The 253,594-nt window shown below is 40.9% G+C and overlaps 7 protein-coding genes across 19 annotated transcripts; 4 read left to right on the top strand and 3 right to left on the bottom strand.

Annotated features, from left to right (window-relative positions):
* The first annotated feature begins 5,367 nt into the window (after positions 1–5,367).
* Positions 5,368–9,289, top strand: WFIKKN2 (WAP, follistatin/kazal, immunoglobulin, kunitz and netrin domain containing 2). The gene is made up of 2 exons (XM_062591785.1): positions 5,368–5,568; positions 7,778–9,289. The coding sequence occupies exons 1-2, from the start codon at positions 5,368–5,370 to the stop codon at positions 9,287–9,289; spliced, it is 1,713 nt and encodes a 570-aa protein (XP_062447769.1).
* Positions 9,290–35,001: 25,712 nt separating this feature from the next.
* On the bottom strand, positions 35,002–39,725 carry TOB1 (transducer of ERBB2, 1). Its single transcript, XM_062591769.1, has 2 exons — positions 39,393–39,725; positions 35,002–36,934 (listed from the first exon to the last, which is right to left on the bottom strand). Exon 2 carries the CDS (start codon positions 36,793–36,795, stop codon positions 35,815–35,817), a length of 981 nt encoding a protein of 326 aa, XP_062447753.1. The 5' UTR covers positions 36,796–36,934; positions 39,393–39,725; the 3' UTR covers positions 35,002–35,814.
* Positions 39,726–98,335: 58,610 nt separating this feature from the next.
* On the bottom strand, positions 98,336–169,187 carry SPAG9 (sperm associated antigen 9). 4 transcript variants are annotated; one of them, XM_062591456.1, is made up of 30 exons: positions 168,825–169,187; positions 161,346–161,466; positions 146,722–146,792; positions 137,331–137,425; positions 132,468–132,621; positions 128,449–128,659; positions 127,660–127,759; positions 126,419–126,540; positions 123,448–123,505; positions 122,310–122,462; positions 122,160–122,211; positions 121,574–121,704; positions 120,426–120,482; positions 119,386–119,559; positions 118,559–118,688; positions 118,174–118,269; positions 117,627–117,794; positions 116,653–116,824; positions 115,184–115,411; positions 114,522–114,717; positions 113,518–113,640; positions 112,924–113,004; positions 112,428–112,495; positions 109,802–109,950; positions 108,495–108,666; positions 107,341–107,454; positions 105,661–105,699; positions 104,617–104,793; positions 103,651–103,788; positions 98,336–101,996 (listed from the first exon to the last, which is right to left on the bottom strand). In XM_062591456.1, exons 1-30 carry the CDS (start codon positions 169,128–169,130, stop codon positions 101,881–101,883), a joined length of 3,972 nt encoding a protein of 1,323 aa, XP_062447440.1. In that variant the 5' UTR covers positions 169,131–169,187; the 3' UTR covers positions 98,336–101,880. The 4 variants fall into 4 exon arrangements, with proteins under 4 accessions (XP_062447440.1, XP_062447441.1, XP_062447442.1 ...); XM_062591457.1 differs by lacking the exon at positions 105,661–105,699; XM_062591458.1 differs by lacking the exons at positions 137,331–137,425; positions 146,722–146,792; positions 161,346–161,466; positions 168,825–169,187 and adding an exon at positions 136,497–136,692.
* A 5,009-nt stretch (positions 169,188–174,196) lies between these two features.
* On the top strand, positions 174,197–178,294 carry LOC134149047 (nucleoside diphosphate kinase-like). Of its 4 annotated transcripts, none has more exons than XM_062591825.1 (6): positions 174,201–174,293; positions 174,669–174,750; positions 175,035–175,167; positions 175,701–175,802; positions 176,447–176,559; positions 176,879–178,294. In XM_062591825.1, exons 3-6 carry the CDS (start codon positions 175,039–175,041, stop codon positions 176,994–176,996), a joined length of 462 nt encoding a protein of 153 aa, XP_062447809.1. In that variant the 5' UTR covers positions 174,201–174,293; positions 174,669–174,750; positions 175,035–175,038; the 3' UTR covers positions 176,997–178,294. The 4 variants fall into 4 exon arrangements, with proteins under 4 accessions (XP_062447808.1, XP_062447809.1, XP_062447810.1 ...); XM_062591826.1 differs by lacking the exon at positions 174,201–174,293 and adding an exon at positions 174,320–174,338; XM_062591824.1 differs by lacking the exon at positions 174,669–174,750 and having other exon boundaries at positions 174,197–174,293.
* Positions 178,295–179,228: 934 nt separating this feature from the next.
* Positions 179,229–182,257, top strand: LOC134149048 (nucleoside diphosphate kinase). Its single transcript, XM_062591828.1, has 5 exons — positions 179,229–179,337; positions 179,485–179,617; positions 180,296–180,397; positions 181,452–181,564; positions 182,007–182,257. Exons 2-5 carry the CDS (start codon positions 179,489–179,491, stop codon positions 182,122–182,124), a joined length of 462 nt encoding a protein of 153 aa, XP_062447812.1. The 5' UTR covers positions 179,229–179,337; positions 179,485–179,488; the 3' UTR covers positions 182,125–182,257.
* Positions 182,258–183,225: 968 nt separating this feature from the next.
* On the bottom strand, positions 183,226–221,844 carry MBTD1 (mbt domain containing 1). Of its 7 annotated transcripts, XM_062591822.1 has the most exons (19): positions 221,745–221,824; positions 221,352–221,534; positions 219,380–219,568; positions 218,522–218,574; positions 213,735–213,936; positions 212,530–212,669; positions 211,471–211,585; positions 211,292–211,374; positions 205,562–205,679; positions 204,775–204,909; positions 204,213–204,301; positions 202,690–202,924; positions 201,405–201,460; positions 201,020–201,124; positions 199,923–200,070; positions 197,161–197,243; positions 196,598–196,832; positions 195,838–195,915; positions 183,226–187,240 (listed from the first exon to the last, which is right to left on the bottom strand). In XM_062591822.1, exons 5-19 carry the CDS (start codon positions 213,886–213,888, stop codon positions 187,122–187,124), a joined length of 1,893 nt encoding a protein of 630 aa, XP_062447806.1. In that variant the 5' UTR covers positions 213,889–213,936; positions 218,522–218,574; positions 219,380–219,568; positions 221,352–221,534; positions 221,745–221,824; the 3' UTR covers positions 183,226–187,121. The 7 variants fall into 7 exon arrangements, with proteins under 7 accessions (XP_062447806.1, XP_062447805.1, XP_062447802.1 ...); XM_062591821.1 differs by lacking the exon at positions 218,522–218,574; XM_062591818.1 differs by lacking the exons at positions 218,522–218,574; positions 219,380–219,568.
* A 292-nt stretch (positions 221,845–222,136) lies between these two features.
* UTP18 (UTP18 small subunit processome component) lies at positions 222,137–231,846 on the top strand. The gene is made up of 14 exons (XM_062591851.1): positions 222,137–222,413; positions 222,563–222,693; positions 222,799–222,894; positions 223,513–223,592; positions 223,847–223,932; positions 224,485–224,610; positions 225,516–225,690; positions 226,010–226,110; positions 227,518–227,608; positions 227,919–228,042; positions 228,969–229,143; positions 229,761–229,903; positions 230,877–230,936; positions 231,718–231,846. The coding sequence occupies exons 1-13, from the start codon at positions 222,168–222,170 to the stop codon at positions 230,899–230,901; spliced, it is 1,599 nt and encodes a 532-aa protein (XP_062447835.1). The 5' UTR covers positions 222,137–222,167; the 3' UTR covers positions 230,902–230,936; positions 231,718–231,846.
* Positions 231,847–253,594: the final 21,748 nt, after the last annotated feature.

Here is a 253,594-nt window from a genome sequence, read left to right as displayed (position 1 = left end):
AGAGTCACCAAAGAACCATGGGTGGATGGTGGAAGGGATGAAGAACAGCATGTCCTTGGGGTGTCCTACGTGTTTGGAGTCCTTGCAGGCAAGGCAAGCCCTGGATTAGTGTCTCTTTCTCAGGAAGGGACTGATCTTTGGCCTGAGTGTTGCAGGGAGTTATTTCCATGTCTGGCAATGTCCTGCCTGGGAAAAGTCGAGTGGCCTCACAGCCCAGAGTCCTTGCTTTAAGCAGGTCTCTGAAAGGCAGACCACTACATGCTGGTCCAACCCAGCCGCCCTGGTGGCAGACTCTAGGAGCTCGCATCTGAATCAGCACAGCTCCTCATCACAGTCTGAAGGTGCCAGCCACCATCAAGCGTTATTCTGTCCTCCCTTATAGACTCATCACAAGGAGAAGGCAAGTATTGGCCAGTCTATTAATGAGGCAAGAGGAAGGAACGATGAGGAGGAAAATAACTCACCTGTAGGTGATAGCGTGGATGTGTGTGTCAGAGAGAGTGTCCAAGGAAAGCGGTATTCGGTGGACTCATCTTTGACATAGTGGCCTGAGTAAACAGCCTCATCTTGGCCCTCATTAACGTTGCTCAGTGCCAGGAAGGAGAAAGCAGTACTCCTTGCTGGATGGAGGGAAGTCCCATGTGGAAGGCCTTAAGGGCAGGTGAGGGACTGGTTTTCCAGACAGCACGGAGAAGCGCTCTGCCATTTCATTGCATCCCACTCACACACTCATTCTCTCTTTTTTTAACCACGTACCACTCAGAAGATGCGCTATAACCCACCTGCCAGCTCTACGCTTGCTGTGGAGAGGCTGTGGTTCGCACGGACAGCCCTTCCAGCACAGCCAAACCCACCGCTGCAGCCTCATCGGGACCCAGCAGCAACCCCGTCCCCCCAGCTCCTGCCACCGGTCCCGACGGCATCCTCTGCACCCCAACAGCACATGAGGAGGCCACTGCAGCCATGAGCCCTGCTGTTACGGCTCTCAATGCCACGGTCGCAGCTAGCGAGCCACCAACTGGCACATGAAGTGCAGCCATGCCGTCAGAGGGGGTATTTTGTGTTTGTGTTGGCAAAACTGGCTCCAGGTGGCTGCCGGCCCAGACAGCACGAGAGGCCGAATTTGCCAGGGCCCCTTTGCAGATGCAGAGACAGGACGTTTAGCGTTGCAGGGTGGCAGATCCTGCCAAGATCCCTTCCACAAATGAAACTAGCAAATCAGTTTGCCATCCACTGAACATCTCCAGATGAGAGCTGCTCATTTTGCCTAATAAATATGGTCAACAATTTACTTTTTCTTTAGAAGTGGTTTTAAAAAAGGATTATGTTTCCCCATCCGTCCGAGAGTCCCATTTCCTCCCTTGATTAGGAGGGGACACACGAAAACGTTGAGCCAGGGTTTGGCATAATGAGGAGGAGCAAAAACTTCTCATAGGAGTTTGGGAAGGGGAAGAAATGATCATTACTGAAAATAGCAATGATTAAGCCAGTTCTGGGTGAACAGCCCCAGGCAGACCCTGAGTATCCTGAGAAGGGCTTTTTACACTGACATTTTTGGGGTACAGGCTGGCTTGGCAGAGCCGCTCCTGAGACTGTGCGTGTCTTGCGCTCCCCACCACCGGGAACAGAGCCGGGATGTCACTCCACGCCAGCAGGTTTGTCTATCCGAGGTCAAGGGAAAGCTCTTCCCAGCCCCCATCCAATAGACTCAGGTCAACACCTTGATCTGAAAGGGGCATTTGGGGTTAGGAGCAGGATTTGAACTCATTTGGGAAGATCTTGATCACATTAGTATCTGGCAGTGACTCCATGGATGAAACAAGGCAAACCTTAAACTATGCGATTATAATAGGTTTGTTTATAGAAATTTTATACTTTAAAAAGTTAATAAGCTTTATAAACAATAAAGAACAGAAAAACTGTATGCAAGGACTTTAAACTTAAAGAATCTGATTTGCAGCTGGCATAAATTGGTGATGCTCTGGAGTAGCCAGTCAGATCCATTGAGGTCAGGGGAGCTAAACTAATTTAAACCAGGCGAGAATCTAGCCTTTAACGAACCCAGGAGATACGGAATGCGTTAGTCACGCGGTGCTCGGCTGTCGGTGCAGCACAGCCGGGGTCCCCAGCTGCCCCGCACCGCCGCGGCTGGGGCACTGCGCACGGTCGCCTCCCCTCCGGGATGGGCCCATCCGTTCGGGTAACGGCGTTTCGGTGACAGGGTGTCCTGGCGTGAACGAAACTGCTGTCAAGGGTTATTCCAAGTTCTCCCTGTCTCCTCTAACCTCAGGAGCTGCCTGCGTGCATTCACGGAGAGATTTATGGCCCTGTTTTCCTCCTGCTTTCAGCTGTGTTAAGTGGCCAAGGGACTGATCCTTCACGGGGCTGAGGGCTTCCTATCCCTTCTGCAGCGGTGGGAGTTGAAGGGACAGAGCATCATGTGGGAAGCTCTGTGCACCGCATCTGCCCAGTCCGTGTTGGATTAGACCAGGATTTGAGTTCCTAAGAGGCTTCCTGTGCAAAGCTTGCTGAAAGGCTGATTTTGCACTTAACGCCGTTCCTGGGCCTCGTTCGTGTTAGCCCTGTGACCCAGCAAAAGCTACTGGTGACAACACATCAACTACAGGCATCTGAGTGGCCTTTCCTTGAACGCTCCCGCCGACCTGTACCAGGGACGCAGCGAAGTCAGCAGAGCAGCGTAGCCCACGCGATCGCCCCTTCAGACGGGCTCTGCACGCTGAACACGGTGCCTGGGTGCTGGAAGGGGAGTGCCTCGGTGAGATGTATCTATTCCTGGAGGATATGCCCCCGGGTCGGGCAGAGGTAGGCATAGAAAAGCAGGCAACTGCTCCGTCTGACCTCCAAAACCCAGCACCTGGTTCTTCATGGAAGACGCTCTGCACGTGGCTGTGCTCTGCTCCCCCATGGTGGGGACTGGGCCCCTGGGACATAAGCCTCAGCCTGGGAGGGGAAACAAGCCCCAAAGCAGCGTTGGAAGAAGGGCGATGGATGTCCCCACGGAGGGGCTGCCCCGGGGACAGGAAGCCCCACACTAGCAGGTCCCTTCCATGGCAGGGCCGTGGTGGTTTGGCGGGCAGAGGACCAGCCCGCGTGGGGCACTATGGAGCTGCTCCCACATCCAGCCCAGCCCTCAAGTGCAGAGTAACGTGTGAAACAGCCAGAAAGCACACCGAAAAAGGCAGGGAAAATGGCTTGTCCAAGGCTACACGGTGGCAAAGCCGAGGACGAGGAAGTTACCGCTGCCGGGGTGAGACCGCCGCGCTCATGCTCGCGCTCACGCTCACCGCGGCGCCTCCTCGCCAGCGCCTGCGACGGCCGTGCTCCTCTAGACCCACGGGCAGCTGCAGCGCGGGGTTCAGAGCTTATCTTCAGTCAGTTTTACAATATAAAGTGTCTTTGTTTAGTCAACAGGATCGCTAATACATGTGATTTTGTTGTTAATAGAGCTGTAAGAATTTTAAGCACCTCTTGGGAATGTGTCATTTTTGGTTGGCTTTTTTAGGCATCACAGGGTGCTGCGTTTGTCTTTGTAAACAAGTACTGAATAAAACATTTTGAGCACAGCCCCACTTTGTATAAGTGTCATGCAGGTTTATAAAGTTCCAGAGAGAATAAATCAACTGCAAACTGCTGCCTGGCAGTTGACTTTGCTCCTTATAAATAGCTAATTTGGACAACTTCTTCCTTCCCCATGTCAGAGGAAATTCAAATGCTGTGCATATCGTTAACACGTTCGCACAAACCAAAGCTGCTAGAGCCTCTTCTGCAAGCCTCGAGAGCCAGAGCTGAGCGAAGGTTCGCGCCACGTTGCTCTCCCTTCCTTTGCGGGGAAATCCTGAGCAATGCGAACAGGTAAATGCAACCGGCTCACTGACACCGCCGGAGGAGCAGGGACCACATTTCCTGGGGCCTGGCCTGGCTTTAGCTACGGTCTCACTACGGCTGCCAGGTGATCCTGACTTTTGCAGCCACCGTCAGCCAGGGGAGAATTAGGCCCAAAGTCAACCGCGGAAAACAGCACTGGTTTAATAAACCAAACAGAAAAACTTTCAAGCTCGAGGTTTGGTTGTGCCTGGCTGTCTTCCGGCCACACCACCCGGTGCAGGACGCAGCTCCCGCGAGCGCCTGTGCAGCTGCGCCGCCTTCCCTCCCTCCTGCGCCGGATCGCGGCGGCATCGGCCCCGCACGGGCTGCAAACTTACCTGGTCCTCCCAGGACGCACGCGGCATCGAGCAGCATCCGTCCCAACAGCCCCGCGAGCAGCCCAAAGGCTCTAATCCTGCCAGGTGCTGAGCAGCGTCGACTTCGGTCCCTCGTCTCCGGAGTTTGGCGCATGTTCAGCGCTAACAGGATCAGCCCCGCACTGTAATAATCAGGGAGCGAGGAACTCAGCTTGAGCGAATTTCTCCCCCCACCCAATGCAAAAATGCTGTACATTCCTTTATGCAGGTTTCCATAGAGTTGAACTTCTACTATTTTTTTGTTGTTGCTGTTAAAGGGGTCAGCAAAGCGGGATCTCGCGTTCAGGAAACGTGGAGGAGTTTGGGGACACTTTTAACGTCTTGCTGGTGGGTTGGAGGGCAGCATTAAAAACAGCATCCTGCAAATCTCAGCACCAAAGAGGAGTAAAAAAGGAGTAGGAACCCCGGGGCAATTTGTGCAGACATATTGCTTTGCAGATCCTAAGTTTAAATAAGTTATTTTTTTCCCTGCTTCCTTTGTTAAAATATGATATTCCAGCTTTAATTGCTTCAATCCTATTACTTGTTCCTTTTAGCAGTGCTTGTGTAGCCCCTTGCTGTGGGGAAATCCCCTGATTGCGGGTCCGTGTTATTTAGACAAGTACTCTTTCAGAAGTAAATGCCATTCTTAGCGTAGGGAAGTACTTTAGGTCTAAAGGGGTTAAGAAGGCCTCCCTGCATTCAGAAACATGCAGGGGTCCCACCGTGCCAGTTCCAGCCTTTTAAACTCTTTCCAGCTTTTTTTTCTTGCAACAAATCTGTCTGACTGCCACCAGGACATAGGAAGCGTGTGCCTGTCAAAGAAATCAAGTTTACTTTTTCTGACTTGTTAACAGAGGCAGGGTATAAATAGAGCTAACTCTGCTCAGACTATTAGCATTTCTCTTAAAATAAGGGGGTAACTTCCGAGGACCTTTAATCCAATGAGGTTCAGACCAAGCTGCACTATCAACAGAGACAGGAAAGGAGCTTGCTGAAATTTTTACAGAAAGCAGGTGTTTTTGGGTTCCTCAAAAATTTAAGGCTCGCCAAGGAAAAAGCGACCCAGGCAAACGAGAACTATCCTCCAACTCAGTCCCTGCCATTGCCCTGGAGAAGTTCTGAGATGTTGTTGGTGCTGTTCACTCGGTGGATGTGGATCTTGCTGGGGAAGAGCAGTGTCCTCTTGCTTCTGGAGGTCTCTCTGAAAGGGAGAGCTTTACCTCCCATACGGTATTCACACGCTGGGATATGCCCAAATGACATGAACCCCAACCTGTGGGTAGACGCGCAGAGCACTTGCAAGCGAGAGTGCGAAGCCGACCTGGTGAGTGATGCACATTTCTATACATCTGTGTCGTGGACTACGGGGTTTGTTGGTGTGTGTGTTTGCACCGCAGTTTGTTTCTGTTCCAGATAGAAGGGCATCGGCACCGTGCGGGACTTGATCCAGACAACGCGTGTATTTAATTGACCTATGATCTATCTAAATTAAAAAAGATTTGATGCCTCATCTGTTAAGTGCGGAGGTGTGTGGCACTCTCACTTATGCTGATGTAGGTGCAGCAGTCACTCTGTTTGATCATTTTCCCTGTTTTTTTGCCAACGGAAACATCTGAATTTGATACTCCAGAACCCAGCATGTGTTGGGGCCAATTCGCAGTATTTTAGCAGTGTCACCAGGTTCTTTATTGTCAGTGGCCATCATCAATGCTTTATATTCCTGGGAGGAATTCTGGATGAAATCACTTGATTTAGCATGTAAATCATCAGCCTTTGCTGCACTTGAAACATGAAGCGTGCTTGGAGTGAAAACAGGGACATGGATAAAATGACCAGGCAGATGTTCTCGGTGATGCTTCCAGCTCAAAATGTGCTTAGCTTACAACCCTGAAAATCATTTTTCAACCTGTCAGCACTGCCAGCTCAAGCTGGCATCTGAAAATACCTGCTCTTCCTGTCTCTTACAGCATGTCCAACGGCACAGATTCTGCAGTCGAAACCAGGCTGACAGCCGTATATACCATGCTGAAAAAAATCAATTGGTTCATGCTCTGTAGCCAAATAGCTTCTGCAATGATAAAAGTAGTGGGAAATGGAGTAAGAGGCTGGCCATCAAGTAAACGCAGATTTGCTGAAACAGACCTATGTTACAAGGAAGGTGCTCTCTTAATTTTGGCGTTTCTGATTAATCCTCCTCTATTTCAACTACCAGGTGCGGCAATGAATACTAAAACACTTGCAAAAACCTAACAACAGCAGAGGGCATTGTTTTAATAAATTTCTAGTCAAAAATTGAAAGTCAGAAGCCACTGGATAAAAATCCTTTTGCTTTTGCCTTGTGGCAGCCCGGAATCCTGGGAACTCGCATGCCTGCGGTCTGCAAGCGACCCAGCACTGTGCCACCGGCTTTGCTAAAACCAGGCTCATTAAGCTCAGCTGGAAATATTGTTCATTAGGTTTTGCAACTTTGCTTCTGGAACCTAGTGGTGTGCAGCTAGAAATGGGGAAAGAGTTATGCTATTAGGTCATCTTTTTCCCTATAAGGAAGAGATCCAGGACTCAGGAGAAGCTATTTAGTTTGGTAGCTTACAAAGCAATCTTTTTCTCACTTACAGAGAAAGCCAAAGGATTTTAGGGGGACTGTAGAGGTTTAACACAAAGCAGGAATGTGTCCTGTTGTGTATATCATATCAGTGTCCATGGTCCTTTAAAGTAATCCGTGAACAACACGATAGCTGTGATACTAATGGACATGTATCAAATACCTTTTCTGTATAGAAAAAAAAATCTGCTAAAATTAACCACAATTTACAGCTGACTGTAACTAAAATGAAGTGTAATAAATCACTAGAATAGGGATGCTGCATTTGAAAATAAGACTAAAATAGGACAGAAGCCATTATGAGATGTTTGGGGTTTGTTTTTCTAAATACCATAGAAAACAAATTATTTCTGGAGCAAGAATTTCCTTGCTTTTGAGATATTCTATTTCCTCTACAACATGAACAATTACAAGTCCTTGGCAGTTTCGCCTCCAAGAGTATGCAGTTAGTCTCAAGGAATTCAAATAATACTTTACATACTTTTGTGGAAAATAAGAAGGATTACTGCCTACAGCCATATGATAAGACTTTCCATCCACTCTTGTTTCTCAGGGCTTGTCCTTAGGCATTTCGGAGAGTGCTGGAAGGGGGGTTGTTAGTTCTGTAGTCAAGCTGTCCATGTGACTGTGAGAGACTTACGATGAACTTAGTGTCTGAGAAAAAGCAGTGCCTTTCCTTTCTCTAGGGTCTTCTCTTAAAGCACATCAGAAACCCCAGCATGGTTTGCCACGTCACCTCGCATGGCAGGGCCAGTTACACTTGATACTGGTGGGGAAACGCAGCTTCGGACCCCAGGTTATGAGAGATAGATAATCTTTGGCAGAAGTGGGTTCCCTAAGTTAAGACCCTGAAAGTTTCTGGGAGCTCTGCTCGCTAGCTCGGACTTTACTCTGTCCCCGTTAATGATTGGGTTGTTTCGTTTCCCCTCAGGAGTGTGAGACATTTGAGAAGTGCTGCCCCAATGTCTGCGGGACGAAGAGCTGCGTGGCGGCTCGGTACATGGACGTCAAGGGGAAGAAAGGGCCGGTGGGAATGCCCAAAGAGGCAACCTGCGACCGTTTTATGTGCATCCAGCAAGGCTCAGAGTGCGACATCTGGGATGGACAACCTGTGTGCAAGTGCAAGGACAGATGTGAGAAGGAGCCGAGCTTCACCTGTGCCTCCGATGGGCTCACCTACTATAACAAGTGCTACATGGATGCAGAAGCTTGCATTAAAGGCATTACACTGAACGTTGTCACCTGTCGATACCATCTTACCTGGCCAAACACCAGCCCTATCCCACCAGAAACAACAGCTCGCCCTACTACTGCCTATTCAGAGACAACCATCATTGATATCTTGCCACCAGTGCTAGTGAACAATCCAGTCCACCAGTCAGTCTACGTGGGAGAGACTGTGAGCTTCCTCTGCGATGTTACAGGGAGACCCAAGCCAGAAATCACATGGGAGAAGCAGGTCGATGGGAAAGAGAAAGTCATTATGAAGCCAAATCATGTCAGAGGGAACGTTGTGGTCACCAATATTGCCCAGCTGGTCATCTACAACACCCAGCTCCAAGACGCAGGCATCTACACCTGCACTGCAAAAAATAGCGGTGGCCTTCTCAGGGCCGATTTCCCCTTGTCAGTTATCAAAGGAGAACCCACATCCAAAGAAGCTTCCCAAAACAAAACACATTTTCCAACAGACGAGTGTCTGAAGCAACCAGACAGTGAAGACTGCGGAGAAGAGCAGACCAGGTGGTATTACGATGCAAAGAAAAACAACTGCTTTACTTTCATCTACGGGAACTGTAACAGCAACCTCAACCACTTTGAGACCTATGAGAACTGTATGTTAACATGCATGAACGGCCCAATCAACATTTGCAACCTGCCAGCTCTCCAAGGTCACTGCAAAGCCTATGAGCCCAGATGGGCCTATAACAGCTTGACAAAGCAATGTCAGTCCTTCATTTATGGTGGGTGTGGAGGCAACGAGAACAACTTTGAAAGCAGAGAGGCCTGTGAAGAGATGTGCCCTTTCCCAAAAAACACACACTGCAAAGCTTGCAAACCACGCCAGAAGCTGGTGACAAGCTTCTGCAAAAGTGACTTTGTTATTCTGGGCCGTATAACAGAACTGACCGAAGACCAAGACTCAGGACATGCCCTGGTGACAGTGGAGGAGATTCTCAAAGATGAAAAAATGGGATTAAAATTCCTGGGGAAGGAACCACTAGAAATCACACTTTTGAACATGGACTGGAGCTGCCCATGTCCCAACATGACCACAGTGGATGGCCAGCTCATCATCATGGGAGATGTCCACAACGGCATGGCTGTCCTACAGCCAGACAGCTTTGTGGGGACCTCCAGCATCCGTCGCGTACGGAAGCTCCGCGAAGTCATCCACAAGAAAACCTGTGAGCTTTTGAAAGAGTTCTTAGGATTACATTAACCTTCTGCACATGTGTCAGCCTTCCAGACCTGTGCCTTAGGTAGGGCTAACAAGCGCTAGGGTAGTGTACAAACTAAACAAGCTATTTGAAGATACACTGTAGGAATTATGCAGAATCCTTATTTTAATCCATTAATCGTGCTTAGCAACAATGTAGTATGGTCTTTGGCAAGCACGTAAAACAGCAGCAAAAGGCTATTAATCTTGCGCTGAAATCAATTTTTCCATATAGGAGTGCCATTTAAATAGATGACTCACTGTAGTAATTATACAATTTTTATGTAGCTTCCATCATAAATGACGGAATTCATAGCATTTGTGTAGCTAATTGGTACACAGCTAAGTAATATATAAGGTCAACTTAATCTCACTCACAGTATGGAAATGTTATGGTAAGTCACACTCTTGTCTCCTCACAGCAGCACTAATATATTTGAAGAGAAAAGCCTGTAAATTATTGTCTATATTTACAATTGTACACATTTACCCAATCTATGCATTATGAATTTGCTCCTTTTAATTGAAAATTTCCTAGCCATTTTCTTTGGATTGTACTTCATTTTTGAATGACAATTGCTACCTACCTTGCAATCCTTACTCAAAAAACTCCCTTGATTCTATACTCAGGACAACGGGTCTGTGTAAAAGCCCAAAGCACAGTCTCATCCCAGAGCAAACTTTTCTGTCATAAGAACAATGTCAGCAAACATCCTCATTCCATTGCACTTCCCCGTTTTTGCTTTAATCAATACATTGCTTGTCTAACACTGAAAAGTCCTAGGCAGAGGGACGGCTGTATGCTGCAAGCTGTCTTTTGTTTTGAAAGCGCATTACACCTGAGCATATGCTGTGCTTTACTGCTTAATTTCATCAGCATGCCTGATTCTATAGGTAAGAGAGTAAAGAGCGGTCAGAACAAAATTGAAGATTGGAAAGTGCAATAAGCAGTCCGCAGACTGTTACACCTGAGCCGACAGGAAGCTGTGGAAACACAAATGCGTATACACAAACATACACAGCATACACTCTTCAAAATCATTTATCATTTTGACCCTTTTTACAGCAGTCTTTCAAATCACTGAAAACATTTTGTGCAGGGTCACACTGTGTGCTTGTACGAAAAATATCCCAAGAAAACCAGCACAGGCCGTGGGTGAGAGCATTTGTGTACACACTGGCTTGATCATTTTAATGTTTGTGTGTCCAAAAATGTAATGTTTGCATATGCACAATCCTTAAATAAAGAAAAGGCTGATCCTGGAAAAATCCTGGCTCTGCTGAGGACCGTCTTTGTACCGAAACGGGGAGAGCATTACATGGCGATCCTTATCATTACTACGCTCTTTGTTCGGTTGGTTCAGCGAGTTACTACAACAGTGCCCAGAGCTTTCTGCTGTCGCACAAAAGGCCGATTCAAGGCTGGAAATGTATCAAGATACATTTCAGCGAAAGGAAGGAAGGTGCTGCTAGCGCTACTCCGTGGTGCCATCTAACGGGCTTGCTGGAGGGCCTGCCGGAGGCGGCGGGAGGAGAGCGGTTCCCGGGCAGCACGTGTGCTTTTTGCACAAGCGTGTTGGGGCTGGTCACGGTAAGGACCTGGGGAAGGCAGATGCTAGGCTTCAGCATTATGTGCAAGCCTCAAGGTCCAAAAACCTTGTAGACCTTGCGGATGTCGGCAGAGGCTGCAGGGAGGAAACCTAAGAGACAGTGGAGGAGCTGAGTTCAGAAGAAATGTTGGAATATGGCCCAACTCCCATTTACAGGCAGGCTTTCTGCGCCTTCCACCTCATAGCCCGAGCGATGGGCAGAAACCCCACCAGGCAGAAAAGCAGGCTCTTTGGTGGTTCTGGGTCTGATTTACACATCAGAAACGCTCAGGCAACGGGTATGGAAGTGATCTCTGCTCACTTGTATACTTTCAAAGGAAGCTGGGTGAGAGGGAGAAGACCCTCTGTCAGACTACTGGCCCGCAATACCTGTTTGTTTTTTTGTTGTACCCTTCCTAAGTGTATGTGATAAAAATTCCAACTGGAGATTCATAACACTTTGTATGTTCTTGTGAAGACTGTTTTCCGGAGCAGCCCTGCTGCCCTCTGAAACATTTAGCACCACTGCTGGACCATTCCTGGTCATAGTAAGCACCACTTTTTCTGTGGCTCATCTGTTGTTTTGCAAGTAATCAGTAAGAAGTGGCATATTCTTGCCATACTTTCTAATACGGAGGCACCAGAGGATGAAGGTTTAGTAAAGACTGGTTCTTTTTTTTCCAAAAGCTTTTGCAAGTGTGGGAGTGTTTTAGTGGCTCTAGAGACTTGTACCCAGTTGTTCCAGAAGAGCTGGGACACAAATGTAGCTAAGAGCTGCATAATTTCTTGCTTTTCCAGTTAGTACATTACAGTGCTTAAACCTGGGATCTAAAAAGCATACTTTTGCTACCAGTGAAGCCCAAAGGACCGAAGTATGTACTTACTGTTAAGTAAGCATGCAAGCAATTTGCTGAAGGGTGTGTAAGACTCAACATACCCAGGGTATGCAAGAGTCAACACTGCTATGTTGTCTTCCAGGCCCTTTCAGCAGACAGAGCCCTTCAGCTCCACCAAATGGATGCCATGAAAAGGTTACATCAAGAGCGCATGGTGCATGAGCAAGCTCACTGGAAGGACTCAGAGCGTTTCAAAAAGATCTTTCTTAGCCAAACCTTGCAATCCCCAGCATGCAAGGGCTTGCTTCCCCAGGGAATCACTGCGACTGGTAAGTCTACCAGTACAGTGCAGCGTGGGCTGGCACCAAGCAGTCCAGCCTGGCTCCTCAAGGACACAGGTGATGTAGGGGACACCTGGGACCAGCTCACGACCAGCAAAGCAGCCCCATGGCAAGAGGAAGCTCAGTTCCCAGCAGGCCACCAGGGACACCAACCACCAGTTTAGGTCATCCAGAGAAGGTAAATATTGAACATGACCGACCCCTTCTTGAGCGTAGTGCAGTGACTGACAAGCTACACCACTACCAGCCCCAGGACGTGCAGGACCAAGTGGAAGCACCACTTCTGCCTCAGCCTGGATGGAGAAGTGCCCTCTTGCCCCATCAGCCCTCCTTCCTCTAGCCCTGGTCACCAGGATAAAAAAACATGCTGGTCCTTTAGGAAGCACTGTACTTCTACTTCACCTTGGCATGGGACCGAACCAAAACTAGGGCCTCCCCACCTCCTAACTTTGAGGAGTTAATATTTTACTCAATGCTAATATTTTAGTTCAACCACTTACTAAAGCCTTAAGAAGCCTAAAATTCAGGTCTGACCAGTCAGCCTACCTGCAGGAAGAATATACGCAGGGCCAAGCACTGAAGGACGTAGTTAAAGTCTTTGCTAGGCTAATGCATACTTGTGTACAGCTCCTGATCAGAAAAACTTTGTGTTGCTCATACAGTGTTTTTTGTGTCCTGCTCCCTGGGGTGCATATCTCTGAACAGGGAAACCGTAAGGCTGTCAGAAAGCTGGAAAGAAATGCTAGCATTTGAAAATGTATATTAAAAATATGAGAGGACAGAGAGAAAGGAAAAAGCCTGCTTAATTTCTCTCCTTCTCTTTTGATTTCATCCAGAGGCATGGGCTGGGAGGGCAACAGAGAAGTCAAGCAGCTTCTGTTCGACGTGACGGACAGGGAAAAGCCAGAGGAAGAATGACATGGCCAAAACCAGGCAGCAAGGGCAAGTGGCCCCTGCAGCTGAAGTCTGAGTCAAAGCTCACTTCTGTGCGTGACCAGAGGAGCGGCATTTTCTGCAGATGCCGAGAAAGGACACAGCAGGGAGGAAGATCTGTTTTAGCTGTGCTGAGCTGGCTCTGGTAACTAGACACTGTACAGAGGTCCCAGAGAGGCAGGCCAGGGTTTGAGTTTGGCCAGAGCAAGGCAGATCTAGAGCAGAGGGGAAGATTTATAAGCTCAAGGACAGCCACTGAGCTTACCTTTGCCGCTGAAATGACCCAGTGGTGCAGCGTGGCAGGAGAAGAGTGGGGGGAAGTGGAGACAGAGATCTGCAAGACCTCGCCAGGAGCTCAGGATGGAGAGGGAGATCTGATGGACACTTCAGCTGGGGAGCCGGGGGCAGAATTGGGAAAGTAGAGTCGCTGTCATCCAAGATACTTGCCTACCTCCTGCTCTGGAGCGAAGATGAAAAGTGCAGCACATTAAGCTGCACATCCTGCAGCTAGAGCTAAATGGAAACCATCCAGCATATGGATCTGAAAATGAGTCACAGGTTACCGTGCAAACCATCTGTGCACTGGAGCTCTATTAACAGGGGGGCAAAATACCAACAAAAAGCGATGGTGTGCAGCTACTGTAGAGGGAACGGGTAGGCCACGTTCAGATTACGGGGCCCAGCACACAATACAACATTTGGTACAGGGCATGAAGGCTCTGAGATAACATGCTCAGAGAGATGGCTGGATAATTACTCAGAGATAGGATACTGCATCACCACAAACCCCAGAAGAGCTAAGGTCAACAGAGAAAGGAAATTGAGTGTATTCTTGCTGCAAGAGTTTGAGACAAGGTCAGGCACAAGTTTTTATGGGAAACCAGCTACAGAACTAGAAGCAAACAGAAATGATGACACCACTGGAATCTGATTTAGACAGCAAAGGTGTTTAAGAGCTTAGCTTCCAGTTGTTTCAAAGGGAGTTAGGGGCCTCTGTAAGAATTACTGCCTAGCCATGCATCTCGGTTCCTAAGGAAAGTGACTGCAACGAAGGCCATGCATTGCTTCAGCCAGCACCTAAGGGACTTCCTGAAAAAAAGGAGCTGACACCAAATTGGCACATTGCAACACAGAGACTCACTTCCTCCACCTGAAGCAACTTGTGCAACTGCTTGCTGTAATTGTTGTGGTGTGCACATACAGTGTGAAATTACAAGGAAAAGATTATGGCCAGACTGGATATCTAAATTGAGGGGTTTCGGAGCAAGATTTCCAAAGGCTCTGAGTGTTCAGACCTGCTGCTGGAGTCAGTGAAAGCCATTTTCCACTCATCACCACCAGCTTAAGTTGCCTTAAGTGGCAAGGTTTGTATTCATTTTCAACGCCACTGGGGTTTCCCTCTCTCTTGGGTGGCTTTTGAAAATCTTACCAGAGCTGCAAACATTGTCCAAAAGAGCCCGGGACCCAGGTGAGCATTGCCCCTCTGCCAAGCCGCCTGTGCCCAGCCAGAGCTGGTTTTGGAGGTGCTGCACACCAGCCACGTTGATCTTGCTAGGCACAGCTGTGCGAATGTCACCCTGAGTGAGAACTTCAAGTTTAGAGCTTGTGTTTTCATATCAAATATTTAGTGTTTCCCCTTAGCAGGCTCTGGTTACTGATTGACTACAAGTGACCTCCAACTGCCTTATTGATTTACAACAGCTGTCAAAGGACAAAAAATGAGCCAATGTCAAGGATCTGAGAAATACTCTGAATGGAGGTTGCACAACTGAATAAATACTCTGCCAGCTCTTTAAATCTTGAAAAAAAAAGAAAAACATACCAGCCCTAGCTCTTGACCTACCAATACAAACACTAGTGGAATATGAAGATAACGCCGCAACATTACTGCACATATCTATTAGTCAAAAAAACAGCACAGCCTGCTATAATTCAGAGCTATTTGTGGCTGGGCAAATGACATGACATTCAAACCTGAGAGTTTAGAGACCAAACAGAAAGTCTTTCAAAGGCTGCTCTGTAGTTCAAATTTCAGAGTCAGCAAAGCTCTCTGATTTCAGTATTTCATTCCATGCATGGTTCTGTTAACAGTCAGTCTTCTAAGACAACTGCCCCACGGTGCCCACATATGCAGGGTGTTTAGCCATCTCACCCTTGAATCTTGACCTCAACCTGCACAGGAGGGTCCCCCTCCACATCTGAAGCTTCCTGGTGGACACAGACCCATGTATGCTGCAGAAGCCCATGGCTGCAGACCCCTGTATGCTGCAGCAGCTCTGACCATTGTCACTGAACACAGAGGGCAAGAAACATGAATTTCCTTATTTCAGGATTACAGGTAGCTTAGGGTGAGGAAGAACCTCCTCAAGTCTCTGCTCTTGGGCTTCCTGAACAATCCTCTGGAGCATTAGACCCTGAGTGGTGGTTACACTCCATGAAGAGAGCCATGAGTCTTGTCCAAGCTGGCAATTTCTACTCCCTCATTTATCATGCTGATGGCTAGAAATGCAGGAGGAAAGGAGAATGCTGGAAAATAAGATAATGGTGGAAAGATTCATCCAGAGTAGGTAGGTATACCTATACCTATATATCTTAGAGTAGATATGCATTTTTTTCACCTTAAACTGGTATGGCAACACATGTTAGTTGGACTGGGTTGACTGATATAAAAAGGAACTACCCACAGAGCAGTTTGGGCCCTCTCTTCCTCCTTCAGTCTACTCCTAACACACCCAAACCCAGGAGGATATTGTAACACACATAAAGGCCATAACTTCCTTTACTGGGTGAAATAAATAGAAAAACCAATAGTAACACATCTCAAGGATCACCGAAGGGTAAGAGTATCCACATAAGAATTGCTTAACTATTAACTACAGTGGGTAACCTTTGTTTCAATCTGCCTTAGGACCAGAGGAGTAGAAGGCAGCAAACATGGTGCTAATTAAAAAAAAAGGGGGGGAGGGGAGGGGGTTACAGGGAGCTGGTGTACAAAAACCCAGCAACCAGAATGCAACCAGAGGATGAATGGATAAACATGATGCAAAGGGAAAGGGCTTTGATAGAGGGAAGTGATGCCCTTTAACTCTTTTAATGTTCTTTGAAGCAATCACAAGGACAAACATGATCCAGTTGATAGAGCTGACCTAGATTTCTATAAGCTTTTAGAGCAAGTTCCTCACCTAAGACTTTCAAAGAAACTTAGCTGTCCTGCAGTAGGAGGTAAGGCAGTCTCTTCAGCCAACAACTGGTTAAGAGATAGGAAAGAAAAGGTAAGAACTAAAGGTCAGTTTTCACAATGAAAGGAAGTCATCAGCAGTGTCCCACAGGGCCCTATGCTATGGCATGTGCTGCTTAATGTCAATGACCTGGAAAAAGGGTTGGAGAGCCAGGTTACAGTTTGTTCTTAATATTAAGTTATTTAGGACTGGAAAAACGCAAGCTGACCATGAGGAGTTGTAAAAGAACATCATAACACCAACTTACAGGATGATAAAACGACAAATGAATTATTGATTAACATACATGGGCAAAAAAAAAAAAAAAAACAATCAGTCCTAACTGTGCACGCCTACAATGACTTCAAGTAAGTTGTTCCCACTTGGGACCTGAACGATCTCGTCCATGGATCTGACCAGCACGGCTGGTCCCACATCAGCCCCCTGAGCAGACCAAGTTCTGCAGGAGCACACCACAGCTTCCAGAGCAATGCCAGCAGTTTGATGACTGCCTGCAAAGCTCCCATTAATATGCACAAAAGCCTGCAGATGTCTTAAAAAACCTAGCAGAGCACACGCATCATGCTCAGACTCTTTTGTAGCTGTTTTCCTACCAACAGGTAAGAAAATGCTACTTTCTCTTAAAGATTTGCTCCTACAATCACCAGTTACGAATATATTGTCATCAGATCTGGGATTATTCAGCGTGTCTGGTTTGAACCTGTGTTGCAGAGCTGCGCTCAAACTATTCAGTTTGCATCCACAATCAGCTGCAGATTTCCTCAAGGCTTGAGTGCAGCCTCTGACTGGGAGTTTCCCCAAAATGCCGTCAGAATAACCCAGGGCAGGACACGAGCCTGTATCACTGCAGACTGAGGGGGCTATCTCTAAATCACTGGGGCCATATTTTCAAAGGTGTTTTGATGCATAAGGAAAACAGATGTCAGTAGGATTTATAGAAACTCCTAAGCAGAGTAGATGCCTAATTTCTATTGCTTTTCACTCACTTGGGATTATTTGAAAAAACTCAGTAGACATCTATTCTCATCTGCAGGAATACAAATGCTAACCTGGTATAACTAGGAAAATAAAAGTAAATCTGGTCCCCCAGTCCCTTCTCCTCCCCCCAGATTCCAGTATCCCACTCCTCTCATGAAGATATGCAGGCACTTTTGGTCTCAGCAAAATCCACCCACACTCCACTGCAGTCCATGGATTTGCACACGGATGCATCTGACCCATGTTGTTTACTTGAGCAGAGCGTGACGGCAGATGCTCTTCCCTCCAGTCTCTCACCCAGCAGCGACGCTTGCAAAGCGGCACATTCAGCCCTACACTCTTCAGCTCCCCGCCAACGCCTCTGAAAAACGTGAGAACGCGGGCAAGCTGAGAACAACTCAGCAAGAATAACTCAGATTTTTCAGGATCGCCAACACTTCTGCACTCCAGGAAAAGAAAAGCTAGAGCTGAAATCCCCCGCAGAAACAAAACCACAACCCACTCACAAACCTCAGATTCGCTCTCTGATGTGCTAGCGAGTATTTTCCTGTATGCTCTGCGGCAGCAGAATCGCTGCAGGGCGCCCAAGGAGTGGGGACCCCTTCTGTCCTAAAGAGGTTAGTCCTCTTTTTCCCCAGCCACTGTCCTTGCTGATGTCCTCCATGGGCAAGAGCAGCAAAATGGTTGGCCATGGGCAGAGACTTCAGTAGGAAATCTGTGCCCTGTGGGGTGTCAACACACGGGAACCTTATGCTACAGGAGCGAGCTGCAAGGCTCAGCAAGCTGGGAGCAACACGTAACCACAGAGGCAATGAAAGAGCGTGGACACTGAGGTTATTTTTTGGCATGGAGAAGGTTATTGCTTGTCATGAAGCACACTCCTTTGAGCTCACTGTTTCTCCTTAACTCCTTTCCTCTTCTCTTCGGCTACAGTGCAGCTACAAGAATATTTACAAGTCTGACCCAAAAGCCCGTGTCACCCACTATCTGCTCCCAAAACCACAAGATGCACACCGATGCAAGAGGGACAACAGTCACGTCCACGCACAATACCTGGACCTCTCGAGGAAATATCACAGTTGCTTTATCTACAGTGCTGAGGGAAGCCCACTGGAAAACGGTAAGATTAGTTGCAAAATGACTTCAAGATTCTCCTTGGCCAATCAATGAATCCCTGGACAGAAGGCAAGGTACAACCATGACATTTTGGAGATATTCACGTGGTCTGCAGAGTCTGCAATAAGCAGTGAAACTTGGGCTGAGGGTGTGGGAAGCAGGAACGAGCCAGGGTGACAGACCCCCCCCCCCCCCAATGACGACATCCCTCGCAGGCTGTTGCAGACTTGTCTGAAAAACCTCGGTGCTCTCACAGTACTCAGGGGGACTGGCCATATAAATAGGCTGGCAGGAGCAGGTTCCTCATCCACCAACATCTAACTACACATAATGCAATTACACAAACCAAAACCAAGAGCAGGCAGCTGACCAGTCCCACGCGCAGTTCCTGCAACCATCACGCCCTCGCATTGGGGAACCGAGACCTCACGTAGTCGCAGAATCCTTGTTTTTGCAGTATTTGGGGTGCAACGAAAAAATAGAATTTCTGGACATAGCACTGAAATGACGTCAGATTGCTGGGAACTGGGGCAGCGTCGTCCAGCCACTCCCGGAGACTGACACGAGATGGCGTGTGGCATCGCGCTTTGGGGACGTCTTACTTGCTTTGCATCGGCCTGGCTTATTTGCTCCTTAAAGTGAAGCATTCTTTCAAACTGTGATTACATTTCTCTCGCCCTAGTTAATTTAACTGTTTTACCAACACTCTGCTGGAAGATTTACATTTTCTACGGGAAACCGACCCCCACTGAGATTGATGGCAAGATTCTTGTTTGAGTGACTCTCATCCTTGCCTGGTTAGTAACATAGCAGGAGAGATTTAACGTTTATTGAGAAAAAGATATAGTAGGGAGTGCAATAAGGCAACCAAATGCATCTCCAGAGCTGCAGGAAAAAAAAAAACCCACAATGTATAATTTATTTGATACTTTTTGTCTCCCTGTTCACAGATTGCAGCGTTGCTAAATATATTGGTCCAGTTATTCAAAATTATTCATGAATCTCTTTAGTGAGTAATACTTGACCTGCAGATCATCTGAAAAGTGAATGTTGCAATCAAATTCTCCATTTCTGCTGTAATTTATTGTAGCTAACAGATGTGTACGACTCAGGTAATTAACTCAGGATGAAATTCAAATTGTGTATTTGATTATAAAATTTGCAGTTCACAATTTGTACCGTGCTAGTTGGTTCCAAAAGCCATCTAATCGAGAGACGGGCAAAAATATCTCCGGCAGAACTAAATTGCCACTTTTACCAGTCGGGTTGGGCGTTTAGGTGGAAGAATAGCTGGTCACAGCTCCTCGTTTCTCTCCTCGCCCGCCCGGCCGGCGCTGTCCGCGCCCGGTGTTACCCGCCGCGTCCGCGCCGCGTGCTGCCCGGAGCGGGGCCGCTCTCCGGTCCTCGCTCGCCCGCCGCGGCGGGCCGACGCGGGGGCAGAGCGGGCGAGCGAAGCCCCGGTGCCACGGCCGGTGCCTGGAGTTTCGGAGCCGGAGGACTGAACCGTCTTCCAGCAGTTTTACTTCTTCGGGCTTCCAGTTACATAAATACCTAAGCACGCTGGCAGCCCGAAGCATTCAGGAACCGTGAGTCACATCCCCCAGTGTCACAAACGTGGCTTTAAAAGCTTGTTACTTCTTTCTAAAAAGTTCTAGGGTGTTTTGTTTGCTCTTTTAATTTGCCTTCAGATCTCAAAGCCTCTCAGGGACCGCACTTTTAAGCTTTCCTTTGCCACCATCAGCATTAAACGCGTGCTCTAGTTTTCATTTTTATTTGTTCGATGTTTAAAAGGAAGTTTAAGGTCTCAATCCCATAATCTCAGAAACAGGAGCTTTAGGAGAACTATGACAAGACTCACAATAATATAACTGGGTCAGGAAGAGCAGTGTTGCCATCTAGGGACTTTCTGCAAGCTTTAAATAGGATTTTTTTTCAAGATGAGATGCTATGATGCATTTATTTGAGTAGTGACTGTTTGCCTGTTCATTCTTAGGTGTTCTGGGGAGGGAAGCTGCTTTTGGAGATGGTCTTTGCAAGCTTTTATTTTCCTGCAAAATCATTAGCCTTTGCAGAAGAAGAAGAAACCACGCGTGTAGCTAGCAGCTGCCTCGTAAACAGTGTCACGCGGTCGCTCATTCAGGGGCTCCGGGGATTCACTCATCCCCACACGCACCTGTACACCTGTTACTTACAGATTCAATTTTTCATGTTTAGCTTTATAAGTTTTTAAGCAGGCAAAAATTGACGGAGGATTTGCTGCTTCTACCTTGGCAGGAAGATTTACACACGAGCAAATGATTTGTAACAAATACCCTGTAAGATAAATGGAGCTGCTTCTCCTGTTCACAAATTATTCACAGACTGGAGGCTTGAAAAGGAAGAGAATTTTTCCGTGCTTTGTAAATACACACATATGCATTTTCTTATTATTATTTATGACTACATTCACCATAAAAACACTCCTGAGAGCATCTTTTGCAGAGTGATTTCAGCTCACATATTGTTAGATTTGTGATCTGGGGAGAGGACAGATTTGGGGGTGGATTTTCTTTTCTTCTCCGATTTTGGTAATTGCCTTGACCAGCAAGACTTGTGTCATAGGTCTGAGCCTATCTGCATTGCAAGGTCATAAGTTTTAAGTTTCTAGTCTCCACTTTTCTCACCGGTTTGCTCAAGGGAGCGTATCACACCATCAGCTCCTGGATTTTGCTTGGAAGAGCACAGCTCCTTAAATCAAGCTCCAAAGTAAACGCTCATGACTGACCGTTGGAGATTCAATTTCTGCAAACATTCCCAAGCATGATTAAAAAAAAAAAAAAAAAAAAAAAAAAAAAGAAAGAAAAAAGTACTGTTTCTGCAAACATTTCCCTCAAGAAGAAAGGTTTCTAGAACGTCAGGTTTCACCACAGGAGGACATGGCAGGAGATAAACCCGTAAAGAGACACAAGGACCCCAGGCACTCCGAAGTGCACGGGGGGCTCAGCGCCTGCCGGTACTAGCAGTGAGCCTTATGTCATGTCGATGGGAGCCCACCTGTGCAACAACTGTTAGAGCCCTCAGCTTCCCCCCCCCAGGAGCGGTAGGTCTTACTTTTCTGCGAGAAGCTCTGGGTGTGGTTCCCCACAACACAGCACTTTGTGGACTTGGGTCTAAAGGTTTTCCCAGGAAGGAGGTTTGGGGGTTCTCCTATATACCTTCTCTCTCATATAAGGAAGTCATATTCTTTTTCTGGATTAAGTTTTGTTTTCCCCTACTTCCATCGCAAGAAATAAAAAGGATCTCTATGTACTCAGCAATGCAGTGTGTGTGAAGGGGCTAGATCCTAGATCCAGCTGACCTACGTTCATACATAATTTGGAGTTTTCTTTCTTGGCCAGCTAGGTAAGTGAAGTAGCTCCAAGACTAGAAATGTAGTAGCTGCATTCTGCAGGAGTCTTGCAGCCTTCTTGCAGCAGTTTTATTGTTTGCCTAACAAAACGCAACAGCTCATTTAAAATATATATATATATTTTTTACTCTGAAGATCCAGATGCTACTAGATGCTAACTAGGTCGCTATCCAAACCCCTGTCTTCACAGCTTGTGTGATCCAGATGTGAGCACGTGTGCATACATTGCACGTCGATTTGTGCAAATCGTGTAACACATGCAAAACTCATTGGCCTGTGAGTTGAGCAAATATACAATCGGTCTGTGAATCCATTACTGGTAGTAGCAGATGGGGTGCTTGCTTAAATAAATGCATGTGCAAACTCCTCTAGGTCTGCTTTCAAAAACACCAGTTTGTTTATATAACATATTGTAGCCAGCTCCTACACTTTTCTGCTCACCAGGACTTCCCCGGCCTGGAGTTCAGGTACTTTCATTTTCACATAAAGAAAATCTGAACATGAATGCATTTTTGCAAATAGATAATGAAAAAAATCTCTTCTGACTTGTAATATATGAGTAAAGCATTGTTTATGGTCATGTAGTGTTAATTGAAAACATTCATGATATGACAGTCTGGGGCCAAAATAGACAGAGGATAAAAATAGCTACAAATTACTTGGTCTTGTAAGTGCTGAGTAACTTTATGCTCTGGAGGAGAGACTACTTGAACAAAACAACATTATTCATATTTTCTGGGGCTGCAAAACAAAGAATACCTGCAGTTCGCAATAAGAAAGGAGTTTAATAAAAAGCCACATTTTCCTCTAATCTGCTATTATACCTTCAACTGACAAAAAAGCCAAAGGGCTGGAGAAAAGCACATTTGTTTGCTTTGTGGATGCTTGGGCGGGTGTTCTCGCTTTTGGAGGGGCCAACGGGAATTAGGGACTGAAGGTTCTGGTCTCTGTGGATCGCTTCCCGTTAGCACTGGCGGTAAAGACCGACACCGAAAGGAGTGACTGTGCTGGGTCTCTGCAGGGCAGCTGGAGTGCTACGAGATGTGAATGAAACACAGAGCAGAGTGAAACAGGGCGGTTGAGGTTTTCGTTCGGTTGGGTTTTGTTTTTTTTTTTTTTTTTCGGACAGCTCAACATTTCTATGAGCAAAAACAGCACCTGCTATTAGAGGACTGCAGATAACATTTTGGGGCTTATCAGTTCTCGTGCTTCAGGCAGTCAGCTCAGCCTGGCTACCTGAAAAAAAAAATGGTTGGGAGGCGAAGGGTACGTGAGAAGAAGCTGTAGTGCTCTGTCTTCTTCCCAGTCCTCACCAGTATGACATAGGGAAGGTGCGTGGTGCTGCTGTGGCCCCCTCCAGACCTCCTTGTGCCTCGAGCCCACCCCTCAAACAGGCCCTGCTGAGGGGCACGGAAGGAGAGCAAACATGGGCAGAATATCTTTGAATTTCAGCAGGCTTGGAGCCCCCAAGGGCACAGAGCAGGATCCTCTTTCGGGAGAGCTACGCAGGCAACCGCATCTCCAGGGAGCTGCTCTGAGCTCCAGCTGCCTCCCCAGCCGCTCTGGCCATGATGGTCCCAAGGACCAGCGGCCTGGAGGCTGCCACCCTCTTCAGACACGCTCATCCCTCTGCCTGCCTTCTGCTTGGAACAGCTCCTGCGGGCAGAAAGGTTTCTTTTTGCAACATATTGAGATCCAAGTTTCTTTCCACCTCAAGCCAGTGAAATATCTCCACTTTCTTTAATAGCCTTCTGCATCTAAATTTTTACACGCTACCCGTAGCCCCCTTTGGGTAAAGGGCTCAGCAGCCCCGTGTGTCCTCTCCAGTAGCTACAGAGAGACGCAGCAGCGGCTCGGGGTGAAGGCGGCAGCACCAGAACAAGCACGCAGAGCTTGATGCCTCCTCCCCCGCGTAAGACGAAGCTCACCAGAAGCAGCGACTATTTCTCATCCCCCCCCCCCCCCCGGGGGAGCCAGTTTCCACCTAACGCAGTCCTCTGCCCTCCGCCACTGCCTGCTCGAGTCTTAGCCAGCTCGCACGGCACCACAGCGCGCAACCCGTCCGCGCTCCCGAAACACCCGGGAGACCTTCTAGCGGGAAGCTCGAGAGGAGGGACGATCACAGCGTAATCATGCGGTTCACCAGCTGCCCGTGCCGAGCGAGCCGGCGGTTTCAACGCCGTCCCTGCAGTGCAATCGCTCGGCGCGGAGTCCTCTCCGGGGACACCTTCGTGGGCAGTCGCGGGGCAGGAGCGCGCAGGCTGCTTACGTGGCACGGGCACGCAGCGCGGAGGCCCGGCAGGGCTGCCGCCGCCACCTTTCCCGGTCCCTCCACGAGGCTGGGCACCTTCCAGTCCTGCCTGCCGCTGCAGTCGGGAGGTCCATCCAGCAGCTTTCCTAAGCTTTACGTTCATTTTCGGTTTTGTTAAAATAAAAAGAAAAAGAAAACAAACCAGAAGGAGGGGAAGCTGACCCTCCTGTATTTCCCTCCTTCCTTGGCTTTCTCCTACAGTTTCTTCCCCCACCTATTGACATGTGGTTACCGCAGTGTGACTGCTGAAAAGCCACGATTTTATTGGCTGAAGCTGTTACAGTTTTAATAAATGCTTTAAAAATACAAAGGAAGAGAGATGAAAGCGTCCCTCCCTGTTGTTCTGCCATCCCAGAGCAGCCTTTAATCCGAGTGCAGCTGACGGCAGCACGAGCAGAACAGTTGCTTCTCAGCAGGCAGACTACCACCCCGGCAAAAGTCAATGTTTACATTGGTCACATATATTTTTAGTGCGTCCTATACCCAGCCATGCCTCAACCCAGACTCACGGGCCAATTGCCATGTTGAAAGACTCCTCCCAGCAAATGTTACTCCATTTTCAGAAGGACTCAGAAGAGAAGAACCCTGAGTGAATCCTGTCAAGAGCCAGATGCGGGGTCCCCATTTCACCAGTCCTACAGTTCACTCTGGTTCACAAGGAAAACGTGAGCAGTGGAGACGTTTGCTCTGTAACTGGTCTCCTTTGTATCTGATCCATGTAAAAACAAACAGCAAAATACCTGGCACAGACCCTTTAACCTGGGCTGACTGCACCGATACGGAGGCCTCTGGATAAATCAGATGGCTTTGGGGGGCTTTGGTGGTCTTTTGGGGCCTGCTTCTAAGACAACTTCAGGGAGTTACAAATAATATTGACCAGATTACAATTTTCCTTCTTTTTTTGTCTTGACCTGCTTGTCCCTGAGTAGCTAAGGTGCAATTCAGTATTGCACACCAATTAACACCGTAGTTTGGGGCACCGCACAGCCAAGCACACCTCCTGTGAAAACAGGCTGTGCCACTGTCGGAGTTAGGCAACAGTCACTGCTGTTTACACTCTAAATCAGCTCGCTCGAAAATATCCCCATAAAGCTGCTGTGCCCAATTTAAGCACATCCTGATCAAGTGGAGGATATCGTACAGATGGAAGTAAACGGTAAATACTGCTTTCTCTTCCTCCATGCTGCGGGAGGGATAGTGCATTTCACTGGAGAACGAGGCTGGCCTTGGTGGTGGCCAAGTTCACAGCTCACCTCCATCTCTGACTCCTCAGCGGACTGCTGGCTGCTCTTTCAGCTCTCCTCGACCTCAGCTCCCCACCTCCAGGCTACAGATGTGTGTGCTGCACAGTGGTTTTCTAAGAATAAAATCTGTTGATGACTGGATGGTGCTTTATGATGGCAAGCTTTGCAGAAATATGGCACACAGAGGTCAGCCAGAGCTTTCCAGCAAGAAGGAAATCTCACAGCACCTCTGTAAGGCACAGGAATATAGTTATATCTTGTGCTGATGTGGGAACAGAGGCCCAGAGAAAGCGGAACAGCTGCTCAAAGCCAGAAGCAGACAAGCATGATTAGCAGGTCATATCCTTTCATTCGCAGCTCTCCACAGCATGATTTATCAAGTGGTTAAGGGAAAAAAAAAAAAAAACACAAGTAAAGAAAGAAAGAATTGGCAAAAGGTTATGCAGCCTTGGCTCTCCTTTGTCTGTCAGCCTGCCCAGATAAATGTTGTTGCAGGAAAGCTGAAGCATCTGATACAACGCTCACGTTCAGGAGCTCTAGCAGAGAGCGAAAGCAGCAGCTTTGGATGAAGATGATAACTGTAGCAGTTATATGACTAAAGCCAACATCTACGGACAGCGTTATACGATCTGAACCTTCCTTGAGAAAAACAACCCCATTCTGGCTAGCAGATGACTCGCTGCTCGCAAATAAAACAGATATCTTTTAACATAGGACAAAAGACCAAAATATCCAACAGGACAATGCTCCACAGAAACAAACTCGCCAAAGTGACTCAAAGCCAAGCACGCAAGCACAGCTACTTGTTTCCAAAGAGGCAATTGGGAATCAGGCAGAGGGAGAGCCCCACCACCGCACTCTCAGTGAGAATGAACCTTTTGTTTAAGCAAGTGCAAATGTCAGGACAGGGAATGGGCCAGACGGGGACCCCGGAGCAATGCCCGCGGAGGTAGGGTCTGGATTAAAAGGCAGGCCTCAGATCTCTCTGGAAAACAGGCCAAATCAAAGTCCAGCTCTAAACGCTTTGACATGGGAACAGCCACATCAAAGTCAGTATCACAGATGATCCCATCTCCACTTACGTATCGTTCATTTTCTAATTTAGTCAGTCGGACACTTAAGTACATGGAATCCGTTTGTGCAGTCACCAAAACACCAAGCTCATTGGAGATCTCAGACCAAAACACGTTACATATACATAGCACGTTATCGACAACACAAATATAGAGGAAACGTTTTAGTGACTGTTAAAGCCAGGAATCTGTCTTGCATAGTAAAAGTTTCCCTCCTGGAAGTTACCTTTGCTGTTCGGTGAATAGGGTCATCGGCATCTCTTCTCTTGGCTTTTCTGAACCTCGTAGGCACAGGGCAGGGCAGGAGTGGGACTGCATTTCAACAGCAGGAGACACACAACATGTTAATCAGTGTGTTAAGTGCTTTGGAATGCTGCAGAGAAGGAAAAAGTATATGATATTAGTATATATGATATAATATATTATAGTCATATAATATATAGTTATTCATATGATTTAAGTGTACGGTATTACCATTGACAGTTAACTTTAAATCAGCAGAGGAACAGTGTTCTATACCATAAGTAGGAATATTTTTGATAAAGGTGTTCCACAAAGGTTTTGTAAAAAATGCTTCTTTGATTGAGGCATCTAGTTCTTCTCAACCTTCCAATACAATGTAAACCTTACCGTTAATAGCAGGTGTGTTTGTTTCTCGAACACCATTAACAAAAAGCACAGTTTATTCAGGAGTATCTACACACTCTTCTATTTCTGCCTTTCTTACTCATGGAATAGCTCAGGCAGCCACAAGTAGAGAGAGCACAATACAACCCTGCCCTAAACAGATTATAGTCTCAATCAGACAAATGCACTGCAAATTATACATGGTGAGACACAGACCTCTTACAAGCAGGCTGGGACAAACAGCTGGGTTCAGGAAGGCAAATAAGGAAAGCAAATTCTAAGGAAGAATTTCAAGGAAAAAAAAGAAGGAAAAAAGTTATGGATTTCAAACAGTGGATAAGGAAGTTTATATTGCAAAACATTAGAAACGGGACCAAATCATGAGGATGAGATCCAGACCCAAAATTCCAATGAACTTCCAACTTCTGACTTTGGATGGGTGAGCTGGTCCAAATACAAAATGCTTACATCCACAGACACTTAAAGACAAATGAAAGACAGCCTTGCTGACCTTTGAAGGCTCATCACCCTCGAAAGGACGCAATCTAGTGAGACCATCGTTGAGTTGGCCCTGTTCACAGGTCTCCAGTTTCACCAGCAGCCTTGCTTATCTCCCACCAGCTGCTACCACACAGCGTGCTCAGGGGACAACAGTGCAGTCTCAGACAAGGTAGGATGGACTGTTTATAAGCCAGGGCAGTTCTACCATGTGATACCTACGCTTCCCTCCTGTTAATTGGGCTAATGCAGCACCTCCCACAGCTCATCAAGGCTATACCATCATTTGTATACTCAGCTGAGCAGGAATAAGCACAGTGGGTGCAGTAACTGTGTAGTAGCAATGACAGTCGAAGGATCTAAGTGAGGCAAGGGCAGGGAGAGGGAACACCGTTATTAGGTCAGCTGGGGTACTTGGAACAACCAGACATGCTTGCAGGCACATACGGCGTTCTTAGGTCTGAAATAGAAGCAATAACCTTAGAGCTAAATACAGGTTGAGAATAATTGTTCTGAGTTAAACTTCATTATAGTAATGAATTAGGCAATTTGAGAGAAAGGATGATTGGTTCCTGTTGATCAAAGGGAGGATACTAGCCAGAGGACAGCTGATAATGTCATTTATGGCACAAAGACAGGGCAAGAGAGAGACAGGAGTAATTATTGCCTAGGAATGGCTGGTGGTAACAAAAACTATAATGTAATATGCAATCAATAGCTGTGTGATCTTTATATCCCAGAGTCATAACTGTCAGTGCTTTGGACTGTCTTCTGAAGCAGTTTTGCAGACCTTCCCTGAAGGTTGCGACTGAGAGGTCAGAGAGGCAGTGGTTGTTTCCTGAGAAGTGCTCTCTTACAGAGCATCGTTCCTGTCCTGTGTCACATTGTCTGCATGAGTTAATTTGGGTTGGTTGCCGTTGGTTCTTGCCTCCACAGCCTGTTAGACATGTGATGTAAACTGCTCATCATCGTTAAAGAGACAGTAGATGGAAGCACAGTTGTTCGATCTCACAACCGTTCTGTATCCATCAGAAATCTGATTCCGTTGGGCAGCTGTAGTTATCGCTAATATTCACGCACTCGTCGTTGTCCTTTAGCTGTTCTGTATTTCCTGGGAAGTACTAGTCACAGGGAACCTGTGATTTCCTAAGGATCTAAGCTTTCGTATAAAAAATAAAGCTCTTAGCAGATTTGCAGAGAAAAGCTTAGATAATTCTTAAATCTACTTAAGTCTATGTCCAGAAGATAAATGAATATGATGTTAATGTTGATTATTACTTATGATTATCTCATAATTTCTAAAAGACTCTTGGAGACCTCAGCTACAATTTCTGAAGTGTTTTTGTCTGACAATAATGAAATTAATCTTTAAGGACGGCACTATAACAGTGCGGAAGGCATAAATGGAGATCAGCAAGCATTACTTAAAAATGAAGTATCAACTGTTTTTAAGTAAATACCAGCTACGACTTAAAGCAGTTTATAAATATAACATGAGATTCACAAATATCTGCAAAGTAAGTAATTGCTTCAGGTGTTAACATTTTTAACTGTAGTCAGGAATTTTGCACTCTTCTTATTGAGTTTCCAAACACTGAGCTGCTATATATACCTGAGTATTTTTGAGAGAGAGAGAGAGAGAGAGAGAAGCTGAGAACCTGTTAAGCTTAAAAGTAAGCTGCGGGTATCTATGATTTCTGAGACTTAACAAGGAGTTAGTAGAGGCTCAGAAACAGATAATTTTTGACAAGGCTGAAGCACTCTGTTTAACATTGCACTGACAGTTCATAGCACAGCTGGTGGCAGAACTTAGTAGCCTGTTTGTGATTGCACATGAGATGCTTAACCTTATGGTACGCTGAAAATCAAAAGGAAATTTATTTTATAAAATCTGTGTGCAAGTCTAAGTTTGACCTGCAGCAACTTCAGTGAGTAGGCTGGTGTAAAATTTTCACATGATTTTGTGCTGGAGGAATATATACTTACATATCTATAGAAACACCCACAAAATCTTTCATAGAATCACAACAGTCAGTATGTGAGGTTTTGGAAGCTTTCTGCTCCAATGGTGGATGAATCACACTCTGTGTGCCATGGACAATGAAAATCAAGTGCTTTACTTTTTTATGCATGCCTTATTCCAAAATGTAAAGGTCATTAATACGTCTTAGCTGAACTGTACAACAAAAGAGACCTTTAGAGGCCAGAGAGATGCAAGGCAGTAAGAGGAAGAAATGATAGGTCTGCCCCAAATTATGTTTCTGGGATATACAGAATTTGGATAAAATTCCTCACCAATAGGTGAAAGAGAGCAATAGCCAGCTACTGCCTAACACTTAACACTGAATTTCAACAGAGGCAGAGGAGGAAACCAACATGGAAAAGAGCAGGGATTTGTCCAGAGTCAGACTTGGAAGCTGGGATGCCTGAACTGCCGTCTGGTATACAACGTTTGCTACCACGCCGCCACCTCTGATTCCCATCAGCATGACCAAGATCTCCCAGGCTTTCGCATTACTCGACGAGGCTGCCCAAGCAGCAGACTCAACCAGTTTTATAATACTCTGGGTATCCAGTATAATCCTTAGCTGTATTCTGAGTATTCAGTAGTTCTTAAACCATGTCTTCCACCATCCAAGCTTGAAAACTAAGTTCATGCTTCGTCCGTTGGTGGTGTGCGGGAGCCACAAGGCCCGTGCTGGGGGAACCTCAGCGGTGCGGAGCAGTAGGGTAACTTTCAGCAGGCTGGACCTTGCGCGTGTGCTGAGGCTGCTCATCACAGAGCCGTTCCCGGCGCTGATGGATAAAAGAGCAATCAAACAGATGAGATTAGAGAAGTGAGTCTGTTCGGAGAGAATTAAAGTGTGAAAGATTGATGCAGCAAGCGAGAGAAGCAGTGAAAAAAGGGAGCAGCGTATTCCCGCACCCTTCCGCGGATGCTGTGGGAAGGGCAGGAAAGACAGAGGAAGGGGGTTGTGGGGTGTAGCAGGGAATTAATACACTCTGCCAGGGAAAAGAGGTAGGTTTCTTGGTTTATTTTTAATTGGATTTGCCAGGCCTGTTAATATAAGCTTCTCAAAGAAATTCACAGTGACACTAAACAATAATTAAGGCACTATTTTCTCAGAACTCTTATTTTATGCAGTGGGTAATCTTTAAGCGAAAGGGTAGAGAGAATGCAGATAAACTAGCTCCATGAGGGCATGTAGCTCACAGACTGTTTAAATATAATGGTGCTCCAGCTCTCAGGAGAGGCAGGGATCTGCAATTTCAGGCCTCTGAAGTGTTAAATTATCAATGAAAACTACAGCAAATTCCATCAAAACTGCAGTCATCAATATTACAGATTGTTTTTAACAAACAAAAGACCACAGGAAAAAAAGGATGAGGATTGAGAGACATCTGCCCTGTACGCCAAGGTTTTTCTAAAAATATTTTACACCTGCTATTCGTTCTGCACACTGATCATATTTTGTCTGTGAGGTACAGAACTCACAGTGCCAAGGGGAATGTGGGTTATGTTCCCAAGTCTTACTGTTTTTTCCCTTCCGCAAGTCAAAATCCCTTACTACGTTCCCTAAAATAAAGCCAAGAGGACAAAAGTCGTACTCACGCTGCCGCAGTCGCAGTTCAACCATTCCCCCCACCGGTTTCTGGAAACAATCCCTTCGGCAGGACTGTACAGCTCTGGCACTTCAACTTCGCACACTTTTTATGCGGCTCATGAGAGGAACGCAGCCAACGCTGTACACTCAATTTAAATCAATTTGCTGATGATATAGAAAAAGGAGTGCTGAACCGTCGGTTTGCTTCGTGTGCTCCAAAACTACAAATACTAACTCTGAGGTATTTATTACTGAAACGTTAATAGAACAGTCCAGGGTGTCAGCTCAATAAATGAACTGTGGTTTGATCCCATGCTGGTTCAAAAGAGCTGATTCTGCTAGTTGTTTGGTTACTTGATATTTCAGAAATGCAACTGGATTGTCTGCCAGTAAGAGGCTTCTGCACACTTCAGTCAGGTGGGAGCACAGAGCACCAGACAGTCGGGCACGTGGCTGTGCTATAGCGGGGAACCATCTGCCACGGTTGTCTGTAGCAAGAGATAACACAAGCAACGTATAATAGTTTTCAGTTTTGCATGTTGAAGAAAAAGGATCACGCCTGAGCTGTGTCTTGAACCCAGTTCTCAATTTGCATAAATTACGATGGTTAAGAACTGCAAAAACTTCACACCAGCTGAGAATCCAATGCCGGGCCAGCCCGTGCCCTCCGGATTCACATCCGCGGCACAGATCTCTGGAACATGACGACGCAGTTACGAAGAACTTTCTAAGTACTTATCAACTCAGTCCATGAGCGAGCTCTCCTTTGCAAAAATGGTAAGATCAATTTAATTTTGGCAAGCAATACTAGACTGGACTAAGGACTGTTATATACCCACAACACAAATGCAGCGTGGACCTTAACTATGGAATCTTCTCTGCCCTACGATGCCACAACGCCTCTGAACGCATCTTCACAGGCCTCAATTACCATTTTCAAATGTTACTAGTTTGGGCTGAATTGCGTCTACCTTACAGATTAAAGTGCTGCCATCTCTCATCAATTTCTAAACCAACAGTTGAACACTAACTTAATTTTAAAATAGCACAATAATTTAAAAACCTTAAATTCAAAAACAGATGAGTACAACTTTCATTGCCTTGCTGGGGCATCAGGCATGGTTTATTTTTGTCAAACTCTGTAAATTTTGTAAACTTAGGTTTTAAGCTCATTTCTGTTTAATCCTCAGTGTAAAAATAAAGAATACTTTTTCATAAACTAAGCATATAGTGAAAACAAAACAATAACAATTTTGACATTTTCTAAAGTAAGTACCTTGACGATATAACCTCCTATCTTTTAAAAGACCTATATAAGACATGGGTTTAAGCAAGATTTACTGGATGAGATAGGTATGCTACATCTTGTGGCCTCAGACACGACCACCAGTTTATCGCTGGCAATTACTAACACAACAGTGTTCAGGGTCTGGATGTGGTTACGGATCCAAACTTAAGCACAGCACTGATCTGTCAGTACTTCAGATTAAGAAAAAAAGAATTTTTAACATGTGTTTGGGTGGGGACTTTGAATGAAGAGACACTAGGGAGCACTGGGGAGGAAGCATACTTACAGTTTTACCCATTTCTTCACTTGCAAATTAAAGATGTCTTCAGAGGTTTAACTTACACCACCAATTTTAAGGAATTAAATTGCACGCTTGTAAGAGAAAAATAAAAGAACTTGCACAACTAAGCAAATGCTTCCTTTTTCCCCTTCACACGTTAGGTTATTTCTGTCAAAGCAAACTCACTTACCTGAGAGCATGGCTGCAAGAGCAGAATATGGGTGCATGCAAGTTAAGCAAGAGATTTACTTGGCACACATTTAGAACAGAATGCTCCAATGTAAATGTTTGATGTAACAAATTCCACACTAGATTTTAGTAAATGGTCAAATAAATGGGTGAAATAAATTGAACATAAAGCCTACAAAAATCTTAGATTTCTAAAAGCAGCAAGAAAAAACATTAAAAATCCTAACATTTGCATTCCTCAAATACTGAAAGCTCTCTCTCCAAATTATCTCCTTGGAAAGTGCCACCAACAACCTATGAAAAACCCATAAAAATCAGTAGAAGGACAAAACTTGGTTATTATCCACAAGATTCAGCTGCATAAAGACAGCCACAAAAAACAACTTTGTTTCCAGAGATTCTTCTTTCCTCGAAGTCGCCATCTTTCCTAAGTAGAAGTGACTACTGTGAACGGGAAAGGGAAGAGGGTAAGCTGCATGGCCTTTAACACAAACAATCACAGTTTAAATCACAGGAACAAAAATATTACAGAATACACAGAATAATTTCCACTATCAAAGTTTCTTAACCTTCTAGGCAGTTTAGATATTATTACTATATTGTAAACACTAAAATTTTAAGAAGCCTTAAAGTCTAGGAACACCAATAGCAATAATACATAGATCTAACATTCTATTATTTTTCAGTAAATTGATCCAGATTTTTTCTTCAGTTTTAGACACCTTTCAGTGGCCTATTCCTTTTAAAGCAAAATCATCCACTTAAAATAAGACATTGAATTACAGGCTTTAAAGTATGGTTCTGTCCACTGCTGTACCATCAGCAGAAAGATAAACCAGATGGCAAACTCAGTAAAAACAAGCCAGTTAAATACAGACAGATGAATCCCTAAAAACAGCACCCTCGGCACTATTGCTTTTGAATTGGTTGTCATGGCATTAGAAATTGATGGCGTTGCCAGCCTCAGATCTCCACCCCGTCCATCTGATAGTCCAATATCGCTTCATAGCCTCATTCTGCCCAAAGCAGAGCAAAGGTTTTAGCACAATGTTGACAAACACCCTCGTTTTTACTTATAGCACTCAGCTATTTCCAGCAAAACTCTGTTCTGCTACTCAAACCAAACTGGGCTACGGGGGTGTGATTTATGCCTTTTGTAAAACCAAGTAGGCTACAGCTGACTTTCAGTAACTAATGCCAGTGCCAGAATACTGACATCCAGATAAATTTAAACCTGTGCTCCTTTTTTAAGCTTAGAATTCATTTTTATGAAGCAACGGACTATACACACTTAGCATGTATTTTCTCTCTGCACTGGAACTACGATGGCAAATAAACTGCTATTTGTTAGATTTACAGATTAAAAAAATACTTTCTCTTCTTCTTGACAATGTCCATTAGCAACAAATGCTATTTATCTAAAGGATTCAAAAGAGTAAGAGATTTAACTTCAGAACTGCCCTTGAAAAGCTCAGTAGTTTTGTCAGCCTCCAAATTCTTTCTCCCACCGCTCGCACACACTCGTATTTTGAAAAATCTAGTAAATTAACGTTGGTAGAATACACTAAAATAAAGTCCTAGATTGTCACCACATTGCAGTTGCATGGAATTCCTTTTTTGTTGTTGTTGTTTTTAATAAGGCATATAAAATGAAAGGTTACAATCAGTTTAGCAAACTGTAAATCAGCAGTTTTATTCAGCCTAGTTTCTGAGCTATTAATCCCTAATCCAGAAACAAAATGCTGATGCACTGGTCTAGGACCTCTCCAGATAATAGTTCAAATCCACTTTGATTACATAGGAAGTAAATTTCGTTGAATCACCTGAGTACCTTCTATATATGTCATACCACACAATAACTCAATATTTAAACAGCTTGCAATCTTAATTTTCAAGGGAAAAAATAACTAATCATATTCTGACTTCAATGAGCTGCAGTTACGGAAAACAAGTGAAAGTTTGCTCAAATAATTGAAGCCAAATGGTTAATCAGTCTGTGTGCTTTGTCAGAACTATTTTAGGTAAAGCAATCCATTATTGTGGTGCATCAGCACAGCAACCCTTTCCATTACTCCTTTGTGATGCCCTGCCAGACTCTTTTGCATCATTAGCATTGATAACACAATAAATGCAGCACTCTGATCTTCAGCACAACAGTAAAAACAAAGACCACACAGTCATTTAATTTTAAAGAATTTTAATACAAACTTAATATAAACTATTTCAGTCCCTCTTAACATGTAAGACACTGACTCAAAATACTTTTATACCTTTTTTCAAGTATTGCACAATGTAGGTACAAAATTAATATTTACGATTACATTTTCTTCCATAATATATAGCAAAAATCTTTAAACCTTTAACAGAAAATACAATTTGTGTTTCTTTTGAAAAAAGCAAATATTTCGTACATTTTAATTCCACCACTAAGGAATATTCTGTACACAATTTTTTATTTTTTTTTAGAATTGATGTCTTTAAGATGGATATCTTACAATTTCAGTAAAAAAAATACAACATGAAGCTGCTGCAGCTGTCACAGATCACTGTAGTAAAAAGATATAAATGCAATACCATGTTGTAGAAACAATATATATACTCTGATATTTTACAAACTTTGTACTAAATTAAATTATACAATTAGAAAAAGACCAATAAACCCACTTATTAGTGCCAATTTTTTAAATATATATACATATGTGTTTATATATATATACGAAAAAAATCAGCCATGTCCTTGCTATATCTTAAATACTGTAAGAGGCCATATTTTGAGAGTATATTTTTGTAATGTACAGTCAGTATAAAATAATTTTGTGCTTGGTTGGCAAATGAAAAAATGATGCATGTTGTATTTATCTAACCAAGCTTGAATGTATTCATACTACAAGCTTTAAAAAAAATCTCAAGAGGTGGAAAAAAGATACACCCTTGGGTACGTGCATTTAAACTGGTACAATAGTATTTACTTGTATTTCACTTTCGTTTTATTTTTAGTTAGCCATAACTGGCTGGAATTGCTGGTTAGAATACTGCATGTTGTTTAAACTAAAATTCAAGCCATCCACAAAAGACTTCTCATTTAGACCTCCATAGGCTGCAAACATATCAAAGGCATTACTGTACTGGAGAGGACTGAGGTTAAGGGGGCTGTCACCAGGAAATATGCTACTGGTACTACCTTGACCCTGCATGTTGGGGAAAATGAACTCCTTTGCATTAGGAGAAAGGGCAGAAGTCTTCTGCTGTTGTTGTTGCTGCTGCTGCTGACTGCCTAGGCCAAGCCCGTAGAGAGAGTGCATGGAGGAGGAAAGGGCTTTCTGCTTCAACAGGTCATTGACATTCAAGCCAAGGTTGGTGGGAGAAGTGCGGGCGACCTTGTTGCTACGGCCGCTATTCTTCATTTTGGTCGAGCCAAACTTGGTGGCAGCAAATGTGGCAGTGGTGAAGGTTAAAGGCTGAGTGGAGCGGGGCATGAAAGTTGGGCTCACAGCAGCAGAGTGACCAAAGGGAGGAGAAGGAGAACTAGACACTGAAGATGCTGGGTCACTAATTGGCATGAACACCTGGGCCTCTGGGTTAAAGCTGTTCTTGATTTCCTTATCCAACTCACATCCATTTTCATTATCATCCACATAAAGCACTTTCACTGGTCCCTTTTCACCGATTTGGTATGAAACCTCAAATGGGTCAATCCAAACACTAAGATCCTGAGGCAAGTTGCCACGAACATCATCAATGTCCAAACCACTCTCTTTGGATGCTTGTTCTATGACTGGGTCCACTTTCTCCCCTATATGTATACACCTAAACCCTGATCCTTTGTATGGCTTATCTGGATACCAGTGCCCTTCATACTTCTTCTTGAGAAGTCTTTCAAGCTCTTCACCAAAAATGTTGACACGTCGTCTGGGAAGCTTATTGTACAAATATGAAATAATAAAATTGAGTGCTACTTGGATTTCAAGCTGCATAGCTGCTATGCCACAAAGTTATAAAAGTCTGTTTCAAAACCCGAAGAAGAAAGTGTTCAAGATGCCACAGGGAAACAGAATTTCATTCAAAGTGCTGATTCTAGTTGATTATTATCCTTCACCTTGAGTGTTCTTGTTCCTTTAAGAAAAAACAAAAGCAAACACATCCAAATAAGGAAAGTGTAATATCAAGATCCAAGGCCTATTCTTTTAGCTTCACTTTCTACATAAAATAGGTTATTTTTAAGTGAAAACAATTGCATCAAATTGCTTTTGTTCAAATTGTGCCTGTGAAAGGTGAGTATGTCAACTACATTCAGTATGATTTACAAACAATACCGCAAAAGGTGCACTAGGCATGTGTTTATATATACAGCATGGGATATTTCAAAATTGTATGAGCTTGCAGTTCAGTTATTCACAAAGCAGCAAGTATAATTTCTAAGACATCACAGAACTGCCAGGCCTGTCAAGGGTTCAATTACCAACCCCTATTTTGGATGATTTATAGTACTCAGATGCAAAATTTAGCACGAGGCTATTAGTTTAGCACGAAAGGTCTTAGTCTAAGGGTCATTTATCATTTTAAAGTTTGCAAACACATTAGTTGCATTTTAAGTTACAGAATTACAAAAATATTAACAGTTGCTTCATAGGATTTCACACAGATAAAATAAATGTAGCAGAATTTGAATTAAGTTGGAGCCAAGCATCCACATCAACTGTGCACTGCTGAAATTACACTAACTGAAGAGAAAATGTCCGCTGTACACATACAAGAATTTTTCCTTTCCTTGGAATTAATAAAATGATAATATAATCAGAGTATATGAAATGCAGATGCATTTTCCATGCTAGAGGTAGCAACAACTGTTAAACAATTACAATAAATTTACAATTTTTCCCTTTCTACAATTCTTTTAATACATATATCAGCTGTAACATATGCATCTTTTATATACATATGCATATAAATATGTATTTTACATTATCTACAATCAGGATTTCTGAAAGTTACTAGAGCCAGCAGGGCTTTCGATAGCCTCAGTCAAAGCAATTGTTTTTCTTCCTCTCTGTGACTCCATTTTATATTTAATATAAAATATGGTTGTCACTCCTTCACAAAGAACAAAAGAGAAATTAGCTACCTAAAGTTAGAGAAAGGACTAGAATCAAGTATTAGAACATGCACTGCCAATGAAAATCTTGCAATACTTTAGCATAAGGTACTTGTCCACAGAAGACAGCGCTGTACAAGAAGTTCCAGTCAAAAAAATATAAATATTTTTGGCTCAAGTCAAACATCCAGCAAGAATTTCAGTTAATGGTGCGCTTTTCTGCACTGCATCACTAGGCACAAAAATTAGTATATCTGTCACTAAAGATTAGAGAAATCGAAGTCAATATCAAAATTCCATAAAAATATGAACGCAATGTTTTTTTTTTCTCGTTCCATATGATCTCTTTTTAAAGTCTAAAACCCTATTTCCAAGCCATTTGCGTTCCTCTCAACATGGCATGGGAATAGTTTGAAAGCTTGTATGATAAGGCGACCTTTAAACGTTTGCTGGATCAGCACTGGGTGGGGATAAGGAAAAGATCAAGGGCAAACAGAAGATATTTACAAAAGGGACACATTCAGTGCAGAAAAGCTGACTGGATGGTTAAAATGGACATTTAAAAAATGATTTATTAATCCATCTGTTTTGCTTCCCCTGCTCCATGTCCTTTAGGAAAGGAATGATCCTTTCAAGGCACTGGGCAGACACTACAAATTCTTCTAAGCCCCCAAGCTGATTCACAGTAGAAGCAGCTGATTAAACAAACCAGCTTGATCACTGCAAACTTTTTTTAATTGATAAGGGTAATATTTTTAAGGGACCCAAGCACGTTAACGACTCCAATAGCAAAGCAATGGCAGAGGGGGATAAAAGCAGGAGCTGTAAGAAGCGTGTGGGCAGTTACATAACCAGGCAGTTGGGTCTCATTAGATTTCTGCTCACAGCCCTGGGAGCTCCAGCAACAGCAGGAGGAGGAGGAAGAGAAGCATTTTCCGCGCCCGTAAGGAAGAAAACGAAGAAGGGGGACGACTGGGAGAAGGGGTGGGGGCTAGCGAGGCCCCTCTCCGCCCCGCACAGGCCCGGGCTCGGCGACCCCCCCCCCCGCCTCCCCTGCCGAGGCAGGGTCCTGCAGGGCGGCTGCCAGCGCCGCCCGAGGAGGCCCAGCGCGAGCAGCAGCTCTTAGTCAGCCGGCAGCGGCTCCCTCCTCCCCGCCCGAGCGCCTCCAGGGACCGCCTTGGGAGGGACCCGGCCGCAGCCCGGCGCCCTGCCCTCCCCTCGGCCCCTTCCGCGAGGGGCTCCGGCTGCCCCCGCGCCCTCCCTCCCTCTCTCCCTCCCGCGCCGGCGGCGCCCCCCCCCCCCCCCCCGGGCCCTTCCCCCACCCCGCGGCGCCGCCTCAGCCCCTCGCCTCAGCGCCGGGGCCGCCCCAGCCTCAGCCCGCCGCGCCTCCGCCCGCAGCCCAGGGCTCCCCTCAGGGCTCCCCTCAGGGCTCCCCGCGCCGCCCCACCTCCCCCCCCGCCCTCAGCGAGCGGTACTCACCCGGGCTGTGGGTGTGCGGGTGTGGGGAGGGGGGCGGTGTGTGGGGGGGGGGATAGTGCAAACAACCCCGGCGGGGGCGCGAGTGCTCGGGGGGCGGCTCAGCACCCGACCCCCATCTCCGAGAGCCGGCTCCCTCGGCGCGAGGATGGGAGGGGAAAGGAAAGAAGATCAAAATAAAAAAAAATAAATTAAAAAAAAAAAAAAGAGGGAGGGGGAGGGTTGGAAAAAAAAAAGGGGGGGGAGGGAAAGGGGGGAGGGCTGCACCGCTCACACCCCCACGACGGGCGCGCTCCGCCGCCGCAGCTCGGCTCCTTCTGCTACTGCCCGGCCGCCCGGCGCGCCCCTATATATGGCCTCTCTTCCCCCGCCCCCACCGTCGCCCCGCCCACACGGCCCGCCCGGCCCCGCCCACCAGCCAGCGCCCTCTCTCAGTAGTGTCCCGCCAGGCCCCGCCCACCACCTGCCTGGCCCCGCCCCCCCGGCGTGGCGAAGGCTCCCTCTGCCTCGTCCCCACGGCCCCGCCTCCCCCTCCCCCCCGCCCCGCGCGCGCGCCGGCCCTCGCCTGCCCCCCCCACCCCCCACCCCGGCGTGGAGGGGCCGCTCTCTACGTCAACTCGCTCCTCACCTCACAGCACGGTTGCGTCACTGCCTACGTCAAACCCTGCCCTCGCGGCCCTCGTCTCTGCAGGGAAGGGGGGAGGGGAGCTGCGCTGAACTACATCTCCCATGACCGCCGCTGCGGCGCCCGGGGGGGAGCGGGGGGCGCCGGGCGGGGCGGCCCTCGGCAGCGGCCGAGCGCGGCTCCGCGGGGGCCGGCAGCCTGCCGGGGTGCGGGGGGCACCTCACAGCCCCTCACGGCCGGGCGGCGGCTCGCTCCGTCCCCGAGGCAGCGGGCGGGCGGGGTCAGGCGCCCCGCGACCGGGGCACGGCGAGGCCCCGCTGCGGCGGCCGGTACCAGATACCGGCGGTGGTGGTGGTGGTGGCGGTGGGGGGGGGACGGGGCCCCCGCCGATGCCCCCCTCTCTCCCTTGCCCCGGCCTCTGCGGCTAAAAATACTGCCCACAGGTAGCAACGCTGACCGATTGGCTGGCTTCCCGCCTCAGTAACCGCCTGATTGGTCACTCGGTATCGAGGAGGAATACGTCAAACTCCAGTTTTGGGGGAAAAAAAGTTTCCGGGGGGTGGGGGGAAGGGGACGGCGAGGGCGGGGAGGGGTGGAAATGGCGCAGCCGCCGCCTGAGCGCGGCTGTGGAAAAACACCGGCCGCGGGCCCGTGCGGGGGGGAAGCGGCAGCCGCCGGCACGGGGCCATCGCCGGGCTCGGCCTCGCCGAGCCAGGAGGCGCCTGGCAGCGGGGGGCGGCGTGGCCGGGCGGGGGAGCGGGCCCGGCGGGCTCCGGCCTCCCGCGGGCCGCGCTTCCCTCACGGAAATACCCGGCGACGCCACCGGCGCTGGCACCGCGCCTGAGACCCGGGCCCGCGGCGCGCAGCTCCCTCAGCCGGCGCTGGTTTTGCCCTTTAAATACCCCTTGTGGGTATTAATAAGTTCGGAGCTGGTGTGGTTAGCCTCAGACCAGCGAGCAGGGCTCGCTCGTAGAGGACAAAACACAGACAAAGGGCTTTTTTTCCTCCTTCTATTACACTGTGTTTGTATAATAATAATAAAGCGTTTTGGCATAAATGCAGCATGGGCCCCAGGAGAGATTTGGAAATATCAGTCGGAAGAAATGCCAGGACTTTAACCCTTTGGAGTTCAGAGTGGCTATGACACTGCAAGAAATTCACTTGAAAACTGAAATGTTAAGGAAACAAGATACAAAGGGTATTACTTGGAATTTTCCACAAATGAAAAAAATTCTACTAGAAGGCCTTACTCAGTGTAAAACATGCAGTTTTATTCAGAAGTATTAATGTTACTAGGATTGCAATATTGCAAACATGTAATTCAGATTCAGAAGTCTTTTCTGTTTTCCATTCTTCTTAACGTGCATCTTTCCAGTGAAAATTTGAGTTCTGTGATAACCATTGCCCCCAAAGCTGAAAGTTTAGGAAACTGAAGTATGATGAGGATTACAAAATTGCAAACTTTGGCAACCTGAGACTGGTCCTGAGAATTGTTGCACAGCCAAGGATTTGTATTAAAACCTTGGATTCTTTGTTTTTAAAGGTTGTCATGACTTTTACCACAGGTTAAGAGACAATGTAAAATAACTGTTGAAACAGATAAGGTGAAGAGACAAGAACATGTTTTTAAAATTGAAACTTAGAAATCTAGTTAATACAACAAACTGAAGAAATCAGCCGATAACATCAGCTGTTTCAGTAAAGACTACAACATCTTACTTTGCTCAGAGTTCTGTGCTAAATAGGGGAATCAGTAGATTTTGAAGGACAGAAACTGTGCAGCTCCATAGATCATTTTTTTTCCGGGTGAGATTTAGTAAGTGGCTTTAAAATTGAGCTGCTGAGTTGGTAAAAAAATAAAGGTTATAAAAGCAGAGACTTTCTTTTAACTGACTTTAACACTACATGGAAAACATCAGGGGCTGAATTAAATATATAAATCAAATGTATTTTTAATTAAGGCTGCAGTGGGACTGTTTAAAGCTGTAAAAATGGTGGTGTACTTTTTTATGGCTTATGTAAAGGAAACTTCTAATGCAGTAACGTTAGAATTGCATACAACTGAAAAAATCTGGTATTCTGTGTTAAGGCAGGTGATTGCCTTAAGAACAATCTCTTCAAGTCAGCAAGAATGAAGCTCATTTCTAAAGGTCCAATGAAAGTTTTAGTTTAGCCTCATTTGTTCAAAAAGAAAATTCTGATTTTTAAACTACAGAGATAAGTGTCTCCCATGTGTAACACATCAAAAGTAGTTGCTCAAACTGTATTAATGTTAAATTTCTAGCATTTAAAAACAGACTCTAATCCAGTATTGCTTCTGTCCTTAAAACCTCAACAGACATTTAAGTCCACAAAGGAGTCAGAATAGGGCCTGCAATATTTTTCAGTCCTTTTGATTAATACACAGCAATAGCAAAATGTCTACTTCTCCTGGGTAGAAAAATCTTTTAAAGTGCAATCAATACAAAATAACAACTCCAGCAGCAAAATTTTACTTGTATTGCCAACTCTTTTCAAAAGAAATATTAATCTTAAAAGAAAATACCTATATATTCTCATCTTTCCTGACAAACCTTGACAGTCTTTCTCCCTACTGGAGCAAATCAACAGAAATATTTCAGACCATTGCAGGGAAGAAATAGTGAGATTAGAAATAAGGAGCCTTTCTTGATCTGTATGAGAGTGGAAGGGCTTTCAGCTCATCCTCTGTGGTGGCTGTCATACTTGCTAGCACCAAAAACTGAAAAACAATTTCAAGTCTAGGTCTCCTCAGTCTGAACTGTGGAGCCAAGATCTCTGGGTTGTCAGAAATGTACATCCTCTGGACCAGAGGAGACGATGAAGTATGCAATACCCAGAGGCTTAGAAATTGCCTGAAGAAAAAGCAAGGGTGTCTCCAAAGGCCTGACCCAAACTGCATTTCACAAATGGTTCAGACCTTGTTTACAGGCAAAAAATAGCAGTTAAGGAAATTAAAAGGACTCCAGGTCTCTGTAAGGATACAGGGTCCCATCTACACCTGCATTTGGCCTCTGCCAGTTTCTTGTCGTGTTCAGTTCCTGGTTCACGTGAACCACCTCAGTGCTGTTTGGCTTCCTAGTAATGGATGTTATGTTCTCACGCAAAAGGACTTCCTTTTCTCCACTTAAACATCTAAACTCGCTTCCTAGAATAATTGATAGCAATCTTTTAAAATTCTAAATCTGTATTATGTTATGACCAATATAATACCAAAATAGAGTTCATTAATCTTAGAAATTGCTCAAAGGGATTAAAAATATCCAGGGAAATTTTTAATCAGCAGCATCAACATGGACAAGAATTTAAAAGAAGTAGTAAATAAGACACAGAATTTTTATCACCCATCCCTGTCCTTTTCATCTTCTCCAAAATATGAATGTTGCCCTTTACAGAATATATAACACTTATCCTGACTGTGGATATAAAGCTGTGTAAGGTACATTTATGAATATGGTACAGTCTCTTTTTTAACATTCTCCTATTTTGGAGCACAATATGCTTTTTAGCGTGGGAGCCTGGGCTTTGATTTTGAAGAAGTGGAAACTTTTTTCCCTGTATTCTTCCCTCTCTATCCCAATTTTATCCATTTGCAGATTTTAACACATGTTCCTTTTCCCTATTATCTACCAGTGTGAGCAACCAGTCCTGGCTGCTCTCCCACACATACCTTCTCTTAACAATGATTTTGAAATAAAATGTAGAATCTCCCACATTTCATTTACCAGCTCAAGCAGTATTTTTACCATTAATATACGTTATGGAATATGTAAATACATACCAGACATTGCCCAGCTTCGGGAGCTCTGTGGCCACAAGTACTGATCAGTTGGGAACTGTGAAATGAGCTTGGATGTAACATTGTTTTAATGGAGTAAAGAATGACCAAGAACAGAGGTGTTCAGCTCCAACAGAGACGTTGGTGGGACATTGCCTCAGCAGTAGCAAGCCAGGTCATCTCCTAGGGAAGCCCCAAGCTCCTCTGTAATTATGTCAAGGGGGCAAATGGTTACCACCGATGGGGAGCAGCTCGCTGACTCTGTGCAGGTTTTTATGCCAAGTTAGAGTGCACAGAGCAGGATGTGTGTGTGCAAACTCCTGTTTGTAGACTCTTACCTCCGGGGCAAACAGTCACTGTCAGTTACTTGCTGGCAGCTGCCGTGTAGCTCCGCAGCAACCAAGGTGGTGCCTGGGCTTGTTCTGAGGAGCAAGGGATGGAGGAATTCAGAGGAATGGGGTCCATGTCCTGAGGAAGTGGCAGCGTGCAGGAAAAGAGGACCTGATGGTTAGATAAATGTCTGTTGGTCTCAACAGAGGTATGGTTAGTCCTGCCACAGTGTGACAGAAACATCTTTTGAAGCAGACGAGGGAAATATTACAGTAGAAGAGGGAGAACTGGAGGAAAGAGGATGCAGTAATGCAGCGCTGGGATTGCAAAGAGCAGCCCAGCACAGGTAAACTGAAATAGCATGGTGGTGTGAGTCCAGATCTGGGTATCTACAGCTCTGTGCAGGTACTTTCTTAGACATTAGTGATTCTAAAAGAGAAAGAAAAGCTTTACATTATTTCCCTGGGCCAATAAGAGTAAAAGAGACTGCTGTACAAGGGCACAGAGCTCAGAAGGACATCGTTTTCTTCCAAGTGGCATGGTACTAGGGTTATCACTTACTTGGCAAAAGTTTCCAGAGTCCTGAGCAAGACACAGAGTGTAGCTGCTGGGAAAGAGAGAGAAATAAAACCAGGAGAAACCTCAGACAATTTTGTAAAGAGTTTACACCAAAGCTCTGCTCTTCCCAAACTTTCAACCACCGTCCAGGATGAAATGAAAATTTTTTTTTTTACTTTGTCCTGAAGCACAGCTGATATGATGCAGGATCTGTTCTTGAAGAGGAGACTAATAAGTGACATTTTGAGAATGGGGTTGAGATCCTGAGATGGCCAGTTAAAATGAGAAGAGAGAAATGGGAAGTAAGGAACCCAAATAACAATGCTGAGAAAAATAATGACCAAAGATAGCTAGATAGATACTGTAATAAGGGCAGAGGGAAAAAAGGAAATGGGAAATTGTTCAAGACTATCAGAATTTACTATAGTAATGAGAAAACAGGCTGAGAAAGATGGAAGGAAGGAAGATTGATTTTGTACCTTAGAGAAGCTGACCTTTGAGGAAAGTTTTATTAAAATCCAATGTATTTTTTTTCCTAGAGTTCACCTTTGAGCTGGGAGACTGCCACTTTAATGTCAGTTAGTTCTGCCATAGCTGCTAATAGATAAAATTATGAAGTTAGGACTGTCTTAGCTGATACCCATATAACCTCTTAGCTGATCACTTTAAAATGCTTTACTACACTTGTTACAAACAATGATTCTTCAACAGTTTTAGAGAAACAGAAAGGTAGTTGTTAAACTGTAAACACTGCACTCCTTAATTATTTTATGGGGATCTAAAATACCTACTGAAGATGTAAGACTGGTCTTGTGTCCTTTTAATTTATGATGGATGAAGGCAGCTTGAAAAGTTTCTTCTAAAACTTTAGACTTCATTAAGAACTTAGATTTTGCTTGCTCAGCATTTTCCAGGAGGACTGGTGAATCTTTTTCCTGAGCGATATTAAATCCAGGAAAGCTGGCAAATCTTATTAAATCTAAAAGACCTGACTACGAGGAAAATATTTGCATTCAGTTTGCTTAACTACAGAGGGCCATTTATTTAACAAAAATACCTGTTCTTCTGTTTTTGTTTTTGTTTTTGTTTTTGTTTTTTAACATTCTGATTATCTTCTGTTAGTGGTAAAAAGATGATCCTCTGAAAAATGCCAGGAGACTTTCTTCAAAAGAATTGGAAACTCATCTTTATTTAGGCAAAAATCCAGGTGATACAACTTCTTCCTTGCTAGCCATGATGTCCGTTAAACCTCTGCTCTGAATTTGCACCTTCTGGATCCCCCAGCAATGTTTGGGGTTTTTTTTCTTCTTCTTTTTCTTCTTTTTTTTTTTTTTTTTTTTTTTTTTCCCCGATTTAGTAAGGTTCAGATCAATCCATTACTGTTCTCCAGTCTTTCAAGAAAATAAGGTTGAGTTAGAAGGGAAGGAAGGATTATTTTTGTGTCAGTGTCTTGCACATTATTAATTTATCACAGAGAAGCAATTGGAAGAACTACAGCCATTTTTTTCCTCCCATCCTTTCTGAGCCATCTTTAAAGAGAAACAGTGCTTATTAGTCCACGAAAGAACTGGTCAGGTAATACACCCTGGAGAAAGCCGCCTTTTCCTAAGTGCTAATGACTCAATTTTTGCAATAAAGTCCAGAACAAAAAATCATTTCAACATCCCTAGAAGATCTCACCATGTTCTTGATTAAGCTTACAGAGCCACCAAGAATCATACAGCTACCTAAAAATCAATGCATGCTGTAGGCTTTTATGTGATTAGCAATCTGCGTCTCTGTAGCTTATGGTCCTTGACTGGGTTTCTTATGCATTTCTGCAAATTATTCCTATCAATAACAGTCTTTTATGTAGATCGCAGTAGTCGCTCAGGACTTTAAGATTAGTTTAGTTAGTGACTACTAGATGGCATACAGAATATCACATGTAGTAAAGCTGATGGCTGCATATAGTGATACTGAGTCTGAGAGCGTTAATTTAAGAAGCATCCACTTAGCCTACTGTGCTGTCTAGCTGTGACAATTTGAATAATGGTGACTTCAAAGTAAAATGAGTTCAGATGTCAGTATCTTGCTGAATACAGCGTGAAAATCATTCTCATGAGAGGGAGATCATTGAAAAATCTTCGTATTAATATAAAATGAGAGTGTGTTTCTTTTCAGATGAATGGAAATTTAATAAATCTCAACACTAAGTTCTAAGTACAATTCTTTCAATATCTGAACATCACTTTAGATTCTTCCATGAGCATCATTAGTCCTTCTGCACACTAAATTGGAAAAAAAGAAGTGTATCTGGGGAAACTTGACTATGACAGCTAAAGTGCACTCAGAGAGCTGAGCTTGTAAAACCGATCGGAAGAACAGAATGAGTGGGGCATAGGAAGGGAAAGGAAATTCCAGGTGCTTGGAATACCCACTGTAGACATAAAGAGCTAACCGAATGGAAAGATGCCAGCTTACGACAGCTGAAGGTTTGACCCTGATTCTCTAAGGGTATTATCCACAGAAACAGAAGCCAATGGAAATTTCTCTTTGCGTTCACTGTGCTGGCTTTTATTCAACTTCTATTAAAGTCTGTGGTGTTATGCTGACAGGAATAATGGAATGGAATGACAATTTAAGCTATGGGTTACTCCTGAGAGGCAGAAAGTGTTTTTACCATAGTTAATGTATCCTGTTCCCTTAAGGAGTTGTTCATGGAGGACTGAATCTGTCCCTGGCTTTGAAATGATCATTCGACTTAAATCGTCAATTTAAAGCACAGTAAATCACCTTTTTCTCCTCTACCATCTAATTCCTAAAGCCATAATTGCTTCAGAATACTATAATTTATTTTAAAAGACAAAACAAAAGGTTGGATTAGCATGACACCTTTCCTGAACTACTGGCAAAACATTGTGTAAACGTGGAGCCACACCTTGAAATTTCCCAGGACGTTATTCCTGTGACTTTACATGCCAGTAATGCCGTGCAGGTAGAGAACACAGATTCTTCTGTTTCACATATCACAGGCCTTTACCATGTGATAGACTGAGGAATCCTCACGTATCCACATATATATAGCCCACGTCATTACAACAGAATGTTTTCTGTTGAATACACAAGCGCTAGCAGCTATTATATCATACACTATTATTAATGCACAAGGCTGCAGACAATATCTGCACACAGCAGTGGATCTGTCTAGTCTCCAGAGTAGCCGTAACCAACAACTTTAGAAGAAGGCATAAAAAAAGCAATGTTGCGCAATTACGTTGCCTTTGGCAGTGGGAAGAAGAAATTTCTTCTTGATCCCACATGATGATTATTTTATACACTGGAAAATAAGCACTCAGAGTGACATACTTTTTATTTTAGCTAATGTAACTCAGATTTGTAAAGAAGGTGATTCTGCCATATGACCATATTATCTAAATTGCTTTGTCGCCAACGCTTAGAAAACTGAATGTAAAATCAAGTGAACATAATGGAGTGCTGACTCACCCTCTGACTAGGGTAAATGGTGCACTGCTCCAAGATGTCTTAAAACTTTCTATAGTCCCACAGTCGTATGTGAAATCTTTTGCTTGATCTTTCTCCACCCCAAGCAAACATGTTTCATGCTCCTATTGGGGCTGGATGGGCAAATCCGTCTGCTGTTACGAGACATCATCCTCCTACTTTATTTTCTTGATCAATTTTCTGCTGAAACTCTCCTCTTTCATCCTGGCTAGTACAGTTACCTCCCTTCGCATTACTGTAACTCCCAGCTCTCCATCCTCATAGCCACTCTCTCAGCACCAGCTCTAACTCTCTAGTTTCTAAGGCTACAAAGCTGTGAATATTTTCTCACAAAATGATTTTCCATAAATTCTCACAGTTTTATTTCAGTCAAATCTGAGCCTACATCATTTTACATACATGACACTGCTCATAGCAGGCTGTTTAATAAAAGCATCTGTGAACACAAACAAGTGAAACATAGTCCTAAGTATTTTAAATGGAAATATTTTTTTCTTGAAAATTGCCCTATATTGTAAGACTCCATTAATCTGGGGATATGACTGTGACTGTATTTAAAAACAGAAAGCGTCATCAATTTTTGAAATGAAGTGGGAGAAGGGCAATTTTAAGAAGAAAGGCCAGAGACCCTAGGTGAACTGAGCCATAAATAGGCAGAGAGCTCAAATTTAGCTGGCTGCGGTGATAAGACAGACCAGCACTTGCGCCTTTGGGCAATCTCTGTTCTGACTCAGGGAGAAGAGGGAGTGGAGGAAAGGCCATGACCTAAATAATAGGGATAAGAAGAGGACAACAACAGTTATTAACCAACAGTCCCACCTACAGAGATTTGCTGAAGAAGCCGGCCCTGAGCTGAAGGGTCTAGAAGTGAAACCATTCACAGAAGTGACAGGATTTGGTTTAGCTTCCATCTAGCCGTGAACATCTCCTTTCTTGCTTTTATATAAACTGAAGTATTTCATCAGTAGCTGTTGAAAATCAGGCATTGATAGGTCTGAAATTTGTTTCCTTTATATGTAGGACCTGTTTCATGTTGGGTAATGGCTCTGAATGAAGAGCAACTTTGGCAGATAGGTCAGGCTTAGGTTCTCCATGAGCACCTGCCACTGCACAGCCCAACCTTGTTCCTTAACAGGAATTGTAACTTTTATTATCTGGTAATAAATAATACCTGCCTTGCCCCGAGAGGGTAAATCTCATTTATCTCCAACTATAGAGAGATAATAATGCAATTGTTCCTTCACACTGGGAGATCTAGCACCTATTACCTGGAAGAGCACCTATTACCTACAAGTTCCCTTCCACGCTGGATCAACTTTTCTTCAAGGACTTTCTTCCACAGAGCAAATAGAAACTAAATTGAAATATACTTCTTGAGACAAATGACCCCCCCCAAACAAAAGAATATGATTCATTGTTAAAAAAAACACTATAAATAAGGTATAAAGGTCAGAGTTAAGGCCAAAATTAAGGATCTGCTGGCTGATCTGCACAAATGCTGTATCATTGCAAAATACAGAGACATATAAAAGATAGAATGAAAAAAAGATAGAAATCTCCAATGGAAAAGATAGCGACACATTATGAGAGAGAACAAAAAAAAAAAAAAAAAAAAAAAGACTGTCTGAACCCTTCAAAGATAGCAGCAAATATATAAAAATACCCATGGCTTCCCTAAAGGGGTTATGGTTGCTCATTTCTCCCAGCCCAGGCTGCGTTTGACAGATCTCTCTCACCCTAATTTGAAGCAGCTTGTTTTCAGAAGGGAAAAAATAAATGTTCAAGCTCACTATTCCCATCCAGATAGTCCTTGCTTGATGTGTTTCTTGCCAGCCTATCCAACTGACATCCAAACTGGGACAATGGAAGTATTAATTTCTCTGATTCAGCTGGACTGGGAACAACCTAGGTGGCAAGAAAGAACATCCCAGGGAAAACTCAAGGGAGGCACCAGGGGTTTAGCAGCACAGAGTGATGCAAGCCAACATCTGTATATCAGCAGGCCTGTTAGTAACTCAAGCGTTAGCAGCATTTAATCTACGACTGGTGGGTCACTCAGCTGCATTTTACCATTACATTGCTCTGAGCAGTTTCTGAGCATTTACAGAGCTGGGAGGTGGAGGGACACTTGGCTGAAAGCGTGAATAAGTCTGCAGGGAAGATAAGCCTGAAGATAGAAACTCTTCGCAGGGAGGTGGCCAGGGAGAACTATGACCATGGTAGTCCTGGAGCAGGCAATCAATGCCCCCTTTAATAAACAGAAGAAGACACAAGTTGATCAGGAAAGAGTAGAGTTCTTAAACATACTTCAGAAGCAAGGCAGAAATGCCTTCCTTTGCAGACCCATAAGGCTGTCAAGGATTTTGAAGAAGCAGTAGTGCCCGCATAATCAAACAGGAGCAACTGTGCTGTTCCTGTGCTCAGACTTTGGGTCTAAACTACAGCTAATGAGTATAAAATCACTGACAAAAAAGCTCACGCAGAATCGCTTTCTGCGGCCTTTGATTTCACTGGAACACGCAGAGCAGTAACGTTCACAAACCCAACGGGAAAGGCATGTCCCAGCCTGACCCTACTGCACAAAACAGCCACACAAAGGGGCTGGGGTTTGGGGTCACCTTTGGGGAGGAACCGTGTTTCGCAGTTTCAGTTTACTAAACCTGTTCTAATTTGTCACGTAAGGAGGGATCGGGGCCAGACACCTGCAGCTCCAGACTGCTGCATTACTGTGAAAAGCAATGGCACTGCCAAAGACGAGCATCTAAAGAATAAATGATTCTCAATTAGGACAGTAGGTCAGAAAGAGCAAGATGATTCATACCCAAGACACACTCAGCGCATCCACAGTAACACTCAGCAATTCTCTACAGCTTTGCATCTTCAAAGCCCTTGCAGACACCCTCTCCTCTCAGCGGCGTTTCAGGTAACAGGGAGCAGGACTTCAAACGTACACTTGAGATCTGCTAATTCTTGGAGTAATTGAACTAGCTGGGAAAAAAAGGCTCCCACTGTACCTCCAGTGGCAGAAGAGAGTGAGACAGCTCTGTCCTGGTCACAGCGTGCCGCAGCTGGGCTAGAAAGCAGGGGACATGGAGGGTATCAGACTCATATCAAAAGTTATTAAATGAAGTGCCTAAAATTTACAGACTCCTTTAGAGAACTGGCTGTGTGTGGTTTTCCCAGGAGTATGCAGCAGGCTGTGACGGATAGAGTTTAGGAGTGCTTGGCGCCTAGGTCAGTACCCCGACAATGCCTCCACTCAGCTGTGCAAATTGTATTTTCCTTGCTTGACTCTGAGATACTGGGCATTGGGATGTAATTTTCCATGCCTGCAACTGGCTCTTAGTTTTACCTTACCTGCATTTTATAGTCTAAGGTCTGTCAACGTTGTCTCACCTCTTAGAAAATAATAATCAAGAAGCCTAGACAATAGGTACGTGTTATTACCCAGTATCTCAGTGGCCAGCACTACTTTAACCCAGTCAATGCAGAGCTCAGTTTACTACTCTGCTGCAAAATGCCTTTTCCAGATTTACCTGAAAACTGAGATACCAGAAAAACTCAGAGATACAAAACATGCACTTAGTTGACTTTGATCTCTCCGAATACAAATCTTTTAAAGTTTAGATCAAGGAATCTTTTAATGAAACAAAGAAATTGTGCCACTTGTATCAGATCCAGATATAAATAAATCAGCTAGAAATAAACAGGAGCAAGGCAAACACGGAGGAGACAGCCACGCTGTGCAATGTCAGTCCAAAGAGACTGTCTGATGGATGACAATGTGGCTGGCTTTGAAAGAAAGTCAGAGTTTAAAAGTCTTGCTGCCAGCCATCTGGCAAATCTTCCAAAATATATTGCTGTAAAACTTCACTAAATTGCTATCTTTTTTCCATCTCTTGCTATCAAGACACTCTATCTATTTTTCAAGTGTGGTGAGAATTTTGAAATCTCTACTAGGGCTCTCTCCACAGGGACTCGTCGTAGTTCGCTCCCTGGTTGTTCCTGCCCTCCGCCAGGCTGCCATCTATGCATGATCTCCCACAGTAAAGATGCTTGCTGTTATGCATTTAGGGGGTCACTAAAATAATGAGCGTATGCGTCTCTGTGCAGGCTGCTAGAAACGCGTGGCTTGTTCCTAATTCACAGATGCTGTTCCCTGGTGCTTGAAGGCAGGCAGAAGTTCACAGCAGTAGGGTTTATACCATACCCATCGTCTTGCTCCAGGAGCATTCGTACTTGTTACTTTGAACGAAAGGGCAAACTTTCCTCGTTCCTAACAGTATAGGGCTTATTTCACACAACTGAGTAATTTGGACTCTGTACCACAGAAGGCAACAGTAAATATTATCACTAGCCATTTCCTAATAAACCGTAGCAACACAGAGTGATAAAAATCTATGGTCACTTAAAAAATCATTTTGTATTCCGTGAAAAACAAAAATTGCTGTACAGAACATGCTGGCCTGCTGAGCGTTCACGTTCCCCCTCCTCCTCCCCCCTTTCAGCAGTTCCTCCCACCTGGTCCATAATCGGCCGTGATCGAGTGCGTGACCCTCCGGAGATGATCCCGAGCGTAATGGCTTGTGGCCACGGTACTGCGAGTCCTGGAACGCGCGTAGCCGCGGGCATGCCGTCTGGGAGGCAGCTGCGGCTCCTATCTGGTGTCCAGACACTCCTGGGCTGTAACGTGGACTCAGTAAAAGCTATTTTCAGCTTTTATGATCTTTGATACTGAAACTAGAGTTAACCTGGGTGGTGAGAGGAACAAACCATCTGCTTTGAGCCATAAACCAAGGGAATAGGGGAAGGGAGGAAAGCAGGGAGATAACAAAGGAGAGAGGATCTTTGCTGAAGGAAATAAAATTGAAAATGTGTACTGATGGGAAGAGGAACATAGGGAAAAAAAATTGTTCTAGCCCATCATTACTGCTTGGGTACCTGTCCCCCTTCAGCTGCCAGACATGTTAATCATTTGTAATTCTCAGCCTTATTAGATAGATGGGGCTAAGCCACAAAAGCTGCCTCTTAGCAGACTTCAAGCATGTCTCACCTTTGTTACAGCAACTTTTAGTCATTTTTAGTCAAATTGGTTTTGTTAAAATGGGTTTGATTTTAATTTCACTTATGAACAGCAGTAACTTGTTAACAAGCTGCTCCAGGAGATCTTTATAGGACAGTGGAAAGCAGGGAAAGGAAATAATTACAGCATTTCCACCTACAGTAGTCTGCTTCAGGGCAGGTATAAATAGATCCATAAGTGTTTGTTCACTTAAAAGAGAGTTCAGTCTAACTGCTTTCTCAGTTGCCAGCAGCAGAACTGATGGTTTGTTTTCTTTTTCTCAAAAATGAAGGCGAAGATCATCTACTAAATATCATCCTCCCTGCCTTCAGACCACAAGTAGCATTTAAAAAGTTTCAGAATTTTTACCAAATCCAGATGTTGGGTGTATAAAAGTAAGGGCAATTTTTCAAAGCTGCTATATTTGTTTGGGAAAGGAAGGCTAATTAGATTGGAAAGCTCAGTTCAGTTTCAGAACTGGGGAAATTATTACCAAGAAAAGCATTCATATTTTATTTGCTCAAAGCCTGCAAAGTAGATGAGAAAGCTTTGGACTGCTCCTTGCAACCAGCAAGTCCTTTTGGCAGGTGCTGCCACAAGTTTTGAGAAGGAACTTCCTGAATTATCTAAAAACGCCCTCTTTTTTGTCCATAAAGTGGCCAAAGAGCAGAGCAAGTGCGTAGCCAGGGCGGCACTGACGCCAGGCCCGGGAACCGGTCCGTAACAAGGCAGCTGGACCTTGGCTTCACTGCTGGAGCTTGAGGAGCTCCAGCCTGTCTGACCTGAAGAGCAGAGGGCAGCTGCACCCGGGGCCGGAGCGGAGGGAAGGAGCCCCCCAAGCCCCCCGCGCCTTGACCCGCTCCCCGGAGCTGCATTCCCACAGCACCATCTACCGTCCCGCGCACCGCCGCGCTGCTGCCATCCTCCCCGGCGACCCTCGCGCTCGCCTCTCCAGAACAGCTTAAATACTTTTCCCCACCACAGGCTTGCAGAAATGCAAAACCACCGTTTAAACCGTCTCTTCAGCAGCACCCTTAACGGGCCCGGTATAACGGCATGCTGGGCAAATTTGCTGTGCTCTAACTCGTCAAACCCTCACCTTGGTGCTTAGTAAGAGCCCCCGAGCACATGAAACCCGCACGTACTCTGCCACTGCCTATTGTTCGAGCTACAGGTACTATATTTAGCTGAACAATAGCTAATAAACAAAAGCTACTTTAAGTGATTTGTGGCGTTGACTGAGCACCAGCTGCCCTTTATGTTCTGTGTGCTGTCTTCAGTCCTGATGTTCAGGTCCCCTGGGTCCTAGTCAGCTGCAAAAGGCCAAAGCTACAGTGAGAGGAACAAACTAATCTGATGGGGAAATAAAACAATTGATGGCTCATAAATGCAAAAGGGACAGATATTTGAAATGGAAAAAGCAGAACACATTCAAATATAATTGCGAGGCCTACCACAGGAGTGCCGTAGAGACGCTCACTTACTCTGGGCTCTTGTGCTCTTTCTTCAAGCCAGCCAACTTTATAGTTGCCAAGATTCAAACCTGTGATTCCAGGTAGTATTAACATATTAAGATTTAGATTTGAATTAAACCACTCTTCACATGCCTGGTGGTGTGTCTCAGATCTCCAGTCTTGTGGCGTATGGCAGCTTTGGCTGCTTTAAGGGCTGTGGCTGAAGCATCTGGAGATGCACATTTACATCGCTATTAAGCTTTCAGTTCAGGGGACTGGAACAGGAGCCGACTGCAACCGAAGGAAGCGAAGCCTGCCTGAGTCTGCAGACAGCCTGAAGAAGGGAAGGAACCGCTTCCAGGTTTCTCAGGAGGGAGGTAACTCCAAGATCAACTGCTCTGAAGGCACCATCAGCCCAAGTACCTTCATGGTAAAGGAAGCTGCCCATGGTTATAGGAGACGAGGGCTAGAAGTTGTGGCCACATACTCCAGCTCTTCAGGGGAAAGGGAGGAACTCAGTACTAGTCAGACACCCCTGTGAATGCGGGTTGCTCTTGGAGCTGGCAGGGACACTGTCCTGCTGCTTTCCTGTCAACTCCACGGGTTGCAGCCTTGTCCCACCCAGCCACTGCCACGGCAGAGATTCTGCTCTCACCTCTTGACTCCCTTCTTCCCAGAGGCATCACAACTAGGGCAGTAGAAACCTGCAGTGGAGATACTTACTTTACACAAGGATTCCTATCCAAAGACACAGCTATCATCACAGTTTTTTTCCTCCCGTGCTTAGAGGGAGGAAGCTGATAGTATTTTTTAACCTGATTTCAGACACAGAAGCTGGATCCTAGTTCCAGATATGCAGGCGATCACCAGAGCCTGTTATGGCTGCAAGACTATACTACTCCTGACTCTGCTTTCTGAATATGTAAAGGGACATATAGTAAAAAGTGAGGAGGATAGAGTCTTCTGGATGGCTGTAGAGGGCAAGATAGTATTTTTAATATGGAGAACTCCACAGCAAGCTATTTTAATACCTTAGGATTGTTAACATTTTTGAATGTCTGAGAAGCTGCTAACATTTATAAGACTTTACAACCAAGATTCATTCTCCTAAATGGAGAAAGAGCTCGTATTTTTCACAGACGCTTCAGATATTGATAATTTTCTCATTTTCTGATATGACAGGGTTTGGGGATTTTTTCCCCACTGAGACAAGATGACTGACAGAAGGAGATGAGAATTTCTCCTGAAGAAAAGCAATGAGTTTCTGCACAGACAAGGCAGTGAGAAAGCAATAATTGTCCTAATATGCAGGCAAAATTCTGAAGAATGGCTGATGATTTATTTCAGGAGACACCACTGGCAAAAATGCCAGGCGTGTCTTCCCAAGCCAAGATGCAAGCTGAGACTGATTAAAACAAAACCCTGCCACTCTGCCTGGCTGCCATGCTGCTGCGGGACGAAGGCGCCTTGCCTAGTCACTGGTGGGTGCAGTGCCAAACTGGGAGACCAGCTCCTCGGTTGATGCAGACCAGCAGAGCTTCACTGCAGTCCCTGTGACGGGCGAGCTGGCCCGTTGTCACGGGCTCCGAAAGTTGCACTCAACACCTTCTTTTTTAAGCTCCTCTCCTTGCAGATATCTTGGCCTCCTTGGTCAATGTTGGTAGCAATTTGGTCTTTCCTTTCTTCTAAACTGAAAAAAAAAATGCTGCCTTGTGAGTGCTGTGGAGCCTAAATACTAGGTTTAACTTTGGGGTGAAGATGAAGCCAGCTGTGGGAGCACATGGAGAGGGATGTCTGAGGTGCCCTGCTCAGCTGCTGGCTGCCAGGGGCCCTGCTGAGCTTCCTGTAAGAGTATGGCTGCTACTGCAGGACTCATTTGGGCTCTGATTTAGGAAAAACGGAGACTGGCTGCAGCTCCCTGAGCCCCCTGCTGTCCTCAGACCATGCCTTGGGCAGTTGCCATGTTGGCACTGAGCCCCAGCAGCAGCACTGTGCTGCTCATGGAGTCACCCTTCGACAGGGGTTGTTGTCCACAGGTCAGTCCCATGCCTTTGCAAAGCCAGGAGCAGAACGAAGCTCTACCACAGAGCTTCAGGCACAACGAATGGATATTCAAGAGAACAGCAGTCTCTCTGGGCTCTTCCATGTTGCTTAACCCTTCTAGCTTCAGTCTTTCCCAAGCTTGTGAGATGAGGGACTGCACTTCTTTTCCAAGGGAGAGATTAATTCATTAACCATGACTAATCACCAGGTGGTCCCGAGGCAGACCGTGTTAGCGCATATGCACACATGGTGATCAAGCTAGCCTTCATTTTTGTGTAGGCTCCATGCCCCCAGACACTTCAACTTGCACACCTCTTCTCTCATGCAAGGTGAAAGGTCCTGGTTTATTGTGGAGAAACCGTGCTGTCTGCATGGCTCCTATATAATCGTCACATTTTTCCAGTACTTGGCCAGGCCTTGCAGCTGCTATAGGTATTTCACTGATGCACACAAGCCAAAATGTTACCTGTGTTGCCTCTAGTCTCCTTTCCCAGCTGTTCTGTCTCCTCTTACTATCTGCATCTCATGTTCTTCTCTGCTGTTTCTAATAGCTTTTATGTATGCCAAGTCCCATCCTACTCATCTCTCATTAAACCCCAAACCTTTTGCAAAGCTTTTCTGCATTGATCTTCCAGCCAGCTTTTGTCTCTTTGACATCTAGTTTCTCTTTGTCTTGTACTTTTCTATCCAGATCTGGGAATAGTTCTGCTTCTATTGATGTCACCAGATCCAGGCCCTTATATTTTATTAAATTCCTCAGGGTAAGGATCATGGCTTTCAAGTGGTAAGTATGTATCTTCCTCTTTGCAGATATTAGAGTGGGCAGGGTTGCTCCCTTCAACAGTAACACCTGGTGTGTCAGGAACACCTCCAGAGGCTGATGTGTCTCACAAACAGGACGACTTTTATCCTGTGCTAGAAACTGGCTCCAGAGAGACATTTTCCATGACAACCCACAGTAGATACTGCTTTGATCTCAAAGGAGATGGCAGGAGCTGGTTTTACGGCTGCCGGTTGTGTCACTTGATGGAGGACAGCGCAGCCAGGGCTAATGGGGCAGGGGTAGTGTCTGCTGTGTCTGCGGTGTTTCTTGCTTCTCCTGCTCACTTTCAGATGGCCTGTTTTGCTCTCATGTGGCTTCAGCCCAACATCAGGAGAAAACTGCTCAGATGAGCAGCCCCTGCCGGCAGAGAGGGCTCCGTGGGCCACAGCAGTCGGAGAGCATGCAGTCAGGGCAGATCTTCTCATTTGGAAAAATGACATTGTATTGACTATTTATAAACCTAAACTTAAAGCAAGGCCAGCTGGAAAATATGCCACAACAGTAAGTCAAGCTGCTTAGGACCAGCATGCTGGGGTTTTCCTGGGAACTGAATTATGGGGCAGAAGCATACAAGCTGTTTTGCATCTTCTTTTTCCCCCTTCTACTGATCTAGTTTGGAAGCCTTTCAGAGGGCACTTTCTCCTGTTACATGACAATAAAACCTGGGCTCAAATAACTAGCTCTGATGTCTGGCATCAGGACAATATAAATAACAATAAACAAAATAAAACAGTGGTGACTCAGGCTGGTTTCTACTTGGAAAAGTATCAGTTATCCTCATCATTGCTCACTAGCTCTGTCATCCTCTCTGGGGGACTCTGCCAGCCACTGGAGAGGCAGCAATGTAAGAGAAAGTCTGTATTTGATTCATGTCCTCCCAGAAACGGATCTCGCCAGGTCTTCGTTGGGTTAGCACTTGCCCGAGTGAAACAACAAACAACTTCAACCAAGTGAGAAAGGTTTTGCAGCCAAACCCAGCGCGAGCCCAGGGCAGGACATGGCACGAAGTGGCCACAGCCAGGGGAAGTGAGGGGATAGGTCCTGAGGCCCACAAAACTTGGCTTCATCTTTCCTTTCTTGGGAAGGAGTGGGCCTAATGGGACAAAGTGGGACGTGGAGGTGGGACAAAAGCTCCAGGAGGTTTGCTCACCCCACACGCTCGCTTGCTCAGCCCGCAGCATCAGAACAACCCAACAACATGTGCACTTGCCCAAGTCGAGCAGGAAGTTGAGTTTTGCTATCAAGATTTGTATTAATTTCTGCCCATTTGCTGTCTCTTGGCTCTATGTTTCTTTGCAAACAAAAAATTTGCCCTGAATCACAGTGTGTTATTTCCACTTGTCAAGATAAAGGTTAATGAAATACCAGTAACTGCATCACAAATTGAGCTCTACGTCTACCAGAGATTTTACATAGTGTGTGCAGAACGCGCCTGGTCTGCACTACCTATGCTTAGAGAAGGCTGTGATTAAAAAAAAAAAAAAAAAAACAGCGGAGGTCAAGAAATTCACAATTAGAGCAGCTGAGCTCTTGCTCTTCCCTCCTCACCTCCCGCCTGGGGAGGAGAAGGCGCTTTCTCAACTGGCACAAATCGAGATGGGTCAAGATTTAATTCAACACCAGATTCTGCAGGACTGCAGTATTGAAAGGGCAATTTCCTTTGCAAACATTTTCTAGCTCTGGATAATGGTTACTTGGATATTTATATGTTATATAAATTATATATATGTATATATAGATTGGATTTAGAAGCAGCATAATGGTGCATTTAATGTGTAGCTATCTTCGGAGAGATTTATACCAGAGGTGCAAAGAGAATTTTATATATTTATTGCAAATAGTTTCTCATGCCCTAAATGTGAAACCAGGGAGAGCAGAAGGTAGTACTACAAAGCTTTTTTTGTGTGTGTGTAGTAGGACTCAGAAATCAAGAAGAATTATAGGAAGTAATTAAAAAAGCCTGGTTTGTCTCTGAAGCCAGCGACAAATTCCCCTTCCAAATCAATAAGCTGAAGATCAAATCTAGCAATTAAATACCTGCTAACACCAAAGATGCACCAACTCAGGGTCAGTTGGTTGGGTGCAGGGTCAGGAGGAAAGGGAGGAGCAGCTTTGTTTTCTTCCCAGAGAAGGTGACTGATGGGGTGAGTGTCAGAAGCTGCCATTTGGGATGAGTCATGGCACTGGCATGGGGCGTTTTTTATTAATACTAGCTTGAACACATGCCAAGGAGGATTTCCCAAATTTGCAGCCAGTTATTGCTTGTCATAGAGTTAAAACTCTATAGCATGTTATTTCACTCCAAGGCACGCAATCAAAAACCTGTGGAGGTTATTCTGGGAAGGTTTGTTCTGTAACATATAACATGTTTTGAAAATCTGGAGTGTAGATGAATGTAAAATAAAATTATATAAAAAAACCCAAACCTTCCAACAGAGCAAACCCTCTCACAAAAAATCTCTTATCTCTGAGGTAGATTAAAAACTGTTGCTGTGAAATCCCACTGAAGCTTCTATTATGGGCTAAATCAGAATGCTTTGGAGTTCTTGGAATTCAGATCTGAAGTTCATAGTTTCAGCCCATATGCTGCATTTAAAAGCAGGATAAAGAAAGGGTTGTACTTTTTCCTCCTTTTGATATGCAAAGATTTAGTTGAAATACTTACTTTCCAATTGCTTTTTCAGTAGAAATTCACTAGAGATCCTATCTAACCAGCAATACTCGATGAGGGTTGGAGAACTGAAATGAGGAAGCATATCAAGAACTAAAAGAATATATATATGTATAAAGCAACTGAAGAAAGAGATTCTTAACCACTGGACAGGGCTTGTTGCCATCTGTTTAACTTAAAAGTATTGTTGTCATATATCTAACTTAAAAATTTAATGAACCACTAGGAGAAAGGAAATTTGTTATAAATTTTCAGTTAAAATATGAGTGATAACATGCACCATCAGCCATTCTCAGCAAGTCCCTCATTAAAACAGTAGTACGGTACTAGTTTCCTAATATTTCCAGAATAAAACACAGGAAAGAAAATATTAAAAGTTTTACATATTCATCAAAAATAATAAAAACTGGTGTAAGCTCAGAAAAAAATATTTGCCAGAGTTCTTTAATTTCCAGTATTTTTCTGTGGAAATTGTGTATCTGTTTTCTTTTCTTTTCTTTTTTTTTTTTTTTTTTTTTTTTTTAACTTTTGCCCACTAGGTGGCTATAATTGTAATGGCCTCACTTAATTTTCGGTATCAAATTCTCAGCTTTAATAAAGTATATTCGTACTTTTTCTACATTATATCTTCTTAATCTCCATTTGAAGTGATGGGCTGCTAAAGTTACCAGTTTCTGGGATTTATAGAAAACAGAGGTTTTCAAAATGGCTGGCTGCAGCGGGGTCGAGGAACATGAACCCTCCTCCAGTTTGAAGGACCAAGGGGGAACTCAGTTTTCATTACGGAAAGATGTATTTTTGCTTTCTGATAATAGGAAGAACAACCAAGGCCCTTTGCGAAGGCTTTTCAGGTGGTCTCTCTGCAACGTGTCTGCTGGCTCGTGCCAGCTGTGGTTCCCCCAGTCTCCAGCCAAAGGGGATGACACTTGCCCTCCAGCTCAGAAGACACCTTCCTAATCCCACCAGCAGGCCAGATGCTAATGATCATCTAAACGGTGCCGCTTCGGTTCAGACATCTCAACACGCTCAACAGCCCCGACTACAGGATAAGGGAATCGCTTCTTTCCACAGTTTTTGAGTCAAAGGCAAGCTTTGCGATGGGTGCAGGAGCACTCATAACGTCTCCCTCCAGAAAGCATGAGCCTGTTTGGATTTACTGTAGCCCCCCCAGCGCAAGCTATGTGCTCTGGTCACAGGTTATACTGGCAGCTTTACAGTCCCTGGCCCGTTCAGTTTGCAAACCTGCCCCTACTGGATATCATCTTTTATTTAACTCCTGGCTCAATACTGCATCTGAGGATGTGATCAAGCTCCATCAGTTTTTGTAAGACTTAACTGCAACTTTTTGATTTAACATCTGTAAGGACAGTTTGCTCAGTCAGGACCTTGCAATACACATAAATCGAGCAGTGCCTTTTCCTTGGTTGAGAGTGCCGTACTATTAAAGAGTGTACGTCCAGCATCACAGTTTTTTAGACAATCTCAAAGACAGCACCTCTGGCATATCATTACCCTAAACCAAAAGTTTTGGTTTAGAAGAGATTGAAGGCTGCTGTGATGTATCAGTTTAATGATATCGGTCAAGTAACTAATGTCACTTACTGCTCGCTCTTGCAGAAATACCATGTAAAAGTGTTTGGAAGGGTGCAACTGTAGACAAACCAGTGTGTCACCCTACTTTAACTCTATTTCCTCCTAAAGCAATATAATTAAGCACTCTGGGTTTTGAGAGTGTGTAGATGAGTTTTTAGAAGGGAAGGAACCATCTATGAACATGCCAGAACTGACCGTGCCTGGGTACCTGCGCTTCCCGGTAACAGCGCGAGGAGGGTCCTTCAGCCGCTGCCTCTGACCCAGCTGGGTTAGTGTGGCGGGGGGGTGTTTTGCTGTGTTCTGCCCTCTCCCTGGTGCATGCAAATCCGGTCTACCCAGGTATGTAAATCAGGTTCATCACCGTGGTCTCTGAACACCTCATAAACTGATGTTAATCAAGAAAGCATAATAAGCCTTCCCATTCACTCAAAGCATAAATAAGGACGAAACGCTCAAATAAAATGACTGTGTCATCCTAAATTCTTTGTTTCTGAGGCTGCTGCAAGCTTGTCCGCTGTCTAGAGCACCGAGCTGGGTCGCTGTACGAGAATTTTGGAAGGTGCCCTTAGATGTGTCTCTGTCCTACTCGTGCATCTTTTTCCCATCTGCAAAACAGGACGAAGTATTTTCGATTCTTCTGTAAAGCACTTCAAGACTAATGGGTGAAAAGTGCTAGGTGCTGTTGAGGCAGACAGAGGTTTCATTTATCCTCTCTTCCCATTCCCTAGAAAGTAATTCCTGCCATTATCCTTTGAAACAATCTCCATGAGTTCCTAAAACACAGACGCTTCCTCCAGGTCCTCAGGCTTGCTGACTCTTCTGTATTTCTGTGTCTACAGCATCTTGCAGAACAAGTTTAAGCACAATAATCTGCATGCAAATATTTTGCAAATAGAGCAATTCCATATCCTGCACCAAACATCCTATCTGTAGCCCACCGAAAAAAAAAAATGGGCATCTTTGTGATAAAACTACAAACAAGAGCTTCATATAGCATCATAACCATATAGAGCTGAAACAATTTAACTCTCATCATATAGTTTTCAGTATTGTAACAACAACAGTATAAATAGCCATGTTTTCTGAGAATTGCAAAGGACAAGTGATTAAGGTCAGCATCCTCCCAATAGTATCTTGCCTTTGGGTGCCTAATTTAAGACTCTCTGGAGCTGATTTTCAACGGTGCAGGGTATCTAAAGCTCCCATTAAAGTGTGATAGAGTTGCAGATGCTCTGTATTTCTGGTAATTGGGCTGAGGAGAATTTAAGCTGTGCACGCAAAAACAGAAGTATGCAAAACTGCATTGAACAACACAAGCTCACTTGTGCAGGGGATGGAGCTGGTTCAAGACCGTGCCACTCACTCCTGCAGATAGCACAGCTCCCTCGAAACTCTGCAGTGTCCTGGTGCAACACACCCTCGCATACGCTTGCCATCCCAAAGCAAAATTTGTACCACAGAGATTATCTGTGTAAACAGAGTCGCCCCTGCAATACCAGCGCCGTAGAGAAACAGAAAAAGAGCCCTAATAGGTGCTGCTCACCTTGCATAACTTACCCCTGGAAGATGCTCAGGTATTGGGGAGAGCGGCGCACATAGGACCCTAACAGAGACGAGCTGGGCTGCACCAGAGCCTTGTCCGAACACCGACAGAGGTATCTAGCTCCGAGTAACGGAGCCTGAGAAGCTGTTAGAGCCGAGACCAACGAGCTTCTCTCAGATGGCTGCTCTCTTTTTCATGCTGAGGATCAGGCATGTTAGCTCCTGAATCCTGAGCCAAAGCCCCTGGAGCTGATGGAAAGGCTCCAATCAACTTCACCAGCCTCTGGATCAGACGTCGGGGTCAACCACACGCTTTCTGAGAAGGGATGGCTGCCACCTCTCCTAGCCTTATCTGGGGCTTGCGCTGAAACAAAGCGCCTTGCGAGCGTGAACGAAAACACCAGAGAGCGTTTGGTGGTAAATTCTTTTGCACAATTCATTTTTGTTTTGTATGATTTCCAACATTTCTGGCAAAAACATTTCCTCTGACTGTTTTCCTTCTAGAAACAGCCAGTTCCAGACAGAGTCATTCTGCCACTATTTAGCTGGGTAGACATGAGTCTATTTAAAACACAGCGCAAGAGCATTAGCAAAACACTTGTCTCCTTCCAAGACAAGCAGGGAAGGGGAGGGTGCGTGTCGCTGGGGTGCCACCTCGGGCGTCCCTAAGAGGTTTGAGTCTGTCTCTTCTCAATTTGGGCTGAATTTTAGGTTTCTGGAGATGGAGTCAGTGACCAAACCTGACGAGGTTTTTAGAGGCAGCTCTTGCGCAGCCTTGGACATTTAGGATTTTGGCTCTCCGCTCTCGTTCGCTCTGTGGTCAGCAGTTTAATTATTTACCAGGTTATATACAGTAACGGTTAGAAGCAACTGTCAAATCACACATTTTTATAATGCGAGGGTAATTGGGTTATTTTTCTCCCACCAGCTAAAATCCTGTTCTGCTGGGAGATGCAGAGTCATAGCTCTGCTGGCTTGGCGTCCTGCCATCTCACTGCTCCTTTAACAACCCATACCTCCCATTGAAGGAACTCAATGTCCTGCTAGCCAGGAGGACGTCAGTGTTTCTATGGAAACTCTTCCCAAAGATTCTCGCGCCGCGCTGCTGCTGCTGCTGCGTATTGTATGACCGGCTTTGTATACTGCAATTCATTATAGCGGCTGTGACGAAAAGGCAGCACTTTCTGCCTGAAGGGGGGGAAAAAAAGCATTAAAAACCACCTTAATATTAATAAAATAAGCCACTAAAACCAAAGGTGCTAATGCTATTTGGCATTTGAGTTATGAATGGAATCCGCTCGCCTGTGTTTCTTACAGAGAAATGAAAAATACTGTTTCCTGAATAATTAGCTCAGCTGAAAAAGCTTAGAAATTCCACCTACAGCCCTTTTTCTTCCAAGTAGGTAGGGGGAAACTTTCCACCTATCACTATTACAATCCTCAGGATAGATGAGTGTCACATAGGTAACAGACGGGCCCAGACAAGACCCTACACACGGAGCACTGGGGAGGCTCCGGTCCAGACTTGGATTTCACATTTGATTTAAATTCTGTGAAGAAGGCACAGAATTAATAGACTGAAGGAAGAGTCACATTAATTCTCCATTTTCCTCAATAACAGAAAATCTCTGGGACCGACAGAGAATGCGTTGCCAGTGTTTACGTAGCTCTCCCTAATCATGTCCAAACATGGCCAGATTGCTAACCCATCTGTAAATGAGCACCAGGTATTAAATACTAGCAAGTCAAAAGACCTGTGCTCTGTTGCCACCTCTATCATTGATTTGCTTTGCTATTTTATATTCAGAGGTATCTGTTAACCTTGAAAATCTGAAATTTCTAGATGCTGCTCTGAAGGAGCCTGGGACCTGATTTTCAGCTGAAAAAAATCTTGTTATTCTTGAAAAACCTGGGGAACCTTAACTCCCACTGACCCTGGAAGGAGCAATGGCCTCTTGGCATCTCAGAGGAGCAGACTGCAGGTATCTCAAAGTAGACACCCCAGTATCAAGGTACTCAGCTAATGAATGCTTGTGGAAAGGTGACACCTTAACCCAGCAGAAGTTTGAGATCTCCTGAAGGAAAACATTATGTTCATGGACTAAGCTGGCAAATGGCACAGAGTTAAAAAAAATCTGAGTAAAGAAGAGGATGAGAGGAGACAAGCATTTTATTTTTAAACCTTATGAATTTCTGAGTAGATCTGCTTTGCTACTTTCCTAGGGAGAAAGGCAAGGTTGAGAAAACAGGAATTTCAGACTATCCTAGCTCCCTGATATTGTGGTAGAGAATTGTATTACCTTTAATTGATGTTTCTGAGTGCATTCGCATTGATTTAATACAACCACACTCTTTATGCAGAGAACATTCTATTCTCAGAGCATAATCTAGACCCATGCAAACAATATAGATGTTTCCTGATAACATAATTTAGAAAGAGGCGATCTAATTACTGCCTATGCTGAGTACACAGCATCTGTGCGCTTGCCAGCATACAATGAACCTTCGACCCCTTTCGGAATCTGTACAGGGAAAAACTCCCAAATCCTCCAATGTGGTTCTCATTTTGCCGAAAGCCTTTTCCATCTTATTAAATATGCTCGTTCTCCTGCCTTTGATTTTTAGCTTCCTAACGGTACCTCATGCTGAAATTATTTAGAAGGATCTCAAAGACTCTTACATATGAAATTCAGGGATCATTGCTGTGGAAATATATCTATTCTTGGAAGAGAGGACAGCAGCAATGTGGGCAACTGCTAGAGAGTAATGAGGAGGGGACATGATAGATTCTGTCTGGGGTATCTTACTCTTTTAAGAAGTGCAATGAAGCAGAGGCTTGCTTTTAAGAGCTTCTCTTAAGAACTTGGAGAAGAGGTTGGAACTCACCCAACCTGCTCCTAAAAAAACTCTGCTTGCCTATAGGCAGTCCTATTGCCATGATTTAAGATGAATATTTGGAGCACTTTTGTCTCATAAATCATCAAGTAAGTGTGTTTCATTATCTTCTCACTGATGGGAGGATATACTGGATGAGACTTTACTAGCTGAAAATTTTATCTCCAGGGTCAAATCTCTCCCAGCTCAGTAGCAGCTGGGAAACATATTGCCCCATAGCGGGGCTTTGCATGGAATAAGCAAGCTTCATAATCAATTGAGATCCATGAAGTAAAAAAAAAATAAAAATAAAAAATAAAATTAATAATTATAGTTATCAGCAGCCTCAGGAAAAGAAAAGAAAAAAGAAATCGATGCCTGACTTGGCGCTGGAGACTCAGTAACTCTCCTCTCGTTCGGAGCGCGGTCCCTCCGGAGCCCTTTCCCGCATTGCGAAGCCACCGCATAATGGAACAATTCAGCTCAACTGCAGCCGCGGCTCGGCTAAAGATAGGCCCGGCGCTGTAACGGGAGATAGGAGAGGTGCTGTAGGTTGGCACCGAGGTGCCTGGGCAGAACTGCCAGCGGGCACTGTGCCCGCACTGGAGGAGTTTTTCAAATGACTTCAGCGAGACCAGAATTAGCTCGTACACCTGATGCAATGGTTCAAGGCAAAACCCTTGCAAGGCAAAATGTCTGTATTTTGAGTTCCTGCTCAAATCTGCCTCTCTCCATATTGCGAGCGGTAGCAGCTTTCCTGTTGGCATCCACAGTCAATAAATGGTGCACGTAGGATCTGGGACCTCCCGTCAGCGAAGGGACCCTACTATGAAAGCTGGTCCCTTGCTGGGATCTGATGGAGCTGAAAGTGGTTTACCATTATGACCTGGAGTGAAGGCCCGTTACAGAAAAAAAAACACTGCTTAAACTCTAAAATATGGTCCTAAATATGTCTTGAGAATCAAAGATGCATGTTACAATTATACGTCTGAATTGGGCAAGGGGCAAAAGCAAGAGTTTGAGCTCGATGACCGCTGAGATTAAGTGAGAGAGGGAGGAGGCCAACTTGAAGGAAGGAAAAAGCAACACATTTCTAGCCAGCAGAAAACACAATAAGAAAGGAACCTGTGTAAAAAGTAAGGGGTAAACAAGTGAGAGTAGATAGTACCAGCAGTATCATTCTGTCATTATACCTCTACATATCCTCTCAGATCCCAAGTCTCTAGCAGACTGAACAATCCCGAGAGAGGGTTTGGTTTTACACCAGTTCAGATAAATTCTGCAGAATTAGCCACACTGGTTAGCGTGGGTGAGACTAAACAATACAGATTATAACATAACGATTTACTCTGGTCGTGATAGAAAATCAAACTGAAATTAAATTTGGTAAATATTAAATTTTGGTAAAAAAAAAAAGTCATTTTCTAAAACGGCAGAAGAAAATCAATGACAAGGAGGAGTTAGAGATGAAAGCAGAGAGAAGTATATACATTTTAAAACTTTTTAATTTAAAATTATAGGAAAACCATTCAATGTATACAGTTTCTGGGGCTTCTTTAAGCAGGGAAAGAAGATTAAAATACTAATCTCCACCAATTTCACTGTGTAGCAGCAAAAATGAGTGTGGCTAGAAGGACTGACCTATGAGAAAAGATTAAAAAGAGCTAAATTTGTATAGCTTGGCTAAGCAACAACAGTGAATGAGGGACGTGTTGGCAGGGTGCAAAACCAGAGAAAGATGGATTATTATTTGGAAAGACAACAGAGTTAGAGGATGAAAATTAAAGAGAGGTCAGGCAGAACACTAGAAAAAAAAAAGTCCTTTAAGACTCTGGCACATATTTTAAGTAATGGAAACAGTATTACTCAGAACATATAAGCACAGGGCTGAACTAAATGCCGTGGTGAAGCTCGTCAAACGTGACCAGTGACTTCAGGCATTTCTATTCTTGAGTTTCCAATGCTAATCACCTTCCGAAAAGTGACAGCTCAGCTCTTTCTATAAACCGTTTCTCCCCAAAGTAGGCATCCAACAGTTGCTGATCATTTCTTAAAATCCTGAGTGAGAAACAAACCACACGGAGCAATCCTGCACTCCGAGGACATGGGCAAGCTAATCTAATACATCTTTGTCATCTCTGGTTTCCATGACAGTTGCATAATCAGACGTTTATGTAAGTAGAGGATTCCACTTTAAATAGCAGGCTATGAGCTCATGTGCACCTACGGTATAACCGTTTGAATGGAAATGATGTGCCAGTCGTGTAAAACTAATGTTTTCATGCTTCTGTCTTATTTTTATTTATGTATTGTGGCAAATTAGCCTGGAGACTAACACTCACAGATGACTAACTCTTCTTGTTGTGGTACAAAAATAACCGCAGTCTTATGAATGGCTGGACTCCGCACTCGCCCAACCGCCCGGTCCCAGATCCCGAGGCCAACGCGTGCGGCCGAAAACAGCAGGCTGCAGGCGGCTCTGAGCTGCAAAGGTGACTGGCTGCCCTCAGCCGCTGTTTCGGCAGCCGGCGTTGGCCAAGGCGTAGGGGTTTCCTAGCCATATCCCTCCTGCAACCGGCCAGAGCAGGGGCCGGGCTCTGCGAGCTCCGGCGGTATGTCTTGGCCAACCTGGCATTTCTCGAGGCAGGAGGAATTTCTCCTGGGCAGCTCTCTAGGTTTAGGAAGCTCTGCAGAGGCTTTATCAAGGCTGCTCTTAGCTCTTGCTTGTGCAGAGTATCATTAGCTGATGCCAAAAGCAAAAACGCTTTGCTATATGCGGTGTTAATTGTAACAGACAAAAGCAGAGCTGGTCAGGGATTTCAGTCCTGTTCCTCCTTAGCTTTGTGTAAAAGCAGTGTCATGCAAACAAAAGTGACCACAGACAAACCTGCCTGCAAAAAAAGCAGCTCCCTAGCTGCAGTGGCTCTTACTTAAAGGCTGCAGACATCAGCAGCATCAGCATCCCAGTGAGCTGATCCCAGATGCTTCATAACATATATATTCTGGTGGCTCTTCAAAAACTGGTCAGAATTTGTGTCCAGTTAGCTGATCCTGACCCTCCTTTAGACCCTCTTCTAAGTGTTTTTTCACTTCATTCTGCACCAAGCCACTACATGCAAACATGTCCCCTGAGAAGAGGAAGAGGAAACCAGGCAGGGGCGGAAGCCTCATCTGCTCTGTCAGCCTTCGCAGTCCCAAATCTGGAGGGCTGTCGCCGGTCTCCAAACGTGCACTGCCTTCCGCCAAAGAGCGGGTTATTAGAAAAACACGAAGTATCCTATGGACTGTTGTTCCCAAAGTCAAGCAACCAGCAAGAATATCTACACTTGCTCCTCAGCCTAATCTCCCTTCCCCTGCCAGAGCTGATTTAGTAACAAAGACGGACAAAATAGGGTGGATTGAGGTTTGCAAGTGACTGGCAATTGGATTTTGTAAACTCAGCGGTATCTCAGAACAGGCTTCAATTTTCTCTGACCCCTCCCCCCCCGCAGCTCCTATTAGCCTGGATCACTAATTTTGGCCCAGACATTCGTCCAGATTTCTGACGGGGGTTTCGTTCGCTTGTGCAAAGCGACTCCTTCCTCCGTGTAGCAGACATAGGCAGTGTAATGGTTTAATTACACTGAGCATTACTGCTCGGTATAGCTGGGCTCTGACGCAAGTTACGTAACTGGATTGTTAATGCTTTTTATATGTTGGCGGAACTGAAATTAAAAGAGGAAATTATTCTCCTGATGCTCAACTCTAATCCCCATCTGTCTGTGTTTTTACTTTTCTGCACTTGCAAAGCTCCCTGATCAAAAGGTCTTGAACAGATTCCAGATTTCCAATTTAGTTTGCTTATGCAACCCAAAATATTATGGCAGTCTTTCCTGGGGGCGATTAAGCATATATTTTCAGTTCCTCCAAGGCTCTCTGTTCCAAGAGCACTAAAAATGGCATAAAGCTTTAGCTCATTCCATACCATTAGCACCACAAACAACTTTTTTTTTCTTAAAATTTAAAAAAAAACAAAGAAATAGCCAACAGCTTTGCAGGGAAGCAGTATATTCTGAAAAAAAAAAAAAAAAGTGATTTGTTATAAGTCCTCTGTGCCTTGGCAAAAAAAGAAATAGCAGGGAGTCTATACTGATGGAGCTCCACAGCCAAGGCAAACAGTACGGGACTAGATGGAGGAGGAGATGTGTCTTGAGCAACCATGGCAGATTCCTGAATCTCAGGACTTCAGAGACACTTGGATCTAGACTTTTGCTTTGTCCCATCGTAAGGATGAGGTTCAGCTGCCCAGCTGGAGACGGAGCTGATCTTTCTTGTGGTTTGGACGCTGCTTGGCTCATCCCCAGCCGAACACTAGCATTGAGAGTTTTTATCCGTTTACTCTTCCTCCTCCTTTCCCAGCCCTCAGCCCTATGGTGTCAGAACTGCGAGACAACCAGCAGCTTTTCTCCGAGGCACTCAGGAGAAGACTTCTGCCAGAAATGGAGGTTTTATCCAAAGCTCCAGGGAATGAACCCAAAGTACAACTGGAACGCTCACGTGTCCTCTCAGTTTGGTGTTGGCTGCTGTTGTGCTCGGGAGATGGTGGGGAGCGGATCTCTCAGTGTGCTCTGGAAGATCAAATCTGGGGTGGAAGGAGTTAAAAAAAGTGGCAAAAAAAGAGCAAGACACAGTGAAAGGCAAGTAGGAGGGGGGGGAAAATCTACAAGATTATAACTGTTCATGTTTTGCTTGTAACACTGTCTAATCTTGTTATTAATATGCAAGTCTCTGCGCGGGGAAACACGCTTCGAAATTGCCACTCTTCTGGACAATAGCCACGTTATGACTGTGGGAGGAAGATCCAGCCTTGGCTCCAGCCCTCGGCACGCGGAGGAGCGCGCTTCGCCGGCAGCCGCGCTTCTCTACGGGGGCGACCGGGATGAGACGGTCCTTTGGCTTCCAGGGGCAGGACGGGCGGCAGCGCGGGCAGCGGACGGCAGGACGGACGCTTGGTGCCCTTCGGGTTGGGCGCGCCGCTGTCAGAGTTTTTTTTTTTTATTATTTTAATAAAGAAGGAATTTCCTTCTTTTTTAAGAAAGGAGGAAATCAGCACAGTGCAGAGGGGCTCGCGCGGTCTCCCCTGCGCCGTTCAGCACCCGCGTTTTCGTGACACCCGCGGGCTCCAGGCGGGGACCGACGCTCTCGGAGCCCTGCGGCCGCCGGGACGTTTCGGCGGACCTGTCGCGCTGGGGCAGCGCGGCGCAGGTTCCAGCTCGCGCGGTGTGCAAGCTCGCGCTAAAAACTTGCCGGCCCTGCGGCGAAAGCTGAGCACGTGTTAAAATGCGGCGCGCCGGGCGTTAGGCACGTGCTTCACCACCTTGAAAAATCAAACTGACGGCAACCAAGCGCTTGCGCTTTCTGCTGAACCGGGGCCTGAGCGCTGCTCAGACCCCCGCTGTCTTAAGCGAGGCATCCTTCACCAGCACTTGATTTGAACATATGCTCAGAAAATACAGTTAAAGAAAGCCAGGAGAAGGCTAAAGAAACCTTTGGAGAAAGGAAAACAAACAACAAGACCGCAGCACACGCTGCCTTGCTGCCGTTTACGGTCCGTTCAGCGCGCCCAACTGCTCCGAAGGCAAGCGGTATTTCTTGCGTTTCCTATTAGCTGCAAGCGCCCAAATAAATCTCAAGCACGAGCGCCACTGATCTAGCTGTTTTCCTCGTTGTAAACTGTCACCCAACAGACCTTTTTCTCCAAATTTGATTTTGCAACCGTGTTGGGATAACAGTAAAAATGGATAGCGTATAATTCATTCATGAGCAGTTTGTTGTAAATATTTAAAGGTTTTTTTTTAAAAATCCCAAACAAACAGGCTTGCAGTTGGTATCCCCGAACTGCACCACGTGTTCCTGTTCCCTGTCTGGAGCGGCGTAAATCCACAAATGCTCGTTTGCAGAGCTGCTGGGCGAATGCAAACTGCAAAGTTTGCTCCGTATTGGGGCTTCCCAGCGTATCCAAATCCGATAAAACAAACTCTGGGCAAACCGCGGCGCTTAAGAGGCGCCTTCGCCACAGCAGAAGCGGTTGCATAAAATAACTCCAACCTCTGAGCAAACGGAAAAGGGAAACGTCCGAAAAACGCCCTGGCGCGGCAGGCAGGTCCGGCGGCGCGGGCGCGCGCTGCTGCGCAGGGCTGGCGGCAAAGCCTTCAGCGCGAAGCCGCGGAGAGGAGCCGGTGGAGAAGAGGCCGGGGAGCGCGCCGGGCTCCTTGTGGAAGGACTGTCACATTTTATCACAAGTAAGTTACGGAGGACCTACTGAATTTGAACCTCTGACCGTGCTTCCTGCCTAAACGCTTGCATTTTTAAAACAGCACCATAAAATCCAAAATAAATAAATAAATAGATAAATAAATAAAATCACTATTCAGTGTAAGCCTTACTTTGGAGATTTTTCATTCTCATTTAAAACTGGAAAATAACGTTATGCCGGGTTGGGCTCTGACTGCTGGAATTATTGTATAACTGTATTACAGGTGGTTTGAAAACACTTCCTATAAAGCAATGTATAGGACACCAAAGAAAGCGATGAAACTTCCTGTCAAAGAATTTGTGTTATTTTTTTGCCCAGGATGGCGGCCACTCGCTCCCGTCCTGCTTTGGAAACGCTGTGTTTGAACCGGATACCTACGGGAGTGCCGCCCCTGCGATAACCACAGCCGTGCGCAGACAGCTCGTGTTCCTGCAAGAATAAGCTAAGTCGTAACTGGTCTTGGGATTTTTCACAGATTTCAAGGAGCTCTGGATGAGGCTTCGTGTTTCTTTGAAAGGAGCTTTGTATCCAGTCCTCATCAGAGCAACATTTGGATTTTCAGGTAAAAAGTCTGTTCTTTTCCGTAGGAAAAACACGGCTCCTTCTAGAAGGCACTGAGCTGGTTCACACTCACCTGTTCCGTTAGTGGAAACCATCGCAGCTGGACACGCGATGTTTGTCATCACCAGGTGTCGTAGGGACATTCTCACGGGGCAGCGGCCAAAGAACCCACCCTGCCCCTTCGGGGTGAGAAATCAGTATATTGGTACAAACGTCCCCCTTCCCATCACCGCCTCCACGCCGCCCGCGGCGCACAAAGGGGAGCTGCACCGGGAGAACGTCCGTGTACAACCAACGTCTTCTGCAGGTCGTTCCAAAAGCATTGGGGGGTTATTAAAAAAAAAAAAAAAAAAAAAAAGACCTGCTTGATAGCAAAGTCGAAAGTCTAACAAAAGTTTGTGTGCTTGGGGTTGCATGGCTGTAATCTAGCAGGATTGTAACAATATCAAAAAGAACTGCATAAACTGCTGTTTTTGTTTTTCTGTGTTCATAGGAAAAAATATTACAGGCTAAGATAAACTGAACCATTCTCTTTGAACTTTTTCTTTGTTTGAATTAAATAGTCTGGATGCCAGCAAGTTAAAACATACTGCAAACTGCATCAAGTTTGCTAGCTTCATTTTTTTTTTTTTTTTAATGAGGAAGTGTTCCTCATGATAACTCGAGAAATTGTACTTTCTGAATGGTGGGAAAATACACAATTATGTCATATCCCCCCCAAACTAAACACTCTATTCAGCAAATACTGGGGGTTTTTTTGTTGTTTCTTTTTCTTTGCTTCTATACTGGAAAACTACTTGGGGACTATACTTCCTCTTCGAGGTGTTCCTTCAGACTGCTGTTGCCCCTATTCATGTTTCTTTTCCAGCATTTTTCCAAATTTTTTTACGGTGTTTAGATCCGGTCTATCAGCTCCGAAGATCTGCTGTTCTTTACAGAGCAGTGCTGTAACTTGGAATCCTTTCTGTTGGATGTTCGGACGCGGGTACTCTTGGCACAGCTGATGGAGTCTGCGTCGAGCCGCAACGCGGCGGCGGCGGCACCGGCCGCGCGGGCGCAGCCCCGGCCCGGGCGCTGGCGCGCGATTCCTCCCGCTCGCGGCCCGCCAGCTGCCAAACCGTTCGCTGGCGCCCGGGTCCTGTTCGAGCGGTGGGAAAAAGCCGAGCGACTCTCTGCAAAGCTTTCCGCGCGCCGGCCGTCGCTGTTTTGCTTTGAACCTCTCGGATTAAACTTTTCTGCGAGATTTATTTTGATGGGGATTTTTCACGTTGCAACACAAGCCATGCCAGCTGCGGTGCACGCAAAGCCATCCCCGTCAGAGGGGAAAACGTGCAAACTGCAAAACAGGGCAAAGTTATAAGGATGGAACAAGCCCAGATGGATTCTCCTATTTCTGTTGCCAGAAATGACTCAGATTTATGTGCTTTATGGTAAATGCTTGGCGTGCTGCCATGGCCACGGGCCCCAGGGCAGGACTGGGACAAGAGGGTCATCGCAGACCTAGAGATCAGCTGCTTTGCAGCTACTGGAGACCAAAGAACTGACCCTGTCGCACGGAAGTTGAAGGACGAGTCTAGCTTTAGTTGCTCGTTAGAAATGTCTGCTTTTTCAGAAATCAGCTCCTCGTTTCCTTAGTAACCCGTCTTGGTAGAAGTAAGTGCACCTGAGCGTAGCTTAGCAATGTGAGATTCCCGCACGCGTTGCCGCAGCCATTTCCACCCACTCCCGGGGTCTCCGCAAGCCGCCAGCGCGCGGCACGCCGTCCGGCCGCTGCAGGGGCCGAGGGGCCTCCTAACCAAAGCCTGAGCCAAGACCAAAAATAAACCCTCACCAGCCACCGCTGCAAACGCAGCTCCCAGGGGATGGGGACGGGGACGCTGCGCGCGGGGACGCGGGCGCGTACGCCCGCCCGCGCCGCTGCGTGGGAGGGGGCTTAACGGGGAGCCGAGAAGGAGCCCACACGTAGGCGGAGAGAGGAGCGGGTGTTAGCGGGGCCTCCTCGTTTTCCCGGACGGCCCAGGAGAGCGAAGGTCGCGCGGGAAGCGCCCCTTCTGCAGCCCCAGAGACTCCAGGGGCGGCTTCGGCTCTGCCGGGGAGACGCGCGGGCCTCGTTAGAGCAGCCCCTCTCCCCAGGGCGGCCGCGCCGCGGAGGGCGAAGTCACACGTGAGTCGGGGTGAGACGCTCGAGGGCTGCCTAAGCCACCACGTTAGACACGCACGTGGGCCGTGCGATTGCATTTAGCAACCCAAATCGTCTGCAGAACCGTTTCGCAGTCTCCACTGCACTTTGCAGACAGACGGTCGTGCTGGGTGAGCAGTGAGGCACGTCCCGGTTCTCCTACGGGCAAAGAGCTCAAAGGAAGGGCTAGCAGGGTTCAGGATGAAATGCAAAATTAAGTCAGCACAAGAAGGAGCTGCAGCCACTGGCATAAAGCACTGGACTGGAAGTTGGAAAGGCCAAACCGACTCTCCGGACTTGCCCCAAACTCCTCTGTTATTTCAGTTTGCATTATGGCAGCCTTGGAGGCCCTCGGGTTAGTCTGGGCACAGAGGACCCTTTCTTTGGAGATTTTAGATCTAACTATTCCACCAAATTCCTCGGTGCCTCTGTAATAGGCACCTGACTCAGAGGACTCCTGGGACTGGATGGATACTGGATTCCACGTGCAGAGGCCATTTAGGTATCAACCTAATTATCCTACCTATGCTTTTATATATATACTTTTGTTAGCGGGCAATTGGTAGCGGTCTCACTTGCCCCATTCCTTCTGCATAGCATTGGGTCTTAGCAGTCAGCTGTGTTCTGCAGGAGGGACTCTGCTGTTTACTGCTCTTCTTCCCTTGCAAGGCCCAGATACAGGGCCCCTTTAAAACCTGCATGAATGAGGCTCTCATAAATTCCATATTCGAGAAACTCTGTCTGCATCCTATGGTCATAAAAAGAAATTAAAACTGCATATAACATTCAGTACCCTGTAATCCCGCTGCACAGCTTTATGCCTGCATAAATCAGAGCCTCTCATGAATATTGCACTGTACCTGCAGCTGCCCGACCCACATGTTTAAAAAGGATAAATAAAATGGAAACAAAGTGACAGTCACGTAAAGGTTTCACGAACAGCACCTGCTTTCTGAAAGCTTGAAAGGTCACAAAAAGCAACCGGAGGAGTACACAGATTTCAGAGACCTGATCAAAGCCTTAAGAGGGGGAGGAAGTGTGTGTTTTTCCCCTTTTGCAAGGGTGAAGGAAGCACTGTAATACCTGGCATATCCTCTGGCACCAGTTTTGTGGTCATGGAGAAGCACAAGCTACAGAACACCCTGGGGACAGCAAGGAGCAAGAAAGAAAAGGCATTTTTTAAGCCTTGGAAGAGAAGCAAGACCAGGGCTTTAAAGAACTCTGTAGTGAAGTGTTTGTCCACCTAAACCAACTCACAAGAGTTTAAGATTTCAATTTTTGTATCAATTAAAGGTGAAGATCTATTTTGTGTTTTTTTCAATCCCAAAATCTTAAAGTTTAAGAAAATAGTTTATTGTGCAACACCAAAACAGAGACCAGCGAGAGATGCTATTATACTTTCCAGACACCAAAAAAATGCATCAAGGTTCCCAGGGGATTTCTGGTGCAGCATCTTCAGTAATGGGTAACAAAAAACACTGCAGCAGCAGCCTGCTCTGTCCCCACCGCTTCCCTGGCTCCATTTGCTGCCCAGCAGGTCTTGCCCCCAGAACTGATGGGAATCGTGCGTGCGAATGGCACAAAGGCACGAAAGAGAGGGTCAAGTGCACTATAAATCCACCTTCTCTGAACTGATCAGAGACCACAAGTCAAGGCCGTCAACCTGGGCACCTACCTGCTGTGCAGCCTTTGCCAAGTTAGGTTGCTTCTGCCTCAGTTTCCCCATCTGCAAATAATAATGCTTCAGCTACTAAAAACTCCTTGAATGCCACTAAGAGCCGTGGAGAGCTCAGCTTTGTCCTGCACGGCCAAAATTCTCACCAAAGAGAGAATCTTCCCATTAAGAACAGCAATCCCATTCCTGCTCCGCACTGCTATCCAGACTGCGACTCCTCCCCCATCAACCAAACCCGCAACACAGCATTGGGGCCCCCCCACACGCCGGGCTGCGCTGCAAAATCCTGCATTTTACAGCGTTAGGCAAGGGTTAGCGTTGTAGCCAATAAGTACTGTTAAAAGGGTATTTAATGCTCTTTCCATTGGAATTGATTGAGTGAAGGGAAACAGGCTCTAGTGCTGTTATATCAAAATAATTAGCTCAACTATACATGGCTCAGCTTACTCACTTTTTTTCATTTTCTTCTTTTTTAAGGTCAAGACTGTGGCCAGGAAGGGTAGTGGCACATCCCAGCAGAGCATTCGTGTTTTCTGCTGTATTCACGTGAGTTAACGAGAGAAGAAGCACATCTGTAACCACTGCGCCCCCCCCAACACAATTACATCATAATTAGCAAGCCCCCATCTATGCAAATTTACAAGTTTAATTAATTAAACCGAGTTTAGCGAAGCTGCCTTCGTTTTCAGTAGACGAGGCTTTTGCAGCAGGTTCGGGCTGATTCTTTAAGCCCTTCAGCATTAACTAGAGCTCCGACGCGAGCAAACGAAAACGAGCTGTGACACCCAGGCGCCTTCCGCCCCTTAACCGAGCCGGTTCCCCGCGGAGCAAACCCGCCCCGGGCGCGCAGAGCCTGCGCCCGCGCGCGGGGCTCCGCAGCGGCGCGCTCGGGTCTGGCCCCGGCCCCGGCGCGTGGCGTGGCGTGGCGTGGCGTGGCGTGGCGTGGCGTGGCGTGGCGTGACGCACTCCTCCTCTTCCTCCGTAACCTGCCGGGGCTTCGTAGCGCCGCGGGTCCCCGGCGCGCCGGCGGACTGAAGCCTCTTGCAAAAGGAGATTTTCCGCCCTCCAGCCCCAGCCCGAGTTTTCGTGGACGCCAAGGGCAGTTGCGTACCCGGCTTGAAAAATGGATTTGCACTCGGGCCGGTTTGACAGGTCCTCAGGTGGGTCCGGACCTGCTCAAAGCTGCTTTTCCCTCTCACGGCACCGCGTTTTGCAGACGCGCTCACCTCCCGGCCGCGCGCGGTGGCCCCTGCTCCGGGCGACCCGCGGGGCCGCCGGCCTCCCTCGCCGGCCCCTGCTCCTAGCGTTCACCGGTCGGCGACGCCGGGAAGATGCCGTGAAGACGAAGAGCCGCCGCCCCGAAGGACCGGGGATCTCCAGCGGGCGCCCGAGGGCCCGAGCTCCTCGCCGGGCTCCCGGAGGCAGCGCGGCGCGTTCGCTCGGGCCGTGCCTCCGCCTAAGCGGGTCGGTCGCTTAAATGGAAATAAATACGTAATGCAACAGCTCGCTGCGTTCAAAGAAACGCCGTGGCAGTCTCCTTCCGTGCCCTAAACGCAATAGGGTATTTAGGATATTTCACAGCGTCCGTATCTAAAAGGTATTTTGCCATGCACATTGCTTTCCTCAAAGGCACCCCTACAAGCCTGTAGCAGATTTCAAGGAGAAATTGCAATTATTCACTGTGGTTCAAGCCCAGATCCTAAGCACTTACGCTAAAGATTCAAGACCAGCCACAGACCATAGGAGTACTGTTTAAAACAAAAATAAAGAGAGAAAGAATTGAAAACCGGTTTCTCCTTTTACTCACCGGCCATATTTTGAGTTCAGGATTCAAATTTCCCGTTCAAACTGAGTTCCGGGCAGACCTGCTCAGAGGGGTAAATGCCACGAAGGTTATGGGTAAGACATCAAACCTGGGAGCGGTTATTCTTAAAGTTAAGAAAGGGACGTTTCTGAAGCTCTATGATATGTCGATAAGAAACAATGGAGAATTGTTTCTTTTAAATGCAAAGAACAAGTAAGTCATAGTATGACTTGTGGTAGAAACGTTATGAAAGTCATCAGATGATTTGCAGTTAGCAATGCTGCACACTAAATCTTTCTAATATTAGAGAGAAATGTAACAATTTACTGTCAGTGCTACGGCCTGTGCTTCCCGGAACCCATCCTGCCTTGCTTCTGCTGCACCGCCCTCTCCACCTGCCTCTATCTTCTAACCAAGCATCACGAATCACACGCTAATAAAAATTTTTTAAAGAAATATTGATTTCCTAAGAAGTCAGATGAATCCTAGAAGTCAGCTCTATGAATATGCCAAATATTTGGAGAATACATGTAAAGAAACAATAGCGAGCTGTTTCCCTTATCCACACATATATTGCCTGTGGCCCAGCTACCATGAAGGTCCACACTAGAACTCCCATCATCTCCAGTGGGACAAATGTGTACAGCTTACCAGGAAAAAGGAAGGAATTTTCTTTTCAAGGAAAAAGAAGAATTACATGTAGAATGAAAAATATATCCCTGAAAAACTCTAAGACCTCACTTCGGCCAGCTAGGAAGCGAATATATGATCTAAATAAGCCTTCCCTATTGAGAGTATGCCTTCTAGCAGGGCCCCTTTGAACACCTCATCCCCTCGCCTGAAACACAGCAGGCAAAGACTGAAACTCCACTAACCAGCTGAGTGCAAGTTCACAAAGCAAAAGAGGTGCTACAACATATATCAAATATTACTTTCAGGTAGAATATAACCAGGCAACAGACATTCAGCTGCCTCTGAAATAGGTCCTCCAGTTCCAGCCTGCTAGCACAGGCTGCCAGCAGATCGATACCACACAGATGTTCTTGCATTGAGAAAGGCAGGAAGAGAAGTGTCTCAGTATTTTCAGCGATTTTCTAAGACTAACTGCAAACCCTTTAAGACATGTGTCCATGCCCTGCAGTGAGTTTGCCAGTCAGCACTTTAAGAAAATAAACTTGACTACAGAATGATAATTTGCATAGTGCATGGAGACTAAAATTAGCCTGCCTCAAATCCATTGCGAGAGGAAGTCTGCTTTGCCACTGCAGTTTCAGGTTTCTTGGCTTTATGTGAAATTCATAGCATCTTTGGAATACAGAAGTGTCCTCTGTCTAGCTCAGCTCCTCTTGGCTGCCACTGTTTTCCAACGTGAGGCAATGCCTATGTCTCAAAGCTGTCCTTTAGCATCAGCAAAAGCCTCATTCTTCCTGAGAGGAAAACAGAACGTACTGAAACTTGTGAATTGCACCTTTTCAGCATGAAAAAGTTTAGAAGAGAGAATGCATTGCAGGTCACAAGATGGTCTGCTCTGGATGCAGGAAGAATAAAAACCTTTCAAAGAGTTACTCACCACATAAGACAGAGTTTCTGAAAGCTTAAGAGAGCAAGGCGGCAGTGGGAGGTGCTCTACAGAAGATGCATGTAATGCAACAATCTTCTCAGGACCGATATATTAATCTTCACTGGCTACTGGATTAGCTTGAGAAACCACAACCAGAATCTCCTTGCATCTCCCACAACATCCCTGCATAACAGCCAGTGCTTCTCTGTCATATTTTAATGTTGTTGATGCTTTGTTGTTTGTATTTGCCAGTTGGCCAAATAACAAATAGACTCACTGTCTCCTTTACTTGGGCTGATGAATGGTTGTCCACGGGAGGTTACACTAGTCCGCCATGGATGTCTCTGACCAATTTAAATTATACAAGAAGTCGATCACTGAGTAAGTGCTAAGCTGTTTTATTTATTTCAACTTTAGATGTGGCAATAGCTTCTCTCCCTGAAATGTATAAATAATTCATTTAGTTATGTGGTGGGATCACTCAGGACTCGTGCTGTGGAGTGCTGGTTGCACACATCCCCCTGTCACCTACTGCTTGACCTCAGCACAGCTCAACCATATTTCATGCATCCCTCATGGCTAAGACTCCTTGGGGTTGGGGCCTGAGCCCTTGGACCAGGTTTCTAAGGGGGGTTGGTTGCTTTGGCACCATGAGGTTTCACATATCTTCACATTTGAAATTGTAGCTACCAGAGGTTTATAGCTTAATGCTTATATTAAATTTGTACGAAATAAGCTTGCTGTAGTGACAACCCAGTTAAATATTGAGTTTTATGCTTTATATAAATGTAAGCCAGCATCTAATTTCATTTTCTGCTGTGTTGTAGAATTGAAAGGTAACAATTAACTCTTAAAAATACATTTAAAATGATTTAGTTACTACTTTCACTATAATATATATCCTATGGAAAGAACCCAGAATAAAAGCTCGCTGATGTGCAGAATCTTGGCTGGCTGCAATTAGGAACAGAACAGCCCCACGACATGAAATCTGATGATACGTTGAACTCCTGACACACAGGAGAAATCTGATCGTCGCAACTCAGCTTCTTCTTAATTTTAGCTGTTTCAGAAAAACAAAGCCTCAATTTAACATTCTTTTTGCCCCACCCTCCACCACTGGAATTTTTTTATATGGTCTGAATTAAATACACCAGACTTTGAAGGTAAAAGTTTTGAGGTTAAATGAAATCCATAGCGTCTTTCTACTTCTTCAGCTATTATCATTAATCCTTAAGCCGATGTGGTGGAGCGCTGTAGGAAAACGAGGTGCTACTTCATCCAACTTTACTACGGTTTAAGTACAATAACACAATGAAACTCGTATTACCGGACTTTTTTTTTTCATAATATCCAGAAGCCAAATTGATGGGCTGTATAATCAACTGAAGGCACTCATTGCTTTTTGCACACCTTAGCCACATTCTCTGCTTCCAAGTTTAAGGACTAATCCTGGAATTCTTATTCAAGACTCAGTGCGAGCAAAACTCCTAACATCTGAGGCAAAGTTTGAGTAAGGCACAAACTACCCAAAGTTGAATTACTGTGCACCAGAGTAGCGAGCTGTGGTAGAAACAGCCAGTAACATGGAGGGTGTCACAGTTGTGGAGCTGACACATGCACAGCGTTGCGTGAAGGTAATTAGGTCTTTAAAGAAGTGTTGCCATACTGGACAGAGTCCAGTTCAGTAGTTCTCCTTAACTTTCAATTTTAGGCTCCTGCAGTCTTTGTTCAAAATATGGATGGCCAACCTCCATGGGAGTGGAGAGCACTTAAGAGGATGGCTTCACCCACCCAGGCTTCTGATAAGCTAAAAACAGATTGAAGGTCTGAAGTCAATTACACTTAAGCGTGTGATAAAATACCTTACTAAATTGGGGCCTAAGTCAGTGTGATCCTAGGGTGGAACTCAAATAAATGCTCTCAGAGGAGGAAGACCAGACACAAGAGTCGTGCCAAAGGTTCTCCTGGGGTGATGGGCTGGGGTGAGTTGCCAGAGCCCTGGCAGTGATAAAACAGCATGATCCAACAGGAGGAGGGATTGTATGACTGGGTACATCGCTATGGCTTAGGAGGAGGAATTTCCTCGTGGGAACATCGCCAAGAGGATGAGGAAATCACTTGCTTTTCTCAGCAGAGGCTACTACTAATAAAGGAGGGGTAAGAACAAAGGTTCTCATCTATGCTGTATGCAGTTTCACCAAGACGCAGTACTAGTATGGCTTTGAGTGACGTTGTATAAAATAACATGCTCTCTTTAGACATTTAAAAATAGGTAAAATAATATATTTTGTCTCTCATAAACATCTGTGATCAGCAATCAGAAGGTCTACAGCAGCGGCTTGTGTAGTCAAGAATAAAAATAGCCAAAGTCTAAGACAGCAGTCCCAGATTTCACCTTAAAGTCTGTTGAGCAAACGTTAGCTAAGACCCTAGAGCTCCTCATCACAACGGGCTCCTACTGCTGGGCTGCCTGTTTGCTGTTTCTGCACTTACTTTTGTGTGTTTGGGCCACCTCCCAAAGTTCTTTCTCCTAAAACATGCTAAAACTTCATCGTGAACTAAGGGAGAGTTCACATCCTTCTAACAGGATTTGTGGAAAAGACACAGAAGGACAAGAAGAGATTATCAGTACTTATGTTTCAGGCTTTTGTCCCTCTTAGAAAATGGGTAAATTGCGATGTGGACAGAGGGGACCTTAGCTTTCCCACAGAACGTTTTAATACAACAGGCGCTGAACACTAGTGGAGCTGTGTGTGCAAGAACCCAGCTTTATCAGGCACAAAGACACATTAGATAGAGCTCAAAAACCCATGGAAGAGTGATCCAAATGAACCCCAAACAATGAAAAACCCCAAAGGAAGCTTTGGGGCACTGAGCTGACTGAAAAGAAGTCTGGAGTGGTGAAGAAAAGATGTTTCTGGAGGTATTCCTACTACACAGAAGGAAATAACTTCCCTGGATTATATCTCCATCCTGTAGGCTCCATCTAAACTGGTTAGAACCTAAGAACAGTAACTTCTGCTCAAAGACAACAGCTTCTTTTATCCTCTTATTCCCCAATAATTTTTTTTGAAATCACTCTTCTAGATAAATAACACTTAGAAGTAAGTGTAGCACTCACAATGAATCTAGTGTAGGGGTTCTCTGTTGCTTTTCATGCCAAGGATCACAAATTAATCAAGAAAATCTTGTTGCTTGGAAACTCTTCTATTCACAGTCGCATCAAATCACTGTAGCAGTAACTTACACCGAAAAATAATGTTAGGAATATTTTTATTTTTAGCTATCTTAATGAAATATAGCAGATGGAAATACAGAGGAAAAGCTCATCCTATGTGACTAGCCATCTGTCTGGGGATCAACAACAAGTTCTTCATGGATCGCAGCTAGAAAATTACTGGGTAATTAATGTCAGTCTTCAAGCTACCTTAAAATTCATCACTCTCGTTATTCTGTTTTAGAGAGATTTCAAATGCCGCTTCTAACTTACCAGCAGCGAGAGAAAAACACTGCCGTTAGTTTGATAGTGCTGGGAGAGGGGACACTATTGAAGCAACCAAGCTCCTAAACCTCGAGTTGAGGAGGAAGCCTCGTGGGCCCATGTCTGGTTCGCTGCAGTCGCTGCCTCCTCCCGTGCAGCGCTGCAAAGCTGTCCGCAATCACGTGGTCATCTGCTCAGCATGAGTTAGACTACTAGGACACATGCTTTAAGGACAACTCCAGTTATCCAACTTTGCCTTGAAGACATTCAGATCCTGCCCTCGGTTCTTTAGCACACCAAGCCCTGAAACTCGAAGGAGGACAAAATTCTTTCGCGTGCAGTATCCCATGGGAAATGGGGGGAAGCCTGGACTGCTTGAACTGAACGGATTTCAGTCTCTGCATTAGCCACGTCATGGAAAACAAGCTATTAACTTGAACGTGGAGCAAAGAGGTGTTATCCAAACTAAATGTTTGTGTTGGGTTTCCTACTGATATCTAGCTTCTCTGGGTTACCTAACCAGCTAGTTAGGAACCCGGTCCTTCAAACCTGCTCCGATCGCTCGCCTGCGATGCTTGTTTTGAGGAAGCCTGTCTCGTTCAACAGCAGCCTAAACAGACATTCAATCCCGAGCCCGGCGAAAGGTCACCCAGCCGAGCTTTCAGGGATCGGATACTTACCAAACGGGGTCACGGTCATTGCCTCACCGCAATGCAACCTGCTACCGCTGCAGGTTGTTCTCGGTTTCCTTTTTGGGAAAATCAGTGCGTTGTCACAAGAAATCGTTTGATATTTTTCCATTATAGAATATCGCTTACTCTCCCTCCGCAATGGGATGTTATTATCGGACTGTGTTAACTCTGTTTATTGCTTCCATTCTGCCAGCTCTTACCATTCACTTTGGGACGGCTTTGGTTATTTTTATGCTTTAATTTAAGAGCACCGTGCTCCAAGGCTGCGCTTTAAGAAATGCCCTGAGGAGCAGAGCCAAGGGAGCCATCAGCTTAGCTGGCGGACTGCGCCAAGCTTGACACAGTGGCTTAAGAAATACTTCTCCTCCTGGAAATCCAGGCACAAACATCATTAATCTTCACAAAACCCTTGACACATAAAAATCTTACTAAACAGGTGTAAATTGTGCTCTTCCTCCTGCAGGATAGGAGAAGCGCCTCACCAACAGAACCTAGCAAATCCTAGTTGTATACTTAAGTCTTTGGCTACGTCTTCTATAACATTTGTGTCCCCTTTTTTTCTCAATCCCAATTTGCTTACCAATGCTCCCAAAACATCTGCAAGCATGTTTCAGTCTATCCTCTACAAACTTACCCCAAAACAGATCAGAAATACCGGGTGGTTTGTCTATTCGGCTCCAAAGAAACAACTGGTACTGAAGTTCACATGTACTGCCAACCCAGAGGAAAAAAAGATGTAGTGTAAATACGCCTTCGACTGCAGCGCGGTAACATCACGGTATCTTTTCTCTTCCTTTCAGTCTGTCCCACGGGAGGCGGGCAGCTCAGGGTGGGCTTGGCACAGGGGGCAGAGCCTGCCCACGTGGCAGCTGGGTCCTCGCAGCATCACATCAGCCCAGGATGCTGGGGCTGGAGGGGAAATTGGGGTTTCAATCAGAGCAAAGCCGTCAATCAGGCCCTCCCTTACAGCATTCCTCCGAAACACGTCTGTAAGGAAATTATTAAAACGAATCCCTGCTGAACCCCCCTCGCCTCCTCTGCCGAGGTGTAAATTAGAGGCGCAGGTGTGAGTGTGTGAGGTTTGTGCTGCTTTTGCAGACGAGCTGCCGCTGCTCTTCTGCATCGCTTCTTACACTTCCCGCAGCACGACGGTGCCCGAGCGCCTCGCGGAAATTCATTAAACGTGAGGCTAACATCTGTCATACGCTGTTCCTTCTCGTTCACTCTGCAGGGGGAAAATGCATGCGAGCGAGCTGCATTTTCCTTTGGTAGAGTTTATCTGCTTAAAAAAGGGGGATCATCTAACCTACCTACTTCACGGAGAGATCGTGAAGCTCACCCAGATAACACCCGGATGGCTTGGGAGAGGGCTGCAACGGGAGATCCTACGAGGTGGGAAATAACATCTGCTTTTAATGAAGAAATGATGAAAACAATCTTAAAAAAATCCCAGCCCATACGCTGTCATATTCCTTTTCCAGACCGTTTGCTATTGCACTCCCTCTATTTCGGTTACGTGCACACGCGTGTGCGTGCGCACATGCGCGCGCTTTCTGCGGCGCTCTCCAAAAGCCTTGCTGGAGCGTGCAGAGAAGGAAACACTGACCCTGCACAGCTACTTTCTGCCCAGGGATCTGCTTCACCGCCCTTGCGGCGGCGCTGGCGGCACTTTGAGAGCGCGTACAGCCGCGAGCCTGAGCTCCCTGGTACCTGATACCCAGATTAAGGCAGTTAGGCGGCCGACTGGCTTCAGCTGTCTCCTCTTCGCCTCTCCTCCTAACGTTTCAAGCAGAAGCTTGCGCAGAGAGCAAGCGAGGGGTTCCTTCACAAGCTTTACCTGCGCAAAATCCTCCAACGATCGTAGAAAGTCGTTTTTGAAGAGATTTTAGCCCGTTGCTGTGGTTCCTGCTCCAATCCAGGACCAAAGCTGAGCCTTTTGCGGGGAAACCAGCACCTCCTCGCGCAGGCTGCTTTCAGCCGCCAGCCCGGGCTGCGAAGCCCGGCGCTGGGGAGCCGCCGGGGCGCCGACCCGCGCGGCTGCCCCTCTGCTGCTCGCCCCTGTCCGAAATCGGTGGCTCAAAGCCAGCTCGAGGCTCTGTGCCCGCGCTTCAGCCCTGCAGCGTGCTCGCCCCCCACGCGCCTCCTTCGGGCCACGGGGAGCCTTCGCCGGGTCTCCTCTTACGTTTTGCTCTTTTCTCCGTCCATCTCCAGCTGCTGCTGACAGTACTGATAGCAGCAGCGAGGCAGCACGGAGCTGTTTTCAAAACCCACCTCTACTTTCATGGCCAAATTATCCTTCCAGCTATCCAAGAAGAAGAAATAAAGCCTCATAGCTTCGTGTCTGTTAATGATGCACATTATAATTATCCTCCCTCTCTGCTTTATCATCTTGCACAAAGAAATCCAAGCCGTTCGACGGCGTATTTAACCTGGAGCTCTACCTCCCTGGCGGGACATGGCTGCGATTTTCAAACGAGACCGCTGGGAGTTCGTTGCTCAATTCCAAACGTGTTTCAGGGGGTTTGGTGAATAACTCTCAGTATCTTTTAAAAATTCACGGAACTGAAACAGAGATAATTTGCAGGTTATCCCACAGTGGCAGACTGCTTGAGGTTCATTACAATACCAGTTAAATGTTATTTATCTCATTCATTAAATTGCCTCATGCTAGTTAATCATTTCCTCTGAAAAGCCAAAGAGCTGGACACGTGAGTTGCCTGGACCAGGTTGTTCTTCAACTGTCATTCCCGATGTGGAAATAATACCTAGAAAAATCTTTTTCCATAGAGCCTTAAGCAGGCAGCCAGGGCAAACAACTGCTTATTAAAGGAGCTCAGATCCAAACTTTACCACCATTCACAAAGAGCTGGAGCCGAGGTTTCAGTTTGGCTGAGGACAGACTGCTGAGCAAGGCAGAGCAAGTGCAGCTCCAACTGCCCCTGGTTTCAGTGGCCGGGGGACTGCGCTGCTCCCAGGTACCCGAACGAAAACGCTCGGTCTGAAGCGCAAAGTTACTTCCGAAGCAGGAGCAGAGAGGTTTGGGGGAGCAGTCACGTCGATGGATGAAGAAAGACCTGCTGTCAGCTCCCCGGGCGTTTAAGCCACCGGTTTAGGTGACGCACGGCGCAGCTGCTTGCGGCGCTGCGGAGAGGACGGAGACCCGCGGCCCGCGCGGGTGGTGCTACTTGGTCCAGGAGGTCCCAGCTGACCCCGTGGCGAGTCCCGACAGGCGCTGCTCCCCTGACCCCTCATTTCACTGCACAGACGCTGCACAGGGTACTGAAGGGAAACTTGTCGCTGATCCTTTAATGTTATGTTTGAGGCCTTTTTTTTCATTACAGAATAGCAAGAAACTGCTTTAAAAAAAAACAGACTCAGATTTGCTTTTGGCACACAATGCAAGCAGGCAAATTTAGAAAAATGACTGCAAGCCTTATCACAAAATTAATTATATTGCAAAAAAGTCCATCCTGTTCTTACACACATTCAGTCTGTTTTCTGGGGTGTTTCCCAAACGAAAGCAAGTTTCCTGAACCACGTTTTAAAATGCCGTTCCAACGGGCAGGCGCCCGGATGCGCGTGCCTTGCCCAGCGGGACCTGGTGAACCTCCTCATACTCCTGAGATACAAGTAGGAAAACTTTGCCTTCGCCGCCCAGATTCGTGGGTGGGAAGACACGGTGCATACATTAAACCATACTTAGCAATCCAGAGGATTAATCGCCCTGTTGACATAGGGGCCGGTGTAGAAAAAGTGACTTCCACAGGGTTGAAGTTCTGTCACCATTGCTCCTCGGGGCATCCCACGTGCCGGGTTTGACCAAAACATTTCACACGGGGATGCTGCGTGTTCAGTCCCCACCGTTTACACTTGCTATATACATACATATGTATATATATGTGTGTGTGTCCTTGTGCGTGTAGGCGCTGTACACAACCAGCACGCGGTTTCCAGCAATGAGCAGGTAGTAACACTCCCCATGCGTTACATCTGCTGTGATCTGTCAGTCAAGGAAACTACCGTGGCCTTTCTGCTGTTCTTACCAGGATCACAATAATCCAATATTTGCTATTAAATCTTGTTTCTCTCTCCACAAAGATTGATGGAAACATCCAGCTGGCGACACCTCACAAAAACTACGGGCTTGGGCTCAGCTCCTGCCTGGCGCGGCTGCAACGGGAGCCAGCAGCAAGCAGCAGGGAGCCAGCTCATAAAAGCTGCACTAAATAAGCCCAATCTTAGCACCAGCGCTGATACAAAAAGCAATAAAAAGCAGGGACAATAAAAAGGAAAAATGCGTGGCAACAACACGTCCTAGAAGCTGACATGAAAGGATTTTTAAAAGTCTTTTTAAAAAAAGACTGAGATTGCCACTCCTGGAGGTGATGGGCATGCCCTGTCCTAGCAGGGTATTACTTGCACACACACACACACGTCAGCTTATATTCATAGCCCGAAAACGTTACTGTCAGCCATACGCTCCACAAGCACCAGCAGGATTTTGGAGTCTGCTGCCCCCCGACGCAGCCCCGTTGTTGCACCCGCACCGCTCCCGTCCTCACCCTCGCCCGAGCGTGCGTCGCAGAGGGAGGAGGAGAATTAAGCTTGGAAACGCTGCCGCGTCGCCCCGTCCCGCTTGCAGCGAGCTGCGGGCGCGCCGGCTCGCCTTCGCTCTCCCCAGGTTTGCCTCGGGATTCCTGAGCGTCTCCTGCCGGCCGCGCCGTCCCGGGCGGGCGGTAACCCAGCGCCGCGCGCTAGCGCCCGGCCCTAAAAGCTCTGCGCCGGGAGCCCGCTCGGCCTCCTCAAACTGCCCGCCGTTTCTTCTGACCTCCGGGAACCCAAACAGCGCAGCGCCGCCAGGGCGGACCGCGTTTGCTGGGCCCGGGAAGAGCTCCGCAACTGCTGGACCAAAAAGCCTGGCAACGCGTGCGGAGGCGAGTACCTGCCTCCTTCAGCACTTAACTTTAGGTATCTGGTTTGAATAAGTCAACATGACTAGGACTAAAATAATTCTTTTTGTTTGTTTGTTTGTTTGGCCATATTGACTTCTGTCAAACAGATACCCAGATGTTTTCACAACTCCAGAAAATGAGATTACTGCTAAATTAATTATCTGCTTATTTAAGGTGCTCAGATTTTTCTCTCTTGAATGCCTGCTGTGTCAGCGGTGCTGGCTCCATAAATACAGCGTGACAGTGTGGCAGGCCGGTGGGACCCTGAGCGGCCCTCGCAGTCCCCCTGGGCACAGTTTTCGGGCACGACCAGTGACCCAGCGGGATCGCTGCTGCACGACCCTGCTCCTGGAAGGAGCCTGTTTTTTCCAATAGGCAAGAGGTCTCCGTTTGCTATGAATTACATCCCCGCAATGTGCTGCGAATTAGACCGTTCACTTACCAAGTCAAGACCATTCTCTCATGCTGACGCAGCACTTCTGAGCTGTTTAATATATTCTGCAAGCTCTAGTAACGCGTTTATACGGGCCCTGCAGTGGCTGCTCCCTGGACCAGAGGCAATACCCGTGTCTCGGCTGAGACGATGCCCTGCATCAGCAGGCTGCAGAAAACGTCTCCTCCAGGCGGCCTGGCCAGAAATGTGATGTGGCTGCGACAGGGCAAGGAGCTGCTGGGGACGCAGGACGCTTTCGTCCTTCCACACAGCTTGCCTTTCACCGAACCACAGCTTCAATTTCCTCACTCTTAAGGACATGCTGATGCTCCATTTTGATGTGGGCATTTGCAACTACACTGTTAGGATCCAGGAACTCGGATCATGATCACTGTGCTCCAACCAGAGTAAGCAGACCAGGCCCCATGTTGCTTTCAGAGCTGGTGACCTGTGCTAGGTCCAGCTGCTGCCTTCACAGCTTCCCTGGTCCAACGCGGTGACTGTTCAGCCGCAGTCATCCCCTTTGTGCATCATCTCTGGTGTACATGTTTCCTCTTAAATAAGCTCTAGGTGTGGAACCAGCAGGGATGGTGGCAAGGGGAGGGTAGATGGTTGATGCAACATAAACACCGGCCTTGGGAGGCAGAAGCCTAACGCATTTGCACCAGTGATTGAAGGGAGGCTCGCTGCAACTGTGCAGGGGTTTCTGCCACATGGCGAAGTCACCAGTAGAGAGATGTGGGGTGATAATGGTGGGGAAAAGTGTTATAATCCTTCCAACACTCCCCCAGTCAGCTGCAACTCCTTACCCGAAAGCCACACCATCCCTGCACAGGGCACCACCGAGGTCAGTAGCTGGAGCTTTGCATGGATGGGCTCCAGGGTGGCTTAGGGGCACCTCACAGAGCCACTTCTCCAACTGACCCAAGACAAGGATAACCATGGTCTACACCACAGGTGTGTGCAGAGAAGAGAAACTTCTCAGTGTTTCTAGAGGAAAAATCCACAGAAGCAGCACAAGTTCAGTAGCATTAGGTGAGTATCTGCAGTCAGGAGGGGTTGCTGCACGTCACATGAAGCTACTTGCTGCCCCTCTCCTGGTGGTGCCAGCTACCGACCCAAAGGTGTTTGGGCCCAGTGTTGCCACCTGCTTGCACTACCTTCCAGACAGCTCAGCAACGCTTGATTTTGGCTGGATTTTGGCATTGGCCCCTCCGCAGCATCGGCACAGGCCAGCCCAGGCCTGCCCAGCTCGAGGGATCAGTTGCTGCCGTACAGCCGCGTGTCCCTGCATCCCCGCGCTCACACAGGAACGCAGAAAAACTACAGCGGATCAAGTCTGATGTTCATGATCTGGGATAGGAGAAAGCACTGGGTCATAAGACATTTCACTGAGCCAAATACAGGAATAGGAAAGAAATGAGACATTTCTCTTGCTTTCCAAAGTTTTGGAAGTTTAAAATTATGGTTGCTGCAGTTGCCTTTCCTACATGGCAGAGAAACATCACTTCTGACTAGTGTCAGTGGGCCTCAAATTAGCCACCTAATGGTACTTTTCAGACAAATCTTATTTCTCTCCTCCTTTCTCATGCCCTCAATTTAAAGCTTGCAGCGTTCTTAATCCCCCAAGACCCGAAGCAGACACTTGCCAGGGCCGCATGAATAGTCCCATTGAAGTCATGTGCTTCGACTTTAACCGCGTGCCTGAGAGTTCGCAGAATTGAGGCTGTTGAGCCAGAGGTCATCCTGGGGAGAAGCATCTCTGACACCCCAAGTGGAGTGCAGAAACTCAGGCTGCCAGGATCATCATCATCATTTTTTTTCCTCTCTCTCTCTCTCTCTCTTTTACTTACAGTTTCCTGCAAGCGTGCAGACCCCTCGAGGCGCGCGTGCTTACAGGCTGCTCCGCAGGCTGTGCAGCCTTGCTCTACTCAGAGGCTTTTTGCAGACATTTCAGCATTACCCGCAGCATCCTAAATGTCTCCTGACCACAGTTTCAGAGCCACTTGCCTGGAGGGTTGAAGCTCGGGGGCCCATGCTGGTGTCCCCACGTCTCAACGCCCTATCACCACCAGCTCGTAGCAGCCAGTCATGATCCCGAGCGGACCACGGTGTTCCCTGCGGTGTCATTCACCGATGGAAGAGGTTGAATAATCCCCAAGAGGAGGCGTTCAATAAAATGTTTCATTTCTACAACAAACACTTCCTAAAGGGTCCTCGAAAGCACCGTGCTGTTGGGCAAACAGAAACTTTAAATAACTTGCAGCTATTAAAAGCCAACATGTTCTTGTACCCTCTACAGCCATAAAACCTGCAGGAATCAAAGTATTTAAAGGGAGGGCACAACACCCGCTCGCCTGGGCCGTCTCCGTGCTGCCATAGGGGGACGCGGAGGGCTGGCCAAGTCCCTCCGTTACACTGTACACGTCGCTACCGTCTCGCTTCTGGTGTTTCCAGCTTTCCCCTCGGAGCGGCCCCGGAAGGCGCTGCCGGTGCGGGCAGAGCAGGCCGACGTGCCCCAAAGACGAGGAGCAGCCAAGGGTTCTCGCAGAGCGGTATTTGTGTTAGAAGATGATCAACTCCGAGGCTTATTGCAATCACATAGTATTTTTTGTATTTTTAAATAGAAGCTATAAAATCCAGGAAATGTGGATTTATGGCCTACAAAAGGCTTAGTTACAGCTGTGACCTAGTACGTTATATAACTTTATTTACTATTGGCCTTGGATGACGCTCCAGCATCCCGCTAAGCTTATTTTGCAGCGTTTCTTTATATAGACTCTGTTAAAAATGCAGCAACGTTAGATGCAGATGCAGGGAGGGGATGCAGCCTCGGTTTCCGAGGGGCAGCGAGAGCCAAGCAGCGCCGGCTGCCAGCTTCTCCCGAGGAGCGCGGCAAACGCTGTCTGCGGGCGGACACGAGGCCGCGGGGCACGGCGCAAAGCCTTTCCCTCTTAGCCCCTTTAGGCTTCTTAGGCAAAAGCAGCCCGAAGTCCCCGCAGGGGTGGTCGAACGGAGGGCCACGCTCGCCTCTCTTCAGCTTTTTACGAGAGCCAACGAGCTGCCCGCGACCGGCGCGTGCGGGGCACAAGAGTTGCTTTAAAAATGGAATTTGTGCAAACACAGAGAGGAAACTGCAGCAGCCGTGGAGCATGAAGTCACACGTCTGCTTTCCAAACACCAAAGCTTCCCCCGGAGAAAGACGTGCTGCAGCCTGTGCCCCACGGTCAGAGCTTCGGTACAGAGCAGCTGGATGACGAGAAGGAAGAGCAGCACTTAAAAAGCCCGAGACTGAGCCTTGTTTGATTAGTTCTTGCACGCTATAATCATTTCAATTAGCTTTTTAGCCCTGATTTTCCCTTTTTGGAATCAGCCTGACAGTAGATCTATAATTTACGGCGTGTAGACACCAGCCTAAAGCAACACTGTCTGAGCGAGCAGTAAGATGCGCAGTCCTGCTTCGAATCACGAAAGCCCGCTGCTCCAGGCACAGGGACGTCTGTTTTCATCGCGGTAGGAACACGGAAATGAGTTGCACCTTTGCGGGTAGGGCGAGCCGAGCCAGCACTGCCAGCCTTTGCGAGCTGAAAATACTCCTTAGGACCACTCGGATTTAATTCCTCTATCTCCTTTAAGATCACATCTGACAGTGTTTGCAAAACCCAGCTGAAAAAAATGGGAGAACTCTCTATTCGAAGTGCTGCTGCAGGGCCAAAATACTGCCCCAGAGCAGCTACAACTGCTGCCTTACGCAAGAAGAAGCCGTGCGTAGGTCCTCTGCCCTCCCAGCGCCAACTGAAAGGAGCTTTCAGCCCCCAGAGCCCTGATCCTCTTGCAGAGGGGCTGGAGGAGAACCCACACTGGCAAGGTCTGAGGAACCATCATATTTCCCAGGAGAAAGCAGCAGGGATCCTGATGCAAGATTTACATCGCCAGGCCTTCGAGCACAGCTCCCGGAGCGAGCATCTCCCCCTTCACAACTCACCGCAGCAATTAAACCATGGCTTTGGCCCAAAGTTGACATTTTGGGTTTTATTACAGATCATGGTTGCTATGGTGAAATGACCTTCCAAGCACCCTGAAAAGTTCAGAGATTTTGGCTGAGAAATAAAACACTTGCAAGAGCTGGTCATTTGACTTGGTATTTCAAGCTGATTGCAGGTCAATTTGACAGAACAAATTTACCCAAAAGGCAGCAAAACTGATTCCCTGCCCATCCTAACGTTTTATGGCAATGTTATTGCCAGTGAGGAGTTTGTGGCACTGGTTGGATGCCACCGTGGATGTTCCCAGTGGTGCCAGGCTAGGGTGCAACACAACAGCAGAAAAATGCAGCACTGCTGCATTCTGCTGTCCAGGAGAGTAGAAACTTTGGTCCAGATATAAACAGGCCCTGATCTCCTTCACCCGCTGCTCTTGAGCAGTGCTTGCATTAGGGACACAAAGAAAAAAGATCCTGAGCCTTTTAAAATCCTCTGTAAGGCTCAATAAGGAGGTGACATGTCCTGGTGCCGGCCACTGGCCATCACGTGGGCTGGCTGCCCAGCGAGCACGTGCTGCAGCCATCGGCCAGGAGCTGCCTTGGACTTCATCTCAAGGGCTGCACCTTTTCTCCCTGGTGCCTCCACGACACAACGGCTTTTCCGACTCCCTCTTCCCACTGCTGACTCCCTGCTACAAGAACAGCATCGAGCATGGTGTACTCCAAGTTTCCAATACCATTCCCAGGCCTGACCCCAACCTTATGTCTTCTCCAAGGCCAGGCTGGGCATGGGACCCTGGCCCACAGCAGCCTTCCTCCACCGGGGGAATTAAACATAGGCCTCTGCAAAACGCACAAGCACCCACGCAAAGTGTTTACTTGTGAGCTGAGTCAACCGGCATCTAATGGTTTTGCGGCTAACGCACAGCTCGCTTCTCTTATCTCAGAGATTTTCATTATCCTCTGGGAAATTTTGACAAGAATTCAATTTTCCCTGCCCACGTATGCGTCCTGCTGTTTGCTCATCAAACACATCCATTAGCAGCCAAAAAAAAGTCCTCAGCGCTTTTTCCTCTCCTGTCATCCGCCTCATATCAGCCTTTAACCACCTTTTCCCAAGGCAGCTCCAAACCCGGCACCAGGCCCTGGCAGCCACCACCATGGGCCAGGCTCTCCTGCCGGCGCCAGGCTGCCGTTTCCCTCCCAGCCCGGGAGTTACCTCGGAGAGCTGCAGCTCTTGGAGGCCAGCGGCACCTCTGAGAACCATGGGGGAACACGGTCCAGGTATTTAAACACGGTCCAGGAAGCCGTGAAGTCCCCGGGTGCTTGTGGGCTTCACGGACTTCGTTGCTGTGTGTCCCACCAAGCCCGGGCCAGCCGCCCCACGGCCACCGGTGGGCTCTCGACTCCTGCCTGAACGACAGGTTCGGTACCAGGAGGAAAAGCTGAGAACTAAGGAGAGAAATAAGTTCCCTCCTTGCGACACTGATGCTTTTGATTGACCCCACTGGAAACACAGGCACAGTAACTCCCCCCAGATTGTGAAGGGGTTTTTGCTAGGCTTTGCCCCATCAAGCCTTGCACTAAAGAGGGGCTGGAAGCTGCTAGACCACCTGCCCCGCGCCCTGCCCTCCTCCCCGCGCACCCTTTCGCTCCCAAGCGCAGCCCCCGTGCCAAGGAAGGCACCGGGGATGCAGCAGCGCAGTACAGCCGGCGCGCAGGGCTCCAGCCCGCCAGCGCTCTGTCCCGGCCAGCGGGCCGGGGACAGAGGCACAAGCGGTTTCGCAGACCCGGAGACCCAGCGAAGGGCCCCCAGCCACCACGCCGCGTCCCTCCCTGTCCTGGCCCCCAGGCGCTCCCCGGCAGCCCTGTGCTGAAAGGTGGAAGTGAAAAGCAGATGTGGAATCCGGGAAGCTTTCCAGCAGGGTTTTTTTTTTTTGCCTTGAAACCTCAGACTCTGCAAGAGCCTCTGCAGCAGCAGCCGCCGCTGGCACAGCAAGGTCCTGTGTGCAGAGGTGCCAGGTGCGCAGCGGGTACAGCAACACGAGACCAGCCAGCAGCAGCCGCTCGCCCTCTTGCTACAGAAAACACCTGCAGCCTCCCAGGTCCTTGGGCTTAGTGGTGCTGGAGGGAAGGGGGAAGTCGAGGTGCTCCCGCCTACGAGGGGGACATCGCAGGGGAATGCCGGCTCCCTCAGCATCGCAGCCCACCATGCGACTTTTAAAGGGCTGCTCTAGCACATGCAGCATAAAGCGCCAAAGCCCAGTTGCTACCCGCTACTCCAGGGGATGTTAGAGAGCAGAAGCGTCACATCCCCTCAGCCAGCTGAACTTGAGCAGGACTCGCTTAAAGCCTGGAGAAGCAGAAGACAGAAGAAATGCTGAGCTTAGGGCTGGCTGGAAGTTCTCCATCATTACTGCTGCCCAGGCACGAGGGCCGGGAGGGTCAGAGCCCAGCTGGGGTGGCAGCAAATTCCTTCCGGCCCCGTGACCCGCAGCACTCGCTACTCGTGGTCAGCACATTCAAGCTCCATCCCATAGGCACACGGGCTAATGGAAACCCAAGCCCAAAGGGAAGGATGCACGTAGATCGCCTCGGCACAGGCGACGCGCAGCGCCCGTTTCTCCAGAAAGCGCCTGTCCGGCCAGTTTTCGCTCAGCACTCCCCTTTCAGCAGTGAGGACGAGCCGGGCCTCTAACCACGCTGCTCAACACTGCCAGACTCGCACGGGACCTGAGGCCACAAACATGCACTTTTAGGAGCTCCGTGGAACGGCCGCCTGGCCTGCGGCGCGAGGTGCACAAGCAGCGTCGCAGAAAACTCCTTTCCTCCCGCTCTACCTGGCTCACGCCTCCTTCCCTCTCTCTGCAGCGCCGGCAGCCAAGGCTGGGGAACAGCACAGCGAGGAGGAGGGAAGAGCACGTACTCCTCGCTGCATAAAGCCAGCTCAGGACTTGCAACTCCAAATTAAACTCCACTTATGGTTTCATTCTGAAGATAAGTGATAACTGGTCATCAGGACCAGCACTCAGCCCAGGACTGAACTGCAATTCAACAGGAACACTCAAACTGGAAGAAAGGAGGAACTAAAAAAAGATTAGGCAGTGTGAGCATGTTTAAAGGGAAAGAGTGCCCCGTTTCCGAGCAGCGGGTGCAAGCATCCGAAGCAGTCCCAGGCTGGAGCAGCAGCTCTGGATCTCCACCACTGTGCGGAAGAGCGACAAGAGACAAGAGCAGCGGCCTCGAGCCAGGGTGCTTGGCTGCGGCTCTGCCGCAGGGGCAGACTCATCCCCACAACATATCTTAACCACCAACAGCGACTCGGACACAAGGGAGAGCAAGTTTTGCAACATTTGGATCACATGCCCAAACGCTTTTCTTTGCCTTGGCTGTTGACACAACAGCTTTGCCTTGAAGAGCTGTTGCAGGGGGAGAAACCTGCAACTTGGACATCGACACAGAGGCAGGGAGGCGAGTATACTACAGCACAGCAGATCTCCCCTCTAGGTCTGAGCTGTCTCTGAACTGCAATAGCACCATCTTGCGTTTACAGTGCAGCACAGAGCGCACAGAGTCCTGAGAGCTTTTAATCATGTTCAGAATCACAAGCAGGTAACAGAGAGCAACAAGCCACGTCAGAGCTCCGATCTGCTCCTGCTTCTCACTATCACTTTACAAAGTACTACGAAAAGCAGGAAGCCAATCCCTCTTACAACTAACTTTAAAGAGTTAGTGTAACCATGGAAGATTGAAATAAACCTTGAAGGTTTGAATCTAGAGTATAATCCAAGGGTAACAAGTATTTGCAATGGTTTAAAAATTCAGTTTAAGTGGCATTCTTAATATCTTAAGCTAATTGCAGTGCTATTAGCATTTCTCTCAATGCAGAATCTGAAAAATTCAGTTACTTACCTATATGCAGAGACTAAGGTGCTGTAAGGGCTGGGAAAAGAGCTTAAACATCCACAGAATAAAGATTTATGCTCTCTCTTCATAGGCAAGACCTGCACAATGCCTCAGCACAATGCCGTGACACAGCATGCACGTGAACAGACCCGTCCTACGGGAAGTTTGTCAGCACATCTGCTCTAGAGGTCTAACAAGAGAAAAATCTTAAGAAAGCACCAGTAAATGAGTAAAAGGAACGTTTTAAACACCAAGATGATAAAATACCAAGTTGCTGCAACAACGGTGATGGACAACGGGGAATGGACAATGGAAGATAGTTAAGGCCATCTACAGATGGCATGGCATAATTTGAGATCCAGTCAGTGAATGCAGTTTTTCTTCAGCATTCTTGCGTTTACCTAGTATGAGATATTAGTTGACATATAAATGAATATTTAGGATGGTAATATTTAGCTGCTAGTATAAAATACTTCATTATGCCTTTTGATAGCATCAATAACTTTTGATCTGAACATGAGACTACAAAGAACACACCAATCCAATGCATGTTTCATATACATATTTATATATATTTCATGTACAAAGTTACATTCTGAACCCCAAGGATTCAATAATAGAAATAAATACTGAAATAACTACACTGCTATATGAGCTTTTCTGCTCACAGAAAAGAAGCCTCAAGTTTTAACAGACAGCAAGTTTAACGCTGTAGTATCCATCTCGGATTACAGAGGCAAGTAAAATTCAGCGTAAAGTGTCCAATAGACAAAAAACTTTCAAAAATTACAGACCATAAAATGTTTAAAATATATGTTTAAAAGATTGAGAAATGTGCATCAACAAAATTAATAAAGGAAACTTAATCTTGTTAGAGGGCAGGAGAGACATTTAGTGTATAGAAAAATGCTTTGAGGTGCAACATAAGTTGTTACAATATGGCATAACCCTGTTAGAAAAAACATTTCATTTCCATAAATAACTGAATTTGAGTTTACCGTGTCTTGTTTTACAGATCAGGGCCTTTACAAGACCCTGTCTCAACAGGGTTGCTTACAAGAGTGCTAAGTCAGGTTTAATCCTTTGGTAACTTTTATAATACTCACATGGAAATAAATATTCAGTTACACAGCATTTTAAGAGACACACGTTCTTTAGAACAGTTAGTATAATAAAACAGATTTAACATTTGTTTGTTACTAAGGCAGCCTATGATAAAGTGTCTACGCTCTGCCAGCTCTATCTGATCCAACGCAGGAAGACCTTTACAAGAAAAGAACAATGCAGCAGCTTATACAACGCATTTCACCTTACCATGCAAACACCCTTACCCAGGCAAGTATGTGCTGCATATTTTGTGCTCGAAATGTTTCCAAATTACTAACAAGCTGTAGCTCTCAAGAGATTAGCTCCTATTTATATGATGCTTTAACCACATGAGTGTATGCATAAACACATTCTTGAGACTGAGTTTTTAGGAGTATATTGTCATCTCAGTGCCTGGGGTTTTACGTGCTTTATTCAAAGTGACATTAAGTAGAGAGTATATAAATCCCAGTGCGCTGTGATGAGAACAGGGACCCTTTTAACCTACTGTACCTTAGGACGGGGGATAAAGTTTTAAAATGAGAAATACAGAGAAGTGCACATGCCTTTTATCTAGACCCACAGTGGTACATAGTTACACCTAGCATTTGCTTTAAAACCCTTCCACTACTGGACAGAAACAGTCCTCTGAACAATCTGCAGAAGTTGGTCCACTGAGGTGGCTAAAAATGGCACGGTGAACCAGATACGTTTGGCAAAAGACCAAGTACACACTTGCCAGATTCATCTGCTCTATTCAATAGCAGTGAAGCCATTCAGAGAAACAACTCAGTAATTACAAGTAAAATGCTATACAAGAACCAAGGAAAAGAATTGTGCGTTTTTTCTGAGAACATGAGAATGTGACAATCAGCCACTGAGTAAAAGCTTTGGAGACTGTTTTCCACAGAGCTAATAAACTTAAGATGGCAGAAAAAGCAATGAAACTGCACCACTTAGTGAAGATTCTGCACAACAGTTAAAGTTTAGATAGCATTTTTCTTAGAAATCCAATTTCATATGTTAATTCAGATGTGCTTCAAGTTCAGCATACATGTCAGTATAAATTTTAAATAGGTCTTTATACGAGCATGAAGTCAATTCATTTTCTGTATTTGTATAATTTTTTTAAAAGTTCCCAGACTTTACTTTTAAACTGAAGTACTTTAAGAGTGACCTTAAAGATGAATTTGGAAAGCAATTATGAACAACATGTTCTTATCACTTTTGGCATTCTGAAGAGAAAAATACTACCAAGATATTAGACATCTTTAATAAGGATTTTACTACATAGTTCATGTCCTAAATACATATTTACGAGAGGAACAGCTGTGTACAAAATATGTTGCTTAAAAAGTATTTATACATATAAATCTAACCAATAGACCTGAATGGAGATTTTCTGGTTTATCAGCTATGATATGCATTTGAAAAAGCTGCCTAAATATATATTTACACAATAGACTTCAGCTAAATGTGTTCATTTAAAAAATTAAGAAAATATATAAACACATGTTTGCCTGATAGACCAGAACTGCTCCTATTGCATAAAAATGTTTAGGCAGTTTTAAAAAGTGTTTCTACATTTAATTTTCTGAAACTGTTCAGTTCTCTCATGATCAAATTATTAATTTCTCTGCAAATCTGAACAGAACAGTCCCAGTCTTTTGGGGGTACATACTAGATGTTTATCACAACCCCTCAGACTTTCACCTTCTAGAGACTAAATGAAAGAACAAATCCAAGTGTTAAAATATTTCAAAGAACAGAAACCATGAAGTGTTGAACTTAGTTCTGATACCAATGTAGGAAATTCAACGTAAAAGGAAGACAGTCTGCAACTCACACTTATGGTTAAAAAAATAGATGGTGAGTAGACAGAATGTCAGCCTGATATTAGAGTCTCCTGACTTTCAATTTATCCACTCTTAGTGTTATCTGCTAACATTGTCTCTAAACATGATTTTTTTTTTAATCTAAACAGAGGTATGCAAACAAACAACAAAAATACACTTTATACCTAATTATCTGGCACTAAAGTTCCTTTACAATCTCACTTGGGCTTTTTTTCCTGTACACTCTCAGTCTTTTCTCATGCTCTAATTGAGGTCTCTAACCTTCACACCTGTAGTGCCTCATGAGTTTGACCAGCTAGGCAGAGAAGTTCATTCTAGTGCTTAGGACATAAGGATTTAAGACAAGAAGAGAACAAAATGTATCCCCCTGTTCAAGAATTTTGCAGTTATTCTCAAATTTAAATCTTAAGAATACCCTTTGAAAAAACTCAGCTGTTCACATGTATCCATGTCAGGGAAACAGGAAAACACTAGGCTCAAAATTGCTTATTGAGGGCAGCAGTTCTCAAGCTTTACGGTTTAGCAGTCAAAACATGAAGTTTTATTTAAATATTATCATCTTAATTTCTATACAATCCCCTCTTTTCCCCAGAAGTTTTTGATGGAAGTGATAGATGAAACTGTATACACTATATAAGCAAGATTCTCCAGGTTTGAAAACAAAAGCTGAAATTTACAGTTTGCTTTAGCCCTCGCTGAACATATGGATGAATCTTGACAATTCATCTGATACCAATTTGTTGATTTTATAATACTCTGGGAATAACTTTGCTGTTTTAGTCAATGCATTATACAGATAAATGAAGCTCAGTTGTAATAAAGCTGAATTCAAGTAAGACTATCAAAAAAGTGAACTACATTAGATTGTTGCGGTGCAGTAAAACTACGTCTGGATTGCTTACTATGGTGTACACACCAGTTTCGAAAAAGTTCTGGTTTCATTATACTGTTCCATGTAACACGGGTGCAGTAAAACAGCACAAGCTAATTCCTGTATAGTTAAGGTATGACAGATTTGCAATATAAAGTTGAATAGCAAAGAAATGCTTCAACATCATGTAGTGAAACAGGTTTCACAAAATAAAAAAAAACATGCAGAAGCTTTTTGTTGTTTTTCCTCCCCTAAGGTCTCCAGCTGCATCCTACAGGCTCACTCACTGCCATACATTACTTGCCACACTATCAAGTGACTCCTCTCAGCTTTGGCTACAGAAGGTTCAAGTTGTAGAGCTTCTCCAAGGAGTTCAGATTCTCCACCTTCATCACCTGAAAAATAAGATCTTTGATTTAGGCAGATACAATGAAAAACAATATAACACCATACAGAGAAAGACAAATGGCTATTAGATTTACAGGCAACACACTACAAAAGGCAGTTTGCCATCTGCTCATATAAGAGCACATTCACCATCTTTAACATATACATTACAGTTTGTGTTTCATAATTATTTCACCACAGAGCCCTATGTTCTGATCGTCATAGTCTTCAGTTCTTGCCTGAACAGTAATAAGCATTAATTGAACACAAATAAGACAACAAAATATTCATGTATTTGACAAATGACAAACCTTTTCTTCCTTCTTTCTCTAGTTGTTCTAGCTTTTCACAACAACTCAGCACAAACTGGCATAAGACAGCTTTAAACCTATCCTCCATTAACTGCTGTTCAAAAGAGAATAGAAGTTTTATGACCGTGTCTAAACCCTTTGTGCCATGCGTCAACTTGGATCAAAGGTGACAGACTAAGCACTAACAAAACTGCACGTATACACCATTACGGAGGCAGTCTGGTGGTACAGAGGAAAGTCAGTTTAGCCAGATGAAATAGGAGCTGACTGACAACTTCAGGAAGTTTCAAGTCACAATTTAGCTAGCTTTTGGTTGGACTGCTATGGAGGTCAGAAATCTAAACATACAATGGACTGAACTAGCTCTTGAACTAGTTCCTGAATTAATGAGGTAATGGTAGAGCTAATGCAGCTATACTGCCCTGGTATTTAAGTTCATGTCTTTACATCATGCTGCAAGGACAGCACAAAGCACATCCAGAATGTGGTTATTCCAGCTTGCTTAGAACAAGCTCAGAGTTTAATACCTCACGACAGTTGCACAGAAGTGCCTCAAGTCATGCCTCTTGTCTAACTCCACTGGAGTTATGCACAGGAACTGTTTTTTTATTGAGTAGCAGGATGACAGAATTTGGGCTGTCCTTCATGGAAGGCACAAATTCCCCTTTTATTAGGGGAAAAAAAATGAAAGCAAGTTGAGGTTAAAAGGCCAAAATTAGGTCTAGGAGTTGTGACTCCTTGGGCGGCATTTCACTCAAGTTCTCCAGCTGCAGAGTCTAAACATTAACCATAATCACCTTTGGTTTATTTAAGTTTTCAAAAAACTGTCAATACACACAAAAATGCTTACACATCAGATCTTTTATGGGCTAGATTCATGCAAAAGTACCATCATGGAATAAGTAGCGATCAAAACAAGAAGGGCATACAAAGATAAAAGTAAACCACTTTTCCCTGTTTTTGCTCAACTACAAGCAAGTTTAGTTTCAGTGTCATTCACAGAATACTTAAATGTGCTGACTAACTACAAAAAGTGATATTTAAAGGCATATTTTTAAAGGTTAAAGCATTCTCTTAAATTGCTGGAAAATACAACTTAAAACAAGTAAGGTGGTACATTACTCCAAAGCAGGGCTTCGAATACCTTTAGACAGATGATTGGGAAGAGAGCAGGGAATGAAGAGTGAGCGAGTGGCAGTGGGGAAGCAGGAGGATAAAGATGCTTCTAGATACACACAGGCTTAATACATTATATATATCCTAGCTAGCGAGAACGTATGATTAATGACCAGATCCAAGACACTTGCATTATGAAAACCTTACAACTGATATTGAGATTGACAATTCTTACCCATTCTGAAGTCAATATATCCCTCTCCACCACTTATCACCAACATTGATTTTAAGGGACTCTGGTTTAAGGACTCTTGGGCTGGTTTATCACCTGCTAGCTCTGATCCACCACTACTCTGCGGGCAAACAACCTGACCTGTATTAAAAAAAAAAAAAAAAACACAAAATACATCGTTATGCCACATTCACAGAATAATTAAATAGAAAACACCACATGTACTCGGGCTTTGGAATAACTTATTTTATGCCTGATCATACATTCAAGCTTTGGATTCTAGAGAAACTCTTCAAAGGGGCAGAAAGTTGGCTATGCTTATAGAGAAAAAAAGAATCTAAAGAGAAGAAATAAATTCAGGACAGTTCAACATGAATCAGAGAATGAAGCACCTCTCAATAGATTTCCGAGCACAAACCTAGAGATGACATTGAAACAGACCTAAGGACTTTTTCAGCTGTGCAGCTGAGGTTCTTCATCACATGTCAGCTTAAGCAAGCTTCTGTTGTTCACATCCCAGCACACCCACTGCACACAAGTGTTGAGATGGTATTTAACCAGCACTGGAGCTTCTACACAATCTTTAGCTTTTTAAAAATCAATATCCTTTGCTTTGGAGGCTTCTCTATGAGCAGTTTTTTTCTTCCTTCCTATAAGATGCCTGATTCTTAAATCAGAGCTTTTATGTCCATTATCAGTTGACCATCTTCTTAATAGCTACGTACTCAGTTACCAGAGTACCTCTTCCCAGTTGAAAACCAGGCTTTTCTTTCCTCCTGACCAACCCTTTTCTAAGTATAAATCATATTGCTTTTATGACTCATGCAAGTCTCACAAATCAGGAAATAACAAGTTGTTCTGACTATATAATTTTTTCCACTGGCCTTCTTTTCCTTAAACACTACATTTAACCAAGCAAAGGAGGATGAAAAAGAAGCTTCACTTGAGCAATGGTAATAAAAAGCTCACCAGGGACTGCGACAAAGAATTTGACAGCATCACGGTGCCCATGGAAGCAAAGTTGTGCATGTGCCATTGAGCAATATGGTATGAACGTTCCAGGAGTCACTTTGTCACTGTTTTCATCTCCATATACACGTATTACACTTCCTGGACGGTTTCCGGAACCTGCTGCTGCTTTATTAGCTGTAAAAGAAAAAGTGTTCTGTACTTGAAAACACAAATTACAGAAATAACTATTTGTTAAGAAACCTTATGACATCATCTAAAAGCTAAAGCCAACTCAGATAAAAATGAAACAGAAGGGCAGCAATGCCAATTCAAGACAGAGCTGGAAAGAAAAAAAAGATTGCATGCTTCGTTATTTTAAGTACCTCAGAAAATGGAGCAGGATTCTTATTAGTCTAGCATAAACATCAAGTTTTTAATTTCCTACTTTTGAAAAAACAATTTGTGAAAGGGCTACATCTTTCAGAGAAAACACCTCTAATGTGTTTCAGTGTGAAAACTACTTAACATACAATTACTTAACATATAATTAAATGCATTTTTATTCAAATTAACCATAGGGTACCCCCTCACCAGCAAAAAAAAATTCTCTAAAAATAACCACCTGTAGGCATGAAGGAGCTACCCTTTTAAAACTCCGTGTCTGGTTTTTAATGAAAAGTTTTAAAATCCATTAAAATAAAGTACTCATGCTAGACACACAAGCCATCTCCATTCCAAAGACTATCAAAGAAGTGAAAGAAACAGTGATGTGTAACAAGACAGTAAATGATGTGGATTAATGACAAAGTTATAAGATATGGTATCACATTGGCTGGAAGAAAAACAAAGTCTGTATGAAAGTTCAGCTGCAACACAGGATGATATACTAAACTGCTGAGCAGATTGGTGGCCATTTAGCAAACAAAACTGCTGCAATGCAGTAACTGCAAGTGGAAAAACATTTAGGAACACACAAAGGGTAAATCTATAAGGAGTGGGAAACAGCCTCAAAGTGGCTATTAGAAGCCTGAAAATAGATTTTTGTTCAGGATCTGCACTTACCCCTCAGCCCCAGTAAACGTCCCTGGTGGAGGATTACAGCTAAAGTGAGAAAGGAGGAAAGGGGAAATGGATAGGTATGACAGTAGAGGAGAAGGATTAATGAGAACCCACCATTCATATTTTGGTTTCTGATAAGATAGAGCTCAAAATTTTAGCTCCTAAAAACCAGTTAATATTTAATTACAGAAGATTCAATAAAAAGTCACAGAGAACAGCATCTTGGTATAAAAGTTTCAGTATAAAATGGACAAAGAAAGCAGGACCACTTTCACATGCTTTATCAATGTAAAGTTTCATTAATTAGCAAAGTTTCCCCTTTCTCTCTTTCCTTAGCAGAAGGCTAACAAAATAGTATACAACTCCTCATTTTTCCAAGTGCCTGTGTGAACTGTCTGCAGATCCAATAAGATGCTCTGCTAGTGAGACCCAAGAAACTGAGAGTATGTAATTGAGTACGCATACGTGCAACTGCCTTTGAAACAAGTATTTGTTTATATAATGCAGGTTATTCAACCTGCAACTTAGCCTACTCACAAATGGCTGTTCTTATTCATGAAGAACAAAATTGAAGTTAAACCTACAAGCTCTAAAATGGTTTTTTTAAAAGAAAAAAAACTCCTCTGGAAACATTAAATTGAGCTTAATGCCAATTAAGAGCTATAATTTTTGAAAGCATGACTTAACTACTTCAAATTCATGATAGGAAGTCTGTCCTTAAATACACTCAAGCAATGCAAAAAGACATTTATTGAATGGATGGACAATGTAATGGAACAGTATGATAAAATTATGCATGTGCTGTTCAAAAAAGCAGATACAACATGATGAGTTTTAATAGTATATTACCTTAATCACTTGTCAGACTGCACTACTTATCCATGTGCTTTTACATTAGTCTTAGACATAAGTTGTTTAAGAAAATAAAAACCTACAAATCAGATACTCTTCCCAACCTTAATCTGCCTAAGATTTGTTTTGCCCTTAAGTGAAAACTAGACCATTTCCTTCTGTCAAAGGGTGACTGCCCATGCCAGAATGCTTCCCCCCTCCCATCCCAGTAGTTTCAGCCTATGGCATGAGCTTGGGATCTACTAAGCAGATACCTGAATTATGCAGTAATAGAATTTTAACCACAAGTTGAAGTTCTCTATATGAAGAATTTAGAACTCCTATGGCTCTAAATATATTCTTTAAAGCAGTTGGTATACTGCTCTTCCAACCCTTCATGCCTATTTTGTGATGAACTCTTAAAGCCAAAGCCATTCAAATTGTACTAGCAACAATAGCAACTTAAGTTGAACAGAAAAGCTACTTCAGTGATCATAAATAATATTAGAAAACTAAAGCTCTCTTGCAAGCAATAAACTTACACAGAGGTATAGTTACTGCTAATACTCCTAACACCTCCAAGGCTTCAAAATGTCTCTCTATTCAAGCCTGATCATCTCTGCTAAATTCTGAACAAGGGAGCTTTGAGATGGGCTCTTTGCACAGAGAATTGTAACCATGGACACAGATTATGCGCTACACTGCACAGAACCAATCTCCATTACCAACCTGAAAGATTCAGATCTGCTGGTAAAGCTCTCGATCCATTAGTAAGCCTCTGAATGACCTTTAATACTTTCTTTTTGCATCTAAAGCATGTTGCACAGTGCTATTCATTTATGTTTTACTTACTTTCTGTTAATGGAATGGAGATGATGACACCATTTCCTGTTCCTACCCATAAACGATTACAAGACACCATAAGAGCTGTGATTCTCACAAATGAGAATCCCAGTTTACCAGTACCTAAAAACAAAAAGATGCTTTTCATCAAAAATTATGAGCAAAAAATAATTTTTAGTCCCATAACAGAACTTCAACATCAACTCCCAACCCATGCAGACATGTAATACCCTCCCACTTCAAACAGAACCAAGGCAGAAGGGTACATTCTTGAATCCTATTTTATCTGTAAAGATAATTTAAGAGGCTAAAGCACTTCTCTGAATTAAGTTGTGAACCGCTACAGAGACTAATGAACTATTAGATAGCACAAAAAGTACAACTCCTCTATAATGCTACGCAATAACCTATTTCAGGGCTTACAGTACCTGGGTGGCTTTTCAATCAAAAAATATGGGTTTACAGAAGTGTTTTCTAGCCTGTTTTTTTTTTGGGGGGGGGGGTTACTTTTTTCCCCTTATATAAAAAGTGAACAAACTTCAAAGAAAATAATGCTATGAGGGAGTGGCAGAAATCTGTCAAGTCTAGTACAATGTAGGCTAAACTACCCCCCTGTATACCAGTGGCACAGTAGTTATTCATGAACGATTTCAAATGGCTATGTTACCTGTATTTTTTGTGTTTAGGTAGACTCTCAAACTGCTGTTACATAAACACCAAATGTAAACAATGACACTAGCTTATTAGTTTTCAGAGCAATGAAAAATTTGCAATTTTGTGCTTGCATTCTCTTGGAAAATGAAAGACAGTTTTCCACACAAGTTATAGGTTCTTCCCATTCTTGGATTAAAAACACACATCAGTCCAGTAAGAGAAAGATTTTAGTGTCTCTGGATCTATACCCAATCATCATATTTTTAATTAGTTCTGAGGTTTCAGGAACAGTCAGCATCAGCTAGGATTAACAGATTGTATCAGAATACTTATATCCTCATCATGCTTTACAAACAGACCTAGGCTTCTAACTGCAGAATCAAGTCATACATCAAACAGGATCTACCCTTCTTCTTTGCTTGCAATGAGAATTCCCTGATCAGTAACAGGATAAGAAAGCTCCAGACAGCAAGAGAGGTATAAGAACACTTTGGTTGGTCTTAACTTACCTAGCATTTTGCTTACATAAGGTTCGATGTCCACATCTTGTAAATGCTGATACGTGTGCGCGTGATAGAGACGCAGGGTAGAGTCCAAACGAATAGATACCCATACCCCATCACCCACCCATGCCAGCTGTCTCACTTGGCTTTCTCTTCTTGGGTGAGCATCAAACGACTTCTACAAAAGAGTGGATTTTCAGTTAGAAATTGAAATAAAGGGAAAAATAAGGGCTTCTCTGTTATACTGTCAGTTTTCTCAACTCATCTACTACGCTCTTGATTTGCTAGATAACTAGCAAATACAGTGCTTAGTTTAGTTACAATTACGTATGATGCTGGTAAACAGTAAAAATACTGATTCCCTGCCCTGAAGTATGATCACAAAGCTATAGCTACCTACTGCATTCTCATTTACATTACACTCCTAGCCTGCTCTGACTTCGGTTTCCATTTTAACCTTGAGTTTTCTTGGTATAAGCTCTTCCACTCACAAAACAAGATATGTATGATCAAAAATTGTTTATTTCCAGTTCTACCTTACAAACCCAATCATCCACGCAATATGCATACTAACCACCACCACAATTCAAATCACAGTTGTATCAATTCCCTTGCTTCAGTTTTCCCATGTAAAAAACTCTTCTTCACAAAAACACATTATGAATTGGGTCCTTGCTATTTTCAGGAGAGCTGAGCATTTACCCTCTAAAAGGCCTATATCTCAGACCAAGTACCAGAAGTTGAAGTATCAAATTTGATAAGGGTTTCCAGAAACCTTGGCCACTTTCTGCACTTGTGGGACATCAGGTACACACATAGCACTGCAGAAACACCAGCTTAGACACCTTTACAGAAACAAAGTATTCTATGGAGGGAGAGTACATGCAGTATTAACATTTTAAAACCTCTAAAATAGGTGGAGAACATAATGAACAAATAAGGACATATGAACGTAATGAATGAGTTGAGCGCTACCCTTGCGAGTGCTGCAAAGACCTATAAGGATACTTTCCTGTTTCTGGTCAGCTAGAAGTAGAGAACTAAATTCTAAAATAATTAGTTTTAATAAACGAGGACCATCTCATCATTTTTCAAACTCTAAAACAATGAAAACATCATTTTATCTTAAAAATTAATGGTATTTGGAAATGGAATAATGGAAAAATGAATAGTATTTCCTAAGACAAGTTTGCTTTGCTGCCTGTTTCTGTGCTGATGAACTGTTCTCTGGAGTTACTCTGGAGTTCGAGCTTGGCATGAGATAGCATTAACACCCAACATTTAATTATACTTCAAACATCAGTTTAACTTGCCTCTATTTTCATGGCCTTCGGCTGAACAACATAGATTTTGTTCCTGTAGCCACACCAGACTTTGTCGTGTACCACTGTCATGCATCTTATAGAATGGTGCGGCCGGCCCAGGTCTAAGAGGTGATAGTTTGTCAAATCCCACTGACCATCTTCACAAAAAGAAAGAGGGAGACGAGGAAAACAAGGAAAACAAAACACAGGTTCCTACAAGTTAAAAATCATTTACAAATACAGGCAAGTATCTTGTTTAAGAACAGTCATTCTTAAAATTGCTGTAACAACTTGAGTAAGGTGATACAAACTTATGGCTAGGTTCTTCACTAAAAACAAGCTACAACTAATTACATCAACACCCAAAACACTTATTTTTACATAAGGTTGCACAGTGACAAAGTGTGAAAAGTTTTAAACAAAACACCTTTTAAAACTGCAAGTTACCTAGTACTAAATGTTACTTGGATAGCACACTGATAGCTAACAACAAGCTACTACCCACACAGAGGTAAGCACTTAACGCTCGGCTTAGCACAGAAATAGTGACTGGTGCATGAAGACTTTCTAATATGCAATGGGAGCTGACAGCACCTGATATATGTTAAAAAGCATAAATTGAGTAAGCAAAGTTCTTCCCTAGATTGAGCTAAGCTAGAGATCAGACATTTACTTGACATCCTTTAAGCCTGTAAGCCAGAGTGTGAGATTTCAGAGAGACACTGCCCCACCCACAATTTCATCCCAGTTGCATTTTCTCCAGTGTTTGCATTAGTGTTGTGCAATCTGTGTTCTCTAAAATGCTGAGCACAATGATCTGAAACTCCACAAGGAAGAGAACAAATGAGTGGGGAATCTGGGAAGACAACAGAAGAATTCCAGTTATTCATAACAAGACCTTCCACTGCAGATATGTATTCTTGAGGCAGAGGAACAGAGCTCATACAGGAATGATTTGGGCAGAAATTATAAAGAGGTGCTTAAAAAAATTTGAGGAAGCTGTCACAGACAGTTACTCACACTAATAAAACAAGAGACATAACTACTGTGCACAATGAACAAGCAGAAAAATAAAACGATAAAGCAGACTAATCGACTTTTTGCTATTTAGCTCAGACATATTCCACTCTTTTTCTTTCCAGGATATGAAGGAATTCCAGGAATGAACCAGAACAGTGCAGAAATTTCTGTGGGAGTCAGAATAAGCCTACATTTTCCTCATTAGCAACAATTACATTGCTTATAAAAGAACTCTGAAGCAGCAAGCCAAAGCAGGTCACAGGTTGATCCGGTTTCTGTACCAAGTTACAGAAAAGACAACTATCCTGAAAGTAGGAAGTCTTGCAAAAGTTGCAAGCACTGGAGGACTACAGCTTTATGGAAGACAAGCAAGTGCTATTAAGAAAAAAATATGCAGGGAAAAAAGCAAAAAAAAAAAAAAAAAAAAAAAAAAGAAATCCCACTGTAGACCTACAATCTTTATATTAGAGAAGGGGCCACTTTAAAGCAATTCATTCTATACCTGTAGTTTTGTGCTATGCATTTATGACATTTGTAGCAGGTATTGCATATAGACAAACAAATCCTAAGCTTCGAGAAAAAAAAGAATACAAGATGTGACATCTAATTGGATGGACATCTGATACCCTCCCTCACTTTTACAGAGAAATGGAAGCATATTCAAATATTCTCCACTTGACCGTTTTGATGGCAAAGAAATCTCCAGAACCATTTTCTACTATCCTGTCAACGAGGAAAGGATCAGGCCAAACTCTTGCAGATAAGATAGTGACTTCATCACCAGGGATTCAAGATAGAAAAGGTAAGTCCTCTAAAACACCTAATATTCAAATTTGACCACAAGCCTTGCATGTAAGACGCAACAGACTAACAGCAGCACAAAAAAAGAATTCTGTTCAACAGTTGGGAGAACAATCACTTAACAGCAGCCAGTCTTTTTGAAGTTGAGAGAGTTAAGTAAATTGCATATAAATGCAACAATAGGCTTGGTAGGCAAACACAGAGCCACAAATCTGAGACGAATCTCAATACAAGTTTTCTAGCTAAAAAGACTATTGAAAGGTCTTAGATTTTCACTTTACAGAAATGTAAGATTTTTCTAAGCAAAAAGAAAAACGTGTTCCAGAAAATAAGCTTATAAGAAATCAGTTTAGATAAGCAATTCATAGAAAAAAATGTACAGGGAATGAGGGGTACACAAGAGCAATGGATATAAACTCAGAGGGCCAGCTGGTTCATAAACTTTATACATAGCATCTATAATTCCAATCACTCTGTAGGCCTTGAAGCCTTACAGAACTTCAGAGTGAGAATCTATGGTGGTTAATTACAGACAGGAGAACTTGGATATCTATGACAAAAGGAAGACGACAGAAGATTCCTAATTGCTGCTTCCTAACTGCTGCTTTTTAAGTTTGCCTGAACTTAGAGTGTTACAGTTGGTTAAATAAACTCTAAATGGTACTTGAAGCTGCAAAAGTAGTACTGGAAAGATTTCTCAAAATAGTCTATAAACAGGCCATTGGGGAATATATTTTCAAAAACATTATAAATAGTACATTTCTTTCAAGACATCTGTAACAACTTCATTTTTTAAGATCAATAGAAAGCTTACCAACTCCTCTGTGAAATATTGCTAGTGTTCCATCAGCTAGTGCAACTAATACTATCCCTTTTACATGTCTAGGAAAAAGAAGAAAGCAAAAATACACACTAGATTGCATTTCTAAAAATACAAGGGTTTTTTTAATTCAGCATTGCTTTTATATTCACATTAACACTAGTGCTTTGATTTCTACAATAAGCCTCAAAGTCCACTTCAGATAGCTTAAAATATTTTTAGCTACAATACCTGAAGGAAACAATGATGATAGTCTACACAGTTTCCGAGCATACAGCTGCCAAGAAACTCATGATTTGAATCATATCTTCAAAAGATAAGATTCCTTTCATTTTCCTTACTCCCCAAACACTTTTCAATGCCCTTCAAAGAATACGTGTCCATTTATGGCAACCAGCATTCCAAATATCTTAGGAGAACATATAAATTATAAGCTTTTTTTAAAATTCAAAGTTCACTATGATTTACATGATATTCTTTCAGAACTTACACAATACTGAGAATAGAATCTTTAAGTTTAATGGCATGAACACATTTCCTCCACTGGGCCACTGACGAATGAACATACAAGCTGCAAAGACAAATCAGGAGGGATTGAAAGCACTCAAAAAAGTCTATCAGACAAAAAAAAAACAACAAAAAGCCTTATAGTTGAAATCCACAATTAGAAGGAAAACAAGTTTTCATCTTATACTGAAAAACCTATAGAAATAGGAAGAACAAACTACCTGAGCAGACATAATGGTTTTTCAGATGCCCAAAACATTACAGAAACTTAAGGGTAATATGTTTTTCTAGTATAATATTGAAAACTGGATGTTATGAAATTACTACACAAAACTCACTAGAAAAGCTCTTCCAGAGAGAGATAAAACATCTGCCAAAAGGTGCTTACTAATCACCTACAATACTTCCTTTGAATTCTGTAATATCTAATTAATATAGCCAAGTGTATAAAGTTCAGGCTCTCGAGGGCTTCTTGCACTTCATCTTGACTCGAGACAGTTATCAGCCTGTAGGCCCAAGAAGTAAGTTTAAAATAATTCCTCCAAACAAATCTAATCTAAGATGAACGTTTTCTTACCATCCATTCTGTGCTCCAAGCCACATTGTTGGTAAAAGGCTACTCATTTTCTGTGCTTCTTCTCTCACTAGATCTTGTTCATTTGGCAAAACTGCAATATCTTTATACATCTCCGACTCACTACTGAGGGGGCAAAAAAAAAAGTATTGTGAATAAAGTGTGCAGATTTTCCTGAGTATAACCTAGGTATGAGTTTTATTGCTCTTGGTGTCAACATTTGCTTTTGAAGTAAACAAGATATTTAAAATCCAGCAACCACACATAAAGGTATACCAACTATACAAGCAAACACTTCAGTAACTATGAATTTCTCCAAACAGTCATTTACTTCTAGAATGAAATTTACACTTCATTCCACTCTGTCAATATTACTAGTATTTCTGGGAGTAGCAGAGAAGAGTCAGAGGCACACAATGAGGAAAATGCTTACAGAAAGGCTATAATGCCCTGACTTCCCAATAATAAGTTTTGGCTGTCACATGGAGAATCAAAATTGCTGAGATGTCCAAAGACCTGAACTGTGCTTTCATTTGAAATACTGATTAGTTTTATGCTTTGCCTCCACCCCTGTATCTATACTCACAGACTGACTATTCTGGAAAAGGGAAATGCATCTGAACAACGAGCTGACCAGGAGAAAGGAATGTAATTCTTACTTATTTTTACTTCAAAATAGGAGATTTACATCGGCATTTATAGATCAGTGCCATAAGACAATCATAAGAGGACCTAGCAACAAACCGTTAAGACACTCACTACTCCCTCTGGAGGTATCTGCACCAAAGAAATGAATTTAGTGACAAAAACTCTTCATACATAGGTAAATGCTTCATGAAAACAAAGCTTATCTCAAGACTCCTGACAAACCTCATCTTTACCAATGTTCAAGAAAATTGTGTGCTCAATATATTTTACAAAATAGAAGTTTCATCTCTATGTTGTGTTCCTGAAGATACATTTTTCGTTTTAAACACATTTTCAAAGTATCAGTATTGATTAAGTACCTAGGCTGGTACACTGGAGAACCCTCCGCTGTATTCTGCACTCCCAGAGGATCTGTAAAGACATGCTCTGTATAGACTCCAGTTTGTGCAGTATCAGCTGTGTCTTCTCCAGCCCCTGCATTGACTTCTGTTGCCTCTGTTGCCTCCTCTGCTGTTGGAATATTTTCATCTACAGAGTTACTTTCAGCTGCAATGTCTACAGAGAAAAGAAAAAAAACACACAAACTTGAACAACTACTCTAACCACTACAGAGACAGAATTCTTAATTGTTTTAAACAGCCCAGAATTTGATACTTTCAACAACTAACTGCGTATTTGTAATAACACCTCAATTGCAATCCGTGTTTCATACCTCATCTAAAATGAAAAAGTCAAACAATGCAACCTACTATTTAAGTTCAGACGTAACAGGTGTCAAATACCAACTCCCCCATGAAAGTTCACTTTAAGCATCCACTCAGTGACTGATGGTTTGGTTTGCCCTTTAAACAGTGAACAGGTTTAGTAGCAAAATGTGATCGGTAAGAAAAACTAAGGCAACAGCATGACAAACCACATGAAAACAAGCAGTATTTCCATATAGTACTTATTTTACATCATCATTCCTCAGTTACACCTGATGGTGTTTGCCATCTCAGCCACACTTCTAAGACTTTCTTACCTGACTGTTTATCTGCCATAGGTGAGCTGCCGTTTGCATCATGAACTACAGATGCTCCTATAATACCCTCCGCAGTACAGCCAACCACTGTTATTCCTCCTAACAGGCTATCAGTTTCTGCAGAGCTGTTGCTGGTCATGCTTCCGCACAAAGATGATTTGTCCACTTGACTGGGGTCCGCTTCTTGCGACCCTTCTTCTCCTGCAGGATAGTCTGTTTCTCTAGCTCCTGAAAGAGATTAACCATGTTTGTGTGCATAAAGAGTCACTTTTCTACCTAATAACATACTGAGCTTTCAAACAGAAAGAACTCTCCAATACCCAGGATACCATCAGCAAAATAAGCCTATAGGTATTCTGCATATTGTATCTAATGTCTGCTGATCAGGTTAAGTTCAAAATGCAAAAGCAATGTTTAAGTGGGCTGCATATCTGTAAGTCATATGTCACATTTAAATTTACAGGATTTTGCAAATAGTTGATTTCTAATTTAAAGTAAATCCTATTTCCATTAAAAGAAGTCTCATGACATATACATATATGAAAAAAGGAACATATCAATTACATCTTTACAAAGAATGTAAATACAACAGATATTTTCTTCTGGAAAAGTTGCTTTGCTCTTGAGCAACCCTCTCAATACTTTTAAAATGTAAAACAGTATCAAATAGAGTAGAATATAAAATAAGCTAATATTATTTTAAGATTTATATGTAGAGGACTAGTTCCTACAGAGCAAAAGCCTCAAACTTCATAAATTATTTTCAAGGACTACATAACTCATTCTGAGTCTCATCACATGCTGTTCTCACAGCCTCTCACACATCCTCCCCTTCCAAAATTCCTACTTAAATCATCCCTTCCTTCAGCCCCACATTCACAGTAAGAAACTTTTCATTTTATTAATTTGACAATGTTAAAATATTACTCTTACATAAATCTTCCTTAAGAAGTATTTTCTTCTGAGCCTATTAAAATAACCACTTCACTAAAAATCATGCTATAGACTTCTATAAACATAAGCTAACAAATAATCCAAAAGCACAAAATTCTTTCAATACCACTTTGTTTAATACAGAATAGTAAGTCTCCTTAAGGGAGATTACCTCTACAGGCAACTCCAACACAAAGACTAAAGTCTAAAAAGCCTACATTTTTCTTTCATGACGTTCGCAGTTCCATAAAATATTGGCACTACTGCGTATTTTATAACATTATTATAACATTTTATAATACAGCAAACAATACTTGGTCTGGGTGATTACATCTCTACCTTTGAGGTAACTTAGGTCAAGAACCAATTCAGGAGTAGAACAGTAGAGCAAAAATTCAAGAAATTTTCCCTTCAGCTAAACATTTTAGTCTGTTACAGTATCGTTTTATCACAGAAGTTAACAAATCTTGACTTTATTGCCTTAAAATTTGAACATGATAAACTTAAAGCAGGAGTCAGATCATCATGAGTCTTACCTGGCACACTAGCAATACAAAGTACATGAGAATTGCAAACAATGAAACTGTCCAAAATATTTCCTGGTTGATTAGCATCAATAATGATAACTTTTGTAGCAGAATGTGTGCTAGTACAGATCCAAACTAGACTGGATAATTCTTCCTGATATTTCAGCTCCTTCTGCTGGTCCTGAAGGAAAATAAAGCCAGAACAGAAGTGAACAACAAGAAGAGGGAAAGGGAACAAGAACTACTGCCATGGATCTTTTATGTTCCCACATTATCAACTATAAAAACCATATTTAACTTATCACATATTTATGTAATTTTAATGCCGTTACACAACTAAAGTTTTTTAATTGTTCTCAATGGATTTAGATTAAAAACTCTTATTTCACACCGGCATAGAAAACCATAGCAAAAAAAATGATGAAATCACTCAGTTATAAAGCCAAATAAGTGTAAATTCTATTTACACTATACAATTCTATTTATATGCCTGCTGCCACACACAGTATCTCCATAAATCAGTGTTATGTCTCAAAGTATTTCAAGCCAAAAATGCAACTCTGCCCTTGTTCTAATGCCTTTAGTATGAGTTCCATTCGTTGTTTCGAGTTCATAAATCATAAAGACTAAAGTTTTTTAAACAAAGGCACAAGTGCCAGTATAAGTCTTTTGATGCTGGTCAGAACTTCGACAACTGTATCACGAGTGTTTTCTAAGGCAGGCAACACAAACTGCGTCATTTTGTTGTAGAACTGATTTGCTCCTCAGATTCACCAACAAGTTGGCACACAGGAAAGAATAAAGTATTTAGTAGTTAGATTCAACATCCCAAACACCTTGTGTTGATAACTTCCTGAGAAAACTATATTCATTACCACTGAAGGGCAAACCTAACTACCAAAGACAATGTTGACCTAAGATACACTGTAAAGTTGTTTTTACTATGTTAATTATTGAACATGCCACATGATCACGATTCTTACCTTCAGTTCTTGGTCTAGTCTATCTAAACTACTTTGAGATCCTGTTCTTTGCTTGTTACCATCTGCATCCAGACCAGTCATGTCATTGTAGAATACACTAGCACCAACCACAGACCCTCCATCTCGTGTCTTCCCGCCTGATAGGTTCACCCCTACAGCACACCACAGCTTGGGAAAAAAAAAAAAAAAAAAAAAAAAAAAGAAAGAGAGAGAGAGAGTACTTCCATTGAAAACACAGAACTTATTACTTATTTTTGGTTTTTGAAAAATACCTAATCAGTTAAACCAAAAGGATAGACATGTTGTTTAACATGTAAGTATGGTGTCTAATACCAGAATTAAGATACTTCTGTATTTTAAGGAATTTGTTAGAGATTAAAGTTATGTACATTTTAGTGAAGTTTGAACTCTGAATTGCCTATGCTTTAAAAAGAAGCTACTTCATTACATTTTAAAAAAAATTGAATCTTAAGAAAAAGCTGCAAGTTCTCAAAGGTACAGTCCCTAAATCATAGCTCTAAAAATAAAACAAAAATAAAAATCCTACCTTCATAGATGTATCCTTCTCATCTAAAGGTCTCAGGTAAACAGGTACAGGTAAGTTTTTCATCTTGTTGTCGCCACCCTGGCCACCATTTGCCACCTACGCAGAAAACAGTGTGTGTGTGTGCGTGGGGGGGGGGCGCGCAATACTTTCTGCCATAAAAAATAAATTTGCAACTTTAAGTATCAGATGATCATACTCTGTTAATATGCTTGACAATTTTGCTTTATGGCTTTCTTCAGGAAGACCAACCTAACTGTAAAAGTTCAAACTATGACAAAAGAGATGTTGGAATCACTCAGACTGAAACAGTACTCTGCTCCTGAATCTGCTGTTCAAGTTTACAGAACGTGAAGTTGTTGCCATCACTCAGACACAAGCATAATACCTGTTTGTACTTCTGAGGTAGACTCCAACCAAATGCTTGTACTCTCCCATCTTCTTTCTGAACATGGGCTTTCACTTGGCGATACTGCTCTCTCTTCTGCTCTCTGCGTGAGGCTAAACTGGCTTCAGTTCTAGGAAGGAATTATTATTAAAGACCTTGTTAGTTATTTCTTTTTAGAAGTCTTATGCATCATAGGGGTTGCCATTTAATTCAACAGACATGATCTGACACTACTGGGTTATCAAACAGATCACTAATTTTCAACACCTCACTTGTAGAACACAAGCTTTCATGTGGACTACTTCCAAGGGATCTGGGAAAGACTGGCAAAACCACAAAGCTATTTTCAGTAGCCTTAACTAAATACATGGATTAGGCATCTTTGCAAGTTCTGAAAGCTGACAGGTTAAAAAGATGTATCAGAACAATCAAAAATCACACCCCAAAACACCATAGGAGAAAAGAATACGGATGGTTAACTTGACTACACCTATTGACAAAATCCAACAAGGTAACTATATAGATTGTGTCACTTTCATGTTAACTACAACAACTTGCATATAAAAGGGTATGGAATATTGCCTCCTACACCTAATTGCACTTTTAGGAAAGGCAGCGATACTTGCAAATTGGAATACTACCACCAGCTACCCTGAATACTCATCTACTATTCTGTACTACCTTGACTTCACAAGTGTGAACATTCACTTCAGGAGGATATTCTAGATGCTTATAATTTACTTAGCAGCAAACTGTTTATCTCAGAGGATTAAAAGAGTAAATATTTGATACATCATATCTAGTATTATAAAACCAAGATGTCTTACTCGTCACTGAGGAATTCAAAGGCTTTAGATTTGTCACTAGGTAACTGAGATAAGGTGCTGCTTCTTTTCTTGACTGATGGAGTAATATGCGAGGTTGGAGCATTATATTTAACATTGACAGGAGGTTCTGGTTTCTTAGCTGTATTACTAGAGGAACTGAAGAGTCTGCTAAAACTAGAATAAGAAGAAAATTGATGATAGTTAAGATTAAGATGCATCCAGGTTTAACTATGCAGGCAAAACACTGCATATACTAGTCTGTTCAAGACAAAAAAAAAAAAAAAAATGGAGCACAACACAGCAGCCATCACACAGCATTACCCTCAAAGCACAGAAATGCATATCAGTATTATTTTTAATCAAAGTAGTATTATCCCATTCACTTATCAAATTCACTAGGATCTTTATCTTGAATGAAAATATATAAAGAACCAGTAGAATTAGGATGCAAGTATTTTATTCAGAAGACAAACATTATGAATTAGTTCATGCATTACTGCAAAATCCTATTCTAAAAAAATCCACCAATTTCTATACTAAAAGATAATATAGCTATCAGCAAGCCACCACATTAAAAGGATTATTTTACAAGGATCTTGCCATTTATTCTTCCTTTTTAGATTTAGAGTTTCCAGTTAGAAAGGATAATTTGACAATCAGTAAGCAGTATTACACAGAGGGAAAGTAAGTTGAGCTAAATGCAATCCACACAAGCTATTCAAATTTCTTTTTCTGGTCATTAAAAAGAATCCATTAAAATGCTCAGAACAGGAGTCCTGGTGCACATTCAGCTAAAAAAAATTACAGCACTTTGGCATTTAACTTCAAAGTGCACAGTCATTCACTATATGATGCAGCTTACGATACATTTTTGTCTTCAAGAACAGCCTTACCGAGTTGGCATGCTAGGTAACAAAAGGAAAACAGTTAAGACGCTTTCATTTGCCAAAAGATAAATAGCTAACATACAAAAGTGTGCCAGCTAACTGGTTAGGGTCTTTTGGTTTATTTTTGCCAGTGAATTGTGTTTCAACACTTACAACTGCCAAATGCTTGATCTCTTTTTTTCTTGCATGGCTGGATTTTCCCTTGATGCTCTACAAAAAAGGAATTATAAGTTTACTGAGTAAGTATTAACTCTAAAGGAGAGGAACAGAACAGTGTAACTCTAGTATTTAAAAAAATAAGGTAATAGATATCAAAAGTATCAAAGCCTACCTATTCACACTATCACTTCTTTTGTGATTAAAGAACAACTTAACATTGCAATTCTAGATAGTGGAATTAAAGTTCCACAATAAACACTCTCTATACTTATTTGCATCAAAACCCATAACTGGCGAGTGTTTTTCATATACTAAAGACAAAGCTGCATACCATTTTACAATGAAAACGGCTAGAAGAAAGCAACAAAATATTTAAATCCTTCTCCCTCCTGTAAACCATTGCCTTTTATTTTTAAGCCCCTTACTCCCTGAGACACTAATAAGTGACAAAATGTTTATTCCTGAAGCCATACACGCATTAACATAGGAAGGAGAGGATTTTCACAGAACAGGATAGCTACAAAAGAGCAAGCTATATCTGCTTGGGAATACATATTTTTCTCAAGCAAATTTAGAGTCAAAATGGCTCTCACTGAAAGTAACAGAAAAAATAAATGTAAACACCACACCTGACCAGCAGCTGGCAGCAAATGATACCGCTAGGCAGCGGCTTCGGGAACGGTCCCGGGAGGACCGCGACAAAACCGAGCTGGGCTGAGGGCAGAGGCAGACCAGCTTTGAGTTCTCTTCCCGGCAACACAACGCTCAGGATTCAGCTTCGCAGCTGACAGTCGGGCCTACTGCTCTAAGATACAGGCATACACATTTTTTCTTGACCCTCAAATGAATATTTTTGTTTGCAAAAGTTTAACTGTTCCAAAGTACACACATCCTATTAAGAGATGCTTATTACACATCACATGAAGCAACACACTTCACTAAGGTCCAATCAAGAACTCAGTTTAACAAAATAAATTATATGCAGGTAACTAAAAATCAGAATTATTCAGGGGCAATTGTAAAAGCATGCAGAAGGGTAATTAGGGCCTCATAACCGAGGGATCAGACCATTCTGCAGAGAGAAAGAAAAAAGCCTGTAAAACACGAGAAGCCCTATCAAAGACCTCAAAAGTGTATTTTACCTTATCATCTCAGTCCATCGTACAGCTTCCTGAAGCTCCATCAACCTCTCTTTATACTGATTTCTTTCCATTAGAACACGGGCCATTTCAACACGAGTAAAACGTTTCCGCTGAGCGGTAGGGACATCACTCTGAACACACAAAAAACCCCAAAGATAGAAGGAACAAAGGAGCACAGCAGGGCCTTGCAGAGGCAGCCTCTGCCTTCCGGTAAGAGTCAGTTTAGGGCACAGTTCCAAACGCTAAACCATCTGGAGCTTTGTAAAACTAACTCAGTTCTACCCAGTGCCTTCTACTTTCCTCTCCTCCCATCCTTTATATGTAGTATAAATTGATTTAAAAAAAAAAAAAAAAAATTTGTTCTTTCATAAGACCATGACACACAATAACAAGTATAGAGAGAAAAATAAAACTAGAAGTGATTAATTTTAGTTTACTTATTATCTATAAATCTGTCTTCTCTACACATAGGGAAAGTTTACCACTGCTTAAGCAATTAAGGTTTAATAGCACTAAATGCAAATGGACTTTTAATATCCAACTGTAAATTACATATACAAAGATACACATGCACACATATACCTACATCATCATCCTCTTTAGCCTTCTGTCTTGCTTCCTCTGCTTCTGCACGAGCTCTAGGAAAAATACATACAAAATAGCTATATTAGATATCAGTGATTTTCTTCTTTACTTTTTTTTTTTTTTTTTTTTACAGCCATCATATTAAACTTACTTTCTAAGTTCTTCTTCCAGTTCCTTATTCTTCTCTTCAAGCTTTTGCTTTGCTTGTTTTACAGTCTCTAATTCACCTTGCAGTACATCCTTCTCACAGGTCAATTCATCCACTTTTGCTATTAAATCATTCTTCACTACATTCAGTGCATTTCTATACAAACATTTAAAATAGGATATTAAAAGGATGACTATAGTCTCATAGTAAACTTAGCTTCAGTTTAATTTTATTCTTGAACTTTAAGATCTTGAACTTTAAGATCTACAAATGAATTTCTTGCATAGAGTTGCTATGAAGAGTTACAGCTTTCTGGAACAGGCCAAACCCTCCCTCGCATCAAACCTTTACAAGATACTCTGGTACCACTGCATTACAAGAAATTACCAACGAGTCAGAGCAGTTTACAAAGAGGTTGAAACCCTCAAGAGCATTCCAATGGATTGGCCTACTGCAGTTACAACTGCACTGCTCACAGAAAAGGCAGAGAGCTGACCTTGTACTACAGCATTGCACTGCATTCCTTGTAGCCTTAAAAGAACAGAGCCAGTCTCTGCTTCCTGTTCCTAAATTCTCAAATTTTCTAAAAGGAAAAACACCAATTAAGCTATTTATTTAGCTAAATATACCTAAAAACTCCCAAGACTTATACCACCACCACTCTTAAAACTGAAGGTACATTTGTACCATTTAAGTGTTCCAAATACGAAGATGTGGATTTGCTCGGAAAGAGGAAGAAAGGAAGATGGACAACCACCTATTTCACACAACTCTGTCATGCTGTCACTCCTGATCACATGATAAAGATAGGCTATACAGTTAGATACAGCGCTACGCTCCTCTTCCACACCGATTATGAATCTGCCTCTGTTGTATGGTAAAGACAGAAGGCATTCACAGAGATCAACATAAGTCTCTGGAGCAAGTACACAGGCAAGTTAAGGACAAATCAAGTAAATAGCTGCTTTCCCATAGAGGGGTAAAACAGATGGCTGTGGAGAGCTTTGAGGACACACGCATAATATTTAGCGAGTGATACGAGTTCAGCATTACATAAAGTCACAGTTAAAGGGGGATTTATTTGAAAAGCATGAACAAAACAGGGTAGATTTTTTTTTTAAATACACACATTCACACTTACTTTGTCTCCAACAGCTGAGTGTTTTCTAAAATAAGGTTTTCAACTTCACGACCCATTCCTTTCCAAAGAAAACAAAATAATTTAGCAAATAGAAATGGACATTTTTACAACTTATGTTTTGCCATTGCTTAAGAACAGTTGAATTTAAGTATGACAAATTTGTCAGAAAAACTGTAAGCTAGCTAAAGTTCAAGGACCTACCTTCTACAATTAGCGCTTCCCCCTGCATCTTCAACTGAAGCCTAAACACAGCCCTAGCTAAGCACAGATGACAGGCTAGTGCTAATTCCAAATATTCTATACATTTTAAAGAGTTTACAGTACTACTAATTTGAAAAACAAAGATGGCATCAATGGAGAAATGTTTGTGCACCAATAAATAAGTTCATAACACTCAAACGTCTTTTACATCATGTGCTACATTCAGAAGTACGTCAGTTAGACATTAGACATGCTCAATTAGAAAGCTCAGAATGCAAAAGCCCTGCAGACCTCCCCAGAGCAAATGATACCTTACCAAAGAAATTACGGTCTTTAATGCCCATGCATTCCATGTAGAGCAAAAACAAGAACAAGAAACAGTTCATGTAAGGTGTAGTATGACTAAAGAGCAATAAAATATTTAGCCTTAAGAAATAATTTTGGATTCAAAGCCACAACCAAAAATATGAAGTGAAATGTGATGTGATTAGAAGCAGAATTCATAGGAAAGACAGGCATTAAAAAAGAAGAACACATCATGACCTTGTTCATTGATTAGACTACTTATAAAAATAATTAAAAGACTATCTTAATTTCTGAACTAATTTAGAAGCGCAGTACTTAGATAAAAGATAAGTTCAGGTTTTTCATAGTAGCATGTGTATTATGAACTTTTACTAAAAGGCTTGGTATTTCTTTTTACTTAATTACTTCAGTATCACCTAAATTTCTGGAAAATAATTTCTTAATCTGTTTGCATGCCTAAAGTAATACCAACAAAAAACAGAACAAAAACCCAAGCTTTTAAATATAAAACATTCTACATCTTCTATAGTAAAATTGTTTTCAAATTAAACTTATCATTACTACCACTCTGGTAAATGCACAATGTACCCCAATTTGAGATTAACAGAACTAAAGTAGTATCTTAGTTGTGGAGGTCTTTTTAATAGTCTTTGACCACAGCCTTTCAAACAGCTTTGATAACCACAGATCTAAGTGATGATAACAACAAAAAAAAATAACAAAAATGGAACTGAAACAGACATGCAAGTCAAAGCTCCATCTCAGAATTTCTCTGAATTTTGGATTAAAAATAAGTGTCATTAAGTTACTGAAGTAACTTAGATCAGCTACTGTTACTTTAACAATATCTGGAGAAATCAAATTCCTCTATGCTACAATCAAGAAGTTTTTATTCAAATAAATATTGCTTTTTAAATGTTTTCACTTATTCATAGATAAAAAGTACCTAGGGTGATTTACAACTGGTTTCAGGATCCTTTACAATGTGAGGAAAAAGGAAAAAAAAATAAATAAAAAGAAAGCCAGGAATGGAAGGGCAAAAATAATGTTACCAAGCAGGGAAAAAATGTCGAGAATGCATTATATGAAAGCAGCAGCCAAGAATGCCTAACTGTAGAAGCAATAAATTTCAAAGTTTTTTTTTTCTTTTTTTTCTTTTTTTTTTTTTAAATAAAGAAAGCATACACACCAGAATATTCCCCTGGGTATGCAGCCCAAGAGAAAGCAGATTAGAGAATCTCAATTAACTATTTTTACAGAAAGCAAACCTAAAATTTAATGTTCATTTAGAAGGAAGTCAATGCCAAAAATCTCCACCAAATAACCTGGATGCAAATGTGGCTTTCAGGTAACAGAGATTAGTTCTGACTGTGGCTGTATTGTAAAGAAATGTGATTGTATACTAATACTATTAGATCAATACATTCTGCATAATAAATGCAGTCAGGATGCTCCTGCTTTATAGTAATGGCTTTATTCGGGGAAAAAAAAACTGCTTAGAAAGTCAGTAACAAACTTCTGCTACATTTTACTCTACCCACAGAAAACAAAGCATTTTTTTCATCAGGTAGTAGCTAAGTGATAATACTTTCTCCAGTGTGTATATTTCTGCACGAAGAAAGTGTTATTAGTTGTTCCTGTGACAGAACACAGGAGTTTTGGATGAACTATGTTCCAGCTAGGATGGGGTGGTCCTCATTACTCAGAACTGAAAGTAGTACAGAGTAACAAAGGAAATCCATGAGTTTAGATTGGAACTGGGCCCCATCACTGAAGACGACTTATACCTTGCAGAAATATTACCTACTCCATGTAAGTTTCTAGTGGAACACCAAACCACTAGAAATCCAAGATTGTACTCACAAAACAATTCAAAAAACAGTAATAATTTGTCCTCTCAGAAGAGAAAACCCACCCTGATTTTTCCATATACAAACTATTTCTAAAGTATGCAAGAGTCACATCTGCATTCTATACATTCCAAAATACTTACTTACATTATTACAAAATGAGGCCGAACACTGACATAGCCTTGTTATAGTACTAGACTCAGGCCATGTATAGACAGATCATTTTTCAAATGACCTTTTGTTTCCAATATAATTATATCCCCAAACATATTTTGCTAGCACACAAGAAGCAACAAGTAGTTTTGGTAGGAAAAAATGGCAATTTTTCTCTTTTTTTAGCACCAGACACATCCTTGTGTCCAACACCATTAGAGGAAAACTAAAATGGAGAATAGTTTAAGTGCTCCAAAAGATTACGGTCAATACTCTCACATTGAAAGAAACACACACGCACACCCCTTTTCACATAACTCTAACAAAATCTTTGTCATCCAAAGTGGTTAACACAAATGAATCCTAACAGCAAATCTAGTAAGAATAATTTAAACACACCATTAACCAGGAAAAGTTACTCCACTACACTAAATGCACTGTCTTTAAATCATCTGTCTTACCCAGTAAATCTGCACCTTCATCCACATCTCCAATTAAGCCAGAACCAGCAGATGATAGCTCTTCAAAGAGTGACTCTGTATTACGGTCAAATGCTTTGTTCTCTATACCTTTGGTAGGAGTGCTATTGAAAGAATGAAAACAAACAAATCACAAAAATCAGGAAGAAACTACTCCCACACTGAAGAAAAAGTGTTCTTTATGTTTTTACTTGCAGTTCATTTGTTACCACATTTAAAAAAAAAGTAGAAAACTTTCAGAAGCTGCCAGTTGGCTGGGAATCCTAAATTTTATTTTCAAATACTGCTTTGGCACCAAGACCCCAAACTTGGAGTAGGTTGTGGATTTGGAGCTGTCTGGATTTTAACAAATGAGAGACTATCAAGTTTGGCATCCAGAACTTCAATCAGAGCTTAGTCAGTCTAAGTGCCTAAAGAAGAAATAGTTCAGCCAAGTAGGGAGTCATTTAACTTCACAGAAACACAAAAGATTAAGTATTCAGAGATCAAAATATTCTTCTGGCCAGAAATGGACTTCCTTTCACACACAGACTTTTAACCGTTAACATTCACTATACAAGGTAACTCCCAAAATGAAAACCAGAGCAAATTATTTCAGGGACTAGCAGCTAGATCCTGAACTGTTCACTCACCTAAAGGGTCAGACACTCCTCCTACTACTGAAACAGCACATGACAATTTTAAAAGCTCTAAAGCCCCATTGAAAAGAATGTTATCCTTCACATACAAAAAAAAAAAATAGCAGGGACTCGGACCTAGGCAAAAGCATTCCATCAACACTGGGAGCACACCAGTGGCATTTGATAAACAAACACTGTAGTAGTTGCCAAATAAGCACAGATGGCAAAGATATGGGTGAAAACGCAAGAATGTAATCTGTAAAATAACTAGTTTTTAAACTTAGATCTAGGGAGAAAAGATATACACCTTTCTGATATACACCCTTCGCTGGGAAGATGGAGTAAGTATTTTTACCTTCTTAAGACCACTGCTATACGAAGTACCCTGAACATTCATTTCAGAAGTAGCAGCAAAAACTGCTACTGTATATAAAATCTCCTGAGGTATTCAGGAAAAGAAATAAGGTCACAGAAGTAGGGAATTTATTATATAATACATGATCTCAAGCTGTTAAAAGTCCAAAACAAGTCGCAAGTTCAAAGCTGAACTCTGGTACCTTCTAAAATGGTCTTCCTACTCATAAAGGACAACACATGATTTACCTGGAACCTTTGTATCCACTGAGATCTTTATCCATATCCAACTCTGGAGTTGACTCAATAATTGCTTGAACTTCGGATTTTTCTTCATTTTCATTTCCACCTTAGGAAAAGCAAGTGATACATTTCCATAAAACACAACAACTTTGTGACATACAACATTAGTAATAATCATTAACAGACTCCCATCAATAGCTGGCTTGATGAGTCATTGGTTAAGTAAGAAAACCTATGGATTTTATGACAGCTCCAGAACAGACACCGGAATTTCCAAGCAAGTCTCACTTGAATTGAACTCGAGTCATCCATTAAAATGTAATCATGTAGCAAAGATTTGAATGCAGTTTTCCAGTGTTCTGAGAAGGTTTAAGTCTCTTTGGCATGTAAGCTGATTATACACTACTCTTGCCTGTAACTGAGTAACAGTTCAGTTGCAACTCTTACAGGAAAAGAGTAAGAATTCAACTTTTAGACAAGGCCTTTATCTCTAAATGCTCCTTATTCCCCACTATTTCAGCATTTGAAACAAAGCAGATGTCCATCTCATTTCACAGCTTTGCCTAGATGAGTGTCATTCTTGCTGCTCAGAAAGAAATAACATAAGTAATTCTAATTCTAGAAGAAAAAGGGCTAAAGTCACCAATGAACAATGGACTCATACCTGTTATATTTTGTGCTCCTGAAAAATACTAAATTAAAAAAAAATCTAGTTTCTGGCACAATAATAAAGATATTTTCTAATGGATAACATATGAAGCCTGTTAATAATGCTAAAAAGTTAAAGCAGCTTACCAATGGACACAGTTCTTGTCTCTTGAGCTACCTGTACTTCAATATTCTTGCTTATGTCCAGCTTCTCATCTGGCACATCTGCGCCCTTTGCAAGCCCTTCAATATCTTCCTTTTGGGGAGTTTCTGCAGGCAGTGCAGGTACATCCGAAGCAGCTGTTGATGCTGGAGTAGTAGATTTTGAGCCTGCTTGGCTAACATCAGAGAGCTCATCCTAAAATTGAACATTATCATTGATAAAATCAACATAAGTTACAGAACTATTAGGAGGGTTAGGGATAGAAATTAAAAAGTAAGTGCCAAAATGAGTGTATTATACTAAAACATATGGAAACGTAAAGAAACAGGAATGGAAACAATACCTTAAGCCAGTGCTGGCAACATCACCTGGACACTACAGCTGTAGTGTCATGCCAGTTAAGGAGGTTATAGCTACCTAAAGCATCCCTTTATTTTAATCCTAATGTTCGACCTTGGCTGATAAAGCATGGTCAAAAGTTTGAGGTTTGTCCATTAAGTCTTCCAGACAGCAGGTGATACCTGTAAATTAATAATTCTAACTTCACAATGAACTCCTGATAGCTTCCCGAAAACTCTGAAGTTTAACTATTCAAAGTGCACGATACCTTAAAACAACTTCTTGAGAAGTAAACACTGAAGCACTGATACAGAACATTGATTCATCTAGTATAGAACTAACTATTTGCAAGTTCTTCACTCATTCTCAATGTCATCCAGAGCTTAGAATTCAGACTGGTAAGTGCTTAAAACAGTTTAAATGAGATATTCAATAGCAATGACTACTTATCTGATCTGATTTCATAAGAACATGAGTTGACAGCTCCTTTTTAGGGCTTGATTACTGGGCAACACTTTACATTACAGTGGCACTGTATGGAGAACGAAAAATACGGAAAGTATCTGGTCAATATCTGAAATATCTAGTCACTGGACTCAAGACCGAGTACTACACAGAGATAGGGCTGCATCAGGGTAGACTGTTCAATGCCAGGGCGAGGCTGCCCTTAATGTAACTAGAAGTTGCTACCAGTGATACTAGCATCCTTTTTCTGACCCTGGCTCCTTTCATTTAGTTTTACTTCTCTTCCACGATCAGAATCATACCACCATCTAGACGTCTTAACTGCAACTTAAAACACTAGCATATTGGTGAACAAGGAACCACTGCAGATGTGAAAACAGACTGTCCATTCAAGTCAATTTTCTTGTATTCACTATTAGAAGAATCTCTTTAGAAGATTAAGATGAAACATTGAGACTGGTATGTGGAAAACAAATCGTAAGTTTTGACAAAAAGTTCTTTTAAGGTTCTGTTTGTGAATCTAAGGTGAAAGCAAGACTCTTAGACATTCCATGACACTTAAAGAGCAAGTATTTTTAGCTCAGGATAATAAAACTTTTGTCAAGGATGAAGCAAGTTTAGATTTTCTGAAGTATGAATTCATTGTACTGCTAGTATCCCTTCAAAATAATCTCCACATTCCATTTCCTTTCCTTCTTGAAAAGCAAGCCAAGGCTGTGCATAAACACGTTCTCGCATGTACTTGGTTTAGGAGTATTTGGACTTGTAGAGTCCATATTGTTGCTTTTGGAGTTTACTTGCAAGATAACATTTTTAAAGTTCGAGGGAAGAAGAAAAAAAAAAGTTGTATATAGTTTATGTATATCTGCTTAAACAAAAAGCTTGCATCCCTGCAGCAGCATCCTCATAAGGAATTTGCAGCCTTAGAAACTTACTACTAGTTTTCATCTTTTTAGTAAACTCCAAAATAACGAAAGTCTGACAAAGTTATTCAGAAAAACAGTCAACTAACAGACATCTCCAAAGCAGTAAGAAAAAACATGCCACAAAATCCACATATTAAGGGGTTACACTAGACACTTGGTATTCATTTTCTAAAAACAGCTACACAATTTACCCAAATGCCTTTTGAGCTGATGAAGTTCAATCACTAGTAATCATTCTGCAAACAGTTATAGAAGGAGGAAAAAGCACCTCTCACCAAGGGAATCCAGAGCACAGGGAATAAAACCTCAAAAAAATTTGGCTCTACTTAAACATTTCATCTTTGTATTCCAAAGCACCACTAACAGCACCATGCACCAGTGCAGCACATGACCACTGACTTTCACACAGGAAACATAGTATGGTAGCTCGAAGAAAAGTGGTAAAGCACACAGTCCTTTATTTACAGGAATTTCAAATAATCCCATACATTAAGTTTCTGATTTTGCTTTATCTACTGAATTTCTTAGCTAAATCTTGGAAACTATGCTCATTGAGCCACCATGAACACCTGTTCTGGAAATCAGTGAAAATTAAATACAATTCCACTAACCACACGAAAATCAAAATACCATCTCAAAGACAATGATTGAAAGTCAATGCTTTAGCAAAGCCATTGCTTTTTAAGCAATCTGACAAAATCAAAAAAAAAACCTTCCACTTTTCCTGAAAACTGACAAGTTAGTTTAAAAATCAGGTCACTGAATCTGGAGAAGCAGTAGCTCATGTGCAACGATATGCAGAAAGAGACAGCACAGAATGGTACACAGTTGTATGCTGCCTTCCAGTGATATCCATTCATGTTATTACCTTACAAAGCTACAGATTGCCCAGTCTTAGTCTGTATTTCCCAACACCTACTCTGATGTTTTTGGAGGAATCCGTGTCCACCAAGGAAATGTTCAGGCATAAATGAAAAACAGACACCTGAAAGCAGCAGCATCTTGCCAATGCCTTGAACTTGATGTTAAAGGAAGTGGGGCAGGAGGGGAAAAGTCAAATCCTGGTGATGACCTCAATGTATCACGCAATATATTCAATAGGTTTATTGCAGGACTATTTTATACTCACATCTATAAAGCAAAGATGATGCTTGGGACCCGAAGAACTTACTCTAACCATCTATGTTTAAAAGATTAGTTTATGCTGTTGTATGTAATTTTTTTTATAGTACAGTATTTTTGAAGGATTAAACTACAAAATCTATTTTAACAATTTATAGTAACCACTAAAATTTTGAGGAGACAGAAGATAGAGATTTCCTGTTACACTTCAGCTCTACCTACTGTTAGTTATAAGTCTAGGCTGTAAATTCTGACAGATTTTAGAACAGCTGACTGAATTAAGATCCCAAGCTGGTCATAGTCAACCATTTGAATTTAAGATTTTGTCACTTTAGTGTCTGCTTAGAATTAGCCACCACTCTTCCTATTATCTCCATATCCCTTCTAGGGAAAAAAAAAAATCAATTTTTTGAAGAGCTTTTACTTATTATAATATTCTTCTACTACATGTTACATTCACATAGGAAGAAATTACCTTCAGCTGCTGCATGCATCTTCAGATATAAAAGTACAATCACAGCCTTCCAAACTGCTCACCAACACAAAGATATAGGGAGACTTTTATACATTTTGAATCCTTCCTGCTGCGGCTCTCCCCTCTCCTGCTGCATTACTGCACCACAGTCCTGCCTTCCAGGTTCACTGCACTCCACCTCCACTCTCCCCATTCTTCTCACTTGTTTTCTCTAAGCCACCCCAACACTGCTGGACTGGAAAACAATTGGAGGAACTATAGCCAAGCTACATGTAAGGAAAAAAAAAATCATATCATAGGCTAATTCAGGAAAGTTAAGTCATTCTCAACTCTGTGGTATAACTACACTACATTCCTGTTAGTAGGCAAAGGCTTTATTACACTGCTGCCTCTATAGCTCTACAGTAATCAAAGATTTCCCTCTAACACCACATTAAATCAGCAGACCTGTTTATACTATCTAGTTACATACCTAGCCTGTAAAGAACAGGTGACCAGCTTTTGGAAACGGTCCTTAATCGAAGACAGGGGAGGGGAAAAAAAAAAAAGAGAGAGAGAGAACAGAACTACCTTGTATTACCACACACATACTGAAAATCCAACACAAACTGTTTCTTCTAGTAGTCTGTTTTGAGGATTTCTCCTAATATGCAAGGCAGACAGGCTAACTACTCACCTTTAGGCTGGTGTGGGACCGCGGCTGGCTTAGCTCGTGGAATTTCCAGTGTTCTGATCCAGGCGTCTCCCCAGCTTCCCTCTGGGTCTCAGGCGTCAGTAGTGCATCTCCTGGAGGCAATGGGAAGATGCCCAGTGATATTGGACGCTCCTTTCTGTTTGAAAGAGAGACTGAGATCACCAGCTATTTCATTTGTCAAACAATTTCTTGTTCTGCATGTTTTTAAAATCAGCTAGGAAATGGTAAAATTGTAATTTCAACAATTCATACAATACTCTTAAATATGCAATGCAGGATACACAATTTGTATTGCAGCACATAATTCTAATTTCACATACTCCAATTAACCACAAATCATCTATTCTACAGTTTTAGGCAGCAGTTTTCACTGCACCTAAGCTAGTCTAGAGTAGAAATCCCCTAGAAACCAAATACAAACAAAAAAGCAAGATGAAAGTGTTTCCTTAAAATCACTAATTGAATTATTCAGAAAAAGACAAGCAATCAGCTTGAAATCCATTCATTACAACATTTTAAATACATTTTTCTTCTAAAGAAGATGCAAATCATACGCATTTGTGTAAATGCAGAAAACTGGGTCAAGGAATTACCCAAGCTAAAACCACCCAGCCAAAAATACTTAAAATTAAGAGATCAGTTCCCCATTCTTGTTCACATAAAGGTTGCACAAACATTTGTGTCCGCCTAAGGGAGAGAAGCGCCTAAGCAGAGAGAATATAACCAGTGACAGGATATAACTGCTTCTTTAAGCAGCAGCACTGGCTTAAAGTTACATGACCTAGGACTTAAGTGTTACTTTGACAGTAGGAAAGGCAAGTGACTTCCTCCCAACCCTACACTATTTTTCCACTCTCCATTTTTCCATGGCAAACCACGCTGGGAAATTCCAAAACTTCATTATTGATCCAGAAAAAAAAAATGCAAAGCCAGTCTGGTGCTCAGCAGTGGGATCAGTGAGCAAAAAAGATTAATTCTTCCTTATTGTGAGATAAACACTGCTAAGAATGCAATGCATATAATGCTGCAGCCAGCTTTGAAAAGGAAAAAACACAACCGGGCACAGACCTGAGATAGAGCAAAGTATCTGTTCAGTACGAACAAAGAAATCCGTAAGAAAGAGTATTGCAATTACATAGCATCACTCAAGTAAAGTCTTAAGTATACTAAAGGCAGAAGATAAATAGACACACAAGTGATAGCAGGAAAAAGGCCATACTTGAAGACAAAGCATCGCCAATAATACTCCAGCAGAAACAAAGGGGACAAAGTATGAAGATCTGAGAGCTATCCCACATATTTTAGTATTGTAAAAATAGTGAGATCACAACTTCGTATCTTTTTTGAGAGTTTCGAAAAGTTAAACATACCTAAACAAAATTCTATGCCAAATTAGTAGGTGCATATAAGTTATACTCAATAATATGAAAGGGAATGTTGAATGGGGAAGAGATTTTAATTTAGGAGAAAAGGTAGTCAAGGGCACACATTTAGCAAGTATGCAGCAAACACCTTTTGGCAAGTTTTACAATGCCAAGAAAATAATATTTGAATAGCAAACAATTCCAACTGGTGTGAACCTTATCAGTACAGACATAAGAAGCTTCCTGTCACAGAAATTTTTGCAACTAATTCTCAATCTGCAGACCTCATCGGCCTTCAATAGCATTATTCCAATGCAGGTTTTTAATTGGAAAACAGTTTAGCACAGCAAAGCAGGTAGTAAAGCAAAATCAGTCAGCATTACAAAATTAAACACCTCAAAGTCTGCAGATGTTGAAACAGTAACTTTGCCGAAAAAACTTCATAAAACACAACCAAATACAGGTCGATTCCAGCAATTCCCAGTATTACAACAAGCACTGCTTTTCTTTAGCTTTCCCACAACTCTAGTGCATCTGAGGAACAAAAGACACACACTACTTAAGCTTAGGTTATGTTAAAAGGAGTGAAACATTTCATTGGTTAAGAAATTCAGCAGTACAAAGAAAAAAAGGCAAGTTGAAACCCTTTAGTCTAACAGCGAGCTAGTGATAAAGCATGCTTTGTGAAGGGTTCTTAGCTTGGGAAACCGCCTCCTAGAGCAGTGGTTCAAAACAGCCAGATTTGCTTACTTGCAGGATATGCCACAGTTTGTCCTCTTTGCAGTGATCAGAAGAAAGAATTATTTTTAAAAGTGTATTCCCTCTCCTCCCTACTCCCCAGAAAAAATGTCCTCAGCTAGGACTTGCATTTCTGCAGGATAGTTTTAAGTAACCTTTAAAATGAACCTATTTACATGTTAAAAATGAGTTCAGGTACTTGTCAAGGATAAACACATAAACCAGTTTTGAAAGGAGGAATTATTTTGGAAATTAAAACCTACTATGTGCATGTCTGCATTAAAGGTATTCTCTAAATAATTAAAAGCAGTTTCAACTTATTTCATTGGTTATGGACTAGAGAGTGCAGAACCCCTTTTACTTCCCCAGTGTCCAACAAATATTGGAAAACGTTTCAGTAAGCAGAAGGTAGGCATGTGTTTTAAAGGTTAAACTAATATTCTGAATTGATGCATTGAAGCATTTACAGAATCTTTAGGCCAAACACCGGATGCTCTGTAACATCTGATTAAAAACATCTGACTACACTTAAACAATACAAACACTGCTTTTACAACTGCATTTCTCCATCCTACGTTTTTATCTTTTTATACAAATACTAACTAAAAAATAAGTTTAATTCTTGTAATTCCCCAAAAAGCTACTACAGGAAGAAACAGTTTCCAACTAACCCCCAAGAAACACATCCCCCCAAACAAAAAAATTCATTCCCCAGAGAAGCAAAAAATACATTACAAAAAGTATATTTCTTAAACCAGTTGACAACTTAAATTTTAGAGGTCTGAATATTTGTGAAACTGAAGTTAAATATTTTGGGTTGTTTTAAGGTTGGGAGGATTCTTCTTCTTTAAACAAATAAGATCTTACTAACTGGATAAGTCTCTAGAGAGTTGCAATTTTTTTTTTTATTATTATTATTATTTAGCTGTATTTAATATGCATACACATGAGTATATACGAGCTCAGAGACCCAAGTTAAAAAGCCCACTACAAAAAGAATACGTATTAGCCACATAGTGAAGTCAAAAGAAGGCATGCTGCTCTTTCAGAGGACAAAATACTTTCAGCATTTCTTCTCAGCAAATAAAGTTTGTTAATAAATTTATACAAACATAGTTAAAGTGTATCGAATTTTTAGGTCAGAAAGCTACACTTTAAAACTTTCACAATTGTTTTCCATTTGTAATTATAATACTAAAATGCATGTCAAGATTACTTTTGGTAACAATAGTTTTCTGCGTATCTGCTACTGCTCCAGGCAACTAGGACAAACAGAACATAACTTGAGGGAGGACAGACAGAGCTGGCAGCTTGCCATACAAGTACAGAAAGAGAGGAGAGGATAACATTTGGCTGAACAATAGTGAATAGGCTTTAAGAGCTCTAATGCTCAAATAATGAAAGATTATTTTTCCTCAACAAATAGCCAGAAATTTAAATGCACTACACTAATTACCACGTAGTTAAGATTATCAATTAAACAACCCTATATAAGAATATAAATATAGTAAATATAACATGAAAAAAGAATGAAACGTGTTAATACAAGGCCTCAGTCTGCATCCACTTACAGCTACGATACCAGCCAAGTACCTGACAATACATTGAACATGAGCTTTATTTACTACTTTTATCACAGCTTTTTTTTCAGGTCACCCTAAGATAAATAGCTTTCTGAAGAAATACATAAACTGATGTTGTACTTGCTTAAACAAAATGCAGTGAAATTTGAATGTATAAGAAAATTTCTGTAACGTGGTCTACAAATGCTAACTTCACAGAAGAATTTGAAATTTGTACATGATTTACATTTCCAATCTATCCTTGCTCTTTCTGTTTTAAAGAAAACAGAAAGAAAGCAGAGAACAAGAGCGAGCAGAGGAAGCTACGGTTCAGCAGGTCAGAGTACCTGAGTATCCTCGGCAGGTTCTGCGTCAGAGCAGGCACACCAGTAGAAATAGAAAAGTGCACAAGCAGCAAAACGGAGAGAGACACTAAGATAGCTGAATTAATGACCACCGCCCCGCCAACGAAGCCAAACACAAATAGCAGCATGCATCCAGGATTCATGGCGCTGTGCTGGCATGGTGAAACGCCGGAACCGAGAAGGCTACACAGAGGCCGAGGGTGTATCTTTGTAGGCAAAGTCTGTCATTCAGCCGCTGCCACAAAAACAATGCCATCAGCAGCGGCTTTGCACTCTTCTGCAGCAGCTCCAAAGCAATGACATCACCTCTCTCCTCCCCCCGCGCACCGGGCGCCTCGCAGCATCGATGCAGCGACGCAGACACCCAGCCGGCTCCGGAGTTATTCTCTCGCCCTTGCACATGGGCTTCATTGGCTAGAAAGCACTAGGATCTGCATAATATATTCACATTGAGCTCTCGGAACAAGTGGGTATCAGGATAAGCACCTTCAAGGAGCTGGCCACAAAGCAACGGAAAGATGGCAAGCATCTGGGGAGAACCGCTGGCATTTTTGCTACCTAGCTAAACAAGAACACTAACAATAAAGGCCTGAAGTTGTTTAAGGCTGACGTATAAAATATATCTCATCATTTAGCAGCACAAAAGCAAAAGCTTTTTTCTACTGATTTCTACACTATTCTCTTACTGCATTCCAATCATACAACAAATCTTTCTGATTCAGCCAAACCGTTGTTGTAGGATTAAAGAACAAAGTCTTGCAAACACAAATGAATGGATTTTCTTTCATTTCAGGGTGAGAGCATAACAAAGCTTACCTAATTCTGCTGTGGGTCGTGGACTCTAGCTGATCACCCCCCGTTAGCTGATGAAGTTTGGTTCTTTCCAAGTGTTCCATATAATTGTGAATCATCTGTTTAAAGTGATAAAGAAACAGTAAGAAATATTTAATACCATTTATTCCCACTGCAGCTGCATAACTCTTGACCAGTACATTATAGTCTTTCCCTACAAAGTTAAAGGTATTAAAAGCATTCAGAAACAAAAGTGAATAAAGAAGCAAGATTATACGGTATTTAAACACCGTAAACTAGAAGAGAAGCCCCTTAAAGAAAACTTTTGTGCATTCATGCACAGGAAACATCCTAATAGCACACAAACCGCACACGGTATTACAAGCAGAAGTTTTTAATACCTGTAAGGGAGGATTACAAAGGCCAGCAATAACCATATGTATATTAAGTAGAGGAATAGGGAAGGAGGAGGGAAAAAAGAAAGCAAGCAAGCAAGCAAGGCTAATACACAAGCCAGCATTTTCAAACTTTACCAAGACTTGAACCTCCAATATTGGGGTTGACATCTGTCAAATTCTTATTTGCAAACAAATTAAATTCAAAACAAATTGGCTTCTAGTCTGGGTAGTACCTGCTACCAGCACATCAGCATACTGTATTACCAGGTCTGCTGTTAGAGTCAGTCCCTTTTCCTACCTCCCCATTAACAGTTTAAACATACCTTCCCTTGATTCACAATAAAGTTCAGGTATCTATAAGAACAAGGAATAAAATGAAACTTGAACAAGTCAACAGATCTAGCTTTTCACCTGGAAGGCCACACTTTGTTCAACTTTAAAACATATTACAACAACGTCAGATGTTGGCATTCTGCAGTTTAAGAATTATTTTAGGCTCGGCACAATAGGGTTTTTCACTGGGTCAACCACATGACTACAACAACTAAGATTAGGCCAATTCATACCATTCCCGCTCTCTGGATAAGAGGCACAATTGAAAAAGCTTTAAAGATTACACCAGTATACAACAACAAGTAGGTCTACTTTTAGTCTGTATTTTAAAATATTGAGAGAATATTCTACATTACTTTAACATTAAACCCTCTAAAACAACACAAAGACTGTTTGGTTTTCTTCCTCAAGACAAGGTGTGCTAGAAGTCAGAGTTGGAAATAAGGTTTAAAAAAATATACTTAGATGTACCATCAGCAGCAATGACATAGATCATTCCAGTAGAATGCTCTGTACAGTTCTAGCATTGAACTTCACTTCTATTAGCAAATCCAATCAGATAACAAAACTCAACAACTAATTTAGACATTAGCTGAGTTTATTTGGATTGTTATTTGTGACCATTTATTCCCAAGTTAGCATCAGCTTAGAAAAGGTCACAGATGCACACTCCCCTCATTTTTCACCTCTGCAATTTTGCTAAAGGAGATCCTATCTTCAAAGACAGTTGTTTAAACCACTTTCCTGACATAGCAATCAACTTATTGGCTGTATCACTAATTCATTAACAATGTAATTTGAGAGTAACAGAACCTTCCTGTGAACTAAATATTCAGATAGCTCTACAAGAGAAAAAGACGACTTTTAGACCACACTGAGTCAAGAATCAAAGTCTCTAGAGAAGTAGGACAGTAAACAAAACATGGACATACCTTTTCTATGAAACAGTTTTTTTTAATATATATATAATTAGATTATTTTGTAGAATGTATACATTCTGCTTTCATCCTTCAACTGAAAAAAAAATCTCGGGAAGAAAAGTAGCAATATGTAGGCTATGCATTATTGATTGGGCAAGTTACACTCACTAAAAATAGCATATATCTAAGTTTATGTTCAAATCCATTTTGCAGACTAAGATATTTAATAATGTCCAGCAGATATTAACAACTCACTATATGACACTCAATACATTTCACTACAGCCTAACAAAAGGATTGCACCAAAGCTCAGATGATACACACCTAAATATTTAAAAAAAATGAATTCACAAACTAAGGATCAGATTATTTCTGATGGCAGAAATATGAAGCCAGAATCTCTTCGCCCTCCTTTTCTTCTGGCATTCAAATCAATTTACCCTCACTAACAAAACACACAATTTTGGTTTCAAGTTATCTGAATTTGCCTTCTCATAACAAGGATGGCACACCTATGGATTTTCAGCACGCCAAAAGAGCTTTTCTTGGTTGCTCTTTTTGTTAAAGGAGACAACCACGGGCCAACATGTCGACTCCTGCAGACGAGCACATATTTAATGAACCCCGATTCCAGTTGGCCAAAGGATCATGCTACTCGCTATGTAACTGATCTGAGACATGCACGGAGAGAACACCAGGTATCACCATTCCGAAAGGCTAAAACTGAATGGCATGTATCTTTAAAATGAAAACTAAAAAGCTCTGAAGGGAAACCCACAGGCCATTCGGTAATTCTCGCATTTCTGCACTCATGTTCAGGATGAACAGGGCACTTGGAACAAAAAGCAAAGTCATAGGTGCACAGCACAAGAATTGAGTGCAATCGTTTCCCAATACATACTCAGGCCACAGCTCAAAGACTCCCCTCCTCCCACCCCAGAAAAAATGCCTATTCTGTAAAACTAAATTCTTCGTTAATCTAGAAAGCTATGCACACACTTTTAGAATACCTTTATTAAAGGTATTAAAACATATTTATTATATAAATATACATACTTATATTATGTTGATTCATTTGTATACAATTAAAACATTTCCACAAACATTATGATAAAACTTTCATTTTTTTTCCTTCTTGCATGAAGGTGTTTGGCATTTACATTCATGAGAACTGAATTCAGCAAACCTGGGAGCTCACGTCATCCCGTTACTTTCAAGTCAGTGCTGATGTGTCCAGTGCCAGTAAGCTTGGACTTCAGATGCCATTAACTTCAGTTAAAACCATTTTCTTTGCAAACATTGGTAAGCAGCACTAACTATGTATTCCTGATCAAAGTCTCTTTTTGCACACAGTGAACTGAGACTTAAGATAGCATATAATTATTTATAGGATATCTATTAATCAGGGTAAGTACTGGGTTCTGTACCTATCTTGCATTTCTCTGCATTCAGCCGAACTAATTGCAATTCTGAGAAGAAAAACCTATCCTACTATTTTTAGCAGAACATTATGTAATATACTTTAACTGCTGTCAAAAGCTTATGAAATTTATCCTCCAACATGATACAAATGCACTGTTCTACTATGACAATTGCATTTGCTTCCCAAGCCTTTTTTTAAGGGCTTGCTCATTTGCCAAAACAGTAGAAAGAACCCTAAGCTCCACCTTCACCTATCTACATTTCTTGTTTTTCTGGTTCCACTTAGACAATCAAAATTAGGAGTTCCGACAGTGCCCATATATAGTTTTACACAGTAAAAATATTATAATCCAGATGAAGTATTTTTGCTGAAGTCCCAGCAAAAATAATGCATATCTTTGAAGTGCACACCATACAACGCTGTATCCTGCTCACATAGGGGAGGTGTTACTGAATAAAATCCAACTTACCCAAAAAAACTTCAGCCTGCAGCACAGCTATTAGTTTCTCTAAAACGCTAAAGTTTTAAACAGAATTTGTTTAGTTTTTTTTTTAAGCCAGTGGACAGAAACTGACTTACTATTCCCCCAAAAAGCTAATACACAAAAAATATGATCAGTAAAACCTGCACACCTCCCATTTTTAACCTACTTTCTTCTCTCCCTTCAGTATTTTCTTCTTTTGTTTACTGAACTGTCTCATCATATTTGTTACCCACAGAGGCTGCAGGGCAGGTCAATTTAAAGGACTAAGTACAGCATTGCTCTGCAGATGAAGATAACACTGATGGCAAAATAAGCAAATCTGCAAGTCTCCATACTTCAGTATACAGTATGTAAGCCATAGGTATTGCTATAGGTTCATTGCTCAATTACTGTTAACAGAGAGGATTAGAGTTAATTCAGAATTTGCGGTAGAGGGAGGAGGGCGGAAATAAATCACCTTACATAGTTAACTGCATTTTCAAAATTCATTCTTTAGCTCATTATTTTACAGAAAGCATCCAAACTGACTCGAGTGAGGTTTTGAGAACATTACAGCATGAATATGAGAGCCTTTCTCCTCAAACGCAAGTCACTCAGGTGATAACCATGCTCAGTTTGGTTTCCTCATATAGCTAAAGTACTAAACTGGAAAGCATTGCAATTTTTATTTTAATCTTAAACTTCAGGATTCAATGAAGGACAATAAGCCTTTTGTCACTAGCTGCTATTCCTACCCACAAAAAAAGGATTATTCCCACTACACGTAGATCTGATGCACATTTCTTTGTCACAAAGAAAGTAGGTACTATGTTACAGCTTTGTTATCTGCATCTTTTTCCTTTACCAGGTTGAAAGCATCTCCTTTCTACCTTCCTTTATCTTTTACTCCTCCTTCCTTTTTGTGCCATTGCTTTCAAACCTCTCAGGACAGAACTTAATTCTTTCACTGCTAGACCAGGCTCTGGGCTTCAGCACTCACTGTTCACCCTGCAGATTCAATCAGGTTTGGCACAAACAGCTCCTCCTCAGGGAATGTGTGACCAACTGCGTATATATAGATCTTCCTGCGTCCCACATAATCTAGATTTTAAGAACGTAATAGACATTTTTAGAATCTCCTTGGTGAGTACAAGAGCCTTAAACATACTTCCATGCAACTCTAGTATTTTTAAGGCTTTGTGATAAGCCTGTCACTTAAGTAAAAAGCATCATTCCCACCGAGTTTGATGCATCTTTACCCAAACATAAGATGACATTGCTGCCAGACACATTAAAAGATTTTAAATCTATGCTTTATATATCAAGCTATTATGCTTAGAATAAAGCTTTAGGAAAACTATTTGTTCAAGCAGATATCTAAAGTCTAATCTTAAAGAGACTAAGATGTGTATGCACTCTTAGTCAAAACTATAATTAGATATCTTCACTTAATCTTCTCTTATTTCCCTATACTGGGACTAACTCCAGTATATCCACTGGGACAGGATATTTGTTTATCCAAATCAACATGACAAAGCACATTGCCAACACCAGAGACCAGCTCACTGTTCTGTCACATTGTATCAGAGCAAAATAGTGAGAAACTTGCATGGCCCAATTATGCTTCATTAAGCTAAGCCCATACCGTGCATGTCAGGGAAAGATAGATATCGAACCATATCTTAGCTGTGCATTTCCCAAAGGACAAAAAAGAAGCATTTCCTTAAAAAAAAAAAGTTTCCTTTTGGAAATCTGTGCAGTAAAGTGCTACAGGAGTTAGGTAATTGTCAAGTAAATGCCAGAGAACTGCTTTTCCTCAGCTTTCCAACTGAAAGATAGTGTCTTCAGTCAAGTTTTTAAAAAGCTACTGCCATACTTATGAGAGGTGCCCCATTAACTATGCAGCAAAAGAAAATATGACTCTTTACTTCCAACGTGTGGTTTGCTCTGAAACGGTCACTAGCAGCAGTGTATCACAACTCTACAAGCAAAGGCAAAGAAGTGACAACAGGTACATGCAAAAGATGGGTCTACAAGTAACTGTTGCTTTTATACAGACAGTATATGGAGCCAACTGATTTTCAATTATACAGAGGAGTATCTGAGATAAGCTATAATCTAATAATAAGATTTTTTTTAATTCCACAGAGCAGAAGTCCAAAAACATTCAGATCAGATCAGACCACTGTCAACCCTTCAACTTTCTAGCATACCATCATTACAGCTGCATGGTCATTTACTGCATATGGTCATTCACAGCTATAGGAAACTGTTAGCAATAGTTTGCACCGTCAATTCTAGAAGTTAAAACTCACTACAGTAGTTCTCCAGCAAGCTGTTTTATTGCTTATCTGTGCTATTCTGTTCTAAGTAGTAGAACAGAGCAAGATCAACATCAGACCAAAATATGTTGTAAGCAGAGAAGAAACAAAGGAACAGAGCATGCTAACTAAGCAAGGAATCACAACATAGATGTAAGAACACGTTCAAGGTATATTCATACATCTTGTTCTGACTGAACAGGCTATCCTCCCAACTGCCTAGTCCAGAGCCCCAGTGCCCCTCCACCTTTCCAGCTGCTAACTCAGCTGCTCAGGTAATCGCACCCTTACCCATTTCAAACTAAAACAGTTAGCTCAAGCACAGGCTCACTAGGGGGAGGAAGCTTTAGGGAATTTACTGCATTCAAGCCCATTAGCTCATCTCCCACTATGCAAAACAGCAAGGAAGATAGAGGCTAACTTAACAGAAGGATGAAGGTGGCTAAAGGCTCTTCCCAGAGCTCTAGCCAGTAAATGCAGTGCTGCTGTCCGCAGCTGCAAAGAGCACCTTGTTGCTAGGGCAGGCAGGTGCCCTGGAACTGCAATGCAGAACGCTGTCTCTGGCAGGCTGAGCTCCAAGGAGCTCCTAGCACTTAGCACAAAGCATATACAGGTGAGGGAATCAGTTCTCTGGTTCACATCAGTTTTACCTTCCCACAGCTCAAATAGTTGAAGGACATCTCAGTCCATCTTGTCTGAAATGGTTTAGATGCAATTCACATGAGCAAACTAGCTGAGAGTTAACCTCCAGCAAAGAAACAGCCACAGGCTGGTGGGGTTAGTGACTACTTCAGCCAGCCCAGCTACAGTTGAAAGAGGACATGCTTACAGACCCTCAGTGAGGTCAAGAGCTGGAGGAGAAAGCCATTCAAATCTGAAATACTGAAGTGTGAGACAGAGGGGGAGGTGGGAATAGGGAGGGGAGCAAGTAGCAGAGGCAAGCAGAATACAGAAGCCTGACTGGAAATTAAAAGACCGCATGTCAACTCACATAGTTAATCAGATATCTGTCACAGCAATCACTGCAAACAGCTAAAGAAGCTAAAAACCTTCCTAAAGCTCCATTATTTGGTCAGCTGAAAGAAAAACCGTCATTTCAGTAAGTACCAAAGATTGATTACTCGCTAAGACAGCAGTGAAGCTGATTATGTTTAACATTTTCTCAAAAAATATGAAAATAGGCAAGGTTTCAGAAACTCTCACTGAGACATGTATTTAATCCAATACACTTGATAATTTAAAATAGGTTGAATATATTAGCCAGAGTATCTTCTGTCAAAAGAAAAACAAAGTTAAGTTACCAGTAGACCTAAAACACTAGAATTTGCTAGAGAAAGAGAAACAAAAATTAAAAGGGAAGGAGGAAAAATGAACTCTTATCAGATAGTCTCTTTAGATTTCAGTTCCCCAGTCTTAAACACACAGATACCAGCATTAACATGCCACCCTTCCTTCTGAGACTGTCTGCATGTTGTAACCAAAGCAAAGCAATACGGTCACAGGAAGCTCATACTTCACAAAACTGACAGTGGTCTAACTGTGCTCAGAAAAGCATTTGCAACTGAAGATAAGATGTATGTAGTTAACTTCCACATATTCACACCACTGTTAAACAGGCCCCCAACCTTTTATCAATTGATCTCACTACTGGAAACTTTTCTTAGTCCTTAGCCCCATGCCAGACCTGAGCTTTCTCAGCTCCCAAACCCATTACCCCAACTCACCATGCCCCATTTTTAACGTACTAGGTATTTCAGCAGCTGCCAGCTAGTGATCTGAGCTTTTTGTGTACTTCCGTAATGGTATGTACACAAACCTATCACCTAAAGCCAGGGATCAAAGTCTGTATAGGCAAAAGCAGCAATATTCAAAATAAAGATGTCTGTTTTTAAAAAAAATCAATGCAACATGAGGTTGTCTGTCTCCCCAATTTACTATTTGGGCTAGACAAATGTTGGCTAGACAAAGGGAGAGAGATGCAATACTGAAAGGAAAAACAAAAGTGCCGGAACTGGAGAGCAAATCAACTGAAGTGCTGAAAGAAAGAAGCATAGAAAAAATGAGATCTGATTTTAGGAGGAGAAGTGAATATGCCATATTATACTATAACTTATTTCTAAGAAGGACATAGTCACCTCAGTGATAATAAAGCCCAAGGAAACACCTCTCCCTACACCCAAGAAAGTGAATTTAAGAGGTAAAAGCATTTAATAAATTTGAATCAAACCAGCAGAGGCTGTTGTCCATTTTGGAGCAAAACCTACACGAAGAGATATTCAGAACATTTCATTAGCATTTCATGGAATTAATGGTGCCAAACACATTTAGTCAACTTGAACTCTGCAGAGAGAATTTTGCAAGCAAATAGTATCCTAAGGTCTGAATTACTTCCAAAACAACAAGATAAAGCTTACCTCTTTTTCAAGGAACAGTTCATGTTGTAAATTAGGTAAGCATCATTACCTAATGTCACTTGTTTTACTAAAAAAAAAGCTCTACTTTGAGAGATGCAACATTCTAAACTAATTACTTAAAACTTCATCTGAATACATTAGGGTTTCTCTAAATATATGGATTCAAACTTTTCTGTAGTGGACTGTTTTCTTAAAGATCTGCAGAAGTCTTGTCATGCAAGACTATGCCTGTTGAGGTTCTGAGCCACTTTCAGTTGCCTGTATTACAATGTTTCACATGCCTAACCCATATTCTTAAGGTTGCTAGCATTTAAGTTAACCAAATCCTACTTCTGTTTCCCTTCCCTCTCCATATATGGGGTCTTTTAAACTAGAAATAGTGTTGTATTCCCCTACCTTTTAAACAATGACAAAGTGATCACAGAGTAAAAGGAACAAGAACCATCCTCAGTAAGGGGACTTCAGAGCAATCAATTCTCTGGAGAACCTATTGATTGCCTCATTAAAACACACTAAGTATCCCTTCATGGGAAAGATGACCTGCTACTGAAATCAACACATCGCAAGTCCCTTTCTGCTCTAGAGGCTGCTCAAGAAGTATGGCTTATTTAATTTACTTTTGTTTAGTTTAACATAGAAAAAGCCAAGCTTGCCCATCTTTAGTAGTGAGTACTGTTTTCAACAGCAAGCAATACAGTAGGGGCTTCTGTTAATCATGACTCTCAGCAACAGGCTAGATTTTGAAGGAGTATGTTCCTTTGAGGGTACTAATGCCGAGGGAAAACTTCTGAAAAAGTAACAAGGTTAAAACTTCAGAGAAGTTTAGGGTGCTTTGAAGTATTGACTTAATAGGAAAAAATAAACTCTCATTCTTTGAAAATGCTTGAATATCTGAGAAATAGCTACACAATTGACAAAGGAGTATTCAAACCAACACAAGAAAATAGACACTTAGATGTGAGAGATAAAAGCTGCCTACCAAATGAAGTCCGGCTACAGCCAACACCAGCAATGAAAATATCCAGTGATCAGTGAGGAAATGACTGGACATTTTAGTTTACCCAGTTTCTCACAACAGAAGTTTTCCATAGACCTAGATTTTTTTCAAAGGTATTCTCAATTCATCTTGACATAACAACCTACCTCTGTGTGTCTTGAATGAAGTGCATTGTACTCTTTCTTGAGTTCTGCCTCTCTCTCCTCAAGTCTGCTAACTGCAAGAAAAAAAAATAAAAAAAAAAATCAGTTCTGATATACGGGACTTTGACTTGCCTAGCACACAGCAACCAGACCAGGGTTGAGAATATTCTTAATGAAATGCAAAGCACCAGATAAAAAGTATGTCTTTTCCTATATGCTCAAACTCTTGTGCATGAGCTTGTAGAATATACCAATAGCATCACAATCTTACAAGTTGTAGTCCTCATAAAAAACCAAAACACTATTTCCCCAGCTGATTGCTAGTCCAATGACTGGAATTCCAGTGAAGTATCAGCTTACTGCTTGCATCAGTCAAGATCTTCTCACGCGTCTACGTGTGCATACCGAAAATGTTAGAAGAGGTAGAAGCCATGTCACATGACGAGAGTTAAATCTACGATGAGAGCTGTGAGCTCCAGTTAAGGCTTTAGGCAGGTTTCTAGAGTTTAACCACATTAGTCTCCAGAGGTGTTTAACAGGAACAAATATAACAAAGTATTGTCAGGTAATTTCAAGCCATATGTTGTGGCATCTAAGACTTTTACATTGGCATTCATTCCTGTTCTACTGAGTAGCAGAGTAATACATACAGTGAAAGAAAATATGATTAATTTCTTGGCAACTACAAAAAGTGATGTCCAACATATTCAAGCAAAACTTTTCTAAAGTTAATATTAAGAGAAGCTAGAAGAAAGTGGTATCTCTATGCAACTATTATGCAAAAAAAGTGAAAGCATTCAGTACTTTCCTTACACAACACTGAATTAAACCAGAAAGCTTTTTTCATCTGCCAAGATGTGAATTCTCTCTTTCTGTTTGGACATTTGAGAACATACTACCCTTGATATAGCCATGTGTTTCAAGTTCTGTAACTGAGGCTTCTTATTCCCTTCCCTCCCCCCAATTTTTTTTTTTAATTTACAAACCTGTAGAGATTCATTGCCAAACACACATTATCTAAAGACAAATATCAGCTTTTTCTTTGCTATTTGCATATTTTGCTATTGCCAGCTGCCTCCTTTGAAAATTATTTCTCAGACAATTTCTCTGTTCCATATTTCTGCATTGTGGCACAATACTGCAGGTGTGTTTCAGTCAAAGTCTTTGCCAGACTCGAGGGCTGAAACCAAAATGCATAATTGTCTAGACACTCAAATTTGTGTAATCGTCAAGCTAAGGCTCCTAGCCTGGCTCCTTTAAGAACATTAAGTTCCTTGACAAAACTTTTTGCATTCTACCCAAATCTCACTGAAAGTATCAAATCAAACCTTTTACATACTTACATACATATATATATATACACACACACACACACACACGCAAGGCTGAAGAGCTTCCATTTCTGCACCATTACCCAATTGAATAAAAGCTCTTTGCGGCAAATAGTAACAAATTGATATAGAAGTGTTCACAGCGCTATGTATAAAAAAGTATATATTTTACAGCCCAATACACAAATATGTATGTTAAGAGGCAGTGGAATACACAAAATATTACCTAAATGAATGGAGAAATCTGGTTTACTCTTTTTAAGGCAACAAAGAACACTGGAACAGGTTACTCAAGTTGTGGAATCTTCCATCCTTGGAGATGCTCAAAACTTGACTGAACATGGTCCTGGGCAACCAGCTCTAGCTGACCTTACTTTTAGCAGGGAAGTTGGACTAGATAATCTCCAGAGATTCCTTACAAGCTTAACTGTTCTAAAAATATGTAAACATACATTTAAAGAAAAATAAGAAAGCCTTTGCTAACTGCCTACAGAAACAAGGGGCAGAATTTATAGTTAAAATTTGATATGAGCACCAAGTTTTATTTACTCCTTTAGACAGACCAAATATCTTACAATTAAATAAGTTGGCATTCTAGTCAGTTGCCTCAGCAAGATGAGGAGACAGAAATAATTATGTTTTACAATGGTTTGCCAGAGACATGCTAGCAATAACCATCCAGCAACCAGAAGACAGAGCACAGCAGGTTTATCTCCCTGCTCCCAGGGACTAGCGTGTGCATTTGTCAATCCACCATTCCTGAGGTCTCCACTGAAGTTCTCAGGGTCTCTCCCTTCCACACAGGCCAAAGCTCTCGTAACTTTTCAGTTGTGTAAAATCTACTTCAGGGCAGGCAAATAGCCTGGAAATCAGAAAGTGCAAACTGCATTACTAATTGGCTTCATGTTTTGTGAAGCCTGCTCCCTTCCTTAGAAACAGTTTCCAAGTACCCTGAAATAAGCAATGCAGCCTCGCTACAGCTCAGCGCTGACTAACACTGCCTTGATTCGAAATTCTGCTTCTTAATGCTGGCAAGTCACAGCTCAGCGCAGTCTCGTCCGGAGATTAGCAAACAATGGCGAAGCACCCTGAAGTTGTTTGATATATTAGTGTCTGGACAGGGTAGCCAACATGGGCTCCTAGAGACTAGTTTTAGCTGATGGATTCTGGGAAAATTACTTCACACAACATAATTACGTGAAGATGAATTCTGTATTATCTGTTACAGAGCACCTTTTTCTTCACACTGTCCGTAACCTACCTTTATGAATTCCATAGATGACAATGGGAAATGAATCTATATACTAAGCACTTTCACAATGGCTCCATACGGCAGGTTCCACAAAGATTCCACAATGAAGCAAGCTATCTTCTTTCTACGGTCCAGTTTTAAACAGTTCCTTAAATAAAGTCATAGAAGACACTGGGACATAGATGTGGTACTGCAGAGTCAAGGAGAATGTCCTTATTAACTTTGATCTTAAAATAGTTTTTGTTACATACAAAGTTTTTGTAAGAAAAACGGAGGCCCTAGAAGATGAAAGTCACATTCATAATTTCTTCTGGATGAGATTTCTACAACTGCTAGCTCCCTCCATCCATCTGCTCTCCTCTCTGCCCAACTCAAGCAGAAGTCTTCTCAGTATCTCGTTTCAAAGGTTAATCTTCACATTGCAACTCTACAGCCAAACTCAGTCATAAGTTGATGTAAATTAAGTTTTTCTAACCTCAGCATATACCACATTAGCAGTTGCCATAAGTTTTTTTCTCCCAGTAGCACCAGAATGACATATAACAGTCTATTCCACCTTAAACACTCCTCCCAACAGAGATAATCCTGACAAAATAAGCCAGACAGAACATACTTCCCTTTTCCATTAAGCATTGTAGAAGAGATGGATCAGATATTCCTTGAGGACCACAGATCACCAAGATGGGGACACACACACACCCTTGAACCTAGTGAAGAACAGCCATAAGAATTTTGATGAAGGCCATCAAATTCTGACCCCAAAACCTTACAGAAATTTAAATCACTAATAAAACATACATTCCTATCAGTAGTTACAGGAAATTAAAAGCACTAGAATAGGAGGCATGGCATACAGAAGTAAGCTTAAAATCAAATTGTCTTCTCAGTTTCATTTTATTCTATTTGTGCACAGAAGAGTGAAAGCCTGAAACTATTCTGACAACATCCACTCTGAGAAGAATTGAGGTGGATGTTAGTAGTGGCTAAAACATACTGGATTGCAAAGGGGCAAATCAGACAAGGTTCCAAGCACAAATCAGTCTTGTCAAAATTTCAAGAGTAAGAAACAATGTAAAAAAGCTCTAATATTTCACTCTGTGATTTAAGATGACAGTCTTAAAGGGTAGATAAGAAAATTAGCTTGAAGATGTACAAAGCCTAATGTTGGGGAGTAGGGGAGAAGTTGAAAAATACTTCTACTTCTTTAAGCCCACTCTGTCATTGCAACATTTAAGTATCCACTGTGTTTCGCAACATGAGAATATATCATAAGAGCTAAATATCCATTGTCTCAGCTATGTCCTTATAAAGTCACGTACATCCTTATTAAATCATGTAAGATATCTTACATGGTGTGAAATCTCACACATTTAAGGACACCACTACTCATGTCTGCAAGTCTACATTGAAAAATATTTGACATTACCTTAACATAGAAACATTGTAGGATCTGTCGACATTTGGGGGGGGAAGGGGAAATGGACTCTCATTAAAACAAAGTTCAGCAACATACAGATGAGCAAATAATACAAACACTGTAGTATTTTTAGGCTGATAAGAAAGCATCCCACTGGATCAACACCACATGAACTTATGGTCAAGATCTACCTGCAACCTTCTCCAGCACTGTCAAAATCCTAATACACACTCAACAACCTGAAGTACCAATCCTAATTGTCAAAGTCCTCTCAAATCAAACCAGTCAAGCCTGAAAATGGGAGATTATATATTACAGGAAACTAGAGAAACCTCTGGAGTCTACCTTACAGTATCTACACAATGAAGAATTAGGCAGCAAGAGCTGCCTACCCTGCCTGTTCAAAAATCAGAGCTTACCTCCCAAGTCTGATGGCTTTTACCAAGTTTGGAACACCCTCCATCTGTATGTTGTCCTCTGCCTCAATTTGCTGATAAGCCTGAGGGGGAAGAAAGAGAAACAGACCTGCTAGAAAGCCAAATCCAACCAGTAAGATGCCTTCAAGAGGAATTACAAGTTCCTACTACACAAGCTAGGACAGAGATCCAGCTCATTCACAGGCCTTTCCCGGCACTTAAGACTACCTGAAGGTTCTCCTTGGACAGCTTTCATTTAGCTCCATTCTTAAAAGCAGGTCCCATATCAAAGTTAAGATATAGATCAAGCATGATTGATCTTAGGATCTGATACGATCTTACGACCTATTAAGTAGTTGCTAAAGAACAATCACATTGACCATGGATTGAAACAGAGACTGAAGCTATCAAACAAGTATTTCACTTGAATGTAATAAGACCTAGAAAGAACCAGCACAGAACACTTTTTTTTTTAAGTGGTGATAAGTTAAACTCCTTGGCAAGACTGACATCTTCAAGTAGTTCACAGTGCTAAAAGCTATAGATCTAGTTCTCAGTTTGAAAATAGGACACTTAACACTCTCTTGACAGCAAATTTCAATATGTAATCTGACAACTAAATTACCTTCATAATTTATTGTTGCAGTATTTTACCCCTGATATTTCTGCCCTGCTAAAGTATCCATTGAGCATCAGTTAGCCCCACACAATCACTAACATTTATCAAAGTCTTAGATTTGGCATATGACTTTAAACTAAGCTTCTTAAACTTTCTGCTGCCACCATTTAACACAAGGACAATCACATCAAGAGCTCTCTCAGAAATGGGAACTCAAGTGAGCAACAATACAAGTCAACTTCCACCAAGACTGAGTCAAAAATTACTTGACTCTATTGCCAGTTTCTCCACTATTCTCCAGGTCAACCCAGTGTTTCACTGAAGAGTTTTGATTGTTCTTTAAATCTGGAGATACTTCCTTTATACGTTTGCCTATTAAAGCAAGTTGATTTCATAGCCTGCCTTTCTCCAACTCTCAACTTTCTAATGATAGTGTTGGCAAAAATGAGAATATGCATTTTTCCTGACTTATACTGAATAATACAAAATTCTAAGTAATTTCTGAAAAAAATCAACATGAAGTCAATATGAAAGCAGAAGGTACAGCAGACCAGGTTTGCATATAAAGCCAATAAGTCAGACGCAAGGTTCCAGAAGACATTTAAAACCAGCTTTTTTTACTGCTATAAAATTTAGAGCAATCATGTTAGTATAACGACTGAACTCTACTTCAGCACCTAAACCACTAGCACAATACTTTAACAAAACCAAATCAAAAAAAGCACACAAGGAGTTAATTATATATTAATGGATTTCAACCTACTCTCACCACTTATGCTCAGATATATTAATAGATGAGCATTAAGCAGGCCAACCATTATGTTCTAATTTTCTACTCCATTTTATTTTAGCCTCCAGCCTTTTAGTGCAACTTAGCACTACCTACTGAGCTAACTATATCTTCTGCTCCATCTAGTGGACTACTGATTCCCACAACACACACTTCTGTACTGTCAGGTACCACAGTAACTTTACACCGCTAAGCAGGCATTGAATTCTCCCAGAAATTAAAAATAAATTAGGAAAATAACTTTAGTAAGGGAAAAAGGACCTACAGGTAAAGATGTAATAGCACTACTGGTGTTTATCTTAGCGCAAAGAACTAATATAGGCCAAATGTATTGCTACAGGTATAATTCTACATTCACCCCCAAACTAAAAAGACACTATGTTCAAATCTGAATTCTTTAAAATATGAAGTTAGACCCTACAGTATCAGCAAGGCCAGCAATGCAAAAGCATCCTTAAATACTGCAAGTTCTGTTCCTTTACCTTTTCAAGTAATTTAGAAATGCTTTAGTCAGAGCAACAAAATGTTCCTTTCTGGTATACACTTTGATACTCACGCACCTCCTTATAGAAAGATTCTTAAAGTTCAGTAAACAAAACTTTAGAAACAGCCCAGGGCCACGGGAGGGAAATCTGTGCCTTACAAACTTACATATATGAAGAACTAGTGAGAAAACTGGCAAATGATAAGCTCCAGATTTGTTAATGAAAAAGAAAAAAAACCCTCAAACTACTCTATTCCTTTTTTTGGTTGGAAGTGTAAGATAAGTTTAATGCTGTTTTCAATCTCCAGAAAATAGAGAGGAACAATACGGATTGCCACTGAACAAACCTTAACTTCTCAAATTCTTTCAAGGATCTTTCGACAAGGTCCTTTCTTACAGTTTTTAAAATAAACACTACAGTTGAGACAAACTTAAGGAGAGTACTGTTACCAGCAGAATTATTTCATGGCAATTTAATTATTCACACAATCCCATGTGAGGACACTCAAGTCACAAGTGAAAGCTTAAAACAAAAATTTAGGTATAACAGCTGAAAATTCCTATTAAAGTCTCATTGCTAACTAAATCCATCCCTACGAGACGGCTGCAGGTAAGTGTCCAAGTACCAGATGCCTTCAGGTTATACCTCCAGAGGATGCTTGTCTGGGCACATGTTATACTAACTTTGGTATTTGACAAGTTAAGACAAAAATAGAAAGTACCAAACAACTCCCACAGAAGATCTGCAAGAGAAACTGGTCTTGCTTTTATCGGCTTCAAGGGGAAGTGCAACAGTTCTGCTTAGCTTGAGGAAAACAGGTCTTCGCATTTAAGTCATCTGCCAAAATCTCCCATCCCAAATAAAACCTAGAGCAAGCAATATCAACAGCTGCATTATGTCACCTGGTGTGACAAATGCAATCATCCTCCAAGCTATGTCCAAATGCTTGCAACTCTGAAAGACGATACAGATTTTTAAATAGTTTTGCCCAATGCAGTATGACTTCAGCATAATTATCAAATATATTTTTGATATACTTGCAAAGTATGGAAACATAGCTGTACCTCATCTGTACTGTCAAATGCAGTATGATACCCTGGTTACACTTCAGTCCTAGGCAGATCCAGAAAAGAAACCAAATCTTTTGAATCCCACAGCCTACAACCTTCATCAGAAAGTTCTACCATCCAGATGTTGCATTTTTGCGATTCTCCAATTAAAACCAACCACCCTTATAATAATGTACCCTGAAAATGATTCCTCCAGAAAGTGCATCCCAGTGCTGTTCGTCCCCTGTAGGAAGTCACAAGGTTTTGTGACTACATTCAGCTTTAACTGCAAAGACCTTTATCATCTCACCATCTAATGCAAAAAAAAAAAAAAAAAAAAAATCCACAATCCAAGAAAAGGGGGAAAAAAAAAATAAGTGTCTTGAGCCCATACAGAATCCAGTGGCATATTACACGAGCCCTGAGAGGCACTGCACCCTGTGTTTGCTAACTAGAGACGGTGCAATAACCAAAGCAAAGCATCATGTGCCTTTACGGAGCTCTGCTAGACAAGCAAGTTGCATATAGCTGTTAAAAACCCGTAACAGCAGTAACACCTGGTTTTCTAGCTTCCAGGTTGAAATTTGAAACATTTTAATTCTGCAAACTATTTACAAGCAGAGTTAGTGGTCTTACAGATATTTGACTCATTTTCACATTTTGTTTTCATTGTAGTAACTCTTAAAAAAAGATACTCAAGATTGATAAAGACTGGTCTGCCTCGGACACTTCCCTGAAGTGGAAGAGAACGGGAAAAAACTATTTTCTTTAGAGTGTTAAACATTTAACTAGCATTTCAATACTTGGAACACTTCTGTAGTATTCAGAGGTGCCCTCTGCTGTTGAGATAAAAATCCACAGAAGTCCAATCAAGTCATAAAACCAAAAATAGATGCTTGCTCATACTCAGTAAAAGTTAAAAGACTGACAGCAAGAGCTTCTGACAAGGCTGCCTGGGTTGACACTGTTCCAATACAAGCCTACCAGAACTCTGTGATATTTCTCTCCACAAGCCACAGGCCCCCAACAGCACTGGCACTGTCTTTCCTTCGCTCCCTGCACAGGTAATGCTGACAGCTGAAGCACACCAACACGAGGGCAGAGAGGCACACAATGGAAAATCACAGAGAAAGGCAGCAGTGTAAAGTAAGAGGAGGAAATGGGTCATGGGCAAAAGAGCCAGAACATAGAAGCACGTTCCTACACTTAAATAGAACCCGCAAATCCTTACACCTCTGCCCTCCCACAGGCAGTTGTGATGTTCACCAAATCTCTCAGGATGCAATTTGTCAAACCATTTTTTGACAGCAAACTTGACTTAGGCAACCGTTACAACCCACTACAGATCAGGATTGAGTGCTCAATGTGCAACAGTAATAAGCCAATGTGCATCTGCCCCTGCCATTCAGGCTTTCGTTATCTACCAAGGCGTGCAATCCTCCCAGTAGAGCCACCAGGTCAAGCGGTCCATTCCTCTCCCTTTCCATCTCCTCCAAAGGAGTGCAGAGCACGGTAGTTTACTGATCCATGTCAGAGCAGACAGCAAAATATTTAAATTCATACTGCAGCAGGGAGGGGAAAAAAAAGCCTGGTGAACCACAATAATTTAGTAACTGGTTGACACAAAATTAGCTTCCTATTTAACTTTAATTTCAAACAGCAGGTTTATTCCAACTCAGCTGACTGAATATGTTGCTAAGAAAATAATTCCACAAAATAAACTTAAGTGCAAAGGAATACTTTATGTATGTGTGTGTGAAGACCATTAAAACTGCAAAAACAAGCATCTGTAATTTATGACAACAGACCTATGGCTCCTGAGTAACCTCATTGGCCTTTAAGTGAGCTCAGTATGTTTGTAATTGTGGAGCTGCCTTCTCCCAGGACTAGTCTCACTTAGTGCTTATGATGAAGGGGGTCCAAGAGTACAAGCCGAACTGTTTTAACAGACAGAACTATTGTTTGCACGAGTCTTGCTTATTTGATGAAAAAAAAAAAAAGAGTACAGCACAAGTAGTCTACAAAAGGCAAAAAAAAAAAAAAGACAATCTTGTGGTTAAAGCACAGGAATATAGCTGTGGGAAAACTACATTTATAGCATTTTCTTCCTTCTTTCACCACAGACTTCCCTGTGCCACAGAGGGTAGGGGTAACAAAAAAAAACTTCATGCAAACTGGCCCTGAATATTTTCATTTTTCAAAGCAATCTGGCAAAGAGCAATAGTTATTTAAATATATCTAAGGGTATTAACACAAGGAAAAAAAATCCAGAGACGCCCCCCCCAAACAAGCAGTTGCAAGTTGAACAGTTCAAGTAAAAACTGCTGATAATCTTGGTAGTCTTCACACTTCAGCTGTAAAATAGTGTAATATGTCCCATAGTTAATGTACTTTCATGGCAGTTCAGTTAATTTGTAAAGTGCTTAAATTATTGTGAGGAATAACTTGGGAACTCCTAAATAGAAGAGAATTATGCATCCAGTTAAGAGTCTGGTTGTCAAGTAGCACATTTGCTGTACTTTCAAAGGTGTTCTCATGTCTTACTAATATTTTGGAAAAAAACAAATAATTTCCTGGAATAACAGAAAGGCCACTTTGAACCGCTTGCGTTAATAATTTTTAAAGCGAGTTTTTACCATCTTGAACTTCCAGCAGCCTTATCTGCTGGTTAAAAAAAAAAAAAAAAAGTTACTTATGAATCAAATAAATCCATAACTTTCTTCCACAATCACTCTTCATTAGAGCACAAAGCAAGTTATCCAATAGTTGAACTGTATTGAAGTGTATCATCATATTGTATTATTATTGTAGTAATAGCAAGGATCAAAATTCACAAGCCCCAAAATCCTAGCCCTATATGTAGTTCACAATTAAGACTTAACAATTCCATCTTTGACCTAACTCACACTACCACTCCCAGAAGAAAGCAGAACACTGATGTCCAACACACTTCCAGGTAGTTCTCAGCAACAACAAAACCAGCAAGGCATTCTTCCATTCAGTCAGTCTCTATGGTGCAACACCCTCAAAAGTGTGTAGGCATAAATCCTAGGCTTGTGCCTATGGCAGGACTGCCAAACAGTGTCTCACCAGGGCATTTGTCAGGCTCTGGAAGGCTTTATTTCTGAGACTAGGAAGTATGTACTTAAATAACTGCACTTCTTCCATTCAATTTTATTAGAAGTCTGCCTGACATTTAGTATTGGTAGACTTGGTAATAAAGTATCCTCTAACAGAGTGATGCTGCTATCTCAGACTCTGTACTCAGACAAGAAAAAAAAAAATAGACCAGGGTTTATTTGATTACTTGATCTGTGCCAAGCATTTACGATCTCCATCATTAATGGTAACCCTACCACTATTTTGAACATTGATGTGCTAACAGTTGGCAACACCAAAGACTAATTTAAATGCACTAACAGTAGCATAGGAAGTAAAAGAAAAAAAGAGACATAGCTAGAAGACTTGTAACTGTACCCAGTGAATTAAAGTGACACATTGGTATCTTTTGTATCATAGGAAATAAATTGCCTTACCTAAAACAAAGCAAAAGACAATACAGTGGAATGTTAGACTGCTTCAGAAATATGCATACTAGAAGTTCTCAGATCACTTAAACAGTCCACTCGCATAATATTCATTAGGTATTCACCAATTGTGTTCTACGCCTCCTCTGATCTTACTGTGTATGATTGCAGCATGTCAAGTGTTTGTAGTCATCTTTCATACTCTCCCAGACAGTTATCAACCAAAAACCATAAACAAAATTCAGTATTGAATCACAGCTCTATTGTTTCCTCAAAAGCTACATTTTTAGCATCATGACAGTTTATTCCCAACAAAACGATTTTGGAACTGTTTAGAAGTCAATGGTCTAACACCAGAACTTTATGATGCTGTTAAGTTGTTGAAACAGCTATCATTATTTCTTACAAAAAACTACTCCTGGCCAATTTCCACTGCTTCCACTAGAACAGAGTTTCTTGTGCAAGTATGTTAAGTGGTGTGATACATACATATGTGTACACTTACCTCTGTATCTATAATAAAATCTTAATCCTTTATATATAAATTAGTACATACAAATGAATTTCAAGCTAATTGCTGTTATACATCATGACTTCATCTGGCAGATCAGAAGGTAACTTTCAAACCAACTCTTCCATCTGTTCTCAGAACAAATACAATAGTAACCTTAATTTTTTTCAGTATGTTAATAATATTAGCTTGATAAGGCTTTATATTCAAAGCAAAAAAGCAGTTTCACTTGGAGACTTATAGAATAGTATAAAATAGTGTTACGGACTTCAGTAAATGGTGAAAGCAACTTCTATAATTCCTTACAGAAATCCTTTTTATAGATGTGCTGCCATATGAATATTAGGTTTTGAGATGTTATAGTAGAGATGGCTTTGTAAAAAGATAATAATAAAACACATTCAAGTACCCATGTCCAATTTCTCTTGGAAAAAGTGATGTTCAAATTCTCTTAAGATTCAGAAATGTTAGCAGTATTAGTAGATCAATTCTGAATCTGAATGTGCTAAAACACTCTTTTTTTGGGGGGGGGGTGGAAGTGAATCACAGAGCACTGAGCTCAGAAGAAAAATCAGTGTTATAAGAGAAGCAAAAGTGTATAGAATTGAATTCAAGCCATCAAATCCAAGCATGAGAGTATGGAGAGAAATCCAATATAAAAATTAGCAGCCTGATTTTTCAATGGTATGAGGACCTACACCACCACATCTGTCAGGTGACAGGAGGTGGGTTTTGGAAAATATGCAGTATAAGAAGAAAGCTTGACACTGTGCCCACTATTAGAACTTCCCCCAGCTGACTACAAAAACGAACACAGCCTAGATACTTTTAGAGCTGTCAGTACCCAAGCATAAGCGCATCTGAAAACTGGCAGTTGAACCATCAGTCTAAACACTAGATTAATATAAACACGCACAAAAGCTTGTGTCCACACATACTCCCAGTTACATGTTAACTATATGTAGCAGCTCTGTACAACTCTTGCTTCTAGCAAAGGTACAAAAGGCAGAAGACAGTATATACAACAATTATATTGTAGGAAAGTAGTGTAACCAAAGTCAACATGAGATCTTAGGGAAGAAAAAGATGGTATCACTTTACAAAACCTCTTTAGCTTTTTCACCTACTCATTCTCTCAGACTTTTCATTCACATTTTCACACCCACCTACTAACAAGCACCAAGATGCATGCATTCAAGTGGTTTAGCCAGGATCACTTGTATACAATACATCAGACATCTGCTATTGAGTCTTCACTGCATCTCTGGTTTTTCTTAACTGGCAACAGTGAATTCAGTTTTGAACAGATGCTTGATAGCTTTTAGGAGTGATCTTTTAGTATCGTCTTCCTATTGCACTATCTGAAAGAGGAATGGCATATATTACACAATGAAATTTTGATGCCATACTCCTGCTGTCAGAGCACAGGGTCTCCCTATTAACAAGCTGTTTGGGCTATAGATGTAGAGCATAGGATTCCTCAATCTGATTAATTGGTAGCAGAGGGTGTAGTTTCCAAACTTTTGTTCCAATGTTTTTTTTTTCTTCCTCCTGCTGTCAAGCACATGCACATTCCCTTTCACACCAACTTTATTTCCAACGCAAGTCTCTGCAATATGCTTTAAAAACATCTTTTTTTCAGTTGATGTCATCTATAAGGAAACAGTACTGAATATCAATCACCCAAGTTTTCACTAAAGATTGCTGTAAATGTTCCTGTCACTGTCTGTAGAAAATCCGAGAATATTTTAACTGCAATGAACCTGAAGGATTACATATCCCTAAGATTTGCCAAAAACATTCTAATCCACTCACACGCCAAGGAGTCTATTCAAAAGTTATAGTGCTAAGAAAATAAATTTGCAATATTCAGATGGCTTAAACTTCAGAAATATTCAGCTCTATACACTATTACTTCAATAACACCAGTGCACCAATATCTCTACTTGCTAGAGACTCATCCAACCACTGAAAATTAAGATAATCTTCCTGCAATGTTTAAGTTGAAAAAGGAGAAACATATATATTGCTCCTTGCATTATAAGCAGGAAAGGTGACAGAATAGAAACAAAGAAATGAGAATAGACCTCTTCAACTACTCTTCTGTCAGCCTGCTTTGAAAAACTGATCTTGTTTCACCCTTACCACTCTCAATACAGTCTTACTTTGCATTTGCGTATGGCCCAGCAATAGAAACTTTACACAAATTGATGAACACACTTGTCTTATGTCAAGAGAAGTTAGGTTAGAAGCACTTGCTAACAGTTTGATCAAAAGTTAGCGTTAATTCACACTGATCAGTATTTCAATATCATGTTAAAAATATCAAATGAAAACACATACAAAAAATCATAACCTTCACTGAATGTTTAACAGATTTATTTAGCAAAAGATTAATCCACCATCTATCATTGGTCTTTCATGTTCAATCTAAGATTGGTAGGGGAAGAGATGAAGAGGGAAAGATTTTTGCTGGTTCAAGGGTTGTTCTTTTCATTTCTTTTTCTACATATCACTCAACTAGAAGCAGAAAATGAAATAGCGATCAAATTTCATTCAATCATGATGTACTGGAGTAAGAAAGAGTCCAGCAGAAAGCATAAGCTACACTATGTTCACATTGCAACTTTCAGTATTTCAGAAAAATCACTGCTACATTTTTCCAAAAGTAACGCATATTTTAGCAAATTACATAAAAGATAGCTCTAAAAGTGAAAGCGTTCTTCCTTAATTCATCTTCCGTAAATACTAAATACCACATACAAATAATTCAGCAAAATTATTCAAAAGATGATTAGAATCAGAAGTAAAAGCATTCTCATCCTAGTAGCTTTTACAGATCTGAAAGCAAGATTTTTTTAGCACAGACAATTTAGTAAAATGCCAGCTTCTTTTCGGAGAAGAAAAATAGTTTATTTTAGGATCAGTTACATGAGAATAAGTTCTAAATGTCACTTTTTAAGGTGGCGAAACATGAAGACAGTATGGCCAAGGGAAAAAAAAAAAAAGGAGGTGGGATACCAGAAGAATAATACTAAGAATCTTAAGGATCTTATTATCTAAATTTTTGCCTTAATTACAGGGAAAAAATCTGCACAGAAGTTAAGCCTAATTATCTGTCAAAACACAAAATGCATGGCACAGATATTCAGCATATGTATTCCTGCTTAACAGCAGGAAACTTGTATTGCAGTCTTATCATTAAACGGACTGCAACGTATCTTACTTACTTTGATCAGCATAGTTTTTTGCTTTTAGTTCAAGCTGTCGAGTTTGTGATTCTAGTGCTTCCACTCTGGTCTGCAAGTCCTTTTTTTCTTGTTCTTGAGAATCTTCAAACTCGATGAATTTCTAGATGAAAAAGAAAATACAGTGAAGTTAGATTCAACAGAAGATTTTTAAAAAAAGGCATCAGCAAACTACTTTCATTGTTAAACACAAGCAGTAGATCTACAGTAATTCCTATGTTTTTAAGTAAAAAAAAAAAAAAAAAAAAAAAGAAAGAAATTTTGAAATATTCCTAAGCAGGAAGACTGACTCCAAGCAGCATATAGGAGGCAATATAGCAGCCTTTCAAAGAACAGGACAAGCATCATTTCCAAAACAACCAAACAAATCTACAATCCACATTTAAACATGAAGGACATTAATGATATTTCAGTATTTCAGTCCAGCAGCAATTAGTTAAATCTTCCACCTAGCTTGCTTTGCATAATCACTGTCACCAGAGTGTCAACTACTTGAGAGAAGCTTGCTCAGGACTAACATGAATGTAAACTTAAGATTCCCCCCCAACACACTTGCCCACCAACATTACATAGAGAGGTTTGACATCCTTTGCATTTGACTGCATTGGTAATGCATACCTCCATCTGTAAACTAGGCAAGTACAGACACTGTTGTAGGAACAAGCCACCAACCGACATTCTGTCTTTTCTTCCCCATCCAATTACTTTTAGTAATAGATTTTAAGTATTTGATGAAGACAATGTTTTAACAATCATCTCAAAACCTCTCAACTGCTTAGACAACTATTTAAAGGTACTCTGCAACTGTCCTGATGCCATCTTCAGCTACCTTGGTTCACCAAAGTATCTCACTAACACTGCTGAGTTCACTGATGTTAGTATCATTGTATACACTTTATAACAGTAAAGTCACCAATTCTTTGTTACAGTGGTTTTCAAATCACATTTTTGGTTATTTATCTTGACCAGAAGCTTAAGAAATTCAGTACGTATTGGTAGCAAAAAAATACCACTTCTAATGGTCATAATAGTATTATAGTATACAGTACAACACAGTATATCTGTGTTGCAAAGAGAAGGCCAAGGCTATGAACAGGAGTTGCACAGAAGGTTAACCACACAAAGGGGAAAGGGGAACCAGAAGCCTTAGCAGAAAAAAACATCCAGGAAGGCTAAAGGGTTCAGAAAAAGCTGTAGCTGTACAGTATAGTACACAGAAGCAGAGAGGAGCCCAGATACTAAGAAGCAGGTAGCAAATTCAGGGGAAAAAGGATCATTGATTTCACTTTGTCAGCATAATCAATAATCTATCAGTTTAAAAAAGAGGGATACAGGCTGTGCACAATTCTACTTTGTTTTGGCCCTCCTAGTTAAAACAGTCTCACACTTGATTTGCCAGAATTGAGGGAAATATCTAACTGAAAAGGTAGTCTTGGAACAATTATTAGTGTTGCCACCCACTTCCACAGCAATGGCTAGTTTAAACTAGACACCATTTAACAGTCCTAGTAAAGAAAAGAAGTACAAAAGTAGATGAAAAAGCCCTACCACAGGGGCACACACAAATTATTAGATATTATTAAACATTCATCTGTAAGACTACAGTGCCACCTCAGTCCAACTGCTGTTACATGAGACTAGGTGAGGTAACCTATGTACTATTTACTCATACTGTTACAACTGTAGATACTTCATAAAAATAACTGTATATAAACCCATCACAAAATAGTTTTTCAAATTATGTTATAGGTGATCTGCATATAATTTTTCTGTATGTCTAGAATAATTTGTTGACAAAAGCACTTTGCTTGAATGTTCATATATCAACCTTTAATAAGCTACTGTCAAGTTTTAAAAATTTGTAACTCTATGAAAGAACTTCAGTTCAGCAGGGCTATCAGAGGAAGTTTTGCTTAAAAATTACTTTGAATGTAGAAATACAACATTATCTATAAAGTGGAACAAGAGTTCCTTTCAAACAAACTCTACACAGCTATCACAGGACTATGAATGGAGTTCATATGACTGTGCTTGAAGCAAAATAGTGAAATAATCAAGAAACCAGTATCAAGTCAGGCAGAACTGCTTTGATTTCTGTGATTCAGAAATGAGAGTTCTTCCCTCCCTTTAAGAAGTCAGAAGTGGAAAACTTATTTCTACACACACACACACACACCCCTCCCCACATACAGATACAAAAGCAAAGCTTAGGAATATTAATTAGTGAATGAAAGACTGAAAACTTCAAACTTACCCTGCAGAAGCTCTGTTTTGTAGTGAGCGATGCAAGAGTTTCACCGTCTTTTATCTTAGAAACTCAAGCCATGACTAGTTTATTCATTCTTAGTAGACTTTGTTTTCTAGAAAGGGCTTCAAACTGTTTGATGCAAATTTGGCACTAGGCCTAAATACCAACATGGTTTAGTAAATTAAAAATGGAAAAACATGGAGGAAGAAGAATTTTAAAATAAAACATATTTGTTTAGTTGCTTCCTTTATTTTCAAAAGTCAGATGTGCCTTATAACTTGCAAAAGGCTAGTGATAGTTATACATTTGAATAAACAGCCATTTAAAAATCCATCAATGTCATTGTTACTCATGAAATAAAAATGAAGTCTTATCTGTCTTTAGTTTCCTCTCAAGCTGAACAGTAAGCATTAAAAGTTGCTGTGTATTAAGGTTATAGGGTTTGATTGTTTTTAATTAGTTTAACTTGATTTTCTTATTCTGAAGTTCCATGTAGTATAAAGATTCTATAAATAGAGAGATTAGTACACAGGAGAGAAACTGTTTAAATCAAGTCTGTAACAGTTGCTTACCCTTGCAAACCATTAGCACATGGAACTGGGAAAAAGGAAAAAAAAAAAGAAAAAAAAGAGGCAATCTTAAGTTTTTCCTAGCTTTGCAAGCATGAATACTTAAAACGTTAGACTTTCTTCTACATTTTTCAGTGAATAAATCTGTAGCGAATTTTCCTGTTTCCTCCTCTCCTTCCCACCCATCTATTAAAATCTTCCCTCCCCTCCAAATTTATAGATGCAAAAGTTTTCCAAAAAAAATAAGTACTCTAAAGTCACAAACTGGATCGCATCTCAGCAACACTGGCAGTTTTGAATAACAGTATCATTTAACAGTCAGAATTACATAAACTGGTTTCAACTGTTCCCTAAGGTGACATTTTCCAAAATATATAATGAACATCCACACTGATTCAGATCAGTGTGACACATGTTTAACTTCTTGTTAGAGTTTCTTCCTCCACTGAAAACTATACCAGAATAATGATCAAGTTCTTTAGACCTGATCTTTAGACTATGTTTCCATTTTGTTTCGTTTCTGCTTCCTGTGATACTATAAACACACAAAAAGCCCCAAGAGACTGATCATCTAGGTTTAAACAAGATGACTAATGGAAAGGCTAGTCTGATAAGCAATCAGCACAGCCAAGGATAGGCTGAGTGTTCACTTCAAAAGACTAATTCACATTGACAATACACTTTTAACAACATAGATGTAGAATATTAGGTTAATGCAACAGCATACATAGGGACATACTAGCTACTCAATATACGCAACATTCCCTCATTTCAGTCCAAGCTACTGATCACACAGAAGTATTACTAAAGCAGACAAAAACTAGCTTTCTTCGTTTTAAGTGAAGCACTCTCTAGGCAGCAAAACTCTCACAACCCAAAGGAGAAGTGAATGTTGGGGGCTTTCTGGAGTTTTTTTTTTTTTTTTTTTTTAATAGCTGAAGTACACTAACTTTTCTTTTAAAATAGACCAAATACCAAAAGATTACAGAAGACAGAGTTAGAACAGACTTTAGAAGGTCATCTCATTCCAAGGCTCTTAAACTATGATACTTAGTATTACTGTTTGAATCCTAATTTGATATGTGATGAAACACAAGAGCAGGATGTGAGGCATGCCTCCTCCTGCAAGCGCCTATTACTGAAATTCAAGCCTGTGATACCTTCATCAGCTATGTTTGGTAACTCCCATTTAATTCTTCCCCTCTTCTGACAGCATTAACAACATCATTTCAGACAAATGTCTGCCTAACCTGTTCTTAAAGGCCTCCAATAAAAAATATGAAAGAGTGCTTTACAAATAAGATTGAGTAGTTTTTATATAATCAATTTTAAGTCTATTTAAAGTTTACAGCAATAATAGTTGAAAAACATGAACTCAGATCACACAATAAAGCAACACAGGATGTTCCTCTGGAACCACCCTACCATGCACACAACTGTTTAATTACGCAGTGATATCACACTAGCTGAACAAAATGGTTCTTTTTATGTTTAGCCTGCATCTTCTCCATTTTTAACTTTATCTCTACAATCCAAATGAGTCCTAGCCATACCCAATTTGAGAGCTCTATTACCCTACAACATGGGCTTTGGTAACTTTCTGTAACGATGCCAAGCTTTTCAGCCAGACACGTTCTTCCTTGGGTACTGTGCAGTTAAAGTTCACTACAAAGCCAGCTCAGTTGCACAGTCTGGTGGCCTGTGTGTAGTAGAAAACATTCACTAGTCTAATTGTTAATTCATGGAAACAGGTATTACATGCAAGTGAACTGTACATGAAAGAGTCTAGATAGTAATATCTTGGTGCGTGTCAGCCTGCTACAACCATGGCAATAACTATATTTAAGAATTTAGGTACAACAATTAAAGATGACCATGAAATGTACCGACAGTGCAGGTCTAAATCCTATGCTTCCACTTACATCTGGTCATCCTCTATTCAAGAGCCCACATTAACCTGCTAGCAACTCCAGAGGCATTCCTTACCTGAAGGATGAGTTAACGTAACCTGGGATTCTGAAATTAACTTTTAAAGCTACTTCAGCAGCCTCAGGGAAGATGAAAAATGTATGTATGTATTTGAAAACAACAACTAAATCTAAGTTCACAATATTTTAGCAAGCTTTCAGTATAATGGATCTCATTCAAGTATAGACCAGTAATTCTATGGAAAGCAGATCTGATTAATACGTAAGATAGTGAAACCCCAAATCCTTCCTCCACTCACACTTTGTGGCAGGGCATGCTGCCTAACATCTACTAAGTGGGAAGGTAAGTTATGCACAATTGTAAGCAGAACAACTACAAAATGGCTAGTTCCTCTATTACTTTACTTATACCACAAAATATACAATGTTAAAAGTTTGGCAAGTGACTTTATAGCAATAAAGATCATGACTGTTACTTAACAACCTGAGCTTAAAATTTCTGAAATATCTTTGCTTTTTAGAATTGCCATATCAGAAGTTTACAGTCAATAATTTTCACACTGTTTCTTCGGTAACACTTTTTAAAATTGAATTGAACAGGAATTGAAGAAGGCTATTTAGGACAATGGTGCAAGGAGATTCCTATTTAAATAGTAAACCATGAATATTCATCAAGATAAAACCATGAATAAAACAACTCCTACATTGGCAAACAAACTAAAAGGGAAGTTATTTCTTTAGGACAGTCAGAATAGATAAGACACGCAATATTAAACTTAGCAAAGGGGAGAATTTTGAGCTACTATCAGATTAATCATCACAATGAAAGGGATGAACACCAGCAAGCCAGTAATTTGTCAAAAAACCCAACCCACGCTATGATATTCACATTCCTTCCTCTTGTTGCAACAACACTGCACCCACCCAATTACTTCAACATTCAAAAACAGTTTTGTTGCAACAATCAAGTTTGACTAAAACACACAACTGTCATGAATATAAAATGTTTTATCTATAACATTTTTCACCCAAATTATGTGCACCTTAGCTGACCTCAGCACACACTGGAAAGATGACCTTTGTGGTTACAGTTGAAAATACAGTCTTCAAGCTAATTGCGTTTTAGAAAGTATCAGTAAGTTGTCTTGCAGCATGAAAGTAGTACTTTTCATATTGCATATTGCTTGTCCCCTTAATTCCTTAGGTTAATTTAACATGATACAATGAAATGGTAATTATACTGAGGTACAAATACCAACATAGGTGTCTCCAGCTTCTGAAGGACCACAATAACATAGTTAATACTGTGGTCTATTTCGTTATACTGTTCTGGTTTCTGTCCTGCTGCCCAAGGCCTGCTTTTTCAATCTGGCAAACATCGTCTGTGTTTTAAACACAACTGACTTTTCTTGAAGTAGTTCAAAAAAATATTTACGGTCCCTCTGTTTTACTCTCTTAATAGAAATAACTTTAAAAAAAGTCTTTCATGTTGCATTAAATCTTTGCAGCAGTAGTCCCCAGACCACAGTTCACAAACCACTGTAAAACAACTAAGTGTTTGACAAAAGTGATAAATAATATTCTAAGGACTGACAACAGACTATTAGTCCAAGGAGTCTGGGGAATACTCTTCACACTACATTACTTTGCATCGAATCACTGGAGCCCTGGAGCAATTTGCATACTGATGTTTTTCACTCACTTATAATCATTACGTATTCAAATATGTGTCCAGGGAAAGCAATCTTTTCGAGATTGGTTTTCTTTGTTAATATTGTTTTCACTTTCAGTGCTGCTTTCCTGTTTTTGGAAAATTTAGAAGTAAAGCACATCCACAGAGATAAGCATAGGACAGAGTCTGGAAATAGACTTATAAGATGGTTTGTTCTTCTACAGATAATGCTGTCAATCCAATTTCCTACTGGAGTTCTGGGAGACAATGAGACAGTATCTCACACAGCTGCTTTCTACTGCCTTGCTTTATAATCTCACAGAAGAGATGCTTCACAAGTTTATGTATGATGAGGTAGTTCTTTGTTACCTTCAATTTCTGTAGTAACACTCAGGTCAGAATTGATGCCATGAAACACTCTGCACCACCTGTTGCTGACTGCAGCCGTTACTTGCCAGCTCTGAACAACTAGACAGCACTTATCTCCACACATTCTGCAATGTATCCTCACTCTTGCCATAAATACCCTATACAACAGATATGAACTGGATTATTAAAAAAAACCACTATAAAACTCCTGCAACTGAAAAGAATCAGAGGGGAAGTGAAATAGAGCAGTTATATACGACTCCACGCCTATCGTCAAGCAGTATTACTTGTCTCCGATGCACCTTGCGATCAGGACAGCCTTTCAGAGCGTCCTCCCACAGTTATTTAGGAGAGTGCACAAGGAGGGCTACACCGAGGAGCAGGCTAGGCGGGCAAACGCGCGCAGAGCCCTGCCAGCAGCTCCGCTCAGTGCCCCAAGCGGCACCCGGGCGCCTCTCCAGGCGCCGAGCACCAACGCGCCCGCAGCGGCCGGAGGAGGGGAGCTCCCTCTGCCCCCAGCAGCACCCCGCCGAGCGCTCACGATCTCAGCTCGTCGCCGCGGCCCGGCGGCAGCGGGGCCCCGCCGGGCGGCTCCGCCAGCGGCCTCCTTCCCCCCTCCTCGGCCCGAGGCGGGCGCGGAGCCGCCGCGGGCGCGGCCCCCCGGCCCCGGCTCACCTCCTCGGCCTGCTTGCGCAGCGCCTTCTCCCGCTCGTACTGCGTGAGGAGCTGCTCGTTGTCGTCCCGCAGCAGCTCCAGCTCCACGCTGGTCTCCTGGCTGTGGGCGCACACCGAGTCGAGGTTCTCCAGCACGGCCACCACCAGCGGCATCAGCTCGGCCACCACCTCCTCGTCGTAGCGCCCGATAAGCCGCTCGAACTCGCGGTAGATGGAGCCCGCCAGCCCCGACACCCGCTCCGACATCATGGCGGGGCCGGGGCCGCCGGGGTCCTCCTGGTACACCACGCCGTCCGCCAGCTCCATGGCTGCCGGCCCGCCCGCCCGCCCGGCGAGCGCCTTCGCTGACGGGGCCTGGCGGGGCGGCGGAGGCTCGGCGGGCTCCGGCGGCGGCGGCGGCGCCTCCTCCCTCTGCGGCGGGGCCTCGCCCGCAGCCCGGGCGAGCGGGAGGGGAGCGGCGAGGCGAAGCGGGCGCACGGCACTGACCTCACCCGCGGCGCCGGGGCGGGGCAGGCGTCACGCGCGCGGGGCGGAGCCACCGCGCACGCCCGGCGCGCGGCGCGGGGGGGGCGGGAGCGGGGCGAGGGGCGGGGCCTGAGGCGCGGCGGGAAGGCGGCGCTGAGGGGAGCGGCGGCGCTGAGGGGAGCGGTGGCGCTGCGTCACCCGGGGGGGAGCGGCCGCCGATGTGGCAGCTCGCGGCGCGGCCGAGCCGCATTCCCGCCGCCGTGGCAGGGAACTGTGCGGGTGCAGAGGCGAGGGGAGGCTGCCTGCTTTATGGAGCCAGAGCTCCGTGAGGCGACCAAGCGGCAGCGCTGTGGGGCCGAGGCGGCGAGTGGGGCGAGAGGCCCGAAGAGGCTCCCGCCGAGTGGCCCCTTGGGGCTGCAGCAGCTGCAGGCGGCCACATTCTGAGGGCCTGTGTGAGGCATCTTGAACTCAAAGTTGTGACAGGGACTTTAAAAGACAGTGTCTCCGTTCACATGAAAGCATTATTATTTATTTATTGCATACATAGTAATTGAGGCATAAATAGATCAAGTGATTTATTTAGGGATGACTGACAACTAAAACTATGCTGCGGGACTTCACAGCTCCTAAGTGATGCTTAGTTTGCTGTACTTGCTAATCTGACTGCAAAAAAGACCTTTTATGTTTCATGAGGTCTCTAGATAAAACAGGATCAGAGATGCTGTTTTCATTAGCAATGAAAATTCTGAAAATACTTTGCACTTGCTAAGAAACACTGGTTTTCCTAGGATTCAAAACAGTGAATTCCATTCTGAACCATTTATTTTGTCGTAGGAAATAATGTTGGCTATTACACATCCATAGTAATTTGAAAACCCCTTGTGCAGATACTTCATGTACCTCATGTTCATCATATAATTCATATTTCTTTCGGGAAATAACTATTTTTCATGAAGTGTATGTTTTTCTAATGCAATTGAGCTAAGGAACCAGGTGGCCTAGCAGCAGTGCAGTAACAAAGAAATTAGTATTATAAAAAATGCAAAAGCTTGAGAACTTCCAACTGTGTTGATTGCATTAATTTCCACTGGAGAGCAGTAGAGGTTTGCACAGTATTTTCTCTCATTTAGACTGATTCCAAGATAGTAATGATGCATTGTTTTTACATGCCAGGCTAGTGGGTCTGCACAGGAAGGAAACAAAGGAAAAGAAAAAGGTCCAATATATTGGAGTTACACTTGAGTTTTGTTTAGCCATCATCCTCCTAAGCTAATATTTAGCATAAAGGGGGCAAGACATAGGCCATTAAAGTACAAAAAGTGTGAACACGGAAGAAAAATTGTTTGTAATTAATTATGACCCCCCCAAAATGTATCTTTTTTTAGCTAAAATCCTGTTGTATGGCATGATGTGTACTTTCTTCCTCACATGTCCGCAGGTGAAATTTTCATTTAATTTACTGGAAATCATCCTTATAAAAAGATTATTGCTTCATCTTTCTCTTCAGAGAAAAGCTGCAACTTCTACATGTTTGCCTGCTGTCTGCCTGCTGTCTGCCATTATTAACAGCTGTTGTTTGATGCAGGAGTGTTGAAGGAAGCTGTCTTTAAGCATTTCTCCCTCCTTTTGTGTTCTAAGTCAGCACCGGCCTCAGTTATTGGTATTGCAGTTGACACTGAGAGCCTTTTGGGGGGAGTTACTGGCTTGTCTTTTTCTACTGAGCCTGAATAAATCTTGTAGGAAGACTGCAAATAGTCAGAGTCATGAGGTAATTCTGGTCTGATCTCAGGGCAGAGTTGGTAGGCCATATGTAACTGCAGTGGACTTTTAACCGAGATCTCACCACGTTACTCATGAGTAATATTTACTGCATAACCTGATGACAGCTCCAGACAACTTCAGAAGATAATGACAATAAAAAATACCAATCATCTTGAATTGTAGCAAAGATTCTTTCCTCTACATAAGGTTTTATAGTTACTGCCATCATACTTGGGCAAATTGCACAAATACATTAGCTCAAAAGTCATACATTCTGACAGACAGCAAAAATGGGTCAAGGTGTCTGCTGACAGCCCTTCAGGGAAGGGGTCTCTGAGGATATTCTATTTTTATCCTGTTTCTATTAGCAAAATTGATAGATGTGTTTTTCTTTCACACAGCTGGAGCCAGTCCATCATTAACTGGGCAAGCTGCTACCACTAAGATTGCAGTCGGACTGACAAGTACAAAAGAGCTATTTGTGCTCATGTTGTTAAGTTACCTGGAAGTTTTTTAACCTGGATAAATGAAATATTTTAAAAATACAAACATTAGAAAAATTACCTGGGGGGGGGGCAAGTTTCAAGCGATGTAAGATGGTTTTTCTTTTTACAGTCTTACCATTCAGATCATGCTTTATAATGTACACATTGCTGTCAGTGTGAGATCAGAAATTCAGGGATGGATTAAAAATAGCACAAGTTTGGCAAGTATATCCTCATTGCCTATCAGATTAAGGAACCTCAATGGTCTGCCACTTTAGTAAACTATTCCAGCACATGAAGCAACACAAAATAAATCTGATATTATTGTATTTGTTGCATGAAAGTAGTGGCTGTCTGTGCTGTCTTCTAGAGTAAAATGCCATTCATACTCAGGAAAAGAATTGCTCAAAAAAAAAATAGTTTTCTGGATAATAAGAAAAGTTATCCCTAGAAATAACAGTTTATTTGAAAGTAAACTGATTTGCAATATACCAAGGAATTAAACTAGGTCTCGAATCAGTTTGGGATGAGAGGAGCTCAACTGGGACTTTACCCAGAGGAAGAAATTTTGTAAAGCTTTGCAATTAACAGTGCTTTATTTCTTAGAGTGGAACAGAAATCAAACCAAAACCAGATGAAGGATCATTTTTAAAATAATCAAATTATCATAGCAATACGTAGCTAAATGAAGACTAGTATAGCTATGAACAACAAAACATGGCAGTCCTGCCTGTCTGGCTATAAGGAGCAAGAGATGCACAGCAAAAAATGGGAGTCCAGATGAGAACTCTCCAAATGTTCTATGTGCTACAGATGTAGGCTTTTAGCTGAGGTATTTACAAAGTTGGGGCCAAAACTACAAAGCTAAGAGTGATATTTAAATTCTCTGAAATTTAGAGACATTCTCAGTCAGTTGTTTGTCTCAGGCCTATCTTAAAATGTAATGTAAACATGGCCTAAATTCAATAATTACACTTGGTTCATTCACCAAAGATTTTGAAGAGCTATTCTTTCTCTTCTCATGATCAGAATCTTTTTAGGAAATTACATCCAATCACATCCAATTACATTAGACTGTCTAGAACCTTGTATTTTAGGCAAATATGTTATTTTCCATGCAATTTTGTAATTTTGGTTGAATTTTCAACCAAGAAAAAAAATGCTCATTTGTACATTAAAAGAGTAAGTAAGCATACTTCTGTGGTATTTTATGTACTATATAATGCACAAAATCCTGAGCTAATCATGGATTAATCTCAAAAGTGACAAAGATAACCCTTATTTAATGAGGTTAAAAGGCTTGGCAAAGATCACATGGCAAACCTATGGTAAAGCTGCAAATAGTGCTAGCCTATCTTATGGCAAGTCCTAAGCTTTAATCGTTAAATGACACGGTCTTAGCAAGACTATAAATAGATGCCCTATTGTTGCTCTTAACAGTATGTTTTTTTTTTTGTTTTTTTTTTTTTTTTTCTAAACATGCTGTTTCTGGAGACCTTTTTGTATTTTTAAGTAAGGATTTGCCTTAGTAAGGATTCCAGGACTAGGCTTTGTATTTGAATTCTGAAATATTTTAAATAAAGAGATATTCAGATACCAGCATATTGCAGAGAGATATCAGGAAAAATACTCAGAATTCTAAGTACCAAAATAACTTTATGGGGGACTTGCCAGAATATACGTATATTATGTAGGATATATTGCATATTATTTAATTGATGTTTATGTCAACATGCATATATCTATATAAAAGACATTATTTTCCAGGTATCATCGTACAATAATGTGCTGGACTTTCCTAGCTTTCTAGGATTGAAAAAACTTTAAATAAATCAGGAAGCTAGGAAAATCCAGATCATCATAGTATGATGATATGTGGAAAAAAAGACATTTGAATACTAATAAACAGGTTGTACGAATAGATGTTTGTATCAGATCTGGATTCTCCTACGAGAACTAGAAGACATGGATTTGTAACAGACTGTAGTGCAGAAAAAAGAAATTCCAAATAAAGAAATAGATGTTTTAATTCAGTTTACTAGGTAAAGAAAAATTCCCTATTAATGGAGTTACTGATATTTTCAGATAAGGAATGAATTGCTTTAAAAAGAATTTCCCTGGCATCTCAGCTTCGGATAAATTAGAAAACAGAAAACTAGTGGATGATGACATAAAACAACAAAATTATTTTCAACTTAAAACTTATGAAAGAGGTTGAAACATTTTAGGATATCAAGTATGGCAAAAGGGCAGAGGGAAAAAAAAAAAAAAAAGAAAAAAAAGAAAAAAGACAGTTCCAGGCCATCAATGGGAAATAAAAAGGAAACACGGAATCAAATCCCATTAGCGGATTACGAGGTGAAGGCGCACGGCTTACATAAAGGAAAAGGCCGTGGGAAGGGGCTGGCAGCGGGAAATGGCGGGGGCAGGGTGCCGCAGACACTCGGCTAGGCCCGCTGAGCCTGACCGCTCACTGAGCTGCGGCTGAGCCGGCGGCCTGCGCCCCTCACCGGGGCGGCGGCGGCGGCGGCCCAACGGCCCTGGCTCGCGCCCCCTGCAGGGCGGGAGGCCGCGCCGTCGCCATGGCAACGAGAGGGGCGGGAGCGGGACGCCGGGCGGCTGGCGGCGCGCCAAGATGGCTGCGCGGCCGGGAGCGCGGCCCCGCGGGGGCGGCTTAGGGCAGCTAAGCCGCGGCCGGGCCGAGGGCGGTCGCAGCTGCAGCCAAGGGCTCGTCAGAGCCGGCCGCGGCTGCCAGCAGGTGAGGCGGAAGCGCGGGGTGGTGCTGAAGCGAGCAGAGGACCGGGTTAGCGCGGGCTGCCTGCCCCGGCGGGAGAAGCGGGGCCGGCGGCGGGAAGGGCCCCCCGGCGACCCCTACGCCGCTATCCCGGCTTTGTTTTTTTTTTTTTCCCCCTAAAATAGTGATTCTAAAATAGCGGAATAGTTGCGTCGGCTGCGCGGCTGGGTGGGGGCGGCATCTTCTGCACCTTCCTTGGCTCCCTCTTTCCTTCCCGTGTGAGTATGTGTATATACACACATACATATACAGATAGATATACCCACATATACATACACCTGCACAACATGCTTACATCAAGCCAATGTTCAAAAAATACATATCTATGGTCGCTCACAGAGGGACCTGCGGCACCGCGGGTTGTTCCATCTCCCTCGCCCTGGACTGAGGCAGTTGCCTGTCAAGCTGCACTTCAACACAGGTCTGCAGTAGTCTCTATTTTTTCATTGCATTTAAAGCTGTTCTGGTTTAATATTTGTTAATTGCTTGTCTCTGTACTTGGCAAATTGTTATTGCGTTAAACTCACTTGCACAGAGCTTCTGGGTACCCTGATTGATCTGTCAGTTCAGTGCAGATCGTGGGTTAATGACTCTCAGATGGGGCCGATCTAATTATTGTAATAGCTGATGTTACACACAGTGCTGGGCTGTGATTGCCTTTGCCTGCAGGTCACCGAATAACAAATCTCCTTCCCTTCTCATTAGGGCAATGGCTGCTATCTCAGAGCGCACTTTTATTGCTATCAAGCCTGATGGAGTCCAGCGGGGGCTGGTGGGAGAAATCATCAAGCGGTTTGAACAGAAAGGATTCAAACTAGTGGCTATGAAATTAATACATGTAAGCCTTTCTTAGTTTGTATGTCTCCCTTTTTCATAGATACTGCAATCTTAAAATAGAATAGTATGCTACTAGGGTAAATGTAATCTTCAGAATAAGTAAACTTAGTATTTTGATAAAGGCTTGGGACATTTTGGAGAAGTTTCAGTTTTTAGCTCTGACTAAATGCTTTAGACAGCCTAAGCATACTATTTTTAGTAACTTGATGTCCTTAGTCTGAAGAGAATATTCTTTTTGGTGAATCCTATGCCTAAGGAATGGCTTTGAAAATCTGCAACAGGTATCAGTTTACATACCTATCTATATTAGTAAAAAGAAAAAGTACTTTTCTGAGTTCAGCTGTGGTAAAAGGAACTGCTCAAATTACCAGATGTGTTTCCAGGAAGTTGCTAAAATGGTGAATGTTGAAGTGCCTGCATGTTTTATAGTGCTCTGTTAATCTATGTGATTTCAGTATGCTCTTAAATTCTTATAGTAAGCCTTTCCTTTTTTTTTTTTTCTTTTTTTTCTTTTTTTCCCGCCTTTTCATGCAGGCCTCTGAAGACCTTCTGAAAGAACACTACATTGATCTGAAAGAGCGGCCATTCTATGATGGTCTGGTGCAGTATATGCACTCTGGACCTATTGTTGCTATGGTGAGTTTTTAAGGATGAAGCTCAGCTAAGAAAAATAGTGTTTAATTTTGTTGCCTTCCAAATAAGCTTGTGTTACATATTGAGTACTAGTTTAACTTTAAAAGGATTTTAACTGTAGATTGAAATACTATAATAGCAAGGGGTACTTCTAACTCAATTTTTTCCCCCATAAGCTTTCTCCTTTAACTCAGTATATTGAGGAAGAAAGCAATGGAAAAGGGGTAACTAAACCTGAGACCTTGTAAAACATGAAACATGCAAGCAACCTCCTCCCCCCAAAAAATTAATAAATGCCACTATTTTGACAGTGTATTTGTGCAGTAGCTGAGCTGCAGGTCTTATTCTCCAGTAATTAGAAAGCTTTGGAAGGCTGTTTACCATACTGAGATTTAGTTAGTAGCTTCCCACTCTTGGTGAGGAAGGGCATTGTACAGAGAAAGCATGGGGATAGGGGAGAACTGTACCAGCAGCCTGAAGTATCTGACTGAAAAATTGGAGATAAACTACGTCTTGCTACTGGGAACATTCAGATGGTGATTTTTGATATACTAGTATGGACAACACTGTGTAGTTCTGCATAGTATTAACTCTCGCTACTTTAGTTACTGTTAAGATTTTTATAATCTCTCTCTCCCTTTTTTAAGGTGTGGGAGGGTCTTAATGTCGTTAAGACTGGAAGAGTGATGCTGGGGGAAACTAATCCAATGGATTCAAAGCCTGGCACTATTCGTGGTGACCTCTGTGTTCAAGTTGGCAGGTATATTTTGAAATTATTGAAACCATTTAAAGATATTAAAGGTCTAGTGATATGTCTTGATATATGTGGGAACTTCGCTCCATCCTTCTTCAGGGCAGTGTAATGTTGGTATCAAAAGATGCAAGCGGAGATGTAGTCTTCCCCATTGACAAAAATAATCAAAGCTTGTACTATGTACTTGGTGCCTATTACTACTTTGTAATTACTTATGACTTTTCTCCATAATGGAGACTACTTCAAAAGGATAAAAAGGATGTTTGCTTTGAGTTTCATAAGGATTATTACTTTTATTTTATTTTATTATTATTTTTTTTTATAGAAACATCATTCATGGAAGTGATTCTTTAGAAAGTGCTGAGACAGAGATCAGTCTATGGTTCACTCCTGAAGAATTAGTTGATTACAGAAGCTGTGCTCATGAATGGATTTATGAGTAAAACTGAGCCTACATCTTTTGATGTCTTTACTAACTATACAGCTGTCATTCTCTAATTATTTCAGAATCCTTCATATAAACTGGTAGAAACCTGTCTCAAAAATCAGTGCTATTCCTCTGTTGTGAATATTAAATATAAACACTGTTTGCTGCTGTTTTGATTAAAAGCTACTAACTTAAAGATGGAAGCGTATTATAAACCTTTTCAGCTCCTTATGAGGGTGAAAGAAGATTAAAACATAGAAAGCATTCGTTGTTAATAACATAGATTGCATTTTATTTTCCTGAAATACTCTGTAGCCAAAGAAAATACTCTGGTAAATAGAAACATATGCAAATGACTGTGTTAAAGTTGTATTACTTTGTTAAAATGTTAGAGGACAGCTGGTGGTATGTAAATATACTGACAGCATTCCCAAATATTGAGGACTTTAAAAGTTAAGAAGGCAAGCCAACTCCCATGCCAAAATAACTACAGAGAAAAGCTTATTTATTTCTCCCCCTGTGCTGTTACTGTATACAGAGCATACCTTTGCTTAAAGCAAGAACTTTTCTCCAGATTGACGCAGTTTGTTTATTTTTTTTCCCACACGGGATTTATTTAGCATTTAAAGGAAGGATTAATATGCTAGGCTTTTTGAAATGCCTATTTATGAGGAAAGAAGATTAATGTGTGAGAATGGCTGAGAGATCCATGTTCAGCTGCTTCATGGCAGCAATCTTTTGACACTGCATAGAGGAACAATAAGTGATGTTTGTTTTCCTGACTGAACAGCTGATAACAGTTGTGAAGAAAATAACTTAGCTATGTTCTTACTTATGCTCTCCTTTCCTTAATAGATGGAACTCCAAAAACAAGTTGTTCTTGGATAAGTGGGTTTTTTTTTAAGTGAACTTAGCAGTATTTTTATTTCTTCTTAATTGTAAAGAAGTACATTTGTAATAAACATACTTCGACAGAGTCTGATTCTATCAGGAAAAATTATTAACCTCTTGCAGAAATATTCTACAACAACCATGCAGTAATTGTACCGAACCACCAAGGAACAAGAAATGAAAATTAGGTTTAATATTATGTATTTATTCCCTTGCAACAAAGTGTTTCATAAGCTCACTGTTCAAACTCTTTATGAAACTTTTGCCTAGAGAGAATTGTTGTTTCAAATGCTCAACTGTACAATGCAAGCTGAATTCAATCCTTATGAAGTTATTCTGAGACACCCGAGTCCTAAAAAGAGACAGTATCAAATAAAACAATATCTGCTATTTCTTAAGTGAAATTAAAGGCCCTGCTCATTATATGGTCTTATTTTTGTTAATTAGCTCTGAGAAGAGGTAATAGCTTCCCCAATTACCAGACTGTAGGTGAGGGTGTTTTTAGGCTCTCTGCTGAAAATACTCAGTGCTATAAATTAGCTCTAGAAGGTTGTTAGAGCAAAGGGGCCGTATGACAAATTAGCGCACTGGATGAGTAGTCCTGAGGGCTTTGCTTGAGGGCTTATTTGAGCTTTCTTTCTTGTGGCTGCTTACTACAAACTATCAAATTTTGGCAAGAAATTTGGTTAATCTGGAGATAAGCGGGGGATCGTCCAAAAAACTCCAGCCTGGTCTTTGCCGTGCCTTCGGACAGAGGGGAGAGGCGGGAGCCCGCGTCCTCCGAGCGGGCGTCGAGCCCTGAGGCAGCCTCGGAGCAGGCCTGAGACTGCCTAGCAGCTGCGAGGTCTGTTTAAGAGACATTTGAGTTGCAGTGATGGTATATGGTTATAATAAACCTAGGAAGATAAAATGTTCTCTAAAGTGGTGAAGTACGAAGTAATAAATCTCGTAGATCAATCACAGACTCTTCCTAACTGCAGTTCTGCTGAGGGACCGGAACTGTGAGGTTTTAATCCTGCCGTTTGGTGCTCTGCTGCCTCGTGCCCCAGGAGGATCAGTGAGAAGGGCGGCGGGTTACGGCTCTCGCCACCGCTTCTCCCTGGGAGGCGTCTCCAGTCTAAGGGGGCTGCTTCTGCCGAGGCAGGGAGACTCCTGGAGCCGCAAAGCCAAGTATCTCCCCGGCGGAGCCGAGCGCGGTGGCTGAGCGCCCGCGGGAGCCTCGCGCTTCCCGGCCGCGACAGGGCGAGCGAGGCCGCGCCCGAGGCGGCGGCGGCGGCGGCACAAGCGGCCTCGAGCGGCGCAGACTCGCGGCGCCTCCAGCCCTTCCGGGCGGCGGCTGCGCGCCGCCCCGCTCCGCTCCGCTCCTCCCCGCGCCGGGCGGGCTTCCGCCGCCGCCGCCGCTCCCTTCCCCTCTTTCTCCTCTCGCTCGGCTGGCGGCTGGGCGGCGGCGTGTGGAGCTCCGGCGGGTAGGCGAGGCCGGCGGCGCCGCGGAGGGGGCCGCGGCCTCCCCCTCAGCGGGGAGCGGGGCCGGGGGCGGCGGGGAGCGGGGCGGGAGGCGCCGCGCGGCGGCGGGAGGCGGCGGGAGCCTCACGGTGTGGCGCGGTGCCCCGCAGCGCGATGGCGGCCAACTCCGAGCGCACCTTCATCGCCATCAAGCCCGACGGCGTCCAGCGGGGGCTGGTGGGGGAGATCATCAAGCGGTTCGAGCAGAAGGGGTTCCGCCTCGTGGCCATGAAGTTCCTGCACGTAAGTCCCCGCGCCGCGGGCGCTGCCTCCCGCCCCCACCGCCTCCCCTCGGCCGCCGGCGCCGAACCTGCGCTTTCCCGCGCTGCCCTTCCCGGTGTCGAGTTCATGCAACAGCTGGAAATATTGAGTAACAAAAAATAATAAATAAAAAATTTTAAAAATGAGGCAAATTCTGTCCGCCATTTGCGGACTGGATGAAGCCCTCGGGGTCGCGCGCAGTGATGAACCTCGGCGCCTCTCGCCTGCCTGATCGCGTCCAGTCTGTGCGTCTTCTCCGGCCTGCCAAACCCCAGCTGCTTCATCTCGCCCGTTTTCCCCCCAAGGATGCATCCTGACCGAGAGGGAGTGGAAACGACCTTGACTGAAAGGTTACATCGGGTATCGTGATCTTCCCTGCATCCTGGACTCAGCTAATTGCTGAAGATTGCTGTAGTGCAAAGAAATAAGTTTGACAGCTCTCAACACTGCAGCCCCAACAAAAAAAAAAAGCATTGTATAGTCCATTAATTTTGCAGTAGGAATTCTGATTTTAAATTCATCTAATAGCATTGCAGCTAGTGCTCATAATGTAAATGGATAGCAAATCCAGTCGCTAATTCTGTAGTCTTACAGTAGTAACAGCCTTTATGTTACACGATTTCGAAAACAGTATTTAACATTACATCTGTTCTTCTAAAGGCTTCTGAAGAGCTTCTAAAACAACATTACATTGACCTGAAAGACCGACCATTCTACCCTGGTTTGGTTAAATACATGAACTCTGGGCCTATTGTGGCCATGGTAAGTAGCTTGGCGTTTACATAAAGACTACTTTCTTGAATATATTTGTCTTGCTCTGTAAATTATTTTATTCAGATATTCAGTTAGTTATAAAAACACTTTTTTTCTCCCCCAGATGACCCTCTTTTGATACACAGGCAGAAGAAAACAAAATCAAAATAAAGATAGCTTAATTTAAGAAGTTACTGTTTATTAACAAGGTGATGCTGTGTGCATAAAAATACATATTAAAGAATCCTTGGCTTTTATTAAGCAAGTTCCTGAAAGCTAGTCTTCTGTATCAAAGAATCCTTTGTTTTGTGAAGAAAGGGAGAGGGCTTGGGGGGCGCTGTTTGCCACAGAAACCTCCTGTATCACTGAAAAACAGCAACAAAAAAGCCTTTAGTAACATCACCTTCTATTGTGATTAGAATATATTCACCTAATTATGATTTCCTACAACTCTTAAGCTCACCTGATCCTAACAAAATAGGAAGAAGGTTCTGAAGTTGGCCTTGCTCATCAGGTAACTTTTGAGACCCGCCAGAGCACGTTAGAGAATACTTCTCCACATGCTTAGAAGTAGAGCTGGTCCGAAAGTGTGTTTTATTAAATGGCCTATTACTGTAGTAACAGCTAATATTTTTCTGCCTGTTATGATTCCAGTGAACATGAACTACTTAAAAACACTTAATCCCAGACTGATTTTCATAGGGTTTCTCACATTAGCTCACAGAGGCAGTCAGTTGGATTAAAATGTCATTTGCCAGAGCAGGTGTTGAATACTCAAAGAAGTTGATGCATTTTCTTACCACTATCTGGTCTTCTTTCATAAAGATCTAAGTAGTGCAACAAACCTCTAACTTCTTGTAAGAGCTCTTAGCTTAGCTTATCTTTTTTATCCCCTAGTCGTGTTCACAGGTCTAATACAGAATCTAAAATTATTTTTTTCTTAGTGGGAAAATCCTAATTTCTTTTTAAAATGTAAGCTATTGACAAAGATTAATATACTGTGTTATTTTGCATAAGCATGCTTTAATAGGTTTGGTTTGTCTTCCTCTCCCCCCCCCCCAAGGTATGGGAAGGACTCAACGTGGTTAAAACTGGAAGAGTAATGCTAGGGGAAACCAATCCCGCTGATTCTAAGCCTGGTACCATCCGTGGCGACTTCTGCATTCAAGTAGGAAGGTAAGGTTTGTGTGTGGTGTGCTATCAACAGAGACTTAAGTTACTGTGTGTAGTCTTATCTTCTAGGTGATTGAAATTATTGATAGATTTAAGAATCCTACTCTGATAATGTTTTATTTGCAGGTCACAATCTGTAACTGCTACTTCAGAAAACGGCTTGGTCCAAAACACTGATTTTTTTTTTTTTTTTTTTTTTTTTTGGAAATACAGCTACTCTTCAGAGCTTCATGTAAGATCGGTCAGTGGCACTGGCTACTGTAGTAAAATAGCCCTAGTCATACCTGCTAAGCTTCCTTAGTTATAATTGGATGGCAGTTGAACACTGTACCTGAAATAGTAGTCTTGCAGCTCTAAGTGCTTCATTTAGATTTCTGTATATGGAAAAGTACTAGGTTTCTAAAGGCATATTTCTATATGAAATCATGTTTGTCTTTTTCCTCAGAAACATCATTCATGGCAGTGATTCTGTAGAAAGTGCACAGAAGGAGATCAACCTGTGGTTCAAACCTGCAGAGCTTATTGACTTCAAATCCTGCGCACATGACTGGATCTATGAGTAAAATGAGTTTCCGCAATGAATTGTGCCTTCCTAACACATCATCTCATTCCAGCTATTGATCTGGGAGCAATTACTACCACGGTTATCTTTGCTGAAAAATGACAATGTCAAATAAATGGGATGATAAGAACTAATTCTGTGTAGTACATTCACTATAAAACAGGCCTGTTGTGAGGAACAAGCATGTAAAACAAGTTACCTGATGACTGCAGCATCTTCTCTTGTAGAAGGAACAGTTGAGACACGAACTTCCCATGCAAGTATATTCAGAACCCTAGTATGAGTTTTGTTTGCTACACTGCTGCTTTTAAAACCCTCCTTAACTACATGCAGTTGCACTGCTAGGCCAACTTGCAGTTAGCTGCAAGAGATGCTTGAGCTACCTCTAGTGTCATCCCTCAGCTGCTTGTGTAGCTGATCTATACTGAAAGAAAAATGTGAGGCTACTCACATTCAAAATTCCCCTCCCCATACACAGATATTAACATTAATCACCTGTGAAACATGAGGCCCACTGCAAAGCTTGTGCCTACAGTTTTTTTCCTACAACAGTTCCAATTAATATAAATGTTTTATTTAAAAACATTTAAACAAAACAGTTCTATGTTTAGTTGATTAGCATATATTAACTAATTTGCCTGCTCATTTAGTGGTAGAGATCAGATTAAAACTAGCTTTTGCAACAGATACTTTGAAAAAGAACTTAAAAATATAAAGCGTCTAAACTTCTGAGTGAACAGATTTATTAAAAAACACTTCACTGTGACTTTAAACCTAGTTTCTCCCAAGACACTATTAAATGTGTATCTAAAGCCCAGCTAGCTTATACTTAACCCATTCCTCTCATTAAAAAAATCTCATCCTGTTGGGCTCAAAACCTTCCATACTTTACTGCGCTCAGAACAACGTATCCATTTGGATATACAACACTATTGATTTTACAAATTGCAGTTCTTCAGTGTCCTGTGCTCTCCAATGAGAGAAGGTGGAGTGCATTTATGGACTAAGGTGTACTTTCTTTAAACAAAACAATCACTATTCATAAATAGGCTTTTAACATTTTTATTTTGTGTAAAAAAAGGCAAATTTAGTGAATTATTTTCATCTTGTACACAAAGTTATAATTTTAATGCTTTTCACATCCATGCTGAAAATCTGCAGTCTCATAAAAATGAAAGTAACATTAATTTCTCCAAAAGCATTTTGTCACTTAGTTATGTACATTGCATGAGAAAGTTTTAAATACTCTCTCACTGACCACACAAATTACCAAGAAAATAAAAGATTAAATTTGTACAGATATTGATCTATATATCAAATACATACAGAAATGATGTAAAAACCCTATTTGTTTCATCTTGATTCCCGCCCCAACGTATTTCCCAGGGGCCAAAGGGGATGCCTTTTTGTATAAATGGCTGTGGCTTTTCTTAAATATGAAAATTAAAAGGAAGAAAAATTCAGTTTAAATCACAGTTTTTTAAAATCCCTTCCCAATAAAGGATTGTTACCAAATATATTAGCACCATCGTACAAATATTGACGGGAGAGGGTATTCACATCACATAAAACAACAATAATAAAAACAAACAAACACTGAAACCCGTGTTAGTATCCGTAGAACAAGAAATCAATAACTGCTTTAGCTTTCCTCAGATGCAGCAATGAAAAGGTTAAAGAATTTTATTTAAAATAACATAAAAATCAAAAACCAGAAAGATTTTGAACAATAAAAGCGGGTAGCTGCAAAGTAAGTTACGTAACCTGCACTACCCTATGGTTATAAAAACCTGCTATGCCAAATACTGAAATTAGTTTGACCCCCATTAAAGATTCAGATGTCCAACACCTTGCTCTTCTTATAGCCAAGTAACACGGCTTAGAATAGAGTGAAAATAAGAATACTTAGAACCATATTACTAATTAATGCTTTACAAATACAGTGAAGTCTGCACTTTGGATACCACAGCCCACAGGTAACCCATTTTTAAAGAGCCCATTCTCTAAGTGTCTGGTAGAATTTTGCTCAGGTTTTACTTAAACCTCTCGTAAGCAAATGACTTCAATTCATTCACTACGTGGTTTGCTTAGGACAGACTTCACTGTACCTGACAACTGAACAATATGGGCCTATTTTGAACTCAGAGACATGAGAGAAATTTTGCCCCAAAATCTCAGCATGCAACTCCTACTGAAGGTGCATGTATATTTGAGAGTACAAGTTCTCTCTCAGACCTTAGTGTTTAGCTGACAAGACACTTTCTTTTTTTTTTTTTTTTTTTTAAAAAAAAATATATTAGGAAGACTGACAGACTTCAGATCAGATTCTCACATTTCTCCAACCCAGGAAGTATATTCAAAGTAAGTGCTAAATTTTCCTCTTAACACTTGAAGACGGTACCTCAAAAGTCAGATATGACTAGGAAACCAAGTTCTAAATCTGGGCAATACACACAAGCTGAGGGTTCCAGGTTTCCTGACTTGGAAATACAACTTTCTCATTACTAGCCCAGTTTTCCAGCTCAAATTCACATTCCTAAAGAAACACAAATTAAAGCAGTAGTGTTTCTACTTAAGTCATGATGTTTACTTAAAACAGAGGTCTTAAGAGAGGAGAAAACAAGACTGTCCCAATCTGTTCCAGCTGAGACAACCCGCAAATTGTCCCATTCAAAAACAAACCAACCAACCAACCGTGATGTACTTACCAACCCAAATCAATGCTTGTGGAACGGGTTAACCTGCTTACGGCAGGATAAACGCAGAGCCCGGGTAAATCAAAGCTCACAAAAATACCATTACAATGGTCTTTAATCCTATGTCTCCAACCCAGGTTATTTAGAATACAGGTAATGGGTGGGTCAGAATCTGAGAACGCATTTGAAGTCTACCAACTCTGACAGAGTCTTTTTACTATGGCTGTTAGAGAGCTAAATGCCTTTACCACCTGAATTTACAGATATTTATAACCTGATAATCAGATTCTGTCAATATAAGAAACTGTTGTCAAAAAGGGGTCATTATTAAAGAAATTTTACCAGTAAGGGAGAAAAGAATTCCAGACATTCCTACACTATACAGGACAATTTTTACTTCCAGTAGTAAATACAAAACTTTACATAATTAACCCCTCTTGCATAGAATGAGGTAAACCTGTGCATATTACCAATACTATGTACCCAAAGTTAGAGCAATATTTTAGAAAAAAAAAATCAAATTGCTGGTTTTCAACTTTCTATGCACTTTTTTCAAAAAAATTTTTTTTTACACTCAAACAACAATATACAAAAATGGTCTCCTGGGGCTCTGTGGGTTGGTTGATATCCTTAAAGCGTTTCATAGGCTGTAGGAACACAGAAGTTAATCATTTTGATTAATTTTTTTTAAGCCCTAACCTATGGTCAAGAGCCAGATGCTCATTGTACTGCTCTGAAGGGGACCTGCTAAGACCCAGAAGCACTTATAGAACATATGCAGTTAATTCCTGAGAGTTTAGTTAATGAACCTTACTGGTAAAAGCCTAAGCTCTTGATGCACATTTTTCCAGTCACAGCTCTTCAGGGCTGATTAATCATTTTGCTACTCAACTTCATGAATGAAGCCATCTACAAAAAGTTTACAAAGTTTAAAAAATATGGAAGGATAAAAATCCAAATCATCAACAGCTCAAGCTAAAGTACTTCATATTTTACTATTAGTCATTTTCACTCTCTTGCACGATTTTTGCTTTTAAAGAGATCTAGACAGTCAAGTAGGTGGAGCTAATGGGATACCTGAAGGCAGATGCAAGGATTCCTAAAAACAATCAGATCCACTTTATGAGCATATTTTTCTCAAATCTTAACTTCCGTGTTACACCATCACAGTGACAAAAAGGAGAGCAAGCTCTGCAGAACTGAACTAATGTTTTCATCCACAAATTGTGGCTCTTTTTAGCTCACCTGGAACCACGTGGAACATCAGTTTTGAACACGCTGAAGCTCAGAAATAAATACCTAAGGTGGGAAGAAAATATCTAGGTTTTCCTGAAGGGAAAACATAAATCAGAAGAACACTCAGAAGTCCTTTCCCAATACCAAGAGAGGCTTGAGTTACTGTCTGTCTAGTTTCTTTGTCAGTCTAAATTTATAGCTAAACCTAACCTCCCAAATGGGGGAATTTTCTGAAGGTCCAGTTTGGCATAGGGCTCTGTAAACATTTGCTGGAGCATTCCAAGACTACAGACATTCATATACAGACAAGAGCTTTATAGTCCCAATCCAGTGCCCACAGCGGTCAATGGAGACAAGGCTACTGATATTAATGGGCACTGAATCAGATCAAAAGGAACTTTATTTAAAAAAATCTTACATAAAAAAAGTTTTTTTTAAACTAAATAAAAACATCTTGAAAAGTTAAAATCTCCCTCGTGTGATGGCTCCATTGCAATTGGGGCTACTCACTGAGTAGAGCTTTACAGAACTATCTTCTGCCTACAATTCATGCCTCTAGATTAGGGCTTAAATTCCTTATTTTCACAAAAAACAGAGGCGTGACAAGTGCAGTTCACAAGAGTCTCAAACTCTCCCAACTTGTACCAAAAAGGTTCATTTGTTATGACAGTTCATTTGTATTTGCAACTATATCTTCCTCCAACAGCTTCCCACAATCCTGCTGATTAAACTTTAATCTTACCAAAAATTAGAATTTCAGTTCTTGTTAACAATGCACAATAAATCTGAACTTGAAAATATTACAAAATTCTTTCAAAAGCTTCAAATACAACACAAAAGTGTCCATTTTTGTTTTTAATAAATTGAAAAATCTTTTTCACTAAAATAGTTTCCCCGCCCTTCCAAAAAATTCTGAACTGAGTCTAACTCATCTACAGTTAGCAAAGTGCCCCAGGTACAGCCATCCAAACTGTACCATCAAAGTGGGAACAAAATCAGTCAGTCTTGGAGAAAGGCTCTTTTCCTATCACCAGTACCCTGCCCCTCACTTTTCTGAGCTCTGCCTTTATGGTTCTTGTTTGATGTAGTAACTGGCAGATCCATTGCTTTCCTGATCAGATGCTCCTTGAAGGAAGCTATACTCTTCTCCATCTAGCAACTCCTCCTTCAGCTGCAACGAAGTCACTAAAAATAAAAGATGAACATTAAGAGAATCATAAATTTCAAAGTATGTACAAATTTCCCTCAAATATACTTAATGTAATTTAAATTCGAAACAGATCCCAGATTTCCCAAATTCTTATGACCAACATTTTTAATGATTCTTCTTCTAACACTCTGTATCCCACAAAAAGTAGATGCTTTCTGATCTTAAATAGAACATTAAATTATGCTCTAATATTAATGTGTTTGAACAGGTGACTTAAAAATATACATACATATATACACACACACACAATATATATACACACAACAAATATATAATATTTATTTAGCTCCCCTCTACAGGGGTTTTCCCCACAAGAATTTTAGTTGAAAACTCTGCTTTAAGATGGTAACTGAAACTGCAAATAAGACTAACTAGCACTATTCAAAAGACTACTTATTTCACTGTTTACTCTTTAGTTTACCTACTATTTACTCTTTAGCCAAGTAAAAATATTGGCCATTTACAATCTACAAACCACATTATCTAGCCCATGTACTTTAAACAGTCCTTAAGCTGACAAGAAAACTTTGATAAAGATCTCCCAATGCAGCATTACATTTTTAAGATTCCAAAGATCAGTTTCACTCAAGCAAAACATCTTTTTTGTAGTTTTAATCTTCTCTCTTCTTTCATTTGTAAAAAGAAAATAGAAATGAGATCTAAGACATAAAAAGAATGATGTTATGAACAGCAATGTCACAATTACCTTTCAAATTTCATTAATGAATAGTGATAATTATAAAAACATGAGCATAATATATGAAAAACACTGAAAACAAAAATATGTCAATATTTTCATTAAAGGTGCAGTACCCACATTAAAAGGTCGATTATACAAAAATAAATGGTTCTCTATGACCAAATGAATGAGAAAAGTATTGAAACTTATAGCTACTGAATATAAAGCTTATATGCGTATTAATGTATCTTGAAATGCAGAAATATTATGCAGTGGAACCTAAAAATAAAACTCAACCTGTTGCTATTCGTAGCCCTGCTATAACTTCCAAGCTATTTGATTATTCCTTTATAATGATTCTATGTCATCCTCCACGCTGAAATACACTCTTGTGCTAAATAAAAATAAAATTTGAAAATTAAGATATTAAAAGTTGTTGAAAACTGGAGCATGATGCAAGCTCTGCTGATTGAATAGATGCCTCCTCCCCATCCACATGGTCCAAAATCCCTCGCTTGCTTACACTTTCCCTGTGTTATGTCCAAGCCTGATGAAAAGCCCTATTTCTCCTGGTCTAAAGAGGCCAAGAAAGGTGCTGTCTAAATGATAAAGAACATAACTGGTTATTTAGATATGCTAATATTTTAAGAAAACACTACATAGAGGTCAAGAATATCACCTCAACTCTACCAGCCATATTCCTTTCCTTCTCTCCCCCAGTATTTGCAGAATGCTTCTGCAGATGCAAGAGCAAAAGCTGTACGAGAACAGTCTCCACAATTCAGCTTGCATCTGGCTAATTATTACTCAGATCCTTACATTTTGATATCTATTGGTACTTTTTTTCATTTGTCTCTATTATTCAGCTATTAATTAAAATTCTTCCTAAGAAAAGCTTAACTACAAATACACAACAGAACAGTTACTTAAGAATAAAGTCATCTGACTGATCATCTTGCAAGCAAAGGGGACAGAGACATTCCAGGTACTCTTTAAGTATTCTCCATGTTTTGCATGCAGACAAAGAAAAATTGTGTTTGATGTCATTCAACCCCTTGGGAACATAATTATGGCAATAAGAGCAATGGTTTAGAGATAACTATATGCGTACCAAGTAGGGCAAGTCTCTCAGAGCAGTCTCCTTTCCCAGCAGGCTGGTTACCCACTCTTTATATGAAACCACCAAACAGTTGCATTTCAGTGCTTTAAAGATCATTTCACATGACTTAAAGATCCAAAATACTTCTGTATATTAAGGAAGCAGCTTGACTTTGTTGGAAAGTAAAATGCTTATTTCACACTAGGTGAAGCGCCACTGACATCTGCTACACTGATGACAGTGTAAGAGTGGAAGGAGCTCTTCAGGGAGCCTTACTGAGATCTCTGATAGACACGAAGCTTTAGATCAGATGCCCGTCTCATCAATAATCTTCCACCATTTTCTTTCAAAGTCATGTAAGAATCTCCTGCAAAATACCTATATCCTAGCTGTAAACTACTAAAGAGTGAGGCATTGTGATATGCTGAGGAATACACATGCAATTTATGAATTCTGACTGATCTCAAACATGTTTTGAAACAATTACATCAGGGCTATGCTTTCTCTAATCCTCAGACTAAAAATATGCGGTCTTTCTAAAAGCTCAAAACACTTCACATAGTGAAAAGCCTGTATCACAAATAAAACTAATTTTGCCCAATCTCTCAAAAATTTGGGAATTTGAAGAACTCCTAAAGAATGTAATAGAAAGCATCAGGTCTCAGAAAGCAAGGAACAAAGGGTTTTTGTAGGAACTCAGGGCTATAATGACACAGAAAACTCAGGCTATGCACATATGTGCATTAAGTATATGCATTTTAATTATAAATTTGCCATAAAAGAAGAAAAGCTGTGCAGAAAATGCAGTCCAGAACCTCTGCTCCTATACAATGCTTCTGTTTTGTACCAAGGACTCTGTAAAAGACATTGACATAAACCCAGGAACAGTAAGGAAGTTGACTTAAAAAGAAATGTGTACAAGTGTTTTATTATTACAGGTCCTGTACTAAACAAAGTAAAAAGTAATTAGATTTAGGCACTTTTACCAAATTCAGTGCAGCTCTTCGTTTCAATTCATCCCTGAAGAAATGTGGCAATATTTGGGCCCCCCAAAAACAAGATGATTTGAGAAACTTTGAGGGGTGCAAAGAAGAGTCAGCATTTGTCCTCAGGGTCTAAAGAAGGCAGGTGGGTTATAGCGTCCTATACTATGAAGAAAAAATGTGGATAAGAGGATCTGTGTTCTGGATGTGTTTCACAGTCAAGGAAAAGTGCCAATACTATAGCCTACTCAGACAGGAAGAAGTTTAAGACAGTAATTTGAGTGAATTTAGAGATAAATCCATCAACCTAGCAACTATCCTGCAGGGAAAGTACAATTCAGTTTGTCTGACAGATCATCTAATGAATAGCAGAGAGAATCTATATTGCCCTATGTATCAGGAATACGGAAGAGGGAAAACTATCATTTCCTTGAAAAAAACTTCTATAATCAAGGATTACACTTCATAAACCTTCCTAAAATTAAGCTTAAAGTTTTAATCTGCTCAATATTATCAATAAACGAATTCTCAGAGTTTTCCCTAATTACACAGCTGTGTAATTACACTGTCAATACTTAGCCAAACCCAAGTTTTAAAGCAAAAATAGGGAAAAAGATTCAGCTTATTCCAAAAAGACAAACTTTTCTTTTCAAATATAGCTCTTACATTAATCTACGAAATTTCAAACACCACTTGTATCTGAAGATCTTTTTCCCTAGATAGCTGCCTTCTTCTGACACAAAAACCACTCTATCTGCTGTGTACGATATTTTCTCTGCAAAAAAAGTAATCCGCACTAACTTCCTGCTCAAGTATTCCCAATCCCACATTACTATTCAGTAAATTTAACTGAGTGCATTTTTGTATTTTAAATCTCTGTAGAGCTGCACAGTACCCTTGAGCACCAGTAACCTACAATCTGGCCTCAGATAAAGCTCTGACACAGCTGGAATCCTGAGTTCTAAGATTAATTCAGTGATATGGTGCATCAGTGAGAATGAAAAGCTCTCTAACAGGAAAAAATGAAACAAAATCAAAAACAGAGAGAGGAAAAAAAGAAAGAGCTGATGAGTCAGCATACTCCATGCTAGACCATGCTTAATTGCCCACCCTGTCCATCATTTCCCTCTGCAGTAACAGAGACGGATGTAGCTAGTTACCTGTTTTGAGGCTGGGACTGTACTCTTGGCTAGTCCTGGGAGGCTGGAAGGCCTCCGGGGCTGTCTGTGCTGGCAGGGTTCGATATGGAGGAGGAGTCAACTCGTCATCACCAGAGAAGCTCCTCCGCACCCCACCTGTCATGGGTAGGCTCGACAAACTGACAGGTTTCTTCCCAACTGGTATCTTCCTCTCTAAACATCAAGTCAAACTAAAATAAACGCTTGGGTTAAGGTGCATTAGGTAACTCAGACTGCTCACTGTGAACTGAAGCCTACCGAAGGCTAGGCCAAGCAGGATGCTGGTTGATTTCTACTCCTTTATGCATGGTCCCCTGGTTCAAAATAGACCTATGGCATTGTTAAGCCTTTAATAAAATTATTTCATTCTCTATATATCAGTAACCACACCAAACCAAGGTGCTTGGGCATTTCAAACAGTAACAACAAAATCATGCTAAAAAAAGCCCTAGGAACATCTACATTACATGAAACAAGTAACAAATTATTTAATTTTTCTATGTCTATTCCTAAATAGGTGCTCATTAACTAAGTGAGAGTCACATCAAACAACAGAGGGGGGAAATTTAATATTAACGGGGCCCACTGTACATTTTAAAGAAAGGAATTAAAAAAAAAAAAAGTATGTCTGTGTTCTCAGCTCCAACTTTGTTTTATGGGTTAAGAAATCTGATCTTCTCTTATATTCTTTTATTGAGAAGTAAAACATTATGGTTAGATATAATTCCTTTTACTTCCCCCCCCCCCCCAATTCAGTGTTAAATGAGTGTTAATTCTGCTGGCTGTATGGCTTTCCACAGAGGCACACCAGAACAAGAGGAAACTGATTTTCTACTTCACTATTATTGCAATTCCATTACTTCAGAGTTCACTACGTAAATTAGCTCTGCTTCTCTCTGAATATACTGTAAACACTGTATTAGAAATCTTTATCACACACAGCAGAATGACTCAGATATTCTGGAGTGCGTTGCACATACATTTGAGAAATGCGTGTAAGAAACACCTCTTTGTGCTAAAAATAATCTTGTTTATTATTTTAAGATATATACAGTTTCTTGTTAATGTGCTTACTTCACACATTATTGTGAAAGCATTACTACTGCATTAGAGTGTTATGACTCAAATGGTTTTCAAAATAAATATAAAGTCGTGTTTTTATTTACAAGTGCTGAACAAACAAAAAGGCCATGGGAAAAAAATTTCTTCTTAGTACTATTTCCTGTGACTCAGCACTTCTGCTGCTGTAACTTATTTAGAACAAATATGTAGGAGGCAGCCAACTATGTTTCCATGACCTTGTTCTTCATCTTTTTGATAATTAACATTAACTAGATTTCTTAGTAATGGGTCAACAGTCCAGAAAAGAAACTTCTGAGGAGTTCTTTCCTTGTTTCCATATTCCACGTTTACTTCAGGGTAGTGAGAAATAAACAACTACTTCCCCTAGAACAAATCTCCTTCCTATGGCACTAGATAAGGAGAACTTCCTTTCCAGTGTCTTTGTCACTAGTATTGTATGAAAGAGATCAAGAAACTTTTGTAGAGGCAACAGGTAGAAAGAGAGGAACAAGGTAAAAAGCCTAGGACAGCTTGCTGAACCAAAACTGCTCAGCCAGTTCCAGAAATTATCCAAAAACAGGTTCTGTGAAGGTCATTAACAAAACAGTCTTCTGTCCTTAGCTAAAGAGACAAGAACACTCACAACTTTAAATATTCTCTAGTTAGCAATTTCCCCGTTCCTAAAATATTAAAAAACAAAACAAAAAACCCTACTGTAAGATTCTGAACAGTGTCCAAATTTTACTCTTCACTCCTAGAATGACAGAAAGGAAATTTTGATAAATGGAATGTTTGAGTCACTTAACAAGAGCTATTGAGAGCATCCCAGACATCTGCTTTAGCTGTGACACTGGTCAACAGTGAAGTTTGCTTTCTGCAATGACTAATGAAGGTTTCAGGTTTGTCTTATGACTTCCATTCATGGATTTACTGGGACACAAGAGTTTAAATTCCTTATACTAGTTCTACTCAAAGCAGCATAGCTGCACAGCTGATCATTTAGATCAAGTTTTCCATCTCTATGAAAGTCCCAGAGAAAGTTTAGATCCTACTTGACATAATTCTCAAAATCACTGCAGAAAGTTGGGATACACATAACTCAGTTTAGCTTCAGATTCTACTAAGAAAGATATCATTGCTCCTATCCCAGTCCAGCAGCTCTAGATCTGTGATGAAACCGAAGTCAGTGGATGCAACTTATTTCAATATAACAATTTACTGTTCAAACAAAGAGATCTGAAATAAGGGAAATGTGTGAGAGGTGTTATTTTAACTCTCAGAAACTTGTCTGATAGCTGTCTTCAATTCCCTAAAATTAGTTGGTTAATTCCATAAAAAAATTTTTTGATAACCATTCTGACTTGCAGTCAATTACTTGAAGATGAGCATCTGTCTACAGACCTTTGTTCTAAGGTCTACACAAGGGTTCTCTTAGGGGCAGTTGTTTCAACTTGTGCTATTCAACTCAGCAAAAGATCCATTTAATCAAACTTTAGAATACATCTCAGATTCATTTAAGTTCTTTTCCTAACTGTGTTTAAAGCTTTGTTTTTATGAAATTTAGCTTGCCAATATGTTCTTCCCACACCTATTCAGAAATCCTTTACCCAAAAGCAGTGGCCAAAGGCAGTCTATTCAGTCTTAACAAATGCACACCACTTTTTGGAAGTCTCTCATACTTACTGCATAAGCAGTAAGGTTGGAGTCAGCAAAATGGATGCTTGGAAAAAATAAGACTGGCCAAAAGTTAGAAAGACCACATCAGGATTCACTGTTAGGAAATGCACTTTACTGTAAAACAGCTGCAAAGCAACTGTACCCCACAAATACAGAACAGCATGATTTCAAACTCAAGAGTCTCTATCTTTGAAAATCAGTTTTTAAGGGATGGAGGAAAAGTGTTCTCCTATTTTTCAGAGGATGTGCCTTAAATTTTTAGTTGTGTATGCAGACAAACTCAAGTCTCACAGCAAGAAAACTCTCCAGAAAGAGGTCTTGGTAAGTCAATCAGATGATACAGATTCTAATGTTCTATCTCAGAACATAAGATCTCTCAAACATAAGATCTCTCCTAACATTACATTAAGGACTGTTACAAAGATTATCTTTAGTCAGGCTTGCTGCCTTGATGACAAAATTACTTTCAGCATCAACAGAACTGTTGAGTTCACTGTCTCCTACGCTATCCTATTAAAAAATAATTTGACAAAGAAGCAGTGCAAAATCCAGATGACAGATTATACACCTTCTCTGAAGCTGATCTGTCCTTGTCTTCAACATAAAATACTGCAACTTCTTCCCAATTCCCCATCCTTTTCAAGAAAACACCAAGAGAAGGAGTCAATGTAATGGCTTGGTGCTCTAAACATGCTATATGTAGTTAGCCTGTCTTGAACTGAGCAAATTCTATCAAAACAAAATATTCATTCTTATGCAATAGAAAAACCTCCCCCCCTACTTGTAATTGTAATTTTTTTAAAGAGATTATTGTAAAAAAACTGAAGTTAAATGTGATTAAAAATGGTGTGGTACTTATCATAAGAATACAGGCTTACTTTTTTTTTTTTTTTTTTTTTTTTTAATCATCTCTTGCACATAGTTTCCCAAGCAATGGCTGTTGCTGCTGCTTTTGACTCATGAAGTAGCTACCTTTCAAAACTGGCAAGTGATTGGCGAAATGTCTTGAGAACCTTTGGAACAGAACTGCTTTATGAAACTACAATATCGCTCAGAGGAGAGAAAACAGATGGATCTGATTTCTGAAGAAGAACGATGGGAGAAGGCACAAGGTCCTCTTGTGATTGGCTGTCTCTAATCCCTTTACTTTATTAACACAAAACAGATTTTGGTTTAAACAGTCAGAGTCATGGAAATGAAAATACGGAGATATGTGGAACAAGCATTTGTGCAAATTAAAATTCAAATCAGTTTTGAAGAAAACTTCATCCTGAGAAAAAAAATTACTATGTAAAGAATCTGAGTAGTTTTGTTATAAAGCTCAGATTCTTTAAAAATGGTCATTACTATGTTTTACTGTGACAAGAATAGTCATGTACAGCAATGCTATTTATTGTCAGCTTCCCAAAGATGTTCTCACACCTAGAAAACTGGCAAACAAGTCACTTTGATTTGAAAAAGAACTAGACAAGGTAACAGCTAGATAGTGCTTTAAATTTCCTACTTCTCTTTCCAATCCAAATACCTTGTTTCTTACTTCAAAAATCGTGTAAGAAATAACTAAAAGTAGAGAGTTGAAACTTATCTTATACCTGAGCATTTTGTATAAGGCAGTATACCTAAATATTCAATATTCCATGACTATAACAATCCCTGAATACCAAAATACTGTAACATTTGTCCATCTACAATTCATATAGAATATAATTAATATCAATCCTGTCATAGGTTATAAAAAATAGATATTCTCAGTTAATTAAAAAGTTCCTTTTATGGCATACTGCACCTTTAAGCATAACACCTGTTTTACACACAAGCAACATTTCAAAATAGAATAGAGACCACAAACTTTTAAAAACAGAAGAAAAAACGCAAACAGTATTTTGTCACCCACTTTTCTTATGTCCTTTGTACTGTTGTGACTTAGCTTTTTTCTTCTGTTTTGATGAACTTGACTGGCTATCTCTTGACGCTGCAGAAAAAATAAGAATGTAGAATTAAAAAAAAAATTAGAAAGTAGAATTAAAGCTTAGTACTTTGGAAAAATACTTCAGACGTGTCAAAGCTACTACACAGGACAGAATATCTCCTTAACGACTGAATGAATGTGGAAGAATACCTTTACTGAGGAAAATTCCTCCTATTAAACTACAATCACACTAACAGTTCCTGAAATAGTTATCTATTATCATATATCTTGATCTGATAGGCTAAGTCTTGATGCACTTATCATAGCCTTCTTCTTACATAAATACTTGTTAACATAAATAACTCTATGCACATGCTTAGTTTCGAAAAATTCCATATGTAAAACACATACATTTACAAACTTAAAGCAATATAAATTCTTAATGATATTATCCAGAGCTGATGAGTAAATAATAGGCTTTTTTCCTGGGAAAAATAAATGTCTTCTGACAATAAAAACAGAAAAATGGTAAGTAGCCACAGAAATGCCCAGAAGTATTTTATCAGTCAAGTGGAAGAGATTGGAACTATGTATTTCTAAGCAATAGCAAGCAATCTGTTCTCTTTTTGTTATGCCTTATGACCTTTTTATGAAAAAGAGATTGAAAAGGATGAAGTTAAGATAAATCACACATGAATAAGCATCAGTAAGAAACTACAACACTCTTTACAAAAAGACGACTTACCTTGTGGTGCTGGAGGCTGTAGTTGATATCCAGTTAGCTGACACCATCCCACTGGATAGAGGTCTGGAGACTCACAATCCACCCACTGATCATATTCATCTTCCCACCCGTCAAAGTGTATCCTCAACAGGCGATGGATAATGCGAGTTACCGTGGCCACGCATACCAGGCGAGGTTCCATCAGATCAACCGCCTCCAATTTCATTCCAACATGAAACCCATGGTTTGGAACTTCCTGGAAAAGTGAACACATCAACAAGGCAAACATCAGGAAACAAACATGCTAATTAAAACTGTGCCAGCACAACGGTGAATGTTTCAGTGAGTTTAGTGTAGGGAAATATCAAGTATCATTTATGAAGTTTCATGTACGTTCTTTTTTCTTTAAGATTTCAGGAATATTCAAACTCGATACACCCAAACAGTTCAAATTTATAAAAGACTCTGTTGTCTTAGTTTTTCAAAATTGCACACAAAGAAATAGTCAATCCCATGAAGTATACAGACAGAACTTTAAGAAAATACTAAGTTAATTCTAAATACACATGTACAATGTTTATTACCTTATTGAACAGCTTTACAGGTGCTGCTATTGAGTCAGTTTCCCTGAGGTAGTCAAACCATTTGAAAGGGAGTTTTGCATAACCTGTGAATTTTAAACAACATTTTCATACATCAGCTGCAAGCTTGATTAATAAAAGCAACAAGAATAGTACATTGGCTCTGTGTTATTGCTAAAAAGATGACAAAGAAACAAGATATTAACATCAGAAATTTCCACCACTCTGAGCTTTGGTCTATGGGACAAGACAGTCCACTGGACACAGCTTGATTGCAACAAACAAGATGAATGAACTTCTAGATAATACAAAAAATGTCATGTAATGTTAAAATTAATTGTTCATACTTGATGTTTTCTGTCCACGTAGATCCTTGATCTCTACAACAACCCACAAAAATCACCCAGAGCAGATCATGTAATTAAGCACATCCAGCGTCTTTCCTGTGGGGAAAGAGCTCCACTATTGAAAAATTTGATTTGTTAGGAACAGACTGGTAAGAACAGGCATGGATATTTCCAAACTTAAATAATAAGGTTAAAAATAGCAATAATAGGGTAACTTATAACATTTTTTCAACTAAAAAACCTATTATAAAGGGAAGAAAATAATCTCTCTCAAATATATTTAGCTTTTGCTTTCTACTGAATTTGCAAAAAACATGTAGGACTACATCTTAGTTTTGAGTGACTTTTACAGCAGCTTAGACTAGGAGTTCTGATTCTAGTTCATGGACCAAAAAGGCTTGAAAGGTTTCTTCATGGTGCTATGTAATGTTAGACATTTTCAAAAAGCACTAGCTTGTAGGAATGGCACAGAAAACTATGGGAAATACATGGAGCTCATCTAAGTGGGGGTACAGAGCTCCCACTGAGTCACTGCTCAGTACTGCAGAGCAAGACCCAAATAGGTAGTTAAACATCCACAGCCCAAAATGCAATCCAATTCCTGAAAGTTTCTAAGCATCCTCAACATCTGTTGATTTCAGCAACTGCTCAAGATGTTTGGAACGAATGAGCCTGTAAGCTTAAAGTCCAATGATTTCACAACAACATGCTTAAGCTATCTATACTGCTAAATTTAATATGGAAATAGCATCCACAGTTAGGTATGTAATATCTGCATTAACAGATGTAGCTGGATAGCTAACAATTGATACAGATAGTAATATATTAGTTTTACATATTAATGATTTTCTTCTTGTTAATGTATAGTTTCTCTGGCAATACCAATTAATTTGTACCCAAGTCCCTTAGTTAACCTCTCAGAGCTTGTACAGGAGACTTGAGCACATGGTCCTAGCTAAGGTAATCAGAAGAAAGAAACTGCCACTTTCAAGGCCATAATTTAGTCAGTAGAATACACTTCTCAAGAGCTAAGGAGCTTTGATCATTATATCTTATTATATCAGTAATAAAACATTTAAGTATGTTAATGCGCATTATGTTCTGTATTTTACTGCTGTTAATTCCTCATTCAAATGACTTTTAGATTATTGCAGGTGATTTATAATCACTTCTCAGTGGATGATACAGGACTGTTATGGAAAATTGCAACAGATGGAAAGATAACATGGAGATAGAGAATAAAGCCGCCACGACTGAAGAAAAACAGTTGTATAACAAATCTGTTAACAGTAAAATTTAAATACTATTGTATAAATACTATTTGAGGAGTAAAATCACAGAAGGGAATTTGCTTTCTATTCCATTTCATCAGTTTAATGTATTTATTTCTAAACTAGTGGGTATTGATATGCACTTTCTTTACCCCCTACAATTACTACTATTGTAAGAAACTCTTGGACCTCATACTTTTTGATGGGCGAGCAGGTTTAGAGGGGAAAAAAATTTCAAGTTTCTGGCAATGACATCATGCCCATGAATTTCTAGGCAATAAATTCACTAAATGAGCTGACTGTGAAGAATAACTGTAAACCTGTCCAACTGCAGACTTCCCACATACTCAAAGATGACAGATTCATTAGTGCATGTTAAGGAAAATGCTATGAAATTATTTTCTTCTTGTTGTACTACACTGTCTGTGTAGTTATTACCTAGAAAATTCAACAAATACAAGTAGAAGCCTGCTAGAACAACAATACAGAAAAAAAAAATTCATAAAAAAATCATTATTATCTGCTGTTACACGACTAATTACAATGCTCTTTATAAATTGCTAGACCAAGATAAAGTAGAAAGATGAAGGCACTAAGAATCTTCTGTAGGCATATATGCTAGCGGACAGACAGCTTTTCTTGCAGCAGGGATTACACTGTGCATACATCTATAGAGACTTCCATGAAGCTCAAGTCTGTGCATATATTTCAATAAATTAACTGTTATTGTTACGAATTAGCCCAAGTCTGACACTCTAAGTGTTCTTTAAGCCTTTGCTGGTGAGAACTTCCAAAGTATAGACATATTCTGAACAGTCCTTTCAGTGACTTGCATATTTATACTTCTTATTCACTTGATGGCTATACTATTCAACTTCTGGCTTTTCTCTCAAGTTCTGATAGCAAACCAAGTTATTTTAGTCAATGAACCAATCACACATTCAGCTCGTCTTTTTCTGTACAAAAAAAGTTTGGTAACTCTGTTTTAGATTACTTAGAAGTTAGGCTGTAGTATTTGTTTCAGACTCGGGAAAGTCCTGAAAAGTGACAAGAACTTTGTAGACTGAGTTAAAAAACAAAGCATATGGCATATACAATATCACTGAAAAATATTTAAAATAAAATGTGGTCAGAATGCTATATGTACCTCTGGGTGGAGTTAGTTCAATCATGTTAATTTCACAGAAACCAACAGGGAAAATAGAAGGGGAAGTGGCATGGTAACAAAACCAATCAGACCCATCTGCTGCTTCTGAGCCATCAATCCCAATCATAAGATAGCCATCTGCTAAAACCTTTGTAAAGAAAAACAAAATTTTACATTAAATTCCTTTAACTGTGTGACAAGGCTAGAAAGAAAGCATGCCATGTTTCAAAAGCGTGAATACAACTGAGTAATAATGGAAGTACTTATAAGGACATTCAATTAAAACAAAACAAAAAAACCCAAGTCATACCTATCTCCAAGATTTTATGCATACTACTGTAAAGTGTACCTCAGCTAAATGCAGAGTTGGGAAAGTTTCCTTCTTCTAATTTCTCAGGTTTTTTGTGAACATGAGCTCCCCTTTTTAAGCCTTATAATCTAGTTTACTCTATCTTGTAAGGATATTCTGCACTACATAAATAAGAAAAAAAAAAAATCAAAATAACCACCTTACTAAGGTTATGCTAGGCTGCTAAGCTACTTATTACATTTTCTTCCTCTTTTGAAATAGATTTCACATGGATAGTGCCCTTTTCAGCTAGAAAAAAAATAAAACCTTAATTTTTCATACACATATAAAAATTTTTATATATATATATATATATATATATACACACACACATATATTTATATATATATATATATTATATATACACACACACACACACACATATTTATATAAGTCTTCACTGACTTCCGCAAATAAGCAGGATGTTTTCTGAACAGGGTTGCAGAATAGTTGGGATAATTAGCAGAAGTTTGTCCTGCAAATTAATCTCACAAGCATGTTATTTCCTAATTAACAGTAATACTGAATTTCCAGACATTAAAAACAAAATTAAAACTTACATGAGTATATCCTTTTTTATGTTACTTGTATAGAACTAATTAACAGAAGGATTCCGTAAACATTCAATGTATGTATGAACTGCATTTTATTTTCTTTGAGCTTCTTCTTATGTTTCAAAACTGAATAAAAAGATGAGTTGTAAAAGGATTCATGTCTACCTTCTCAAAATAGACATCTGCTTTCTTACCTTTCTAATAGTTGCCACACATATTGCTGAAAGATTTAAGGGGTCTATAGCTTCCAATTTCATTCCTTCTTTAAACCACTCCCCAGCTGTGTCAACCTCTTTTACCTAAAGAAAGAGAAAACAGCACCAGAAACTAAGAATCTAGTGAGTCTAGAACAATACATAACCACACACTATTGAAACAAAAAGACTGAAATACCCAACATAAGCTCTTCTTATGTCAAGGAAGCTCAAGTTAGTTAAGTGTATGAATTAAAAAAAAAAAAGCAACGCTTACACTGGACTTATTTCCAGGACTCCAGTAGATTTTCAGTTCCGTTTCAGACACATCTGGAATCAAAGCTCCTCAATCAACTGAGAAAAGCGTTCTTGCTAGCAAACTTACCTTCATAAATAAGTGTGGGGGTGCATCAAAATGTCCCTCTTGTTTCTTTGTAATATCTACAAGGAATAATGGTACATACTAGTCAGAGGCTTTACTGATGGAAGAGACAGTATGTTTTTTTAAATATGCCAGCCAGAGCTTTCCAAGCGCTGACATATTCGGAACAGTCCTTTCAGTGACTTTTAGCACTGCTCTTGATTTCTTTAACTACTCCTATTTATAAATGCTTCAGTGGAAATATGTTATCTAGCACTACACAGTAACATTATTATGATGGTAGGCCCACAGTTTAAGACAACTACCACAAAAATCCAGTGGACAAACTCCACCCATTTTCCTTATTTATTTCTACCTAAGATACTTTTGTAACACAATCTCATTTATGGGGGGGGGGAAACATTCCCAGGACTGCTTATTATGTCACAAAGTTGCTATCAAGACAGGTAGGCTTTCGCAAAGGTTTGCCAGTAAAATACTTTGCACATTCTTCTAGGCTATGATAGAAAATTAACAGTAGAAGATATAACTTCAAGGTTTAAAATAATTTATTACAGATGTCCTTCTGTAATTTAATTTATGCTCTTCATTACCTCTTTTAGGCTACAAGTTTTTATCTTTTGAACTCATGTCTCCAAAATGTAATAATCACCTCACAGTCCAGCAGACTGCAGCAGAGAGGTGTATTTTATTTTATATGTACACATGTATAAATTCTTTATAGCTTTCTGTAGCTAACTGTTGAATTCTACTTTCCAAGCTGAATCCCTGAAACTTTCTTAAAGGCTTTACATTATTTCTGGGAGGCAGCAATGCTCTTAATTTCTTTAACTACTCTAACTTATAAACGGTTTCAGTGGAAATTTTCAAGTATCAGAATAATTGCCCTGAAGGCATGACTTGGGCCGTGTTTTATGGAAATTCTGTTACTGATGAGCAAGACAGGCTCAATGGAACAGAGAAAGACTCGAAAAGACTTTTTTTTTTCCAGAATCCTTAAAACAATTTAACTGCTGTTTATAGTTACGACTTTCTTGATACTGACATACTACAGTCCAACTAAAATTTATTCCAGCTTTTCCAACACAGTGAGAAAAACTAATTATACTTTTAAGTGAAATCCTGGAATGACATTATAGTTGGCAATATCCCTGAGTCCCACTATATGCATTTTTAAAATATAATTACTGGAGTATTATTAATCATACAAATTGACAGTATGGCTTAAATTAGGCTTCAGTTAGATAACACTGCCCACAAAGACATCTCTGAAACACTACAAGCTTACCAGATCTTTTGAATCTATGTCCTATACTTCGAGACCAACCAATGTGATGAATGAGCGGACTGTACATATGGCACCAGAAGTCATCAGTTTTGTCTTCACTTTCTTCATACACCAGTCTTAACCGTCCTCCAATGACGCTCTCTACCACTGCTACCCGTGTTCGACAAAGGTGTGTTTTGTCTACAACTTCTACTCTCATGGAAGCTTTGAACGGATACTGCATACTCTCAGACACCTTAAAATAACAGAAAAAAAAATCTGTAAAAATATATTCTGTTTTTGCCTAGTCATTTGTCTTCTGCTACCAAAGTACTTTTCATTTAATTCAATTACTTGTTAATCCACTTGCAAAAGTAATAAAAAAGCTTTCTCTTATATTTTATTGTACATGTGACAAAATGAAACTTTTCATAAAACTAACTGTAGAATAGATCCTACGACAATATAAACAGTTCTCACACAGGTTAAAGGAATTTTCCATTGATTTAATGAAAGTTTGTTCAGTGATTAACAATGGATGAAATTACTTTGAGAAACAATCAGTTTTAATGATAAACAAATATAAAAAACCTTCTGGTTTGTCATCCACTCAAAATATAGCTCTTAAAAATAAGTTTAAAATACTTTATAATAAAAAGCATGAAAAATAGTAATACTTCAGCATCATTAAAGCGGACCACACAAACATATTTCTTCACAATATCAAGGAAGAAAGAAAATTAGGGAAATATATTATTAATCTGCCTTGTGGCAATGTATTCTTTTTAAAAATACTTTAAAGTAAACTCTGTATCTACCATTTGCCATGTCCATTAGAAACTCCCCCAAAGCATTTAAATTTGATTTGGCTTCCAACTGAGCCAAGTTTCAAATAGAAATGAACACGTGCAGAAAATAAAATCTTTGGAATACTCATGTGCGATGAAAGACAACAACATAGTACTATTTATATTCCTATTAAAATCTATGCACCATCTTGCAATATTAACAAACAACCTTGACCTTGCAGCACACTATACAGACAAATGTCATATGAGATTTAGCAGAGAGAGCAAAGAAAAAAAATAGCCTAAAGCAGAGAGAAGTATTATCATTTAAAATCAGATATTTTATTGCATCTAGATATATGCTGTATTAACAAATTTTATTTAGTTCCCTGAAATAATGCACAATAAAAATCACTCCTGAATTAGCAAGATTAGTTTCACTTTTTCTTTAAGAACTATTATTGGGTATCTTATTAGCACTTTATTTTTTAATTGGGTAACTTTAAAATTAGACTAACTAGTTTTTAAAGAAAAACACTTTCTTTCAAAGAAAAGTTTTTCTTTTAGTATCATATAGTAACAAGTGCAGAAATAAATGGAAAATAGAGATTCCAGGGAAAACTGTATTAGGAGAAGAAACTACTGTACCCTCCTTCACTATAATAGGGGCTAATGTGCCATTGTAAAATATTTCAGCTCTTCACACTGTGCTGCAATTTTCTTTAAAGTACATTATTGATACTGCATCAGCCTTACCTTCTGAGAAAAGTCAGGAGGAAGTGTTTTGGCACCAGTAAGTCGTTTCACTAGAAAAGCTTTCCAGTTTGTGTATTTGTGTTGGATGGCTGTTGCAAATGAAGGGGAAAAAATAAGCCACTGATTTTTTAAATGTGTCCATGAGAGATAATGTTATAGTCTGGAATATGTAAAGAAGAAAACCTAGATGACTGTTAAAAAGCCTGGATGAAAATAATGACAAAATCTCTTTAGAGAATGAATGCTACCCCAGTTTCAATTCATGTGTATGTTAGGGCAAAGTTTTTAATGACAAAATATAGATAAGACCAGTGCATGTTTATATCACTGATTAGCCTAACTTCTTCCACTTTGATATAGCAGGGGCTACTCCAAGAAATACTTGTAGCACGAGTCAAGTCCTTATTTTTTCCAATCATTAAAATGATTTATTCATAGCTGTTGAAAGAGTTGCTATGGTAAAAAAAAAATACTTTGATATCCAAATCATAAGCAAATTTAGTTAAATCTAAAAAGACTTTTAACTCATTTCAATCAATCAGTACTGCTAATATTTACATACATCGAGGCGGGACTAGGGGCTTCCCACTAGTTGCACACCAACCAACTGGGTGGATGTCAGACCCACAAATGTTGCACCAGAAGTCAAGACTTGAATCGTTTTCAAAGCCTTCATATCTTAGCAGAGCATTGTACCCTGAAAAAAAGCAAGCCCATTAAAAAACCCCCACAAAAATAAGCAAAGTTGTAAATCTATCGAAACCTCTCTGCCAATCATAATGTATATAACTTTGGCTTTTTGAGGCTAAAACCTTTTTTAGGGTGTCATTCTTAAGGCACATTGCTGCATTATTTTGATAAACACGCATCTGCTATCACATAAGACAAATATATTTAAAAATATTTTTAAATATAATTAAATTCTTGTACTATAAACCTCTAGAAGTTACATGTGGAAAGACGCAGCTAATTCTTTCTTTACTCACATAATCTCTGCTTTGTCATATTTTAGCTGTGCCACTTTAATTTTTAACTTTGCTTTTAACCAAGAAAAGTGATTGGTATAATGAGGCTTGCTTGCTACTGTGCAATTTCTTATCTCTTCACCTTGCACTTCTCTTAATGAACTCAGGACCACTATAGAAAAGACATTTGTAATTCCACTGAAGCCACTGTAAAACAGTATAACCCAGACAGCACCCTGAAAGCAATACAGCTTCTTAGTTATACAGCTCTGACAACTTAAACAGTGTCAATGTTCTACTCCACTCCATCGCCAGCCACTAAATTAGCAGCTCCCTTCATGGTTACTTTAATTGTTTTAATAATTTCAGCTAAAATATATTCACCTGCTAATTTTACAATTCCAGCTATCCAGAAGACTTTGGTAGGTAGGCTGCAGTCTGTGTTTGGAACCTCCACTCGCACTCCTTCTGAGATATCACCCCAGCACGTCCCCATAGGTGCCTGTTATTTAAGGTGGGGAAAAAAAATGACCAGTTTACCACTCTTTACTTCACACAAAAATAGCTATTTTTGTTACAGTAGTGCTTTACGAATGTCTTTCCAAAGATAGACAAAAACCAATATATCTGATAGATAAACATATGTTTAGAAAATGGTCTTTCTGAAAATCTTGTTTGGTTTTGATCTGCAGTTTATGTGCACTAATTATATACAATTATTATTGCTTATCTCCTACAATAACTGTAGGATTCCAAGCCTAAACATCTGTAAAGTGCAGGTAAAAACTATATATACTCACAGGTCAGCATTATTCCACGATGTTTCAACTAGAGGCTAGCCACTGATTTCAGTGAGAACAGTATAATTCCCCCCACAATTATACTTGCAAACAAATTACAATACTTATAAATTTATACCTTTGTCTCAGACATCAAAATCTAGTACACGTTCTCTCAATCAGCAACTTCCCTGAAAATGCTTAAGAACTATTTCTTGAATGTATTCTGAAGATTTATTAAGAGAGGGTTTATTTCCCAAGGGTTCACACCCTCTCAGAGGAATAGGCCTTCATATCACCCACAAGTGATAATTCTATAAAGCAAACAAGAAGTCTGAGTTGTATCCTTCTAACAAAAGCCAAAGGGAAATGCACAGCTAATTCCTTGTGCACTGTTCTGAAAGCTTAGACTAATGTTTTAGTAACAAAAAAAAAAAAAAAAAAAAAAAAAAAAAAAAAAAAAGAAAAAAAACAAGCCTTATGAACACTTAAGGATTTGGGGAAAATGGAGATAAAAATTACATCTAGTTTGCTATCTCAGGAAGAATGTTTTGTATTGCAGAGATATCAGAAGTGTGCAGTGCTGAAGAATCTAAACCCTCAAAATTTACCCAGCCAAAGTTATCTGGAAAAAAAAAATCTAAAAAAAGGTCCGAATTCAACTAGAGACTACATACAAGGGAAAGATTCAGATTTTAGTTAGTTTAGAACAAGTCATATCAACTGTAAAGATGCTCTAAAATTCTAATCAGTTCAGAGAATACTCAGATATTAGGGGAAAGCTGAAGGGATTCTCTAATTTTGTATAGTAACAGATAGACAGTATTCTAAGGTTGTGTCTGATTTACAAGGCTCTTTTCAAACACAGAATTTCAACAGCTCACTGGGAATAGCCTTCAGCTTCTTAGAATTTTGGTGGTGAGCCACCAGGGAAGAAAAGTTGGATTAATTCTGAACGATTGGAAGTTACAATGCTGGAAGTTTGCTGGCAATGAGCAACGGCCAATTAGCAACAGTAGACACCAAATTTATCTTAAAAGGGGATGCCCTTAACTAGTGAGATTATATGATGTTAGGCAACAAGTTTTAGACATTAAAGGAAAAATAAGTCCATTGCAAGTATGCTAGTTTCTTATTCTTAAAGCCTCATCTTTTCATATTCTGCTATGTCCCATTTACACCAGTCTAGACTATAGAGCTCTTTTCTGCCATCTGGCAGACAGAGAAAAAAGACAACTTGAAAGATGACTTATTTTTACATGCAAAACATGCAGATATAGCATCTTAATGAAGTCCTAGTATACAATTCACTATCATCTCTAAATTGACATTTGTAGCTTATTGGACTGAAATGGGGAAATAAAACTTTTCAAACTGCATATTTTAGTAACTCTTGTTGCCTCGTATAGAGATACATATAAGTCCAAACAATTAAAAATGGCAGTGCTGAACAATCTCACAATCCAGCTGCACTTCAAAATATATTTATTGCCTGCTCATCTATTCAGTTGATTCAGAGAGAAAAGTGTATCAAAGCATTCTCCTTCTATGATAAAGGAATTGCCACAAACAGTTTTATTTCTAGAACATGGATTGGTATAGAGGGAAATAGCAGAAAGCTAAATTTGTCCTTGTCTGTTAAAATATTGGTTCTGCTAGTTTCTCCTACACCAATCCGTATGGCTCACCCTTCAGAACAAGGGAGCCATCCTGGGTAGCATTCCTACTGAAAAGCCAGATATCATTACTGTCCTGAAATGATGGTTTACAGTACAGCTGGTATACTATATATCTTTTCCACTCCTTATGAAAATTCTTAAAGGAGGGGGACTGGATAAACCAGGGCTGTAACAGCCATCTTCCTTCACATCTTCTCTGTCTTCATGTGATTAATCAATATTTGCATAGTGCTCCGAAAAATTCATAGAGCACTATGTAAGTGCTAAGTCTTATTCATGTGCTGGCTGGAAGGGTAACTCTGAAGTCTGGATTGGCATAGTACGAACTAGCAGAACCATAATTTACAGGTAAGAACAAATTTACCTTTCAGACTCATGACGAAGAGATCCACTTCACGTTATTCCCAAACAAGGAAGATCTGGTTCATCACTTGCTGAGCCAGGAGATGACTTGGGAGGGTTTATCTGTGAGCGGCAGCTGCCTTCTCTGCAAGGTAAGTTGCAATCAGGAAGGTCCTGTTTGACAGGATTTGACAGGAACGCCTAAAGGCCAAGTATCTCCACATGGCTGCCTAGCTGAACAAAGAACTTACGGGTAAAATAACTTATTTCTAAAGGCTTTGGATGGCACTGACATGCCCCTGATTTCAGTTGCGCAACTTACTTACACCAAGTGTTTAACAGCAAAATAGATGCTACTAATTCCTGAAACATAAGTATACTACGCCACTATCTTGAATGTAAATAGCACCTACCTACAGAGTAATGCCAGAGAAGACAATGGGAAAAGAGAGTTAAAAATAAAAGTTAGAGGCAAAGCACTGCCACCTAGTGTAAAATCCCGGAAACATCCTCTTAGAGCAAAAGGAATATAAACATGCTTTATACAAAAGAAACAAAGAATAAAAAGACTTCAGCTCAGAATAAAATTCAACCGGAAGAAAGACTGAAAAAACGCACAGCTTCAGAAAAACGTGCATCGGATTTGCAACGGATGCAAAAGAATTATTAATCGTGGGCATTAAGTTGTGCATTAAGTACTGACAAATGACTCAAAGCACTGTACTTGCTTTCATTACTAGGAACAATTGGCACTAATAAAACCAAATACAGAAAAAAGATAAAACTATTTAGAAGAAAAAACAAAATAGGAATACTAATTAATAACGAAGATCACAGATAGAGCATGTTGTATGTTACTAAACTGTAACAAAATATTATTTTAAAATATCAACTTAATCAAATCAAGTTAGAGCTTTCCTCCATTATCAAACACACATCAACAGCTAATATAAGGTAATTCAACAGCTAAGAAAAAGAGGAGGCAAGAGGGACAGACCACAATTCTGGGTCTGCCATAGGCTTGCTATACGACATGAAACAAGGCAGCTTCTCTCTTTACACTTCAGCATACATACTATAGATTGGGCATAAAAGTGTATCAAATATTGCTGTTAGGGAGTTTCATTCGTGTCATTCAACACAATTTGGAACGAAGGTAACAGGGATGCTACACTAAAGGCATCAGAACACTCTGAAATTAATTAGAGAGAATTTTAAGACTTAAGTATTTCTGTTTCAAAATATGTCTATGTTAAAATTGAAGCAGAAATAATTTCCCACATTAGGCAAAAAATCTACATGATGTGAGAAAATTAGGCACAGACCTGAAATACCGAAATCATGCAGATACAGCCAGTATAACTAGGTACACACTTACTTAAAGGGATGTACATAGTTATCTTACTCGACTGAGAAAGCCTGACCTGTACTATCAGTTCTATACCTGCATTTTAAGCAAGGTAAGCTTTATGCATTTCATCGAGTGGACACATAGAACACGTGCATGAAATTCATAGTATGAATAGTAAACAAACATCAAGACTGTTTTACAAATCAAAGCAATATAGTACACACAAAACAGAGCAATAAGCTTTCCAGGCAGACAAAAGGAAAACTGCTTCTTTTAATCCTCAAGAGACAGAGTGGGAGAAAGCAAGCAGGAGAGAGGTAAAGAGAAGATCAAAAAAGAAGAAAAAACTAATGTGTTTTCAGATTCTGAATGGTTTAAATAATATGTATTTTTAAGAAATAGTTATAGTAAAACTAAGTGTAAATCACATTATCACAATACTAATATCCATAAGAAGTGGAAGCTGCCAAAGCAGACTTCAGTAGTAACAATAGACCTTTATAGAAAAGGAGAGCAGGGGGAGAAAAGAAACAAGATTCAGATTTAATAGCACTGTTGCCATGTTGCTTGAAAAAATTTTCAAGGTAAAATATGAACATTAGTATTATATCTGTTCATGCTACTAAAATACTATTTAACTTAATGAATAAAACAGTAAGAAAACAAGATATAACTCCTTTTAATATGTAATGTTTTAATACAGAACAAAAGTGCCATAATTATTGTATCTGTGTCCTAATTGAGCACACCAAATTATCATGAAACATTTGTTATTACAATCGCACAGTCACACAGTATCTTCTGATATATATTTAAGAAATTACTTGTTATAACATGTACATAATTGTGAAAGCAAAGTTCAAACATGCTTATTTAGGCATGTGGACTTCAACACAAATTCACAAAGCTATACTAATGCAGGGCTCTGTTCTCAGTAACAGTAAGGCCTCTAAGCATCAAGGGCGCTATTCAGAGAGTGCCAACTGCCAAGGGCCCTCAACTCCTACTGATTTATGAGATGACAGGGCTCAGCATGAATTCTAGAACTCATCAAAAAATAAATCTCTCTTCTCCCTTACGGACAACTCCTATGAAACCAAAACGTTTATTTCCAATGTAATTTCCAGCAGATAATTTTGAGTAAAATAAAAAATTTGTAAGAAGCTGAAACACTTCAGCTTTCCACATAAAAAAGAAAAAATATTTGAAAAAACAAGCTTTCATATAAAAAGTTCTTACTTAATCCAAGAGTCTTACATCAAAATATTTTAAACAAGACCTAAAAAATAGATTTTAGCGAAAACATTAATGACAGATGCTGCTTTTTCCTCATCCCCTAGCTGTATTCTGTGAAGACAGAAGACTTTGTTTGAAATTTTCATAATACTAACACAAAGAAAAAAAAATCAACTTTAAAAATTTCAAATTCATACACGCCTTCATTTTCCTCCATTACCATACCACCTAGCAACACAACCGACAGAATCACACTAAAAATCAAGATTAAGAAAATCCAAAGCTCAAATATATAATTGGAAGATCAGTTCTACATACTAGAGCAAGTCTGATTTAATCTGATCTTTTGTAACTTTATCTGATATTGCATCAGCTCGTTGGTTGGATATATATGATTCTTTGCATTGAACATGGCAGGAAAAAAATTTCACAAGTTTACAGAATCCTCTTACTTTTTTCTTTGTTAACTACATCATGTATGGTGAGCAAGTGATGGTGTTCAGAACGGTTTTAAAGGACAGAATGAAACACATATATTGAGCTTAAAAGTATCCATACTAACAGTTTATAATGTAAGTCACTTTCCAAGGTTCCAAGCACGTTTGAATATGAGCATATTGCAAAAATGAAACAAAATATTATTGTTTTTTCTTCCTTGATTAAATTTAAAAAACCCGCTTTCTCACACCCACATATATACAGAATAAACATACTGAAAAATACTTACATGTTTAAAACACGTAACAGGAGCTGCTGTAAAGCTATTGCTATTGATGTAGTTACCCCAGCTGAAACCTTCCACAGGGACAGCTGCTAAGAGAAAGTTATTTTATTTAGGAAACTGCTAATAAACCACAAATCTTGCACCACCAAGAATTTGTTTTAGCTCTGTTCATATGCCATTACCTGCCTTAGTCTTTGCCTGGTTTTGTAAAGTTGCTTGATACTGAGCATATGCTGCTAATTTAGCCACTAAGGGTTGTTTTTGTAGAACTTTAGCCTTCTTTGTTGGCGGTTTACCCTAAAACAAAAAAAGCTAAGTAAATAAAATCTTTCTAAACTCCCACTAGAAATGTCTATAGGTCTGTGGCAAATTCCTCACACTATTTTGCAAAAAACAATAAAATGCATTTTCAAAATAATCTGCCAAATTTTTTTCTGGTAGATATAACTTAAATTAGAAAAACAGAATGGAAGTTGACTAATGAAGTATCACAAAGCTACAGGCAGTATTAAATAAACTTAAATATATAAAAAACAGTATCAAGAGAATATCCAAAAGATTACTTTTGTACCAGTATTCCAACTTGAAGAGCATACAGATTGAGTTGTTCTTTATCTGAAAAAAAGATACCCTCTAAAAGCTGATTAAAAGGAATAGCCTTTAATCTAATTCATACCAATGCAATTTCTTGGCATGGGTTGCATACAGCAATGAGATATGATATAAACGTATTTCCTGACATTTCCACTTCTTTTCTTGAATTTTACAAAAAATACTTTTATGATTAGTTGATTATCTAAATGAACAGACCAAAACTCATTTCATAAATCTAACAGTTACTTAAGAAAACTTTCAAAACATAAGACAGCAATGCTAAAGAAACCTTTATGCTCTCTAAAGCCATAAAGCATCTTGGGGGCGAAATACACGGGTTTTCAAATGACTACGTATCTAGATTTAAGATATTTCTTTTTCTTGCAGATACAAGTGGGCCACTGCAGCAGAATTAAAATAGGAGTCAATATTCTCTGTAATTTGCTCTGCTGAACAAATGAATTTGTTCATCAACGATCTGCTTTTGAGTTTTAGCTTAGCAAATTATTTATATGAAAATTTTAACGTGTTCTTAAGCAACTTGATTTAATTATTTTAAAATACTGCATTGTATTTAACTTTGACCAAATATATACATTTTACAAACAAAGACTATGATAAATATATAAAGAAAATGGTTTCTGTACCGCTACCTGAAGCCTGGCCAGAATGCTGGCCTTCTTGGAGTTCGATGAATAGCTTCTAGAGCATGACACACTGCAGAAGCGTTTTGTTTTAGAGTAAAAAGCATCGCGCACACCAACCATTCCACACATCTCACATGTTGCTAATTAGAAGGGAGAAAGTAAAATGTTAAAAATGTAATAAAGACTTCAGTAAAAACTCAGAACAAAGATCACATGCAAAAAGTCCTGTAGGTGGCACCACCAAGCTAAGCGGTTTCTTAGGTTTGACTCTGAAGAGAATTACACAGAAAAATAACTAAAATGAGAACAATTCCATCAAAGCCAGTGAAACACTATGAACCTCAGGTTCACAAGTGAAATGGGCTCTCCTTTTTTCTCCCTACTAATTTTACCACTGGGAGAAGCGAATAAACCAGCTAAATCAGCTACAGACAATTTCAGTGTTTTCACGGTTCTTCTCAAAAAAAAAGTAATGCTTTGAATCTAGGCCTGCCAATTGGGATTTCCTAAGTAAAATAAAATCAAACCTCTGTTGTGAATCAAAAAAATGAATCTATCTAAAGTAACCTAAGCCCATCAATATCCTCACTTATCTGTAATCATATGCTTTATAAGTTGACAGCATCTCCCACTGAGTTTTTCTACACTGAATAAAACAGCGTTTGACTCACTAATACCAAGGAGACAATACCAAGATTCTACCCAGAGAGTGTTCTGGTCAGTACTAACTCTGGCCAAAATATTTTTTCTATGATGGCAAAAGCAATTATCCTATTTTGCCAGAATACTTTAATTCATAATTAGTGCATATTGAACAGGTATACACTAACAGATGTTAGGAAGCAGTGGTAATGAAGCTTTTCTAGTACAGTAAGATATTTAATTTTTACACTATATGTAAAATATATAAAAGAATAGAGAGAATACATTGATATTTCCCTCATAGCTCAAAGGCCCAGAAGAATGTACAAGATGGCATGCATATACATGTGCATATATACAACACATATTTGACAAGGGGAATCAGAATTCTATCTTACTTCAGTTTAGCAAAAACAACAAAAAACAAAACAAATCAAAACAACACCACCACCATCCCACCCCACCCCGAGCCAATTTGCCCAACATTGGGGTTTGGGCTCACACAAATTCATAACATACGCTGAAAAACATAACCGGCAAAGTCTTTCTACCCGTGTACTTACCCATGCCAGATTTGCCATCTGGATAAGTATAGACCTGCCCATTGTTCTTTATAATTGGGAGACTGGTTGGCAAAGGAGCAACTTCTTCTTCGCTTTCATCTGAACTGGAGCTGCTGCTGGTGTCCTCACTACAACTGTCATAACCGTCAAACATCCCGAATGAATCACGTCTTTTCCTTTCTGTTCGTGAAGTATGCTCTGTCTAAAAATCAGAAAAAAAACACACCACAAAACAAACAATAGCAGAGCACTCCAAACGAAAAAAATCTCAAAGACAAATTTGAAAAGTTTCAAAGGTCAAAAATCAGACTACAAATGCAGATGTACTACAAATCAGTGTCTGCTCTGTCAACACAGGGATATGAATCACATACTGCCAATTATTGTGCTCAGTAGCATTAGAGTCAAAAGTAGCCAATGCTCGGTATATTGATAGACAGGAAAAAAATTTATCTCATGATCCACTGAGAATACGTGGTAGCAGTCCATACAATTCTTTTTCTTGGATCTTCTGAGTTCGTTAATCCTGATGTGCAGAATAACGACAGCCAAACAGAACTTGTATGCAAATGAGCATATTCCAGATGGCTGCAGTCAACTTCACTAAAATTCATTAATTTGAGAAAGACATGCAGAGAAAGAACAGTTCAAAGAAGACACTATTCTAAGGGTAAGAAAAAAAGAGTATTACCCCACTCCCAATGGCCTGTGGGGTTACAGATAAATCTCTTAGCTGCCCTATGATTCAGTTTCTCATGTGTGAACCAGGAGTACTTCTCTACCTCACATGGATGTTCTGAGGATTAATACATTAACAATTATGAAGAGCTCAGTTACTATGGCAATAGGGTCTGCATAAATGCTAAAAAGATAGAAAGGTGACTAATTTGCTACTGTCATATACTAAAAAAATTGTTACATAATAGTTTTCCTATCATCAAAAATCTGAGGTCAATTGGAAATACACAACTTTGAAGAACATTTAACAGTTAAGCAATTTTCAGCAAAGATATTGAAAATGCATAAACAATAGATTAACTGATGTCTTTTTTCTGACGCGCATTCAATACATGCATTTTAATACAGTGACATTTTTCACTTTATTACTATTTAACACACCTCTATTGAAACAAAAGTACTGTTAGATAAGTGAACTGCCTTCATTAAGCTGAACTTCTTTTTTTCCAAAGTATTTCCATCATTCTGATTGGTATCTATTTAGGCTGAGAGAAGTTAATAAAGACAAGACAAAGCAAGAAATTCTATCACAGAAACAAAAATTAGGAGAATGAAATACAGCAAGAAACCAAAAAGAAATATGAAGAACATACCATTTTTTCCCCAAGAGCCAATTTTATTTAAAAATCATTGTAGACAGAAAAATGTGATCAGACTTCTTCTTAAATTGCATTTGAATTTGTAGCTTTAAAGATTTCATCACAGTAATTCCCTAAATCTCTTTCCTAGACAGTATATGCCTGAACATCTTTATTGTTAGATCTCATCTGAGCCCTCTTCTGCCATTCTGCCGTGCTATCCCTTTATTACAGTCTCTGTTCTCCCTTGCAATCTGTCTAAAACCTATTATAGAAGGATTTCCTCATAGGCAAATGGAAAACCTGATTTCCACACTGACCCAATCCCAGCATCTGACATTAAAAAAAAAAAAGAAAAGAAAAAGTAAACAAACTTAAACACACTTAAAGTGACTCTGAAACCTGAGTATTTCCACTTAATGTTAATCATGAAGCAACTGACATCTGCTTGAAGTAGCTGGGATGACAGTTGCAGTCATTACAGGAAACACTGAAAGGTAGCAGAGCCAGATCTGCCCTGCTAACAAGTCTTACCTGTACACTATTACTGATATGAGAAGCCAAGAAGATGCAAGTTATTTGTGTGCACACGTGTGTGTAGATTAAGCTAAAAGTCAAACACAATGTTGCCGTGGATAGTGTTCTGCTACCAGTACCAATAATTTACAGACCAAAACACCAGCAGGAAGGCCAGTTGGCTTTCTCAAAACCTTCATAATGCCTCACAGTATTTAACTTCCACTGACCAGAGAATACAGCCTCTGCTAAGCAATAAAATGCAGTACCATATTAACCATTCGCAACATCAACACCAGAATACCACGATGTCTCCTCTGTTAGTGGAGTTTTAGAGTCTACAAACAGGATCATATTCCTCATTCAGCTGAGTTTTTCTCTGTTAACTTAGCTGATCCATCTCACTGAGTGACCCAGACCTCATCTCACAGAAAGGAAGACTCAATCCTGTAGCAGAGGCTGCAGCTGGAGGTAGTGTTAAGAATTCCCTTTCTCACTGCAGACTAGAGAACTTCAAACTCACGCAGCAGTTCTGCTACACTCTGCCAACCCACTTCATTGCTAGAGGCAGAGAAGCTACCAACTCAGAGAAAGCAAAAGTTGCACTGCCCATTGCCAGTTCCTCCAACATCCAGGGCCAGAGCAGAGAAGCTCTGTAGTCAACATTGCTCCCACCGCAAGGTGGAAGAAAACAGGAAATAGATGGACAGAGGCTGGAGGAAGAGGCTGAAGGTCCAGTGACACAGAAGACAGACAGATTGCTCTAGGGAAGCTGAAGTAGGGTATGAGATTACTATTGTAGGTATCACCTTTGGCTCTATTTTTTGTTGTTGTTCTTTCGTATCACGTACATTTAGAAGCTCAATATTACTCCCAAGCCTTATTTGCCAAAATATCCACAGATGAGAAAGAAAAAAAATTCTTATAAACTCTCAAAAGAGGTCTCATTTAACACCTTTTCATTAACCTGAATTAGGACAATTTGTCCAAATATAAAGTTATGAGCAACTCAGACAGCAGCTTTGTTTATTATTAAAATAATTTATAGTTATTATCCAGATTGTAATTCTTGGGAAATTACTCAAAATACATTTTACGAAACTTGAAAAAAGGTTCAGTTCTGCAACAAAAAAGAAAAAGCCTCAAACTTTGAAACTGAAAAATACTTTGTGCGAAGAAGTAGGTGAAAGTTAGGGAAGGCAACATGTAAACACCTATGCTGAAATTTTGCTAGAGCAGACCAAAACATTTACAGTTTGATAATAAACACCACTAAGGTTCTTTTCAACACATATGCAGAGACAGCATTGGTAGAAAGCACTGAACAACTTGTGGAATCTCTGATAACACTTCCCACAGAACTTAGAGGTCCTATTGCACTTGCAAATCCTGTCCAATGTCTGAAATACGACAGCTGAAACACTGGGGTACAGCTCAAGGGTCAGAAATTGCATCCTTACACAAAGGGCAAGATATGAAAAACCTACTCTAATATTTTGCTGCAAGACAGCAGAACCTGGTTCCCATGGAGCTCCTGAGGCCACTGCCTCAAACAGAAACAAAACAGACATGAAGCAGCTGCTTCTGTAAAAGCAGCAGCTTGCAGTTCCTGCTGAGTTCTTACAAGCAATGTGCAGCAGCCTGCCTTATCAGCTGACCAGTAATAATTTGTCTGTCTGACACAGAAGCACCTAACCATGGCACCTGCTGGACCTCTAGGAATGGAAGCCTCAGAAGGGGCAGTCTATTACTGTGCAAAACAAAAGTTCTTACTAAATTTTGAGACATATTGCTAATGAGAATGCAGCCCTTCCCCCCCAAGAAAGCAGCATCATAGTTAAAGCGTGAAGGTGGCCCATCAAAACCACAAAACTAGGGGTTAAGACTATTAGCAGGAAAAAATTAAGCATAATTTTTACATTTACACTCTTCAATAATCACCATTTGATACAGTTCCTTTAAAAACTCCCTTTTTTCCCCTGCCAAAGACTAACAGTAGTAGTAACCTGCTCTAACAATTACATCATAGTAAGATAAATCCATACGATAATTCACAATATATGCATACAAAGACAAAAAACGCTTTCTACTCTTCAAAGCTGGATTTAGCACTAAAAATCACACTAAGAAGATTGCCTCTCTCTCAAAACTGAATCAGATCAGTGTTCTTCACCTATTAACAGATGAGGGAACAGCATTGTGTCTGTCTGCAAAACACGCTTTGAGCAGGAGTCTGGCACACTGTAAAACTTAGATCTGTGCAACTCTGGTCAATAGCAAAAGAGCAGTAGTTAAAACTCTACTGCTAAAAGAAAATCTAATACTATATTAGGTAGAAGCAATACACAAACAAAAAAGTTAGGCAAAACTTCTAGGGATACCAATTAAGACTTATTTTCCTAATGAGATTGCTGCTTCCTCAACAGGAAAGATTTTTACACTGAGCAATACAAAGTCTAAGATAAATGGGACTGGCAAATAAGTCTTTAGGACTATTTGCTTGTTGGTTTTCTTGTGTAGTTTTCTTCATTGAAGGGATCGGTGGAGAAAGGAACTTTTAAGAACTGCTTTCTTATTCTGCCCAACTTCCCATTTTCCTGCTCTTCCTTTCCCCCTGTGAATACTTGGCAACAATATATTTTTAAGAAATACTCTTAATTAAGGCATTACACAAGGCAAATGCTATGATAAAAGAATACAGTTAAAGAAACTGGTTTCCCTAAAATCACAAAGGTAATTCTAAACAGGTATCATAAATAACTTGTTTCTCATTCCCTTAACATACAGTGTTGTACCAACAGTTGAATTTGGTCAGTACATTATAGCAGATATTCTTTGAGTGCAGTAACTGCTCTTCCAGAATAAAAACTTGTTCTAGAAGGATAAACTATGTATGGCCAAAACATACACACACACACAATTTAATGTTAAAAAAATAACAAAACAAATACTTACTCAGGAAATTGCTTTAGTGTCTTGATGAAGACTATGCTCAAGTATTGGCAAAACTTTTGAGAAAATGTTTTGAAGGGGAGAACTTGTTAGAGAAAATACCTCATTATGCAATAACTAAATTTCTTGCCTCCAAGTAAGTGCATCTTTGCCGAAGGAAGATGATACAAAAGGGTCATAGGAAGGTTTCAACCTGCTCAAAATGTTTATTGTTATTACTGAATCAATTTGGTACTTGAATTCAGAAAGGCAGCAAATTAGAATTTTGACAAAATACAAGAATGGCAGCTTAATAAAGGCCCACCAGCATCTTTAAAAATAAGCAATGCATCACTTGCTAACCCCCAGAAACATGACAGAAGTATGGACAGATGGCACGGGAGGCCAAGGTCAACAATGAAGTCATCATAAACTTTAAGTCAATTGTGTGTGATAAGATGTATTTACTTTAATCACATATCCTTATCAGATCACACATTTCCCACAGTGTACTTCCGAGTTGATACTAAATTTGATGCACACACTTTGTTTTCAGAAGTTCATTAATGTTTTATGCTGTAAGTTTAGTTTTAGCTCTGGATTTCAGCATTAAGGCAGCAAGAAGACAACTAATTCATTACAACTCTTCTGAGCTTCATCTAGCCAAAATAATTTAGTGTAGTATTACTAGCGTGCCCCCTGTAAAACTGAAGAACTAATTGTGTCTCATAGCATGACAAAAAAGGAAAATTTAAACATGGTACTAAAGAAAAGAATTTCAGTTTTCATTAAAAACAAACAAAAAACCCCCAGACCTAAACATCTTGGGATTCCTGGAAATCAGAACCAACCAAACTTACTTTTTTTATAGAAGCAACTCACCTCTATATGGAAATGTGCCTTCCACTCTTATTACAAGTAAAATCTCAGCTGGAAAATTACAGAAATGATTTTTCCTGTCTCTTCATTTGCTATGTATGACAGCATTTTGTCTGAAGCCAGTTTCTGCTGTTTGTCAATGGTTTTGTCCATAGCCTCTTCCCCAGGGGGTTTCACACAAGAGGGGAGACTCTTATAAAAAAATATATCAAATTAGCAGGCAATTTGGAGGGGGAAGGAGATGTAATATCTGAAATATGTGAGTTCTGAAAAAACTCAAAATGTGTTACAAATTCCATTACGCTTCTACTAAACAAGTATCTGAAAGACATGAAGTCTAGAAGTCAAATACTTGGTTTCAAACAATGCATTACCATTAAAAAAATCATTTAAAAAGTTAAAAAGCAAACAAACACACAAGAAAAAAACCCCACCAAAACCCCAGCCCCTGGAACACCTGAATTCCTTCTGTGCCCAGGGCCAGATTCAGCAAAATATCACACTTGCCCAGCATGTACTGACTTACCTGAGAAATGAAGGTATGCAGTAGCAGTGTGTAGAAGGTATCAAGAGCCTTGCAGAATTAACCAAATTTTAAGAGGTAAGAAAAATGAAAGCCAAGGGAACTTTTGTGCATATTGGCATCATTACTGCTACTGTCATGTAATTCTTTTGGGAGCCACAGTGAAGAGAACCCTTGCTTTCAGCTGAGGACCCTGTTGCACATGCACTACACACTCTAAAGACCAGAATCTAAATTATCCTTTAGTGTAAATAATGACTTACCACTAAAAAAAAAAAAAAAAAGAAAAAAAAAGAAAAAACACTCTGCTATACTTCCTAATAGCTTACACTACTTGCTTCCTCAAAATGATCCCTAATCAGAAGCAGCTAGTAAAAACTACTAACCTACCACAGTTTGTGTTTTGTTTAAGAACAAACGTAAGTTGTATTAGGTCCCATTTAATTTTCCAGATTAAGCTTTCTCCTAAACTTATTATTCCATTCCTTTTCAATCAAAAGCAGGCTGCTATAAAAAAAAAAAGACACAAATAAATACAGCATCTCTAACCTGCAAAACAGCCTCAATTTAAAACAGTGAGGACTACCCAGCAGCTTTCCAAGCCGCGACTAGTTTTAGAAGTGAAAAAAATCACAAGGGCTGCCACTCACATTTTAAAGCATTATTTGAAAAGGAATTACTTTTTCACAGGCAGTAGCTTCTATTATAATCAACATATGCTTTACGGAGATATACATAGGCTTTTTTTTTTTTTTTAAGGACACACTGGATAGAAATTCCTTCACTTCAAAACACTTTCACCGCCAGCTTGAAAGTGAAACTGGTTTCGCGAGTTTACTGCTCGCGTTCAGAACAAAGTCAAAACATCAACAAGCGTAAAAAGGATATTGATGGGGCCACCAGCCGCAAAGGATCCGCAACTTTTGAAGCGCCAGGATTAAAGAACAGTCTAAAGCGCTTAAGAGGAGCGCGGCGGACTGGCCAAGTCCGAACGGGCGTGCGCGCCAGGGGGAGGCACCGCGCAGAGCGGCGCCCCGGCGGACCCCGCGCCCCGGGGCCAGCCCGGGCCGGAACCGGAGCGCTGCCGCCCGCCGGCAGGGCCGCGGGCAGGACGGACAAACCGCCGGCAACAAAGCGGGCGCCGCGGCCGCCCGCCGCCACGTGCCCGCAGCCCGCCGCCGCTGACAGGGCTGCGCCGGCGGCCGCTCCCGCCGGGCGGCCGGTGCCTCCCCCCGCCCGCCCGCCCGCCGGCCCCGCGGCGCGCTCGGCGCTGCTCTCCTCCCACACAGGTGGTGCCCGGGCCGGCCCCGCCGCGCAAGGGAGGGACGGAGGGAGGAGGAGGAGGAGGAAGGGGGGGGGTCGCTCGGCGCCCCCGGCCCGCGCCGCCTCGCCACAGCGCTGCCCCCCGCCTCGGCCCCCCGCGGCGGCGGCGGCGGCGGCTGCGGGACTCACCAGGTCCTTTGTGTTTTCCATCAGGCCCTCATGGGCAGGAGGTGCCCGCCGCCTCTGCCCCCTCCCCTCGGCTCGGCCCCCTCCGCCTGCCGCCTCCCCCTGCGAGGGGCCGGGCCCAGCGGGGGCAGGAGGCGGCCTGCGAAGTTCAGCCTCTCACTCAGTCGGAGAAAGAAATCCAACTCCCTGCTCCGGAATATCAACAACATTAGCATAACCGCACTGCGCACGCGCGGCGCCCGGCCCACCGCCCGCGCTTATTGGTCTCCCAGCTGTTTGGGCCTCCCTCGCTCGCCGTACCCCCCCCCCTCCGGGCGAAACCACTCCGCAAAGCGGGAGCTCACCGCCGTACTGGAGCCTGAAGGCTAAAAGTGGCCCGCAGGGGGCTTGCGTTACCTTCTTGCGGATGACGAGACGCGGGAGGCTGCCGCCGGTCCGCAGCTGAGGAGCGGTTATTGCCATACGAGGCATGGGACCCCCCTATAGATGCGATGGAGTGACCTGGCCTCGGACCTCATCACGTGAAAGGCGCGGGGGAGGGAGAGGAGCAGGAGGAAGGGAAGGCAAAGAAAGGAGGTCACGTGACAGCGCCTGGCGTGCGGGGCGAGCGGGCCGGGTCACGCGGCGGAGGAGGGGCAGCAGCGCGAGCCTATCACGTGAGGAAGGGGCGGAGCGAGGCGGGCGCCGCACGGCGGGGTCACGTGGGCGGCACGCGCGCGAGTTCCGGTTCCGGCTGGGGCTCGCGCGGCGGCGTGAGGAGCGATGGGGCGCGCGGCGGCGGCTCGCGCGGGCCCGGCGGCGGCGCGGCGGCGGCCCAAGATGGCGGCGACCAAGAAGAAGAAGAAGAAGAAAATGAAGATAGCGAAGCAGCTGCAGCCGCACGCGGCGGCGGCGGCAGCAGCAGCTGCAGCGCAGGAGGCGGAGGAGGCGACCCGGCGTGACCGGCACTTGCGGGCGCTCTGCGGGGTGTCGGGCGCGGAGCGGGCGCTGGAGGAGCTGGTGTTCGGCGACAGCCTCGCGGCGGAGGAGGGCGAGCTGCTGCAGCGCCTGGCCGGGCCCCCGCCGGTAGGGCACGGCCTGCCCTCCGCGGCGGGAGGCGGGGCGGGGGCGGTGCCTCCCCTCGCCGTTCTTGTCCTCCCTCTTCCCCGCCGCCCGCGGAGAAGCAGAGGGACCTTCTCCGGCTGGGTTAAAATGGCCTGTTTGGTTGTTTTCAGCTTCGTGCTGCCGAGAGGGGAACCGTTCCGAAAGACTCTAGCGATTCGGAAGTGGAGAATGAAGCGAAGGATAACTTCTTGCCCTCTAAGAAACCAGCCTGGGTGGATGATGAGGATGAAGCTGAGGAAAAGTAAGCTAGAATTTGTAGGTAGGAAGTAAGGGTAATGCTCTAAAGAATTAGCCTTAGTGACTTGTGCTTAAACGATCTCTATATTCCTTATGTTTTCTTTTCTAGAATTGATATGACGCACAGGTATAAAAAAGATATGATGAAAAGTGATGCCGAGAAGATACTTAGTAAGCAAAAATTTAAAACACGACTTCAAGAAGAGTGAGTTTCGTTAATTCTTCTGTAGCTGTTTTTGTTAAGATATTTGCATGTGACATTCACAGTGCCTTTTACAGTATTTGTGGGCAGTTTGAAGTTACTGCTTCTAGCACTATTTCCTGTGTTTAAATCCAAAGAAATAAGGAATAATAAAGCTTGTGAATAAACTTTTTTTATAGGCTAATTTATTTAGTACTTCTTTTAGTAGATATGTACTAACTTTTTTGTTTTCTAGGGAGCTATAGCAGAAAAATCTTTAAGTGGGATGACGGAAAACAGTAATTTAGACTAGGTGATTGATTTCTGCTATTTAAGATATGTGAGAAAGAATGTGCTGAAATATGAATATAGATAGCAGAGCACTACTTTAGATGTGTTTGGGCTGCCTTGGTGTTAATACATGTAGCTGCAAAGAACAGTGCTGTCTTGTTTAGTATCAGCTGTGCTTTAGTTTCATGTTCTACAAGTCCACAAAATACATTAATAACACTACGAGTGAAACTGTGTGTGGGGATTTGCATTGTGCTTTAAGTGCATGTTATCTCACAGAATTGAGACTGATTGTTATGCAAGTATGAACCATTTTCTCAAAGGCCTTCCCCTGTTTTTTTTTCTCTCTAGATTTCAGCGAGCTATGGGAGGAATACCTGCCTGGGCCAATAGAGAAAATAGGAAGAAACCCAGAAAGACTGCAAGTGATAGTAAAGAAACTCATTATGGTTATGAAAATGTGATTCTAATATGCTTTTTTTCTGCTCGGCTATTCAGCTCTTTATAAAACATCTAATTTCTGGTGTTTCTCCATTGCGGATAAGGTGATAATATACTAGATAAATCAGCTTTATCCTTTCAGTGTGCTTTTATTTCTTTAATTTATTGCCTCTGTGGGGATTTTGTAGGCTGCGAAGTGAATGTGAAATCAACCTTTTCTATGTACTTTGGTTTTTTTAATTAGGTGATAATGATGAAGATGATGATCTGCTATGCAGGACTGGCAATTTTATATCAAACTCTGAGTCCCTGCCAAGAGGTATTTTACAGGTAAAGATGAGACTACTTCTACCATATTTTGACCTGTATACATGCTTTTAATACTTTGCTGTTTGAGCAGTAATGTTTCTGTTGATGTTTGTATGGATTTTTTTTGGGGGGAGGGGGGGAAGGGATCCTATTGCTTGAAGGCCTAAACATTAAACTTCAGAAAAATTGGATAGGAAGAATGGAATTTTCCCACAACTCTGAGGCTACCGAAATGGTCTTTGGTACAGCAAGAAATGCTTGCTTAATTTGACAGCCTTAAGATGTCAAGTAAAGTATATGAAACTATCTGATCTGTGTTCCAGATTCATTGAAATTTAGCTAGTTTGATATAGACTACGTTAAATTAGAAGTCAGTGAAAAAGTTAATTAGCTTATTATATCTATGCTACTGTACTAAAGCAGCTTCCCTGACTTATTGTATGTTCTGCTTGACTACATTGTCTAAAAGGTCAGCCTAATGTGTGAGAGCTCTTATGTAGAACAAAGAGCAATTAAATTGATTGACTGCTCGTGAGCAAAAAGAAAGTTTTAACTGCGTGATCTGTATTGTAGATGAAGAGCTGCTTGCCTGCTAATCAGGAACGCCTTGTTGGTGGAAAGCTGTCAACAGTGCAGTTTCATCCTTCTGCTCAGGTTATCCTCACTGCTGGACGTGATCGATCTGTGTCACTCTTTCAGGTGAGACATTTTAATAAGCACAATAGAAGTAGCAACTGACGTAGCTATTTAAAAAAAAAGAATATTCAATTATAAATAGCTTGGGTGGGATGGAGTTGCTGGGTTTTTTCCCCTCTTCCCCTCCCTTCCCCCTTTCCTATGATGGCATATGCATGTTTTAGGGATTGTAATGGCTTTGTGCTTAGAGTGGAATCTGCTTGGTTGAAGGCATTTTGTTGGAACAAAATTTCATCTGTGAACTCACACTAACTGCTCACATAGTATAGGCAAATTAGTTCTATCCAGGTTTTTAGTAAAGATTGTTTTTGTTTTTTTTTTAATTAAACATGTTTGGTTTCAAGGTCTGTAGTGACTAAGACTGAGGTGTTTCTCCAAGTTCTTCATTTAAAAAAGTAGTAGTGAGAGGAGCAACAATACTTTTAAATGAAAGCGGAGAGCTCAAAGCATTTTGGGTGTCTAGAGACTGTCCTGCAGCAGAAAACTGCTGGTCCTGGGACTCTTCTCTCCTGCTCCTCTGGAGTGTAAAAGCCCTAACTCCATTCAGGGACCAGTGAAATGGTCAAAGGCACAAGTCAAGCTTGGCTCTTACAGGGCTGCAAGAAAGAGAAATGCAAAGCAAATAACACCATATAGGAAAACACAATATAAACGATGGTTTAGTTGAACAAAACATAGACATGATGGGAAGGGTAAGAGGCTTGGAGTATATCCAAGAGAGTGCCTGAGATGTAGGATAAGGAGTGAGAGCCAGGTTATTTGGAGGTTGGGAAGATGGGAAGAGATTATTGCTTCGCACTAGTAAATGTTTTGCTGTTTAAGTCTCTTGTACTGGCTAGTCAAGATTAAGGAATGTATGAAGTATTTTTACACAGAAAATTAATGTAATAATCTCTTTTCTTTTGAAGGTTGATGGTATAAAGAATCCAAAAATACAGAGCATCTATTTAGAGAGTTTTCCAATCTTTAAGGCTTGTTTCAGTGCTGATGGAGAACAAGTTATAGCCACTGGTACTCACCATAAAATGTTCTATGTGTATGACATGATGGGTGGAAGTATTATTCCTGTACATCAAGTAAGAGGTATGTTCAAATGTTAGTACTTTAAGTGTCTGGGTATAGTTGAAATTGTTTCAGAACTGGCATATAAATTAACTTTAAGAAAAAGTGCAGTAAATTTTGGTAGGGTTATTTGTTTTAGTAATCTTTACTAGTGTGTTCAGTTTTAGTTTGGGTAACTGTCACACAAGCTTAAAGTTGAGTTGTAACTTTATTGTGACAGCCTGTTGCAGAAAGGAAAAGTTGAAATGGGGTCAGGTCTTACTCGTATTCATCAAATCTGAAAGTTGAGGCAAAACAATAAGTCATGCCAACTTGAAGTTCTGAAACTCTCTTTTTAAAGGTATGGAGGAGAAGTTTGTCAAAAATTTTGAAGTGTCTCCAGATGGATCATTTATGCTTCTTATTGGAACTTCAGGTTATCTTCACTTGCTATCAATGAAGGTAAGGTTTTTATCATGACTCACTTGGCTCAGTTTCTTGGTACCCTTTGCTTCCTAAATCTGTTTGCTTACCTTTAATCTGAAAAGCCATCTGACTTTTTGGTTAAAACAGAAGTATGACACATACCTCAGAAAATGAGGTAGTGTATTGACTGGAACTGTAGCTTCAGAAAATGATTTTTGAGTGTCTCTTTTGCTCACTACACAGTTCTCTTTGGGATTGGTAATGGAACTAACACCAGGGTTTCACAGGCTTTTTTAGCTATCATTTAGGTGTGTCTATTTTCTTTCATCTGGTGCACCAACACTGTGCTGACAATGGGCCTAAGTATGGAAACAGGTGGCTGAGGGTAAATGAAGTAGGACTGCTTTTCTTGTGAATTGTGGTGGTAGTGTGTAGGTCTATTGTGTTCATAAAACATACCAGCTCCTGAGGTTCATAAAGTATATAGAATTTTCAGGTAGATTTAAGATCATTTGAAAGCAGCTGGATTTGTTTCACGTTTTCGCTAGGAAAAGTGTTCTTGTCAAAACAGTCAGTTCTGTTATGCAATAGGGATCACCCGGTGAGGGAGCCAATGAGCCTTTACTGAAATAGCTCTAGTTGTAAAATAAATGGGGTATACCTGGATCTCCATGGTCTGTGGCTAATGTGGCTCTGAAAAGAGTGTTAATGCTGTTCTTTTATTGTCAGTTTAGCAAAGAGTTTCGTGGGACAGGAGTATGGAAGCAGCTTTTTTTATTTTTTTTTCTCCTGTGTGTGTCACAGCATACCTGTGAGCATCAAATATTCCCTGAATGCTGCATATTAAGCCATGGCTTTAAGTTCTAGGCAGCCAAAAGGGGAGTGGGTGGGGGAATGAGGTGCCTTGTTATCATACTAATTTATTCAATAACCTTCCATGCAATACACAAGTCAGAATAGTATTTGAGTCCTGCTTGTTGCAGAATACAGGAAATTAAATTTTAAAATGTAAATTTAAAATTAATTTGAAAAGCATTTTCAAATATAGCATGCTTCTATTATCCCTGAAATGTTGGTTAACATGTTCTGAAGACCTCTTACTGGAGGCTTGTCTGTAGGTAATCTCCTTTTATAAGTAGCTCTGTGTTCTTACACTAGTGCAATTGCAATGATGGAGAGTAATGTAGTATTGTTCGTGAACTAGTTCATGTTTCAAGAAACACTGAAATGAAGGCTTTATTTTGCTCCACCTCTTGCAAGCCTGTATAAAGAGGTTATTTCTGAGGGTAATACAGGATTGAAGCTTAATTCTACTAAATTTAGTAGGAATAGAATTCTTAATGTCTTCAGTAAGTGTGCTTCACGAGTCAGGAACATTTTAGGCAAGAAAATGTCAAAAATGGAAGAGTCTTTATTTCACTGCTGTTGATCTTTGTCCTATAGACAAAGGAACTGATCAGCACTATGAAAGTAAATGGAAGATCCACTGCATCTGCTTTCACTCCGGACAGCAGCAAAATATATACATACTCAAGTGAGTGTTCTTGTTAATAGCACTAATCCCAACTACATTTAAATCACAGAACTCTTTCAAAGCAGTCGTAGTTTTACAAAGTGAATTGAAAGACTATGCCAGTATCTGGCCTAAAAGTATAAGCAAGTGCTCAGACGCGAAGATTTAAGATTTATGCTATATGCTTAATATACTTTGTTTAGTGCCTTGCATTTCACATTTGTGAACAAGTTAATTATTTTTTTCTGAAATTTACTTTAACAGAATAGGCAAATCACTGTGTTCTGTATACATGGCTTGTATGTAATCTTCTGCTTCATTCCACAACCAGAGGAAGGTGAAGTTTTTGTTTGGGATGTGAAAAGCAGGAAGTGTCTACACAGATTTGAAGATGAAGGCTCTTTGGAAGGCAAATGTATCGCTGTTTCAAGAAATAACCAGTATGTAGCATGTGGGTAAGTTTCTAAATCTGTTTTAATTTCTTAATATCTCATTCTGGAGCTTTTCAGTAAACTGAGTTGTGACTGGTAAGAGTGTAGGAATGTGAAATAAATTGAGTTTTAATGAGGCTAGAATAGAGGTGAATAGATGGAGGTTGTCTATTTTGGGATAACCATTTATTTTATTTCATGTTTATCTAAAATACCATATAGACTGAATACTGGTATCACTCTTAGTGTATTGTTAGTGCCATGTAATGGGTTTTGCAGTTAATTTTGAAATGCAGAGTGAAATCATACAACTTCTGTATTATGAATGTCAAGTTAGGGTCCTGTTCCTTTCCCCTTTTCTAGCCTCTTATACTCTTGATTTGGTTCCTTAATAGCATGTTAGTATTTAAAAGGGTGCATTGACTCAGGTGCAAATGTACTACTTGACAGTATTTTTCCAAGTATACATATTAAAATGCAACTTAATAAACTGGTGTATCACCTCTTTTAAGTGAGATTAGCAACTATTTTAAAATCCAGTATGTATTTTCTTAGCTTGTTAAGAAGAAGGATATTTAAGTGGAATTGGGTTGCATAGAACTTAAACAGAAGTACTTTAGTTCCCTCAGTCTATGTTAGAGTTCTTACTGCTTTGAATTCATTGTATATTCTCATTAGGAAAAAGAGCATTATAATGGACCTCTTAACCTATGCATAGTTCCAAATTTTTAGTGGCAAGAACTTGATTTATCAAGTATCTCCACTGGTAAAAGTATGTGTTGTTTTACAAAAAAGTTCATCTTAACAAGGATTTTCTGTTTGTATTTCATAAACTCCACTAAATGTTTTATTGGAAATGATGTTTTTAGTTGAGTGGTGGCTATAGATAAGTTAATGTGTGCTGCAAATGCTACTTCTTGATATGGTCTGTGTTAATTTATCCTCTTTAGCTCAGTCTCTGGAGTTGTAAACTTGTATACTACTGATGTCTGTCTCAAAGAAAACCGTCCTAAACCAGTTAAGGCCATAATGAACCTAGTTACACCTGCTACATGTGTGACCTTCAACCCCACAACAGAAATTTTGGCAGTGGCTTCCAATAAAGCTGATGAGGCTGTCAAACTGGTATGTTCAGCTTCTTCACTCTGTGCAAGCTTTTTTGATTTAAAAAAAAAAATGTTCCAATGACATAAAACTGATATTAAGCAGATACATGCACTGCAAAAAGATCAGCTAGGCCAAGCAGATCAGGACATGTGCAAATGCTGTACATCTGTAAGAAAGTATTGTTTTTTCTTGAAGTTGTTAAGGTAGCATCTTACCTAGTTCAACTCTTTCCCCCTCCCCTTTTTAAAATGACTTTTTTTCAGTGTGGTAAATATAACGACTTAGCTTGCAACAAATTGAATTTTCAGCTCCTCTTGTGTTGCATATGGTATTCCTCTTAGCTCAGGATTTAACTGTCAGCCTTGTTAGAATTCTGGCCAGTGTTGGAACTACTGAGTAAAACTGAATCAGAAGCTTATATAAACTGATTAATGTAATTACTCAACTGACTTAAAATGACTGACAGCACAGTGTTCCCTGCACTATATTCCTGCTTGTTTCTCCAGTAGAGCTCTATTTAGAATGAGGTAGAATAGCAATAGAACTCAAGTATTGGAACTTAATGTTGAACTTATGTTGTTTGGACTTTTTTGTAACTTTTCCATAGTTGCAACTAATCCTAACTTTCTTAATAGGTACACATTCCTTCGTGTACTGTATTCTCAAACTTCCCAGTGTTCAGAAGAAAGCAAATTTATCTTACTCAGTCTATGGACTTTTCTCCCAGAAGTGGCTTTTTTTCTATAGCAAATAATAAAGGCAGAGCTTTATTGTATAGGTATGTATTAATTTAAATTAGTTAATTCCAGATGATATGTTCTTTTTTTTCCTGTTTAAGTGGGGAGGATGACTGATAAGTGGAGGATGTTTGACTAAATTGGTCTGAATTTGATCTGATGATTTAATCACGTGGGGAACTGGCTTCCTGTTCTGAAGAATGAGCCTTTGATTAGAAACTGTATGTTACTGCAGGCATCTCTGTCAAAACTATCGTTCTTTGAAATAACTAGGACAGAAAAAGACAGATACAAGGTGTTTGTCCCCAGCTTCCTTCCCCCTCAAAAGCCATGCTTCTGTACTAATATCCATATCTGACATGGGTTTGTTCTAGGTGTAAAAGCATGACAATGGTATCTTTAGTGCTTTGGTCAATGGGATTTGAAGGCTTTTCACACATGCTGGATGATGTGTATGTCTGAGACTTCCTGGTTTATTCAGAGAACACAGGAGTAAATCTATTAATCTTCTTGGCAGGTTACAGTTAATACCTGAAATTCCAGTTTTCATGTGAGGTATTAGTAATCTCAATGATTGACTTCTGATTTAGCATAGACTTGACTTCTCCCTTCTATGAGAAGGGAGAAGTGGAATGGTAATAACTCAGAGCAGGATATATTTCCTTTTCTTTATAGTAAGTTCTTTGACTTGGTGATGCTTTAGAAACTTCTTATCTTTAATGTATGAGTTAAATCAGACTCAAGAAGTTTGACAAGGAGAGTTTACAAAAAAAAAAAAAATTAAGACTAAAAATGTGAATAAATCTTAATTCTCCCCTATTTGAGTTTGAACTATATACTGTAATGACACCTCAGGTAAATCCAGCACAGTTACTGTCTTTTACTGAGAATATATTTCAGATTAGTTAAGAACACTCAGGGTGACACTACTTGTTGCTGCTTCATACGGTCTTTAGTCAGCGTGTTGTTGAAAAGTTAAGTCTGTCTCAATTTTGATCTCTCTTCTTTCCTTAGGCTGAAACACTATTCAGATTTTTAGAAGAAGATATGAGAGAGAAATTACAAGTAACCCAGGTATAAGTAACACTAAAACTGACAGCATTGTCCTAAAGAACCTTGTTTTAATTTCAGTGCCTCTGTGTCTTTTGGGTGGCAACAAGAGGTTCTTATTTCTATGTAATTTGGAACATCCTATCTGGATTGTTTATGCACATAGGCCCCAACTAATGGGTGATTAAATTAAACAGTCCCTTTATAAGAATTTCCATACAACTACGGAAAGGATTTGGGATTATGATGTTAATCTCTACTCTTTTTAATAGTGGGTTACTGCTCTTTATGCTACCATCATATTCCTTCAGGGAGATGGTAGCTCAGCTAAACTTTTGTCCAGCTCTGACAACAGTTTTAAAAAATATGGATATGTTTAAGCCAAAAGCTCAAGCAGTGACAATAAACCAGTGGCGGGCTGGCAGATATGTAGCTTTGTCTTGCTATGAGCAGATGTATGTGTGCGCACCCTAGTCTACATAGTTGCAAGCTTAAATTGCTTAAGTTTGAAGCATAGCTTGTGTGCAGACAAGGTGTACAACAAGGATTCTGTTGTACAGTTTTAACTGTTTCATGGAAAAAAGTTCAATAAAGTAGTTAAATAGCTAATGTCTAAAACTGGAACAACCGGCTTTGCTAATGTTGCAGTATTGCTGTTTGACCCAAAGGTTTCTAACGATTGGAAGCTAGGCTGATTTGTACTGGAAGCAGTTAATTGCCTGCATGTGAATCTTCCGTATAATTCTGCAATGGCAAAATGTTCCAAAGGTACTAACAAAATCCTCTTCTACTGATCTTTCTCCAGGTGTTGTAATCTGCAGCTGACAAAATTCAACAAGAGGTTTTTTCAAACTGTTTTATATGGAAGTTGAAAAATACTAATATAACATCCCTTTTGTGAATATTGTTACATAATAAATGTACCTGATAACAAGTTTCCAGTCGAATTGCTTCAACTCTTTCAATGTTTTGTGTAAACAGATGATTGACTAGGGTTTCAATGGCTTCAATTACTTCATCAGAAATGCTTAAATATCTTAAGTTATCATTCTGATGCTGACACTGAAAACATTGACTTTGTAAATTGTAACTCTGTTCAATGTATTGAGCTTTTACATCTTAAATGAAGCATGTTGAACTTTGTCTTGTCATTCCACGAATGTTCTCCCAACGAACTTTGCCACTAGCCAAGTTCATCTGGGGCTGGGTAAGAAACTAATCATTTTGCTGATGGAGGCTATGAATCGTTCTTTCCAGGGGAGCAAAGCAGTAACCTGAAATGCTATCGATGCAAGTTTATAGTTGAGACTTCAAGGGCCAGTTGTGATTTAAAGATAGGAGCCTGAACTAGAGAGGCAGTCAATGCGTATGAAACACCCTCAGTGCATTCTGAAGTCCTGATGTGATCAATTGTCATGTAGCAAGGAGTGCTTTGTAGCTGTTGTTGCTTGTTCTTTACTTGATGCCAAATACAGCCCATCTGATCACTTTTTTCTTGGATTGGCTGCCTGTTTAGAGAGAAATATGTGAGCAAGTTGACTAAAAATCTTCTATAATATTGGTAAAATATCTTACTTTTGAGAATGAACTGTAACTGATATCTGTCACACTTCACAGGAGGGAGCTTTTTGAGCAGTAGCATCAGAAGCAGGGGTGCTCCACTAACCAGTAGTGAAGTCAGTATTAAACCTTCAGTGAAAGTGGCATTACAAAAGAAGGTATGGTCTCTGAGCACGAGAAAGAGCTAATTCTAGATTCTTGTCAAAATATTTTAAATATAATCCTCTTGCTAAGCAGTTTACAATTTTCAAAAATGGAATGCTCTATTTTCTGACAGAATGGATTTTTAACAAAACCTTGCCAGTTATGCGTTACAAGATGGGAAACTGATTTCATAAACCAGATGAAAAAAATACGAATATGCCATGGAGATACAAAATTGACTAGAGTTTTTTAACCTATGATGCTATACTTAAGCTAAAGATCATAATACAGAAGCAAATTAAGTCATAAGCACATTAAGATGCTTGCTGTAGAATTGTTCTGTAACAGAACAAGTCCTGCTTAAAATTTTGTTGAGAAAGACTTTGAATTTTATAAATCTAGATGCTTGAACTGGTATATTTTCACTAGAGGGCAGCACTTAATCACTGATTTGGAGACTTGACTGCTTTCTGTAACTTAGCAGTGCTGTCGCAGGATAAAATGTTGAAGGGTTTTGGTTATGGGTATCAGTTTACCCTGTTGTCTTCTTTGGTCACCTGTGCATTTCACTATTAGGGAAGTTTAAGTGGTGATGTAGGTTACTCCACAAAACTTAAATTTGTTTTCAGGGAAACAGAATGACTTCTGAAAACAGTAAAGATATATATATGTTTTAACCAAATCTCACTTAAGTGACTGTGAAGTATTTTTGTATTGTTGAATCCTGTTATCTTGTCTGTTCATTTCTCTTCCAGTGTGTCTTCACTGTACCCATGAAGAAATAATCCCTAGCCCCCTGATCCAAAGCCATTAGCAAGTCATTGTTAGCAGATCTACAATTAAAACTTAATCACAGATTCCTGGACTAATTTAATTTCCATAAATTCAACAGTTTCTGATATTTTTCTCCATCCTACTAGCCTCTAGTTAAGCAGGAAGTCCAGACTGATTGAATGGAAAAGCAGGAAAGGAAATCTAAAAGATGTTTTAAACTTACTTTGGGCGTACTGAAATGCTGTATTCTGTAGTGTCAGTGCAACTGTCTTCTAATAGTGTCAGGAAGAAAGGAGAGATCAATCTGAACAGTTATTAGCAAGTCATGTGATACAAGTTGCATGTGCCAAGCTCTATACCTGGATTATGCAATACATTTGAATTAATACGCAAGAGTATATAAGCTTTGTACTAAATATCTTCATCTTTGCTATTACATTTTTATATTCTGCAAAACATACCTTACTGTTTTATCCAATAAAGAAATGAAGATACCATTTACCTTGATGGGAGAAGAACCCAGAGTACTTGATGCATTTTGTATTGGGTATTGAGTAATCATGATCTAAGGTATTAAACAGGTTTTTTGTTGGATGATACTAAGTATTGCAAGAATTTTAAAGTGTTACCAGTATATCCAGGATACTTATTTGCAGTAGAATTGCCAGATTTCTTAATTACACATTATTATTGTGCAGTCTCATTTTGAAAAACTTAGCTCTTTCTCTATTTGCCATGTATTAAGTATACTTAAATTTCTGACCTGTTTAATTCTGTTTTTCTTAGCATGGCTCCTGGCACTGCTAAGCTGAAGTTTTCAATGAATTATTTCTCTACTTCTATTCCATTTTTCTTGGAAAAATAAATTTTATTGATGTAGCCTTTAAATATTTATTGCCACAGCCTTTCCCCTTCAGGCAGTCATCTTGTCAGATTTTGCAAGCTAAAGCAAGTTAGTCTGGTTAGTGCTTAGAAAGGAAACCTCCAAGAAAGAAAATTGACTAGCTGTTGGTGTGACATTGGTTATTTAGAGGATGATGCTCTTAGTTTTGTGGTCAAGTCAGTCTTAAAATAGAAAGAAGGAAATGTTGATATTGTTGACCCTGCTACAGATCCCTTCAGTGATTTCACATACTGTTCAGAGCTGCCTTTATAAGCCTGATACCCATCTTGGATGCAGTAAACTGAATAAATGTAAGCAGATAAAACTGCGTGTAGACATGGTCTGGGAAGGAGAACTAGGTTGGTGCAGTAGAGCTGCTGTTTGAATCTACTCCTGTTTAAGAGGTATATTGAGGTGAGGTGCAGTTTAGCAAAACTTAAAGGACAATGGTTTTCCTATGTCTCATTCAAAATCTAGAATTGCTGATCTTGAAATCGTGGAAACCTGTGGTTTTCAAATCTCAATGTAGAACCGGTTTAAACTACTGTGTGATTGAATTATACTAGCCTGTTCAGGGGCGCTGTCATTGAGGCAGTCTGCACCTATGTGTTATCGTCTGATAACTAAAACCTAGCTATGAAAGCTGTACATCTTACTATATTACTTGGAGACCCTCTAGTGTAAATGAAAAACTATAATCTGCTTATACACTTTGGCTACAGTGTGATTTAACTTTTATAATAGATACCATAAAATGTACCTGAAAACCCATCTTGGTGTTACGTTTTGCACAATTGCTTGCCATGAGACTTAAAATAGGAGAAAGAATTGAATTAGAAGGGGATTTGGAAACTATCCAGGAAACTCATTGAGGAAACTCAATGTGGGAGTCCTTACTCACAATTAATACTCTTTGTTATTCTTATGTTTTGTCAGTGGATGGATAAGGGTTCGGAAAGAGTTGTGCCCTGCAGGATCACTAATACTTGTTACTAATCCCTCATGTGAATTCTGAAGAGGGCTGAATTTGTACTGGTAAGAGGTGTAGAACTTGCAGCATAGGACAAGGTACTTGCTCTCTTACAGTGGTGCATGTTATGAGCAAAGCCAGTTTAATCCTGTGAAAACTCTTTTCAGGTAGTTGATCCAATATTAAACTCGCTGTAAATGGCAGTTACAGATTAATGACTCAAATATTGATATTTAGCAAATTTATGATTTGAGGTGAGGTATGTATTATAATTGGTTATTATAACTTAGATGCTTAGCTAGGTGAGGTGAATGAAAGACAGTTTTCTTTTGGAATAAAAATTCAAATGAAGCTGAGCATAATTCAGTCCAACATTATTAAGAGTATTTTAGCAATTAAGCAGAGAAATAAATGATGCTGCCTGGGGGTACTGTTTGACCTTCCAGCACAACTTTGCTGTCTCCTACAGCACAGATCTGTGTGACTGCTGTATGTTTCAATATAAGTAGTACAGTTTCATTCTTGAAATGAAAGTATTGTATTATGGGACAATTACTGCAGCTCTGTCCAAGCTGCAGTATGCTTCAGTTTAATAAAGTTAAGCCAGAAAGAATATCACTATGGTGTGAGATAAAGCAGTTGTAGTTTAGAAACAAACAGATAGTAGGATTCAAGGTTATACTTAATTGGGAAGAGACAAGAAGTAGTAGGGGTAAATAAAATAGTGAGATGACAAGGGATTCAAGAATAAGTCAAACTTGTGTAAGTTAATCTTGTAAGTAACAGCCCATATTGCTTATAAAAATGCTGTTGTCTATATTAAAACACACATTAGGCTTTCACCTGCCTAAATTAAGTTAGGCTCCCAAAGTTATTAAAAAATACAGAGGAATTCATGGGCTGTCAATCCCCAAACCGCTTTGTGCCAGAGTATTTCTGCTGTGGTTCATACTACATCCTGAGCTGAGGGTATAGAACGAAGTGATGTGACATCAGCCTTGATAGCAGATAGCTTATTCTGAAAACGTTGAGGAATTTGATAATGCACAAATTAAAATGGAATCAACTGAAAGTTTTAAATTCTGTATTGTTAAATTTCCCAGATAGACTTGTCTAACTTTAGAGGAAGGTGTTCGTTGAAATCTGTGAAAGTCTTTTTGAAATTCAGGACTATAAACAATACCTTTTTCCATTTTAGGATGAGGACTATATCTTACATTTTAATTTTTGAATAAATTCTGCGGCTTTGTTCTTATTCCCTAGGAGTACTGTGAAGCTCAATCGGTGTTTCTAGTGTTTCTCAAGGTATTTAAATAAAAGGCATGACAAGCATAGAATAGCAAAGGTGCTGGTTATATTGTATTGCTATGGTCAGAGAAGAAACCAGTATTTTGCTTAAAACATCCTATTAACATAATTTGTGCTACAGGGACAACATTCACTTGATCTTAATGTGAAGGCACTGTGTAATTCGAAACAGTTTCATAAAGCAGAGGAGGACTAAGTAATAGAAAAAATGTTAATGTATTCTTTGCTTGTAATCATCTGCACTTGCTGTCCCTTCAGTTTGAAGATCTAGAAGGGCTGTATTAAGGCAAGTAATCATATATAGTAGGTAATATTAGTCTCATCTCATGGACAGGGGAAAAGAGTTAGTGAGTTGAGATGAATTACATGCTAAGTCACAACTGGGAATTCAGGCTTAGCTCCTTGATTTCCTGACAGTTTTTAAAAACAGTAGATTATGCTGCTTTTTACCTCTGTTAGGCTAGTGTCATTGAAAACTGCCATGCTCCTTTCTTGCCTGCTGTGTTTCTTTTTTAACAGGCTTGCAATTTTTGAATGATGCCTAAGGTGTTTCATTCTCCAGTCTAATCTCCTTCTCCAGATACTTAAAAATGACTCTGATGATGAATGTGGTATTTAGATTTTGTGAAAAATACTCCTGCTACAGAAACTGACAATCGTATCAGATAGTATTTCTGACCAACCTGTCAGTTTTGGCAGCTTTCTGTGAAGATATTCATTTTACAGAAGTTCATATTGTGGAAAATTCAGTGTTGCACAGAAATCTTTAGGTTCCCTTGACTCTTCTGGAAACAGATGAAGATGCGATCCAGAAAAAGGGTGAAGGTCTTGTGGGGGGAAGAATAAACTGATAGAGGTGGCTATGGTTAGGGCTATATAAATATATCCTCCAGCAAATTAGATCTTCACCTGATCAATTAAAACAATGGAACAAAATTACATTTGACTACATTTAATGCTTTCCTTTTGGTTTTGCCATATGTTGGGAGAATATCTGAGTATTATTTAGCTTTTTCAAAATAGAATAATAAACAAGTCGGTGTTTGAGCAGTGATAGGATATGAATCTCTGAAGCTGGCTTAGATAATTTGGTATTTTAGTTGCATGAAGTAAGTGCATTGTTTTCAGGAGCAAGAAGAATTTCTCTTATCAGCTCAGCAACCTGTGTGGGCTTAAGCAAAACATAGCCAAGAGCAAATGGTGCAGAAATATATACAATAAAGTAAATTAGTGAACAGGTCAGGCATCTAGTATTGTATTTAAGAGCAAATTCAAACTGAGCTCTGGAAGATTTTACTAACTTTTAACTACAATAAAATAGCAGGTTTTGGCTGTCAGTCCCTACAAGAAGAAGAAACCACTATCTCAGCTCCTGCTGCCCTCTGCATGTGTGATCCTGAAGTTCAGCACAGCTGTCTGGCCAGGGTCGGTCTCACCATGTGTAGTTGCTGCATGTGGAGCCAGGCTTTATTCACAGAGCTAAGGAGGTACAAATGGCTTCTGTTATCTTTGTAGCATGGAAAGGGGTATCTGTTACTTAGATGATTTTCTGTGCATGGAGGTAAAAAGCAAAGGTGGGTCTTTTCTGCTCTGGAAGGGCTAGTTGGAAAAGGAGGTTAATGCTTTTGATGCTATTGATGCCAATGCTGTTGATATGTTGCTTTTCAAAAGCAGAAGTTCCTATGCAAAGAAGACACTTAGGGAGAAATCTCACTTTGTTTTCTCATCTACTGCTTGCTTGTAGCATGTTTGCAGGTACTACGGTATTTTACGTGTGGTTTCCATAAATGAGTGATTTAAAAAGTGCTAAAGCATGTGTGTGAAGCTGCTGTAGTTATGTGTATAGTTCTTTAATAGAAGCTGGTGATAAGGCCTATTACTCTAGTCTGATTTTTTGAGGAGCCTAAAAATCTACAAGTTGTCCTATTTCTGTGCTTTTCTGCCTTTTCCCTGATCTGTTGTTTTCATACAGACCCAGAGCAGAGCCTAGGAAAAAAATTAGTCAGTCTTTAGCTCAGGTAGCATGCTTAATCTAGAAATAGGCATATAACTGCTATTAGCACTCATAGCAGTTTTAAGTCCAAGCAGTCTTACCCAGTATTTTTAATGGGGCTACTTCAGTTAAATTATGCTCTTGATAAGTATACTGTTGCTTCATTAATTTTCTCCCTCGTAGTTTTCCTACATTTTAATAGCAAATGATCCTTTGCTCTCAAGGCCATGGAGTCTGCGTTTCCATGAAACACATGATATCATTTACAAATGCATTTTACTGTTTAACTGGCCATGCTGCTTTCAGAGATCCGTATAGTAAGAAGGGGTAGAGAAGAAAGCTTGCAAAAACTAAGTGGATATAATATCTTTTTCGTAAGTGGTAATTTTGTATGCTTACATTTCCATTTCATTACAATATATACTCCAGTTACTAACATATATTTTAACGTTAGGCAAAATTAGTTAAGACTTCATAAACACAAATGCTACTCTGCACATAAAGTGGTTTCATAAACTTTATAAGCATCGTTGTATGTGAGCCTACACTTCCTCACTGTATCAAAGTGAGATCACTCTTAAGAGCTCAGATATGTATATATTTTCTGTCAATTTCATAAATCCATGTGAGTTTGAAAAATGTTTTAAGGAATTTTACATTTCTTTAATCCTTAGTACTTAAACGTTATAGATGTAAAGCCTTAAGCCTCTGCCCACCAAAATATCACTTTGGTGTGTCAGCTGTTTCTGGCTAAATAAAGGTTTATAGGCTCACGGTCTTAATTAGATCACAGAAACCCTTGGATTTTGGAATATTGAACGCCTGTGCTGTAGCTGAAGCCAGTGGAGATTCAGGTGTTTACTTGCATCTGTTTTTATGGTGGGCCTGAGATTCATTAGATTCATTTTTTTTCTGGTTTTATCTCACTGAATGCTATAGTCATGGAGTTAAATAATACAGGCTGACTTGGTGTCAACTTCTTCACCTCCAAGCCTTGCAAATGAAGTATAGATTCAGCAAGTCCCTTCAAAAAAGAAGAAAATCCTGTGCTGTGAGGTCAAGTCTTGTGCCCACAGAAGTCAGCGAAAAGGTACATATTTCTGTTCCAGACCATTTTTTAATTACAGCTCGAGATTTTTCATTATACTATGCAAAAACTGTTTCTTCATGGTACTGAGAACCATGACCATCCAAGATATTTTAGAAATAGCTACACAAATGGATTTATCTAAGGCAAGGACAAGTTGAACTTGTTAAAATTGGCAAGTTAACAAGTAAAGTAGACATACCTATGTTACTAGGTGATGGAACAGCTGGGCAATTAGAGACTCTGCCAGAGTGGAAGTAGAGCAGAGGCTTCCTGCATGGACAAAATCACCTGGAGTCAAGATGTGACTGAATTTAGGAAAGAGGTCATAAGTTTCCTCAGAATAACCCCTTTGAATCCTTATCAAAGAGGTCAAAACTACTTCTTGGTATACTCACATGATGCTTTAAAAAAATAATAATAAAATTGCTTTGGTGTAACTAGAACTGAACCTCCAAACAGTTATTCCAACCAGCTGCTTGACTTTAAATGCAGGTTTCATTAGTTTTGTAACTGAGCCTGGGAAAAAGGTATCCTTGAGGAAATTTAAAGGGGTTTCTTGAAAGCCATAGGGATAGATCAGTTTAATATTAAAGTGAGCTATCAAGAATGCGACTTTATTACCATCATCACAGAAACTGTCTACTCAATGATGAAACAGGATCCCTTTCCTTGCATTTATAGATTTGTAACAGTAAAGCTGTGGGGATGCAGGCCAGAAGGAATTACAGGATAGGAAATAGGGCTTCTACTGCTTATTTGTTTCTTGGTCTTTTTCCCTAATTCCCACCGTATTCTCCCAGGTAGTTCTGGCTCTGTCTGCTCTCACCAGGCAGCAGCATCTTCACTAGAGGACTGAGAGCTAACTGCAGATTGCAGATTTACCAGAGAGGGAGCAGCTGCATTCCTTTATCATCCTCTGTGTTCCCATGAGCTTTCCACAGTGTAATTGGATGCATGTCTGTTCATCATTAATCTGCACTCACAAAAGTAAAATAAATATGCATGTTAATACATTAGTGTGGTTAGAAAATTCACAGATCCTCAATTTCTTGTTGAGACTCTGAAATTTGAATCCTAATTAGTCCTGTTCTGACTGTCAAAAATTTTTACCGTGTTAAATGCATTAAACCTTCTGGCTCTACATGCAGTCAGTTATCTCATAGAACCTATAACCTGGTATAAGCCCTGTTATGTCTACAGTATGCTTCACAATGTGACTCTTAGAAGTGGTAAGACTTCTTTGTTGAGACAGGCAGATATTCTGGGAGGCAGAGTTGCTGCTGCAGCAGCACAGATCAGAGGAGATGCGTCCTTCATACTCTCCTCGTGCAAGCTTTCTGCTCATATCTTTTACTTTGTGTGTATCAGGCGATTCAGTTGCTCTTGGTGAGTGTGGTATTAGCACAAGGTCTTGCTGTGTAGTAATTCTTAACCATGTTAGAAATGTCTCCATGAATTATGCTGATGAGTTTGCCTAATGTTGCTTAACATATTCTATTGCCAATTTAAGGCTGTTTCAGAGTATCTCTTCTATGAAGACAACAATGATCTCCTGAACAGATTTGTCACTAATACTTAGGCACTTCTAGCCAACTTATTTTGTAATGTTTTGGTAGGTCCTTCTAGCTTTAAAAGAGCAATAGATAATTTGTAAGAATGAAAAAAGCTTGCTATCGTAGCAGAAAAAAAAATGTACCAAGTCTGGAAAGAAGCTTCATATTTTTGTGTGTAAATGTTTTGGAAAACTTCAAGAAAAAAAAAGGAAGTTGAGCTTTTATAAAAAAGAGTCTTCTGGAACTCTTACTCAGAAGAACCATATGTACACTAGTTAACATAGATAAATGTGCTCTCAGCTGAACTCTGTTACCCAAAGGAACAGAATGTTCTCTAAAGTTCAAATCAAAATTTAGATTTTTCATATGTTCTTCTTGTCTAATACTTTAAAACCAGACAACTCTGATGCAGAGGAGATTTTTTCTCCCTGTTTTTCTGCTCAGGCAGAAGAAGTCTTATTCTGGTGAATCTGGCTCTAGCTGGATAAAAATATTGATTGAAAAAAAGTAGTTATGAGTACTAATTTGGGTTGGGCCTGTGCAATCTAATAGGGAATGAGGAGAAGCTTTCTGTCTCAGGAACACTGGCTTGGATGAAATATCATTTGGTAAACAATAGATGGGAGATTTTTTGCCACCTAATGCTCAAATGATGCTTTCCATTCATGTGGATGGAAATCCAATTTCTGCTAAACTGGAGCTTTTTGCATTGGCTTGAAAGAACACAGGAGTGAAATGACTGGAAAGACTGCATTACGCTCTCTTTTGAGATGCTATCCCTACAGTTGCATTTGTTTGTGATTGCGTGTGCTGTTCTCTGTCGTTCCCTGTAAGGCTTTCAGGGTTTCCCTGGTCAAGCAACTGTATCAAGTGGTTCTGGCTCTGCCATTCTTGCTTCTGATAACTGCATTTGTGGGGCTAAATCCTTTTCAGTGTGATAAATTCTGTTTTCCATGTCTTTGCCTTCCAGCCTCACTTCTTCCCTTTTAATCTAACTACCACAAGTAGTATAAAGGCAAAGAGTATGTTGCTGCATCTAGGTAAAACTTGCAGCTTTTGAAAACCTGCTAGGGCTGAGGTTCTTATTCTAACTCAGGCCTGTTGTTTCAAGAAGCAAATCTTTAATAACCTAACAGCATGGGCTGCTGCTGCCTAGAGGGAAAAGATTAACAATCTTCCCCCGAGCGTACCATTGTAATGTCTCTGCGACAGTTTTAGTGATGGCACAAAGCATTGATTTTTTTTTTTTAAATATTAGAAGTAGTCCCAGGCATTTATATGCCTGTTTGTCTCAATCTTTTTCAAGAATTCAAGCAAAAATTAATTTTGTAATGGCAGTGTGGGCAGAGGGAGAGAAAAGAGCAATATATCTATCTCTGTTGAGGTGTTCATGGGAGGTCACAGTATGGCTGCGGGAGTGTTTAGATGAGGAACAGGGAATACAGAAGTTACCTGGAAAGCCAGAACCAGATGTATGCTGTAGGGGAGCTTAGCAAGTTTTCAGGGAGCAGGTCGAGATGCTTGGAAAAATAGTTTTCAATGGGCTGGTCACGTGGCTGAGTTTCTTTGTTTTTCCCTTTCCTTTGTCGTCTTCCTCTATCCCTCCCCATCCCCTTACTCCTAAACTGTTTCCTCTTTGCTATGTTTTCTTGTCTTTTTCACAAGAAATCCCCTTGTGCCTCCTGTTTTCTGTAAAAGCAACCCTTACTTTCCTACCCTCAGAGCTACTGGAGATGTAGGATCAGGATCTTCTACCTGGGATCGGGAAGTGGAAGGGTTGAGCTGGAGAGCTCACGCACAAGTGCTGGCTGGTAAGGTTTACTAAGGCTAGTGCTGAAAATGGCATCAGCTGTCACCTCATATACTGCAGCTTCTTGGTGGCATTGGCAGTCAGCGAGTAAAAGCTCAGGTTGGCTTTTTGAACTGTACCTGTTGCTGAAACCGACAATACGATCCTGCTTGCGAAGGCAGAGCAAGTTGTTTCCTAGGGAGCTGCATGTTTTACCTGGGGCTTAGTATGACTCCAGTTTGTATACATACATAAATCCATTCTCAGCTTAGACCAAATATGGCCTGTCTTCCTTTTAGACCTGTGTTTTTACTGTGTATTATGGCAAAACCTGTAAGCCCTGTCATAGACCGGAGTCCCATTGCTCTAGGTACTCTGCCAACAGAAAGCAAAAGGATGACTTCTGCCTCCAAAAGGTTTACAAGGCTGGATTTTTTTGTTTGTTTTTTGTTTGTTTTGCAAAAGTCAATCTGGCTATAGTTTTTCATCTTCATTCATTCTGAGGTGGTAAATTTGTCTAGTCTGCTCTTCAGCTTTGTAGGTAAGGCTCTAAAGTCATTTAAGGAGTATGGAAGGGGATTAAAAAAAACGTAATAATGTTCTAAAAGTTTAAAATGAGCAAGTTTCATGACCCAGCAGATAAATTCAAAGAGAATCAAGCGATACTTGGCAGAGGTAAGACATCTGATGAACAGCTCCAGTACAGAAGGGCAAATGATGTCAGGTTCATTTGAAAGTAATTGTTTTTGTACATGGCTAGCATATAAACTGCAGAAATCTGACATTACAATAACTTGACACTACAGCATGTCCCTCAGTACAAATGGGCAGTGAAAGTAGGTGTTTTGTTTTTAATATTCAACTAGCAGCATTTCAATAGTGCCTAATTAACTTGAATATAAATACATCTAATTGAGAGATAAAACCACTGTAAAGCAGAAATGCTTCTACAAGTGCTGATCTGCAACTTTTCCTGAATTGGAAAGTGTGAATTTATTGCTGGACTAGATAAAAGCTAGGGGTAAGATGCGGATTCAGAGTATTTTTAGTCCTGTAAGTCAATTCCTAGTCGGTAGACAGAAAATAGTCACTGCCTGATGTCTGCTTATTCTAGTCTGCAAAATAAGCTGTTGGATGTCTTTTGTTCTTTGGTAGACAGGTATACTCATCAGCCAAAAATGATCACTGAATTTAGTACTGATTAGCTGCCTTGCTAGCAATCTCTGCCCAGAGACACAAATGTGAGAGGGATACAGATGTTAAAATAACCATTTGTCCTCAGAGATTGCTCTTTATCTTTTTTTTTTTTTTTTTTTTTTTTTTTTAAGAAAATGTGGCTTGTTTATTAGGTTTCTCTGGAAGTGTGATGAATGGCACAAGATACAATGCAATGGAGCATTGGGCACAGTCTTTTAAGAACAGATGTGGACAGCTGGATATGTGTAGCATTTGTGTGGCTGCCACCTCTTTGTCTTCTAGGAAAGTGTTTTTTGCAAACACTAGGTACAACATTTTTATGAAGTCTTGTGAATAACTAGTGCACGGGATATCAGGCTGATTTTTTGTGGGCAGATGCTTTTTGCAACTCTGAAGAATCTGTTACACAGAAGAATTTTTATAGAAGAGGCATGTGCAACACATCCCTCCACAAGCTGTTTGTAGTTATGCTGCCATGTATAAGTACCTTTTATTCAGAGAACTTAGTTTTAGCAAACATACAGAGAATACTACAGGAACTGGAATCTATCCTCTAGACTCAAAGGCCCTTAAACAGATAAATCTTCACTTCTCAATCCTTATAAATCTGTACGCATCGCAGTCTTGTTTAACTTTGTGAATTGCACATTGTGAAGTTTCACTTTGCCAGGGCTGTTCCAAGCACTTCATGTGGATAAGAATTTCCCAGACAAATGAATGGGAGAAGCCGTGAACACTGCATGCTGCAATACAGAACAGGATTTAGGTGTTAGTATATTGGTAAATGTGACTAAACTTTATCCTGTATGGTCTATTGGCTTAGTACATTTTTGAAAGTGGGCTATTTTTAGGATTATAACTCTACTGTTTAACCAGTTGAATGAAGATCCTAACAGTTCAAACCTCTTTGCCTCTCTGTTTTTTCTGTCTGCTAAATGGCTTTTATTGTGTTTCACTTTATGTGATAATCTTATCACAGACTGAAATGAATTTATCTCTTTTTGCTTTCTTAGATAGAAGCTGACGAGGTCACATTTTTACAAATAGGCTTCATTTGTAGTTGCAGAAACCTCTGAAAATTGAGGCTGCTTTCATTCTGCCATTTGCAATTCTGGAGAGTGAATAGTATGCTGCAATATAAGGAACAGAACCCAGGACTTTTCAATAAAAAAGGCCAAGGATCAGTCCTTTACCTGTTTGTGGAGCAATGTGCAATGAAATGCAATGGTTCTTTTGTTTTCTCTGATTCAATAATCTGTTAAATATTAAGTCCCAGGCACAACCCTCACATTGCTTGCACTGTGGTTCGGCATCGCACCAGCTGCTTCTAACCTATGTGGAGCTGAACCTAATAATACATAACGGAAGAAAGCACATTTCCTGTTGCCATGGGACGTGCATTCTACTTCATATAGCTCTTCTTAAAATATTAAAAATGAAGAACTCAGTTTTAATTAAGGCATTTCTTGGTGTAACGTGGGCTTACTCTTTTTTCTATGGTGATTTTTGTGGCTGTGGTTGTGTATCTATGTGTTTCTCTCCTTCTGTTTGGAAAGAGTCATATTTTCACAGCAACGTAACCCATTTTTCCGTTCTTGCAATTGTTTTGGAATAAGAAGTAATCATCCAGGACTGACCAACTTGTTCTACCAAACATTCTGTTCTCAATTCTAGTAAATTGCTTTGAGAATTGAGCAAAGCTCTGCTCAATCATGCAAGATAGCCATCACAAAGAACACCAGGAAAGTAAACCTACTTTAGCCTGTCACAAGCGTGCTTTTTACTTCTTAAAGATAAAACTGTGAGGGCTTGATTCTAAATGCACAAAACCTAAGAGTCTTCACTGAATAAGGGAATTAGCTTGATAAAATAACTTCATCTTCCTCATTCAAATTCCCAAATTTAAGAAGTATTTAACCTCTAATTTTATTACTAATAAAGTACTACTACTTTGATAGAACTTTCCATTTGTGAATCTCAAACAGTTTTGCAGTTATGAATTAAGCTATCAAATGCCCCTTTGAAGAAACCTGCACATAAGTGGCAAGTGTGTTCCTGGTTCTATACTCTTACCTCCTTCGGGTAGGAAGGCACTTTGTGCCGGTGTTTTCTAGTTTTCCTTTCTTAAATGCAGCCAGTCTTTGTCTATACAGGAATAAACAAGGGCCATCTTCTCTATGGTTCCTTTTATGTCTAATCCTTTGTTTGCTGAGCTTGTGCTTTTAGGATAGCCAGAACTACAAAGTTTTGCTGGTATATCGATGTGTAATATTAAACGTTGATCATTCATCAGTGAACAAGTATTTTATTAACTGGTAGATGATAGATGATTTACCATTTTTAAATCTGGCTCTCAGACTGGTTCATTTGATCTATTTTGGTCCATACCTATTGTTGAGCTAGAGATTTCTAAGAGCTTGCATGTCTCCAACTTAACATTAAGAAGCAGATCGATGAAATAAGAATTTGAGTAGATGGATATCCTTGGGGGCAGGCATGAACTTGGTGAAAAAAATAGTAACAACAAAAGTTGAAAACAACTCTTCTGCCTGAGTATGGTAGTTAAATTTAGCAAAGCTTAGCAAAATTTAGTAGGAAAATGATTAAGGAGTCCAAAGGAACATACTTTGAAAGTTGTCTCATTTTGGCTACCTACGCAACTGTACTGGAAAAAGCCTGGAAGACTTTTTCCAATTGTATTTCATTCCATCTCCTCCATACTATTTGCACCTCATTACACATCTAGTTACTCCTCTTACACAGAAGATAAAGCTGCAGTGGAGAGAAACTGGGTGCTTTACCTTGCCCCAGTGAACTTGATTGTACTACCTTGCATAAAAAAATCTGTTGTGAGGGAGTCTCTGGTTGAACTTTCGTGTTTCACAGTAAGACATAGGGATCCTGTGAGAATAGGAGATGTTTGTATCATCTTCTGTATGAAGAATTTTATGTTGCTCTTTGAATAATGGAGTGGACATCTGTGCACTAGGGGTTCAGTTTCATAAATCCATACCCAGAGTCTTGGTCTTGTCTGAGTTCAGAAGACTGATGAGGCATCTGGCTATGGCACATAAAGTTTTGTCAAACAATCTTCTAGTTCTGCATCTTGCATGTGATGCAGATTTGTAGGAATTAGAAATAATAACAATAAGTTGACACTTTGGGCTCCTCATCTCAAGACTGCTGCAGCACAGAATATTGTAGGTGTGGTGCATATCATACTATTACATGGCAGAAGTAACCTCTGTCTGTATTTTATTGGCAGAGTGTCAACAGTCTCTATCTGTATCCCTTATGCTCCAACTAAACCTCATGGGAAAAATGTCTAGATAGCATTTTACTTGCTTACTGCTTTTTGCTCTCAGTTTTAAGTAAATATTTTTATTTAATGGAAGCATCTCCTGTGATCTTCTGTCTTTCTTACAGACTAGCACATTACCCTCAAGACAGAGATCGGTATCTTACAACTTTCTTTTTTCGTGTCATTTATTATAGTTAGTTAAGTCTGAAATTAAGTGTACAGATTTAGTAATGCGTCATTTTTATACTGATGCACAGTCTGGCCCATATTCTTTCATGGCCCATATGCTATCTCCCATATACTTAAGAGAGGAAAAAAAAAGTAATAGGAATAAGGAAAGTGATATTGGAGGTAGTTACTATTCTCAGAAATGCCTTTTCCAGAAGTATTCCATGAAGATTTCTTGCAGTTCATCATTTCTACTTGTATGAAAGATGGGTAGCAACTGCTTGAAAGAAACCATCCACCTTTTGAGTAAATAACATTTCATAGGCTTCAGTAGACTTTCTACACTTTTTATTTTAAGGATTATAAAATAGTAAATATGACAGGAACAAAAAGGTTAGGTCATTGCAGTTGGTCAAGTGTAACAAGCTAATGATAGAGACTCTGAAAAGGGCAGCATGCCAGGGAAAATGCTCAGGGCAGTGTAAATTCATGTTAGTAAAACAGCTAAATAATGTCATTAATTTTATCACTACAAGTGTTTCCAAACACTGGGCAGATGGCTGCTATGTCTTTAAACTACTTTTTCTCTATAAATCTTCTGCTTTGAAATAGCAGCATTTTTCATTAGTGGTGGTGTTTGTTTGGGTCAATTCTTTCAGTTTATACCAAAGCAAAACTCCCACTGAAAGTCTTTACACCAGTCTCTTACAGTTCTGAATGACATGCATGGAAACAGGTCTGGTTTTCATAATGCTGTATTTAAGCCATTTGAAGATAGGTATAAATACATTTAGGAAAATCTACAATTTTTGAGGGTTCCTGTTTTTAAACGAGTCTCATAAATAAAAGGTAGTTAATGCATAAGAGAGGATATCAAATGCAATCTGACTTTAAGTTCTAGAAACGTTTTCACATATTCTTTATACATGTTGTTTGCAATATTAGTGTACTATATGTGTAAACACCTAAAAAGACTAATAGTACTTAGAAAAGTGGGGGAGGATTTGATTATTTCAGCAAAAGTGTCCAACTAGTAACAAAATAAAATTGCAAGAAAGGAGGAGGAAATGCCTGTCCTGTGGATGTTCTCTATTGTTTGATGCCTGCACTGGAGTACGTGTTTTATACTGGCCATGTGCTACCTTTGCAGCTGAAGTGGAGTCAATCTGTGTGCGCTCAGTCGGTCTGGCACTTTATGGTCCTCATCAGGCATATGTATATATGGTGTCTGATGCGTTTACACAGGTAAGTCCCTGTCTGCTCTCATACTCATTATCAGAAAGAGGGTAGCCAGATTCAAACTGCTGCTGCTGCCAGAGTAAATACTATAACCTGTTTCTAGGGACGCTGTGGGAAGAGACCATGCTCTAGAGCAGATGGGATGTCCTGACAGGTTGCAAATGGCCTGTGTCCTGTTGCTGGATGCTATTGCTTTAGAATATGTGTGTTCTATAAGCAAATTTTTCTGTAAATAGTTTTTTTTCAAAGCTTTTAATTTTGCATTAGAGACTCGCCTTGTGGGAAGTCACATAGGCAATAGAACTAGGTACTAAGGTCAGTCTTAATTATTTTTTGAGCTGAGATTCAAAGCTTACTTGGTGATCTGGAAATGACAGAACAAACAAAACTGAAAGACTTTTGGTGATCTGTATATAGAGCTTGACGACTTCAATATAAATTGGAAGCTGTAAATGCAGTGTACTAACTTCTCTTTGAAAATTGGAAAAGTAGACTAAATATAAACAGTGAACAATCTTCTAATGTTTTCAATTAACTTTTTTCCTTTTTTTTCGTAATCAAATTTAATTGCTTCAAATTTTCATGTCTGGAAAATGGATTTATGAATCATTATGCATTTGCTACTGTTGCAGACTACTTCTTCATATACCTGTATCCATGGTATGCTCACTTGTATGCAATACCTTACCTTGAAAGATTCTTTCAGTATTGCATTTTTATGGGATGGTAGTTCAGCAGTATTACCCTAGTAGAAGAGATTCTCTAATCTTTGATTGCTGTTGAGTAGTTCTCCTCTTTTCAGGGAGAGAGGTAGAATAGTGCCATTCCAAACAGGCTTTGATGAGGACTTCCAGAAAGGACTGTCATGTACTGTATTTTGTATCAACAGTCTCCTTTGACTGCCTCATAACTGCTGTGTTCAGTACTGTTACAGCAGAGGGTAATAGAGTGGAGAATGAGGAGAAAATATTTAATCTCTTAAAAAGAACAAATCATTAGATCAAGCAATGCCCATTTACTGATTATGTAACCTGGCTAGGTTCTAAGTAAGGTTGGAGAAGAGCAATTGTCCAATGATATCTAAGTATTAATGTTGAATGAATGAATGTCAGCAAGAAAATCAAGAAACTTGAATGGTTTAATGTACATATAGAATTGCAGGGGATAAGATCTAGATGGACTGGTGCTATCCTGGGCATCCTGTTGTAAAACCCCATCAGTAGAGTAAACGAAGGAAGAGAAACATGATATTCAAGTAGAAGGAGAATAAAGATATGAAGACAGATGTATTTATCTCTGACACTGCTCATAGATAAATTCAGGATTAAAAAAAAAAGTTTGTAACCTCTGATGTGATGAGGTTTTGAAACAACCTTCCAGTTAGAATGGTGGGCAGAAGAAATCTTAACTGCTTTTAAGATAAAGTGTGATGGTTTTATGAAAGAGCTTATTATGCTATGGTTCAGTGTCATGGGGGAATTAGAACTGGAATCCAAAGCCTAATCTAGTGAAATGGAGAAAAAAAATACCAAAAGAGAGAAATCTGAAATGTCATTTTTATGATTTTTTTTTTTTTATTCAGTACTATATCTCATTTTAACTGTCTTCAGAGTATGAATTGTTCATATTTATGCACATAATTGACTAAGGCTTTCTAATGTCTAAAGAGGCACCTATCCAGCGTAGTTTCTGGGTTACTGTCTCTTTGGATAAAAATCTTCAGGAAAAAAAGAATCCTTCTGAAATATTCTGAACCTTGTGATCGGGTGGGACTACATTATGTTTTATAATATTTTGTATTCAACATTTTTCATCATGAACTCACCAAATAGAAGCAAAGGGAGGTTAAGGGACTTGTTTAAAGTCATTCTCTGAAAGGCAGAAGTAGGACTAGTAACTGTAAGTCCATATTCTTTCTGTTTACCTGGAGTAATCTTTGAAAATGCCACATACTGACTTAGAAAAGGACTTGGAGGTTCATTCCCAGTTTAACCTGCATACAGGACTCCTGAATTCTTACCAACTTTGAAACAAATATTCTTTGCCTGTATGGGTATTCATATGTAGTACTACAGAAAAACCTACAAACTTCCTTTTAGCTTAATACCTTCCCATGCTGGTGGATATGTCTGCAGCCGCTGTATTGGTGATGTGGCTTGACTGATGCAGCAGACACAGACACACTTGAGAGGAAATGAATGAAATTGCACATTGCCATGGTGTTAAGGTCTCCTGCTGCTACATACATGCCTGAGTGAGACTGAAGGAGTTTATTGAAGGTGAATGTAAAAAACAGGACCAAGATGTTTAATTTTGAAGTGACAGACTTCTTCCCTTGATGTTTTTTCGTATGGATCCATTTCTTTTATACTAAATGATTAATCATGGCTTCTGTCACTTGGCCTGTTGGCTTCAGTAGCAGCGCTGGAAAAGAATTCAGTGTGGCTTGGAACCAATAATGCTGAATTTCACTGTGCTAATTGGTGATTCTTAAAATATAAAATAGCCAAAGATATCAACAACTGAAGATTTTGGGCCTCATGAATATGAGGAAACCTTAATTTTGTCAGAGGAGAAAATTTTAAATGCTTTCATGTCTTTGAAAAATATTAGCTAAATTGAAGAACCTCGTTAATAGTTATTCTTAAACTATAGCAGTATTTTTTTTATTTATGGCTGTAATGATTTAAAATTATTTTATTTTTATGAAGACATGTTGAGCACCCTGTCTGTTATTCTGAGTAATCTAATAGTTGAACAGTTGATTTTTTTTGTTAAATGGTGACTGAGATTTAGCAATTTCACCTGGAAAAATGACTGGTGACTAAAGATAACTGCCTGATAAAAGATAGGACTGGAATTATGTAGGTCTGACCATATGCCATAACAGCAGTAAATAGATGACTCCTGAAGACTGCATGATATAAAAAAACTGTGGTTGCAATCAGATAGTAAGAAATGACTGGTCATTAAACCAATATATGCTAATTTCATTAGATATTAATGAGGGTAATAAGTCCCGGTAAACTGGTCATTAGTCTGTGAATAGCATTGACTGACTCTACTGATCTCTAGTGAGGTGCATTTTAATCTTGCCAAGTGTCAATCTAACCCTGTATCTCTCCTTGTTGTCAGGAGACAGCACCACTTTCTTCAGGTTTTATCTATTTTATGGTATAAAGACTGACAGGATCCCAATATATTTTGATTTTTTTCCCATCTGGTATTATTTGCATTTGTTTTTAGTAAGGTATTTTTGATTTGTCAATCAATATTTTGATTGACATCTCCCTATCGGAAGCATGGAGTTAAAAATCCTCTGTTTTTAAAGAAAATAAAATAGTGCATTGAATTTTACACCTTGCAGTGCCACGTGATGACGCTAACCTATTTCCCTTCATCTTAATGAACTTCAGAGAAATATTTACTTTACAGTAAAAACAACAACAAGAACAAAACAAAACTGCTCAGAATCTGGATATTTTATGCTGTAAAAACAAAATATTTAACACCTTCCTAAGCTCCCCAAGTTGGTCCTTTTCCTCTGACAAAAGGAATCTACTAAAACTTTTAGAGAAATCTAGGGAGAAGTCTTTTTAGGACCAAATAATGTTCCCTTTCAGGCTGCTCAGAGTACTCAAGATAATGTGCTAGCAAAAGTAATTTCTCAGTGAGAAATCTGTCCAGATTTCTTTGCATGTTGATAATGTGTTGATACCAATTTAACAGCAAATGATATGTGAGGCATTGTCAGATATGGTGTAAGCAATATGCTACTAAACGTGAATTTTTCCAGACATTGTAAACAAGAGGGTCAGACTGTAAATTGAGCCTGATAATAGAGGCAGTTAATTTTTTTTTCCTTCTATTTCTTTTTTCTCCTTTCTTCCTCATTTCTAGTGACATGATTGAACTATTTGCTCTTTCTCGTTTTGTCTGATATATTGTACTATCTGTACTGTTGCCCTGTCCTTCTCTCTACCTGTGTGACTTCCCTGGGACTAGTCAGTCTGGCCAATTGATACACTTGTCCTCAAGGATACCATCAAAGTTACCTAAAAGACATTTTAAGTGCATCTTCTGTGAAACCTCTTGTAAATTTTTTACATGTGAAGACTTGGTGTTTTTACTGGGGTTATATTAAACATACGTGAGTAGGTAGGTGAATTTTCACAACGTGCAGTCTCACTTGGTTCTCTCTGTAGTTGGTAATGGTATAGAAGTACTCTCCTTGCAAACAGGAATTGCAAAATGAAAGTTTGGATGACTGACCACAGGAGATGTTTGTGAACCATCTTCCTAATCCCAGCAACTACTGAAATCACATACTGAGCTGCTGGTCTGCCTGCTACAAGAGGGGAAAAATTACCCCATTAATCTTTCTAGTCTATCTTTGATGTCACATATGGAAGGTGAGATCTAGATGAAGAAAATCATTCATTGTGTTTCTGTTGAAATTAAGAGGAAAAAATATTTATATCAGCATATTCAGATTTCTTTCACTGTTCATGTTGCTTGTATGCATTTTGGAACACATCAAGTGATGGTAGGCGTCAAAGTACTGAACATTACTAATCCTATTTTAGTATTTTTATTTCTTTGATAGAAAGAAATTCTATCAAAGAAATTCATTTTGAATGTCCTTGAGAAAGGCAGCTTATGATTTGTATGGTTCCCCAAAGGGAAACTTCAATGTTATCTTGTTTAAACAAT

Source organism: Rhea pennata, chromosome 19, assembly GCF_028389875.1.
Source record: "Rhea pennata isolate bPtePen1 chromosome 19, bPtePen1.pri, whole genome shotgun sequence".
Classification (NCBI taxonomy): domain Eukaryota; kingdom Metazoa; phylum Chordata; class Aves; order Rheiformes; family Rheidae; genus Rhea; species Rhea pennata.
Note: the sequence above shows the minus strand (reverse complement) of the source record. Positions and strands in the feature narration are given on the sequence as shown.

Excerpts from the sequence above, each read along its gene's own strand:
- MBTD1 (XM_062591816.1), bottom strand. The coding sequence starts at position 221,819 with ATGCCTCGTATGGCAATAACCGCTCCTCAGCTGCGGACCGGCGGCAGC. Across the intron at positions 211,586-212,529 it reads TGGCCAGGCTTCAGGTAGCG|GGTAAACCGCCAACAAAGAA; the intron begins GTACAGAAACCA and ends TTTTTGTTTTAG. Across the intron at positions 211,375-211,470 it reads CCAGGCAAAGACTAAGGCAG|CTGTCCCTGTGGAAGGTTTC; the intron begins GTAATGGCATAT and ends TTCTCTTAGCAG.
- UTP18 (XM_062591851.1), top strand. The coding sequence starts at position 222,168 with ATGGCGGCGACCAAGAAGAAGAAGAAGAAGAAAATGAAGATAGCGAAG. Across the intron at positions 223,593-223,846 it reads CAGAAAGACTGCAAGTGATA|GTGATAATGATGAAGATGAT; the intron begins GTAAAGAAACTC and ends TTTTTTAATTAG. Across the intron at positions 229,144-229,760 it reads CTGATGAGGCTGTCAAACTG|GTACACATTCCTTCGTGTAC; the intron begins GTATGTTCAGCT and ends CTTTCTTAATAG.
- SPAG9 (XM_062591456.1), bottom strand. The coding sequence starts at position 169,130 with ATGGAGCTGGCGGACGGCGTGGTGTACCAGGAGGACCCCGGCGGCCCC. Across the intron at positions 146,793-161,345 it reads AAAAAACTATGCTGATCAAA|TTAGCAGACTTGAGGAGAGA; the intron begins GTAAGTAAGATA and ends TTTTTCTTGCAG. Across the intron at positions 108,667-109,801 it reads CGAAGGCCATGAAAATAGAG|AAGTCGTTTGATGCTCACCC; the intron begins GCAAGTTAAACT and ends ACTCTTTTGTAG.
- LOC134149048 (XM_062591828.1), top strand. The coding sequence starts at position 179,489 with ATGGCGGCCAACTCCGAGCGCACCTTCATCGCCATCAAGCCCGACGGC. Across the intron at positions 179,618-180,295 it reads TGGCCATGAAGTTCCTGCAC|GCTTCTGAAGAGCTTCTAAA; the intron begins GTAAGTCCCCGC and ends GTTCTTCTAAAG. Across the intron at positions 180,398-181,451 it reads CTGGGCCTATTGTGGCCATG|GTATGGGAAGGACTCAACGT; the intron begins GTAAGTAGCTTG and ends CCCCCCCCCAAG.
- LOC134149047 (XM_062591824.1), top strand. The coding sequence starts at position 175,039 with ATGGCTGCTATCTCAGAGCGCACTTTTATTGCTATCAAGCCTGATGGA. Across the intron at positions 175,803-176,446 it reads CTGGACCTATTGTTGCTATG|GTGTGGGAGGGTCTTAATGT; the intron begins GTGAGTTTTTAA and ends CCCTTTTTTAAG. Across the intron at positions 176,560-176,878 it reads CTCTGTGTTCAAGTTGGCAG|AAACATCATTCATGGAAGTG; the intron begins GTATATTTTGAA and ends TTTTTTTTATAG.
- TOB1 (XM_062591769.1), bottom strand. The coding sequence starts at position 36,795 with ATGCAGCTTGAAATCCAAGTAGCACTCAATTTTATTATTTCATATTTG.
- WFIKKN2 (XM_062591785.1), top strand. The coding sequence starts at position 5,368 with ATGTTGTTGGTGCTGTTCACTCGGTGGATGTGGATCTTGCTGGGGAAG. Across the intron at positions 5,569-7,777 it reads GAGAGTGCGAAGCCGACCTG|GAGTGTGAGACATTTGAGAA; the intron begins GTGAGTGATGCA and ends GTTTCCCCTCAG.